Here is a 288358-nt window from a genome sequence, read left to right on the forward strand (position 1 = left end):
TGAAGGAAAATATGCATGTAGGCAAAAAAAGGAGCAGGAAAAGCTTACAGAATGCATGAGAACAAAGAGGACATTCACATCATACTACAATAATGTTAATTATGGAATCAAGAAATTAATGCAATACATTAGCAAACATTAAATACATGGAATGTGATGTTAAAGGCAAAAACCTACCTGAATATAGTCCTTCTGCAGTACTTGAATAATGGCTGAGCAGGTGTTTGAAATAATGAGTCCCAGAGCCTGGGGGGGGGGAAACTCAGTGATAAACTTGAGGTCCTGAAGACTTCTCCTAGTGGCAAAGTAACGCAAGGTGGCTATGAGCCTTTGCTCAGGAGTGATGGCAAGTGTCCTACTTCTTAATATAGGGGGTCCCCATACCAAGAATTGGTGAAAGCAGGGGTCCGTCATCTGGAGATAATTCCGAAAATCTTCTGGATTATTCTCCTGAAGCTCCTGCAGCAAAGGCATATGATATAATTGGTCACGATTAAGCAACCAATTTTTGGTCCAAGAAACCCTCCTCCTCTTGTTCCTGGACTGGACCTGGTCAAAGCAATAACTCCAAGGCCAATAATAGCACATTCTCTCCTCCGATTCCGCAACATGGCTGGTTGATGAATGGCCATTCAAAAACGAACTGACAAGCACGGACTGAAATGCATGAATCAACACTCACCAAACTTCTACTAGCATGAAATTAGCAGAAGGAACCCAAAGGGTGGGACCTGACAATTGAACTTCCTCTTTATCGTCTCATAGTATGTCTAGTACGTCACTAGGTTCGTGTTTGTTGGCTGACAATTGTGTACTTGTATGAAAGACACGTTCATGGCACACACCCTTCGGACAAAAGACTGGCGCTTTGTCTGTGGAAAATCCGATCGTGTGTATGAGGCTTTAGGCTGGACATACATTATACAATTATCTTGTACATTTTCCTTTAGATTTATCAAAACCATATAAAATACACTGTTTAACAATCCTGTGTTAGAAAAGTTCTTGCTTATTGGAAAATAATTGCTAACAGTTACACAGCCTGATTGTATTCAATGGCCTTTGGTCTTTTATTTTATTTGTTATATATATTGTTTCTAACATCCTTTATCCTCTTTGTTACTTGAGATACTCAATAACATTTATTTAAAAAAAAAACATATAATATGAGGGCAAACCTAAACAACTGTATGCAATTAGGCAGGTCTTTGCACTACATAGTTGAAGGTAAATCTAAAGGAAAAATAATAAGAAAATTGTGTATTGGCAGCTTTAGCCTTAGCACTTAAAAGATCGTTCATGCCCAACAGTCACATAAAAAGAGCTAATTTAGAAGAAAGTTTGTGGTCACATGACCGCATAGAAAAACAAAATATAAAGGTAATAAGGTGTTTTTTTTTTGTTGTTTTTTATGTATATGGGGAATGTCAGAACAATTGGAAGGTAAAATGTAACTGGTGAGTTAAGGTAGCCCTACTTTAAGGATCCCCTTTAGAAGCTGTGCAATTACAAGACTCATAAATGACCAGACTTATCAGTATTTTGTACTCAGCCTATCATAAATATAAAAAGAGTCTTTGAGGTTTGCACAAGCTACTAGGCATGCCATATCTATGATTAGCCTTAATTAAGTCTACTTAAGAGGCAACTGAACTTAACAAAGTAAACACTAAGCCCAAAGATGAAATGCAACACTTCCTGCAGCGAGTCATGTGTTACATTATTTGCAAAGTGGGAGAATTATCTTTGACTTGATAATAACATATTAATCAGACTTATGTCAATAGTGCCCAATGATAACAAGAGTAAAACAGCAATTCCATATTAGAAATAATTAACAGCTAGGTTGTTTGTTTATTTTTCTCTATCCATCACATATTATTTCCTCACTGATTCAGAGCAGACCCAATGTTCTCAAACTGATCCCTTCATGGAAGGGATAGCGAGCAAACATATTACTTAACATTAGTGGTAAATGAACCATGCTTCTTCCAGGATGACTCTGCAAAAGTGCTTTGAGAAATCAGGAAATTAATAGTAGATACAGTTAACCTTGGGTCCAGCATTACACCACTAGAACGACCCTTCTTCCAGAGACCGAAGTAGACCACAGGTGGTGTTATTGGATAGACTGTACAATGCATTTAATGCGGGTAATCAGACGTCCCTATTATCTTCTTTTCACTTTGTGCCTTGGATATTTGCAAACAACTAGAGGAATAATGCACAAATCACGATCTGCAAATAAACTCAATTTAGGACAAAGTTGCCAAGAACAAAAAAAAAGGAATCTCAGTAAAACCATTGTTCTCATTAGGCAACTTGTTGATTATAGTCTAGTCAAAAACCATACAGTGATTGACCAAATAAAAAAAAATACATATATATATTTTTTACATAAACTCATTTTCCAGGAATCGTTTAGGCTTTAGGTACGTTTAGGAAAAGGACATCAGGTGTGAACAATGGTAAGTGTACTAGCTTTGTAAGGTGCTACAAAGTTCATTGCTAGTGCGTATAGTGCAGGTAACAACCAAAATGGTGAATTTTGATTGAATGCCATGGCCATGCACACTTTTAACCAGTGGCAGCTGCTGGTGTATTTTGGGGAGGTGGAAATCCGTCCATCGCCAATCCCCCCGTTTGGTCACCAGCCCTGCACTTGCCCTATCTAGGTTGTGAGCTTTCTCCAGGAGGCAGGGGGTGGCATCACCTGGCATCTTCTCCCTCCTCCTCCTTGGCGGCCAATAGGATCGCTCCTTCTCTTGGCCAATTGGGTCTCAGGATCCACTTACTGAGCTGAGATTGGCCGGGAGGAGAATCAGGAAGACAATAGTGAATATTAATTCGCTATTGTCACACAACTGGGTGGACTTGGGGCACAGTATTCTGCGCCCCAAGCCCACCCTTTTTTGAAGTCAATTAGAGCCTCCAGCTTTAATTACATGCTTCTAAAAGAAAAAAAAACTGTTTTAATCCATACGTTCAGTGCCCTGCATGTAGATTAGGGGCTGGGCGCATGGATTAGCTGGGCGGCGCCCCTGCACCCTGTATGGACAGGCCACCGCTGCTTTTAACTCATTAATTTAATAGGTCTGCGGCATATATATAAAAAAATAATATTACTATATAGGTTTCTAAATCTTATGATACTGGCAAGAGAAAAAGATATGTACATTTCATACTATCCAAATCCGATGCATAAAATGCATTTTTTTAATTTTTATATATATATATATATATATATATATATATATATATATATATATATATATATATATATATATAGCACATTGCTGTATTTTTTACATATTTAATGCGTGTCAGTATAATACCCAATTTATACATATCTTATTCAAGTTCCCATGGGTATTAAAGGATAAGGTTGTCTGCAAGCACCTCGAGACTGCTTTGGACACCTAGTGACGACAGATTTGATTTCTCAATTTGAAGCAGTAGAGACACAGACACACGCACTTATGTAACATAAATATGTTGGAAAAAGATGGTTCATTGATCAGGGCTTAATGGCACTCAATTCATGTCACTGGTATCTTTCATTGCAGAGCTGTGAGGATTCAGTGCATCTACCCTGAGTACTCTCGGGGAGGGTTACATCATACAGTATCTAATCCACAAAAATAACATTTTAATATATTGCAGCTTACCAGTTCTTAGATGTGTCAACTGCATTTGTTTTCATTTTCAAGCTTTTTTACTATATTTATTTTCTGGAACACCTGCAAATCCTCACTCCTCCATTATTTCTATAAAGGAAGCCTTGGTTGTTTCCCAGGCTGCTCTCCTGATTTGGACTACACAGTGTTCTTCCTTTCTTCATCTCTATTAATTGACAGTAAATAGCTTACAAGCAATGAAAATACATGGTCTTCCTTCCGCCCAACCTCTAACTGCTTCATTTGCAGGGCAGCTTGTTCCGATGAACTATAACAAACTTACTGGCAGGATCACCAAGTGAAAATAAAAGAAAGAAAGCCTAAAAAAGAAAACGAATGCAGTCATCACATCTAAGACTTGGTAAGCTGTGATATAATAAATGTTTGCTTTTGGATTTAATACTGCTTTAAGCTGCATTATATATATATAAGGATTTTTTTTCCATTTGCAGTACATCATGTCTTAGTATACAGATCACCTAAAACGTTGGTTATTAAAAGGCCAAGATAGTAATCGGTATCCAATTTTAAAGAATGCAGTAATCTCTCCAATAACATTATAATAGAAATGATTCTCCATGTTGGTCGTCTACTTATATAGAAGCCCATCAGGGCCAACCGAAAATACCCGATCTGCAGAACTATCTGTATTCCTAGTTGTTCAGGGGGGTAGGATCCGCACACAAAAGAGAGCAGACAGAGAGGGGGTGGGATAACTACCAGCTACCCCCCCCCCCCCATCCACTTCTGGCTAGTATATACGTCTTACGCCCATCAGGAAGAACAATGCACTGTGATAATCTATCAATCTTTGTTTTGAATTAAATCTTGATACAGCTGAGAATTTCTATAAGTGGTCCAAGGCTCCCATATATTTACTATAATATTGTTCTTTGGTTTAAACATACTTTAACCACTTACAGGCTGGAAGATTTTCCTCCTTAATGACCAGGTCATTTTTTGCTATACAGCACTGCCTCACTTTAACTGACAATTGCGCGACGATGTGCCCAGACAAAATTGACGTCCCTTTTTTCCCACAAATAGAGCCTTCTTTTGGTGGCAATTGATCACCTCTGCGGTTTTTATTTTTTGCACTATTAAACCAAAAAAAATGACAATTTTGAATAAAAAAAAATATATATTTTTATATCTTTTTTAAATAATAAATATCCCAAAAACAAATTTCTTCATCAGTTTAGGCCAATATGTATTCTTCTACACATTTTTGATCCCCAAAAAATCACAATAAGCGCATACTGATTGGTTTGCGCAAAAGTTAAAGACGTCTACAAAATAAGGGATATATTATATATTTATGGCATTTTATTATTTTTTATTAACTAGTAATGGCGGTGATCTGTGATTTTTAGCAGGACTACGACATTGCTGCAGACAGATCGGACACTTTTGACTCTTTGCTAGGTCTGCAAAAGATCTGGGGCTAGAGCCCATAGCAGCCGTTACCAACCTTTTTGCATGTCCGCAGGGTGGGGGGACCAGTGGTAAGCAATTTTTCATGGGTGATGGCTGGTGTTGGCACTTCAATCATCATGGCATAAAGGTTGATATGGTGTGCCACGTCTCCTGGCACCATTTGCAGATCGCCACATCTCCTGCCACCAGATGCGGCGTGTCACTTTCCACTGTCGCCTGTCACCAGATGCAGCATTTTACTTGCCACCGTCACCTGCCACTAGATGTGGATTGTCACTTGCCATGTCGCCTGCCACCAGATGTGGATTGTCACTTGCCACTTTCACCTGGCAGCAGATGTGGATTGTCACTTGCCATGTCTCCTGCCACCATTTGCAAATTGTCACTTGCCACATCTCTAGCCGCCATTTGCAGATTGTCACTTGCCACGTCTCCTGGCACCATTTGCAGATCGCCACATCTCCTGCCACCATTTGCAGATTGTCACTTGCCACGTCACTGGCCCCCAGATGTGGATTGTCACTTGCCAACTGATGTAGATTGTCACTTGCCATGCCAGCCAGTTCCACCAAATCTGCATTGGTAACAGGCTGACAGCACTGGTCCATTTAGTGAGCGCAAGAGAGCGGTGATGCTGGGAGGGCAGTGAGAGATGATGTCATCTCGCTGCTCCCCGCCGGACCTCCGACATTGAACCAAGGGGGTCTGGCTGTAAAGTGGATTTTCACAATGACAGGAAGCATGTGGCCTCCACTCCACTGTGCTGTGAGGGTGGAAGAGCGCTGATTTGTGGCGGGCAATGTGCACTATCCCGGATGTGACACGTGCGCTCCACCTAGCCATTGCCCTCTACCCGGAAGTGCTTGCAGTGTCTGCAAAGGAATGCATGCTCTCCTCTGATGGCTGGACATGGTGACAGCGCCCTCTGGGTGATTTATATTTTGCTTGTTGATGATTTATCTGGTGCCGTAGCTAGTATTAAGGGGGCTTTTGCTGTATGGAGAATTGTATCATAAATAAACATAATTACACTATATAGTACTATTCTTGTATTTTATGGTATGTGTTTGAGCCCCTGCAATGGTCGTTTTCTGGGTTGGTGAGGACCAGTGATTAAAGCAGCTGATATATACCAAACCTAAGGCTTGCATATTAGAGGCATCTGGTGAGTTTGACCCCCTGGGGGAGTGTGGTGCACATGGTGGAATACGGATCTCTTTATTCTCTGGTGGAAGGCAAGCTTGGATAACAACAATTAATTACCTTTAACACCTCGGATATTTTGAACTGTCCCTAACACCCTGAATGCTTTTAATGCTTTGAACTGTTCTACCTTAACCACTTCAGCTCCTGACCAATAAACACCTTAAGGACCAGAGGTCTTTTTCCAATTTCGCACTGTGCTGCTTTAACTGGTAATTGCGCGGTCATGCAATATTGCACCCAAACTAAATTAGCGTCCTTTTCTTCCCACAAATAGAGCTTTCTTTTGATGGTATTTGATTGCCTCTGCGATTTTTTTTTGCGATATAAATGGAAAAAGACCGAAATTTTTTTAAAAAAAAGATATTTTCTTCTTTTTGTTATAAGAAAAATCGAATAAACTAAATTTTAGTCATACATTGAGGGCAAAATTTATTCAGCCACATGTCTTTAGTAAAAAAAATGTCAATAAGCGTATATTTTTTGGTTTGCGCAAAAGTTATAGCGTCTACAAACTAGAGTACATTTTCTGGAATTTACACAGCTTTTAATTTATGACTGCCTATCTCATTTCTTGAGGTGCTAAAATGGCAGGGCAGTACAAACCCCCCCCCAAATGACCCCATTTTGGAAAGTAGACACCCCAAGGAAATTGCTGATGGGTATGTTGAGCCCATTGAATATTTATTTTTTTTGTCCTAAGGGATTGAATAATGACAAAAAATAAATAAAACATTTTTACAAAAAGTTGTCACTAAATGATATATTGCTCACACATGCCATGGTTATATGTGGAATTGCACCCCAAAATATATTCCGCTACTTCTCCCGAGTATGGGGATACCACATGTGTGGGACTTTTTGGGAGTCTAGTCGCGCACGGCACCCCGAAAACCAATCACCACCTTCAGGATTTCTAATTGTGCAAATTTTTGATTTAACTCCTCACTACCTATCACAGTTTCGAAGGCCATAAAATGCCAAAATAGCACAAAACCCCCCAAAATGACCCCATTTTGGAAAGTAGACACCCCAAGCTATTTACTGAGAGGCATGTTGAGTCCATGGAATATTTTATATTTTGCCAAAAGTTGCGGGAATATTACAAACCTTTTTTTTTTGCACAAAGTTGTCACTAAATGATATATTGCTCACACATGCTATGGGCAGAAGTCAAATTACACCCCAAAATAAATTCTGCTGCTTCTTCCGAGTACGGGGATACCACATGTGGGGGACTTTTTGGGAGCCTAGCCACGTACGGGACCCCGAAAACCAAGCACTGCCTTCCGGATTTAAATATAAAATGCTACCAAAAAAACTGTTAGCGATCGCAGGGATCAGGCCTGACTCTGCGATCGCTGCAGTTATGTGTTTAGTGTTTTGTAAGTGACAGTGATCGATCGATACTGCACTTGGGTGGGCTGGGCAGAGGGGCAAAACGCAGGTGCTAGCAGGAATCTGGGCTGATCCCGCTAACAATGCGTTTTTTTGGAACCCTAAACTGCTGGGGATGCTAGTATAGATCTGATCAGATCAGATATTGATCTGTTCAGATTCTATACCACTATGGGAGGTGTATGCTTTGCGCGTGGGTGTTAGCGGTACTGGCACTAACCTAGCGCTGCCTGGGGCGACGCAGACCCTGACCCTAAAACCTAATTGATATCACCCGCCGGGTGATCAGGGGGTTAAACCTTTATTGGGTAATAAATGGTGGGTGCCCTGATGCTATGAAAAGCAAACTAGCCAGAGTCACCCGTAACACTTATACGGTGATCAGTGGTGAAAGGGTTAACTAGGGGCAATCAGGGGGTTCAAATTTTTATTAGGTAGTATATGGGGGTCCCTGGCGCTATATAAAAACCTGACGGGGAACCTAAATAACTAACTGGCTAACCAGCGTCACCAGTGACACTTATACTGTGATCGCTGGTGAAAGGGTTAACTAGGGGCAATCAGGGGGTTAAAACCATTATTGGGTAGTATATCGGGGTACCTAGCGCTATAAAAACCTGGCGGTGAACCTAAAAAAATAACTAGCTACCTAGCGACAGTAGCGACACTGATGCAGCGATCAGAAAAATGATCGCTTAGTGACACTGGCAAAAGGGGGTGAAAGGGTTAACTAGGGGCAATCAGGATGTTAAAACCATTATTGGGTAGTATATCGGGGTACCTAGCAATATAAAAACCTGGCGGTGAACCCAAAAAAATAACTAGCTACCTAGCGACAGTAGCGACACTGATGCAGCGATCAGAAAAATGATCGCTTAGTGACACTGGCAAAAGGGGGTGAAAGGGTTAACTAGGGACAATCAGGATGTTAAAACCATTATTGGGTAGTATATCGGGGTAACTAGCGATATAAAAACCTGGCGGTAAACCTAAAAAAATAACTAGCTACCTAGCGACAGTAGCGACACTGATGCAGCGATCAGAAAAATGATCGCTTAGTGACACTGGCAAATGGGGGTGAAAGGGTTAACTAGGGGCAATCAGGATGTTAAAACCATTATTGGGTAGTATATCGGGGTACCTAGCGCTATAAAAACCTGGCGGCGAACCTAAAAAAATAACTAGCTACCTAGCGACAGTAGCGACACTGATGCAGCGATCAGAAAAATGATCGCTTAGTGACACTGGCAAAAGGGGGTGAAAGGGTTAACTAGGGGCAATCAGGATGTTAAAACCATTATTGGGTAGTATATCGGGGTACCTAGCGCTATAAAAACCTGGCGGTGAACCTAAAAAAATAACTAGCTACCTAGCGTCAGTAGCGACACTAATGCAGCGATCAGAAAAATGATCGCTTAGTGACAGTGGCAAAAGGGGGTGAAAGGGTTAACTAGGGGCAATCAGGATGTTAAAACCATTATTGGGTAGTATATCGGGGTACCTAGCGCTATAAAAACCTGGCGGTGAACCTAAAAAAATAACTAGCTACCTAGCGACACTAGCGACTCTGATGCAGCGATCAGAAAAATTATCGCTTAGTGACACTGGCAAAAGGGGGTGAAAGGGTTAACTCTAGGGGCAATCAGGGGGTTAAATCTTTATTGGGGGGTGATAGGGGGCTACCCTGGACCTAACACTAACTGCCCTGACAGTTTTTACTTTTACAACTGACACTGAATGCATTGATCAGTAAAGAAATGATCAATGCAATCAGTGACACTGTGACTGGGGGGGAGGGGGGGCGGGGGGGATCGGGGGGCGATCGGGGGGGGGATCGGGGGGGGGGTTTGTGTACCTACGTGTACCTATGTGTCAGTGTAGTGTTTTGGTGCACTTACTTTGTGTCTTCTCCTCGTAGTCCGGTCAAAAAGACCGCCCCGAGGAGAATGACATCACTTCCTCCTTCCTGTGTAAACAATACACAGTGGGAGGAAGTTTGTCATTGGCCAGGAGCGATTGAGAGGGGGTGGCCAGAAACCAACGGCCATCCCCTCATCACGGATCGCTCCCGGAGGGAAATGGACCGCCGTAGCCAGCGGGAGAGGGTCCGATCGGACCCCCCACCCGCTGGAAGGCAGGCACGTACATCTACGTGCTTGTGCCTGCCGGTGCCATTCTGATGACGTAGAATGGCAATACGGCGGTCCTTAAGTGGTTAACCGTCTGCTACATATTAATTTATAACTAGGATGTTTGCCACTGGTTTATAATACCTTCTGTCCTGTCTGCCAGGATAGCACAACCCACACTATTACCAGTTAACAGAATCCATATCTGTATGCATAGGCTTGCACACGGGCTGTGCCTTATGTGCCTAGGCACACCCTAATCACCTTGTGTACCAGGGATTTTTTCTGACAAATCTCCTGCACCCCATTCTAATGGACATCCAGTATTTTTCAGCTAGCAGAGTAAGCATGGAGCTAGCCTCATTATCTGATGCTGCCTCTAAAGTTCCAGCAACTGATCCCTTACAGTAGGTTGCGGAGTGGTACAGCTGCACTCTGCCTGACTTCCTGTGTCTTATCTGCTTTTATAGGCTTGGGCAGTGGCAGGTTGGCAGCCTTATAGAGGAAACAAATAAAATAAAAATGATAACATTAAAAAATGAAAACCATTTGTGAACAAATCCTTAACTCTAATGCCCCATACACACGGTCAGATTTTCCGACAGAACATGTGCGATCGGATCATGTTGTCAGAAAATCCGATTGCGTGTGGGCTCCATTGGATTTTTTCTATTGGATTTTCCGTCACACAAAGTTTGAGAGCAGGATCTAAAATTTTCCAACAACAAGATTCGATTATTTAAATTACGATCGTGTGTAGACAATTCTGACGGACAAAGTGCCACGCATGCTCAGAATAGACTTATAAACAAAATCTATTGGCTACTGGCCTTTTTATAGTCCCGTCGTACCTGTTCTATGTCACCGCGTTCAGAACGATCAGTTTTTTCGACAACTTTGTTTCAGAAAAAATATGACGGATTTTGTTGTCGGAATGTCCAACCGTGTGTATGGTGCATTAGAAAGAAATGCTTGGCTTGACCTTGTCCTCCAACATTCTCAGAAGACGCTCTGTGCCTGCTGGCAGAGATCCTTGCAAAATCATATTTGAACTCAAACCAGCCTGTTGCAATACCATGTGAGTTTGAGCTCCCGGAAGTGTTGGAGGCTGGGACTTTTTGTACGAACAGTTTATTTGCAAATGGCAGGAGGACAAGTGGCATGTTTTTTGTCATTCATAGCCATAAGGGTTACTCGCCACCAGTTGCCCCATCAAATCGTCGCTACATTCCTTGTAATAGGAATAAAAGTGACACTTTTTTTTAAACAGTGTAAAAAAAAAAGGTAAAATAAATAATAATATTAAAAAATTATTTTTAAACGCACCCCGTCCCACGAGCTCACACACAGAAGCAAACACACACGTGAGTGAAAACGGTGTTCAAACCACACATGTGAGGCATCGCCATGATCGGTAGAGTGGGAGTAATAATTCTAGCCCTCCTCTGTAACACAAAACATGCAACCTATAGACTTTTTTAAATGTTGGAGATTTTTAAGGGTAAACGTCTGTCGCCATTCCACGAGCGGGCACAATTTTGAAGGATGACATGTTGGGTATCAATTTACTCAGTGTAGCATTACCTTTCACAATATATAAACAATTGGGCAAAATTTATTGCTGTCTTATTTTTTTATTCAAAAAAAGTGAATTTTTTCCACAAAAAAGTGCACTTGTAAGATTGCTGCGCAAATACGGTGTGAAAAACAGTATTGCAATGACTGCCATTTTATTCTCTAGAGTTTTAGAAAAAAAAACAATATATAATGTTTGGGGGTTATAAGTAATTTTCTAGGAAAAAACAAAACAAATGGTTTTAAACATGTAAACACCAAAATCTCAAAACAAAGCTGGTCCTTAAGTGGTTAACAACAACTTTGTCCACCAATGCAGCCAGCCTGTGTCCCGCCAGTGCAGACTGTGTCCTCTCCAGTGTAGCCGGTGTCCCCTCCAGTGCATGTGTCTCCCAGTGCAGCATGTGTCCCCCAGTGCAGCATGTGTATACCAGTGTAGCCTGTGTCCCCAGCATCCCCCAGTGCAGCCTGTGTCCCCAGCATCCCCCAGTGCAGCATGTGTCCCCCAGTGCAGCCTGTGTCCCCAGTGTCCCCCAGTGCAGCATGTGTCCCCCAGTGCAGCCTGTGTCCCCAGTGTCCCCCAGTGCAGCATGTGTCCCCAGTGCAGCCTGTGTCCCCAGAGTCTCCCAGTGAAGCATGTGTCCGCAGTGTAGCCTGTGTCCCCAGTGTCCCCCAGTGCAGCATGTGTCCCCCAGTGCAGCCTGTGTCCCCACTGCAGCCTACCTGTGCAGGGGAGGAGAGCCGCCGCCGCCTGTTTGATTAACATAACAGCTTTTGTTTCAATAGCTGTGTGTTCCCCGCCGCACATATACAGCCCCTCCCCCCTTGTCCGGGTCACTTTGATAGACAGATCACCCGTCCAATCCTGGGTCAGATGAGCTGTATATGATGGAGCGCGATGGGGAATACACAGCTATGGGAACAAAAGCTGTTATGTTCCCCTGGTGCTCTAATTAAACAGGCAGCGGCGGCTCTCCTCCCCTCCGATCCAAATCAAAAATCAAAATCAAAATCAAAATCCACTCGCAAAATGAGAGCAGGCAAGTGGATTTTTTGAGGGCTGTATATATTATCCCTCTCTGGTATGGGCAAAATATATATATATACACACACACATATATACATATTTGAGCTGTGGGTTGCAAACACTAATGCAATAGGCTGCGTTTACTGACACATTTTGATCAAGCTGGTTAACACCGACAAAGCAAATGATAAAACTGCATTTCTGGTCTCTTTGTTATATTAAATACATCTTTCACAAAGTACAGTATCTCACAAAAGTGAGTACACCCCTCACATTTTTGTAAACATTTTATTATATCTTTTCATGTGACACTTTTGCTTACAATGACACTTTGCTACAATGTAAAGTAGTGAGTGTACAGCTTGTATAACAGTGTAAATTTGCTGTTCCCTCAAAATAGCTCAACACACAGCCATTAATGTCTAAACCACTGGCAACAAAAGTGAGTACACCCCTAAGTGAAAATGTACAAATTGGGCCCAATTGGTAATTTTCCCTTCCTGGTGTCATGTGACTCATTAGTGTTACAAGGCCTCAGGTGTCAATGGGGATCAGCTGTGTTCAATTTGGTGTTATAGCTTTTACTCTCTCATACTGGTCACTGGAAGTTCAACATGGCACCTCATGGCAAAGAACTCTCTGAGGATCTGAAAAAAATAATTGTTGCTCTATGTAAAGATGACCTAGGCTGTAAGAAGATTGCCAAGTCCCTGAAACTGAGCTGCAGCACAGTGGCCAAGACCATACAGCAGATTAACCGGACAGGTTCCACTCAGAACAGGCCTTGTCATAGTCGAACAAAGAAGTTGAGTGCACATGATCAGCATCATATTCAGAGGTTGTCTTTAGGAAATAGACGTATGAGTGCTGCCAGCATTGCTGCAGAGGTTGAAGGGGTGGGGTGGGGTCAGCCTGTCAGTGCTCAGACCATAGGCCGCACACTGCATCAAATTGGTCTGCATGGCTGTCATCCCAGAAGAAAGCCTTTTCTAAGGCTGATGTACAAGAAAGCCTGCAAACAGTTTGCTGAAGACAAGCAGACTAAGGACACGGATTACTGCAACCATGTCCTGTGGTGAGACCAAGATAAACTTATTTGGTTCAGATGGTGTCAAACGTGTGTGGCAGCAACCAGGTGAGGAGTACAAAGCATGTGTTTTCTACAGTCAAGGATGGTGGTGGGAGTGCCATGGACTGGGGCTGCTTGAGTGCTGCCGGCACTGGGGAGCTACAGTTCATTGAGGGAACCATGAATGTCAACATCTACTGTGACATACTGAAGCAGAGCATGATCCCCTCTCTTTGGAGACTGGGCCATAGGGCAATATTGCAACATGGTAACGACCCCGAACACACCTCCAAGACGACCACTGTCTTTCTAAAGAAGCTTAGGGTAGAGGTGATGGACTGGCCAAGCATATCTCCAGACCTAAACCCTAATGAGCATCTGTGGGGCATCCTCAAACGGAAGGTGGAGGAGCACAAAGTCTCTAATGTCCATCAGCTCCGTAATGTCATCATGGAGGGTTAGAAAAGAACTCCAGTGGCAACCTGTGAAGCTCTGGTGAACTCCATGCCCAAGAGAGTTAAGGCAGTGCTGGAAAATAATGGTGACCACACAAAATATTGACACTTTGGGACCAATTTGGACATTTTCACTTAGAGGTGCACTCATTTTTGTTGCCAGCGGTTTAGACATTGATGGCTTTATGTTTATTTATTTTGAGGGAACAGCAAATTTACACTGTAATACAAGCTGTATATTCACTAATTTACATTGTAGCAAAGTGTAATTTCTTCAGTGTTGTTACATGAAAAGATATGATAAAATGTTTACAAAAATGTGAGGGGTGTACTCACTTTTGTGAGATACTGTATATATAAAGCCCATTTGTCTTAAAATTTTGAGGTATTGAAGTATTGATACCCATTAGGATACACTTCAGGGAGATCCACTCTCTCCATTTGTTTTGATGATCATCAGTGAGAGACAGAAAGTAATGGGAAATCATACTTTACAACTGTCACTGGAACAGAAGTAGAATGGAAATATTTAGATGGGGACACCCATTCAGATGACACAAGCAACCCCCCCCCCAAAAAAAAAAACAAGGATTTTATCAACTGTCTATCTACAGTATTCAAAACAACCACAAACCAAGGTATAGTTTTTTTTTTTTTTTTAATATATACTTTAAACTTTAAAATATAATTAAGGACTATGCACAGCAGGGAACCATGTAAATAGTGTTCAACTTTTTACACAAGAGTAAAACACCTATTTTCTACAACATACAATAAATACCATACTATATTACTATCATTGAGGGCCCATTCACACCAGAAACTGCACATAACTATGCATTTTTAACTGCATGTTTACATGCATTTGAAGCATCTTTGAAGTGCGTTTGATGTGCGATTGACATGACAGGGGTACGGTGTGTCACTGTTCACCATTTCAAGTCCAATTTCAGTTAGAATTTTTGGCTGAATTCGGACCTGAAACTGACCAAAAGATGCACAGGACTCCTGTGCAATTCACTCCGGAGCCACTCCAGGGATGTGTGAACCGGCTCCATAGAGAGCTGGTCACAATCTCCTGTCATGCGAATTGGATGTGGAGAAATCCACATCCAATTCACACTAATGTGAACACAGCCTTAATGTCAATTTCCTCTTCTCTGCCTCCAAAGCACCTCTGTACTTGTAAAGCTGGGTACACGGATCAATAATTAACTAAAAACGGTTTGTTCCGCAGGAACTGGACAACTTTCGGCCCGTGTGTACAACTCGACTGGCAGCTCATTAGTATGTACTGAGGAGGGCAGTCCCCCTATCACAACACAATAGTACAGTGGGGGAGATCGCTGCACTAATAGCGCTTGTGTTATTTCAGAAATCTCACAGGTTTGTTTTTTCGTTCAGCCCAAACACTAAAGCCCCATACACACTATCAGATTTTCTGCAGATTTTTTCCTTCAGATTTACCAAAACCATATAATATGAGGTCAAACCTTAGGAGTTTCAATGTGTATGCAATCCATCAGGCCCTTGCACTACATGGTTTAGATGAATCTGAAGACAAAAATCAGCAGAAAATCTGATAGCGTGTATGGGGCTTTACAGTGTTTACCAGGCTTAAGCCCGCATTCACACCTGAGCGTTTTCAGCTCATAAAACACTCATCTTAAAAGTTCCAAAATGCCCAACAAGCAAAATCCCATTAATTTAAATGGCCCCTGTTCACATCTGAGCGTTCTGTTCTGAAGCAAAACTCCTGAAGCTCAAAAAGGTACATTAGCTTCTTTGTAGGCAGATTACAGGCGTTTTACTGCTTTTTACATTGGTGACCTTTGGACCTCCGAAATGCCTGTATAAAAACTCTGCAAAAACACCCTAAAAAAAAACTGAAAACAATACGTTCAGGTGTGAATGCAGCCTAATGCCCCATACACACGGTCGGAAATTCTGACGGAAAAAGTCTGATCGGATTATATTGTCTGAAAATACGATTATGTGTTGGCTCTATTGGACTTTTTCTTTCAGAATTTCTGATGGAAAAAGTATGAGAGCTGGATCAAAAATTTTCCGACAACAAAATCCGATCTGACTTTTTTCTATTGTGTGTAGTGATTTCCGATGCACAAAGTTGCACACGTGCTCCGAAAAAAATTGTAGACTAAAGCTTTTGGCTTCTGGCCTCTATGTAGTCCCGTCTTACGTTATGAACGTCACCTCGTTTCCAGCGATCGGATTTTCCAACAATTTTGTGCGGCCGTGTGTATGCAAGACATATTTTGGCCAAAATCAGTTGGAAAAAATCAGACAGATTTTGTGGTCGGAATGTCCGACCATGTGTATGGGGCATTAGTGTCATTGTCAGCAGATATAATTTTATTCAATTACATTTCTAGTGATGGAATGACCAACATTTTAAATCAGCTTGTAATTACACATGTTGTATCACTTACTATTATCAGCAAGCTGCTGTATATCCTTTTTAAATACTCCCTTTTTTTTCTTTTTGTAGGAAGTACCTCCCTAAAATCCATACCAGACTCAAACAGTGAGATTTACTAAAACAGGTGCACTCAGAATCTGGTGCAGTTGTGCATAGTAACATAGCTTCCAGACTTTAATGTCAAAGCTTAACTGAACAAGCTGAACTCAAAAGCTGATTGGCTACCATGCACAGCAGCACCAGATTCTGCATAATCCAGTTTTAGTAAATCCCCCCAAATGGGTCTAGTATGCATTCTATGGGAAACTCTATGCATTTACAAAAAAATTTAATAAATAACAGTTAAAATTGCTGGCAAATAAAACTTCATTGCCAACTTCTTTAAAAACAAAAAAAAACAGTGCAAAGTTCCCCCACAATACATAACAGAATCTTAGTTTGGTCTGCTGTATTTTGGGGGACCTTGGGTATATGTGCGTTTGTTTTTTATTTCCAACAAAGAAACAGGAAGGGGATGACATTTATTAACAATTTAAAACTAATTTTTCTTTTGTAAATGTCAGTAATAAAAAAAAATCACTGCTCCATTGGTACATGTTGCCCAGGGCTGTGCCGCAACCCTTCATATTTTTTTTTTTACAGTCTCATGCCTATTAGACCAGAAAATGGGCATCTTTTTGTTGACATGTTTGGCACCCATTCATTTCAATGGGGTTCAGGTTTAGCATTCAAGCTTTTGTGAAGTTTGGCGAACCCCTTCCAAACTGAATTTGGGGGGCTCAAAACTAGAACCGATCATTCATTGTAAACGTCTTGATCAGACCATCTGTAGGGTAAAGTACAAAGTACTGCTTGTTGCTACTTCCTGTTTTTTCCAATTCAGATCTAGTCCCATAAAATTCATAAATTATATTGCAATACATAAATAAAAATACAGTGCTGCACAAACATAATACCTGAAAAGTGGTAAGGCGAGGTTTACACTGGTGCAGCTTGCTCCCTGGTTCTTCTCTCTGTGGCTTCCTTCTGCTGGACGGTTGGGATATCTGGCACCCTACTGCATACTTGATCCTTCCAGGACTACCACAACAGCAGGACTCCTTTTAAAATGATGAGCCTATTTACTTCAGACTTCTAGTAAGTGTTTTTAATCCTTTGCAATAAAGTTCTGCACTTAGAGGCATCTTCTTTTGGTCTTTTCTTTCTCAGAGTTGTTGATTCCCTCTTGGAATGCTGCCCTAGTGCTTGTTATTGCCATTCATCAGGCAGATCCATATCCATCTTATTGAGTACATCCTCTCTGTCCAGATGCTTCATCCTCTTACCCTGGTTCGCCTCTCAGGACCCTGTACACTGGGACAATATCAGGCTTGCAGTACTGCAGAAGCCACAGACAATTCAAAAGTTGCTCCATTTAGTGATGTTATGCTGGGTCTTAGTATAATCCTGACAGATTTTGGTACAAGTGCCTATCTTTGTTAAGCAATTCTAAGGGGAAAATTAGTATTTCTTTTCTTCCATTCCTCCTTCTAACTGTTAACTCCTACTGTGCCAGATTAAATTACATCTCTATGTTAAATAAAAACTAAGTTTATTAAAATTAAAGCAAAAATTAAAATAGCCTTTATTGTCATTTTCTTAACATTCTAAAAGTAATAAAAATAGAAATAAATGAAAGTAAAAATGAAAAATAAAAGAATATTTCCATAATTCTCACTTAAATACAAAGAATTAACTATCATGACTGAGCCCAGCAGGAGCAATAGTGTCAAGCTTAAATATCCAGTTTGATTCAATCTATGACATTTTCCAGATGAAATTACCTCCTTGCCAGTCATATTTTACCCTTTCTATCCCCCAAAAGAGGGATACCTTTCAGATTCTTGGTGTTCTATGTTATGATATTCCTTGTAATGTTTAGGTAATGAATGTTTATAGTTTTCCTGAAAGATTTTATTTAAAAAAAGTTCCTTTTCCTTGTCTTTAACAGTCTTTTCATTCTATCTACATCTATGTTTTTGCGGGGCCGGGGGGCGAGGGGGCCTTGGATTGCAGAAATACCGTAACTCCTTTAATGTAATAATGCATGTATGGGGGCATTGGATTGCAGAAATAACTCATTTAATGTAATAATGCATGTAATAAAAAACATTGTTTTTTAATGCCTTTTGGTTCATATTTGATATAAATTCCTTTACTTTTCTCATTTTAGAATTTTAGAAGTGTTCTTACAAACCATGCAAGGATTTTAGCTAATAAAATCCCTAAGGTGTTTTGTTACATTGGGCATTTGAACAAAAAAATCTTCTTATTCTTATTAACTCGAATAGCTGAATCAGTCTCTATTCTTAGGATGTTAACTTTTTTAAACATAAACCTGAGTCTTAATGGGAGTTTAGCAGTCAAAATCTTGTCCTTCCTCAATGTCTAGAAATTGTTCTTCTTACGGTATGCGCTTGTGCATTGTACTTCAGCACAATGGCTGAGTCGACCTCATTGGACACATCAACTGGGACATCCTTTTATTATAGCAGACTCTCCTTATGTATGCATTCTACCTGTTCTGCTTCCCCTGATAATGTCTCCCTTTCATAACCTTTTTTCATAAATTGGGAAGATTAATTAATTGACCTTTTTTTTCATTCTTACCGTTTTGCTATGGTTCCGCCTTAGTCACATTTACTTTTGGTATGTTCATCAACCATTTCGGGAGATGACTACTGATATTAAGAATTTAACTGTTGCATTCAGCTTGTTTCTTAAAGGTTGTGGTCAAAATTTGATTGTCCTCAATAAAAATGCCAAAAATCCCAGAAGTTAAAGTGAAAACTTTCAATCAACATTGACTATTTTTAATCTTTATTACTACCATTAGTAAATAGAATGGAAGGTGTATTATATTTACTTGATTTTTTTTTTCACCATTTCTTCAGTTACTTCCTGGTTTCCACATCTATGCAAATTATGTCATACATTCCAGGAGGGGAGGAGGGTTTTTTCAGCTAAGTACACCCTCCTGCCTACATGCCTGCGCTAAGGGCAGAATGATTCCACCAATTAAATAATACACAAATCATTCACCCTTACTAAAGATAGCCATGGCCAAAAATGCTAGGGGGTGGTTTTCAAAGTTATTTTTCAACAAAATAAAGCATGGAGACATGGATGGATGGGTGAGTTTGTTTGAATATTAAACAAAATGTATTAAATAGTGTTTTTGGTTTGTGGTGCTCAAATGCAGTGTAGTTCTGTGTTTACTCTCTTTTAGCCGACACGCTGTAAACTGCAGAGTGTAATCATTTTTTGTTGGCATAATCAATAAATACATCTAATTCTTCTGTAGAACCCCTCTGGATGAAAAAATATATTCTGTAAATCTTTTCCACAGAACGAGGTTTGCACCCAACCTCCCACCGCCTCAAATGTTCCTCAACTCGAAGGTGGATGCAAACCTGTAGAAACACTGAGATAGTTATGCTTAAAAGACAAGTATGGACTATGAAAATAACCAACATGTATACTCACCTAGGTGGATGCAGAATGTATCCGATGCTGCACCTGTCCCCGGATGGCTCTGCAGTGAGAACGAAGCAATCAAACACTGCTGATCGCTCAGTTCTCCCCCTCTGCTTTGAGCAGAGAGTCATGACTGTTAGTCAGTGGCTCTCTGTTCTGTCATACCAGCACTTGCTGAAGCGCAGTGCTGGTCTGTGGAGAGGGATGGAGGGGCTGGCTTACGCTCTCAACAGATCGCTGAGAGGCCAAGCAAGGTCCCGGTCCAGGCATCTGGGTGGATCTAGACCATATCGTCAGGATCTTTCCCATGCCTAGATTGGCTGAGTGAAGGCAAATTTTAGCCCACTGTTGGCTGAAAACAGGTCACAGGAATGCAGAGTAAACTGCACTCCTGTGGCCTACAGTATAACTACAGCCAAAAAGCTTTGGTCATACTTCCCCTTTAAGAATAGTCAAGATAAAATTAATAATTTCAGTCTGGTCACCTTGTGGTGAACTTGATCCCCCACATCCTTTATGAAGAGGGAATAATGTGTAAAATGAAGTGACACCCAGATAAACTGGTGTGTTCTGAGTTTTTAAAAAAGTCTCTACATTTTGGAAGTATTTAGAAATTAATGAACCTATACGTGATACAATGAGACATCCTGGAGGTGCAACAGTTGTTTTTAGGCTATCTTTTAAACTACTAGCTCATGACTGGGATTTTTTACCTTCTGCTGTCAATTGAAGTAGAATTAATTTTGCCCTAAGAAATAAATGACTCATGCTATACTGGTTTGTTTTATCTGGATAGGTGGAGAATTGGTCTGGTACAGTGTGGCTGCTGCAGTAAATCAGTTTTTATTTTTTATGTGCACTGCAGGACTTTTTAAGATCATCTTATAACACATTGACACATTCTCCTATGCTCAGAATGTTTCTACAGTTTGTCAAGGGATCCTGAGACTCTGAGTCCAGAGTCTTCTTTTTTCTTTATTGGTTGGGGGGTGGCAACACTCCCCTATGTATGCACCCGGGCACCTGGCACTTACTTTCAGCACCTCACGGATGTTGGGAGCTTACTGAGCGTAATTCCTTAGCTTAGCTTAGTGAATGTGGTGGAAATTCAAAGAATACTCAAAAGAATACCCAATCACGTGGAAGGAAAGTAAAAACAAAACAAAAAAAATTAAATAACATTTTTGCTTCACTAAGCTAAGAGAAAATCTTCTTGCAAAGTGAAAATTCCTTGCAAAGTGAACAGATTATATTTACTATTATTTTATTATTTTACTTGGTAAAGCAAGCCAGCCTTCTATCCAAATCTTCTACCATAAATACCTACCTACTAGCAATTTGTTACTTAATTTTTAGTTCTGATTTAGCCTCTGCAAAGGAAAGAAATCAAGTGAATAACAGCAGACACAACCCTGTCTATAATAGTATAGTAGGGTTGTACTACTGTAACAGCCTAAGAGTAGAGAATTATATTCTTCAAAGTTGTTGACTGATTCAGTTTAACAGTAGTGAGCTCAAATATTTAACCTTTGCTGCCCATGTAATGCATATGTGCGAGGGCAAAGAGGGTGGGCTTCAATGCCAGCACACTGCATATAGGCATCCATGGGTGGCCAAGGTTTCTATGGTGAGCACATACTCATGGCACAGTAACTGAGCTGCCATAGACAGCTCCTGGTCTCCAGTAATAAACGGTAGCTGCATGTGACCGCTGTAACAGCCAATCAAAGCGCTCACATAATCAGGCAGTCCTTTCCACCCTGGGTGTAAAGACCCTGTTAAAGGGACTCTGAGGCTGGATGGGAAGGGATTAAAGAGTGGAATAAGAGTGCAAGAACCCTGGGGATTTTTCGTTTTAGTTTTAGATTTTATTTAACAGCCAGAGGTTTGGTAGTAGCATAGATATAAAGAATTAAAAAAATTGGGCTGGAAACTTGTACACACACCAAATGATTTCCATGATTACTTTGGGCTGTGATAGAAACCAGTGAATCCAGAACTAAAGCTCCACAGCTTGATATTAAAATCCAGATAGAAAAATGTATTCTAAAGATCGATTATTTACAAAAAACAAAAAAGGGGAAGGCGCAAAGCCCTAGTGCATTATCCGAGTAAAAAAAGTAATTTATTGATCAATAAAATCCTTTTTTACTCAGATAATGCACTAGGGGTTGGCGCTTTCCCCCTCTTTGTTTTTTGTAATTCCACATGGGATATCCCCATCTGAGGAGAGCTGCATCCACCAGCATTGGACCGTGTATGTAATGTGATATCGGTTGGCTATCCCTCTGGCGGGGACCACTGAGCGCTGGGATCAGTTCTTCATCAGTTCTGGAACATAACACAAAAAAATAGATAAGAAAACATAAAACATGTTTTTACAAACATCTTTATATTACATAATATTTAAAAAAAGAAGGAACACGATTAAATATCAGTAAGAGACATTAAAGCAGTGAGTGGATTTTATTGGAAAAAATATTGGCAATAAAAATTTGAATTATCAAAGTAATAATAATCATTCTCAAAATACTAATAACAATAATGAAATTGATCGCAAAGAAATAATAACAACGTTGACTATGAAAGTAAATGATGACATTGGTATTAAAAACAATAATTTTGCCAAAGTTGTCAATTAAAATGATATATCATTATTAAAGACAATAATCATAATAAATGATATACAGGCATACCCCACTTTTAAGTACACAGTGGGTATTATTTAATAAAGCTGGAAAGTGCAAAATCAGGCTTACTTCTGAAAGAAACCAATGAGCTTCCAGATTTTATTACCAAAGCTGAATTGAACAAGCTGGGGTTAGAAGCTCATTGGTTTCTAAGCAGAAGTGAGCCTGATTTGACCAGAAGTGACCCATGTGATCCCAAGTTGCCCCTGTGTGAACGGACTCTAAAAGTGGGGTATGCCTGTATTTTTTTTGTTTTTGAAAATGTATTTAATCAGATTTCAGATTTTATGCATAGCATAACATAGAACAATCAGCCCGAAACCACAGCCACACAGGGTCCAAGAAGTTACAGTACATTTGCATATAAACCAAACTACCATAGTCCAACTGACTAAAACAGTATATTCTAACAATGTAGCCCCCCCCCCAAGTCACAGCTCAACCAAGGACTTCTGCCGTACCATTTTCGATCTGGAGAAGTGGTAGAGAATGATTAGAAACCTACATCATTTAAATAAATCAACCAGCATCTGTTACTATTCTGTATACTGGGATATTGACCATATAAAGGTAGGTGCTCTCCTGTGTCCCAAAGGATTACCCAACAGTAATAAGTTATACCCTGCCTGTATTGCAGTTATTAATTAGACCCACTGATTATCCTACTGTATCATTGGAATTGTACCATGCCTGCCATACCTTGTCAAATTTCCCCCCGCAGTCTCTGTTGGTGTACGTGGCTTTGTAATATGGCATCATGTAATTCATTAAGCCCTTCCAAAATACCACGTCAGGAGCCCGGCTTCTTCCAGTTAAGCAGAATTGCTTTCCTCCCATAAAATAACAATATATTAAAGAGAGTTCTAAGAGCCCTACAAGGTGCCACCTCATCTACTAGACCCAGCATACAGACCTGCACATTCATTGGTATTGGTATTGCCAGAAGATCCGAGATACAGGAAGTGACCTCAGACCAACACTGCTGAATCTGCGGACATTTCCAGAAAGTGTGATCTGCATTGGCAGGCGAAAAAGAAGCATCTCCAGCATTCAGCTGAGACAGAGCAGAAAATCTTGGCTAATCTGGCTGGTGTATAGTAGCTCCTGTGTATACATTTCAATTAAATCAATCTCTCTCTAGCCGATGCTAGGTGTTGAAAGGGTTGAGTCCACAAATCATCCCATTTCTCCCCCTGTATGTCAGGCACTTCAGCTTCCCATTTTTCCCTACATCTGGCTAGGGCCTGAGGAGTCTTTTTAAAGAACTCTTTATAGGTCACTGAAAGGGGCCTAATAAGCTCCTCTGGCGTCGGCAAGTTTTCGAGATCTGAGGGCAGGGATTCCACCCCTACATCCCGACACTGCACTTGAAAGGCACAACGGAGTTGAAAAAATCTAAAGAGATATGAGTTGGGAAGATCATGCTTTGCCTTCATTTGTGAAAAGGTCAACAACTCCCCAAAACAGGTTATATCCTTCAATTGCATTATGGGTTCTGGTATGGCCTTTATAACTAGGACATGCCAGCTTCACTGCATTTTTCCAGGCTCTTATAGTGGCCTCCATTGTGAAAGTCAGCGGGAGATTAGATTTGGTTCCCCTATATAGAGCCAGTCTCAGACATTCATATGACCCCGGGTGAGCTGCCTCCAAAACTGTGGCTGAATCACCATCCTCTGCCTGTAGCCACCGACGGGCAAACCTCATTTGGCCAGCCAAATAATATTTCTTCCAGTTGGGCAAGACCAAGCCCCCCGGCCTCCTGGTTCCTGGAGCACCTTGAGGCCTATTCTAGGGGGCTTGGGAGCCCATAGAAAGGAGCTAACAATGCCATTTATCTTTTTAAAGTAGGATTTCAAATCCCACTTTGTGCAGGTCTCAGGAAGCATAAAAACGTCAGGGAGAAGTTTCATTTTGAGAAATCTAATTCGGCATATCAAGGACAAGGATAACTTAGTCCAAGCTGAAGCTTTCTGTTTGAGAAGCGTCAGTAAGGGAAGGAAATTAAAGTGATACCTAATCCTGTACATTTGCAGTGATTTTCACCCCCAGGTATTTATGAGATGAGACCCATTACAACAGGAAAATTGGGTTAGTTCCTGCCCTCGCCCCCTCATCTAGTGACAGAATAGATGGCTTGCTCCAATTAACTTTCAACCCTGAGAAAGTAACTGATTAAGAATGTCCTGTGCTGCCTGCATGAAGCACCTGGGTCTTTAAGAAACAGCATAAAATCATCAGCATACAGCATAAAGTACTAATCAAGCCTACCCTAATAGCTTTAACCTCCCCTGATGACCGGAGAGCAACAGACAGAGGCTTCATAGCAAAAGCAAACAGGAAGGGGGATAACAGTCACCCTTGCCTAGTGCCCCTGCCAACTAGAAAAAATTCAGACACCGAAAATTTCAGTCTTATTGCCACCCTAGTGTGTCTATATGACATTGATATTCACTTTCTGTATTTTGGCCCAAAACTCATGAGTTCTAAGACCTTGAACAAATAACACGAATCGACCGAATCAAAAGCTTTCTCTATGTCGATTGATACCACTATTCTAGTTCTGGACTGCATAGGAGTAAGTTGTAAATGCGTAAAAAGTCTCCTCAGATTTAAAGGAGCAGGAACCCTGTCTGGTCTATATTAATTATGGAGAAAATGACCGCATCCAACCTGATCACCAATACTTTGGTCAGAATCTTAAGATACATGTTTAGAAGAGCTATAGGACAGTATGGGGCACACTCTAACAGGTCCTTCCCAGGATTTAACAAAAGGATCATATATGCTTATAGCATTGTATCTGGAAGATTTTCTTTTTCAATGCAATGTTCCAGGAGTAAAACAATTCTGGGGGCCAACTGTTCTACATGGGATTTATAGAAATCGGCCTTAAAGCCATCTGGGCCAGGGGCTTTATAAGGAGGAAACGCAAAGATTGCTGTTTCAATCTCCTTGATGGTAATTTTAGCATCCAATAAGTTACCATCTGCCTTTGACAACATGGGGAGCGTCAGGCCCTCCAGCAAGGAATCTAAAGTGGACATATCATATGGTGGTATGGGGGAATAAAGGGATGAAAAGAAGTAAATAATCTCCATCATTATGGACTGTGGATCTGTGACCAGGTCACTCCCCTTTTTTGTGATAGCTGGGATGTTGGTTATTGGGTGATAGTCCGCAACCAACATAGCCAACAGCTTCCCATTCTTGTCCCCTTCGCCAAATATTGTATGTGCCCCCGCTTAGTCTTAGAGTGTACTAGATAGGTAAAATGTAAGGACAAGAGACACCTTGCCTCCAGCAGCGGCCCATATGAAGCTCCTATGGGGGACCTCGCGTGAGCCACTGCACACTCCCTCTCACTATTCTGCAGAATTGAATTTTCTTAATTGTTGTTGACATAATGGCAGATATGTATTCCTCCCTAGCAACAGCTTTAAAAGCATCCCACACTATAGGAAGGTCCACTGAATCTGTATTGAAAGACCAGTAAGACTTTATAGACTCCTCCACTTGAGCAGATATCTGTTTATTTTGCAACCAGCTGGGCGACAGTCACCATCTACCCCCCTTGCCCCCATTGGAAAAGAGAGGGTTAGGGAAAGAGGGTTATGGTCAGACAATCCCCCAGCCATGTAATCTATTTCAGTCAGGAATGGTAATAGCAGCCCATTGCCGAAGGCAAGGTCTATTTTGGCTGAGGATCGGTGTGCGGTCAATATGTGAGAGAAGCATCTAACTGATGGATGCTTCTAACGCCATAACTCTGATAACCCCGCTACAGTGCCCCAGCTAACCGGATCCGGATATGAGAAGTCCAGTCCCGCATCAAGTACGCCATTGAAGTCCCCCATCAGAACCATGGGAAGGTGAGCAAATTAAGACAGAATAATAAATGATATATAATGAATTGATAAAAATATGATATGAGTGGGACTGACAGAACAGTTGTGGCACCACATCCCAAAACTAAGGCAGATGCTTTGAGTGTGTATTATATATACAAGGGCCTTTCAAGCTGCTGCATAATTAACTTCACATAGAGTATATTAAAAATATCTAGAGTGTCCCCCTATGTGAACTGACCACGGTATTCATGGCTGCTGATCCATGATACTGTGGTCAGTTTACATGCCTCCATCAGCCCACGGTCTCTCCCACCTCTTACCCTCTCCCCCTCCCTCCCTGCCTGTCAGCTCAGTCTGCGTGTGTGAGAGCTGATCTGTTTCCTGCCCCTCCCCTCTCCTCCTGTCCCAATTTCTGCTGCAATACATACCCCCATTGCTTGTAACCTCTCAGTTTCATGAAAATCTAAAGTACTGTGTGTCCTTTTTAAAAAAATATTAATTATAATCCTAAATACCATGGTCACAAGACACAAATAGAAAACATAAGGGGAATACAAAGACACTGAATTTCAAAAGAGCCAACTTCCCTAAACTACGTACCTTGTTAGAAGGCATGAATTGGGATAAAATCGTAGGAGCAAAGAACCTGGAGGAGAGATGGGTTTGCTTTAAGAGCATATTAAATAAGGGCATTAGCTGATGCATCCCATTGGGTAATACATTTAAAAGAGTGAGCAAAAGTCCTGAATGGCTTAACTCCAATGTAAAAATGCATATTAAAGCAAAGGCGAACACCTTCACAAAATACAAGGTTGAGGCATCATCATCAGCATTCAGAATGCAACAAGAAATGTAAGGGTGCAATTAGGGCAGCTAAGATAGAACACAAAAGACACATAGCCGAGGAGAGAAAAAAAAAACCCTAAGAAATTCTTTAAGTATGTAAACAGTAAAAAAGGGAGGTCAGACCATATTGGCCCCATAAAGAATGAGGAAGGACATCTGGTTACAAAGGATGGGGAGATGGCGAAGGTATTGAATTTATTCTTCTCCTCTGTCTGCACGAGGGAATCAGGGGGCTACAGTAACCAAAACTGCAGTGTTTATCCTTATGAAACATCACAGGAAGTACCTCCATGGTTAACAGGGGACAGAATTAAATTTGACTTGGGAAACTTAACATTAAAAAATTACTGGGACCAGGTGGCTTGCATCCGAGGGTACTTAGGGAACTCCGTCAAGTAATTGCCGGACCATTGTTCCTAATTTTTACTGACAGTCTACCTACTGGAATGGTACCAGGTGTTTGGAAAAGCCAATGTAGCACAATATTTAAAAAGGACCCAAAACACATCCCTGGGAATTACAGACCAGTTAGCCTAACATCAATAGTATGCAAGCTCTGGGAGGGGGTAATAAGGGACTATATACAAGATTTTAGTAACGAGAATGGTATCATTAGCAGTAATCAGCATGGATTCATGAATCATTCTTGCCATACCAATCTATTAACCTTCTATGAGGAGATGAGTAGCCATCTAGATAAAGGAAGACCCATAGACGTGGTGTATCTGGATTTTGCAAAAGCATTTAACACAGTTCCCCATAAACGTTTACTAATAAAATAAGGTCCGTTGACATGGATTGAAAACTGGCTACAAGAGCGAGTTCAGAGGGTGGTGATAAATGGGGAGTATTAAGAATGGACAGAGGTGGGTAGTGGGGTCCTCCATGGTTCTGTGCTGGGACCAATCCTATTTATTTTGTTCATAAATTACCTGGAGGATGGGGTAAACAGTTTAATCTCTGTATTTGCAGATAACACTAAGCTAAGCAGGGCAATAACTTCTCCGCAGGATGTGGAAACCTTGCAAAAAATATCTAAAAAAAAAAATGAATGGGGTGGTCAACTACATGGCAAATTAAGTTTAATGTAGAAACATGTAAGATAATGCATTTGGGTGGCAAAAATATGAATGTAATCTATACACTGGGGGAGAACCGCTGGGGGAATCTAGGATGGAAAAGGACCTGGGGGTCCCTGTAGATGATCGATTGAAACCACAGAGCTAGACTGACCCAGCCAAATTCTCACACTGCCCAAGCATAATATGTACTGGGAGAGGGAGGGGGGTGGGGGGGTCACATAGAGATGGTTTGTATGCACAATGCTCGTGTTATGACAGATATGGTATCAAAAGTTAGTATCTAATTATACATACGGATTTTATATATTAGGGTTATATTAGAATTTGTGATCATGTTCGGAAAGAAAGTTGCCAGTGTACCATATTAGAATATGTTATTATCATGTTACGTGAAACATTCATTAAAAGTAGCAACATTTTATACTTTCAAACTTTAGCTCCATGTACCTCACAGCACTCAATGAGGATCTTTTTTAACTAAACACAAGATTTACATTATTTACTCTTAATCTTGGTCCAAGTGGAAGGTATTTTCTTACATGGTACAGTTAAGGCCAAACTTCTTCAAATATTAACTTACCTGCACCCCCTCTTCCCCCACCATTGATTAGTCTGCTTAAAGACAACAAAACCACAAGGGTGATGTCAAGGCTGAGGAATGGAAGGGTGGTGGGACTTACAGTGTATTATTCTAATGGCGTGTTTTACACAACACGAGTTATACATTTTTAACATGTTAGTGCATTTTTTAATAAATCCTATGTGATCATTGAATAGTAATAAGTGATAATTACCCTGTGTGAGCAGCAGACAAGAGGGGGGCCCAGGACCATTAATAGGCCATTTCTATCATCCCTAGGACTGGGGGAAGGACTTGCTGACCTATTGTGATATATAGGTCATTATCTAAAGGTGAGGGTCCATCTTGATTCATGTTTGAAGTGGTATATATTGCTCTATATGGTCTTAGAGCACCAGGAATTTGGGTTCACTTACCAGTAGAAAGATCATATTGTGGAACTACGAATATCTAAAAGACTGAAATGAAAGTATATAGGGACTTTTCTCACTACATAAGACTGGACTGCTTTTTTATGTTTAATAATTTTTAGCATTTTTATTTAAATGATTTACCGTATTTATCGGCGTATAACACGTGCCGGCGTATAACACGCGCCGGCGTATAACACGTGCCGGCGTATAACACGCACCCCAAGTTTAGGAGGAAATTTTAAGGAAAAAAACTTTTAGGAGGGAAGTTTAAAGGAAAAAAAAACTTACATTTAAATGCCCATCAGTGTCATCTGCAGCCTTGTCCACAATTGCAGCCTTGTCATGCAGCCTTATGCAGCCTTGTCCACCATTGCAGCCTTGTCCACTATTGCAGCCTTATGCAGCCTTGTCCACCATTGCAGCCTTATGCAGCCTTGTCTACCATTGCAACCTTATGCAGCCTTGTCCACCATTGCAGCCTTATGCAGCCTTGTCCACCATTGCAGCCTTGTCTATTCAAATGGTCTCTTTTTCATTTTTAAAAAATGGTGCCGCTGAGATACAGAGCCATATGTGTATCTCGGCGGCGTGTAGTAGTTTTCGGCGGCCTCAGGCCGCCTTCGGCTCTTCTCGGCAGCTTTCGGCCGCCTTCGGCCATTCTCGGCGGCCTCCTTCAGCTCTTCTCGGCAGTTTTCGGCCGCCTTCGGCCGTTCTCGGCGGCCTCGGCCTGCCTTCGGCTCTTCTCGTCAGCTTTCGGCCATTCTCGTCAGCTTTCGGCCGCCGAGAGCGGCCGAAGGTGCCCGGAAGCCGCCGAGAAGAGACGAAGGCGGCCGAAAGCTGCCGAGAACGGCCGAAAGCTGCCGAGAACGGCCGAAAGCCGCCGATAATGGCCGAAGGCAGCCGAAAGCCACCTTGAAGAGCCGAAGGTGGCTGAAAGCCGCCCAGAGGTTCAGAACTGCGGGGGATCGGCGTATAACACGCACCCACGATTTCCCCTGCTTTTAAGGGGGAAAAGTGCGTGTTATACGCGATAAATACGGTATTTATTTGTAATTTGAGTTGATCAGCCCACATACACAGTTATATATATTATTTGCCTATATTCAGCAGCGCAACATGTTTATATATTTGTTTAATGGCTATAAAATTCCTCCAGAAGTCAATAAGTGCTTGTTTTAAAGCTCTTGTGTTGCTTAACCACTTGCTTACTGGCAGGGGTCAAGTCCTGGGGAAAAAAGTGTGGGAACTCCCACCCAAGATCCACTCCCCCACCAACAAAAAAAAAAAGGTACGCTCATATGCATATATATTTCACAGAAAATACAGTACAACATTTATTGTAAAGTGCCAGTTTACAAAAACAAAATAAGTTAACTTGTCAAACAGAATAATCAACACAATGTTCCTCACAGGAAATTTCTAACACAAATACACCCTGTACCAAATTCAAATACAGCAAATTAGAAAATATCCCACAAACTGGAATAACGTTGCCCTTGCCTGGCAAGATTATCGGCAACGAATCAAAAAAACTCACGGATCGGATCATTCCTTGGATCAGAGTCACAGATCGGATCATTTTTCGGATCAGCAAATAATAATTGAATTTGCAAAAACCTGTGAAAATGTCACCACCATATAGTCCCCACTGCAATATACATCTTCCCCACTGTAATATCCACGTCATCTCCCCCAATAATATTTTGGCTGAGCATGGATGGGTATTATCAGAATATGTATTGGCAGGGTAAGTATTGGCAGGGTATTGCAGAGTATTGGCAGGGTATGGCAGATTATTGCTGGGTATTGCAGATTATTGGCAGGGTAAGCATTGCAGAGTAAGTATCGGCAGGGTATGTATTGCAGAGTATTGGCAGGGTATTGCAGAGTATTGGCCAGGTATGTATTGCAGAGTAGTGGTGGGGTATTGCAGAGTATTGGCAGGGTATTGCAGAGTATTGGCAGGGTGTATATTACAGAGTATTGGCCGGGTGTGTATTACAGAGTATTGGCAGGGTATTGCATTGCAGAGTATTGGCAGGGTATTGCAGAGTATTGCAGAGTATTGGCAGGGTATTGCAGAGTATTGGCAGGGTATGTATTGGCAGGGTATTGCAGAGTATTGGCAGGGTATTGCAGAGTATTGATAGGGTATTGCAGAGTGTTGGCAGGGTATTGCAGAGTATTGGCAGGGTATGTATTGGCAGAGTATTGCAGAGTATTGGCAGGGTATTGCAGAGTATTGGCAGGGTATGTATTGCAGAGTATTGGCATGGTATTGCAGAATATTGGCCGGGTATGTATTGCAGAGTAGCGGTGGGGTATTGCAGAGTATTGGCAGGGTATTGCAGAGTATTGGCAGGGTGTATATTACAGAGTATTGGCAGGGTGTGTATTACAGAGTATTGGCAGGGTATTGCATTGCAGAGTATTGGCAGGGTATTGCATTGCAGAGTATTGGCAGGGTATTGCAGAGTATTGCAGAGTATTGGTAGGGTGTGTATTACAGAGTATTGGCAGGGTATTGCATTGCAGAGTATTGGCAGGATATTGCAGAGTATTGGCAGGGTATTGCAGAGTATTGGCAGGGTATGTATTGGCAGGGTATTGCAGAGTATTGGCAGGGTATTGCAGAGTATTGATAGGGTATTGCAGAGTGTTGGCAGGGTATTGCAGAGTATTGGCAGGGTATGTATTGGCAGAGTATTGCAGAGTATTGGCAGGGTATTGCAGAGTACTGGCAGGGTATTGCAGAGTATTGATAGGGTATTGCAGAGTATTGGCAGGGTATGTATTGCAGAGTATTGGCAGAGTATTGCAGAGTATTGGCAGGGTATTGCAGAGTATTGGCAGGGTATGTATTGGCAGAGTATTGGCAAGGTATTGCAGAGTATTGGCCGGGTATGTATTGCAAAGTAGCGGTGGGGTATTGCAGATTATTGGCCGGGTATGTATTGCAGAGTAGCGGTGGGGTATTGCAGAGTATTGCAGAGTATTGGCAGGGTATTGCAGAGTGTGTATTACAGAGTATTGGCAGGGTATTGCATTGCAGAGTATTGGCAGGGTATTGCATTGCAGAGTATTGGCAGGGTATTGCATTGCAGGGTATTGCATTGCTGAGTATTGGCAGGGAATTGCAGAGTATTGGCAGGGTATGTATTGCAGAGTATTGGCAGGGTATGTATTGCAGAGTATTGGCAGAGTATTGCAGAGTATTGATAGGGTATTGCAGAGTATTGGCAGGGTATGTATTGCAGAGTATTGGCAGGGTATTGAAGAGTATTGGCCGGGTATGTATTGCAGAGTAGCGGTGGGGTATTGCAGAGTATTGGCCGGGTATGTATTGCAGAGTAGCGGTGGGGTATTGCAGAGTATTGCAGAGTATTGACAGGGTATTGCAGAGTATGTATTACAGAGTATTGGCAGGGTATTGCATTGCAGAGTATTGGCAGGGTATTGCATTGCAGAGTATTGGCAGGGTATTGCATTGCAGGGTATTGCATTGCTGAGTATTGGCAGGGTATTGCAGAGTATTGGCAGGGTATGTATTGCAGAGTATTGGCAGGGTATGTATTGCAGAGTATTGGCAGAGTATTGCAGAGTATTGATAGGGTATTGCAGAGTATTGGCAGGGTATGTATTGCAGAGTATTGGCAGAGTATTGCAGAGTATTGGCAGGGTATTGCAGAGTATTGGCAGGGTATGTATTGGCAGAGTATTGCAGAGTATTGGCAGGGTATTGCAGAGTATTGGCAGAGTATTGCAGAGTATTGGCACAGTATTTGTCAGTATTGATAGGGTATTGCAGAGTATTGGCAGGGTATGTATTACAGAGTATTGGCAGGGTATGTATTGCAGAGTATTGGCAGGGTATTGTAGAGTATTGGCAGGGTATTGCAGAGTATTGGCAGGGTATTGCAGAGTATTGACAGAGTATTGCAGAGTATTGATAGGGTATTGCAGAGTATTGGCAGGGTATGTATTGCAGAGTATTGGCAGGGTATGTATTGCAGAGTATTGGCAGAGTATTGAAGAGTATTGGCAGGGTATTGCAGAGTATTGGCAGGGTATGTATTGGCAGAGTATTGCAGAGTATTGACAGGGTATTGCAGAGTATTGGCAGAGTATTGCAGAGTATTGATAGGGTATTGCAGAGTATTGGCAGGGTATGTATTGCAGAGTATTGGCAGGGTATTGCAGAGTATTGGCAGGGTATGTATTGGCAGAGTATTGGCAGGGTATTGCAGAGTATTGGCCGGGTATGTATTGCAGAGTAGCGGTGGGGTATTGCAGAGTATTGGCAGGGTATTGCAGAGTATGTATTACAGAGTATTGGCAGGGTATTGCATTGCAGAGTATTGGCAGGGTATTGCATTGCAGGGTATTGCATTGCAGAGTATTGGCAGGGTATTGCAGATTATTGGCAGGGTATGTATTGCAGAGTATTGGCAGAGTATTGCAGAGTATTGATAGGGTATTGCAGAGTATTGGCAGGGTATGTATTGCAGAGTATTGGCAGAGTATTGGCAGAGTATTGCAGAGTATTGGCAGGGTATTGCAGAGTATTGGCAGGGTATTGCAGAGTATTGGCAGAGTATTGGCACAGTATTGCAGAGTATTGATAGGGTATTGCAGAGTATTGGCAGGGTATGTATTGCAGAGTATTGACAGGGTATTGCAGAGTATTGGCCAGGTATGTATTGCAGAGTATTGGCAGGGTATTGCAGAGTACTGGCAGGGTATTGCAGAGTATTGATAGGGTATTGCAGAGTATTGGCAGGGTATGTATTGCAGAGTATTGGCAGAGTATTGCAGAGTATTGGCAGGGTATTGCAGAGTATTGGCAGGGTATGTATTGGCAGAGTATTGGCAGGGTATTGCAGAGTATTGGCCGGGTATGTATTGCAGAGTAGCGGTGGGGTATTGCAGAGTATTGGCAGGGTATTGCAGAGTATTGGCAGGGTATGTATTGGCAGAGTATTGGCAGGGTATTGCAGAGTATTGGCCGGGTATGTATTGCAGAGTAGCGGTGGGGTATTGCAGAGTATTGCAGAGTATGTATTACAGAGTATTGGCAGGGTATTGCATTGCAGAGTATTGGCAGGGTATTGCATTGCAGGGTATTGCATTGCTGAGTATTGGCAGGGTATTGCAGAGTATTGGCAGGGTATGTATTGCAGAGTATTGGCAGGGAATGTATTGCAGAGTATTGGCAGAGTATTGCAGAGTATTGATAGGGTATTGCAGAGTATTGGCAGGGTATGTATTGCAGAGTATTGGCAGAGTATTGCAGAGTATTGGCAGGGTATGTATTGGCAGAGTATTGCAGAGTATTGGCAGGGTATTGCAGAGTATTGGCAGAGTATTGCAGAGTATTGGCACAGTATTTGTCAGTATTGATAGGGTATTGCAGAGTATTGGCAGGGTATGTATTGCAGAGTATTGGCGGGGTATGTATTGCAGAGTATGGCAGAGTATTGTAGAGTATTGGCAGGGTATTGCAGAGTATTGGCAGGGTATTGCAGAGTATTGATAGGGTATTGCAGAGTATTGATAGGGTATTGCAGAGTATTGGCAGGGTATGTATTGCAGAGTATTGGCAGGGTATGTATTGCAGAGTATTGGCAGAGTATTGAAGAGTATTGGCATGGTATTGCAGAGTATTGGCAGGGTATGTATTGGCAGAGTATTGTAGAGTATTGACAGGGCATTGCAGAGTATTGACAGAGTATTGCAGAGTATTGATAGGGTATTGCAGAGTATTGGCAGGGTATGTATTGCAGAGTATTGGCAGGGTATGTATTGGCAGAGTATTGGCAGGGTATTGCAGGGTATTGGCCGGGTATGTATTGCAGAGTAGCGGTGGGGTATTGCAGAGTATTGGCAGGGTATTGCAGAGTATGTATTACAGACTATTGGCAGGGTATTGCATTGCAGAGTATTGGCAGGGTATTGCATTGCAGGGTATTGCATGCAGAGTATTGGCAGGGTATTGCAGATTATTGGCAGGGTATGTATTGCAGAGTATTGGCAGAGTATTGCAGAGTATTGATAGGGTATTGCAGAGTATTGGCAGGGTATGTATTGCAGAGTATTGGCAGAGTATTTCAGAGTATTGACAGGGTATTGCAGAGTATTGGCAGGGTATGTATTGGCAGAGTATTGCAGAGTATTGGCAGGGTATTGCAGAGTATTGGCAGAGTATTGGCACAGTATTGCAGAGTATTGATAGGGTATTGCAAAGTATTGGCAGGGTATGTATTGCAGAGTATTGACAGAGTATTGTAGAGTATTGGCAGGGTATTGCAGAGTATTGGCAGGGTATGTATTGCAGAGTATTGGCAGGGTATGTATTGCAAAGTATTGGCAGAGTATTGCAGAGTATTGGCAGGGTATTGCAGAGTATTGGCAGGGTATGTATTGGCAGAGTATTGCAGAGTATTGACAGAGTATTGCAGAGTATTGCAGAGTATTGATAGGGTATTGCAGAGCATTGGCAGGGTATTGCAGAGTATTGGCAGGGTATGTATTGCAGAGTATTGGCAGAGTATTGCAGAGTATTGGCAGGGTATTGCAGAGTATTGGCAGAGTATTGGCACAGTATTGCAGAGTATTGATAGGGTATTGCAGAGTATTGGCAGGGTATTGCAGAGTATTGCAGAGTATTGGCAGGGTATTGCAGAGTATTGGCAGAGTATTGGCACAGTATTGCAGAGTATTGATAGGGTATTGCAAAGTATTGGCAGGGTATGTATTGCAGAGTATTGGCAGGGTATTGGAGAATATTGGCAGGGTATTGCAGAGTATTGATAGGGTATTGCAGAGTATTGGCAGGGTATTGCAGAGTGAAACTTACACACTAGTGACTAACCTGGTATCCTCTTCCCTTCTGTTCTCGGGAGAGAAGTAAACTGGTGCCACGTACACACGGTCGGAGAATCCGTCAGAATGCGTCTTATCGGACCGCGTCGTCAGATAATCCGACTGTGTGTGGTATGCATCGGATTTATTCTGTCCGAATCTCCATCGGACCCAATTTTCCAACATGTTGGAAATATTTTGCGACCAACTGGGCCGGTCGGGCATATTCCGATCATGTGTAGAGAATTTTGATCGGACCAAGTGCCACGCATGCTCAGATCAAATTCCTACATCAAAGCTATTGGCTACTAGCCTGAACGTAGTCCCATCCTAACGAAATTACGTCATCATGTTCTGAAAGATCGGATTTTTCGCCAACTTGGCCCAACCGTGTGTATGCAACAGTTTCGGACAAGATCCGACGGACAAAATCCGACGGGCAAAATCCGACGAATTTGGTTGCGGAAATCTCCGACCGTGTGTACATGGGCTTGAAGCAGTGCAGCGGCTGTGGCCCCAGGAGGCCAGAACTGTCTGGCACTGGGTAGAGGGGAGGGAGGGGACAGTCCGGATCCAAGCAGGTGCGCAGCGTGTGTCACACTCGTGCCAGTGCGTGCCCATGTGTACGGCCGACGTCATGTGACCGGTTGCTAGACGCGGAGCGGCCCCTGCCTAGCAACCAGTCACTCGGGTGGCCGAGGAGTGGCGGCGGACTACGCGCTGCATAGCCTCAGCCCTCAGGCGGCTAATGGGAATGGTGTTCCCGTTGTGGAAATAGTACGGAACGCCGTTCCCATGCGTTCCCGCAGGACTAGAGCCCTGCTTACTGGGCACTTAAACCCCCCTCCTGCCCAGACCAATTTTCAGCTTTCAGCGCTGATGCACTTTGAATGACAGTTGCGCGGTCATACAACACTGTACCCAAATGACATTTTTATTATTTTTTTCCCACAAATAGAGCTTCCTTTTGGTGGTATTTAATTACAACTGGGAGTTCTATTTTTTGCTAAACAAACAAAAAAAAAGCAAAATAACAAAAATAAAAAATAAGTCTTGTTTCATAGTTTGTTATAAAATTTTGCAAACAGGTCATTTTTCTCCTTCATTGAAATGCGCTGATGAGGCGGCACTGGTGGGCACTGATAGGCTGCACTGGTGGGCACTGATAGGCACAGTTAAGGTGGCACCGATAGGCACAGATAAGTTGGCACCGATAGGCACAGATAACGCAGTACTGATGGGCACAGATAAGGCAGCACTGATGGGCAAAGATGGGCACAGATAAGATGGCACTGATGGGTGGCACAGATGGATGGCATGGATGAGTGGCATGGATGGGTGGCACTAAGGAGCACTGATAGGTACCACTGATAGATGGGACTGATGGGCACTGATAGGTGGCTCTGATAGGTGGCACTGCTGGGCACTGATGAGCGGCACTGATGGGCACTGATGGGCACTGATGGGCACTGGTAGATTACACTGATGGGCATGGATATGTGGCACTGGGGTGCAGCACTGTTGTTGAGGCAGATTGTGGGCACTGATAGGTGGCACTGTGGGCACTGATGGGTGGCCCTGTGAGCACTGATGGGTGCCACTATGGGCACTGATGGGTGGCACCGATGAGGGGCACTTTTTTATTATTTAGGTGGCACTGGCATTGGGCAGGTGGGCACTGATAAGCTGGCCGTGATCGGGACTGATGTCCCGATCATGGCCACCGGTGATCGGCTTTTTTTTTCTCCTCGCGCTGTCAGTGCGAGGAGGAAAAATAGCCGATTACCGGCTCTGTTGTGTCACATGATCAGCTGTCATTGGCTGACAGCTGATCACGTGGTAAGGGGTCGGGATCGACCCCTTGCTTCAATCCGTGATCAGGCGAGTCTCATAGACTCGCTGATCACAGAGCACGCCGCGTACGCCCCTCAGGGGGCACGCAGGCTGCTCCTGCACAGGACGACGTCGATAGACGTTGTCCCGGCAAAGCAGGTCCGTGCTGTAGCCGTCATTCGGCTATAGCGCGGATCCCTAGTGGTTAATAAAGTGTTACTAAACCAGAACCCTGCACTCACTATATCGGGTCTCCCACAGTACACAGAACATGCAAATATTTTAGTAACGATAAACTTCTAAATACATTTTCTCATCAGCAGTATATAGCAGTGATTTGACTTCTATCAGTGTCTGGTTAAAGATTGTAGGAGTATTCATTCTACTCTGACTGTCCTATAAGGCTGCAGGACCCCTGACCCTCTGTCTGGACAGTTCTATTGGCCCTGTGCCAATCACATGCACCCTCCCAAGAAAAAAAACAACAAGCAATACACACTCTGATCTGAGCATGTGCAGATTGATGGACCGGGGACAGTGGAAGAAGGGGAGGATCAGAGAAGACAGGATCAAACAGCCTTTTTATACAATGCGGGGGATTATCCCTTTAGGTTCCACAGTGAGTATAATAAGCATGCTTTACTGCATATACAGACTGATTTTACTGTTTTGGGGTTAGTTACACTTTAAGAATATTTAAATATTTTAAGCTGAGCTTATGAGTTAAATTGGGTTGAGGTCAGGACTCTGTGCAGGCCAGTCAAGCTCCTCCACCCCAAACACGCTCATCCATGTCTTTATGGGCCTTGTTTTGTACACTGGTACAGAACATTTGGTGGAGGGGGATTATGGTGTGGGATTGTTTTTCAGGGGTTGGGCTTGGCCCCTTAGTTCCAGTGAAGGGAACTCTTAAGGCATCAGCATACCAAGACATTTTGGACAATTTCATGTTCCTAACTTTGTGGGAACAGTTTAATGATGGTCCCTTTCTGTTCTAAAATGACTGAGCACCAGTGCACAAAGCATGGTCCATAAAGACATGGATGAGCGAGTTTAGGGTGGAAGAACTTGACTGCAGAGAGTCCTGACCGCAACCGGATATAATACCATGGCATGAATTAGAGCGGAGACTATAAGCCGTCCAACATCAGTGCCTGACCTCACAAATGCGCTTCTGGAAGAATGGTCAAACATTTCCATAGACACACTGCTAAACCTTGTGGACAGCCTTCCCAGAAGAGTTGAAGCTGTTATAGCTGTGAGCCAACTCAATATTGAACCCTATGGACTAAGACTGGGATGCCTTTAAAGTCCATGTGCATGTAAAGGCAGGCGTCCCAATACTTTTGGTAACTTAGAGTATATGTCCATGTTCTTTCCCCTAAAATTTCCATCATCACTCAAGTTTTTATGTATATTGTCCTATATAGCTTAAATCCTGGGTTTATTTTAACAGCTTGTCATTAACGTCAGTTCATCAAGATATACATTTTGTGTTTAATAGACATTTATCCATTAATATGTGCCCAGTAGTTTTAGACTGGGCGATAACAGACAATCATTGTTGTGCTGCACTCTGAATCCAGCTCTTGAAATGTCCCATGGTTGCCAAGGTCAGAGGTAAAAGGATTAGACATGTCTAATTTGGCCCTGGGGGTTTGTACTGTGGACTCAGCTTTTATATTTGTATATTTTTAATAGGGCTCCACTGATGGGAAACTCTCTAACTTTTTCGTATTTTTTTCAATAGGACACAACAGGCTTATTTTATAGTTAATAAATACCTGCCAAAGGGCCCTGTGTTGTTCAGCCACCCAAGAAGTGTTTTACTGATCTAATAAAACAAGCTATGGAGTTCCTTTATAATTAGTTTCATAGAGCAAGATAACTCTTGTATAAAAACACCACGTACAGGCCTCATGACATCATGTCTGCATTTGTACATGTGGTTTAATCACTGTTTCTCAAAACAAAAATTTAAACAGCCTGCTTATTAAGTTCGCTGTTTTTATTTATTGATTTATTTTATGTGGTTAACAGTTATCCTTTACATTCTACTCCCGTATTTGCTTTTAGTTGTTCAATAAAATCATTTAAAACATATTGCACATTAAACATCACACTTCAGATGGAAACCCCATGCAAACATTGCTGAAACACGTTTACATGATGCTGATTGACAACAGGGCAATACCTATCAATGATTCATTGACTGACAACTGGCAAACTATTAAGACACTTAAAGTGAACTTGCCTCTGATGTAAAATGTTTAAACTGGTAAGGTAATAAAATGTTTGAAATCACACATATCTGACCTGAGTTAGTGCCCTGGGAGCCTGAAACTCTGGGTTGCTCATTAAATACCAGCTTTAATTAGAAGGCTAATTGGTTTGCTTTCTTCCCTATGTTTAAGTTGGTTGGTTGCTTGGTTCTTTACTTATGTAGCATTCCCTAACCCCAAGTGGCTCAGTGGGCAGGCATTTTAAACCTCTTTGGGGTGAGGTAAATTGGGCACCAGTCATTTTGAGCATTTACGAGAGTTTATTAGGTGCGGTAAACTCCAAAAAAAGAGAGTTATTGCAAAAGGATACCTGAAAGCAACGAACATGCAACTCAAAATTTCTAATCATAGTCAGTAAAGAGGTATGGGCCTTTAAACTGTGACTGGCCATCTGTTCTCTTCAGAATGTAAAACACTATCAGGTAGCACAACTACTTTTAAGATGAGCAGATTTAACGTTCTGAAAGGTCCACTCACAGCAGCTATCTCCTAGCTTTCCAGGACATGCTCGGCAGTGTAGTTTCTTCTTGGGTTGCTCCAACTTGAGTCAATTTAGACTCGTCCAGGCCCTAGACTCAGGCCTGTTTTCCAGTAAAAAGCAGCAGGCCTGGAGACACAGATCTTCATCATATAGAGCCTCCTTTTCTGGTAACAGCTCAAAAGGCAAGAACCTTCCTGGAAGGTCTCCCTGAATAGTTATATCCTTTCCCAGCATGCACCACTGGCAATGAATTTTGCTTGCCAGGGAACACTCTCCAGTAACAGGCATGAACAAACAATGTTCCGAGTTTAGGGCAAACTCAATGAGAGCAGAATCAAAAAGCTTAAGAATCCAAGCATAGGCTGGCAACAGCTTAGCAGCCACTAAATTTAGGTATGCCCCAGCATATGGCAGGGTCCCTACACTTAATTTTAACTACTTCTCATGTCTCACTTACCAATAGGTGGGGGGAAATAGACCACACTCTGAATTCCCAGTTGAAATTAGTTTGTGTTGATTAAAATGATGATCATTTCCACTGACCAATAGTGAGATATGGGTGGTAGGAAGGGGCATTACCAAGTCTTTGGCTTATTTAATACCATCGGTTGCCTCGCTGGCTATAGCAAGGTGGGTAAAGTAGAGTTGGTTTGCCAAAGCATCAACTTCAAAGTCATTCAGGACAGTAATTATAAAAAATGAGGTCCCAGGTTTTGGTGGCCCCTAAGCAAACTGCAGGATGTGCAGTGGAAAATATCCATTGGCTAATAGCGAGGTGAGAGAAGTAGAGGTGGTAAGCGGAAGGACCAACTTCATAGTACAAGGCAGTTTTTTTTTTTAAAAAGGAGGGTCCAGGTTTTTATGGCCCCTAAGCAAAGATTATATACTTTGCTTAAAAATATACATTTACTCTAGGAGTATAACTTTTCTTTATAAACTGCAGACATGATTTTTCCCAATGCTTTATAATAAACTAAATGATCACAATTACCTTTCTATTTTGTTTCATGGATTGTCTCTTAACTGCCAGTTCATGTGTGCATATTTTACAATTCAAGCAATGGAGTTTAATGTCTAACTCCAACAAAACAGAAGCAGTGTAAGGAGGTTTTTGCAACCACTGTTCACTCTAAGTTCAGTGATAAAATGGGGTAATGGTCCAAAATGGGTGTTCTAATACATCTCCTTTGTGCCTAGGTGCAGGGTTTCATAAGTAATCTGCTAATCTTTTCTAGAACTAAAAAATAAAGCTGACCAAACATTGATCGAAATTCAACTGCTTCAGCAGGGACTAGTCTAATTTCAATTAGTGTATTACATTCCCTGGTTGATAGAATTAAATTGTTTGACCAACTTCTCTCGAAGGGACAATTTTGGAAAATGTTCCTCAATAAGTGCCTTCAGCCACTGACCAGTGTATTCTGACATCAGCAGGTCCCCCTGTCCTAATACCATGTCACGCTGGGGATTTTTCTCTGTGCATCTTGCTTGTGAAGATAAAATAAACGTCTATTTCCAGCTTAAGAATATTTTTAGAACACTAAGGCCGCGTACACACGGGCGGATTGTCTGCACAACTTAGTCCGCTGAACCGTGTTTCAGCGGACAATCCGCTTGTGTGTGGGCTTCAGCGGACTTTTTCAGCGGACAGTCTGACGGACTTAGTCTTTCGGAATTTCCGTAATTTTGTCCGTCCAAACTTGGTTTCAGCGGACAGTCCGCTCGTGTGTAGGCAAGTTGGACGGACTAAGTATGGCGCATGCTCAGAAAGGATTTACACGCCGAAGGTTGCATTGCAGTGTATTGGACGTCGAATTTCTAGTCCCGTCGTACGTGCCGTACACGTCATCGCGCAAGCTTTCGGCGGACTGTCTGCTCATCGTGTTTGGTCAAGTCCGTTCATTCAAAAGTTGAACGGACTGTCTGTCGGATTGTCTGAAGAACTTAGTTGGGCAGACAATCCACCCGTGTGTACGCGGCCTAAGATTTTTCATTTTGTCTCAATATTCTCTATTGAAACTTTTTACATATAAAGATAAAAACAGTGCAAATACCATTGAAGTGGTGAGGGCCTGCTCCATTTAACACACGAATACATAAAAGCATATGTATACATTAAATAAGAACAGGAACAAGGCTAGTTGTAAGTTTCAGCACTAATGAATATAGAGTCAAGAGAACTATGAGCTGTCAGCTCTGGGATGCCCTAGGGGCAGAAAGAAGATGGGAAGGAGAATAGAGGATGACGGGAGAGGAAGGATAGAGGGATAGAGGGATAGGAGAGGTAGGCTATTTATTTAATACCAGGGATATAGTTGATCAATATGACCTGTTAAAGGACAACAATAAAACCTGGATGGCTCTGTATAGTCCAACTTAGGGTATATTATAATATATGGTGGGAGGAGTGGCAGTGAACAATTGACGGTTGTTTAGGCACAGGGCTATGTGTATAGCTGCACTCTGGGGTCAGATAGCCAGAACTACCATTGTTGATGGAATTTATCAGTTTTCATATGGGTTTTGGCAAAGAGGAATTCCATATGAGCATGGTCATTGAGTATTTCAATGGTCATACCAAGGGTGGGAGAAGAGGTCTGTTTCCAGAGTCGAGCTATGGATAAGTATGCTGCAATGAGGATATGTGTAATAATAGGGTAGAGTTTTGAGGGCCATGTCAAGAGTTCCAAACCAAAGAGAGCCATCTGCGAGACTAGCACATTAGGAATTTGGGTGACATCATGAATGAGGGTGGAAATGTCTCACTAGAGTGGATGTGGATAATATTACCATCAATATAACACTACACAATATTTCTTTACTATCTATTATTCAATATTGCTGGTATCATATATATTCTTAATATGGAGGCGTGTGCCCCTGTTTCCTCATATGATTGAGGCTACTATAATGATTAGTACATATCATATTTTAGTGCATTATATATACAAAAACTCTTTTAGTATTTGCTTATTCATTATCTTTGTTTATTTTATTTTATTTACCTTTTTAGCGCTGACTTACCCCCATCTGTGTCCTCCATTGGGCCTGGGGGCCTCTGATTTGGCCTGCTGTTGTTCAAACAATTTTTCTCCATCTTTTGCCGATTCCGGGTTTGCAGTGTTTTTGGTGATTGGGGTAAGCGCCGCTTTGTTAATTCACACACATTGGGATTATTTGTATCTTTGCAGGAAACTATTATGTATTCTTAAACATATTGTGAGATGTATCTTATAGCACTTTTGTTTTTTGAATACTAATTTTTTATTACATTTATTGTTAGTTGCACATTTCCCCTGAAGAAGCTCATTGCGAAACATGTTGGGAAGAAGTGCGATCACTTCATCAACATTTACTGCTGGGATCCTCATAGTTCAATAGTTATGTATTTATTGTTTCTTGCATACTTTGTACTTTACACCAATGTCTCTTTATTTATTTTTAATATATTTGAATAAAACAATATGATTTTTTTTTATATATCTTGGTATTACTCTCTTATAAGCTGCACCGTTGAAAAATCCCCTGTTCTATTTTTCCCTTTCCCTCCCCTTCCTGGTATGCAATTCTAATTACCATCAATATGTTCCTGGTGAAGATAGTGGGAGCACAAATTGCCTGGTGCCAGAGGGAGGTGGGTATCGAGATCTGTAGGGTGGATATCCTAGTACATCATGGCTGAGGAATTCTCCTTCTATGTAGGGCCAGAAAGCAGATCATTAAAATGGGATATACCCCAGAGCTTGGAGACAGTTGAGTGGTAGAAAGTCATGACCTTCTTAGTTAGCGTTTGAGATATATAAAAAATGTGTGCGAAGATATGACATATTCTTAGGTACATATAGAAATCTTTGTTGGGGATGTCGTAGTGGTGAGAAAGATGTTGGAAGGCTTGGAGCTGTTGACCATGAAAAAGTTCTCCAATGTTATGAATGAGTTGTTGACCGTGAAAAAAATCTCCAATGTTGCCAGTCCAGTGTTGTAGAGGAAGGTCATGAGAGAGGAGTTAAAAGGCTGAAAGTGGGAGATGGGTCAGTGCTTGAGGGTGGAGACTGCTAGAGAGTTGGCGTAAGGCTTTCCATGTTGAGACAGTTGCATTGATGGCAGAGAGGAAACAGAGAGCAGGGTGGAATCCTATCCACATAACATTAATATTAGATCCTGGGTAAGTGCTGAAGTTTCTACTTGAAGTCTTATGCTGCGTACACAGGACTGGACTTTTTGACAGCAAAGGTCCGACGGAACGAGTCTGTCGGACAATTCGATCGTGTGTGGGCTCCATCGGACCTTTGCTTGCCAAAATTCTGATGGACTTTAGAAAAAGAACATGTTTTAAATTTTCCTGCCAGAACTCCGCCAGACCGAGAAATCCGTTCATGTGTATGCTAGTCGGATGGACAAAAACCAATGCTAGGGCAGCTATTGACTACTGGCTATGAACTTCCTTATTCTAGCTTGGTCGTACGTCATCACGTTTGAATCCGTCGGACTTTGGTGTGATTGTGTGTGTCCAAGTCCGTTCATTCAGAAAGTCCACCGGAACTCTGCCAAAAGTCCATCGGGAAGACTGTGGGACTTAGTCTGTCAAAGTCCAGTTGTGTGTACAAGGCATAAGAGGTTTTAGACCACAAATTTTTTGCTTGGTCCAGGATGGTTGCTTTGTAGAAGAGCTTAAGGTTAGAGGATTCGAGCCCTGCAAAGTTCGTTGGGATGCCGAGTAGGGAAGATTTGATGCAGTGCTTCCATGTGTCCCAAACTAAATGGTTGAGGAGGTTTTGGAGCTTGGCTAGGTCAGATTCGGGTGGTGGATGAGTCCTAAAAAAATACAGTATATGTGGTAACAAAAACAATTTGGACAGGGCTATGTGGCCCACCCAAGAGGTTTTAACCATGGCAAGTGATTTGGATATCTTCTAACACAGTATCGAAAAGTTGCAAAAGAGCATTGTGGGGGGGGGGGGGGTAGAAAAAAGCCCAGGTAAGTCATGGATGAGTTGGGAGCCCAAGAAAAAGTGGAGATTTTAGAAATGTCTTACTTAAGACATGAGGAGATGAAGACTCCTAGCATTGGAGATTTCGAGTGATTCAACTTATACATAGAGAGGTGACTGAAGTTCACATAGTGGGGGAAGTGACTTAAGGGGATCTGTGAGTCAAATGATGATGTCATCTGCGTAGAGGCCAATTGTCTGTGATACTTGCCCTACTGTTAGTCCTTTAATGTGGGGGTGCGAGCGTATGGTTTGGCTAAGCATTCAAGGACAAGTGCAAAAATTAAAGGTTATAAGAGGCACCCCTGGCGGGTTTAGTTAGTTACGAGGAAAGGGATGGATAGCATGCCCAGCTTCCACACCTTTGCACTAGGAGGTGAGTATAAGCCCATTAGTGCATGGAGAAAAGGGCCGTCAAGACCAAATTTCTGAAGGACAGCTTCCAGATACTTCCAACAAACTTTATACATTTCTATTCTCTTCTCCCTATATGTTCACCATATCATATACTTACTTCTAATGCAAACAACTGGAGCCCCCCAGCTTTTAGTTGAAATCTTTGGAATGAACTCTGATGTGTCAATTCATTTCAATGGAAAGTCTATCTGTGCTTTTAGTGGCTGAAGAACGGGCTTGACATTGAAATAAATAGAGACCATGATGTGCATATGTATTGTGTATAGTACCTCTGCGCTGAACCCTATAGGTATAACATAAAGGTAAGATGGGCTACTGCTGCACACACTGGTAAAGTGGAAAACTCTGACCCCAATAAAAACAAATAAAAAAGGTAATAGTGTTGCGCTGTATAAGGAAAGGGGAGGGGAAGGGGCAAAAGGAAAAGAGAGAGGGGGAGGGGTGGATGATCGGGGGTGGATAAAAAAAAAAAAGTATATATATATATATATATATATATATATATATTACACCATAAAAATAATTAATCGTGAACACATTATATATTCCCTATAGTAAATATAAAATCAAGCAGCAATTGGTGGGTAAAAAATTGTGAATCAAAGTGTCATAAAGATCTATATAAAATAACTAGCAAGTGCTAAAAGTGCAAAAAACTTCAAATAAACCTCAAAGTGACTGGTGCACACACAAATAAGATGATCAAAAATGAAAAAGTCCCATTCAAAAAATAAATACGTAAAGCAATTCGTATAAATAAAGTGATAAGTGCCAATAAGTCCAAGTAATTAGTCGCATGGATGAAAAAACGCTGGAAGAGAAATCAGTGCAACTATTGCTGTTGTGCTGTGCAAATCATGCAGACAATTCAGTGGCACACTCCTCCTTTCCCCTTCGTGGGATAAATGGGTGGATGTCCCCTTACCTTACCACTGTAAGGTTACAGCGTATAGCAACATATGATGGTCACTATGGAGCTATGGAGCAAGAAGGGGAAAGGAGGCTGTGCCACTGAATTGTCTGCATGATTTGCACAGCACAAAATATGGCTTTATCTGTTGCTTGAACAGCACAACAGCAATAGTTGCAATATATTCTGTTTACTGTTTTTTTGTAGACTTTGGTTAAAAAATCCTATTTTCTTTATCGTACATCACGGGACACAGAGCCACAGTATTTACTGTATGGGATGTCCCAGAACAATGCTATCTGAGGGGAGGGAGACACAAACAAAAGCAGGGTGCAATCAGACCCGAGGACCTATACTGCTGCCTGCAGTCCACTGCGCCCAAAGGTGATATGCTCATGTCTTCTTACATCCACCTGAATCTGTTAAATGTATGGACTGAAGACCAAGTTGCACCCTTGCGGATTTGAGCCATAGAAGCCTGGTGATGCACTGCCCATGAAGCACTAACAGCCCTGGTGGAGTGGAACTTTCCTCTTCAAACCATACGCTTGAATAATTAATTGTCAATCCACTTAACAATAGAAAATGTCAACACTGCCTGTCCTTTTTTAGGACCTTCAGGCAACACAAACAAAACATCCGTTTTCCGAATCTGAGCAGTCACCTCCAAATAGATTCAGGGGCGGATCCAGAGTCTAATCTCGGGAGGGGCACTGCTATAAAATATGTTTTTTGGGGGGCAATTTATATGGGAAATGGCTGGTATTGGCGCTTCAATCATTACGGCACCATGGTTGTTATGGTGTCAGGATGATTGAAGCGCATTATTTCTATTAATACATTGTAATATAAAATTAAATGGTTCAACTCACCATATTGCAGAATCAGTGGGAGCCCTGAGGATGTCACTTGCCATGTCGCCTGCCACCAAATGTGGATTGTCACTTGTCACCAAATGCGGATTGTTACTTGCCACGTCACCTGCCACACATTGCGGATTGTCACTTGCCACGTAGCCTGCCACACATTGCAGATTGCCACTTGCCACGTCACCTGCCACACATTGCGGATTGTGACTTGCCACGTCACCTGCCACACATTGCGGATTGTCACTTGCCACGTCGCCTGCCACCAGATGCGGATTGCCACGTAGCCTGCCACACATTGCGGATTGCCACTTGCCACGTCACTTGCCACACATTGCGGATTGTCACTTGCCACGTTGCCTGACCCACATTGCGGATTGCCACTTGCCACGTCACCTGCCACACATTGGGGATTGTCACTTGCCACGTCACCTGCCACACATTGGGGATTGTCACTTGCCACGTCACCTGCGACACATTGCGGATTGTCACTTGCCACGTTGCCTGCCACACATTGCGGATTGCCACTTGCCACGTCACCTGCCACACATTGCGGATTGTCACTTGCCACGTTGCCTGCCACACATTGCGGATTGCCACTTGCCACGTAGCCTGCCACACATTGCGGATTGTCACTTGCCACGTCACCTGCCACACATTGCGGATTGCCACTTGCCACTTAGTCTGCCACACATTGCGGATTGTCACTTGCCACACATTGCGGATTGTCACTTGCCACGTTGCCTGCCACACATTGCGGACTGCCACTTGCCACGTAGCCTGCCACACATTGCGGATTGTCACTTGCCACGTCACCTGCCACACATTGCGGATTGCCACTTGCCACGTAGTCTGCCACACATTGCGGATTGTCACTTGCCACGTCACCTGCCACACATTGCGGATTGTCACTTGCCACGTCACCTGCCACATATTGCGGATTGTCACTTGCCACGTCACCTGCCACACATTGCGGATTGTCACTTGCCACGTCACCTGCCACACATTGCGGATTGCCACTTGCCACGTAGTCTGCCACACATTGTGGATTGCCACTTGCCACGTAGTCTGCCACACATTGCGGATTGCCACTTGCCACGTAGCCTGCCACACACTGCGGATTGTCACCTACTGGTGGTCTTTTGTTGGGTCCCAGAGTGAAGATAGGCAGCAGAGAGATGATGCAATCTCTCTGTTGCACACAGCTTCCTACACAGTGAGGGTGGAACTGGAGGGATGCAGGGCAGTGAGAGATGATGTCATCTCCCTGCTCCCCTGCCTGCTGGCTTCCTGATTGGCCAGCAGCCCTCCTAAGCCGCCCAGCTGCCCCCCCCCTCACCCGTCCACTCAGCGCGGGTACCCGCGGAACCGACCGCGATTGGACCCGCGGAACCGGCCGCGGGTACCCTCGGAACCGGCCGCGATTGGACCCGCGGAACCGGCCCGCGGGTACCCGCGGAACCGGCGGCGATTGGACCCGCGGAACCGGCCCGCGGGTACCCGCGGAACCGGCCGCGATTGGACCCGCGGAACCGGCCGCGGGTACCCGCGGAACCGGCCGCGATTGGACCCACGGAACCGGCCCGCGGGTACCCGCGGAACCGGCCGCGATTGGACCCGCTGAACCGGCCGTGCTGTCATTAGCTGGCGGTATTCTCGGAGGGGGCAATTGACCCGTTGCCCCCCCCCTGGATCCGCCCCTGAATAGATTTTGACCGCTCTCATTACATGCAGAGAATGTAGTGACTTTTCTTCCGTAGAACAGGTTTGTGGAAAAAATGAAAGCAGAACAATATCCTGGTTAGATGAAAACCTTAAACCACCTCTGGCAGAAAGCTAGGATGAGCACGCAATACTATGCTATCCTTTTGAATGATTAAATATGTCTCTTTACAAGAAAGAGCCGCTGATTCTGATACCCTTCTTGCAGAAAAAATGGCTACCAGAAAAACTAGCTTCCTTGTCAAAAGGACCAAGGGATAATGTCATATCGGCTCAAAAGGCTGTTACACCCTGTATAAATCTTCGGACCAAAGAATGAGAAGCAAGCAAACGTTGAAACAATACCGATAAGGCTGAGACCTGGCCCTTGATAGTACTCAATGCCAGCTTCATCTCTAACCTCATTTGCAGAAAAGCAAGGATTATAACTATGACATACTTTGTAGGATGCCAACCCCTGGATTCACACCAAGAAACATATGCCTTCCAGACTCTAAAATAAATGACTCTGGAAGCTGGCTTCCTTGCATTAATCAAGGTAGATATCACCGAGCCTGAAAGCCCGCAATTCTTCAGAATGTGGGTTTCAATAGCCAAATCATTAAATTTAGCATTTGTAAGGTAGGATGGAAAATTGATCCCTGCAATAGCAGGTCTGGACGTGGTGGTAGGGTCCTTTACTATTTCTGCTAAGGATGAGGCGAACACCCCCCAGTTCGGTTCGCACCAGAACCTGCGAACAGACCTAAAATTCGTGTGAACTTTAGAACCCTATTAAAGTCTATGGGACTCGAACGTTCAAAATCAATAGTGCTAATTTTAAAGGCTAATATGCAAGTTATTGTCCTAAAAAGTGTTTGGGGACCTGGGTCCTGCCCCAGGGGACATGTATCAATGCAAAAAAAGTTTTAGAAACTGACGTTTTTTCAGGAGCAGTGATTTTAATAATGCTTAAAGTGAAACAATAAAAGTTTAATATTCCTTTAAATTTCATACCTAGGGGGTTGTGTATAGTATGCCTGTAAAGGGGCGCCTGTTTCCCGTGCTTAGAACTGTCCCTGCACAAAGTGTCATTTCTGCAGGGAAAAAAAAGTCATTTAAAAGCACTCGTGGCTATAATGAATTGTCGCCTCCCCGTAATACAGAGAACAGTCACTGAAAGTCCTTGATAAAAAAAAAAGCGTGGGGTTCCCCCCAAATTCAATTACCAGGCCCTTCAAGTCTGGTATGGATTTTAAGGGGAACTCCACGGCAATTAAAAAAAAAAAATGGCGTGGAGTTCCCCCCAAAAATCCATACCAGACCCATTATCCGAGCACGCAACCTGGCAGGCCGCAGGAAAAGAGGGGGGACAAGAGAGCACCCCCCCGAACCATACCAGACTACATGCCCTCAACATTGGGAGGATGCTTTGGGGGTTTGTGACCCCTCAAAGCACCATGACCCCATGTTGATGGGGACAAGGGCCTCATCCCCAAACCCTGGCCGGTGGTTGTGGGGGTCTGCGGGAGGGGGTCTTATCAGAATCTGGAAGCCTCCTTTAAGAGGGGACCCCCAGATCCCACCCCCCCTGTTTGAAATGGTAAGGGGGTACAAAAGTACCCCTACCATTTCAGAAAGAAAGTGTAAAAAATTGTTAAAAAACTCAGACAGTGTTGGGAAAAGTCCTTTATTAAAAATAAAAAAAATAAAAAAAAGTTTCCAGCGGTGGTAATCCACTCTTGCTATCCAGCGATAGGTGATCTCTTCTCTGGGCTCCAGCGATGGGTGATCTCTTCTCCGGGGTCCAGCGATGGGTGATCTCTCCCGATGGTCCAGCGCAGTGCATCCTGTCTCCTCCTGAGACACTGTGGGAATCCCAGCAGCTTGACAGGTCTTAGCTGAGGAGGACCGGGCCACCTGACCCCACCCCCTCTGACGCAAGGGGAACAACTGCTGGCGACTTAAGTAGTCCGCCTGGCAGTTCTCTACCCCTGGAATGAAGATTGCCAATATGCACGGCACATGCCTTTCTGCACAGGTTAAGATCTGGTTTACCTCTCCCTGGCCTGCATGACTTCTGGTGTCCCCTTGGTGAACGATATAAACCACTGCTGTGGCATTGTCGGCTTAGATCCTGACAGGACAACCCTGCAACCTGAATGTACAGGCCTTCAGGGCTAGGTACGCTGCCTGAATCTCTAGAATGTTGATGAGTAAGGTCCTCTCTGTTCTGGACCATTTCCCTTGAACAGTCTTCTCTTCCAGAACTGCTCCCCAACCCGAAAGGCTGACATTTGTTGTTACCACCTTCCAGGTAACTGGCAAGAAGGATTTCGCTTTCCGAAGATTCTCAGGTAGCAACCACCAACTGAGGCTCTGGCGCACTATTGGCAACAAACGCATCGGAAAATCTAGCACCTGGACTTTCTTGTCCTAGGCAGACAGGATACTGTTTTCTCAAATGAAACTGATCATAGGGTACCGCTTCGAATGAAGCTACCATTTTTCCCAACAACCTCATACACAGGCGAATAGAAGAACCTTTCTTTGCCCTGACTACCTCCTTTATGGCGCTGATTTTTGCCTGGGGTAAAAGCACACTCTTCTGGGTTGTATCTATAACCAGACTCAAGTACTCTAGTCTTCTTACTGGCTTTAAAGTTTCATTCTCAAGGTTAAGGACCCAACCTAGGTATTCCAGGTAGTTGACTGTGGTGACCAAGCTTTGGTCTGATCGGGCTACCAATCAGTCTATTAAGAGCAGGTCATCTAGGTAAGCTATAAACGTTATACCTTGGGCCCTTAATATGGCCAGAGGAGGGGCCAGAACCTTTGTAAACACCCAAGGTTCAGTAGCTAGACTGAAAGGCAGAGATATAAACTGAAAATGATGTTTTTCCATTTCGAAACGCAGATATTTCTGATGAGCGGGGGTAAATAGGTACATGCAGGTATGCATCCTTGATGTCGATTGATGCCAGAAGTTCTCCTCCTTGTGCTTTATCTCTTGAACCTGACGGTGAAGGCCGTTGCGACTGCCTGGAGGCTGATGCCCCTGGCACTGGAGAGAGAGCCGTTTAAATGAGGGACATTTACTCCTTTTCTTAACTGGCATAAGGGTACTTTTCCTTCTTGAAATCTTTTGGATATAATTGTCCAAATTATTCCCAAGCAGCCTTACACTGCAGAAAGGAAAACCAGTAAAGAGCTTTTTGTATGGCGCCCTGGCGGACCAATTTTTCAACCATAAGATTCTACGCATATGCACCTACCCAACGTAAGTCAAGAGGTCTGAAGGATAGAATCTCTGATTGCATCAATTGCAAAGACAAAGCTGATAGCAGTTCAGCTATCTCCTGGGCCTGCTGTTCAGGGAAAACCTTGAGCACCTATTTCAAAGTGGTCTCTCAATGATTGACACACCCCAATTGCTACCACGACAGGTTGAGCTACTGAACCTGCCAAGGAAAACATGTTTTTTAACAGGAATTCCAACTTTTTATGGGTTGGATCCCTAAGCATTTGAACATTGTCAACGGGACAAGTCAAACTTTTATTTACAGAAGATATAGCAGCGTCAATTGCTGGTATACCCCACATCTTTGTAAATTTTTTCTCCATAGGATAAAGTGTTGAAAACTTTTTAGGAGGGAAAAAATGCTTATCTGGGTGATCCCACTCAGAATATATACGCTTTTCCAACAATGAATGAACAGGAAAAGCATGCACAGCTTGAGGAGGTTTCAGTGAACCCAAACAAGAAGTGGGCTTTTCAAACAACTCAGTTACGGTTAACTTAAATGTGGAGCGGACCATTTTAGTAAGAGAATGCACCAGCAATTTGTCAGCCTGTGAAGCTGAAGAGGGTCATTCCAAATTTGATTCCTCGGAAGAGGAGTCATCAGTCTCTTCCCGACCCCTGAGGGAGATTCATCTTCCCCTTCCGAAAGTTCCTCTGTTAGAGGGTCCTGGGTGATAGAAGGCTTCTACTGGGGCAGGGTAGTCTTCTGCCCCAGTAGAAGACTTTGCGGTCGAAACGCATAGGACAAGCATATTTCTGCTCCCTATATTGCTTTTCTTTTATCTATATATTTTTATGCTTCATTGCCAGTTGTTTGGTGTTTTTTAATGATTTTTTTTTTCAATAAACCTTTAACGGTTAATCTACATGATGTGGAGCACCTCCATGTGCTTTTCTTTTTTATGTTTGGCTTCTGCTAAGTCATCCCAGACCAAGCTTTGAAAGACTGAGTCCCAGGTTGCTTATCCACCTTTGAGTTACCAATTTGGAACCGCAGACCTTTGACGGCAGCGGACAAGGTTTGAATCCATCTTGAGGAGGACATCATCCAGCAGAATGCCCAGTGACCTTGGCTATTGTAGCCGTTTTGAGCTCACATGATGCATTGCCATAGGGTAGATGTGTCCAACATACATGGTAAGAGTACCCACCCTCTGTTCTATATGCTGTAGCAGTCTGATGCAATATTTACTGTTTGTGCATGCTGGAAGATTAGATCCTCAAGATTTTAACAGATACCAGTGGACATTTATTTTTCGACTTTTAGTCACTGTTACTTTTTTTACACCTTTCATGTACACCAATTTCTTTTATGTTGTTGTAGACATATGTAGCTTTTTATTAGTACCTTAGCACTGCACTTTATATTTATACTTCCGTTAAAAAACTTTCAGCAACTGGGGCCCCTTGTTATTAGGGGATCCACACTGCTGGACCTGTAAAGCACCCCACCAGGAAATATGACTGAAAAAGCCAAACACTGGGTCCAGCTCTCTAAAAAAAGAGAAGTGTTACAAGCAGAACCTCGTTTCTTCTGACACGAGGCCCAGGTACCATTCAATTCGGCCTTGAAAAGACACTTTGAATGGATCCAGTTGCATGGCTTGCCCCAGCAGAGCTTAGCACAGCACGTCTTTACTCGTGACCAATACCTAAGACACTGGCGAAAAAACGATGGTACTCCCAGTAAGGGGAGGGGTTATATAAGGAGCTATATTTCCTGTCTAGGGTGTGCTAGTGTCCATCACCTAAAGGTGCCTATATAACCCATACAGGAAATACTGTGGCTCTCTGTCCCATGATGTATTATAAAGAAATACCGTTAAGCGTATACATGTCATTCCCCCCTGATTTTGATCAGGAATGAGCATCTGAGTAGAGATTTGGTGGGTTAGTGAATCCCAGAGGGGCCCGGTGATCTCTTTCTAATTGGTCATTTGGGGGCAATATTTTATTTGGTTTGATGAGGAGAACCTCATTAAACCTGTGCTTCCTCCTCTCACTCATCAAATTGTGTTCTGTACTGGCAGAATTTTCTGCTATTGTCCTCTAGTAAGTTACTTCAACAAAATGGCGATGGCTGACAGCCGCCAGTGATGTCAGCGGTGAACGACACCGGACACATAGGAAATTACGTCCTTTTCCGCACTTCTGGTTGTTTGTGCATTCCAGGGATGGGACAGGTCATGAGGAGAGTCACCAAATGGTGAAATAGAGGAGAATTCCTTCACATTCGGGCAGCGTACGAAGCGAACGACTGGCTTTTTGATGGGATGATGTCCCTGCCCCCCCCCTTTGGTGGTAGCGTGTGGAGGTGATCAGTGGTCTAGTGACTGGGTGAGTTTGGGACACCTAGTACTGTGTATTGAGGTTTCAGATGTCTTATAAAAATTACCATTGCTATCATCTGGCTCTTAAGCCTGATCACTACGACCATTGATATCAATCAATATATATTCTGTTTACTGTTTTTTGTAGACTTTGGTTATTGCCCTCAAGTGCATATACAGGTATTTGTAATGCTAGACCCAATTTTCCCTGTGTATGGATTTATCAAGTGTATGAGTTATCTGTTTATTTATTTATTTATTTATGTAGATGCCATTAAGGTGGCATCTCCAATTGCCTGGTGGGCGTTACCATTTTTGAGCCATCCATGGATCCCTCTGGGAGGTGCTTCTCCTAATGCTCATTGACTTATGTGTGTATATATATGGGAAGCTGAAGGTGACAACACTGCTAGGCTCTGAGGAAGAAGGTATCCCTTCAAAATGTGTCAGCCGGCAGTGGCCCTTGAAATCTCCCTTGTTACCATCTGGAGTCTATTGTTAGTTAACTAATTGCTATCATCTGGAGATCATTTGTATTGCGAACCTTTTCCCACATGTTTGTAAGTAGTTTTTTATCTTATTTTTAATAAAAAGACGTCTAAGGATAATGCACAAGGTTGGTGCGCCCTCTTTTTCTTCTTTCTCTTTTGACTATTAGGATACCCCTATCCTTGAGGGCAGCAAGGCCTGAGGCACTATTCACTATGAACTTTAGTCCACCTGGTAACTCACTTGCGCAGGAGGGTTTGTCTTTCAGCTAGCTGTCTGTTCCTGGTTTTTCTGTTTGCTGATGATGCCCAGTGGTGCACTGTGGTGCTGATTTCCCCAAAGCCTGCTAGGATGTATGACATGGTATCCAGGGCAGGACTTAGGGTGGTGGGGGCTCCTGGGCTTGAGTCGCTTTCGGGCCCTACCTTCTATACATTACCTTGTTTATCGGTGTATAGCAAGCACCCCATGTTTAGGAGGGAAGTTTAAGGAAAAAAACCTCCATTTAAATGCCCATCAATGCAGCCTTATCAGTGTCCATCTGCAGCCTCGCCCATCCATCTGCAGCCTTGTCCCGTATCATTTGCAGCCTTGTCTGTGTAGTCTTGTCATTTGCAGCCTTGCCCCAGTGTCATTTGCAGCCTTGTCATTGCAGTCTTGAAGTTTAAAAATGGCGCTGCCGAGATACAGAGTCCTGTGTATCTCGGCGGCTCTCGGGTCCTCTTGGCGTCCTCTCGGTAGCTCTCGGGTCCTCTCGCAATCCCGAGCAGAGCCGAGAGTAGCTGAGTGTACTCCGCTTGGCTCAGTCACGCCCAGTCCCTGTGTTATGTCCATCATAGGGCGGGACTGAGTGTGACTGTGAGCAGGGCTGAGCCCAGTACACTTGGCTATGTATCTCAGCGGGGCCCCCTATTGGGTGGGGCCCATGGGCTTGAGCCCAGTCAAGCCCAATGGTAAATCCAGCCCTGATGGTATCCCAGGACACTGTGGACAGTTGGTTGATGTCTCACCTAGACAAAATAGCAGGAAGTGTCAGGCCAGGTCTAGGAGATATCTGGCGTAGCTACAGATAAACCTTATTATAGGCACACCTGTAGTAAAAAGTAGTCTGTAAGGGTTTACAACCACTTTAAGTGGTTAATGAAGTTGCAGTGACATTGGAAAAAACAGTCGCAGTGACATCGGAGATACAAATCACACCGATCTGCTGCTTTGAAATTGTGCGGGAGTAGAGCGATATCAAAGCCACATTGGTTTGAATCATGGCTAACAGTGTGTGTGATTTTCATTTGGTAAAGTCCATTCAATCCAAAATTCATGTTAAAAGCAAACAAAATCTTGAACTACTTTTGAATAAATTCAAATGTTCTGAGAATTTTCGTATGTATTTTCCTAATTTTTGTGAGAATTTTTGTTTGAAATTCTACTAGTATATCTACTAGTATATACCCAGCTTTAGACTATAGTTTTCGTATTGAACATCTTATACATTACAGTAAATTATTATGAAAAGCATAAGAAAAAGGTTATCAAAATGGTGAAAAATTAAATCTTTAATTTAGGGTGGTGTATATATAAATATTCTCTCTCTATAAGCTAACTGATATGATTACTGATCTGGAAGCTTTACATAGTAAGAAAAGCTAAATGCCTAAATCAGACAGATGTTGCTTAATTAGGTATTGTGAAGTTGTTAGAAAGCTGATGATTTATGCTGATGAATGCAGTGTAATGAAAGTTTAGGTAATGAAGGTATGACAATAGCAAGCCTGCTTATTTTACAAAGTTTTACCCTTGTGCTTTATGCTGAAGCAGTCTTTAATATATGCAATGCCAGCTGTCCTAGGTTTCCAAGGACAGTCCCAGATTTAAAGCTGAACTCCGGGCTAAACAAATATATTATTAACAAAAAAACAATATGTATTCTTACTTGAAACTCTGAAACTCTGTGCCCAATGCATATTTTTACAGATTTGTGCTGTAATCTAGTATATAACAACTCTAATGCCGTGTACACACGATCAGAATTTTGGTCGGAAAAAGCTCTGATGGTTTTCCTGATGGAATTCTGATGGGATTTTGTTCAAGCTGTCTTGTGTACCCACGGTCACACCAAATTCCGACCGTCAAGAACGTGGTGATGTACAACACGTATGAAAGGACTAGAAAAAGGAAGTTCAAGACCCAGTGCACCACCCTTTGGGCTCCTTCTGCTAATCTCGTGTTAGTTGAAGGTTGGTGAGAGACGACTCGTGCTTATTCCGATCACTTTACTGCTGTTCAGTTTGTGCTTGTGGGTTTCTATCTGGTTTTCAGTGCATGTAGTCAGTTTGTATCTGTACACATGTTATTGTTGTTCTTAAATTCATGCAGAGTGTCAAGCCCCATACACGCTATCAGATTTTCTGCTGATTTTTTTCTATCAGATTTACCAAAACCATGTAGTGCAAGGGCCTGCCTGATTGCATACAAATTGAAACTCCTAAGGTTTGACCTCATCATATATGGTTTTGGTAAATCTGAAGGGAAAAAAATCAGCAGAAAAAGTGTGTATGGGGCTTTAGAGGATTTTTTTGGGCTCACAAACTCATTTAGAACTGCCCCCCCCCCCTAAAATTCAGACAATGGCCCATAAGAGGGGGTGAGGAATCTGATAAGTGGACCTTATTTTTTTGTCTTTAACCACTTAAGGACCGCCGCATGGCAATGTACGTCGGTGCAATGGCACAGACAGGCACAAGCATGTACATGTACGTGCTCACCTTCCAGCGGGTGGGGGGTCCGATCGGACCCTATCCCGATGGATGCGGCGGTCCGTTTCGCTGCAGGAGCTATCCGGGATGAGGGGATGGCCGTTGGTTTCTGGCCATCCCCTCTCGATCGCTCCTGGCGAATGAGAATCTTCCCCCGCTGTGTATAGTAAACACAGGCAGGGAGGAAGTGATGTCATTCTCCTCCGGGCGGTCTTTTTAACCGGACTACAAGGAGAAGAGAGAAAGTAAGTGTGCACCAACACTACACTGACATGTAGGTACACATAGGCACACAAATCCCCCCCGATCACCCCACCCGATCGCCCCCGATCCCCCCCCCTCCCAGTCACAGTGTCACTGATTTATTTACTGATCACTGCATTTAGTGTCGGTTGTCACAGTAAAAACTGTCAGGGCAGTTAGTGTTAGGTCCAGGGTAGCCCCCTACCCCCCAATAAAGGTTTTATAGCGCTAGGTACCCCGATATACTACCCAATAATGGTTTTAACCCCCTGATTGCCCCTGGTTAACCCTTTCACCCCCTTTTGCCAGTGTCACTAAGCAATCGTTTTTCTGATCGCTGCATTAGTGTCACTGGTGCCGCTAAGTAGCTAGTTATTTTTTTAGGTTCACCGCTAGGTTTTTATAGTGCTAGGTACCCCGATATACTACCCAATAATGGTTTTAACCCCCTGATTGCCCCTAGTTAACCCTTTCACCCCCTTTTGCCAGTGTCACTAAGCGATCGTTTTTCTGATCGCTGCATTAGTGTCACTGGTGCCGCAAAGTAGCTAGTTATTTTTTTAGGTTCACCACCAGGTTTTTATAGCGCTAGGTACCCCGATATACTATCCAATAATGGTTTTAACCTCCTGATTGCCTCTAGTTAACCCTTTCACCCCCTTTTGCCAGTGTCACTAAGCGATCGTTTTTCTGATCGCTGCATTAGTGTCACTGGTGCCGCTAAGTAGCTAGTTATTTTTTTAGGTTCACTGCCAGATTTTTATAGCGCTAGGTACCCCGATATACTACCCAATAATGGTTTTAACCCCCTGATTGCCCCTAGTTAACCCTTTTACCCCCTTTTGCCAGTGTCACTAAGCGATAATTTTTCTGATCGCTGCATTAGTGTCACTAGTGCCGCTAGGTAGCTAGTTATTTTTTTAGGTTCACCGCCAGGTTTTTATAGCGCTAGGTACCCCCATATACTACCCAATAATGGTTTTAACCCCCTGATTGCCCCTAGTTAACCCTTTCACCCCCTTTTGCCAGTGTCACTAAGCGATAATTTTTCTGATCGCTGCATTAGTGTCACTAGTGCCGCTAGGTAGCTAGTTATTTTTTTAGGTTCACCGCCAGGTTTTTATAGCGCTAGGTACCCCCATATACTACCCAATAATGGTTTTAACCCCCTGATTGCCCCTAGTTAACCCTTTCACCAGCGATCACCGTATAAGTGCCACTGGTGACGCTGGTTAGCCAGTTAGTTATTTAGGTTCCCCGTCAGGTTTTTATATAGCGCCAGGGACCCCCATATACTACCTAATAAAAATTTGAACCCCCTGATTGCCCCTAGTTAACCCTTTCACCAGTGATCACCGTATACAAGTGTTACGGGTGACTCTGGTTAGTTAGTTTGCTTTTTATAGCATCAGGGCACCCACCATGTATTACCCAATAAAGGTTTAACCCCCTGATCACCCAGCGGGTGATATCAATTAGGTTTTAGGGTCAGGGTCTGCGTCGCCCCGGGCAGCGCTAGGTTAGTGCCAGTACCGCTAACACCCACGCGCAAAGCATAAACCTCTCGTAGTGGTATAGAATCTGAACAGATCAATATCTGACTGATCAGATCTATACTAGCGTCCCAAGCAGTTTAGGGTTCCAAAAAAACGCATTGTTAGTGGGATCAGCCCAGATACCTGCTAGCACCGGCGTTTTGCCCCTCCGCCCAGTCCACCCAAGTGCAGTATCGATCGATCACTGTCACTTACAAAACACTAAACACATAACTGCAGCGTTCGCAGAGTCAGGCCTGATCCCTGCGATCACTAAAAAATTTTTTGGTAGCGTTTTATATTTAAATCCGGAAGGCAGTGCTTGGTTTTCGGGGTCCCGTACGTGGCTAGGCTCCCAAAAAGTCCCCCACATGTGGTATCCCCGTACTCGGGAGAAGCAGCAGAATTTATTTTGGGGTTTAATTTCACTTATGCCCATAGCATGTGTGAGCAATATATCATTTAGTGACAACTTTGTGCAAAAAAAAATAAAAAATTTAATATTCCTGAAACTTGTGGCAAAATATAAAATATTTCATGGACTCAACATGCCTCTCAGTAAATAGTTTGGGGTGTCTACTTTCCAAAATGGGGTCATTTGGGGGAGTTTTGTGCTATTTTGGCATTTTATGGCCTTCGAAACTGTGATAGGTAGTGAGGAGTGAAATCAAAAATTGACACCCTTAGAAATCCTAAAGACAGGGATTGGTTTTCGGGGTGCCGTACGCGGCTAGACTCCCAAAAAGTCCCACATATGTGGTATCCTCGTACTCAGGAGAAGCAGCAGAATATGTTTTGGGGTGCAATTCCACATATAACTATGGCATGTGTGAGCAATATATCATTTAGTGACAACTTTTTGTAAACTTTTTTTTTTTGTGTGTCATTATTCAATCACTTGGGACAAAAAAAAATATTTAATGGGCTCAACATGCCCTTCAGCAATTTCCCTGTGGTGTCTACTTTCCAAAATGGGGTCATTTGGGGGAGGGGGGGGGGGTTGTGTTATTTTGGCATTTTATGGCCTTCAAAACTGTGATAGGTAGTGAGGAGTGAAATCAAAAATTTGCACCCTTAGAAATCCTGAAGGCAGTGATTGGTTTTCGGGGTGCCGTATGCGGCTAGACTCCCAAAAAGTCCCACATAGGTGGTATCCCCGTACATAGGAGAAGCAGCAGAATATATTTTGGGGTGCAATTCCACATATAACTATGGCATGTGTGAGCAATATATCATTTATTGACAACTTTTTGTAAACTTTTTTTTTTTTGTGTGTCATTATTCAATCACTTGGGACAAAAAAAAAATATTTAATGGGCTCAACATTCCCTTCATCAATTTCCTTGTGGTGTCTACTTTCCAAAATGGGGTCATTTGGGGGGGGGGGGGGGCGGGGGGTTTGTGTTATATTGGCATTTTATGGCTTTGGAAACTGTGATAAGTAGTGAGGAGTGAAATCAAAAATTTGCACCCTTAGAAATCCTGACGGCAGTGATTGGTTTTCGGGGTGCCGTACGCGGCTAGACTCCCAAAAAGTCCCACATATGTGGTATCCCCGTACTCAGGAGAAGTAGCAGAATATATTTTGGGGTGCAATTCCACATATAACTATGGCATGTGTGAGCAATATATCATATAGTGACAACTTTTTGTAAACTTTTTTTTTTTTTGTGTCATTATTCAATCACTTGGGACAAAAAAAAATATTCAATGGGCTCAACATGCCCCTCAGCAATTTCCTTGGGGTGTCTACTTTCCAAAATGGGGTCATTTGGGGGGGTTTGTACTGCCCTGCCATTTTAGCACCTCAAGAAATGAGATAGGCAGTCATAAATTAAAAGCTGTGTAAATTCCAGAAAATGTACTCTAGTTTGTAGATGCTATAACTTTTGCGCAAACCAATAAATATACGCTTATTGACATTTTTTTTTACTAAAGACATGTGGCTGAATACATTTTGCCCTAAATGTATGACTAAAATTGAGTTTATTAGATTTTCTTATAACAAAAAGTAGAAAATATCTTTTTTTCTTGAAATGTTCAGTCTTTTTCGATTTATATCGCAAAAAATAAAAATCGCAGAGGCAATCAAATACCATCAAAAGAAAGCTCTATTTATGGGAAGAAAAGGACGCAAATTTTGTTTGGGTACCACATTGCATGACCGTGCAATTACCAGTTAAAGCAGTGCAGTGCGAAATTGGTCCTTAGGCTGACAATTGGTCCGGGGCTGAAGTGGTTAAATACACATTACTGTGGCAATAGATGGAAGCACGTCCACATCATCCCACCACCACATTCGGGGTCATACTATTTTAACTATAAGGGGTTTCATAGTATCGTGTTGATGGCCGGTTCCGCCTATTTCTAATGGCAATCAACCTGGCGGAGTACAAACTGAATCACATTGTTTTATGCTGCTGCATCCTGCACAACTTTTTAAAAAGAAATGCTCAAAATTATAAAGCCTCAGTTGGGCCTGAGGCCGGACTTCGGGAACCAACACTGACGGCCCTGGAAGCTGTCAATCCTGGCTTGCCCCCCCATAGCGCCCGTGAAGTGCATCATAAATATGTGGAATATTTTATGGGTAGGGCAGCTAATTTGTAAATATTTTTAAAATAAAAAAAAATGATCTGATAAAATCTTGATTTGGATTTACTGCTTGGGTTTATTTTATCTGTCTCCTAGGTTATCCTAGTGCACTTGTAGTGCCAAGTGGTTTTCACATTATTTAAATAAAACTCATTGTTACTGTAAACACCAACCTAATACAAAAAGTGTTATTGAGCATTGAACGAAGAAGCCACACATTGTTGAGCAGAAAGCCTTTTACTCCATGCACATTCACGTGTGTGTTTTTTTTAAAACATTTGGCGGTAAAAAAAATCTTTTTTTTTCAAAGTTTTACCTTGAAAATTTTTAGCAATACAGAAACAGGCATGTTTCCAAACATAACATACACAACTCTAGAACTTACAAAGTTCAACATTGCAAAAAAGAAGGCAATATCAGACATTTTATAGTGTGAAAAAGGTTTTGATCTTGCCTTCATCAGATGGGGTGAAGTCACCACTGTAAAAGCCAAATTTAGAAAATGCAGGGAATCTTCAAGAAAGAACATCAGGAACGGGCGATGCGGGCGGAGTTTCATGCATGCGCAGTGTATATAAAGTTAAGACGCATGTCATACGTACGTTCGGTGTGCTGAGGAAGGAGGACGAACATTCTAACGAAGGTAACATCTTAACTTTGTTACATCAGGGGCCTATACTGATTCTAGATTGAGGCCTATATTGGGATAAGATTAGGAGAGTTTAGCCTGATATTTAGCGTTTTTGTCCTCCTCCTCCTCTTCATCTTGCCACAAGTCCACCTCCAGAGCCACAGCCTCCAAGGGAAGCTGCAAGGAAGGCTACAGGGAAGGCTGCAAGGATGACAAGAAAGTGATGGCCTGGGTTCAGTCTGGTCTGACAGAAGACGCAGGCTGTGGTATTACCACAGCCTGGGGACATGTCATCTGCTGCTGTTCACAATCTCTGGGACTCCTAGACCAGATTGTGCTCCCCATTATATGGACTTCTCAGGCTACCAATTTTATTTTCTAAGTATTTGATGTGTGCCCTATGGTAGAAAGGCTTTGCAAATTCCAGCTGTTTCTCCAGCGATGCCTTCTTTATTTTATTATCAGCCAGAATAAATGAAGATTTTTTGGGGAAAATACTTACCTATGTATTTTTCTTCAAATAGGACAGTTTGTTTTTGTGAGTAGACAGGTACATTTCAACAATACAATGTCAAATTATAACAAGGGGCACCAACCAACCTCCTTGAGCTTTAAAAAGACAAGATAATAATGTTGTTGTGTAAACTTGACGACTTGACACAAAAAAAAAAAAAAATGATGGAGATGACTAGAAAATAATTTCAAAAAATTCCAAAAAAAAGGAGTTCTTGATTAAGAAAAAAAAAAACAGGTGAAATAACGCAGAAAGAAGTTTGTGAGAACTCTGTGTGAATATGAGCGGCAAAACAACTTCGTTCTTCTAGCATTATAAAGAGGAAGAGAATGCGCTGCATTAAGCTATTAAAACTAATGCAGTGTGACGAATGTGCTATGTCCATTACGAACGGTAGTTTTAGCAGACCGATCGCTTCCATCTTGTAGTTGAATCTGAGCATGCGTGAGTTTTTGCACGGCGGAATTGCATACACACAAACGCATTTTCGGATAGGAATTTTTTCCGACCGAAAAATTGAGAACATGCTCTCAATATTTTGCTGGCCAAAATTCAGCCAGCAAAAGTCCGATGGAGCATACACACGATCAAATTTTCCGACCAAAAGCTCTCATCTGTCTTTTGCCGGCCGAATTTCCAATTGTGTGTACGCAGCATTACACTTTGCCTCTCAGCTGGAGTTTCCTGTAATAAAGACCAACAACTGCTGCTGTCCCTCTGTGTGCAGGGTGACTTTTCTTGTATGCACCCACCCCCCCCCCCCCCATAGTTTTTTTGTAGGCAGCCTGTAGTGGGTGGAATCATGATGTCACAGCTACTTGTACAAGGTAATATATGGGTTTGCAAAAGCATTTAATTTTCCATTTGATAAAGAATTAAGGTCTAAGTGTTGTTTCTCTCTGGTGCTTCCTTACATTTATGTTGGGGGGACCTCAGAACAGAGCTTGTCTATGTAGTCCTTCTGCTGTGTGAAGGGGGTGGGGGTGTTCCTTTCCTCCAATCTGGTCTGGTCTTATACACTGTAACTGCAATGTCTCTGCCCCCTCCTCTGTGCTCCTGACAGATGACAAAATATTTTAACACAATTTGCCTTTTTAATGAGGTGTAGAGAGGAGAAGACTGCAGATAAACAAGTACAACTTATGTAGGGAGATTTGTTTAATCTCTGTGTATCATCTGAGGCTGTTCGCTTCACTGGGTATATGTTTAGGTTTACAACCACTTTAAAATAAAGTAAAATTCTGAATTCTAAATTAAAATTCAGGGTTAAAAATTACAACTTTAACATTATGGTGGTATATGTTTTAAATTATAATTAAAGGACCTAAACATTGCAGTCCCCTTTCTGCCTTATAAGGAAATCTAAAACCCTAAGCAAAATCTACAAAAGTGAGTACACCCCTCACATTTTTTGTAAATATTTTATTATATCTTTTCATGTGAAAACACTGAAGAAATGACACTTTGCTACAATGTAAAGTAGTGAGTGTACAGCTTGTAAAACTGTGTAAATTTGCTGTCCCCTCAAAATAACTCAACACACAGCCATTAATGTCTAAACCACTGGCAACAAAAGTGAGTACACCCCTAAGTGAAAATGTCCAAATTGGGCCCAAAGTGTCGATAATTTGTGTGGTCACTATTATTTTCCAGCACTAATTTAACCCTCTTGGGCATGGAGTTCACCAGAGCTTCACAGGTTGCCACTGGAGTCTTCTTCCACTCCTACATGACGACATCACAGAGCTTCTGGTGGATGTTAGAGACCTTCCATTTGAGCATGCCCCACAGGTGACCAATAGGGTTTAGATCTGGAGACATGCTTGGCCAGTCCATCACCTTTAACCTCAGCTTTTTTTAGCAAGGCAGTGGTTGTCTTGGAGGTGTGTTTGGGGTTGTTATTATGTTGGAATACTGCCCTGCCACCAAGTGTCTCTGAAGGGAGGGAATCATGCTCTGCTTCAGTATGTCACAGTACATGTTGGCATTCATGGTTCCCTCAGTGAGCTGTAACTCCCCAGTGTCAGCAGCACTCATGCAGCCTCAGACCATGACACTACCACCACCGTGCTTGACTGTAGACAAGACACATTTGTCTTTGTATTCCTCACCTGGTTGCCGCCACACACGCTTGACACCATCTGAACCAAATAAGTTTATCATGGTCTTATCAGGCCACAAGACATGGTTACAGTAATCCATTCCTTAGTCTGCTTGTCTTCAGCAAACTGTTTGTGGGCTTTCTTGTGCATCATCTTTAGAAGAGGCTTCCTTCTGGGATGACAGCCATGCAGACCAATTTGATGTAGTGTATGGCGTATGGTCTGAGCACTGACAGGCTGACTCCCACCCCTTCAACCTCTGCAGCAATGCTGGCAGCACTCATATGACTATTTCCCAAAGACAACCTCTGGATATGACGCTGAGCACGTGCACTCAACTTCTTGGTGAACCATGGTGAGGCCTGTTCTGAGTGGAACCTGTCCTGTTAAACCATTGTATGGTCTTGGCCACCATGCTGCAGCTCAGTTTCAGGGTCTTGGCAATCTTCTTATAGCTTAGGTTGTCATTACTTAGAGCAACAATTCTTTTTTTCAGATTCTCAGAGAGAATCTGAGAGAGCTCTTTGCCATGAGGTGCCATGTTGAATTTCCAGTGATCAATATGAGAGAGTGAGAGCGATAACACCAAATTTAACACACCTGCTCCTCATTCACACCTGAGACCTTGTAACACTAATGAGTCACATGATACCTGGGAGGGAAAGTGGTTAATTGAGCCCAATTTGGCCATTTTCACTTAGAGGTGTACTCACTTTTGTTTCCAGCGATTTAGACATTAATGGCTGTGTTGAGTTATTTTGAGGGTACAGCAAATTTACACTGTTATACAAGCTGTGCACTCACTACATTACATTGTAGCAAAGTGTCATTTCTTCAGTGTTGTCACATGAAAAGATATAATAAAATATTTACAAAAATGTGAGGGGTGTACTCACTTTTGTGAGATACTGTATATAACCTGTTATTTTCTATTAATGTTCTCTATTTTAAGTGAATGTTATTTGAATAAAGTTGTGTTTAAGAAACAGTGCTAAATCTCAAAATGTATAATCCAAGTGATCATAATCGCAGTAAATGTGTATATTTGTTAAATAAAAACTGCACATCTACCATAAGGCAAGTGATACCAACTTCATTTGAACAGTTTCCAGCATGCATATACAGCATATTTAGAATAAAAAAGCCTAAAAAATACAAATAAAACAAATGTGCAACACAAATAAGTGAACCAAATGAACGAAATAGTAGTGATACACTCCAAAATAGTGCAGTCAGAATAATAAAAAGTCCCGGTGGTAAATAAATACTCCAATATGACTTATATTCTAGTGTAAAGAAATCCTGGTGCTCAGATGAAAAAACAAAGTAGTCATGAAAAGTTCCCAGTGCAACTTTCTTCCCACACTGCCTATAGTTAATATCCAGCTCTCCACATTAGAAAAACTCATATGTACAGGAGTATTTACTTATTAAAACTTGGTATAATACTCAAATTTAGTTTGTAAAACAGAAGTGCTTAATAAATAAGCAGTCCCTATCAGTACATCCAACATATGTGATAATATCACCCCCCCATGGTCACAGACTTACGCATTTCACCTTAAACTGACATCCTCGGGGGTTACTGATTTGAAATATAATGTTTATTGCATAGCATGGTATAATTGCAAAAATAACTCTTATTAGGGAAGATCACATGAAAGCCCGCTTGAAAACACAAAGACAGATTATGATTTAGAGAAAATTTGTGCTAACGACCTCCATGTACATTTTACCTCCACTTTTTACTCCTTTTTAGCAATTATATAGTCTGCATAAATATGGCTGTGCAGTCTAATAGACACCAGAAATTGGACATGCCCTCTTTCTCCTCCTCACTTCTCTACAGTAGTAATCTGGCTAGTACTTAGCTCTAGCAAAGACCATTGCAGTATGAGGGAAGGAAGCAAAAATGATTTTTCAAATAAAGTTCAGTACATAGTCCTGCACCTGAGGGTGGTTCTAGAGGTGGGAACATGTGAGGAATCTTGTTGACAAATTACATGTTTTGCCTATGAAAATATCATTTGTGTGCAGTTTGTTCTTTGGATTATACTAGGATTTTAGTATTGGTGTACTCATACTCATGCAAATGCTTCAATATCTGAAACCGATACCTTTATGGTATGATTTAAGCCCATACAAAATGAATGGGCTAAAATTGCACTGCAAAGAATCGCATTTGACTTGAACAGGAATGCAGTGTGATTCCTGTCTGAATCACATGCGGTTTTGCCCACTGCTCCTGTGTGAATCCAGGCTTGTCCTAGTGACTTCAGCCTGGGTTCATACAGGAGTGCTGAGGGAAACTGTATGCAATTCGGACAGGAATCATTTTGTATGAGTTCAAATTGCTTTGCAATGGTATCGGTACTTGGCATTAGCAAATACTTGACCGAAAGTATCTGTACTCATACTCACCAGTAAAAAAATGGCATTGGTGCAATTCTTGATCACGACCCCTTACCACGTAAACAGCTGTCAGACAATGATAGCTGATCATGTGATGTTTTTTTCTCCTCATGCTAATAGCATGGGGAGAGAAAAAAAAGCTGATCACCGGCAAGTGTGAGAGAGACATCAGTCCTGATCGTAGAGAGCCTCTTCAGAGGCTTCTGTACCACCTACCAGTGCCCACCAGTGCCACTTACCAGTGCCCCCAGTACCATTCATCAGTGCCCACAGTGTCACCTATCAGTGTCCACAGTCTCACCTATCAGTGCCCACAGTGCCACCTATAAATGTCACCAATCAGTGCCTCATCACCAGTGCTATCAATACCACCTATCAGTACCTATCAGTGCCACCTATCAGTGCCCATCAGTGACATATATCAGTGCCCCCATCAGTGCCGTCTTATCAGTGCCATCTTATCAGTGCCTATTAGTGTCGCCTTATCTGTGCCTATCAGTGTCGCATTATCTGTTCCTATCAATGCAGCCCATAATTGCCCATCAGTGCAGCCCATTAGTGCGCATCAGTGCAGCCTCATAAGCAATATCAATGAAGGAGAAAATTTACCCATTTGCAAAATGGGTAATTTGCAGTATTTTTTTGTTTGTTTAGCAAAAAATAAAAACCCAAGTGGTGATTAAATACCACCAAAAGAAAACCCTATTTGTGTGAAAGAAATGATAAAAAATGTAATTTGAGTACAGTGTAGAATGACCTTGCAATTGTCATTCAAAGTGTGACAGCTAAAAATTGTTCTGGGCAGGAGGGGGGTTTAAGTGCCCAGTGAGCAAGAGGTTAAATCTAAGCTGGTGAGTAGGTCTAAACATACCCTTTCAATCCATGTTTAAGTACTTATTCCCAATTATGACTCAATTTTTAGTCCCAACTATGGATGAGCCACCCCCCCCCCCCCCTCATTTAGTTCGCAGCAGAACATGTTTGTTCGAACACGCAAACACCGTTAAAGTCTATGGGACAGGAACGTGAAAAATCCAAAGTGCTAATTTTAAGGGTTAATATGCAAGTTACTGTCATAAAAAGTATTTGGGGACCTGGGTCCTGCCCCAGGGGACATGTAAAATTGCAAAAAAAAAAGTTTTAAAAAAGCAATTTTTTTCAGGAGCAGTGATTTTAATAATGCTTAAAGTGATACAATAAAAGTGAAATGTTCCTTTCAATTTCATACCTGGGGGGTATCTATAGTATGCCTGTAAAGTGGCACATTTTTCCCGTGTTTAAAAAAGTCCCTGCACAAAATGACATTTCTAAAGGAAACAAAAGTAATTTAAATCTGCTAGCGGCCGGGTCCCGGCAATACAGATAAAAGTGATTGAGAAAAAAAGCATGGGATCCCCCCCCAGTCCATTACCAGGCCCTTTGGGTCTGGTATGAATATCAAGGGGAACCCCGAACCAAAATTTAAAAAATAAATTGTGTGGGGTCCCCCCAAATTCCATACCAGGCCATTCAGGTCTGGTATGGATATTAAGGGGAACCCTGCACCAATTTTTTCTTAAAAAATGGTGTAGGGGTCCCCCTCAAAATGCATACCAGACCCTTCAGGTCTGGTGTGGATTTTAAGGGGAACCTTGTGCCATAATTTAAAAAAAATGGCATGGAGTGCCCCCAAAAATCCATACCAGACCCTTATCTGAGCATGCAACCTGGCAAGCTGCAGGAAAAGAGGGGGGAGGAGAAAGCGCCCTCCCCTCCTGAACTGTACAAGGCCACATGCCATCAACATGGGGAGGGTGCTTTGGAGTAGCCCCCCCAAAGCACCTTGTCCCCATGTTGATGGGGACAAGAGCCTCATTCCCACAACCCTTGCCCAGTGGTTGTGGGGGTCTGTGGGTGGGGGGCTTATTGGAATCTGAAAGCCCCCTTTAACAAGGGGACCCCCAGATCCTGCCCCCCTGTTTGAAATGGTAGCGGGTAAATTGAAAAAATAAAAAAATAAAAAAAACAGCCACCGATCCGCCTCCAGAAGACAATGCAAGCAATTGTAAGCAAATCCAACAGGCTGGACTTACCCAAGTTATTATATCGATCAACTTGATACATTCAGCCTGCCCATTAATGGATCGAATCTCGGCCGATTCCTGCTGAACTGTCCGAGATTCGAGCCATCTCTGGCTGGCCTTAGTTAAATGCTCCCACTTGCACAGAGTACCAAGCAATTTTTTGCCAAGGTGGATGAAATGGAATGGCAGGTGAGCAAAGTAAAGGTAAGTTAAGCTGCTGGAAAGGAGATTATTAAAGTGAACCTGTTGCTTTGTCCCAAATGGGAAAATCACATGTTCTATTTATAGACCAAATGCAAATTTGGGAAGCTCTTATTCTGGTTAATCTGGGTGATTAACTAAATTTTCTAAAAACACTAAGAGCTGGATGGCTTAAATGCGTATGTCATTTCCCATCTGTTTTACTAAAGAATAAATGTAAGGTTTGCCTTCCATTACCAATTTATCCAGCACATGTAAGAAAAGTAACCATGCACCTGTTGTGAGGTTTGCAGCTAATGATGCAGGTGGAACAGCCATTATAGTAGAAACATACAAAGGTAATTTATCACTGAATATTCTATCAATCAGTCGCCAACACGATCCTTGTGTTCTGCTCATATAACTGCAGATTATTTAATTTGTGTTTTTGTGCTCAAATAAGTGTTTCTGTGCTCAAAATGGTTTTGCTGCGTAAAGTGAGTTAAAAAAAAAGTATATTAATTGACAGTTCTACTTATAAGTGGAAGCATGTTTTATAGTGCTTATATCTAAGCAACTTTGGTGTATAAAGTTTGAATTACTCTTTATCAATTTCTTGGCTGTCTTATGATTTAGTGCGCACTGTCATTAGGAAGAAATACCTGAGGATGTGTAAAGAGGCAATGTAAGGGTATACACAACCTGACCAAGAGTGATTGGCAGTGGCTGTAACTACTTATTATGTCAAAGCTTTACTTTGTTGATTGATGGAAAATGAAGTATAATAAATTAAAATGATCACACATCATTTCCCATCGATTGAAATGCCAAATCCTTGACAGAATAATGTGTTACGGCCAATACCACTCACTGTCTCACTAAGAGATTGATTGTTCATCCTTCCATCAATGTGATCAAACATCCATAGAATCCTGGGTAGAACAGGCAGCTGCATTGTGCTGCTAATAGTAACACGTTCTTATAAGTTTTACTATCTGCAACTGTAAAAGTTAACCATGCAAAAACTGTTATATTAAAGTGAACCTGTAATATAGTAATAGTCATAGTGCAATTAAGGGTGGGAGAAGTAGACAGGGGGTGCCTGTAAGGTTGTCACCTCAGCCCTTTAACCACTTCAGCCCCAGAAGATTGCTGAATGACCGTGCCATTTTTTGCGATTCGGCACTGCGTCGATTTAACTGACAATTACGTGGTTGTGCGATGCTGCAGCCAAACAAAATTGATGTCCTTTTTTTCCCCACAAAGAGAGCTTGCTTTTGGTGGTATTTGATCGCCTTTGCGTTTTTTATTTTTTGTGCTATAAACAAAAAAATAACAATTTTTTTTTTTTTAAAACACAATATTTTGTACTTTTTGCTATAATAAAAATCCCTATTTTTTTTATAAAAAAAGCAATTTTTTTCTCAGTTTAGGCTGATATGTATTCTTCTACATATTTTTGGTAAAACATTGAAATAAGCATATATTGATTGGTTTGCGCAAAAGTTATAGGGTCAACAAAATAGGGGATAGATTTATAGCATTTTTATTATTATTTTTTTTACTAGTAATGGCGGTGATCTGCGATTTTTATCGGGACTGCAACATTATGGTGGACACATTGGACACTTTTGACACATTTTTGGGACCACTGACATTTATACAGCGACCAGTGCTATAAAAATGCACTGATTACTGTAAAAATGGCACTTGCAAGGTAGGGGTTAACACTAGGGGGCGATCAAGGGGTTAACTGTGTTCCCTATGTGTGTGTTTCTAACTGTAGGGGGAGGGGACTGACCTATAGGAAATGACAGATCGTGGTTCCTAGCTAATAGGAACTCACAATCTGTCAAGCCTCACAGAACAGAACAGGGATTTGTGTGTTTACACACAGACGTCCCTGTTCTGACTCGTTCGTGACCATTAGCGACGAGGATCCGCACGCCTGCTGTGCAGCACGTGCCTGCTATCCCGATCCCACGAGCTAATGTATAGCTACAACGGCTCGCGGGATCGCGCCGACCTGCCACTGTAAAATGACGGCGGCTTGGCAAGCAGTTAAAACCAAACACATAATAATCACACAGGTTCTTTGGCTAATTAAGGTGGTAATTAAACTCACTTGGTGCCTTATCTGCATTAAATTAGCCTCAGGACCTGTGTAATTCATATGTGTTCAGGTTTAAAGGGATGAGGTGGCAACCCTGTGTGCCTGGTTCTTCCAATTCTAAAGGTATTGAAGGATACTAAAAGTGCTGTATTTAAGGTCTACTCTATTATGGTATTTCTTCATGGGTTGTTTTTTAGCATGGCAATGCTAATAATTTGGTTGCTCATCTCTCTTACAAACTCTACTTTTTACTATCCAATAGGTGAATAAAACATCTTGATGTAGGAATCAGAGTTTTCTTTTGGCATGAAAACAAGCAATTTTACTGGGGATGGGGAGGTGCAAGACTCAAACTTTACTTAAAAATTAAATAAATAAGCCCCTATTCATACTTGAGTGTTTTTCAGCTTGTTTCCCTAAGCTGGAGTGAGCTTTACTATACTCAATAATCAACTCACAGAATGCCATTCTTTGTAATTGTTCTTGTTCATGCTTGTATACTTAATTACCCTGAGCTTTTTTTTTGTGTATTCAGGCATTTTTTTTGCGCCCCTATTCTTCAATAGGTACGTCTGTAAATGCATGTTCATGCTCTTTTGTGCGTGTTTCTGTGCCTGGAAAACTCCTCTCCTTCACTAGAATGCCAATCCCCACGCCCAGCTCAGAAAACAAACATCTGAAGTTTGATACACATGCAAAAACACTTGCACAAGGCTTGTAACATGCCTGTAAAAAGCACACCAAAAAATCTAAATCCTTAGGAATACACACTGCTCAGGTGTAAATGCAGGCGCAATGTAGCTGTATACCTTATGTCATCATCGCTTTCTGTTCCCAGTTTTGTACAGTCTTTGCAGCAGTTTCCTCTCTGGAGGTGTCTCCTTTTGTGTCTCTCTATTGCCATCCCAATGTACACACTGCGGCCACATAGTGCCTTGCTCATGCATTGACAGTAGTGGGTTGCTGGTGCTGTGTCCAGCAACCACATGTGCAGTAGGTGCTGCTGCCACTGTGCCAGTCAGAGGCCTATGAAGCACCATGTTTAGATTCCAAAACATTTATTTGAGACTATTTGGGTGAAGCTTAACCACTTGCTTACTGGGCACTTAAACCCCCCCTCCTGCCCAGACCAATTTTCAGCTGTCAGCGCTGATGCACTTTGAATGACAATTGCGCGTCATACAACACCGTACCCAAATGAAATTTTTATCATTTTTTTCCCACAAACAGAGCTTTCTTTTGGTGGTATTTAATTACAGCTGGGAGTTTTATTTTTTGCTAAACAAACAAAAAAGATGCAAAAATAAAATAAAATTAAAAATCATGTTTAATAGTTTGTTATACAATTTTGCAAACAGGTAATTTTTCTCCTTCATTGAAATGCGCTGATGAGGCGGCACTGGTGGGCACTGACAGGCTGCACTGGTGGGCACTGATAGGCACGATTAAGGTGGCACAGATAAGGCAGCACTGATGGGCACAGATAAGATGGCACGGATGGGTGGCACGGATGGGTGGCATGGATGGGTATGGATAGGTACCACTGATAGATGGGACTGATGGACACTGATAGGTGGCACTGATAGGTGGCTCTGATAGGTGGCACTGCTGGGCACTGATGGGCGGCACTGATGGGCACTGGTAGATGACACTGATGGGCACGGATATGTGGCATATGAGGTACAGCACTGTTGTTGAGGCAGATTGTGGGCACTGATAGGTGGCACTGTGGGCACTGATGGGTGGCACTATGGGCACTGATGAGTGGCACTATGGGCACTAAGGGGTGGTACTGATGGGTGGCACTTTTACTTTATTTATGTGGCACTGGCAGGGGGCAGGTGGGCACTGATGACTTGGCCGTGATCGGGACTGAAGTCCCTCTCACGGCCGCCGGTGATCGGCTTTTTTTTTCTCCTCGCGCTGACAGCGCGAGAAGGAAAAATAGCCGATTACCGACTGTTGTGATCACATGATCAGCTGTCATTGGCTGACAGCTGATCACGTGGTAAGGGGTCGGGATCGACCCCTTGCTCGAATCCGTGATCAGGCGAGTCTCATAGACTCGCCGATCACAGAGCGCGCCGCTCAGGGGGCACGCAGGCCGCTCATGCACGGGACGAAGTCAATAGACGTAGTCCCGGCAAAGGAGGTCCGCGCCGTAGCCGTCATTCGGCTATAGTGCGGATCTCAAGCGGTTAAAGTGATTGTAAAGACTCATTTTTTTTTCTATGAGAATACCAAACATGTTTTACTTACTTGCTCTGTGCAGTGGCGTAGACGCTAGCGTATATGGTGACTATCTCCTAAACCGTACACTTATTGGTGTCACTGGTCCCAAAAAGTGTCACAAAGTGTCAGATTTGTCCGCCGCAAAGTCGCAGTCCCGCTAAAAATGGCTGATTGCTGCCATTACATATAAAAACATTTAAAAAAATAAATCTATACCATAGTTTGTAGATGCTATAACTTTTGCGCAAAGCAATCAATATACGCTTTTTGCAATTTTGGGGATTTTTTTTACTAAAAATATGTAGCAGAATACAAATTGGCCTAAATTGATGAAGAAATTTGATTTTTATTTTACATTTTGTTATTGTTAATGTTTTATAGCAGAAAGTAAAAAATATTGGGGTTTTGTTTTTCTAATTTTTTGGGGGTTTTTTGTTTATAGAGCAAAGAATAAAAACTGCAGAGGTGATCAAATACCACCAAAATAAAGCTCTATTTGTGGGAAAAATAAGGACATCAATTTTATTTGGGTACAGTGTCGCTTGACTGCGCAATTGTTAGTATCGTAAGAAAGGGCCTGGTCAGGAAGGGGGTAAAACCGTCCGAAGCTGAAGTGGTTAATGCATTAAGATAAAAAAAAAACTACTGACTTTACAGCCCCTTATTGTAAAGGGAAGTTTTACATTTAGGGTTTGATCCCACATTAAATAATTCTTCCAAAACTCTTCAAAACCTTAACAAGTAGAAAAAAGGGCAGAGCTTGACTTCTCAGCCGTTGTTCTTCGCATCATGTCTTGCTCCTAAACTACAAGAGGACTTAAATGGTACATTAACCACTTCAGCCCCGGAAGGATTTACCCCCTTCCTGACCAGAGCATTTTTTGCGATTTGGCCTTGTGTCGCTTTTTGCTGACAAATGCCCGGTCTTGCAATGTTGCACCCAAACAAAATTGATGTCCTTTTTTTCCCACAAATAGATCTTTGCTTTGGTGGTATTTGATCACCTCTGCGGTTTTTATTTTTTGCGCTCTAAACAGAAAAATACAGACAATTTTGAAACAAAGCTATATTATTTTACTTTTTGCTATAGTAAATATCCCCAAAAGTGGTTAAGGTACATTCATAAACACATGTTGTGCTTGGACCACATTACCACAATGCCTAGATGCTACTGCATCCAAAGATGAATTACATTCATTTTTGCTAACTAAAATTAATAAGGCCCGCCAAAGAACCGGCTGAGATTCGAACCATGTATGGGCAGGCTGAATGTACAGAAGTTGATTGATCGATAAACTTGGGTACAACAAATAGATTTTACATGCGATTATTTCTAGAAGCTTATATAGCCGCTAGCAGTAATCACTGTGTTCTCCTGGCAGGGACGGCTCCCCCTGTCCCCCCATCAAGGGAACACAAAGGCTCCATGGGAGGGATCCCCCCAACAACACAGTAAGTAAGGAATCAGGTGATTTTCTTTCCTGCAACCCTAAGTATCCCAAGTAGGAATCAACATCTTATTTCACTTTTGTACCTTGCTGTTTTTATTGTAATATGTTTCCAAATGTTACAATGTTTATTGTAATATGTTTCAAATTAATTTTCAAACTATTAAAACTAGAATTCTAAATTAGAAAATAACAAATATACAAAACGAATATAACTATATGAAACTAATTCTGAAAACAATCATTCTAACACAGCGAATATGATGAAGCAGAATTATTAAAGCAGAGCTCCACCCAAAAAATGAAGCTCAGCTTGTTTGCTTCCCTCCGCTGCCACATTTGCCACTTTTCGGGGGGGGGGGGGGGGTACCTGTCTAAACCAGGTATCCGCTCCCACTTCCATGTCAGATCGCCACACCCCTACAAAACTTGTAAATTATGACACAACACATGTCATCACTACCTACTCTACACAACACAAGCAAATTAGACGTATCCTAAACAAGTGTTTAGGATGTTATGTATCAGAGGTACCAGCTATCACCTACAGGAGGGCCCTCTCTGTGGCCAACAAGCTGGTATCAAGTGAATATAGGGCTTCAAGAGGTGACGTGTAAAACTTTAGGCATTTTCCCTTGTGACTGTGAATGTTACTATGTAGAGAAAACTATAAATTAATTTTGTAAATGCATGTATCAACATATACTGAGTATATGCAAAGGTGATCCTGATGTACCCATTGGTCGACACATGGCCTCAGTCCATGCTGCGTCTATCCCTAAGGTACATTTTCTGGCCTTGGATCGCCTACATCCTACCCACAGAGGTGGCGACCTCAATAAGCAACTACTACAATGTGAACCTAGATGGATTTTCAACCGCAAGGCCACCCTGCCACCAGGCTTGAACGAGGCATTTAACTTCAAGCCCTTTCTCCCTGATTTTGTGTCAGGGGGATGCGAGTTGAACCTCTAATTTCTGGTATTGAGAGTCTTGTACTCCAGAGTAATTAATGCGTTGTGACATTGCTCTGTGCCCCTATGCTATGACATCCTTGTACCCCCATGCTAAATAAAATACCATATACAGAATTCTTTAATAATTCATGTTTAATTTTAGATCTGCTTGTCTCTGGTATTCCATATCCTTGGCTATTTTTTTCCCATTATATTTTATACTTTTTCTTTCTTTCCCTGTTTGTTTTTTCCTAGGTATATCATTTCCGTTTAATCGATCACTGTTTTTTTTTTCTTGAGTGTTTCTCCATTGTGGTTTTTTAATCATTTATTGCCCACTGTGACTGTCATGGCATGCGGATCTGCTAGATGGTGATGTGTGTGTCCCCTGTGGAATCTTCTGCTTACACCACCTGGCGGGTAGGCTTCATCTGCTTCTGCCCGGCACTGGGGGTTTACACTTCCTGTTAACCACGTGACCTTTTTTGCCGGGGAGGGGGAGCTCCTACCAACTCCGCTGCATTATATGACGCTGCTGGGGAATTATTTGCACTGGTGACGCCCTGACGTGGGATTTTATCCTGCTTGATGGGCAGGGCTGAGCCGCGTGCCCTTGCGTCAGAGAACTGCCTTGTCCCTGTCCTGAGCCACCCTGATTGGCAGCGTCTTTGATGTCAGGGTTCCAGCACCTCCTCCGCATGGCTTATTGGGTCTCCCTGAGGAATACTCCCTATATAAGCAGACACCACACCTGACAGACATGTCTCTGATTGAGCATTGCTGCCATGGTGTGGTTGTCTGCATTGGTGTGTTGAAAGGTAATGTACTCTATGGTGGGTTGATGAGATACCTGATTCCCCTATCTAATTTCTACGCAACATTCATCCTGTCTGCTGATATTTAAGTTTAGGAAGTATGTGTTAATATGCTCTTCCAATCACTTTTTTTGCTTTATATATTGATGCCTTTTTGGCTGGTGTAGTCTACAAGATGTTTCTTGTGGATGTCTGCAGCTTGCTCATCCTGGGATGCACACCCACCCATCTGCTGCTCTGCGGACCTCTTCAGTCACTTTGGGAGTCCCCATTGATTTTATTTCTTGTGTTTCCTTTTTTGTTTATTGTATCATCATGTGAGTATTAGTAGGGTCACATATATTATATAGCAAATGTATACTCTTATATTGCTTGCTATGCTCACATCATGCTTTACAGTGTGATAATCATGTGACAATGTTTACATCAGACAATTAGAATTAAAATCACCCAGACATAATCTTCCCTGATGAAGGAATACACATTGTTAATTCCGAAACATGTTGGGCTATAAGCAGGAAATCCCTATTGACTGACCGCAGCTTGTCTCTGGCAGCACAGGGCATACTTGCCTTTTGGTGAGTTTGAGAAATATGTTTTGATGTACCACCATTTTTTCTAATTTTGTACTGTGTGTTTTACATTATTTTCCTTGCTGGCTATGTCTATATATATATATATATATATATATATATATATATATATATATATATATATAAAATAAACAAGTTTTTGGCATTAATAAAAGTGGTGTTATATTGCCTTTTACTATAAAATTATTTTTATGATAATTTTTGCCTAAAAAGTCCAGGGGGGCTGCAATATGGTGCAATAAGGTGTAGGTGTACAAACCTTTTAGATCGCCACATCATTGTGTGCCGATCTACCAAACTTCTGACCCCTCCTCCTTCCCCTCGCTGACTTCTGGGAGACATACATTAGCATTTATGGGCGTTTTAAATAAAAATACACAGAAGACACTCCAAAAATCCCACAATGCATTCCCAAACTCCCACAATGCATTGAAAAAATAGAAAGCCAAATGCTAATTAACTCGTGTTAATGCACGTTTATCGGCGTTTGCCATTTTTTTGTGGTCAGAAAAACGTCGCTTTGAGCACGATTTTATGGTGTTCATAGAACAGCCCATAAACTCCACTGCTGATAAAAGCTAAAAAACTTCCATGTGTGCATAGAAACATAGGATAACATAGAGTGGAGTTTATGGAGCTATTTAAAAAAACGCCCAAACTCCAAAAAACGTAAGTTTGTGTGCTCTAGTGTGCATGGAGCCTAAAGATAAAGATGCCTGCACCTGGAGCCGGTGGACAGATTGGCTTTGGGTGCCTCCCGGGACAGGTAAGTGTCCTTAAATTAAAAGTCAGCAGCTACAATATTTGTAGCTGCTGACTTTTAATTTTTACCCCCCAGGCTGGAACTCCTCTTTAACTTAAGGAACAAATCCGAAATGAAATCAATTTTTCCATTGTGCACTTTATAGAATTAAAGGTAAATATATATAGATGGGGATGGGTGATAGGTTAGGAAAAGCTGCTTTACCCTGAGTGAGTAATGCACCAGCTTGCTTTGTGTCATCTTTAACATACTTGACATTTTTATAGTACTTAAAACACACACACACACATGCCCACCCACACGTACACATTGTTTACCCGAGTAGAGTTCCATAATGCTTATGTTGATATTTTAATAGCCTATGTCAGTTTACAAGAGTACTTTATGCTTTTTTCTATGGCTACTTACAGATACATATGCCAATGGTTCATTATTAGGCTTACCATAGTGCTACAATGAACTTTAAGTCTTTGAATTGCACCATTATAGCCATTATTAAGTAAAAAGCATTCTTCAAGAAACATGTTGTACAGTGCTTGAACTTTGCTGTGTGAATAAATAAGTACTTTTTTACATTTACAGGGAATTTGGCTTGACCATTAACATAAGGCAGTCATCACTCAAACTATTTACTTGCTGCAACGGTTTAAGAAAAGGTATATTTGAAAAAAAAAAACTGGGATTATATGAATGCGAAAAAACATTCAACATAAAACGAAGAGACATACACAACAGTTCACATTTCTTCAACATTTTACTAGATATAAAATATAGAAAATCGTTGCTAGATATAAACTGACATTAGAATTACCTGTAAGTGAAATGGCATTTCCTAGGCTGAAAAAATAAAAAAAATATTCGACATCCCTCATCATTATTATCACTGCACATTCAGCCTGGAAGTTTAAAAAAGTGTTAGCACACATCTGTCGTACATGGTGTTTTTCAGCCTAATAAAGTAGCACTCAGAAAGTTATGCAGCTGCCCGCCACATGGAAATTAAGACAAGTACTCAGCTTTGATGGGGGAGTATATAATAACTACTAACTACTTGTGTGACAACTAAAAGGTTTTCAGGAACGCATAATAGAGTTCTGAAAGAGTCATTACTGTAATTGATATCCTTGTAAAGACTTCCAATTTCAACATATTTGGTGGTATATAGCAAATTGCAAATGCATTATATTCTTCAAGATATTGATAATAAACATTGACTTAAATCTGCCTTTGCTGTGTACATATTACATATGAACGATTAAGGTAACATAATGGAACTCGATGTTTCATTAAAGACTGCGAATTGCTAGGACATCAGTCTTGCCCCGGACAGCTTTGGCTTTTTAATTTACACTCAGATGTCAACTGTGGGGTCAGCTGACACACATATCAAGTATGTTCTTAGACCGTTTTACATTGTAATGGAATTACCTTGTATGTAATAACATACATATCTGTTTCCCTGTTTAACTACTTCCCACCTGTAGGATGTCCAGGAAAGTCCTCGGATTTCAATAGTTATACCGGGATGAGGCCTGCACCTACACGCCTGCACCTACAGGCATCATCCCTGTATCAGTCTTTTCAGCCGGCGACTCCCAGTAATGCCAAAGCGATCTGAGTTGCTAATTAGCCATTTGATCACTTCTATGGGTGGCAGAAGGGATTCCAACCCTCTCCTGCTGCCTCTCCTGGGCTCTACCGCCACATTGCCCAGGAGTCCAGGAGTGATGAGGCTCGCGACAATGGTTGCCCTGAACAGAGAGAGAAACTGACGTCATTCCTCTTTTACTGTACACACGAAAACTGGGAGCGGCAAGTGTTTTGTCACTTTTGGTTCCACCTCTTTGTTTACCTGGCCAGTAAAGCAGCAGATCACACTGATCAGACTGATCTGTGTCTGATTGGCTGCATGGGAGGCTAGAGGAGAGATTTGGAAGTCCTCAGGTTTCATTAGTTATACCGGAATGATGCCTGCGCCTACAGGCATCATCCCGGTATCAGTCTTTTCAGCCGGCGACTCCCAGTAATGCAGAAGTGATCCAAGTGGCTAATTAGCAAATTTGATCACTTCTGCGGGTGGCAGAAGGGATTCCACCCTCTCCCGTTTGCCTCTCCTGGGCTCTACCGCCACATCGCTGAGCCCAGGAGTCCAGGAGCGATGAGGCTAGCGACAATGGTTGCCCTGAACGGAGAGAGAAACTGACATCATTCCTCTCTTTCTGTAAACTCAGAAACTGGGAGCGACAAGTATTTTGTCACTTCCAGTTCCACCTATTTGTTTACCTGGCACGTAAAGAAGCAGATCAGATGGATCTGTGTCTGATTGGCTGCATGGGAGGCTAGAGGAGAGATTTGGGGTCTAATAGACCCCAGAACTCTCCATAAAGAGTACCTGTCATGGCCCATGCTATCACAAGGGATGTTGTTCATTCCTTGTGATAGCAAAAAAGTGTAAAAAAAATAAAAAAATAAAAAATTGTAGAAAATAAATAATTAATTTAAAAAAAAAAAATTTAGCCACTTCAGCCCCAGAAGATTTGACCCCCTTCCTGACCAGAGCACTTTTTGTGATTCGGCACTGCGTCGTTTTAACTGACAATTGCGAAGCTTTGCGACAATGCACCCATCTTATTAATTAATATCCTTTTTTCCCACAAATAGAGCTTTATTTTGGTGGTATTTGATCACCTCTGTAGTTTTTATTTTTTGCGTTATAAACAAAAAAGAGCAACAATTTTTTAAAAAAAAGCTATAATTTTTACTTTTTGCTATAATAACTATCCCCCAGAAATATATAAAAAAAATGCAATAAGTGTATATTGATTGGTTTTCACAAAAGTTATAGCGTCTACAAAATAGGAGATTTTTTTGATGCCATTTTAATTATTATTTTTTTATTAACAATGGCAGCGATCTGTGATTTTTATTGTGACTGCGACATTATGGCGGACACATCGGACGCTATTTTGGGACCATTGTCATTTATACAGCGATCAGTGCTATAAAAATGCAATGATTACTGTGTAAATGACACTGGTAGAAAAGGGGTTAAACACTAGGGGCGATCAAGGGGTTAAGTGCGTCCTAGGGAGTGATTCTAACTGTGAGGGGGTGGGCTACCACTGACATGACAGTGATCACTGCTCCCGATGACAGGGAGCAGTGGATCTCTGCCATGTCATAAGGCAGAACGGGGAAACTTGTTTACATAGGCATCTCCCCGTTCTGCAGCTCTGTGACATGATCGCAGGACATCTGCAGACATCGAATCTATGGGACCGGCGGACATGGTAACGATGTACGCGGCAGGCATGGGTATCCGCCAGCCTCGCCAATTAAAGGGGACGTACAAGTATGCCCATTTGCCCACCGCTGACATTGTGGCAATATATATCAGCGCGCAGCGGTCGGGCAATTCGTTAAAGTGGATGGTCCCACTGTGCAAACACATACGTTACTCACGCATATGTTACTCACGCAAACGTTACTCATGCACGCACGCATATGTAAACAATGATTAGACCACACATGTGAGGTATTGTTGCGAACATCAGAGTGAGAGCAATAATTATAGCACCAGACCTTCTGTGCAACTCTTAACTAGTAACCAGTAAAAGCGTTTAAAATATCATCCCAGGAGAATTTTAAGCACTATAGTTTGCCGCCATTCCATCGGCAGACGCAATTTTAAGGCGTGACATGTTAGATATCTATTTCCGCGTAACATCATCTCATTCACATTATACAAAAAATTGGGCTAACTTTAGTGTTTTGTTTTTTTAATTCATAAAAGTGTTTTTTTTTTGCTTGTATTTCTTTAACCACTTCAGCCCCGGACCAATTGACAGCCTAAGGACCAGAGGTCTTTTTACAATTTCGCACTGCACTGCTTTAACTGGTAATTGCGCAGTCATGCAATGTTGTATCCAAACTAAATTTGCGTCCTTTTCTTCCCACAAATAGAGCTTTCTTTTGATGGTATTTGATTGCCTCTGCGATTTTTACTTTTTGTGATATAAATGGAAAAAGACTGAAAATTTAGAAAAAAATAAATAAATATTTTCTACTTTTTGTTATAAGAAAAATCGAATAAACTCTTTTAGTCATACATTTAGAAAAATCGAATAAACTCTTTTAGTCATACATTTAGGGCAAAATGTATTCAGCCACATGTCTTTAGTAAAAAAAATGTCAATAAGCGTATATTTATTGGTTTGCGCAAAAGTTATAGCGTCTACAAATTAGAGTACATTTTCTGGAATTTACACAGCTTTTAATTTATGACTGCCTATCTCATTTCTTGAGGTGCTAAAATGGCAGGGCAGTACAACCCCCCCCCCTATTTTGGAAAGTAGACAACCCAAGGAAATTGCTGAGGGGCATGTTGAGTCCATTGAATATTTTTTTTTTTGTCCCAAGTGATTGAATAATGACACAAAAAAAAAAAAAAAGTTTACAAAAAGTTGTCACTAAATGATATATTGCTCACACATGCCATAGTTATATGTGGAATTGCACCCCAAAATATATTCTGCTGCTTCTCCTGAGTACAGGGATACCACATTAGTGAGACTTTTTGGGAGTCTAGCCGCGTACGGCACCCCGAAAACCAATCACTGCCTTCAGGATTTCTAAGGGTGCAAATTTTTGATTTCACTCCTCACTACCTATCACAGTTTTGAAGGCCATAAAATGCCAAAATAACACAAACCCCCCCCCCCCCCCCAATGACCCCATTTTGGAAAGTAGACACCCCAAGCTATTTATTGAGAGGCATGTTGAGTCCATGAAATATTTTATATTTTGCCACAAGTTGCAGGAATATTAAAAAATTTTTATTTTTTTTTGCACAAAGTTGTCACTAAATGATATATTGCTCACACATGCTAAGGGCATAAGTGAAATTACACCCCAAAATAAATTCTGCTGCTTCTCCCGAGTACGGGGATACCACATGTGGGGGACTTTTTGGGAGTCTAGCCACGTACAGGACCCCGAAATCCAAGCACTGCCTTCCGGATTTAATTATAAAACGCTACAAAAAAAATGTTAGCGATCGCAGGGATCAGGCCTGACTCTGCGAATGCTGCAGTTATGTGTTTAGTGTTTTGTAAGTGACAGTGATCGATCGATACTGCACTTGGGTGGGCTGGGCGGAGGGGCAAAACGCAGGTGCTAGCAGGTATCTGGGCTGATCCCACTAACAATGTGTTTTTTTTGGAACCCTAAACTGCTGGGGACGCTAGTATAGATCTGATCAGATCAGATATTGATTTGTTCAGATACTATACCACTACGGGAGGTGTATGCTTTGCGCGTGGGTGTTAGCGGTACTGGCACTAACCTAGCGCTGCCTGGGGCGACGCAGACCCTGACCCTAAAACCTAATTGATATCACCCGCCGGGTGATCAGGGGGTTAAACCTTTATTGGGTAATAAATGGTGGGTGCCCTGATGCTATAAAAAGCAAACTAACCAAAGTCACCCGTAACACTTATACGATGATCACTGGTGAAAGGGTTAACTGGGGCAATCAAGGGGTTCAAATCTTTATTAGGTAGTGAATGGGGGTCCCTGGCGCTATATAAAAACCTGACGGGGAACCTAAATAACTAACTGGCTAACCAGCGGCACTAGTGACACTAATGCAGCGATCAGAAAAATGATCGCTTAGTGACACTGGCAAAAGGGGGTGAAAGGGTTAACTAGGGGCAATCAGGGGGTTAAAATCATTATTGGGTAGTATATCGGGGTACCTAGCGCTATAAAAACCTGGCGGTGAACCTAAAAAAAGAACTAGTTACCTAACGGCACCAGTGACACTAATGCAGCAATCAGAAAAAATGATCGCTTAGTGACACTGGCAAAAGGGGGTGAAAGGGTTAACTCTAGGGCAATCAGGGGGTTAAACCTTTATTGGGGGGTGGTAGGGGGCTACCCTGGACCTAACACTAACTGCCCTGACAGTTTTTACTTTTACAACTGACACTGAATGCAGTGATCAAAAATAAATGATCACTGCAATCATTGACACTGTGACTGGGAGGGGGAGGAGGGATCGGGGGGCGATCGGGGGGGGGGGGGGTGATCGGGGGGGGGGGGAGTTTGTGTGCCTACATGTCAATTTAGTGTTGGTGCACACTTACTTTCACTCTTCTCCTCGTAGTCCGGTCAATAAGACCGCCCCGAGGAGAATGCCATCACTTCCTCCCTGCCTGTGTTTACTATACACAGCGGGGGAAGCTTCTCATTCGCCAGGAGCGATCAAGAGGGGATAGCCAGGAACCAACGGCCATTCCCTCATCCCAGATCGCTCCTGAAGCGAAACAGACCGCCGCATCCAGCGGGAGGGGGTCCGATCGGACCCCCCACCCGCTGGAAGGCAAGCATGTACATGTACATGCTTGTGCCTGTACATGCCATTCTGATGACGTACATTGGCATGCGGCGGTCCTTAAGTGGTTAAATTGCTTTTGAAAAACTGTTGCACACATACCATGTGACATAAAAAATTGGAACAACTGCCATTTTATTCTCTAAAGCCTCTGCTAAAAAAATATATATATAATGTGTCTAAGTCATTTTCTACCAAACAAAAGTAGATTGTTACATGTAGGAGCGAAATGACAGAATTGGCCCAGATGGAAAGTGGTTACGGTAATTTTCAGAAGAATACCACTTGTTACCTGTTCTTTAAATGACCATTTGGAATATTGATAGTAGACATAGACTAAATGTGAAGGTAGACTGTTGTGATCATGATATTTCTTACAGAGTGTTTTAAAGGAAACCATATCGTAAAAGAAAGCATAGGGGCTGTCATTGTTGACTTCGCTTTCTGAAAATCACAGTTCTCTCATGTTTCAATATATTGAATAACTGATCCAGAAAAAATAAGCACATAAGGACTTGTGACACATCTAACTTTACTGATTTTCATACTTGTTCCAGATCAATGATTTAAGGCATCATTCACTCTTTGCTTTTAGTGTGCTGCCTTAACCACTTGACCTCCGGAAGATTTACCTCCTACATGACCAGGCCATTTTTTGCGATACGATACTGCGTTACTTTAACTGACAATTACATGATCATGTGACGCTGTACCCAAATAAAATGTATGTCATTTTTCCCACAAATAGAGCTTTCTTCTGGTGGTACCTCTATGTTTTTAAATTTTTTTGCGCTATAAACAAAAAAAAAGACAATTTTGAAAAAAACAAAAAAAACCCATAATATATATAATTTTATTTTTTACTTTCTGCTATAAAACACATAAAAAAAATTGAAAAAAAAAATTGAAAAAAAAAATGTCTTTATCGAATTAGGCCAATATGTATTCTGCCATAAAATTCCAAAAAGTGTATATTGATTGGTTTTCCCAAAAGTTATAGCGTCTACAAACTATGGGATATATTACTAGTAATGGTGGCAATCACTGACTTATAGCGGGACTGTGATGTTGTGGCAGACAAATTGGACACTAACTGACTCTTTTGACACTTTTTGGGGACCAGTGACACTAATACAGTGATCAGCGTTAAAAATATTCACTGTCACTGTACTGATGACACTGGTTGGGAAAAGGTTAAGATCAGGGGTGATCAAAGGGTTAACTGTGTGCTTAGCTGGTGTTTTCTTACTGTGGGGGAGGTGCATGTACTAGGAGAAGGCAAAGATCCATGTCCCAGCTTTGCAGGAGCATAGGATTTATGTCTTCTCTACTGACAGAATGGCAATCTGTCTTATTTACATAGGCAGACCATCGTTCTCCCTTTGTACCAAAGGGCCGACTGGTGTCAGTGGACATCGAGTGCACAGTACCCACGGATCAGATTCCACTGTGTATAATCACAGTGGGTGTGGGCCAGTGGCAGCAAGCATACGCACTCCAGACTCGGCAATATCAGATCACATGCTAGGTATATGAGCACAGCCGTACCACTTTGCCAGCATATATCTAAGTTATACGGTCAGCAAGTGGTTAATGTGCATTGCGTTAAGGCAGCTCATTAAAACTAATAAGATGTCAGTGCATCATAAAGTTAAAAAAATGGACATAGAGAAACATTCTAACATTCTCTTGTTTCGTGTTGCACTGCAAAAAATGCGATTTGCCCTTTAAAATTAGTGAGCCAGCATGACAGCCAGGCAACTAGTATTTTTAGAAGGAGATCAGCGGCAGCAGCTCCCATAATTTTCTAATTACAAGTTACATTAGGGAAGGTATGCAGAGATGTAGTTTAAAGGGTATCCGGTAGCTGCTATCATTATACTGCGTAAGGTTGGCGCGGCTGCGCAAACCACCGTAGGTGTATGTCAGCCACTTTAAGAGCTGTGGGAGGTGCACATGCGCCCACGGCCTGACCATGGAGCCAATGCGATGTCCACTGGCCACCCGCAATCGCTCCACAGAGAGCCAGAATGGGGATCTGTCAATGTAAACAGACATATCCCTATTCTGATAGGGGAGGAGAGAGATTTGCTGTTTCTAGTGATCAGGAACAGCAATCTCTCTCCTCCTCCAGTCAGTCCCATCCTCCCACAGTTAGAAACACCTCCCAGGGAACACATTTAAGTCCTTGATCACCCCTAGTGTTAACCCCTTCCCTGACAGTTACATGATCACTGTATAAATGTCAATGGTGCCAAAAAAGTGTCAAAAGTGTCCGATTTGTCTTAATAAAATGTTGCCTTAATAAAACTCTCGGATTTTACCAATGTGGGCCTTTCTTTGAATTTTTTTTCTTTGGCCACGGAGTGCTGATTGTTCCATACATCCTGCCTATTCCTGCCGCTGAGCACCATCAAGGGCTGCGTAGAGGGAGATCTGGTCAGTGCAAACCTTACCTTAAGAGTGGATGGACCTCTCAGGATTACAGACCGGGGGAAATACATCCTACCCCACTTCTCATGTGGTGAGGTTATAAGCCGTTTCTGATTGGGAATCCGGTAAGCCTAATTCATATTGGTGGTGGATAAAAAGCGTGGTGAAGCATTGAGGATTCGGCACTGGGTGTCTTTTTTGCGGTTTCACTCTTCACGGATTGGATTTTTTATTTATTTTTCATTTTTTTTCTTCATATGTTTATTCATGAACTTTAGTTGGACTTTGATTTGTACACATTGTATTTTCTTTACACATAATTTTTGTGTGCCATCAATGTGGGTATTGGGAACTTATATATATTATATATTTCTATATATTGTAAGTGGTTGCAACATCACTGTTTTCATTTAGTTTTATCACTGTTTTAGCGCAGCTTCATTTTTCTTTCTATGTGTCGATAGTGTTGTATACCACTTTAAGTTGCTGCTTTTCTAACAATAACTTTTTCTTTTTAGATATCCGATTTTTCTGCCGCAATGTGACAGTCCCATTAAAAGTTGCTGATCACCGCAATTACTAGTAAAAAAAAATAATAATAAAAATGCCATAAATAAATCCCTTATTTTGTAGACACGAACTTTTGCGCAAACCAATCAAAATACACTTATTGCAATTTTTTTATCAAAAATATGTAGAAGAATACATATTGTCCTAAACTGATGAAGAAATTTGTTTTTGTTTTTTTACATTTTGGATATTTATTATAGTAAAAATAAATATATATTTTTTTAAATTGTTTTTTTTTTTTTATACTGTATATACAATGGTATGTCCATACCTCCCAACTATACCTGATTTGGAGGGACTGTCCCTGATTTGGAGCAATGTCCCTCTGTACCTCTTTCCTCCTCATTTGTCCCTCATTTTGGTCTGATCTATATAGTTGTATATAAAATACACTTTTTATTTATCAAAAAGTGTTTCTCGGTGTTAAACCTTTCATCTGATTTCTAAATTGCTGTATTTGTAAATTCCGAAAGCCAATATGAAGGAATAGTAGTGGTAAAAAAAAGCATGTGGTTTTAACCAATTTTTTTTTTTTTACAATTCTCCTTTAAGGGGGCGTGGAAAGGGGTGTGTCTTATGCCTGAATACTTTTGCTGATAGGTGTCCCTTATTCCCATCTCAAAAAGTTGGGAGGCATGTATGTCTATGAAGGTTTTTTTTATACAGTAGTCATGCTATATATTTATTAGTGGCTAGTCCAATTCAAATGTACTTTTTCTTTACTAATGAAGACTTTTCACCGGAACATAACCCAAAATGTATCGCTACATGGGTATCTCACCTTAAAGTTGAAGCATGGGCAAAAAAACAATATTTGGCCATTTGCATGGTAAAAATAAGTTAGTTTTAATGATATGTGTCCCATCTGGCTGCTGCATTTGTTAGAGATCTTACTTTTACTTGGGCAGCGGTCTCCTGTTGGTGCTAAACATTTGAGCAGATAGTAGTTCCAGCTGCAGTACACTCAGTACATTGGTCACTGTGGTTTGCTCACATGACACCTTCTCCATTCATAAAAAGCCTTGCATTCTTTTTAGTGAATGCAAAGTGCTTAGTGATTAGAGAAGGTGAGGCGAACATTACAATTTCCTCTCCTTCAATCGAAGAACAAATTTCATCAATTGAAACGACTGCAAGGCATTTTATGAATGGAAGAAGTGACTTACAAGCAACCCACAGTGACCAGTATACTGAATATACTGCAGGTCTCAGCTCTGGGCATTCATTGCCAACAGGATACTGTTACCTGAGTAGAAGTAAAATATGTAACAAATGCTGCAGCAGCCAAAAATTATTTTTACTCTGAAAATGGGCAAAACATTTTTTTTGCCCATACTTAGCTGTGATTTATTTGCTAAAGAACAGGGGGTCAGCAACCTGTAGATCGCAATCTAGTGACTGCTAGATCACAGTCTGGACTTGCTGACCCACCATTTAAGAGCATCAAACAGAGTGCAATGCAGAGGGACTATTTATAAAGTTGGAGCTGCAGTAGGGAGCAAGAGCCGCATAAGCCAATGCCTCCTCTCTAGTGCTGACTCTCAAACTGCATTCCACCTCTTATTCTGACTAGCGTTCTCCAGGGTGGCGCCAGCAGCAGGAAAGAAGAGATCTTTTGGTCAGTGTGAAGCAACACACTGGACATAATAGTATAGGGCTGATTTCACACTGACACGCCTTCTCATTTAAGATTGTTAAATGCAATGCAAACAATTACGACATGGTAGTGTGGCAATTAGATGTTTGAATCGGGTGTAAGGAGGCGACACTGTGCCTGATGATCTTTGATTTCTCCCATGTTGTTCAGGTAGATCTCCACCTCTTAAAGGTTGCCTACCCCTGCTATAGAATATGTCAAGGAAGATATTGTCCAAGAACATCATGGGAGGTGTAACAGTTACAAATTCATATGTACATATTTTGGGGACCTCTTCATCTGATTACCAGAATGAGCATAGCTTTTTTTGTTTTTTACTTTTATGTAGCACCCTGATGTTTAGTCAGGGTTACTAAGTAAATTTAGTTTGCCAGGCAGTAGTTGTCCTGGTTAATTGTTAGTAGATCCACGGATTCCTCTTTAAGACTTGCTGCACCTTCTCTCTTCTGTTGCTAGGTGGCGCTATGCTGTTGACATTAGACAAAAACTTAGCAAGGTCGGTTATGAATGGATGAGGTGTCTCAGTCAATTGGAGGGGGTTTGTTTAGTCCCTTGGCCTGCTGGGAGAGCCTATTTATTTGGGTGGAGTCAGGTGATCTGGGTTTTTGCTATGCCACCTGGATGGCTGTCTGGGTGGACTTGTGTTATGCTGCCCGGGCTGCTAGGCCGGAAGCCTGAGGCCTATCCCGGAGACATCTGGCTGCTAGGTTGTCTGAGGATCTATCAAGAAGCAGCGCAGGGTTGGAACTACAGGATTAGAGTCCAACTGAGAGTAATGGCTCAGCCGGATGTGGAACCAGTTGAGGTCAGAGGTAGGGGGAAAGTTGTTGCCACTAAGGGACCATCCACCTTGTTACCAGAGACCATTGTGAGTAAGCTGGAGCCAGTACCAGAGCAGTCTTCCCACCAGCTGGGGACAGTGAAGAAGTGGGAAAACTTCAGCAAGTGCCAAGCCAGGGACCCAGCGATACAGCAGAGGTAACACTTGAGGAGCATCATAGAGTGCCAAGCCAGGGACCTGGCGGGTCTGCAGGGGTGACGCTTGGGGAGTATCTGTGTGTGCCAAGCCAAGGGACCCAGCAGGGAAGTGGGGGTGACGTTTGAGGAAGATACTGAGTAATGGAAATGGAAGAGCTCAGGGGATCCAGTAGCGATTGGGTCTGAGAGTCTAATGAGAGACTGGGAGCTCAGTTAGTGAAGACCTACAGTGAGAGACTGTAGAGTGCGAGGAGAACTATTCTGTTTTACCAATAGTTAAGTACAATTACCATTAGTGACTGTTACAAGATTTGTTGCCATAGGAGACAGTGGTCCTACCTATACAGATGTGGGATCCGGCTGGAGGCCTTCCACTGTATAGCTGTCTACCTATATCGGAGTATTGGATTCTGCCAATTATCATTACATCTACTTAAGGGTGTCCTGACCCTAACCCTCTCTTCCACAGTTCTTGCTCAAGAGACAATAAATCTCTTTGCATTCAAAAAGTGTCTGGCGCCCATCACTCAGCTTGTATTACACCCACTATGCCTTCTAACCCACTCTACCACTCTTAGGGGCACTCCCCGGGTGGCCCCGGCACACAAGGCTTTCTCCACACAGATTCTGACACAATTTGGTTGTTCCTGACCCTTCTGGTTCCCTCTAACTGGGTTCCTCATCCTCACAAGGTAAATTTGCCACACTTCATCACCACTATTTTGGTTTCATCAATTTTACTATTCATGTCCTTTTCACCACCTTCACTCACAACCTTGTCTGTCTGATTCTCATCCATTTCACACCACCTTTCCCACTCGTTCACTACTCACCACTACCTCCCCCTTCTTTCCTTCCTGCCTTCCCTCCTTTTTTTCCCCCTCACCTTTTTCCCTTCCCCTTCCTTTCACTTCCTCCCCCCCCACCCTCCCCTTCTCACCTCCTTCCCTTTTTCCTTCCTTCTTTCCTTTTCTTCCCCTTCTACTCCTCCCGCCCCTTCTCCCCCCCTCCAATACCAAAACCTTCTCCATCCCCCCTTTTTTCCCCCACCTTTCCCTTCCTTCTCCACCCCCCTTTCCTCTCCCCCCTCTCATTCCCTTTTGCTTACACTTCGTTTTCCCCTCATAGTATTTCCTAGCTTGCCATGCCTGCCCTGGGTATTGCCCTTCCCAGTCCACTGGGCTTCCCCCCTCTGCTCCCGGTTGGAGCCATTTGCGGACTGTTCGCAGGGCCCTACCATCACACTAGCAACACATTAAACCTCAGTGAGTAAGCCAGGTCCAGTGAGGCCATAGGTCCTGCAGGCAATACCATTTGAATTAATTTTTATACTTATTTTCTTTGAGGTGAATTAAGGAATTTAATGTGTTTATACCATGAAACATTACCACTAACTTTACTGTTAGTATCTTGTTTATTGTATCCTATTGTTATTACTATATACTTATATGGACTGTATTCAGTGGTCTAATTATTATATGTATGTAACCGTTTATTAGTGTTAACATACATATGTATATTTTTAATTGAACTTTTCAATAAAATTCCTTATATTCTTCCTAGTACTCTCTTGCTGCCCGGTGCTTCATATAAAGTCCCACCCTCCTTGTTAAATACACCCTTTTTCTTTCAAATGCATATGGGATGGTTATTCACGATCTTACCACACCATGATATCATTTAAAGTCCATAGGGATTTAAATACATGACCTCCCCCCAAAATCCTCTACCAAGAAGGATGTCAGCTCTCCCTGATTCTAGAGGTCAACATTAGGCCTCTAGAGGTTCGGGACCTTGCTACATTTAAAAAGTTTACTCCGCTTAAAAGCTTTTGCTCAAATGTACACATACACCCCTGAAAAGATAAAGGAGCTAAATCTCCCCCTCCTCTTCCCCCCCTTGTTGCCTGCTTTGTTTGTATGGGGTCATAATGACATACAATTAGAAGAGAGACAGTCTGAAAGTTAACAGCCTCTGCTCTGTGACAAATGTGTTGTAGAAGAACTGTGCATTAAATCTTTATTAATTATCATGATATGGTATTAATAATATAATCATTATTCATATTATATGGTTATAATAATTAATAATTTTATTAATAATGTTATTAATATTGTTAGTAAAATGTGCATTATTGAATACATATTATATCATAACAAATATTTAAATAAACAATAAGTCTTTCCTTTACAATGAATAAGAGGAAAAAAATTGGCCCCAAACTATTCTTTTATAGCTCCACTTTCAAATCTACCCTGGATTTTTTAGTTTATTTTTCTTTATTTGTATAGCATTGATATCCCTGCATTGCTATGAATGATGGAACTCCATAGGTAATCCATTATAAGATCCCCTTGTTCTCCAACCTATATTAAAGGTTATATATTTACTATTAAAACCTGTGCCGTTTTGATGCAGTAACACTACTATATAATTGCTTCCTTATCAATTTGATGGATGTGGCTTAAAGGGACTCTGCTGTGAAAAAAAAAAGAAAACCTGTAAAAGAAGACATCTAATACCCCGCCACCATGGCTCCAATCTTCCTTCCCCTATAGGGCTAAGCTTGCTGAAAAATATTCAGCATCTGACACGCTTCCAGGAGTGTCAGATGCCTGATCCCCTGCTGATCAAGTCTGTAAGGCCAACCAAATAACAACACAAATATAACCTTAAGATAGACTGTATTAGGAAAGACTATATTATTATAAATATCTTTATCAAGTTCCAAGCCTTGATATTTTCAAACACTGCTTGTTTTTGTTTTTCAGGGACACTCCTACTTTTTTGATTTTAGATAACAGACATATACTGTATTGTACGTACTACATTCTGCCCCAATAGAATAAATATTACATATATTTTTTATTAATAATTTTATTTTAAAATCTATTTTCCCTTTTCATACTTTTTTTTTTTTTTTTTTTATTTAGCTTCCTATTCTGGGGATCAGATTTTCTTTAAATTATTCCAGATAAAACATGTTTAGGGATGGGCTGAACACCCCCAGTTCGGTTTGCACCAGAACACCTTGAACAGGCAAAAAGTTTGAGCGAACATGCGAACGCCTAAGTCTATGGACATGAAATACGAACATGAGACATGAACATGAAAAATCAAAAGTCCTCATTTTAAAGGCTTATTTGCAAGTTATTGGCATAAAAAGGGCATGGGGACCTGGATACTGCCCTAGGGGATATGTATCAATGCATAAAAAAGTTTTTAAAACAAAAGTTTTTTTCAGAAGTAGTGATTTTAATGATGCTTAAAGTGAAAAAATAAAAATGAAATATTCCTTTAAATATCGTGTCTGGGGTCCCCTTAGTTTGCCTCTAAAATGGCGCATCTGTGCGATGTATAAAACATGCCACAGCAATAATGACTTTTCTAAAGGGAAAAATGTTGCGGCAGTAATGTATTGCACGCTCCAGAGTTTTTCTGCTCTTTCTATTTTTCGGGTCAGTCAGGTGGCATGATTAACAATGGATTTACATTGTGGGAGGGGGGCGGGATCTGGGGGCCCCCTTGTTAAAGGAGGCTTTGAGATTGCGATAAGCCCCACCCTCAGACCCCGACAACCACTTTCCAGGGTTGTCGGGGAGAGGCCCTTGTCCCCATCAACATGGGGACAAGGTGCTTTGGGGGGCACCCCAAAGCGCCCTCCCCATGTTGAGGGCAAGGAGCCTGGTATGGTGCAGGATGGGGGGGTGCTCGTCCATCCCCTCCCTTTCCTGGCCTGCCAGGCTGCATGCTCAGATAAGGGTCTGGTATGGATTTTGGAGGGCCCAACACCATATTTTTTTTTTTGCCCTGAGTTCCTCTTAAAAACTATGCCAGACCCGAAGGTTTGGTAAGGATTTTGGGGGTGACACAACACCGTTTATTTTCTTACATTTTGGCATTGAGTTCCCCTTAAAATCTATACCAGACCCAAAGCGCCTTACGTTCGACTCGAACATCAGGACCATTCTATCCTCTCCATATCCTGCTATACAGTGAGTGAAAAAAGTATTTGATCCCCTGCTGATTTTGTACGTTTGCCCGCTGACAAAGAAATGATCAGCCTATAATTTTAATGGTAGGTTTATTTTAGCAGTGAGAGAACAAAAATAACCAGAAACATGCATTTCAAAAAAAGTTATAAATCGACTTGCATTTTAATGAGTGAAATAAATATATGACCCCTTCGCAAAACATGACTTAGTACTTAGTGGAAAAACCCTTGTTGGCAATCACAGAGGTCAGACGTTTCTTGTAGTTGCCCACCAGATTTGCAGACATCTCAGAAGGGATTTTGTCCCACTCCTCTTTGCAGAGCCAAGTCATTAAGATTTAGAGGCTGACATTTGGTAACTCGAACCTTCAGCTCCCTCCACATATTTTCTACAGTTTTAAGGTCTGGAGACTGGCTATACCACTCCAGGAACTTAATGTGCTTTTTCTTGAGCCACTTTTTTGCTGCCTTGGCCATGTGTTTTGGGTCATTATCATGCTGGAATACCTATCCACGACCCATTTTCAATGCCCTGGCTGAGGGAAAGAGGTTCTCACCCAAGATTTGACAGTACATGGCCCTGTCCATCGTCCCTTTGATGTGTGGTGAAGTTGTCTTGTCCCTTTAGCAGAAAAACACCCCCAAAGCACAATGTTTGATGGTGGAGATGGTGTTCTTGGGGTCAAAGGCAGAATTCCTTCTCCTCCAAACACGGTGAGTTGAGTTGATGCCAAAGAGCTCGATTTTAGTCTCATCTGACCAAAAACAACTTTAACCCAGTTTTCCTCTGAATCATTTAGATGTTCATTAGCAAACTTCCAACGGGCCTGTACATGCGTTTTCTTGAGCAGGGGGACCTTGCGGGTGCTTTCAGTCCTTCATGGCATAGTGTGTTACCCACTGAGATCATTGAAAAGATTCTGTGTAGTTCTGGGCTGATTCCTCACTGTTCTCATGATCATTGAAACTTCACGAAGTGAGATCTTCCATGACCGAGGGAGATTGACAGTTATTTTGAATTTCTTCCATTTGCGAAAATATCACCAACTGTTGTCACCCTCTCACCAAGCTGCTTGGCGATGGTCTTGTAGCCCTTTCCAGCCTTGTGTAGGTCTACATTCTTGTCCCTGACATCCTTGGACAGCTCTTTGGTCTTGGCCATGGTGAAGAGATTGGGATCTGATTGATTGATTGCTTCTGCTATAGGTGTCTTTTATACAGGTACAGTAACAAGCTGAAATTAGGAGCACTCCCTTTTAAGAGATTGCTTCTAATCTCAGCACATTACCTGTATAGAAGACACCTGGGAGCCAGAAATCTTTCTGATTGATAGGGGATCAAATACTTATTTCACTCACTAAAATGCAAATCAATTTATAATTTTTTGAAATGCATTTTTCTGGATAATTCAGTTGTTATTCTGTCTCTCACTGTTAAAATAAACCTACCATTAAAATGATGGATTGATCATTTACTTGTCAGTGGACAAACATAAAAAATCAGCAGGGGATCAAATACTTTTTTCCCTCACTTGTATGTACAACCATCTTCTTATTGAGAATACATTAGATTTATTTTAGATTATCCTTCCCCCAACTATATACACTCTAAAAAAAAAGTATTCCCAACATGTTTCACCACAATGTGTGGCTTTGTCAGGGTAACACTGTGCTCATAGTGTTTAATAATAATTCATTAGTCTTCAGCTAAAACATTTTGCGCATGTCGATTTGCTCTGAAGTATATAAAAAGTATAATATATGTCACATTATTTTTATTTATTTCAGTTACTTATATAATATCGACAATTTATGCAGCACTTTATGTACATTATATATTGTAAATTCACATCAGTACTTACCCTCAAGGAGCTTACTATCTAAGGCCCCTGACCTACGTTCATACATACACATACTAGGGCCAATTAAAACAGTAGCCAATTAACCTTAATCAGCATGTCTTTGGAGTGTGGGAGGAAGCCCATGCAGGCACAGGGAGATCATGCAAACTCCAGGCAGGTAGTGTCGCGGTTGGGTTTCAAACCAACAACCCAAGTGCTGCCAGGCACAGTGTTAACCACTTAGCCACTGTGCTGCCCTTATTATTTTTACAAGATTCATGTGAATACACTGTTATAATAATTTAAGTATGGAGATTCAAAGTCTTATGAATACTAGTTGCCGACTGGTTTGGTTGAACAAATAAAATAAAAAAATGAAAACTTGTAAGACAATTGAAACAAGCTAAAAAAGTTTAATTTTTTCTTATGTGAACTACAATACATAGAAATAGAGAACGACTTTGATATCCCAGACCCACTGCTGTGCTATGTGCATGTATGTATTATGAGTAAGCAAGTGTGCTTGTCATGATGTATACTCAAACAAGTCACTATCAGTCAAGGAGGTGTTCTAATTAACAAGATATCGGGGAGTTGCTTGTATTAAGAAAATATATGGTGCACGGTGCTAAGCGCTATTTATAAAACTAGAAAGGGATCCACAGAGACACTAACCCCAGGATATCCAATTAATGTCTAATTGGAGTTGTAGCACATTAGTTTTCTGATGGATTGTTGAGCTCTTTTAAGTGAAAACATGTACAGTGTAATTTCCATGATCCTTTAATAACTCCAAGTGTTACACATGTCCAGTCTTCTCAACTTGCAACATGGCTTCCTTTTTTTAAAATTTTCACACATTTAACTATTTATTACTGGTAATTAAATGATAGAAAGTATACCTGTTAAACTGTATTAGCATTTTAATTAACATGACTCACCTAATTGTTACCATTTAATGTAATCTGATTGGCGTTGACCAAAGTCACAGTAGTGCGAGAGATTTATGAAACACAGAAGTCCTCTTTGGCTCAGTTCTGTTTCACATACACTGACCTCACTAGACTTTATCTAATGAGAAGCTGCAAACAGCAATAATGAGTAATGGCTCATCTTATGCACTAACCAATCGGTGTCCATTTTTGTCAAATGGTACAACGTGCTTTCTGATTGTTCCTTAGGTGTTGTTGTGTGTTTTATTTTTATAAGAACTGTCTATTTTCTTTAGTATCCAGTCAGTTGCCACATTTCATTTTCTAGTGCTTGTTTGACATTTTGAAATATAGCCCTTTAAATAGGAATTATTATTATCAAATATGCCTCATTATTTATATTTGTATATTGATTTGTATTGATATTGATTTGTATATTGATAAAGTTATAATTTTATGGATTTTTTTATTTGTTACCTTTGCTATGAATAAATTTTGTCAGAATAGAAATGTTGGGGCTGCCAATGCTGAGTTATTTCTAAAGGGGCATAGCTATAGGCGTCACAGTGGTCGCAAGTGCGAACTCCCCTGCAGGGTTGCCAACCATCAAACTTTTTTTTTAAACTCTTTAACTAATCCCACCCACTGGCACCACAGCAGTGGCGGGCAGCATTGGCCATTGGCAGTGCCAGTGGGTAGGATTAGTTAAAGAGATTAGGCCGCTGCTGCCCATCTATACTCACCGCTGTCAACATTATTGGATTATTGGATGACCACCTGGTGTCCTAGCAACCAACCAAATGCATGTACTGGCCCTTAGCAGAGGAGGAGCATGTATGTGACTTCCTCCTCCGCTTCCCACTGCCTCACCTCCCGGCTTCTCTGCAGACAACGGAACTCACAAAGGTAAGGGGGACATGCTGGGAGTGAGGACTGATAAGGGGAGAGTGAGGGAGGGGCAAAACACTGACAGTAGAAGGAGGATCTCTGTAGACTCTAATGTAAGGGGATCTCTGTGGACTCTGATGTAAGGGGAATCTCTGAGGACTCTGATGTAATGAGGATCTCTGTGTACTCTGTTGTAAGGGGGATTTCTGTGGACTCTGATGTAAGGAGGATCTCTGCAGAATCTGATGTAAGGGGATCTCTGTGGACTTTGATGTAAGGGGGCTCTTTAGACTCTGATGTAAGGGGGATCTCTGCAGACTCTGATGTAAGGGGGATCTCTGTGGACTCTGTTGTAAGAGGATCTCTGCAGCTTCTGATGTAAGGGGGGCTCTGCAGCTTCTGATGTAAGGGGGGCTCTGCAGACTCCAATGTAAGGGGGCTCTGCAGACTCTGATGTAAGGTGAAATCTCTGTAGACTCTGATGTAAGGGGGGCTCTGCAGACTCTAATGTAAGTGGGATATCTGGGGACTCTGATGTAAGGAGGATTTCTGTGGATTCTGATGTAAGGGGGATCTCTGCAGACACTGATGTAAGGGGATCTCTGCAGACATGCAGAGATGTAAGGGGATCTCTGTGGACTCTGATGTAAAGGGGATCTCTGTGGACTCTGATGTAAAGGGGATCTCTGTGGACTCTGATGTAAAGGGGATCTCTGCGAACTCTGATGTGAGGGGGATCTCTATGAACTCTGATGTAGGGGGGCTCTGAATACTCTGATCTAAGGAATATCTATGTGGAATCTGAGGGGGATTTCTGCAGACTCTAATGTAAGGGGGCTTTGCGGACCTTGATGTAAGGGGGGTGACTGCTGACTCTGATGTAAGGTGGATCTCTGTGTAGTCTGATGTAAGGGGGATCTCTATGGACTCTGATGTAAGGGGGATCTCTGCAGATTCTGATATAAGGGGGTCTGTTTGGACTCTGATGTAAGGGGGGCTCTGCAGACTCTGATTTAAGAGGGATCTCTGCAGACTCTGATGTAAGGGGGGGGGGGGTTCTGCCGACCCCGATGTAGGAGGGATATCTTCAGACTCTAATGTAAGGGGGATCTCTATGAACTCTCATGTAAGGTGGATCTCTGCGGACTCTGATGTAAGTGAGGTCTTCGGTGACCAGAGACCCCTTTACATCAGCATTCCCCTTTACACCAGGGTCCACGATGTTCTCATTTACATCAGAGTTCCCAGTGTAAAGGGTAACTCTGGGGACTCTGGTGTAAGGGGGATGCTCTGGAAAGCTTGATTTAAGGGAGCGACTCTGATATAAGGTTTAACACTGTGGACTCTAATGTAAAAGGGAATGCTGTGGACTCTGAAGTAAAGGAGGACTCTAAGGTAGGGGGAGCTCCACGGACTCTGAATTTTGATGTAAGGAGAATGCTGTGGACTCTGCTATAAAGCATCCATCTGCCCTTAGCTCAAGCATGCATGCAGGGGAGTGTGCTTAGCTCTTCTCTTCCCCGCTTGAAGACTCCTGGGATGTATGACATCATTTGCCTAGGCAAGAAACCAGAAAGTAACGGAAGAAATGTAAAAAAAAAGAAGTTTAAAACAATTACATATGATATATTGCCCTATCTATTTACTAATGCTAGCAGCATGAGTATTAAAAACAATCAATGTCGCTTGGGAGAGCAAAGTTCCCCTTTAAACCCCCCCCCCCCATCCATCTATCTATCGATCTATCGATCTATCTATCTAATAATATAATAATCCTGTATTCTGTTGAAAATATAAAGAAACTAATTATACTTAAAAGTGAAATAAAAATAAGACTATCAGTAAATATTATATACAGCAATTTTCTTTTTTTTTACTTGCCATTAAAAAAATCTAAAGCCTTTATTAAGCTCTTAGTGTTCCCTATGTCAAAATGCTTAGCAATAATTTAAAAAAATTGTATGTATTCATGTATATTCTTTAAAGTTTACATTTCAACTGCAACATGGTAAAAATAAATGTTCTCTAGAAGGTTGCTTGTAAATAGGTCCCGGAGAATGTTGACCTTCATTCCAACCTACTTACCTCTTATGCTTATAATATACATGCAATGGAAAAAGGTATTCAATCTGTCTTTGTGCAGACACAGAAATTGTTCACATCTATCAAATGGGATTCTAGGGGACAGAATCATAAAGGCGCGATAACTGGTTAATGACCATCCAAGTGGCGAGTGTAACAAATATTGTGCTATTGTGAAAGTGTCCTCTTGAAAGTAATGCTGGGTTTATTGTATTCCTGCTCTACTGTGTGTTGTTCATTTTTCTACAACATATGCATTAAAGCCAACTGCATTTTAAACTAAAGAAAAAAAATGCACAATGAAAATATATCTCTTTATGTCAAATGATGACAGAATGCTCTCTCTTTTTATGGTTGTTGTAGAGAGTGATTTGTGGCTTGCTTGAAGATAGTTCTATGCATGGTAATACAAGGTTTAAGGCCTACAATTTCTTGAAATAAGACATTTATCATATTTGATTATGAAGACATTTTGGAAAAGAGAAAATACACAAAAGTTAAAACTACAGTCTTAAATATTATTTTACCTTTTTTTTATTATTATTTAAGCACATATAAATAAATGTATAATATACTGTATTAACCTAAAATATAAGAATTCACTGTAGAAATCCAATAGTCTACCTCTTTAAAGGGATATGGAGAACAAAATAGGTTTTTATACCCTGCTTTCAGTATATCTGGTCTCCCACAGTACAAAGAACATGGGCATGCAATTACTTTAGTAAATACAAACAGCTAAATACCTTTTCTCATCAGCAATATATAGCAGGTTAGTGAATTCTATCAGTGTCTGGTTAAAGCTTGTAGGAGGAGTTTTCATTCTACTTTAACTGTCCTATGAGGCTGCAGGACCCGCGGCCATCTGTCTGGATAGTGCTGATTGCCCTGTGCTGGTCTCATGCAGCCTCCCAAGAACAAAAAAAAATACTCTATAGCAATACACACCAAACTGGGCATGTGCAGAGTGACCCCAAGGCTCTGTACTGTCAGGAGATGGTTTGGGGACAATTGAGGAAAGGGAGGATCAGAGAAGACATGATCAAACAGCCTTTTTACATAATGTGCAGGGTTAACCCTTTAGGTTCCACACTGAGTATAACAAGCATGCTTTACTGCATATATAAACTGATTTTATTGTTGTGAGTTTAGTAACATTTTAAGATTGACCTTTGCAATGTAGGTGCTCTGGAAGCCATATTTAGGTAGATATATGTAGTAGTAATAGGATGTGATTTCAGCTGTTACAACTGTTTCCTGTTACTTATATGCACATTGTTGATCCTGTTATTAAATTGCAGGGACCTCCAGTTTGGATTTGTTTAGGAAATGAACAGGACACCTTTAAGATTAGTCAGATTAAAGCGGAGTTCCACCCACTTTTGAGAGGTGGTCTTAAACGAAAGACCACCCCTCCACCCCTCATTTTTGGATATTCAATTATTTGTTTTTGTTTCCATCCTACCTTTTTATAAATTACATAGTGTACTTCCGATCCATCTGGGCCATGGCCAAGGACATCATATCCTTTTGTGCAGAGAGCACCCCCAGTGTCTTCTGGGAAATGTGTGTGTCCCAGAAGACAAGCTGGCCATTTACAAAGCGCCACGTGACTCGCGCATATACAATAGGAAGCGGGCAGTGCAGCTCCAAGGCTGCACTGCCTGTTTCCCTTAGTTAGAATGGTGGTGCCTGTACCCAATCAGATGGACAGATCGGCCTCTGGGGATTGACATTGTGGGCTCCCCGTACAGCTAAGTGTCCTTATTAAAAGTCATCAGCTACAATGTTTGTAGCTGCTGACTTTAAAAATATTTTTTTTTTTGCGGCTGGAAGTCCACTTTAAGTGAAAAAAAATATAACAATAGCTCTACCTGCTGGAAGAAAAACTGTAATTATGAAATATGTATATGCAAAATGTCGTAATACCCATCTAGAATAATTAAAATAAGTGATTTTTAAATCTGAACATAATTTAAATGCAGAAGCTGTAGTGCTGGAACTGAGTGAAGATAAGAGAGAGGGACCGCTAAAAGGTGAACATAAAGCTTCTGCTTTTGCAGGGATCGCCATTTACATTTGTTTGGTGAACTGACAGGGTCATATTAACAGATTTCCGACCGGCGCACACCGATGTACGTTGCCAGAATGGCACAGACAGGCAAATGGGCGTACAGGTACGTCCCTTTGAATTTGCCACCATGCCATCTCGTGCGTGCCGCCGGTAGAGCACGTACATGCCAGTCGGGACCCCTGTGAGTCCAACCGCGGGTCCCGCGGACTCAATTGTCGTGGTGATACCCACAATCTTCTCACGGGGAGAAAGAACGGGGAGATGCCGATGTAAACAGCATCTCCCTGTTCTGCCTAGCAACAAGTGATCTCTGCTCCCTGTGATTGGAGCAGAGATTAGTGATCTGTAAAACACAGCCATGCCCCCCACAAATAGAAACACGCCCTTAGGACACACTTAACCCCTAAACTGCCACCTCCTGGTTAACCCCTTCACTGCCAGTGTCATTTACACAGGAATCAGTGCATTTGTATAGTACTGATTGCTGTATAAATGACAATGGTCCCAAAAATGTGTCAAAAATGTCTGATGTGTCTGCCATAATGTCGAAGTCACAATAAAAATCACTGATCGCCTCCATTACTAGTAAAAAAAAAATTATTAATAAAAATGCCATAAAACTATCCCCTATTTTGTAAATGCTATAACTTTTTCGCCAACCAATCAATAATTGATTATTGCGATTTTTTTTTTTTTTTTTTTTTACCAAAAATATGTAAAAGAATATCAAAAAAGGTCAACCAAAAAAATAAAATACCCACCAAACTATTATATTTTTCCTTTATTTTACAACTACAAACCTTGTAAGGCAATTTGATGCTGACATTTCCTTACAGGTGGAATTTTGGGTTTCTTTCTGGCTAGCAAAGAATAACTACTGAACACAGTAATGCTTTACTCTGTTATACATCCTCACATACACATCAGCAAATGTTCTGGTCTTGTGATCCATTATTGTCAGCATTCCTTACTACAGAAACTCTTTATATGAAAATATTTCCTCAAGCCTTCCTTGAAGAGTGCAAATCGGTTTGTTGTATTACAGATTCAATCAAGATCTAGATGATTTGTAGTTGTTGGTCCTCCAGTAATATGAAATAAGATCACTTTTTTATTCTTTTGTTTGTTATTTTTTAAATGCAATTCAAAGCTCAACATACCAAACTGACATACCAGGCATGCAAAATGGTATTCCCATGACTTGTAAACACGTGGGGCCCCACCATACTGAGACCAACCTATTTGGGTAGGTGTCTCAAGTGAGGCCCCAAAAATTGTTGTGAAAAGGGGAATGTGTTTTATGTGTTCCCACTCATGAAGCACCTGTAGGGTCTCTACAGCCATGGGAATACAAGTTTTCATTTCTCATATGCCATAGTAATTGTTCAGTTGTACCCCCATAGTTTTCTTCAAATTATAATGCTGTTAAAAAAAGTGATTTGCCAGTGATGTCGGCTATTGATTACTTAAATATCTCAAACCCATGAGTTTTAAAAGGATGAGTTCACCTTTGGAACATACTACATGTACATACCAGGCATGCAAAATGGTATTCTCATGACTTGTAAACATGTGGGGCCCCACCATACTGAGACCAACCTATTTGCCTCAAGTGAGGCCCCAAAAATTGTTATGAAAAGGGGAATATTTATTAGGGGTTTCCACTCATGAAGCACCCATAGGGTCTCTCCAGCAATGGGAATACAAGTTTTAATTTCTCATATGCCATAGTAATTGTTCAGTTGGACCCCCATAGTTTTCTTCAGATTATAATGTGGTTAAAAAAAGGTGATTTGCCAGTAATGTCAGCTATTGATTGCTTAAATATCTCAAAGAAACCCATATCTTTTTAAAGGATGAGTTCATCTTTGGAACATGCTACATGTTCCACCAATTTTAACATCTGCACCTTCTCCCCCCAATCCCCCATCCCTGTGACAGTAGGTGGGAGATCCTCTTCCCATACCCGCTGTAACAAATTGAAAAAAGCACAGCCATGGCCACGTTATTCATTCATTTCCAGTTTCCATTGACTGGTGTCTTGTAGTTCTCAATGAACTATGAGGCCACTGGTGAGTTCTCTCATAGTTCATTGATCTTCCTCCTCTCAAGTAACTGCTTGTCTGTATCACTAGTCCAATGCTCTGCAGGCTATAAAGAAGAAAAAATAAAAGCAAATTTTTTACCTGCATTGTTTTTTTCAAAAGATATTATTGTAGCCTTAACCCTTTTGCTGCCAGGCCCTGCACTCCACTTGTAAATTCAGCTGGCTGGACTATTTTTGAAGTTTTTCCATTGCTTTATTATTTGTTCCTTACAGCTTTCAGAGTTTGTAAAAGACCCCCCAAACCATATCTTTATTGAAAGCACATGACCAGTAGAATAAAAAAGAAGGAGCTACTGATTTTTGAGGCCCCCATGATATCTGTGCAAATGTTTATCAAAATAATATTTTGGCTAAAAATACACTAAAATCATTATTAGTAGATAATTAGTAGATAGTAGTAGATAATTAATAAAATCCTTATTAGTAGATAAAAACACAGCAAATTTTACAAAATTCCTGCTAAATTCCTACTAGATACAGTGCCTTGCGAAAGTATTCGGCCCCCTTGAACTTTTCAACCTTTTGCCACATTTCAGGCTTCAAACATAAAGATATAAAATTTTTATTTTTTGTGAAGAATCACCAACAAGTGGGACACAATTGTGAAGTGGAACGAAATCTATTGGATAATTTAAACTTTTTTAGCAAATAAAAAACTGAAAAGTGGTGCGTGCAAAATTATTGGCAATCCTATTCATGTCAATTGGGACGCAGCAGCTGCAAGGATAGATCTGACATCCATCTGTGTCTTGCCCCAAATGCAGACAGTGTAAGTTCAGAAACGGTCCCTTTCTCCGCAGCCTGAGCTGCACTGTAAATGATTAAATAGAAGTCTGTATAGAGACTCCTATTCATTCACAAACTGAAGACTGGTAAACACTCTTTGTACTACTCTTCAGTGATGAATGAATACAGAAGCAATGAGTACTGCTTGCTGTCTGTATTCATTCAAGGAAAGGAAGGAGGCTGGTAAACATAGCCCTCCCCCCCCCCGCTTTCCATCCTGACAGCGACCTAGCGAGCAGCAGCTGCAGCTCGCAAGAGGGGTGGAGGGAATGCAGGCCAGCATGGGGGTGGGGGATGGTACTGCAGATCAGTGAGGAGGGGGAACTGAAGGAGGGTCACAGCAGCAGGGGGGCAATTTTGTGGCTATTTTTAGCCTGTGGCTCCCATGCAATTGCCGGCAGGAGAGGCAGAGGAGGGGAGGCACAGGGGATCCCTGCTAGTGGGGAACATGGTGGGGGGGCTTTAAATCAGAGTTGAGGGACACAGGTGTGGTGGAATAAGTGGGCAATTAGGTGGTGGGAGAGTTTGGCAGCTAATGCAGGGAAGTAGAGGGGAGGAAGCAGCAAGTGAGAAGTGTCAGACACAGCAGCAGCAGCGAAGGTGGCTTGGGGGGGCATATTTTAGGTTAATAAATCTGAACAGTGGAATGTTAGCCACTAATCAGAGCTATTGGTCTGTTCAGCAGAGTTTGCTGAACAGTTCACAGAGACCATGAGCTTATAGCAGATAGAGAAATGTGAGGAATGTCAGGTCCATATGGCATGTGCACCTGGCCAGCTGGAAGCAGTGCTGTAGGTTCCCGATGCCATACAGGCCTGGCAATGAAAGGGTTAAAGATGAATTCCAGATAAGGTAAAAATGGTCACTTGCATTGGGGCTGCCTCCACGCTGCAAAGGTTAAAAGCTTACTTAAAGTGGTTGTAAACCGTTACAGACCACTTTTACCTACAGGTAAGCCTAGATTAAGGCTTACCTGTAGGTGTAAGAAATATCTCCTAAACCTACACGGTTTAGGAGATATTTGCAAAAGACAGGCACCACTGTCTATGGCGCATGCACCACAGACAGCTGAACGCAAGTGCACTGAGCGTGCCATTGCTAACGGCGATCATGCCATTAGCAGCGGCTCTCACGCACATGCGCGGGAGTGACGTCATCGTGGCTCCAGCCAATCACAGCGCCGGAGCCGTGATACCCGGAAGGAAGATGGATGCTTTGTGGAAGAGAGGACAGCGGTGACATCGCAAGTTCCTGTGTCAGGTAAGTGACACATAGTGGGCTACTATGCAATGCATAGTAGCCCATTATGCTTTACCTTTGCAAGGAAACAAAGAGGAAGTAAAACCCATCAGGATTTACTTCCTCTTTAAAACGAAGTGAATAAGAAAAGCAGTTCTCTTATTCTATTATCTGCTCCTGTAGGCTCCCTCTCTGGTCCATGGCCCTGCATTGAATTTGAGGATGCCTAGAAACAGTAGATCACTGAGGTGCAGGGAGGTGCTGGCTGCTGCAGGAGCAGGAAATGTGGTAAGTAAAACTGCGTTTCCCATCCCTAGACTCAAATGAGCTTATAACCCTTGCTGTTTGGGAGCAGCATCACTGCAAGTGAGGATTTTTGCTTTCCCTGAAATTGGGCATTCATGAAATGAAAATTTGCTGCATTATAAGTCATGAAAAAAATGAAAGAAGTTATGGTAAAGAAATTATGCGTACAATGTCAAATTATTTTTAACTATTTAGGAGCTGCATCAAGTGGAAACTGATAACTACAATGTTGAAATGCATAAACTGCATTTCGGTCATTTTGATTGTCAAAAGAATTGTGTCTCTGTTCAACCAAGCTTGTGATTCACACTGTTTTGCCATACAGCACAGTCTGGCAGGTGACACACTGTCATTGAGTTTAGTGTACCAACTGTGTCAATTGGATTGATAGCTGACTAACAGGCAGATCAGATAATGGAGTTATACAGTAAGAAGTAGTTTCAAAGAAAGGTGGTCTGAACAGACACAAAACAGAATTCCAGTACAGACCAAATCATAGAAGTGATCCTGCATGATCTGGAGTACTACAGACACACCTAAGTTGAACAAAACATGTTTATCAGGCACAACCAGAATGTCCAGCAGTCTATTTAAGCACCCCTGATTAGGGCAGGTGTTCAGTGCAGCTTAAGACTTATGGCTGCACACAGTTATTTCCTTGTTCGTATTTGCAGCTTCCTATGTTACTTTTTTACTTTCAGCTTGCTCATTGGACAATTAACTAGTATCATCATCTTTGTCCAATGAGCAAAGAGGTGACCCAGGAGACAGTAAAGCTTGAAGTGGTTCTAAAGGCATTAAGATAAAAAAACCTTCTGTATGCAGCAGCCCCCCTCAGTCCCCTTAATACTTACTTGAGCCCCATCTTGATCCAGCAATGTTACATGAGAGACTTGACTGTTAGGGACTCTGAGACACACAGTGGGGGCCATTGGCTGCCGATGCTGTCAATAAAAGTCAGTGAGCCAATGATGAGTGAAAGGGGCGGGTCTGAATGGATACACAGAGCAGCAGCTCGGCTCAGGTCCCCTCATAGCAAGCTGCTTGCTGTGGGGGCACTCGGCAGGGGGGAGGGGCCAGGAGCGCCAGTGAGGGACCTGAGAAGAGGAGGATCCGGGCTGCTGTATGCAAAACCAACTGCACAGAGCAGGTAAGCATAAAATGTTAGTTATTTTTAGATTTGGAAATATCTGAGTGGTCTTCCAGGTAAAGTAGTGTGGTAAATGGCAAAATTGTGAATCACACATCTAAGGAGAATTACACATCCGCTGGCTAGTATAGCAGTAAACATTGTATGCTTATTTGAACTTTGTAGGAGTTTAAAACAATGATACAGATGAAGAAGTGTTCTTGTACCTGGACATCCAGGACAAATGTGTGATGATTTGTGCAAGAATTATTATTGTGAGAGGGGGATGCATGTCTGTAAATATGCTGCTTGACCACTTCAGTCTCTGATTTTCTTTAAGACACTTTTACAGAAAATAACAAGGTGTCTCTTTTATCTTAATGAAAGTAGAGTTGGCATACATGGGCAGACTTTCACATTTAGCACTTCCCCACCATTCCAGCTACAAATGTCCAAGCTACCTTAATACAATATATAGAAGCTCAATAAGGCTCAAGTGACAAATGCCCACGTTGGGTAGGAACAAATAGGAGTGGTTAAATAAAGACAAGATATGTGCACTGATACAATAACATATTCTGTCCCAGCTTTTTGATATTTGTCAGTATCATCTAGAATTGGGGGCAAGTATTAGATTTATGCACAGGCACCTTTAGACTCATGCAAGCCATTGACATCTGTTTTAATTAGAGAATAATGCTTAGTGTACACTGCAATACGCTAACATCAATTAAAGTAATGAATCTGTCTTGGGTAATCCAGTAAATCACAATGAAATGAATGGATCTTAAAGCAAACATATTAAATAATGATTAAGTTTATATATGCTTTGCTCATTGGGGACTGTGCTGAATTGGCTAAATTCCTAAGGCCTAAAAAGGAAAATGTAATAGTTTGTGGTTAAGATTCATTTTTAATTTGTACATGTTTTAACTTATTTTTGATACTATTACTACACATTAAAAAAAAACTCCACTCACAATAAACACAGATGTTCAATGATGTTGCTGGCTTGTTTACAATACCACCACTAAATTAATGACTTTTCACAGCAGCAGCGGGAATTTTTGGTCTTTTAGGCCTGATTCACACCTATGCATTTTTATTGCTTTTTGCATTTTGCAGATTTGCACTACAGAACGTGTTCCACAGGAAACCATGTTAAATGGACTGTAGTGCAAATCTGCAAAATGCAAAAAGCACTAAAACTGCATATTTGTGAAACCAGCCTTAGTTTGTCTGTTGGTGAACTGTGAATAGCTTGGGTTTGGGTCAAACTCATGGTCCAACCAAACCTGAAGTCCCTAATCTTGGGTAGATGAAACATATGGTTCTAATCATAGGATACGGGGTTAAAATTGTCCCCCAGGTGGAATTGTGCCCAAATTTCTTGTATGTGAGCATTGTGCTTACTGACTTTTATTTTTATTCAGACTATGTGGCAGCAGACAGTTCCCACCCCACCCCCCTAACAATACAACCACTCAGGGGTGGCTAACACACTGCTGCCCCATATCATCTTAATTTACTTTGTTTATTTTTTTAAAATAGTTTGTCATTTATACTTGAATAAACTAATAATCGAGGTGTATCTTCATATGTCAATCAAAAACTACCTCTCTGCTTATATAGCATAGTTAAAGTGGTATTAAACCCAAAAGCAAATATTTATTATATTGCAGCTTACCAATTAATAGATGCAAAGGCCCCATTCATTTTATTTTTTTTAGGCTTCCTCTCCTTTATTTTCACCAGGTGGCCCTGTCAGTAAGTCTGTAGTTTATAAACAGAAGAAGCTGTCCTGCAAAATGTATTAGTTGGATTTATGAGACAAACCATTTACCACTGACAGGGGTAATCCAAAAGCAGAAAAAACAACCTTTTGCTGTAATTGCCTATGTAGCTGCAGTGTATGTTGCTGTTTGGCTTCTATTTGTTAGTGCATTTAAATCTGTGAGTACATCCAACACACCCCTCCCCCCAACCACAAGCTGAGAATGCTGCTGCTGTCCAAATGTGCCCCTGTGTTCCTTTATCCATAATGGGGGCACTTTAATATGGGAGATGTGTTACTGACCAAATCAACAGGTAAAAATGGGTGAGAAGACAAAACAAATAAAAAATGCAGCCATCTTATCCAACAATCGGTAAGCTGCAAAAATTTACATTTAGTGTTTTGGGTTTTGTGACTGATGGCCTGGCATCCCACCAGGGTGCCTCCACCAGGATACAGCTTCCGCCACTCTGGAATCAGGAACCAGGTATTATAGCTGAGACTTGCACCCAAAAACTAGACAACACTAGCCTAGGTGCAAACTGGAACTCTTTATTATAAGTACACACCGGATTTATACCACGCAAAATCAGATAAGAACTTGATCACATTATCTTAAACAATGCAAGCTTTAAACAGTAATATCATTACATCTAACAGGACATCTAATGTGCAGCTAACATAAGCATAAACACATAAATATCCCAAAATGCTTCGAGGTAAAGAGGACGCAATACTAATCACATCTCTAAGAGGATTAGCAGACAGACAAAAACAAAAAGAGTCAATTGAGGTGACTCAATTAACAATGGGAATTCACACCTAGGAGGCCCACAATGGGGAAATTATAATATGATCAAAAGAAGCCTTAACCACTTACTGCCCGCCCACTGTCAAACGACGAAGGAGCAGTGCGGCTCTTGTTATAGGAAGACATCATAACATCATATGACGGTGGTCCAAAATGGCCATTCTTGCGATCTCTGTAAAGACCTGATGACACAGTTCTTTAACCATGTGATTGGCTGTGTCTAATCACAGCCTGTCACATGTAAATGCAGAAGTGCCGTTAATCGGCTCTCCTCACCTCAAACTGACAGAGTGCGTTGCGAGGAGTGCTGATCAGCGGTATCTCCTCGCAGGGGAGACCCGGGGAGGTAATCGGGCACTGATCATCAATGCGCTGATTACAGGAAAGCCCCAGCAGTGTCCATCAGTGACACCAGTGTCCATTAGTGATGCCAGTCAGTGCATCCTTTCAGTGCCTGTTCATCAATGCTGCCCATTAATGCCCATCAGTGCCTTCCATTCGTGCCCATCAGCGCTGCCCATTAGTGCCCATCAGTGTTATCCATGCTGCCTATCAGTGCCCACCAGTGCCCGCTATCAGTGCCCATCAGTGCAGCCTATCAGTGCCCATCAGTGCCTCCTCATAAGCGCACATCAGTGAAGGAGAAAAATTACTTATTTACTAAATTTACTGACAGAAACTAGTCTTTTTTTTTAGTAAAAAATTTAAATCTCAGCAATGATTATATACCACCAAAAGAAAGCTCTATTTGTGTCAAGAAAATAATTTGGGTACAGTGTTGCATGACCTCGCAATTGGCATTCAAAGTGCAACAGCTCTGAAAGCTGAAAAATGGCCTGGGCAGGAAGGGAGTGAAAGTGCCCTGTATTGAAGTGGTTAATAAACAGATTTACACAAAACAGCAAGTGACCACAGCATCAGGTTGTTTGAACTGATTATAATATTCTGCTGTGAGTCTCTTAGACTAGGAGGGGATTGAAGCAGTCAAGACTGGCTTGGGCTGCTGATTCCATACCCCAACAAAACACAGGGGCTCCAACAGGTTCTAGGTTCCCGGAGTCTGTGTGTTTCAGGGAGACATGGACCCAAATCCAAAGCAAACCCACTCCAAAGGTGCCCATGCACACATCTTCCAAAGAATAGAGTACCCTCAAATGCCAGGGCCAATAGTCAGTAGGCAAGAGACTAGTTTGCAGTCCCGTCCAAAAGCCCCTGTACTGGTTGGGTCTGTCATATGTTTAATACCTCTTTAAAGTCATAATAAACCATATTTTACATATTATAATAGTAACTATACTGTTTTAAAAAAATACAAATGATAAATCACCTTTAGTCATTACGTAACAATATAAACTTTTAAATATCCCACTATGCACAGGGAATTAAAAGGTAAAAGGTCAATATCTTGTATCACCACAAAACTATGTAATGACTAAGTCACTAGTTCCATAGAGACAAATTAGGGAAACACATCCCAAACAAGACAAATAAATAAAGGCAGTAACTTCATATATTTGGAAACTTAGTAGAAAAGGCAAAATATTAGTAATATTTTAAAATAAGTTAAAATAATTTAAAATAAATCATTTCCTTATTTCCCGGTTCCTTAACCACTTAAGGACCAGAAGGATTTGCCCCCTTAAAGAGTTCCAGGCTTTGTTTTAGTTTATTTAAAAGTCAGCAGCTACAAAAAGTGTAGCTGCTGACTTTTTTTTTTAATTTAATTGTTTTTTATTGAGAAAAAAAAAAATTTCACTTATACATGCATAAATAAAACATGGTTTTGCATACATAGAGGGGGTATACATATCAGCAAAAAATACCGAGTTTTTCTTCCAAAGAAACTGCTTAACACCAATGACGTAGTCATATCTATCCCTCTAATTATCGCTAACTCCCCTATAGGGCTAACCCCTCCTCAATAGTAGCTGCTGACTTTAATAAACAGACACTCACCTGTCCCATGGTCCAGCGATGAGGCTGCACAGAGCTTCTCTCCTCTCCGCTCCGCGGTGCCACCATTGAAACTGTGGGCACCCGGTCATGACAGCTTGTGGCTTCATGGCCGGGTGCACACTGCACAAGTTGCGCTGCCCTCTTCGAGTAGACAGGCAATCTTCTGGGACCTGTGACATGTCTCAGAAGATTGCCGAGAGGGAGGGGCCGCCTAGGGGGAGAGGAGAAGTCGCCAAGGCATCTCGAAGTCGGAAGTAGGAAGTGGGACATGGTGTCCCACTAAAAATTAGGCACCCACCCCCTCCAAAAAAATGACGTGGCAAATGTGGCATGTAAGGGGGCGAGGAGTGCTTAAAGCGGCAGTTCCACTTTTGGGTGGAACTGCGTTTTAATAACCAGGCCATTTTTGGCGATATGGCACTGCGTTGCTTAAACTGGCAATTGGACGGTCGTTCGCCGCTGTACCCAAACAAACTTTACATTATTTTTTTCCCAAAAATAGAGCTTTTTTTGGTGGTATTTGATCACCTCTGTGTTTTTTTTATTTTGCGCTGCATAGAAAAAAAAGAGACAATTTTGAAATATTCTTTGCTTTTTACTATAATAAATATCCCAAAAAAAAATTGCAATAAGCGTATATTGATTGGTTTGAGCAAAAGTTATAGCGTCTACAAAATAGGGAATAGATTTATGGCATTTTTATTATTAATTATTTTTTACTAGTAATGACAGTGTTCTGCAATTTTTAGGGGGACTGCAATATTACGACGGGCAGATCAGACACTTTTGACACTTTTTTGGGACCATTGACATTTACACAGTGATTAGAACTAAAAATAGCCACTGATTACTGTATAAATGTCACTGGCAGAGAATGGGTTAACACTAGGGGGCGATCAAGGGGTTAACTGTGTTCCCTCATATGTATTCTAACTGTGGGGGATAAGACTGCCTGGAGGAGGAGACCGATTGCTGTTCCTAACTTTTAGGAGCATCAGATCTCTCTCCTCCACAGACAGAACAGAGGAGTGATTGCGGTTGGCCGGTGGGCATCATGACCATCGGCTCTGGCATCGACCTTTGGTCTACTTCTTTGGTCAACTTCTTTCGTCGACCATGACGAGGCCTGTTCTGAGTGTAACCTGTTCTGATAAACCACTGTGGGGTCTTGGCCACCTTGCTGCAACTCAGTTTCAGGGTCTTGACAATATGCTTATAGCCTAGGACATCTTTATGTAGAGCAACAATTCTTTTATTCAGATCCTCAGAGAGTTCTTTGCCATGAGGTGCCATGTTGAGCTTCCAGTGACCAGTATGAGAAAGTGAGAACGATAACACCAAATTTAACACACCTGCTCCCCATTCACACCTGAGACCTTGTAACACTAACGAATCACATGACAGAGGGATGGGAAAATGGCTAATTGGGCCCAATTTGGACATTTTCACTTAGGGGTGTACTCACTTTTGTTTCCAGCAGTTTAGACATTAATGGCTGTGTGTTGAGTTATTTTGAGGGGACAGTAAATTTACACTGTTATACAAGCTGTACACTCACTACTTGACATTGTAGCAAAGTGTAATTTCTTCAGTGTTGTCACATGAAAAGATAGAATCAAATATTTACAAAAATGTGAGGGGTGTACTCACATTTGTGAGATGCTGTATATTATTGAAACCAAACAATTTTTATTATTATTATTATTATTATTATTTCAATTTATTGATATATTATGTTCCTAAAATTATGGGTTATATATATATATATATATATATAAATATACATTTTATGCATCATCATTCAATGATGTGCCTGATGTAAAGTCCCATCACCTTTCCTCTTTTCTGTATCAAATTATTTTAAAATAATCCTTCTCCCCTTCAGTTGTAGAAAAATATTAATATGGCTTTGTTCTCATTTTTTTGTTTTTGCAAAATAAAAAAAAAAGATAATGAACTGATAAGCTTTAAAGTACCTGAAGGAATTACTATTTCCATAAAATGCAAATTACTTAGACAATAAAATGGATTGTAATTTATGCAGCAACTGTATATTTTGTAGTTAATGGGCCTTATTTCAAAGATATGTGCCTAGCATACTGTCAAGTGGAATAAATACATTTGGAAAATAAGGTCAAAATGAGATAAGTGCAAAATTATTGCTTTCAATATTTTGGATTGTAACCAGGGGATACACATTTTAAAATTCAAGAAAATTTTCACATAAGCAAAAAGTGTCACACAACGAATTGGGCAAACTTAAGTTATTTTGAGCAAAAATAAAAATAGCGCCAAATTCAAAAGCGTTTTTAGTAACCTATTATAAAGTATAATGCAGAACTGCTTATAAGTCTTTTTTTTTTTTTAAGTTGTATCCAAGTGATTGCTATTTTCTTGGATCCTCTATGTACTGTATGTTGGTTTGGAGTTGTTTTGAGGCCCAAAAAATGACGAGGTTCCCAAGATAGATGGAGTGGAATAAAAATCATGCCTGCAATGATTGTAGTTCTTAAATTGTGCACTTCCTAAATATTTGTCAGTATATTAGCATACATAAAGTGTGCCATTGCTATAATTACATGACTTACATGAAAAAAAATAAAAATATGTTGAAGCTGAGGATGGGGTTTGGGTTTGTGACACTGCAGGGTTTGTGGTTCTTGGACAAGTTGATTTATTTGCCCCATTTGCCTGTTAAAACTTGCCAAAAGCAACATAAATTAGCATGTACTAATGGAAAGCGTGCAAGACCAAAAGATAAAAGAGCCCAAATTAATTTATTCGTTTATACTAAAAAAACAGCCAACCTTTTCAGAGGTCAGAAATAATTCCCCCCTCGTTAGTGCTTCAGTTAAAATAAGAACTTTAAATGGTCCCAAAATAGAGCTTTTATGTGTGAATCTGTGTAGAGAAGCTAATTGCTGGATCAGGAGAGTTACTGGCTAGCAGTATCTGAGTGAGCAATCAAGATTGGAACAGTGTTAATTTAATCAACTAAAATGACTAAAACATTTTAGTAGGCTAAATAAATACTATTTTAGTTGACTAAAACTAAAAAAGTCAAAAGACTAAAATGGGACTAATGCCACGTACACACGAGCGGACTGTATGGCGTACTTAGTCAGTCGAAACACATTTCAGCGGACAATCCGCTCGTGTGTGGGCTTCAGCTGACTTTTTCAGCATGCAGTCTGGCGTACTAAGTATTTTGGTTTTTTCGAAATTCTGTCCGTCGTACTTTGGTTTCAGCGGACAGTACGGTCGTCAGTATGCTAGTTCGACGGACTAAGAATGGCGCATGCCCAGAAAGGATTTACACGGCGGAAGGGTGCTTTGCTGTGTCTTGGACTTCCTATTTCTAGTCCCGTCGTACGTGCTGTACACGTCATCGCGCAAGCTTTCGACGGACTGTTTGTGCATCCGTGTGTGGTCAAGTCCGTTCAGTGGAAAGTACGACGGACTGTCCGTCGGATTGCATGACGAACTAAGTATGCCATACAGTCCGCTTGTGTGCACGCGGCATAACACTAAAATGCCATTTTAGTCAAGAGACTAAGACTAAAACTAAATTGAAATTTGACTTCAAAATGAACACTGGTCTATAGTGCATGTTCATACCTCAATACCATAAATAATAACTTATTCGATTTTTCAGTCCAGCAGTATATATGGAGTTTGGAAATTGTAGAGAAACGTTAACTAATGCATTACAATTTAAATACACCCATTCGATTTTAGATGACTAAAATGAGTTTTAGTCGACTAAAATGTACTGGAGATTTAGTCAACTAAATACAACTAAAACTAAAACAATTGCAGAAGACTAAAATAGGACTAAAACTAAAATGCCATTTTAGCCCTAAGACTAATTACCCTGTACACACGGTCGGACATTTCGGAAACAAACTCTGTCCGATTTTTTTCAGACAGATTTTGTCCTAAACTGGTGTTGCATACACACGGTCAGCCAAAGTAGTCGGAAAATCCGATCATTCAGAACATGATGACGTTCGTTCGTTACGATGGGACTAAGTTGAGGCTACTAGCCAATAACTTTCGTCTCATAATTTGATCTGAGCATGCATGCCACTTTGGCCGATTGGAATTCTCTACAAACGATCGGAAAAAGTCAGATTGGATTTTTTTTGACGGAAAATTTGAGATCACGCTCTCAAATTTTTTCCATGGGAATTTCCAACAGAAAAAGTCCGATAGAGCCCATACACGATCGGATTTTCCGATTAATATAATCCGAACTGAACTTTTCCTTCGGAATTTCCGACCGTGTGTACAAGGCATAAGACTAAAACTAAATTGAAATTTGCTGCCAATATTAAAACTAGATTGGAAGCAGCAGAAAGTCATACTTTTTTTGGTGGTATTACTGCCACCAAAAAATGACAGCTTCCTGCTGTAAAAAGCTGGTGGGCATTCCAAGTGATGTAACATAAAGTCATGATAATATATGATCAATGATGTCATCCATTTTTGTTCCGTTTCAAATCAGCAGTGGGACCAGGAGCTGTCATTCATTATATTCAATCTATTAAGAGAGAAATCTTTAGGAAGGTCCTCAGGATTGTTGTCAGTCATAAATGATGTGATTCTACATCATTGGATGGCTTGATTGACAAGGTAGATACACACTGTGGGTTTTTAACGTGTTGTGTCTTTATTTACTTCTTAATTTTTTTTGTGAATGACTAAGCAGTAGTAATCTGTAGTCCTTACTCATTTATATATGGGGCCCCTGGGGCTTGTAGATTCCCATAAACCCCTTCCACAACCCCTCCATATCTACCAGGCCAGGGTTGTGAAGAAGAGTCCTTTGTCCTCATCAATATGGGAACAAGATGCTTTTTTCTGGTGATTCCCCTATGGCAAGGTACCCTCTTTGAAGGCATGCAGCCAGGTGTGGCTCAGTAGAGAGGGCACAATCTCACTACCGCCCCTTTCCTGGCCTACCAGGCTGCATGCTCACATAATGGTCTGGTATAGATTTTGTGGAGACTCCATGCTTTTTTTTTTTTTTATTCATGGGGTTTCCCCTTAAATCTATATCTTAATTTTTGTTCACGAGAGTCTGGTATGGATTTTAATGGGGTCCCTGTGCAAATAATAAAAAAAAAAAACGAGCTCCCCACTCCATATCAGACCCTTATCTGAGCGTGCAGAGTGGCGGGCCAGGAAAGGGGGAAGGGGAGGCAGCAAGCATCCACCCCACCTCACTCCTGAATCATCCAGGCCACATAGCCTCAACATTTCCCACCTGACAGCACTCAGCTTCCATGCCCTTATTCTCCAGAAAAAAAGATTATCTACCATTCTTCATACAAGAGGAAACAAATCTCAATGGATGTCAAGGTCCTTATATGCAAGGTTTAAAACTCACTGATCCCTCCCACAGATATTACTGCACATAATGCAATAAATGAGTAGAAAAGCAAGGGATGAATTTGTGAGCGTCTTCCACCATAATTGGTCAACCTGTAGTGCTTCTGCAAAAAACACATAAGTGATTTTATTATGTTTTTTGTTGTGACTTTAACATTTACACAGTGTGTGGCCTTAATCATTTGTACATCCAGGAAATGAAAGCCACTATCTTTGATTATTGTAAATGTTCATTCATGTCTTTACTTCTTATATAGCAGCTTCATTAATTTACATATTCCCTGAGCTGCATTAAACTATCAGATGACAAACAATACTTTGCAACATAACATCTTAATTCTTCATCTTTTTTGGGGTTGGTGATGTGTGCTGTTTACAGTGTGTTAAGTGTCTGAGATGTGTACCTAGCTTTTCATTAATGTAATACCTGAGTCTCTCCAAAAAAACAAACAAAACATAACAGTTTGATATTATTGTATATAATGAAACAGTCTGGGCTTTTGTCGACTAAGTTCATGTTGTGTCTCCGAGGACAGGTAGTGCAGGGAAATCTAACTAATGCAATACATACAACAATACAATCCTCTAGACAGAAGTTGAATCAGTTTCCTACTCTATCCCAGACATAAAAAATATGTTTTTCTTGCAGTAAAAGTGAACATTTTCCATCTGAAGTGGAGCTTCAATTAAAAAAATGAACTCCTGCTGGGTCACTCCCTCGTCTCAGCTTGTAATTGAGTAATGCCCTGTACACGCGGTCAGACTTTCTGATGGAAAATGTGTGATCGGACTGTGTTGTCAGAAATTCCGATCGTGTGTGGGCTCCATCTGACTTTTTATGCCGGAATTTCCGACACACAAGTTTGAGATCTTGTTCTAAAATTTTCTGACAACAAAATCCATTTGTTTAAATTCCGATCGTCTGTAGACATTTCCGGTGTACAAAGTGCCATGCATGCTCAGAATAAATTACGAGACGAAATCTATTGGCTACTGGCTTCTTTATAGTCCCGTCGTACGTTTTGTACGTCACCTCGTTCTGAACGATCTAATTTTCCAACAACTTTGTGCGACCGTGTGTATGCAAGACAAGTTTGGGCCAAAAACGGATTCCAATGGTGGTGGTGGGGTACCAATTTTTATCATTATCCACTCTCCTTTGCACACTCCTTCTCTAGGTGATGTTGACATCCCTTGCCCCACTCCTTTCTTTCTGCAGACCCCTGGGACATGGCACACTTCCCAGGAGGCTGCAGGACCATTCAAAAAGTGCCACATAAGCTCTCAAATGGGCAGTGGAGAGTCAACTGTGGTTCCTCGTGAAGCCACAGCCAGTTCCCATATCCAAAATGGTGGCACTAGGGACCTGTAGTGGTAAGAAGAATTGGCTGTTGGAAAACAGCGCTGGACCTCAGACACTGGTACAGTAGATAAGCACTTGGTTTTTAAATATCAGAAACTACGTTATATGTTAAAAATTTGTGAACCTTGCGCCAAAATAAATGACAATAACTAAGAAGCTGCTCCCCAAAAAGAGTAGACAAACTACTGTGCTATATGAATTTGTGATGATAGGGGGCTCTTAGTGCAAAAAATGCTCAATGATAAAAAATGTACTTTACGATCATAAACATGGAACAGTGTGTACCAAGATTTGACAATATTAATAATATAAATCTTAAAAGTCCTTCACCACTCAGAGATAAATCCAAATTACATCCAAAAGTGCTCAAACGAAATGCCTGCTCACCAAATAGCCATGCTTTGATGAAGGTGTCTTAGCCGAAACGCATCAACTTATAGCCTGTACCCATGTAAGAAATAAAGGACTTTTATTCAAGAACATCCAAGTTGCCAGCCCTTTTTGATTCAACCAAATAGCCATGACCTCTTTAACTAAAAAGAAGGCCTGGAAGAATTTTTATGAAGAAATCCTGCAGTATGTAGACTGGGGAAAACATTTAAATCCTCTGTGCCATGGTCTCCTCTCCACCTTGATGCCTGGGATGAAAGACAAAGGGAGAACCAATAGCGCAATACTGTTTTTTATTAAAACAATAGGTAATACAAATAATCCTGCTTACATTGATTTGTGCCTAGCTCGGCACTGGGATAACCTGTGAGAGATGCTGGTATGGAGCCACACACCATCACACATTCATCAGAAGGTAGGTGTGCGTTCCACACCCCTGTGAGACAAAACCGGAAGCTCGGACCCAGAAGTGATACGTAGCTTCTGACATAAACAAAACAGGCTGGCATTCCTCTTTATCTGATTCCCGTCCGGCCTATAGACAAATGATGTCTGAGTGGGAGCACTACAGTTCTGGGTGGACGTCATATGACGTCCTCTACAAAATTCAACAAATTTGTTAATTAGAAAATATTCGAATGAGCGAAAACCCAGTTAACAAATTTTTCAGAAAATTCGAAAATTCTGAAATTCGAAAATCCGAAAGTCTAAAATGAGAGAATTCAGAAATTTGAAGATTCAGAAATTTTAATATTTTAAAATCAAAAAATAAGAATGAAAATCCAAAAATTCAAAAGAACGAAAATACGAAAATAAGAATGAAAATCTGAAAATTTTAAAATATGAAATAATAACGAACTAAATAATAAAACATATTACTAACTATTAAATTATAGGTATTGGAATTTCCTTTCAAATTTGGTTGCTAATACACATAATGAATAAAAAATGTATCCAAAGTTATGAATTATTTGAAATAACGAATGCCACATCTAAATGAATGGAACGTAACAAATTAAATTTGTTATATTCCATTTATTTAGATGCGGCATTCATTATTTTGGATAATTCATAACTTCGGATAAATTTGTATCCACTACGTTCACTAACAGCCAAATTTGAAAGAACATTCCAATACCTATAATTTAATAGTTAGTTATTGTTAGTTAGTTACTATTTCGGATTTTAAAATTTTTTAATTTTCCGATTTTCATTCTTATTTTGATTCTTTTTGCATTTTCGGATTTTCTTTCTTATTTTAAGATTTTTTAATTTTCAGATTTGCGGATTTTAACATTTCAGAATTTTTAATTTTTTTTAAATCAAATAGGTTTTTATTGAATATTAACGTGTTACAAGCCATGCATAGACAAAGAGTGTAATAGTACAATAAGGCTGAATCCTCGGCCAAACATTGTCCAAAAGTCCACTTGGGACATTTATACAAAGGATCAAATCAGTGTTAATGGCAATGCATCTCATATAATATCCAATGTTTGGAATAACAAAAACAAAAAGAGTGAAGACTAGACAAGAAAAAAGGAAAAAAAACAAAACAAAAAGAGATAGCAATCCTTCAGAACACACATCATACGTGAATCATAGACTTCAGAAATATCCCCCGACTATCAAATACCCAACTATGCCAATCTCTGTTCTACCCATGTTCAGTCATTGGGTAAAAGAAAAGAATAAAAAATACTTTTAACTTTTTATTTTCCCCAGAGTATGGGACTGGTTACCTGTGTTCTATCCCTGTAGCAATCTGTATTTTATTAGTTGATAAGGTGCTAACCCTGGAACATCGAGCCACTTCTGCCACATAGTATAGAATTTGTGTGGTGCATTCCTATGCTGGTAAATCAGTTTTTCCCTGATTAGCATATGGTTCACTTGATCAATCCACTGCTGCCGAGTGGGGACCCTGTGCGTAATCCACAATCGTGCTATTAGTTTTCTGGCTACATATAGTAAACAAATTATCGCCGTGTGAGCGTTTGATTCCAGCAACTCTTCGTCTAGGGCGCCCAACAGGCAAACCAAGGGATTTCTTGGAATGGTGACTGAAAACACATGAGAGATAGTCTCAAGGATCCCATCCCAAAACCGTACCAGTTTTGGGCACCTCCAGAACAGGAGGTCGCCATGGTCCCTCATGCATTTAGGACATAGGGGTGTATCACGGATACCCCAGATATGCAACTTGGCTTGTGTCCTATAGACCCTATGTAGTAAGTAGAGGTGTGACAGTTTGTGGGAGGCTGAGACTGAAACCAGAGGGGCGGAGGTCAGGCAAAGCTTCCATGTCTCCACATCCACTGCCCACAGGTCCGCCTCCCATTTCCGCTGACACGGAAGACTTGCCGAGTCTTGTATTGCATTAAGGAGAGTGTCATACCCTCTAGAGATCATACCCTTTTTTTTCTTTTTCCATTAGGATCCCTTGCACCACGGTATGGTTCATCAGGTGAAGAGGCATACTTCGGGATTGCAATTGAGTCGCAACTGTAAATATTTGAAAAAGTCTCTGCGTGGTATGCCAAATTCTGCCTGCAGTTCCATGAAGGACTTCAACACCTGTCCACTGTATAATTGTGGAAGGTAACAAAGACCTTTCACCCTCCATGTGCCAAAGCCCCTAAGTTTGAAAAGTTCGCCATAATTAGCATTCCTCCAGATAGGGGTGAGCTTTAGAAAACCACGTATCTGTAGCAACTGTTTAACATGTTACAGGGTATTTAACAAGGTGATGGTTGGGGAGCTCCTGTCCATGTGTGTGTAACCTGCTTCTAGCTTAGATAATGCCAAGTCTGGATCGTCAAAGTTGTCAAGCATCCTGCGTACCGGGTCCAGGGGATCGTCCAATCCCCAGCCACCCAGTTGCTGTAAATGCGAGGCCAGAAAATACGTTCTGGTATGTGATATTGCCAAACCCCCCCCCCCGTCCTTCTTATATTGCAAAGTATGTAGGCTAAGTCTGGCTATCTTTCTGCACCATATTAATTCCCTGAACTGAGAGTCAATTTTGTCAAACCAACGTTTAGGAATCCATATCGGGGAATTATGACAAATATAAAGTAGTTGCGGTGCCCACACCATTTTTATAAGGTTCGCCCTTCTCACTACAGATAGCGGTAGTTTGCACCAGGTTTTACATTTCTCCCTGAATTTAAGTAAGAGAGGTAGAAGATTCAGGGTGGCATAGTTTGGGACCTGGGGAGATACCATCACCCCTAGATATCGAAAGGACGTGTCTGTTTGAATCATGGTCGCGCATGCAGGGAGAGGTACTGTCAACGGGGTCAAGGGCAATAGTACCGACTTGTCCCAGTTTATTGAGAAGCCGGACAACGTGCCAAACAGTCTAATCAGGTGCATGGTCGCCATCAGGGAGCCCTGAGTGTCTCCTAAATATATTAGTGTGTCATCTGCATATAATGACACCACATCTGTGCCGGTGAGCCTTCTAAATCCAACAATCTCCCGATCCGTTCTCATTCTAGCTGCAAGTGGCTCTAGTGCCAAGGCAAAAAGCAGGGGTGACAAGGGGCATCCCTGCCTTGTGCCCTTAAACAGCGAGAATGCTTCAGACAGTTCAGCATTAGCCCGGATTCGGGCCGTCGGTTTAGCGTATAGTAGTTTAACCCATTGAATAAATGCATTACCTAGCCCCATTCTCTCCATGACCCTCCACAGGTAAGGCCACTCGACACTATTGAAGGCCTTAGCTGCCTCCAGCGAGAGGATGGCCTGATTACTGGGGTTTTCCACAGGGACTTGGATATTTAGAAATAAACGTCGAATGTTTTGGGCGGTAGATCGTGTGGGTATAAACCCAGATTTATCTTTGTGGATCAATTTTTGTATAACCTGGGACAATCTCGTTGCCAATACTCTCGCAAGCAGCTTAACATCCGTCGTGAGTAAGGAGATGGGCCTATAGGAGTCAGGGGATGTCTCTACTTTGCCTGGTTTTAGAATTACTATTATAACCACTTCATTCATGGAGTCAGGTAGGGCACCTTTCTCTAAGGCATTATTAAATACCTTTAAAAGAGTGGGAAGCAAGACGGCAGTGTATCGCTTATAGACCTCGGATGGAAGCCCATCCGCCCCTGGGGCTTTGTTATTACGGGTTTGTTCCAATGCCGAGACTAGTTCGTCCTCTGTTATTGGGGCATTCAACATTGCCCCATCCGAGACAGAAAAGCAAGGAAGTTCACAGCCGTCAAGGAAGTTTGCAATATCCTCGTCAGTAGGTTGTACTTTAGAGGAGTATAAGTCTGCGTAAAAGGACCTAAAAATTTGTAAAATCTCGGACGTGTCCGTATGGGCCATCCCCTGCGAGTCACACAAGGAAGAGACCATATGGGGCAGATCCCTGAGCCCTTGCCAGCAGGGCTAGCATGTGTCCAGTAGACTCTCCCTCCTCAAAGTGCGATTGTTGCAAAAAGAACCTCTTATTCTCTGCTAATTGAAGTGCTAATTGACTGGACATAGATTGTGCCACTAGCCAGGCCTTTTTGGTATCTTCCGAGGGGTTGGCGATCTAGGCCGTCTCCGACTCTCTAAGTACTCTGCACACCACAACTTCCCATGCCTTAGTGTTTGTTTTAACACCGTTAATGGCTGCAATAATCTGCCCCCTTAGAAATGCCTTAGCCACATCCCAGACCGTACCTATTGGGGCCGAGTCTATGTTATCTTGTAGAAAAAATTTAAGGCTGTCACCTATGGGGTCAGGCTGCGGAAAGAGTGTAAGCCAGAAAGGGTTAAGTTTACAACTCCTAGGTTTAATTTTAGCGGGTAGGGTCATCTCAACCCACAAAGAAGAATGGTCAGATATGTGTCTATCCCCATACCCAGAGTCTACTACCAGTGGGAGTAGGGTGGAGTTCCCCAGCCCCAGGTCAATTCTAGACAAGCTCCCAAAAGCAGTGGAGCAACAGGAATATAGTCTGGTTTGGGGGTGGGCTCTCCTCCACACATCCGTCAGGCCAAGCTCAGCGAGTAATGCTGCAAAAGGAGTGTCGCCATCTGGCCGGGAGGGTACTAGGGGGGCACGGGTACCTTATCCCATTTATAGTTTAAATAATTATTAAAGTCCCCCATTGCCAACAGAGGTACATTGGGGATCTGTGCCATAAACCCAGCTAGGTGCCTGAGAACTTCAGCGGAATACGAGGGTGGTATATATATGTTGGCGATAATGCAAGTCACATTGGCTACTTTACATAGTAAGAAAATGTACCTTCCCCCAGGGTCAATAACTTGTTGGGAGCAAAAAATTTGTGTATTCTGACGGATCAGGATGCTCACTCCCCTGGCGTATGCGGAGTATGTAGAGTGGAATTGAATACTCTAGGGCCAAAACTAGGCATGCAATTAGGAGCGAAATGAGTCTCCTGTAGGCCAGCCTTCATATCCCTAAGGTGCCCTAACACTGCCAGTCTTTTTACTGGGCTGCCCAGCCCCCTAATGTTCCATGAAATTAATCTAACCTTCGCCGACATTGGTAGGGAGTACAAATGAGAACAGGAGTTGCATGGACACCAACACAAGTAGACTAGGGCAGGAAAACACACTTAATTTGCACTTAACAGCTATCAGCGACTTGCGTACAGCAATACCTGAGGCTCCCCAATAGAGAATATAAACAGTAAAGCCACTGAGAAGTCGCAGAGGCAGTTTCAGATGTTCAGGTAGAAAGTCAATGTCCTGTGTGGATCTGAAGGAGAAAAAATAGAAAAAAAGAAAAAAGATCAATCAAAAAACCTAAAACTGTAGCAGCATCATCTACGGAGCCAACAGGGCTCTCAACCATTAAGAGCAGAATAGAAGTAGCCCCCAACAGGAACCCTAGGGGGGGGGAGGCCATGGAAACACCCATATAAAGTATTTCTAGTTGACAGATAGAGTTTCACATGTGCAGATAACATGGAGCACTGATGGACCGGTAACTGATATAAAGTCTTTCGCCCTCTGCCAGGTCTGTGTAAATGTGATTCCAGTTGACTTGTCTTGACCAAGTATCATTACGATGGAGGAGGTCTTTGCTGTTTTGCAGCCTTGAGTGCGTTGTCTTCTTGGTCTAGCCACTGCGCCACCGCCGCGGGACGGTCAAAAAAGTGTGTCGAGCCCAGGGCAGTGACACGGAGTCGGGCTGGGTATAGCATGCCATATTGAACATTAAGATCTCGAAGTCTCTGTTTGACATCAGTAAATGTTGCTCTCTTCTTCTGGAGCTCCTCTGAAAAATCTGGAAACAGCGAGATTCTAGAGTTTTCAATTTCCATTTTGTCAGCCTATCCCCTTGCTTTAGACAGAATGGTGTTCCTGTCTCTGTAGTTAAGTAGCTTAAACAAAAAGGGTCTGGGGCGGTTGCCCGGAGGCAAAAGGCGAGAGGGCACCCGGTGAGCACGTTCCACTGCAAAAAGTGGCGAGAGGGAGTCTCTACCAAACGTGGAGATCAACCAGTTTTCAATAAAGTCAACCGGGTTTTTACCCTCTGCGCGTTCCGGGATTCCTAAGGCGCGTATATTATTTCGCCTCATGCGATTTTCCATTTAATCAAGTCGCACAGCGTGCTGTTCAGTAAGATGGCAATTATACTTTAGGTCCCTCTGCATGGGCACCAGATCATCCTCCACTGTGCTCAGCCTGCCTTCAAGAGCAGATGTCCTCTCTCTAAGTTTTTGCATATCATGGCGGACAAAAGTGATTTCAGCTTTAACTCCTTTGATATCCTCTGTGAGAGCAGCGATGGATTGATTAGAAGATGTTACAGCAGTAAATATGTCCCTTTAATGTGGGCTCTGCTTCAGAAACATTAGGGATGATGATCTGTGTCTCAGGCACGTTATTATCTTTAGGGGTACTCACTGTGCGCCATGCCGCTGACAATCCATCATCATCCTCCAAGGGGACTGTGTCATCCGCCTCTGGAGAGCTTCCAGGGGTGCCCCTGAGTGAGGGCTGGCCAGCCAAAGCATTTTTATATGTTTTTCCCCCACACAGGAGCTTCTGTGCGGCCTCCTTATAGTGATCTCTGGCTGCACACCTCGTGCCGGCGCCATCTTGGCCTCGGGGGTCCGTCTGCCCTCTGCCTCCGGTATGGCATCTGGACATGTCAGCGGGACACTTCGTGCACGCCGCGGTGGTCCGGGGGTCTCCCCGTATGCAGCGGAGCTGAATGGCTCCAAAATCAGCTGTGTGGACAAGCCTGGAAGGATGTTAGCACGGATGGGCGGCGGAGCTCTAGGCTCACACGTCCTCCTACATCAGCCGCTAAGCCACGCCCCCCCAGAATTTTTAAATTGACAAATTTATGAATTTTCAAATTTTTTAATTTCAAATTTCCAAGCTTTCAATTTTCCGAATTTCATTAATAACTAATGATCCCCCCCACATTTTTTTTTAATGAAAACAAATGAATTTTTTGGCAGTGTCTAGTGACCCTCATATTGTAAAGCGCTGCGCAAACTGTTGGCGCTATATAAATCCTGAATAATAATAATCCTGAATAATAATTACTAGTAATTGTTGATTGGCTACACCTAATCACATGGTACAGGCTCTTGTGATTGGCCCAGGTACTGTGTGATAGCTGTGGACCAAGCACAATTTTACAATACTAAGCACAGCTGTTATAAATGAAACCCATTCTATGGGAATGCAGTAGCTGTAAGAACACATCCTAATTTGGGGGTGCAGGTGTAAGGCCTTATACACAGACACTGTGCATTCAGGACCACTCACCCACGCCTGCACACCTGTTGAATTAGGACCTGTGACTGTGGTTGTGCAACCGCTACATCCTGATAGAGTAACAGTCAGCTCCAATCCACTCATTTACATGACCAGAGTACCTGTGTTAATAAGTCCTTAGGGTGGGGGGTGTGGGAGATGTGGAGGGACACAGATACCGATCCCCCTGTGGCTCTTCTGCAACACGGCTGGAGGGAGAGGGAGGGAGAGGAGTAGAAGCCAGCTGCACTGCAGAGGAGCCAAAGGGAGATCAGTTCCAGTAATAGGGAAATACAGGTGGACCTCTTATTTGGCAGATAATTGTGCCCCTTGTTAAACAGATAGGGCCCAGGCCCCATACAGGAGGGCTGGTTGTACTGCCTTATCAGAGGCTAGGGAGCAGCATCTTACAGATCCAGGTAGCAAGAGAGCAATTTTAATAAAAAACTATTTAAGAGGTTTGTTAGCAAGGATGGGTTCTTTATTTTTATTTTTTTTGCAGCTACCACTTCTTGTAATAGGCACTAAAGGAAGGGTGCAGGTATACAGAGATGGCATCCGGTTTTCATTATTGCAGTGCTATATGACAAGAATGGATGGTGTGTGTAAGACCTTTTACAGGTGTGTTGAACAAAGAGCATGGGTTTAAAGGGTTGGCCTTTTCTTTGTGTGTCAGGTATTAAAGTAATAGCAATGCTTTTGTCAAGAACTAGCAATAACTGCCCCAAACTGGCCTCAGCACTTACAATTGCAGCAGTGGCTGCCCTTAATATATCTGGTGCTAGGTGCAAGTTTACAATGCTTCAGCATTCATTAAAAAATGTAAAACATTACTGCACTATGAGGATTTGTTTTTTTTTAGAATATACATTTGGTGAAATTATTTTACTGTTTACCTGCTACCTATGTATGTATGAGTATTTTAGTTATAGATTTGTAAGTTATTCCTCTAGTTCTTAGACACGTCTTCCTTGCCAGGCACCTGATTGCACATGCAGTGCCTTGAAAAAGTATTCATACCCCTTGAAAGTTTCCACATTTTGTCATGTTACAACCAAAAATGTAAATGTATTTTATTGGGATTTTATGTCATAGACCAACACAAAGTGGCACATAATTGTGAAGTGGAAGGAAAATGATAAATGGTTTTCAACATTTTTTTACAAATAAATATGTGAAAATTGTGGCATGTATTTGTATTCAGCCCCCCTGAGTCAATACTTTGTAGAACCTCATTTTGCTGCAATTACAGCTGCAAGTCTTTTTGGCCATGTCTCTACCAGCTTTTCACATCTAGACAGTGACATTTCTGCCCAATCTTCTTTGCAAAATAGCTCAAGCTCTGTCAGATTGGATGGAGAGCATATGCGAACAACAATTTTCAAGTCTTGCCCCAGATTCTCAGTTTGATTTACGTCTGGACTTTGAATGGGCCGTTCTAACACATGAATATGCTTTGATCTAAACCATTCCATTGTAGCTCTGGCTGTATGTTTAGGGTTGGTGTTCTGCTGGAAGTTGAATCTCTGCCCCAGTCTCAAGTCTTTTGCAGACTCTAACAGGTTTTCTTCTAAGATTGCTTGGTATTTAGCTCCATCCATCTTCCCATCAACTCCGACCAGTTTTCCTACCCTGCTGAAGAAAAGCATCCCTACAACATGATGCTGCCATCATCATGTTTCACGGTGGGGATGGTGTGTTCAGGGTGATATGCAGTGTTCCTTTTCTGCCACACATAGAATTTTTAATTTCTGACAAAAAGTTCAATTTTGGTCTCATCTGACCAGTCCACCTTCTTCTACGTGTTTGCTGTGTCCCCCACATGGTTTCTTGCAAACTGCAAACAGGACTTCTTATGACTTTCTTTCAACAACGGCTTTCTTCTTGCCCCTCTCCTATAAAGGCCAGATTTGTGGAGTGCACGACTAATAGTTGTCCTGTGGACAGATTCTCCCACCTGAGCTGTTGATCTCTGCTGCTTCTTCAGAGTTACCATGGGCCTCTTAGCTGCCTCTCTGATTAATTCTCTCCTTCCCCGGCCTGTCAGTTTAGATGGTTGGTCATGTCTTGGTAGGTTTGCAGTTGTGCCATACTCTTTACATTTTGGGATGACGGATTGAACATTGCTCTGTGAGATGTTCAAAGCTTGGGATATTTATTTAAACCTCATCCTGCTTTAAATTTCTCCACAACTTCATCCCTGACCTGTTTGTTGTGTTCCTTTGCATTCATGATGCTGTTTGTTCACTAAGATTCTCTGATAAACCTCTGAGGGCTTCACAGGACATAAGTGTTTATACTGATATTAAATTCCACATAGGTGGACTCAATTTTCTAATTAGGTGACTTCCGAAGGCAATTGGTTCCACTGGATGTTAGTTAGTGGTATCTGAGTAAAGGGGGCTAAATACACATGCATGCCACACTTTTCACATATTTATTTGTAAAAAATGTTGAAAGCCATTTATCATTTTCCTTCCACTTCCAAATTAAGTGCCACTTTGTGTTGGTCTAACACATAAAATTCCAATAAAATACATTTCCGTTTTTGGGTATAAAATGAAAAATGTGTAAAATTTCCAGGGGTGTGAATACTTTTTCAAGGCACTGTATGCACACTCGCACACACAGGACCTACTGTATGGTATACAAGGTTTCAGTCTTCATAGTAAAATGTCTACATTTCTATGGTAATTCTTTTTTCCCACTAATTAATCCTTATAGATATAACATTAAAACTGAAAGGGCTGCCTTGTCCAGATGAAATAAGATTTCCATGATTTATTAACATTTAAGAAATTATATGTATTTCTTATTAGCCTTTATTACAGAGTTCCCACTACTTCATTTGTTGGATTCTGGACATGTTTTAAAGAGCAATTCCAGGCAACAAGTGAACGCAATCAAAGAGCTACTAATTTTTTTCTAATGAACACTGCAACTGTGATAAAATCTAAACAGAGAGAGCATGTCACAAGGCCATTGGGATTGTACCTACTTAAATTAGTGTACGCCTAGCTCAATAAAGGTCACCAAAGCATTATGTGTCATAATGTTTCATTATATTTCAGTGTTTCTGATCCCTTGTAAAGTCTTTTAGCTACTTCCTATCTAGATGCACTTGCTACAGGGGCAGCTGCCCATCATTAAAGCTTGTTCTGTTAAGCTTTGACAATTTTTCTGGATGCTGATTGGTTTCTAAGCAGAGCTGCACCTGATTTTGCACTCTCTAGTTTTAGTAAATCAAACCCATTGTCTCTATTAGAAGCAAATGTGATTTACTAAAACTGGAGAGTGCAAAATGTGGTGCCGCTGTGCATGCTAGCCAATCAGCTTTTAACTTCAGCTTGTTCAATTAAGCTTCCACAAAAAACCTGCAAGCTGATTGGTTTCTGTGCAAAGCTGCACCAGATTTTGCACTTTTTTTAGTAAATCAACCCAAGTGTGACAATGTGGGAGCACAATCAGGAGACAGGGACAAATGGTTGCCATACAGTAACATGCATAAACAGGGAACTTTAGTGGATTACCAGGTATTATTTTAAAACAGCTGCAGATTTACAAATATTTAGAATGATTTTGAAATTTCATTAAACGCCAACTCTGGGGGTAAATGGCCCTGCTTCCTATCCAGGGGCAGACTGACCATCTGGGCTCTCGGGCACTGTCTGAGGGCCCCATGCCACTAAGGGGCCCCATCAGGGTTGTCAGACTCAATAAAACCAGGGACAGTATGTAAAAATCTGTGTTTTTTTTTTAATCTCAAGGTTATAGCTGCCCCGCCTCTCCAGTACCTTTTCATAGTTTCATAGTTTCATAGTTTCATAGTTAGTAAGGTTGAATAAAGACACCAGTCCATCCAGTTCAACCTGAGTGAGTGTCTACAATTGTCACTATCCCTGTACATTGCACACTCACATCGGTCCCTACCCTCAAGGAGCCCACAATCCAAGGTCCTCATTCATATACTAGGGCCAATTTTGGACAGAAGCCAATTAACCTACCTTTTTCAGTGTGTGTGTGTATTCTGTGTGTGTGTATATTGTGTGTCTGTGTGTGTATACTGTATGTGTGTGTGTGCCTATACTGTGTGGCCCCATAATCTATTGCCTGGGGGCCCCATAATCTCCTATTGCCCGGGGGCCCCATAATCTTCTTCTATTGCCTGGGGGCCCCATGAGTTGTCAGTCCGCCCCTGTTCCTTCCTATCCTCACAACACCTTAATCTGTATTTTTTTTTTTTACTTTTCCTAAATTCATAAAAATCAGCTGTGATCTTGAGGGCACTTTGCCTGTACGCTGTAAAGGGTGTCCTGCAACAATACCTGGATGAAGTAAAACTGAAAAAGATGTGCTCCCTTTAAAGCTGAGTTCCGACAAAAAAAAAATGTAAAAGTCAGCAGCTACAAATACTGCAGCTGCTGACTTTTAATAATGGGCCACTTACCTGTCCCAGGGTCCAGCGATGCAGAGGAATGACGCCCCACTAATCTCCCCCTCCTCTCTCTAATGCTGGCATTGTCATTGTGGGCGCCCAGGTCTGGCTTCACAGCCAGGCACGCACTGCGCATGCGCGAGCCATGTTGTGACTAGCCGGGCAATCATCTGGGACCTGTGACGTATCCCAGATGATTGCCGAGAGGTAGGAGGGAGAGGCGAACTTATTTCTGGCTCCTCTGTGCCCCAGGAGGAAGTGGGAGCTGGAACCCACTAAAAAGAGGGTTTCCGCCCCCCCCCCCCCCCCCCCCAAAAAGTGACATGCTAAATGTGGCATGTCAGGAGGTCACCTTCCCTTAAAGCGGAAGTTCCATTTTTGGGTTTAACTCCACTTTAAAGAGGAAGTAAACCCTGATGGGTTTACTTCCTCTTTTTTTCCCTGCAAAGGTAAAGCATAATGGACTACTATGCATCGCATAGTAGCTCATTATGTGTCACTTACCTGACACAGGAGCCAGCGAAGTCGCCGCTGTCCCCTGTAGTCCGCCGCATCCATGTTGCTGGTGGCGTCTCGCAGCTCCGACGAATCACAGCGGCGCAGCCGCGATGACGTCACTCCCGCGCATGCGCGCGGGAGTCGCGTCTCGCAGCTCCGCCGCTGCCATACGGCGAAGCCACGATGACGTCACTCCCGCGCATGCGCACGGGAGTCGACAAATTAGGCAAATCCATTCTTGGATTTGCCGCATTTAGTGCGCCTGCGCGCCGCTGTCTACGGCGCATGCGCCGTAGACAGCGGTGCCCATTTTCGGGCAAATATCTCCTAAACCATATAGGTTTAGGAGATATTGCTTGGACCTACAGGTAAGCCTTAATCTAGGCTTACCTATAGGTCCAAGTTGTTTGGAAGGGTTTACTTCCTCTTTAAGCATTTCAAGCTTTATTGTTCAATTTTAACTCAAAGGGGTTTATTTGCTAAAACTGGAGAGTGCAAAATCTGGTGACACTCTGCATAGAAACCAATCAGCTTCCAGGTTTTTTTTGTCAAAGCATATTTGAACTAGCTGAAGTTAGAAGCTGATTGGCTACCATGCACAGCTGCTCCAGATTTTACACTCTCCAGTTTTAGTAAATCAACCCCAAGGTGTATCTATGTAAAAGCATACATTTGTTTCCATTTCAAATATTTCTAGCCTATTACTCTGAGTGATCTTGAAGTTTGTAAATGTAATTTGTGAAGTTCCCCACACATTCACTTCCTTGAATCATGTGACATATTTAGTATGCTCTGTTGATAGACACTGTTGTATCACAGAATTCACAGAGCCTGCCTTCTGAATTACAAAGAAGCAGACTGGAGGAGTTTCAGGAACGTGGAGGCAATACAGGAATCACTGCTTGCAGGCAGTAATGCAACATGGGATATGTAGTCCTCGTAAATCTAAAGATAAATAGGTTGGATGCTTGGTCCCCAACCAAGCCTCATGGAGGGACAGGGGCAATTGGACTATCTTGGTACTGAGATAGTTCAATTACCCCTGTCCCTCCGGGAGGCTTGGTTGGGGACCAAGCATCCAACCTTTTTATCTCTATGTTTCTGGATGATGGTACAATTTTCTACTTACCTTCTATAAATAATACTATTATAGAGGCTATGCATATCTCCTTGTAAATTTAAAGTAATCAGCAGAGGAGAAGCTGCAAAGCATGCAGGAAAGCCAGGGAGTTGTAGAAAGAGACTTCATCTCTTGGGCTTTATTCACTACAGCTAGTGATGGCCGAACGGTTCGCCCGGCGGTCGTTTCGCGGCGAATTTCCGACTTTCGCCGTCCGCGGGTTCGAACGCCTTTTTCCGTCGTTCGCCCCGGCGGACTTACGTGTTTAATGTATACAAGAACTTTAACCTTTCGTGACACGTTTATCATGTGTTACAGGACAACCAATTGAGACATGACAGCTCATGGACACTTGGACATTCCCCCTAACCTATAAATACACCCGATCCGGTGGCCATTTTACATTCTTTCTTCTGTCACTGTAGGGAAAGGATCCTGTGTGGAGTAGGGACAGAGAAAACGCTAGCTATTTGGTACACAAAAGTTCTTTTCAGGACTGGTATAGGTGTTAGGTCAGCAGCCTGAGTTTCTTTTGTCAGTTTAGATAAAGGGACAGAGCGCTGTATGCTGCTATTTTAGGGACAGCTCAGCCAGATTAGTCTTTCTTCATCATCATCATCATCATCATCATTAGCTGTTACTATCAGGTCCACAAAAGAGCTGTTCCAGCTAATCGTTCCAGCCTACTCTTTTTTGCCAATTTGTATAGGGACAGGCAGGAAGCAGTGTGTCAGGCAGTGAGGATAATTTTAAAGACTTGCTGTTACTATTAGTTCCACAAAGGTTCTTTTCAGGACTGGTATCAGTGGTACGGTAATAGGCTTGTACACGTATAATATTCTTTCTTCCAAATATAGAAAGAATATTATACTTGACTGCTGCCCTTCTGCTGCAGTCTGCTAATCATTCACAACTCACTTGTTCCACAAAAGTTCTTATAAGGACTGGTAACTTGGTCTGTCTAGGGTGCTACGGTACATAGGCTTGGGTGCGGTACAGTCTGCTGTTCTGTAAGGACCGCTATCGGTCCACAATAGATAGGGTTGCCGTGCACTACTGCTGACCGCTGCCCTATACTGCAGCAGTCCTTCAGCGGTATAGGGACTGACGCACAGTCTGCTAAACACTAATACACAACCTGCTTGGTCCACAAAAGTTCTTATAAGGACTGGTAACTTGGTATAGGGTGCTACGGTACATAGGCCTGAGTGCGTTACAGTCTGCTGTTCTGTAAGGACCGCTATCGGTCCACAATACATAGGGTTGCCGTGCACTACTGCTGACCGCTGCCCTATACTGCAGCAGTCCTTCAGCGGTATAGGGACTGACGCACAGTCTGCTAAACACTAACACACAACCTGCTTGGTCCACAAAAGTTCTTATAAGGACTGGTAACTTGGTATAGGGTGCTACGGTACATAGGCCTGAGTGCAGTACAGTCTGCTGTTCTGTAAGGACCGCTATCGGTCCACAATACATAGGGTTGACGTGCACTACTGCTGACCGCTGCCCTATACTGCAGCAGTCCTTCATTGGTATAGGGACTGACGTACAGTCTGCTAATCACTAACACACAACCTGCTTGGTCCACAAAAGTTCTTATAAGGACTGGTAACTTGGTATAGGGTGCTACGGTACATAGGCCTGAGTGCAGTACAGTCTGCTGTTCTGTAAGGACCGCTATCGGTCCACAATACATAGGGTTGACGTGCACTACTGCTGACCGCTGCCCTATACTGCAGCAGTCCTTCATTGGTATAGGGACTGACGTACAGTCTGCTAATCACTAACACACAACCTGCTTGGTCCACAAAAGTTCTTATAAGGACTGGTAACTTGGTATAGGGTGCTACGGTACATAGGCCTGAGTGCAGTACAGTCTGCTGTTCTGTAAGGACCGCTATCGGTCCACAATACATAGGGTTGCCGTGCACTACTGCTGACCGCTGCCCTATACTGCAGCAGTCCTTCATTGGTATAGGGACTGACGTACAGTCTGCTAATCACTAACACACAACCTGCTTGGTCCACAAAAGTTTTTATAAGGACTGGTAACTTGGTATAGGGTGCTACGGTACATAGGCCTGAGTGCAGTACAGTCTGCTGTTCTGTAAGGACCGCTATCGGTCCACAATACATAGGGTTGACGTGCACTACTGCTGACCGCTGCCCTATACTGCAGCAGTCCTTCAGCGGTATAGGGACTGACGCACAGTCTGCTAATCACTAACACACAACCTGCTTGGTCCACAAAAGTTCTTATAAGGACTGGTAACTTGGTATAGGGTGCTACGGTACATAGGCCTGAGTGCGTTACAGTCTGCTGTTCTGTAAGGACCGCTATCGGTCCACAATACATAGGGTTGCCGTGCACTACTGCTGACCGCTGCCCTATACTGCAGCAGTCCTTCAGCGGTATAGGGACTGACGCACAGTCTGCTAAACACTAACACACAACCTGCTTGGTCCACAAAAGTTTTTATAAGGACTGGTAACTTGGTATAGGGTGCTACGGTACATAGGCCTGAGTGCAGTACAGTCTGCTGTTCTGTAAGGACCGCTATCGGTCCACAATACATAGGGTTGCCGTGCACTACTGCTGACCGCTGCCCTATACTGCAGCAGTCCTTCATTGGTATAGGGACTGACGTACAGTCTGCTAATCACTAACACACAACCTGCTTGGTCCACAAAAGTTCTTATAAGGACTGGTAACTTGGTATAGGGTGCTACGGTACATAGGCCTGAGTGCGTTACAGTCTGCTGTTCTGTAAGGACCGCTATCGGTCCACAATACATAGGGTTGCCGTGCACTACTGCTGACCGCTGCCCTATACTGCAGCAGTCCTTCATTGGTATAGGGACTGACGTACAGTCTGCTAATCACTAACACACAACCTGCTTGGTCCACAAAAGTTCTTATAAGGACTGGTAACTTGGTATAGGGTGCTACGGTACATAGGCCTGAGTGCGTTACAGTCTGCTGTTCTGTAAGGACCGCTATCGGTCCACAATACATAGGGTTGCCGTGCACTACTGCTGACCGCTGCCCTATACTGCAGCAGTCCTTCATTGGTATAGGGACTGACGTACAGTCTGCTAATCACTAACACACAACCTGCTTGGTCCACAAAAGTTCTTATAAGGACTGGTAACTTGGTATAGGGTGCTACGGTACATAGGCCTGAGTGCGTTACAGTCTGCTGTTCTGTAAGGACCGCTATCGGTCCACAATACATAGGGTTGCCGTGCACTACTGCTGACCGCTGCCCTATACTGCAGCAGTCCTTCATTGGTATAGGGACTGACGTACAGTCTGCTAATCACTAACACACAACCTGCTTGTTCCACAAAAGTTCTTATAAGGACTGGTAACTTGGTATAGGGTGCTACGGTACATAGGCTTGAGTGCGGTACAGTCTGCTGTTCTGTAAGGACCGCTATCGGTCCACAATAGATAGGGTTGACGTGCACCACTGCTGACCGCTGCCCTATACTGCAGCAGTCCTTCAGCGGTATAGGGACTGACGTACAGTCTGCTAAACACTAATACACAACCTGCTTGGTCCACAAAAGTTCTTATAAGGACTGGTAACTTGGTATAGGGTGCTACGGTACATAGGCTTGAGTGCGGTACAGTCTGCTGTTCTGTAAGGACCGCTATAGGTCCACAATAGATAGGGTTGACGTGCACCACTGCTGACCGCTCACCTATACTGCAGCAGTCCTTCAGCGGTATAGGGACTAAGAGTTTTGTCACAGGGTCATTTAAAAAATGACATGCAGAGGAAGAGGCAGGCCCTTCCGCAGGGGTGGTAGGGGTAGGGCAGGAGCAACAGGCTTGAGCCAAAGTGGGAAGTTGCAGAAGGTGCGTTCAATTACTTTAAAGGATGCACCAGACTTGGTTGAGTGGCTCGCTCAGCCTTACTCTTCTGCACCCTCCTCATCCTCTCGATCTGCACCCTCTTCTTCACTCTCTGCTATGTGCACCCCCAAAGACACTACCACCAACAACACGACCACCACCACCACCACCACATACCTTCCGCTTGAGTCACTGGAATTATTTTCCGATCCATATCAAGAGGACATTTCTGATGCGCAGCCACTCTTGGTATTGGATCAGGAAGAGGAGGTAGCAACAAGCGCTACTCAGCAGTCTGACGCCAGTACCCAGATCAGCCCAAGGAGGAGGTTGGTCCCCGGTGTTGCTGCCTACTCCGAGATCTCTACTTATAGCGGTGGGGAAGGTGACGTTGATGATGACGTGTCTAGTGATGTCACGTGGGTGCCCACAAGAGAGGAAGAGGAGGGGAGTTCAGAGGGAGATATGGACCAGCAGATAGGGAGGAGAAGCAGCAATGACTTACATTGCACAGCAGGGACAAAGCAGACTGCAAATGTATCAGGAGCGAGTCATCGACCATGTACGGTCACATCTGGCGCTCCCAGGACACCGGCACATGGCTCCGCAGTGTGGGCTTTTTTTAACGTGTCCGCTGCTGACAATAGCGTTGCCATCTGCAATCTTTGCAGTCAACGCGTTAGTCGCGGTAAGCCCAATACTCACCTAGGGACGACCGCCTTAAGAAGGCACATGAGCAGCCATCACCGAGCCCAGTGGGAGCAACGGAACACACAAAGCCACACTGCAGGCTCTCACCGTCCAGCCTCGTCTTCTACTTCTCCTTCTCCTCTCTCCTCACAATTGTCCTCCACTCCACCTTCCATCACGCCAAGCTCACATTTTTCTGCAAAAAGGCAGGCTTCCGTGGGCCTAATGTTTGAGCGTAAAAAAATGATGACGCCGGATAACCCTCTTGCCCAACGGTTGGCGGCTGGCTTGTCAGAACTCATAGCCCGCCAACTACTGCCATATAAACTGGTGGACTCGGAGGCCTTTCGCAAATTTGTGGCCATTGGAACACCACAATGGAAGGTCCCAGGAAGGAAGTATTTCTCAGAGAAGGGCATCCCAGAGCTATATGGCCATGTTCAGCGGCAAGTGAATGTATCTCTGGCACACAGTGTCGGTGCCAAGATACATCTGACCACAGACACGTGGTCTAGCAAACACGGGCAGGGAAGGTATATCAGTTTTACTGCCCACTGGGTGAACCTTCTGACGGCCGTCAAGCATGTAACCCGTGGCACCCGTGTAGATTTGGTTTTACCGCCACGGATTGCATGCAGGCCTGACTCTTCTTCTCCTCCTCCTACTCCATCCTCCTCCCTCTCCTCCTCAGCTGCCTCCTCCTTTTCCGCTGCTAGCGTCTCTTCCACTGCACCGCCCAAGCTCCCCAGAACCTATTCCACATGCCAGGTGAGACGTTGCCATGCCGTGCTGCGTCTGTTGTGCCTGGAAGCAAAGAGCCACACTGGCCCGGCACTCCTTTCAGCTTTGCGTTCACAGGCAGATGAGTGGCTAACACCGCTCAATTTGACAGTTGGTAAAGTGGTGTGTGACAACGGTGCCAATCTGCTTAGCGCATTGAAACAGGGCAAAATCACGCACGTGCCGTGCATGGCACACGTCTTAAACTTGGTCGTGCAGCGATTCCTTGTCAAATACCCTGGGGTCCAGGACATCTTGCGGCAGGCAAGGAAAATCTCGGCCCATTTCAGAAGATCTTACACGGCCATGGCTCGCCTTGCTGACATTCAGCGGCGACACCATCTGCCGGTCAGACGTCTTATTTGCGATTGCCCGACGCGATGGAACTCAACCTTCTATATGCTTGATAGGCTGCTCCAGCAGAAACGTGCAGTTAACGTCTACCTGTATGAACTCTGCGAAAGAAACGGTTCTGGGGAGCTGGGTTTTTTTTCACCGCGCCAGTGGCTGCTCATGCGCGACACATGCAGACTTCTGCGGCCATTTGAGGAGATCACCAAACTGGTCAGTCGCAGCCATGGCGCCATCAGTGACATGGTACCTTATGCCTTCTTTCTGGAGCGTGCATTGCGTCGTGTCATTGATCAGGCTGTGGAGGAGCAGGAGCGGGAAGATGAGGAAGTCGCAATGCTGGATGAATTCCCAGGGGGGGCTACTCTATCTGAGACAAGTCAACAACAGGAGTCTGATGAGGAGTCAGAGGAGGATGGTGCCGGGGCGGATGAGCAGGAGCAAGAAGAGCATGCTTTAAACCTTTCTGGGATCCCTGTTGTGCGAGGATGGGGAGAGGAGAATGAAGAGGACGACATTATCCTGGATGATGAGCAGGAGCCAGGCCACCACACCGCTTCCACTTTAGTGCAAATGGGGGCCTTCATGCTCCAGTGTTTTAATAGGGACCCCCGTATAAAAAGCATGAGGGTCAAGGACCAGTACTGGGTGGCAACGTACTTAGACCCCCGGTACAAACACAAAATGGCGGAAATGTTACCGCCGTCGCAGAGGGCTGTCAGAATGCAGCACTTCCAGGCCTTGCTTCGAGAAATGCTGCATTCTGCTTTTGCGTGCGCTGGCAGAGGAGCAATTCCCACTCCCAGAGAAGGATTTGCGGGTACCAATCCAACAGCGCCTGCAAGAAGAGGCCGGTTTGAAGATGTGTTGGTGACTTCGGATATGAGGTCATTCTTTCAGCCGACCCATCGACAGGTGTCATCCGGATCCAGCATCAGGGAACGCCTAGACCGTCAGGTGTCCGACTACATTGGGTTAACGGCCGATGTGGACGCTCTGAGGAGTGATGAACCCCTAGACTACTGGGTGGGCAGGCTTGACCTCTGGCCAGAGCTTGCCCAATTTGCAATCGAACTGTTGGCTTGCCCCTCATCCAGTGTCCTGTCCGAAAGGACGTTCAGCGCAGCAGGGGGGATTGTGACCGATAAGCGTACTCGCCTAGCTCACCACAGTGTTAACTACCTCACATTTCTAAAAATGAATGAGGCATGGATCTCGGAGGAATTCAACACATGTGATCAGTAGACCATGTATATGTCTATAAACAATTTTTGGAATCAAGCACACAGACCTTCTTAATTCATTTGGCTCACTTCCCTGACCCAAAAAAGCACACCGTACTATATGCCCCTACCCTCCTCTTTGAAGAGGTTGAGCGGTGTCATATTTCTACTGGGGCTGCTTATTATGAGGGGTTCCCACCATCCCTGTGCTGTGCTGACTTCCTCCTGGGTGTTCTTATTATGAGGGGCTCCCACCATCCCTGTGCTGTGCTGACTTCCTCCTGGGGGTTCTTATTATGAGGGGATCACACCATCCCTGTGCTGTGCTGACTTCCTCCTGGGGCTGCTTACGGTGCTGCTGTCAGCGCTGTATGTCACGGAGCTGCTGTCAGCGCTGTATGTCACGGAGCTGCTGTCAGCGCTGTATGTCACGGAGCTGCTGTCAGCGCTGTATGTCACGGAGCTGCTGTCAGCGCTGTATGTCACGGAGCTGCTGTCAGCGCTGTATGTCACGGAGCTGCTGTCAGCGCTGTATGTCACGGAGCTGCTGTCAGCGCTGTATGTCACGGTGCTGCTGTCAGCGCTGTATGTCACGGAGCTGCTGTCAGCGCTGTATGTCACGGAGCTGCTGTCAGTGCTGTATGTCACGGAGCTGCTGTCAGCGCTGTATGTCACGGAGCTGCTGTCAGCGCTGTATGTCACGGAGCTGCTGTCAGCGCTGTATGTCACGGTGCTGCTGTCAGCGCTGTATGTCACGGAGCTGCTGTCAGCGCTGTATGTCACGGAGCTGCTGTCAGTGCTGTATGTCACGGAGCTGCTGTCAGCGCTGTATGTCACGGAGCTGCTGTCAGCGCTGTATGTCACGGAGCTGCTGTCAGCGCTGTATGTCACGGTGCTGCTGTCAGCGCTGTATGTCACGGAGCTGCTGTCAGCGCTGTATGTCACGGAGCTGCTGTCAGCGCTGTATGTCACGGAGCTGCTGTCAGCGCTGTATGTCACGGAGCTGCTGTCAGCGCTGTATGTCACGGAGCTGCTGTCAGCGCTGTATGTCACGGTGCTGATGTCAGTGCTCTGTATTACGGTGCTGCTGTCAGTGCTCTGTATCTCCTGCACCCTCTTGTTTGCCTACCCTGGTCCCTGACCTTCCCTCTCCTCCATTGCCTTCATTAGCTCCATAGTCCTGAATTGTCAGAACAATTTCCCAAATAAAAAAAAAATGCTTGTAGTTATCGATCCCAAATTCACCTCATACATGTATTATGCTATTGTCCAGGTGGTGGGACTACGTGCTACCCCCTAATAATTACCCCGTGGCCGCAAATTCGACCTAAAGGTTTGCGAAATTCGCCTCCCATTGAAGTCAATGGAGCCCGCGGCGAACGGTCGTTTTCGCGAACGTTTGTGCCCGTTCGCGTTTCGCGTTCGCGAAACGTCCCGTCGGAAGTTCGTCCATCACTAACTACAGCTACATCCGGATGGTGTGAGATGTGTGAATAGGGATGGGCAAATGTTTCGTCCTGAGCATAAGTTCGGGCGGAACTTTGGTTGTTTGGATGTTCTAGCGAACACCGAACAATATGCGGTGTTCGGGGCAAAATTCAAAAGCCGCCATTAAAGTCTATGGGACATTAACATGATAAATGAAAAGTGTTAATTTTAAAGGCTTATATGTAAGTTATTGTCATAAAAAGTGTTTGGGGACCTGGGTCCTGCCCCAGGGAACATGTATAATTTTATTTTTTTTAAACGGACATTTTTTCGGGAGCAGTGATTTTAACGTTTATGTAAACGGGTGTCCCCGTCCCTTCTGACACCCCGGGAGAGCCATGGGGAAGTCCCCGTGTGTCAGAGGGGGGCAGGGTCACCCAGGTACATCACCGTGTGGCCCTGCCCTCAGTTATAAAAGAACTGTCACCTGCGAGGACTCATCATTACAGTGAGTGCCTCCCATGGAGGCGGATTGGTGGTAGCGTGCGTTTTTTTTTTTTTCGGTCCATCGGCAGAGCGAGAGAAGAAGATGAATGGACTTCGTGGGACATTTTTATTTATTTTTTTTTTTAATAAAGGACTTGTCCCAAAATGTGTCTTTTTTTGTGAAATGGTATGGGTACAATGAATGAATGAATGAAATACATGTATAGCGCACAATGCGAACTGAATCGCCTCTAGGATAAGAAACAATGTACCTGTTACCATTTTCAAAAGGGGGGCTGGGATCTGGAGGTCCTCTTGTTAAAGAAAGGTCTGGTATGGATTTTGAGGGGGGCCCATATGCCATTTAAAAAAAGAAAATTGGCGTAGGGTTCCCTTTAATACCCATACCAGACCTGAAGGGCCTGTTATAGAATTTGGGGGGACCCCCAAGCAATTAAAAAAAAATTGGTTTGGGTTCCCCTTAATATCCATACCAGACCCAAAGGGCCTGGTAATGGACTGGGGGATCCCATGCCATTTTTCTCAATGACTTTTATATGTATTGCCAAAACCCAACAATTCACTATAGCCGCTATTGCTTTTAAATTACTTTTTTTCCTTTAGAAATGTTATTTTCTGCAGGGACTGTTCCAAACACAGGAAAAATGTGCCACTTTACAGGCATACTATAGACACCCCCAGGTACAAAAATTTAAAGTAATATTTCACTTATTGTTTAACTTTAAGCATTATTAAAATCACTGCTCCCGAAAAAAACAGACGTCTTTAAAACGTTTTCTTTCATTGATACATGTCCCCTGGGGCAGGACCTGGGTCCCCAAACACTTTTTATCACAATTACTTGCATATTAACTCATAGCAGGAGCAAAATGAGAAGAGCTGAGGAAGAAGAAGATGAAGAAGAAGAAGATGGAGAAGAAGAAGTTGGAGAAACAAGAAGAACACGGAAGGAAGACCAGAAGAAAGAAAATGAAAGAAGAAGAATTTAATAAAGGACTTGTCAAAAACTGTCTCTTGTCTTCCCCCCCCCCCCCCCCTCTTTTCCTGTGGCCTGCCAGGTTGCGTGCTCAGATAAGGGTCTGGTATGGATTTTTGGGGGGGCCCCACATCAATTTTTTTTAATTTTGGTGCAGGGTTCCCCTTAAAATCCATACCAGACCTGAAAGGTGGCAAACAGTATGTTACTTTTTTTTATGTTAAACTTATGCATTGTTTTTGTTAAATGCATACATATTAAGTAATGTGTAAGTGTATTATAAGAAATTATTTCACAATCATTCAAATGGTGAGCCAATATTGATTAATCAAGGGAGTTATCTGCTTATCATACATGCAGTAAGGTCTAGCACCACTAGGTCAGGAATAATGTATCCCAAGCTTTAATTATGTTTCTGAGCTACGGGCACTGCGTGATATCGCTATTTTTGTTGTAGACCCATTGGATCCACCATAACATCTCTCATGATTTCATTGTACATTTGTAGCACCCATACAATGAATAACACTAAATAAAACGTTCCCTTTTGTATAAAAAAAAAAGAAAAAGGAAAAAGCTACTAAGTGGTTGCAGAGATTTTGAAACAATTGTTAGAAAATGTTGAAATGCAAAAACATTCTGATTTTTGTGCACACCTTAATGCAAGTAGAGCTTGATATTATTGCATTATTTGCAGTTATAGGTAAAGCATAGGCAACATAAGTCCCTTTGATTTTACGTGATATACACAAATCCACACAGACAAAAAAAGGGATATTTCATGTTGCTCCCCATATACAAACAGCTTTTATTTGTTTTATAAAGACAAACATTTTGTCCTGTGAATAACATTAGCCTTGATGTAAAATATTATGAATCCAGGAACTATTAATATTCATGACAAGTTAGAATAATTCATGGTTCTCTAAAGTAATGTCTGATGATATATTATAGTGAATGGTATCATTTACATTACCACTTAAGAAATATTGACAAAGATAAGTTCTCAAACAATGACTAAACCTTGTATTCAATGTTATGATTTCTTGGTTTTCAACTTCAAGCGGCTTTTCAATTAACTGTGTGGTATACAACATAATTATTCATTTATTATAGTCACTTTAGATATGCTAAAGATTAAAGAGTGAAACAAATCATTTAAGTGACATTGGTAAGTGATACATTACTATTATTCTGATTCCATGTCCTATCACTGCAATGAGATTTATAGCCGCCATTTCAATCTATAAGCTAAATTTTGCTTGGGTAGTGTTGCATACATTACAATTTAATTTTTCCACAAAACTGTTACAAGACTTGTGTCGATTTGGTTAGGAAGGCATGATACATTTTTTTTTTTTTTTTTTTGCCTTGGAAGCTAAATTTATAACATAAAATTTAAATAGAGATTTCTTTCTTAAAGCGGAGCTCCACCTTAAAAAAAAAAATATTAAAAGCCAGCAGTTACAAATACTGCAGCTGCTGACTTTTAATAAATGAACACTCACCTGTCCAGAGTGCCTGCGATGTTGGCAGTAGATGACCAGCAATCACATGTCTCTCGGCTGCCCCCACCGCCATCCTCTGTCAGGGAATCAGGAAGTGAAGCGTTGCGGCTTCACTGTCCGGTTTCCTACTGTGCATGCACGAGTCGCACTGCGTGTCTTCACTGGTTCCCGTTGTGTTCTGGAAACTGTGTTTTCCCCCCAAAAAAGGGGGGGGGGGGTTGGGGTTGGGCATCTGCAGATATTCTGCGGCTATCTATGCCCGGAAGTGGGTGCAGATACCTGTATTATACAGGTATCTGCACCCCCTCCCCCCAGAAAGGTGCCAATTGTGGCAACAGAGGGGGGGGAGGAATCCAATGAGCAGAAGTTCCACTTTAGGGTGGAGCTCCAATTTAAAGTGAGCCTGTGTCCAGATCATACACACTAAAACATTTACATTCTTGAAGCATCTGCAGATATTCTGCGGCTATCTATGCCCGGAAGTGGGTGCAGATACCTGTATTATACAGGTATCTGCACCCCCTTCCCCCTGAAAGGTGCCCCCTAAAGGGGGCCAATTGGGGCACCGGAGGGGGGGATCCAATGAGCAGAAGTTCCACTTTAGGGTGGAGCTCCACTTTAAAGTGAGCCTGTGTCCAGATCATACACACTAAAACATTTACATTCTTGAAACAAGCAGTAAAAGCACATTCAAACAAGTCCTTATTCATCTCTATATCCATAAGCACTGAGAAGAAGTTCATTTTCAAAGTTTACAATAGAGGCCTTAAAATCTTAAAGTAATATTAAAGTCTTGTTTTTTTATTTAAAAAATAACAAACTTGTTATACTCACCTGCTCTGTGTTATGGTTTTGCATAGAGCAGCCCAGATACTTCACGTTGGCACTCCTGGCCCCTCCCTCCTGCTGAGTGCCCCCACAGCAAGCAGCTTGCTATGTGGGCACCCGAGCTGAGCTGCTGCTCTGTGTGTCCATTGAGACATGGAGCTGTGGCTTGGCCCTACCCCCTCTGTCTCCTGATTGGCTCACTGGTGTGATTGACAGCAGCAGGAGGCAATGGCTCCCGCTGCTGCCAAAAGCCAATCTGGAGTGTGAGTCCCCAGTGAGGCAAGGCTCTCCTTGACATTGCTGGATCGAGAGGGGGCTCAGGAAAGAATTAGGGAGGCGGGGGGGGGGGGGCTGCTGCACACAGAAGGCTTTTTATTTTCATGTATAGAATGTATAAAGGTAAAAAACTTTGTGCCTTTACAATGACTTTAACCCTTAACTCTCTCCCTATTACTTTCTGCTGCACTAAACAATCTTGGCACCCTGCCAACCTAGCAATGTAAACAACCAGCACGTGTTTCTAAGGCTCTTTTCACTTGGGGAAGACTCTGTTTAGATCAGCAGGGAATCTGTCCACTGATCCCCTGCTGATCAGGGCAGAGTGAGCAGATAACAGGTCCATGCCCACTCAGTTTATGAAGAGTGGATACAGACAGACCCTGCTCTGCTCTATGGGTGGCTTGGAGTAAACATTTCTGCTGTCTGTTTACACCCAACTGCTCTCTGATATGATTCGCCTAGACGGAGGGGGTGCATCCTTTTTTTTTTATTGCAGACCAGATCAGATTATAGGTAGGAGGGTGTACAAAAACACAAGTCCGTTTACACCCACTGGTCCATATGGGTGAATGGAGGGTCCGAACAGGTCCATCTGAAAAACTGATAACTCTTCAGACCCTTTGTGTGATAGGGTCCTAAACTGTAAGGACATTGTCACATGGGCCACTAGGGGGCAACTAAAACAAATTGTTGAGTTTTACTGCCTCCTGAATGCCCACTTACCTAGACATGCAGCCGCTCAGGGCCATACCCATGCCACAGCCCCAGAAAAAAATTAAACCCCCTGTCACAATCATTGGCCAGTACAGAAGACTTTTGCCGTGTAGGGGTTTGACATTCAGAGTTAAAACCGGTGGTGGGGAGGTGACATCTTGCTTCCCAGCTGCGTATCAACAGACCTCTAAAATCCACTGCAAGCAGGGGCTGCTGCTTGTCTGAACAAGGCCTAAGAAACTGACTAAAACTTCTCTATAGCATCTTTGCTATGATCTTTGAGGATCTTTAAGAGATCCTAATTTTACATATAGGTAGCTAGAGCTCTTTGTTATGTGTTATAGGCAATATGGGCTTCTGGTGTGTCTCTGTACCTTTAAGGAGAAATGGGCTAAGCCCAGGCATAACTGTTTGTTCATTGCTATAAATGTTTAAAGTTGGGAGCTCTGTAGACTAGAGTTGGGGACCAGACTTTATACAGGTGCCTTGGGGAGGCAGCACAGATTCCCATATATTTACTATTGTGTGCAACTAAAACCTCTGCTTTTAATGTTGTTAAAACAGTGTATATTACTGGGTAGCTGGTAAATGTTGTGCGAAAGTTTTTGTGTATCATTGTTCTGTTAACTGCTCTTTCCATGTGCACGTTACTTTAAAAGGCTAGTAATACATTTGTCAGATCACATTTTAATTTTTTTGCCAGAAAAGAATACAGACAGTAAATATTACAGTGCTCCCTTATATTGATGGTCAGTTGAGAAGTGCTCACTTACCTTTGTATGCAATGAAGAAATGCACCTTTATACTTATATTTAATATAGTGCCTCCTTACTTTGGGAAAATGCCTCTCTTATAGACAGCTAAAAAAAAAAAGATTATTCTTGCCAGTGGTTAGTTATCTAAGAGATGAGAGGAGACACTCCACGGGTCCCAGGCTGCTTGTTCTGCCTAGTCATATTGTGCAGGAATCATCAGACATGAGATCAATCCACCACTTTCGACAGTATAAAGAACCCCTTAGAAACAGCTAAAGAACTCTTGGGATTTAAAAAAAAACCCAGTTTGAGATAGACTGCTGAAGAGCAAAACTGAGCACTGACTAGCTTTGTAAATTGATTTGCTTATGCCATAGGCATTTACCAGAATGCTAACCCTCTTGTATTGAATTGTATTGCAGTAGTGATGTCTACCTTTATTTTATAAAGCACTGTGCACACTGCTGGAACTAAATCTTGTAATAATTATTTCTTTAAGATGCATCTTCCACAACTATCCCACGTATGCTTATCATCTTTATCTTTAGAAGCAAAGGAGTGTTAGAACTCAATCTGCATACTTTTCTGGCTTATACGTCTTTATTTTATTTAATTTTTAAGACATTTGTACCTAATAAGTAAATAAAATGTTTAGTCCATTAAATGGATAATAGGATATATTGCACAACTTGGTCAAATTCGAAATTATTATTGATGTATCAGAAAGCTTGAAGTGATTACAACCTTTTGCTTAGTTGCATGTACTCGTGTTTCCTTTGCACCCCAGCCACAGTTCATCTCCTGGGAATGGAATAAGACAACACTGTTTGAGCTCTGAGCCCCTGAGGAATATCCTTATATTGAATTGTATTGTAGCTGTACTGTCTCACTTTATTTTATAAAGTGCTGTGCACACTGCTGGCACCAAATCCTGTATAATGTAACAATATTTTCTTTAAGTTGTAACCTCCACAACTCTCCCACTAAGCCCTTGTACACACAGTCGGGCATTCTGACAACCAAATCCGTTGGATTTTGTCTGACGGATTTTGTCCGAAACTGTTGCATACACACGGTCGGACAAAGTTGTCGGAAAATCCGATTGTACATAACGTGATGACGTTATTTCGTTACGACAGGACTACGTTCTTTGGTCTAGGATATTTGTTCTGAGCATGCGTGGCACTTTGTCCGTCGGAGTAGGCTACACATGATCAGAGTATGTCCGATCGGAGCATTTTGACGGAAAATTTTACCGGCAAGTTGGAAAAGTTGGTCCGTCGGATACTCCGAGGGAAACAGTCCGATGCAGACCACACACAGTCGGAATATCCGACAAAACGGTCCGATAGGACACATTCCGTCGGAATCTCCGACCGTGTGTACAAGGGCTTACAGTGCCTTGCAAAAGTATTCGCCTCCCTTGGCATTTTTCATGTTTTGTTGCCTCACAACCTGGAATTCACATGGATTGTTTGAGAATTTGCATAATTTAATTTACAGAACATGCCCACAACTTTTAAGATTTTATTTTTTTTGTGAAGCAAACAATAAATGCTTTGGATGAGTCTCTATGAGCTTGCCACATCTTACCACTGGGATTTTTGCCCATTCCTCCTTGCAAAACTGCTCCAGCTCCTTCAAATTGGATGGTTTGCGCTTGTGAACAGCAATCTTTACGTCTGACCACAGATTTTCTATTGGATTGAGGTCTGGGCTTTGACTAGGTCATTCCAACACATTTAAATGTTCCCCCTTAAAGCACTTAAGTGTTGCTTTAGCAGTGTGTTTGGGGTCATTGTCCTGCTGGAAGATGAACCTCTTTCCTAGCCTCAAATCACACACAGAGTGGTACAGGTTTTGCTCAAGAATATCCCTGTATTTAGCGCCATCCATTTTCCCTCAACTCTGACCAGTTTCCCAGTCCCGACTGCTGAAAAACGTCCCACAGCATGATGCCGCCACCACCGTGTTTCACTGTGGGGGTGGTGTTCTTAGGGTGATGTGATGTGTTGAGTTTGTGGCAGACATAACGTTTTCTTTGAGGGACAAAAAGTTCAATTTTAGTCTCATCAGACCAGAACACCTTTGGGAGTCTCCCACGTGCAAACACAAAACGTGCCATTTTGTTTTTTTGCTGGCCACTCTGCCATAAAGCCCAACTCTATTGTGTTTACGGGTTATTGTTGTCCTATGTACAGATACTCCAGTCTCTGCCGTGGAACTCTGCAGCTCCTCCAGAGTTACCTTAGGTCTCTGTGCTGCCTCTCTGATTAATGCCCTCCTTGCCCGGTCCATGTGTTTTGGTGTGCAGCCATCTCTTGGCAGGTTTGCTGTTGTGTCATGTTCTTTCCATTTGGTTATGATAGATTTGATGATGCTCCTAGGGATCATCAAAGATTTGAATATGTTTTTTATAACCTAACCCTGACTTGTACTTCTCAACAACATTGTCCCTTGGATAAAGAGTTCCTTGGTCTTCATGCCAGTTTGGTGTGTATTGCCTCTTGCTTAGATCGCACACAGGTGGACATCATTTCACTAATTATGTGACTATTGAAGGTAATTGGTTGCACCAGAGCTTTATAACAATGGGAGTGAATACATATGCACATGTCAATTATCATTTTTTTGTTTCTGAAACAAAGTTTTATGTATATATTTTCTAATTTTACTTCACCAACTTAGACTATTGTGTTCTGATCCATCACATATAGTTCAGATAAAAAAAAAAAAAAACATCGAACTAAAGGCTGTAATGTAAAAAAAATAGGTAAAAAGCCAAGGGGTGAATACTTTTACAAGGCACTATATGCATATCTTTGGAAGCAGAGAAGTGTCAAGACTCAATCTGCATACTTGTCCAAAGTCAGAGACTCCCTATTAATTATAAGTATGATAAAAACTGAAGCACAAATCTTTAATACATGTCAGTAGGGATGGGCTTTATGTTAGGGTCGAATATGAGTTCAACTCGAACATTGTCTGTTCACCCGTTCGCCGAATAGTAAATAATTTGGGGTATTTGCCCGAAAGCCGCGGAACACCCTTTAAAAGTCTATGGGAGAAATCAAAAGTGCTAGTTTTAAAGGTTAATATGGAAGTTATTGTCATAAAAAGTGTTTGGGGACCTGGGTCCTGCCTCGGGGGTGTCTGGGGGGGCGCATGTTTCCCGTGTTTAGAGCAGCCTGACAGCAAAATTACATTTCTAAAGAAAAAAAGTCATTTAAAACTACTCGCGGCTATAATGAATACATAAAAGTTCATTGATAAAAACGACATGGGATTCCCCCACAGGGGCATTTAAAAAAAATGCGTGGGTGTCCCCCCAAATTCCATACCAGGCCCTTCAGGTCTGGTATGAGTATTAAGGGGAACGCCCCTCAAAATCCATAGTAGACCCTTCAGGCCTGGTATAGATTTTAAGGGGAACCCTGCGCCAACATTTTTTAAAAAAGGGCGTGCATACCTGACCCTTATCCGAGCACACAACCTGGCAGGCCACAGGAAAAGAGGGGGGGCAAGAGAGCACCCTCCCTCCTGAACCGTACCAGGCCACATGCCCTCAACATTGGGAGGGTGCTTTGGCGTAGCCAAAGGGTAACCCCTCTGACAACGCGGGGAAAGCCACAGGGAAGTCCCCGTGTATCAGAGGATAAAAAACAACACAAGATACTAGCGCTTTAAAAGATACTGGTGTGTCCTTTTCAGTTCAGTCTGTATTGTTCATTAAAATAAATTCAAAACTGTTTTTATCAAAGCAGGATTTTTTTTTTTTTTAAAGTTATCTGAGAAAACAGTACTTGGAATTTGCTGAAAATCCAGAAAGGTTGCTAGCTGTCCTTAGAGGATAGGGGATGTATGTGCACAATCACCTGCGGAAGCTGCTTCCTTAGAGTGAAGTCATCTCATGAATAGGATACCAATAAAAGAATATATAGAATATATATTTGGCGCTCTTCTATATATTATTTTACCCGTGTATCAGAGGGGGCGGGGTCACCGGGTGGCCTCTTTCTCCATTATATAAGAGCTGTCATCTGAACAGAAGCGTCACACAGTGGGAGACACCCATTGAGGCGGATCTTCCGGAAGACAAAGCAGAGAAGAAGAATCTGGAGGAAGATGCTGGAGAAGACTGGAGGAAGAAGCAGAGGAAGATAGAGGAAGAAGCAGGGGAAGAACAAGATGGAGGAAGAAGAAGAACACAGAGGGCGGATGTTCGGCCTATCCCTACATGTCAGCAATGGCCATTCTTGTATTCCCATTCTGATAGGTTCCTTGCTTGCCCACGGAGGGTATAGAGGCGTAGCTTGAAGTTTATGGGCCCTGATGCAAAATTTGACCTGGGCCTCCCTACTACTTCCAACGTGCGTGCAGATACAACCCCCGCACACCAAGATACTCAAAGTGGCTTAAGAGTTTTGAGTTCTCAGAGTTCCTCTTTACATCAGAGGACAGGGACTACCACTGGAGAATCAGAGGACAGGGATCACCGCTATAGAATCAGAGGACAGGGATCGCTTATGGAGAATCCGAGGACAGGGACACCTGGTAGGTCACTTGGCAAAGCTCCTTTCCCATCCCAGCACTGTATACAGCCCCCCCCCACACACACACACACACTACACAGGGCTGAAATCACATTCCTTTACACACTGTCTGTCAGTCTTCACAGGGTGTATCTGGCTTTTATGTTGCCCTTCTGACCTGTGAAATTCTCTGGTCGAAACAGCAGTGTAGTTGCAGTAGGCAGATACACCCTGTGCAGATCATGGCTACCTGGCTATGTTGTAAAGGAATGTGATTTCAGCCCTGTGGAGGAGGAACTGTATAGAGTGCTGTAATGGAAAAGGAGCTCAGCAGCTGGGCATAGCATGCAGGGTAGAGGGGGTGGTCAGGGGGCTTTGGGGGAGGGGCAACTTAGATCTGAGAGGGCAAAGCCATATGACACAAAATCTGGAGCCTGCAGCCCTTCAGGGTCCCCCTGAGGAGGTCTTAAGGGATTTGTTTTAGCAATTTCTGAAGGTTTCTCTGTCCGTGAGTTCTTGTTTTAAATGCCATTTGCTCGTATTAAATGCTATTTGTTCATTGTAGACTCGATAGAGTCCTTATACAGCATATGAGTACTATGCTATAATATTTTTTTTTTTGCAATAATATACTACACGAATCGGAGCACTTTTTTATTTTGCATGAACTTTTCCACTGACAATGTTTGGGAAGTTTGCCATGACTGAACACCTGAGCTGCAGAGTCTGCTGATAGGAGACACCTGGGAGATCGGGGAAATCTTTGATATCTGGACGTCTGTAGTAGGGATCTGTGATCCAATCTGCGCTGTTTGACCCCCCCTAAATAGGGGGGTCACTGGCGATCCAGTAAGCCTCCGTCTTATTAGTGTTTATTAGAGGTGACGGGTTGCATGTGGTCAAGCACAATGAATTCAATCAAGTCACATTATTTATTTGATGGTCTCTGTTACATCTATAGGCATTTATTTATAATTCACGGACCTTCACTTTTTTTTTTTTCACCAATTTTCAATTGTATACTTATATGTCACTATATTTTGTTTATTTATTGACACTAGTTTTGCACTTTTTTTGCACTTCAATTTGTGTGACTATTTAATCATTATTCATAGGATAAGCCCTAGACTTTTATTTTTCCTTTGCATTTTTTGTGCCCAGTATCTGGGTTATGGTGTTCAGCTACTGTTTGATGTTAATGTTTTACTGAGTAAAAAAAAAAGCAGTAGAAGCCAAAAGTAAAAACAAACTTCCAACACCTGATTTGCAAATAGCAGCTGCTGTTTTAAAGTATTACCAACACATTTGACTGCTTTAAATTGTTAACTCGATAACAGCAGAAGTGACAATATGTGAAGAACTCCTTATTAAAACATTTCCCTCTTGCAATCTATATTCACCAAGTAGGTCAGTGGTGTGAGGAGAAATGGGAGATTAATGGAAAAATCAATACCCTCTTCGGTATTCTCACTAAATAATCCTCATTTTCTGCTTGTAATACCAGTGTACAGGTATGAGCGGGATCTATATTGTTCTACAAAGCATGGAGCTCAAGTGCCACACTTTGTGTACCAATGAATATGAAAATTCCTCCGTAACGAGGCAGCATCCCATAATATCCCCAGCGTCCGCAAATCTGTATTTATTTCTCGCTCCTATTAAACACGAGGCAAAAATATATCTCCCATTTAGTTTCTAGTATTCAAATGCTGCTTTGCTGAATGCATCTGGCTGTTTAGCTAATGAGCCGTGGAAATAAGCAACTGTTTAAGTAAAATGCACTATGAAAAAGCTTTTACCAAACACTATTTTAATATTTTAAATAGATTTTCCATTGCAGGCTCTTTGTAGCTGAATTAGTTCTTTGATGTGTTCTGACAGAGCTGTTGTTAGAAATAGTCCATTAACTTTGTCTGTCATCTTATTTTGCTGGGTATCCACTATAACACCCTTATATTTCATAATTTGTATTGCTATCAGTGCTGATTTGTAAATGTGCAAATTATAATTAACAGCGGCCACCGTTTCTATTAAATATTAAATCATTCTTGCAGCTAATACTTTCCACAGCAGATGGAGCCCTGCCGTATGCAAATACGGGCCTCTTAAGTAGTCTGCAAAATTTTTAGCTTATAAAATATCTTTTTTTTTTCTCAGTGCTTTCTGTTTTCTGTAACACTTAAGCTATTATTTATGCACTACAGACCCTTATTTCCTCTGTAAGCATTTCATAGACTGTTGCGTTTTAACACTCTAGTTTTTGTTTTAGCTCATTATAGAGCCTTAATCACATACCATGATTTCAAATCTAAATGCCTAATATTTATACGGCTCCAGTGTTTCAGTGATATGGGGCATTTTGTCATATTTCTATACGTTGTATGGAAATTGCCTGCCTTAACAGCACAAAGGATTGTTTAATTTGAAATACAGTATATTTTTTACGGTTTTAAATGCGAAAGGGGGAGAAAAAAGTCACTTTCCCTGTTGTGTGATGAATATTCCATTACGTGTTATCAAGTAGCGCAGAAAAAAAAAGAAATGGTAAAAATATTAGAAAAATAAAATATATGAACGCATAGAGAGCCGAGCAAATGCTTAGAAGTCATTAATCAGACAGCTACAAAATAGAAAGAAATAGCTATAGAAAAATGTAATTCCCAGACTTTATTTTTTTTTAATAACTTAAAACCTATTTGCTATATATACTCTGTTCTTTGACTTTCCGGTAGATTTTAGTTTTCAAAGCATTTTCTATCAATCTGATTAGTTTAGATTGAAACCCACATTGTTTTATTAGATGCACAGCAATAATGTGCAACTGAAATAATACAAAGGGTTGAATGGTGTAGGAAAGAAGGTCATGCTACTGACAGCTGGGGCCAGGCCTGTATTCCTGTGGTTTCATTGCTTAGGCTGTTCTAAAATTGCCTTATTCTAATACATGCATCATTATCGTAATTCCTGAATACATCAGTGTTTCTCTTAGTAGGCTGCCTTTTTTCTTTTTGAACAGTCAGTTGCCTGAATACCTATGTAGTGCAAACACATATGGACAAAATCAAATGGGTTTAAAGTGTAGCTAAACCCTCTGGGCAACAATGAAATACCTGTATTCCTCCCTCCCCAGACAGAAAAAAAAAGTTAAATGCATTTAGTCCTGGAAGGTTTAAAGTAGAGTAAAACATACCTTATTCTTAGCTCCTGTTACAGCCAGCTTTCTTTTCTGCTCCCAGAAATATGGACAGGTCCACCAACTCACATAAAAGGCAGGGCCATCTTTTGACAGAGAAGAGGCAGCCACATGGGATAATGTGTCAGGAACAGTGCCACCAAAGCACCTGCTGGTGGCAATATAGTTCATAAGCTGGAATGGTGCAACACTTGATGTCCAACAGCAGGTGTCTTCCAGTGGTCAGATATGGTTAGTTATTTAACCACCACCTAGAGTAGGCTGCTGGGAGACGAATTAGTCTCAACCTGCTGTATGCTCCTTGCCTCAGTATTGTGCCCCTGAGTCCCTTCTTGTCTGACTTGCATCTCTCCCCTGAGTTTTTGTTTATGGTTAGTTGGCTTGAAGTTATTTGAATAGAAATGAATGTGGTACTCACTCAATGAATCATCATAATATACAGTGGTGTGAAAAAGTGTTTGCCCCCTTCCTCATTTCCTGTTCCTTTGCATGTTTGTCACACTTAAGTGTTTCGGAACATCAAACCAATTTAAACAATAGTCAAGGACAACACAGGTAAACACAAAATGCAATTTGTAAATGAAGGTGTTTATTATTAAAGGTGAAAAAAAATCCAAACCATCATGGCCCTGTGTGAAAAAGTGATTGCCCCCTAAACCTAATAACTGGTTGGGCCACCCTTAGCAGCAACAACTGCAACCAAGCGTTTGCGATAACGTGCAATGAGGCTTTTACAGCGTCCTGGAGGAATTTTGGCCCACTCATCTTTGCAGAATTGTCCTAATTCAGTTACATTAGAGGGTTTTCGAGCATGAACGGCCTTTTTAAGGTCATACCACAACATCTCAATAGGATTCAGGTCAGGACTTTGGCTAGGCCACTCCAAAGTCTTCATTTTGTTTTTCTTCAGCCATTCGGTGGTGGACTTGCTGGTGTGTTTAGGATCATTGTCCTGCTGCAGAACCCAAGTTCGTTTCAGCTTGAGTACACGAACAGATGGTCGGACATTCTCCTTCAGGATCTCTTGGTAGACAGCAGAATTCATAGTTCCTTTTATCACGGCAAGTCTTCCAGGTCCTGAAGCAGCAAAACAGCCCCAGACCATCACACTACCACCACCATATTTTATGGTTGGTATAATGTTCTTTTTATGAAATGCAGTGTTCCTTCTACGCCCGATATACTTGGACACACACCTTCCAAAGAGTTCCACTTTTGTCTCATCGGTCCACAGAATGTTGTCCCAAAAGTCTTGGGGATCATCAAGATGTGTTGTGGAGAAATTGAGACGAGTTTTGATGTTCTTTTTGCTCAGCAGTGGTTTTCTCCTTGGAACTCTTCCATGCAGGCCATTTTTGCCCAGTCTTTTCCTGATGGTGGAGGCATGAACGCTGACCTTAACTGAGGCAAGTGAGGCCTGCAGTTCCTTGGACGTTGTTGTGGGGTCTTTTGTGACCTCTTGGATGAGTCGTCGCTGCGCTCTTGGGGTAATTTTGGGCGGCCGGCCACTCCTGGGAAGGTTCACTACTGTTCCATGTCTTCGCCATTTGTGGATAATGGCTCTCACTGTGGTTCGCTGGATTCCCAAAGCTTTGGAAATGGCTTTATAACCCTTTCCAGACTGATAGATCTCAATTACTTTCTTTCTCAATTGTTCCTGAATTTCTTTGGGTCTCGGCATGATGTGTAGCTTTTAAGGATCTTCTGGTGGACCTTACTGTGTCAAGCAGCTCCTATTTAAGTGATGCCTTGATTGTGAACAGGTGTGGCAATAATCAGGCCTGGGTGTGGCTAGAGAAATTGAACTCAGGTGTGGACAACCACAGTTATAGTATGTTTTAACAAGGGGGGCAATCACTTTTTCACACAGGGCCATGATGGTTTGGATTTTTCTTCACCTTTAATAATAAACACCTTCATTTACAAATTGCATTTTGTGTTTACTTGTGTTGTCCTTGACTATTGTTTAAATTGGTTTGATGTTCCGAAACACTTAAGTGTGACAAACATGCAAAGGAACAGGAAATAAGGAAGGGGGCAAACACTTTTTCACACCACTGTAATAATCTTAAACTAATTATGTGCATAACACAAAAATGACAGTGCATCAGATACGTACTTAAAAAGGCACCATAAGGTGCCACAGTATTGAAAGTGACAATGCGTCCATGTCCATAAAGTGCTAAAATCTTCAAAGCGATAGTGCAATATGAAAATAGGGAAAGTTCATAAATAAAGTGCTTGTGTGAAGAAAAATAGAATCCAATGAATCCAGATCAACAACAAGGTTTTCACCATCCGTAGTGCGCTTGTGGTTTAACCCAGCCGCTCACCTCAGGTAAAGACTCCTACAAGTCTAGTCGACCTTGTTACACTGTAAGTGTCTCCAAGATCCAGACAACAGACTCCTATTCCTGGGGCCTCCAGTCAGATAGGACACACTTTCCATGAATAACGCCAATGTCTCTAAGCAGGTCCCTCCATATAATGTTCACATGCAACATAAAGGAAACTCCATAGTGTAGTGGTCCAAAAAAATGTTTAATAAAAGAGCAGTAAACTTAAGCCCCATACACACTATCAGATTTTCTGCTGATTTTTTCCTTAAGATTTACCAAAACCATGTAGTGCAAGGGCCTGCCTGATTGAATACAAATTGAAACACCTAAGGTTTGACCTCATATTATATGGTTTTGGTAAATCTGAAGGAAAAATGCAGCAGAAAAACTGATAGGGTGTATGGGGCTTTACAGTTTAAATTCAGGACAAACAGCTTCACATATGGTACTTCCGGTCTCAGTCCCAACCGGAAGTGATGTCACCTGGCTCCTCCCAATGCGTTGCATCACTGATCACGTGACTTCATTACTTTGAAGATTTCAGCACTTTATGGACTTTCTTTGTTTAAGCACTTTATTTATCGCATTGCCACTTTCAATACTGTGGCACCTTATGGTGCGTGTTTAAGTATGTATCTGATACACTGTCATTTTTGTGTTTTGCACATAATTAGTTGAAGATTATTATATTATGATGATTCATTGAGTGAGCACCACATTCATTTCTATTCGAATTGTCACTATGTGGGAGCACTTATCCATGTTGGCAGCTACTCAGCTTTATTTACATTTATAGTCACTTGGTTTGCGCATTAGTATATTTAATTAATACTTGGCTTTAAGTTATGTATTTATTTCAATTTCACTTGTGTTTCCTTTTTTAGTTACTGGTTTTGTCATATTATATTTTGGCTGTTGCATGTTCTCTAATAAATTGTGTTGCCTTCACCTAAATTGCAGTGTCCACCTGTATGTTGCCCACTTATCTGGATCTACCAGATTATAGTTAACCACTTTTTAATTTCCAGAAAATATGTCAAAATACGACCAACAAAAACAAAGCATCTATGTGGGACTGATTGTATGGGGAAAAAGTTTGTACGAATAAAGAAAAATTTAAACATTCCTCTCATTTTAACCTCCCCTAGACTAAACACGTTTAACACTTGCTATTCAGGTTGGGAGAAGACATCGACTATTGATGTTTTATGACTGAGTTTAGACCACACTATCCTGTATTCCATTCAAGCTAGATGACAAGCCATCATTCTCCTCCGTCATAATCATTGCAGTAAAACTATGACATTCATATACACCATCATACCTTTGTACTGTTCACCTGGGTATGTCATTATTGTAAAGAAGCCAACAGTCATCTGGGTCCCTAAAAAGGTTTTCTTGTTGATCAGTGAGGCCATCCATTTCATTTCTTGGCCGACAAGAACTCACAGCTTGCAGGAAGGAGGGAGATGCACAGTAACAGTGATTTAATTTTTTGCTGTAGAAGACAAAATATTGAGCTTTTGGGATTCTCCAGAAGATAACTATGCTTGTAGGCATTAGGAAGTGTCTGCGGTCCAGCCTTGTGGGCAGTTTAACATCTTCTGAATGGTATGCTTATCATACTGTTTGGCAGAGCCATAAGCAAAGTCCTAGTTAATATACCTATAAATTGTTTTACCTACCAAAAACAAAATTAAATTGTCTACAATCAGTATTGTGATCATTGCTCGATAGCATAGCTAGATCTCTGGCTTTTCTTTCTTCCTCTACAGTTAAAGCAATAAAGCTTGGTCATTGAGCTTCCTTTGTTAGGTTGCATCTACACAAGAACAGACATCTGCTGGAGCACTTTACTCCTTCAGCAGCTGTCCATTCCTGGCGCGCTGTGGTATGTGATTCAGCACATCACACACAGCTACCCCTTTTTTTAAATTTGCAATACTTTATTTGAAGTGTACAAAAGTGCACTTCATTCACGTCACTGTACATCTGTGCTGTTGTACTGTGCCATGAGATTCTGTACAGTGCGCTGCATTGAAATGCAGAATGACTGCATTCTTTGATAGCATGCTGCAGTGCAGCTTCGGTCTGCTTTGCAGTGTGAACTAGACATACCAGAATCTATTGTTTTCTGTGTGTCCTTGCGGTGACAGGCAGTTTACAGTGCACTAAAACGCCTGTCACTGCGCTATTTGTAAATTAGCTCTTAGACTGATAGGGTTGTGTTATGTAGAAGAACCTGTTTGACTTAGTGTTTTCTAGTTGTAAGGAGGAGTATATGAAGTTATTGCAAAGACAACTTAAAGTACTGTTAAAAACACATTCAAGGATTTAATGAATCTGCCAGCAGCCAAGATGTGGCATAGCTGTCTGCAGGAAATATGTGGTTAACCATGTATAATTTAAAGTGTTATTAAATGTAGATTTTTTTTTATTACAAATAACAAACTTGTTATACTTACCTGCTCTATGCAGTGGTTTTGCACAGAGCAGTCCCAATCCTCCTCTTCTCTGGTTCCCGGTCGGCCAAGTGCCCCCAGAGCAAACAGCTTGCTGTGGGGGCACCCAAGCAGGTTCACCCCTGAATCACTGCTCTGCGTGTCCATTCAGACACAGAACCGTGGCTCTGCCCCACCCCCTCTCTCTTCTCATTGGTACACTGGCTGTGATTTATAGCAGCAGGAGCCAATGGCTCTCCCTGCTGTCTCTCACTGCTGTCTCAGCCAATGAGGAGGGAGAGTTCCTGAAGAACTGAGCCTCTCGTGCACATCGATGGATCAAAATGGGGCTCAGGTAAGTATTCGGGGGGTGCTGCACACAGAATGTTTGTTTTTCTACCTCAAGCCTTTACAACCACTTTAACCGCTTGCCTCCAGTGCATGATGATATACGTTGGCACAATGGCACGGCTGCGTAAATGGGCATACCTGTACGCTGCATGAGGGTTCCCACGGGTCCCGTGGACTCAATTTCCTGCCAGTGGCCCGTGACCGTGACATGGAGAGGCAGAACAGGGAGATGCCTATGTAAACAAGGCATTTCCCTCTTCTGCCTAGCAACATGACAGGGATTTCCTGCTCCCTGTCATAGGGAGCAGGGATCTCTGTCATGTTCTAGTGATCCCATCCCCCCTACAGTTAGAACACATTGAGGAAACACATTTAACCCCTTGACCTCCCCCTAGTCTTTAACCCTTTTCCTGCCAGTGTCATTAACACAGTAATCAGTGCATTTTTATAGCACTAATCACGGTATAAATGTCACTGGTCCCAAAATAGTGTCAAAAGTGTCCGATCTGTCCACCAAAATGTTGCAGTAAAGATACAAATCGCAGATCATCACCATAAATCTATCCCCTATTTTGTAGATGCTATAACTTTTGCGCAAACCAATCAATAAACACTTATTGTGATTTTTTTTTTTTTTTTTTTTACCAAAAATATGTAGAAGAATACATATCAGCTTAAACTGAGGAAGAAATAGTTTTTTATATATATATATTTTTTTGGGATATGTATTATAGCAAAAAGTAAAAAATATTGCTTTTTTTTAAAAAAATGACGCTCTTTTTCTGTTTATAGCGCAAAAAATAAAAACCTTAGAGGTGATCAAATACCATCAAATGAAAGCTCTATTTGTGGGGAAAAAAATGACATTAATTTTGTTTGAGTGCAGCATCAGACAACCGCGTGATTCTCAGCAAAAGCGTCAAAGTGCCGTATCGCAAAAAATGCTCTGGACAGAAAGGGGGTAAATCCTTGCAGGGCTGAAGTGGTTAAGTACCGTTCACCTGTATTTACCCAAGAAATTTTTTATTTTTTTGCTACAACAACACACTCTTTACTGTATCTCAACGCAGTTATAAATTACTAAAGAAAATATAATTGGCAAAGAGACATTGAATGTGCTTTAAAATTATATCAATATGATTGTTTCTAATGTATATGCCTTTAAATAAAGTTGTTTATTTTTTTTTTTTAATGGAAGCCTCAACACATTCTGAATAGAGTTGGCAAAAATGTCTTCCAGTACAAATTAAGATAATATAGGGACAAAAATTTTATAAATTGCAGCTTATTAGTCCTTAGATGTGGTGGCTGCATTATTTTTATTTTTCCAGGCTTTATTTCCATATGGTGATCCTGGCAGTAACACACGTGTCCTAAGGTGACAATGTTTACTCACTGTACTGTGTCTATGAAGGTGCAGAGCTGTCCTCTCTGGACAGAAATTATGAAAGGACTACCTTTGTCCTCATCTCCATGATATAAGGGGAAGGAACTCTGTAGTCCGCAGAACAGCTGGATACTTCAGGTCAGTGTTTCAATGTGTCAGCTTTTAACCAGAGCCTTTTGAGATTGAACATGCGCAGCACCGTGATGAGGCAGAGGGCAGGACAGTGAGGGGTGAAGAGGGGTTATGGGTGGTGTTAGGGTATGTGGCTGTGGGCAACCAGATTGTCAATACATCTAACGTTCCGTACTTAATATCCATAGAATTTTTTTTGACAGTAGCTTGGTTATTAGCCATACAAATGGCCAGAATTAAACAATAAGATTTCCCCTACAGTCAGATTTGCTACAAAGTTGGTGAAATGTGATCTTCAAGAAAGAGGCACTGAACTGTTCAGAAACTAAACGAAACTTATTCCTGAAATATAAAAAATGCAATATTTGATGTTTATATCAAACCAGAGAAAAATCCAGTGCTCAGTGGGAAACAGAAAAAGCTACACACTAGTCATCCGAATATACTGTAGTGCCAAATAAACTCAACTTATAAATAGGTGTGCTGTTCCTTTAAATTATAAGTGACCTCTACACTACTTCAATAGTCAAACAAATCAAACAAATTGTGAATATTCAGCAATATAATGAATCAAAAAAGCAAGAAATTAGTAAAGTATATATAAATGAAAAAAATGCCCATTTACATATTGTGCAACACAATATTGGTGCAAGTCTCCTTTAAATCTGTGATAATTGGACAATGTGGAGGTGATGTACTTGAAAACTAGACAATACACAGGTGTCCACTCTAGTAATAAAACCGCCTTTCACAATGAAGAGGATCTCTAGATTATAAGAGTTCACTAGCGCCTGGCTGTCATACAGCCTTGATATGCATAGGTTCTCCAGTATTCCAACAATTTCTCTCAAAGGCACATGAAACATAGGAGGAGCAAAAGAGAAAACTCTCTTGGTGTAATATGTAAAAAACGACTGAGTTTATTGAAAGAATAACACTCACATGGAAAAGCAAAGAGACAAGCTTGTAAGCGAACACTGCTCTATCGCTATTCTGCTAGAGGGCATGATGACATCAAAAACCAGATCTCACCCTACCCGTTCCATCACTGCATGGACATCGTCAGGGAAAGAAAGTTGGCTGGTGATGCCTCCAAGCCATACTCATAATGAAAAATGTTACCTATAGCAAACAATGTTGGCTTGAATCTATTCACCAAATGTAAGATCCCAATGTATCATACAAACCTTTGAGTGGAGATGGTGGCTTACTAGAGAATCTATACCTATCAAGGCTGTGTGACAGCTAGGTACTAGTGACCTCTTATAAGCTAAGGATTCTCTTCATCAGGAAAGGAGGCTTGATAACTAGAGTGGAAATCTGCGTATTGTCTGATTTTCCAGCACATCACCTTCACTGAATTAAAGTGGTCCTAGAGGCTGAAGGTTTTTACCTTCTCATGCATGAAGTTAAAAAGCCTTCAGTGTGCGCCCCCCCCCCCCCAATCCTTACCTGAGCCCCCTCCAATACAGCAATGTTCATAATAGCCTCAGCTGGTTAGGGAGTCTCCTTTCTTATTGGCTGAGATAGCAGTGGGTGCCGTTGGCTCCCACTGCTGTCAATCACAGCCAGTGAGTCAGTAAGCAGAGAGCAGGGGTGGGGCTGAGCCGTGGATCTGTGTCTTATGGAAGCATAGAGCAGTGGCTCGGAAACTAGCACACAGCGGTGGCCCCAGGGCAAGCTGATTTCTCTGGAGGTACTACTCAAGGGGGAGGTGCCAGCAGTGATGGGGAGGGACTCAAAAAAAAGAGGATCAGGGCTGCTGTGTGCAAAACCACTGCACATAACAGGTAAGCATGACATGTTTGTTATTTTAGAAAAACAAAAACAAAGCTTTAGTATTACTTTAATTAAGAGTTCATGTATTATGATTTAAAGGGGACTTGCACCAATATTTTGTTGTACAATATGTACATGGTCATTTTTTCCTATATATATTCTTTGCTATATTCTTGTTTTTTTATTTATTGCATTTCTGGACATTCACATTTGTTTGATATTGTGATTATGCATTCACTATTGAAGAAGTAATGTGGTGGCCTCTTATATAAAGGAACAGCGCACAAAAATACAAAAATTGTAACAAACATAATAAAGAAAACAAAAAATTATACATTTCTTTTATGTATGAATACTATGCAAACACAATGCATAAGAGCATAAGCTGCTAGCATAAGACAACATGAAAATTATTCTAAATTAAATAAAAACATAAAACTACATTTGTTGTAAATACTTGACTGCATAATTTTAAATGGAAAATGTGCTCACTTAATGCTACACAGTATTTTGCATAGCTAATATCACTATAATTAGTCATACTTCCTGTAATTTATTGGAAAAGATGCTCATACCCTCTAGTGTACAGCAATGATGGATGTTGGGAACACAACTTCAAAATTAGGAATCAAGAAAATTAGTAACAGTTGGAAAATTAGCATGTAAATCAATAATACCTGTCCCCTTAGCATTTTCCTTTCTCCCCTTCTGTATTTGCACAAAAGCATCATTTTCATATTTTTCATGGATCACTCAGCAACAAATATTTAAATGTTTTAATTTATTTCATAGTTTTGTTTTTTATTTTTATTTTTTTCTTCCTTTTTTTTTACAACCTCTGCCTGAAAGACCACACAGTATTACATTAATTTCTCTATCAGTTCCGTCAAGTCATTCTACATCGTGGTATATAAATTAACACTGTCACCTCTACTTCTCCACTCTCTGTTAAACATTATAAATCACCCTATCATATGGAATAAAATGATAATCTAAAAAGAACAAAAAAGGCAAAAATGAACACAAACAAATATTATTTTTTGCAAATAAATACACAAATAAATACGGCATATAAAGTCTGGATTAAGAATGAGAAATTAACATTTTATGAGTGTCTAATTAAAAGACATCACGTCTGATGACATATGATTCATTAACCTAAAAAAAAAAACAGTTGGTAAGTTATTATCACTTTTCTGCATAAACCAACATAATTTGTCATAAACTCCCTCATTTGCTGTTTCCTCACAAAGCAGATTATGCTTATTTTTCATTTGGACAGTGTAAAATCAAGCCAGGTGTTTGGCATCACCAGAGTGTTCAGGTGTAACTGTGCCAGTGATGGTACATTACTAGCAGCATGGATGAAGAATGAGGCATGGAGAATCTAGGGACTTGGGCGCCTGGAGGCCCTATGCTTTACAGTGGTCCTGCTGACAAGACAGGTGTTATACGAGACTGAAATGAGCAAACTTTTTGCTTCTTGTCAGCACTTTACTGAAAGTAAGTTAAACATTTTCTTTTCAAATCTTAAATACAGCCTTAATTAAGTTCAAATGGAATTGGAATGTAATTTTTAAAGGTTCTGAAAGCTGAACTGCAGGCAAATATTACAGATATCAATTAATTCAACGCTGTAATAATTAATAAGGATGAGCTTCAGGTTCTGGTCAACCAGTTTGAACTGAAAGTCATTTGTGTTTTGAGAAAGTTTTGAATGAATGCGTACTTTTGCGCCCAAAGCAACTAATTACAAACTTGTACTTCCTAGATTCTGAATTTGGTCAGGTGGCTTTAACCACTTGCCGGCCAGCGCACGACGATGTACGTCGACAGAATGGCACGGGCAGGCAAATGGGCGTACATGTACGTCCCTTTAAATTTGCCGCCCTGCCATCGGGAGCGCGCCGCCGTGAGTCCGGTCGCGGGACCCGCGGACTCGATCGCTGCGGGCATCCCTGCGATCGTCTCACGGAGCGGCCGAATGGAGAAGTGCCGTTGTAAACAACATTTCTCCATTCTGCCTAGCAACTAGTGAGGCTGATCTCTGCTCCATGTGATTGGAGCAGAGATCAGTGTTCACTAAATGAAAGCCCAACCCCCCCACAGTTAGTAACACACCCCTAGGAACACTTAACCCCTACACTGCCACCCACTGGTTAACCCCTTCACTGCCAGTGTCATTTACACAGGAATCACTGCATTTATATAGCAGTGATTACTGTATAAATGACAATGGTCCCAAAAATGTGTCAAAAATGTCCGATGGGTCCCCCACAATGTCACAGTCACAATAAAAATCACTGATCGCCGTCCATTACTAGTAAAAAAAAAAATAATAAAAAATTATTAATTAAAATGCTATAAAACTATCCCTATTTTGTAAACGCTATAACTTTTGCGCAAACCAATCAATAATCGCTTATTGCGATTTTTTTTTACCAAAAATATGTAGAAGAATACGTATCGGCCTAAACCGAGGGAAAAAAATGTTTTTTATATATTTTTGGGGGATATTTATTATAACAAAAAGTAAAAAATAATGCGTTTTTTTCAAAATTGTCGCTCTATTTTTGTTTATAGCGCAAAAAATAAAAACCGCAGGGGTGATCAAATACCACCAAAAGAAAGCTCTATTTGTGGGAAAAAAAGGACGTCAATTTTGTTTGGGAGCCACGTCGCACGGTGTTAAAGCGACGCAGTGCCGAATCGCAAAAAGTGGTCTGGTCTTTGACCAGCAAATTGGTCCGGTCTGTAAGTGGTTAAAGAGACACAAAAGCAAAATTCCCCTGTACATAAGTGTGATAACTTGGTACAAGTAATATTGCAGACTCCATGTCACTGAAATGCAACTTCAAGTATTGCTGCCCTCTAGGATTGGGGGTGTCCTGGAGCCATTACAAAAAATGAACAAAAGAGGGTGCACCAGCTTAGTGCATTATTCCACAGCATTTATTTAATAAAAACAGCATAAAATATACTCAAAACCCTGTGAATTAAAACTGCTCATTAAACTACTTGTCCATAGCTCAGTAGTCTCAGATTCAGCAGGCTCCACAGAGCAGGGGGACCTCACTGGAACCCTACTGGCTGACATAGTTTAAAGTGTATGCCTTCTTCATCAGAGTCAAGCTATCTGAATTCTTTCAGCTCAATATCTACACATATTATCCCCATGACATGAGTACCATGAGCACCATCCCAAAAAAAGGGGGGGGGGGAGCCAATCAAAGGACCAAAAAAAATCAAAAGTCTCCATTTTGGAGGCTTATATGCAAGTTATTCGCCATGAAAAGGGTATGGGGACCCGAGTACTGCCCTGGGGGACACAGCACAAGCCGATCAACAGGTGTCAGCCAATAGATGTCTGCTGGCACCCGTTGATCGGCGAAGAGAGAGACAAAATGAAGCTCTGCCTATGTAAACACGGCAGAGCTCTGTTCTGACAGGGTAAAGTCATGGATTTTGTGTCCCTGTAAATCCGGGGAAAAAATCCTTCCCTTCAAAAAAACAGCACACATAGTAAACACAAAAACTGGTTAGGCACATATTTAACCCTTTGATTACCCTAGATATTTAACCCCTTCCCAGCCAGTGTCATTAGTACAGTGGCAGTGAATATGTTTTCTGCACTCCAAAATTTTACTAAATCAACCCCAGTGTTTCCAGAGAGTGTTAGATGCTTTTGATTATTCCTGAAATCAGCCACCGGTATGTTTACATTAAGTCAATGGCACATTGTGCTTTGCATACACTTAGAGCAGAATTGGAAGAGATCACAGAGAGTTTGTAGGGAGATAGACTGTTTGTGTCAGCAACAGTGTCAGTTGCAGTTTAACTGCTGGACCGGCCCTTGTGTTTTTTTTTTTTGGGGTAGGAGCGCTTTTTAATTCTAATTTTGTTTATTAAAAAAGGTGAAGTTTGGGTTTAGTATTCAGCAAAAGTGTTTGAAAATTGTTCACATACTCACTAGGATATTTGTTTAAATAAAATAAATAAATACATATTTTGGGGGCTTTATTTAGCAAATAGTTATACTCCTATGTTGATTTCTTGATTTAAAAATGACTAGTGTAGGTCTTGTAAAAGGTAGCCTAGTCATAATGTTTAATGGCTGTACACATACTACTATATTGTGGTACTTCTTTCAGTGAAATAAATACTCATATGTTGTTTTTTTTTATTTAATATTGGCTAGTAGGGGTCCTATCGAAAATGGGGCTTAGCACAAGTGATTAAATACAGTGAAAAACCCTTGATTTTATAATGGATGTTGTAGGTCTTAGTCAAAGTGTTTAATGACTGGCATATTCAGTACCGTCATTTTTTTTTCAGTTAAAATCTGTCTGGTGTGGGTCCTGTTCAAAATACTAGCATTACTGTGCAAGTAGTAATGAACTAAAGTGAACTAAATACACTCTAATGTGAATTTATTTATTTAAAAGCTGACTCATGTATGTCCTATTAAAAATCCAGGCAACTAAACGTGTGTAAATACTGTGCCTGTTGTCTCCCTGTAAAACTACTAAATCATCTCACAGTATGCCAGGACTGAACAATATTTTAGTTTTTTCAGTGAAATAGTTCACTCTAATATAGATTTTTTTCCATTAAAACCTGTCTTGTAAACACTGCTTACACATTGACTATATTCAATATTTCTGCAAAATACCACACATTCATTTTAATTTCTTATTACTATACCTGCTTGGTTTCTGCTTCCTAAATTGCTATTTTGTAAAAGGGGGTTTGTTCCATATTTCTGACTGTTGGCAGTGAAGTAATACAGAGTAGTTTTTATATAAATCTGTAATTCATGTTATGTTATCTTGATAATTTTATTGATATTTTTTGTTATTTATATATATATATTAAAATTAAAAACACTCTGCACCAAAAGAGTGCACCCCATGCCCCACAACAGATTGTTAAAATGCAGCTTCTCAGTCACAAATGAACCCACCTAGCAAGGTAGGCTAGAACCTACAGCGCATGTAGGGCCATCTCCAGCCAGTGGTTCAGCATGGACACCCAACATTAATTAATTGCTAAAAAAGTGTGCATCCTTAGCCCAGGATATTAAAACGTAGCTTCTCAATCAGTGTCACAAATTCATCTGACTGTGGTGAAGGTCCACTCTGACATGACACAAGCAGCAAGGGCAAGCTAATACCTGAAGTGCGTGTTGGCCTACTTCCAGCCGATGATCCAGCCTATACATCTAATGTTTCAGGAATGTGATCAGTTGTAAGAGTTTAAAGTTTTAACATCCCTGCTTGCTGTATTTGCCTGCCAGGACAGGAATGACCTAATGATGTAAAAATGACCCCAAACATTTTTCATGATAAAAATGAACAAGATAGTACACATGTCAATCTCTGAAATATTGTTCCAAATAAACTTTAAAGTTGATGTACCGTATATACTCGAGTATAGGCCGACCCGAATATAAGCCGAGGCCCCCAATTTACCACAAAAAAACTGGGAAACTTATTGACTCGTGTATAAGCCGAGGGTGAGACATGCCTGTCCATCCCTGTGTGTCCGTCCATCCCTGTGTGTCCGTCCATCCCTGTGTGTCCGTCCATCCCTGTGTGTGCAGCCTACCTGTGTCCCGAGCCTGCGTCCCGAGCCTGCGTCCTGAGCCTGTGTGCTTCTGCCATGCCAGGATCGCCGCTCTTCTCGTCTGACAGACGGCGTCGGCGCCTCGGCGGCCATTCCACTGTTCAAAAGCCGCGCCTCCGTCTGTGATAGGCGGAACACTCAATTTCCCAGCAGTCTGTGTTCCGCCTATCACGGACATCCTCTCATCCTCGTCCGTAGTATGAGGATGAGCGGATGTCCGTGATAGGCGGACCACTGACTGCTGGGAAATTGAGTGTTCCGCCTATCACAGACAGGGAGGCGCGGCTTTTGAATAGTAGAATGGCCGCCGTCTGTCTGCTCGACACGCTGATCGGGCAGGCAGACGGCGATGACTCGAGTATAAGCCGAGGGGGGCACTTTCAGCCTCAAAAAAGAGGCTGAAAATCTCGGCTTATACTCGAGTATATACGGTAAACCCGATTCATGAAATTTGAGCTGGGCACATAGAGTATCTCACAAAAGTGAGTACACCCCTCACATTTTTGTAAATATTTTATTATATCTTTTCATGTGACAACCCTGAAGAAATTGCCCTTTGCTACAATGTAAAGTAGTGAGTGTAAAGCTTGTATAACAGTGTAAATTTTCTGTCCCCTCAAAATAACTCAACACACAGTCATTAATGTCTAAACTGCTGGCAACCAAAGTGAGAACACCCCAAATTGAAAATGTCCAAATTGGGCCCAAAATATCAATATTTTATGATGGCCACCATTATTTTCTAGCACTGCCTTAACCAGGCCCGGACTGGGACAAAAAATAGGCCCGGGCATTTTAGACTGAGCAGCCCGGGTGGGGCGCTTCGTGGGGGCGGTTGATGATGGGATGTGGGGTTCCAGCACCTTGTACCTCTGGACCCTTTACAATACACAGCACCCTGAACCTCCAGTTCTGGACCCCCTGCATGTTACACAGACCCCCCCTACAGTGCAGACCCCTCCCTACAATACAGAACACCTTCTACATTACAGACCCTCCTACAATACAGACCCCCCTGCAATACAGAACCCCCTACACTACAGACCCCCCCTACACTACAGACCCCCCTACAATACAGAACCCCCTACAATACAGAACCCCCCTACACTACAGAACGCCCCCTACAATACAGAACGCCCCCTACAATACAGAAAACCCCCTACAATACAGACCCCCCTACACTACAGAACCCCCCTACACTACAGAACCCCCCTACACTACAGAACCCCCTACACTACAGAACCCCCCACACTACAGAACCCCTACAATACAGACCACCCTACATTACAGAACGCCCCCTACATTACAGACCCCACACTACAGAATGCCCCTTACAATACAGACCCCCACACTACAGAACACCCCCTACAATACAGACCCCCCTACAATACAGACCCCCCTACAATACAGACCCCCCTACATTACAGAACCCCCCTACATTACAGAACCCCCCTACAATACAGAACTCCCCTACATTACAGACCCCCCACACTACAGAACCACCCCTACAATACAGAACCCCCTAAAATACAGACCCCCTACAATACAGACCCCCCTAAACTACAGACCCCCCTACACTACAGAACTCCCCCTACACTACAGAACTCCCCCTACATTACAGAACCCCCCTACACTACAGAACCCCCCTACATTACAGACCCCCCACACTACAGAACGACCCCTACAATACCGACCCCCCTACAATACAGAACCCCCCTAAAATACAGAACCCCCTACAATACAGAACCCCCCTACAATACAGAACCCCCTACAATACAGAACCCCCCTACAATACAGAACCCCCTACACTACAGAACCCCCCACACTACAGAACCCCTACAATACAGACCACCCTACATTACAGAACGCCCCCTACATTACAGACCCCACACTACAGAATGCCCCCTACAATACAGACCCCCACACTACAGAACACCCCCTACAATACAGACCCCCCCTACAATACAGACCCCCCTACAATACAGACCCCCCTACATTACAGAACCCCCCTACAATACAGAACTCCCCTGCATTACAGACCCCCCACACTACAGAACGACCCCTACAATCCAGACCCCCCTACAATACAGAACCCCCCTAAAATACAGACCCCCCTACAATACAGAACCCCCTAAACTACAGACCCCCTACACTACAGAACTCCCCCTACACTACAGAACTCCCCCTACATTACAGAACCCCCCTACACTACAGAACCCCCCTACATTACAGACCCCCCACACTACAGAACGACCCCTACAATACCGACCCCCCTACAATACAGAACCCCCCTAAAATACAGAACCCCCCTACAATACAGAACCCCCCTACAATACAGAACCCCCTACAATACAGAACCCCCCTACAATACAGAACCCCCCACACTACAGAATGCCCCCTACAATACAGACCCCCACACTACAGAATGCCCCCTACAATACGGACCCCGGCTTCACTCTGCTCGGCTGTGTAAGACAGCCGAACCGAGATTGATCAGAGGTGCAGCCACCGTGCCAGAGAGAAGGGGATCGTTGCGGGTTCCGGTCCCCTGATGTGCCTACGTGTGTCACTCCGAGGCTATCAAGCACCCACCCCCCACTGCAAAGAGCAACTACAGCTCTCAAAGAGCCTGTCACTGGCGGCCTGCCCCCTACTTAGTAAACCACTGGTGGAACATCAGCGGCCGGTGTTAGAACACCGGTCCTGCATGTCAGAATCCACATCCCAGACATGCAGCCCAGCGGCCCGGCGGCCCCCGGCCCACCGGGCAAATGCCCGGTCTGGCCTTAACCCTCTTGGGCATGGAGTTCACCAGAGCTTCACAGGTTGTCACTGGAGTCCTCTTCGACTCCTCCATTATGACATCACGGAGCTAGTGGATGTTAGAGACCTTGCGCTCCTCCACCTTCCATTTGAGGATGCTTCACAGATGCTCAATAGGGTTTAGGTCTGGAGACTTGCTTGGCCAGTCCATTACCTTTACCCTCAGCTTCTTTAGCAAGGCAGTGGTCATCTTGGAGGTGTGTTTGGGGTCATTATCATGTTGGAATACTGCCCTGTGGCCCAGTCTCCGAAGGGGGGGATCATGCTTTGCTTCAGTATGTCACAGTACATGTTGGCATTCATGGTTCCCTCAATGAACTGTAGCTCCCCAGTGCCGGCAGCACTCATGCAGCCCTAGACCATAACACTCCTGCCATCTTGCTTGACTGTAGGTAAGACACACTTGTCTTTGTACTCCTCAACAGGTTGCCGCCACACATGCTTGACACCATCTGAACCAAATAAGTTTACCTTGGTCTCATCAGACCGCAGGACATGGCTCTAGTAATCCAGGTCCTTAGTCTGCTTGTCTTCAGTAAACTGTTTGCAGGGCTTTCTTGTGAATTATCTTTGGAAGAGGCTTCCTTCTGGGACGACAGCCATGCAGACCAATTTGATGCAGTGTGCAGCGTATGGTCTGAGCACTGACAGGCTGACCCCCCACCCCTTCAACCTCTGCAGCAATGCTGGCAGCACTCATACGTCTATTTCCCAAAGACAACCTCTGGATATGACGTTGAGCACATGCACTCAACTTCTTTGGTCGAACATGGTGAGGCCTGTTCTGAGTGGAACCTGTCCTGTTAAACCGCTGTATGGTCTTGGCCATGTGCTGCAGTTCAGTTTCAGGGTCTTGACTATCTTCTTATAGCCTAGGCCATCTTTATGCAGAGCTACAATTCTTTTTCTCAGATCCTCAGAGAGTTCTTTGTCATGAGGTACCACAGTGAACTTCCAGTGACCAGTATGAGAAAGTGAGGGCGATAACACCACATTTAACACACTTGCTCCCCATTCACACCTGAGACCTTGTCACACTAATGAGTCACATGACACGGGGGATGTTTTCACATAGATGTGTACTCACTTTTGTTGCCATTGGTTTAGACAATAATGGCTGTGTGCTGAGTTATTTTGAGGGGACAGCAAATGTACACTGTTATACAAGTTGTACACTCACTATTTTACATTGTAGCAAAGTGCCACTTCCTCAGTGTTGTCACATGAAAAGATATAATAAAATATTTACAAAAATGTGAGATATTGTATATCTGCAGTGTTTTTTTGTGTATCTCTCTTCAAAGCACTAAGTCCCATACCTTTATCCTGCTCTGTTCCTCTGTTATCAGCCTGATAACTTTTGACAAGCGCTCCGATATGGGAGCCTGAAGTGTGTGTCAGGGGAGGTTGCTATACATAGATTAGCACACAACTAAACTATTCACAGACAACCTCTGCATGTGTTGGGAGGGGGTGTGTGCCTTTCCTCCAATCAGCTGTCTCACAGTGTCTAGCAATAATCCACTCCTACAGGGCAATCAGGAAGAGACAATTCTAACAGGACGTGCACTTTCTAAACAGTATATAACGATGAAGACAGAAGATATACATGTAAAACTTATGTAAGGAGATTTTTTTCATCTCTGTGTATCATCTGAGGCTGTTCACTTCACTGGGTATATGTGAGGGTTTACATCCACTTTAATGAATACTGTTTGTGGGTGGAAAAAAGGATGGGTTTGGACCAGTGTTTGACTCTCAGCAGTATCAGAGGCCATGTTTCTGCTCTTTCTGTCTTTTGTCAGATATTTTGGCTTATTTCTTGTTGAATATGACCCCTTAATCTGTTTCTCTTTTTGCTTAAAAAAAAACATTTTAACATTGAAGCCTTTCCATCTCTACTCTCACCTACAAAGGGGGGGGGGGGGGGGGGTTACCTGAAACACATGCCTCTGCAAGGTAACAGTCTGAGCTGGCAGTCTTGTCTTGCAAGGAACCCCATTTTCTATGTGTTGGGACATTTGGGTGTTTAGGACTAGGACTTCTTTTTTTCAAACGCAACTCCCAGGCTGCATTACCATGGCTGCTCATGTTTGCTTCAGTTTAAGTGGGTTGGACTTACAATAAAAATAATAACTAAAGGCAATTTTTTTCTTTTTAAGTCTTGAATAGAATGGAGAAAGGTTAAAACATCTGTTCAACTGTCATTGCCCTCTCTATTAGTCCTCTTTACCAATATTACTGAACAGGAAAGTAAAAGAAATCAAACATTTTGGGTTGTCCTCAGAACAGGAATTGGGGTATCTTCCAATGGGGAAACTAGTTCTAATAATTTTTTCTCACTTCCTGTTTTGGTTATGAGACAGGAAGTGAAACAAAATCTCCCCAACGGAGCATATATGGCAAAAATAAACCTTACAAGGGCTATAATTAAATTTATCCAAAATGTAAAAAAAAAAGGTTTACCTTTAGTTTTACATTAAAAAAAGAATATATATATATCAAAAAAATGCAACACACACTTTGCCTATGTCAAGAAGAAGTGGTAAAACAAGGCAAACTTGTGTGAGGGCAGCTAGCCCATGGCCTTTTATTTTCCCTTTGCAGCTATGCCTCCAGGCACAGTGTGGTGGAGCCAGTCACCAGATTTGCCCTGCATGTAATAGCAGCTATGGCAAATGTAGGGAACAAAAGAAAGGGTGTGTTATAGCACACATCTGCCAGCCATATCCCAATAAGTGTTTTCTCTTCACCCATGCCTACAGGCTGGTGGATAAAGCCCCATCTGGAGATGCAACAAATGGATTCTTTGCTGTACTACTTCAGAGCGGGGCACTGTGTGCTCCCTCTTGATTGGGGCATTGATCCCCATATGATTTCCCCTCAGATCACTTGGATTAAGGAGAGGTAAATCTTACCCTCGAAGTCGTCCCAAATCTTCTCCTCTGTCTGCTTATTGACAGCACCCCAACCCTCCCCTTACTGCCAGCACCCCAACTGTCCTCTTTATTTCTAGTACCTTCCCCATCATACTCCTCCTGTTGCCTATGCCTCACAGGGATGTAAGTATTAGGTATAGAATCATATTGGCCATGAGACAGCAAGCAGTCCTTCTGCTGCTGTGCCTACCAGTGCCTGGTAAACTACACAAGTGATATTGGTAACTGCAAAAGAAGAGATTCTATACTTCTATATAGAAATAATAATAATAAAAGAAATTAAAAAATGAAAATAGGAGACGTCTGATAGTGAAAGATACAAGGCCCTCTGCTGGTCATAAGGCAATAGATATAAATGAATGCTCGATCACACTTAAAAGGGCCATCTAGTGGAATATCATAATATGATATTAGGCGTAAAATGGTTATTTTTACAGGACAAATTACTAAATTAGTTTAGATGCTACAATAATAAATAATTGAACATGACATAATAAACTTAATGAATAAGGTGATACATTTAAGTTATGTAAAATTAAGTGACCTATATGAATACTAATATAATTAAATGTCTAAATAGGGTTATTTAGGAGTGGAAATAGGAATAAAATGACTAGACTGGTCATCTGTTAGAAACTTTACATTTGACTACTAGTGACTCATAGTAAAGGAAATATGAGCAAAAAACAATAAGCAATAACAAATCAGTAAAGCACTGAATAATAGCACTAAAAAATAAATAAACTCAATGGAAATTACCTTTAACATTAATAATCTGTGAGAAAACTGTTTAAATTGAATTCTACATTGGGTTATTTAGGAGTGGAATGAACATCAGATAGATTGCGTTGCTAATACTGCCTCATCACAACTTACCACTCTGGTCATCTCTTTGAATGGTGAAAAGATATTTCTTGCTTCCTGAATCAGGAGCCACCAGCATGGACAATGTAAATTTCAAAGTGGTAGGTGTAAGGAAAGGGACGAGTAAGAAGGAAAAGGAGTACAGGAAGGCTTGGATGAAGGGGTAGGCAGAAGAAGCAGCCACCTTGGACTCTTTGCAGGAGGAAAGTGCAAAAAGGCAGAATCTAATTGAACATATGCTGCTAAACAAGTTCTCAGCTCATGCAGGAAGGGATGCACTTTGTCTTTTTTGCCTTATAATGGCTAATTGGCTGCAGGCATAGATCACAATGATCTTCACACTGCAGAACTATTTCAATTTGGTGCCTATTCAAGTGTTCAGGTATTATTCTGATGCTAGCCAATATCTACCAAACACACACCTGAAGTCTATATTTTAAATGATCTGGAAATAATTGGGAATCATGGGATGTGATGGAGTTTGGGGATTGTGGCTTTGTGGTTTTGAAGTGTTTTGGTATATGTTGTTTTGATATTTTATTAAACTTTTAAGACATTGTACTGTGGTACTGCAAAAAAAAAAAAAAAAAAAAAAAAAAAACAAGCACCAAGCTATACTACTAAACTGGTGTGTCGCTGGGCAATTTGTATCTGATTATCTGCTGAAACAATTTTTAACTCAATGGTGCACAGAACATCTGCTTACACACACAGATCCTGGTTCTCGCTCTGTCACAACTGATCGCAGGTGCCCGGCGGTCATCACGCGGTCATCACGCGCCCCTAGTGGCCAAATGGTGAAGCAGTGTAAGGTAACATCGATTTGCCCAGCTGAGCCAACCTGCCACAGTAAAACTGCAGTAGCTGGTCCAGAAGTGGTTAATGAGGTCATGCATTTTTTGGCTTAGGTTCAAGAATTTGCAAAATGTGAACACCTTTATCAAACAAACTCATCAAAAAGTCATGTAGTAATTCAAAGACAGAAACTAATCAATTCATTTGATTTATGTTGTTTTTGTTTCAGCCTTACTTGCTTACTTTTTGAGATTACTTCCCAGGTTTTAAATATGAAAGCTGTCATCCTTATTTAAGACTGTATTTCTCAACTCCCTTGCTACAGTTTATGAACCCTTATTAAATTAGGAAAAATAATTTAGACAGAGGTGTTAAATATCATGAACATTTAAATTACATAAATGCAATTTCAAAATCAAATATTATTACTGAGCTCCCAAATGAGTGAAAATGATTGTTCGTAAAAAACTTTTGCTTGCTATGTTGCTTATTAATCCATTCATCATATAAAGGCAAATTTCAGAAGACAAAGACCTTGGCATAGGCCAGCTTAGCACAGAAGCTTTTAGCACCATATCTGACAAATACTTAAAGTGATTGTAAAGACAGAAGGTTTTTTTTATCCTATTCCTATGCATTCTATGCATTAAGATTTAAAAAAAACTCCCCCCTCAGACTCCCTAATATTTACCTGAGCCCATCTCTATCCAGCAATGTTGCTGGAGATACTCAGCTGCCTGGGTCTCTCCCTCCTAATTGGCTGAGACAGCAGCGGAGTGCCATTGGCTCCCGCTGCTGTCAATCAAAGTCAATGAGCCAATGAGGAGAGAGAGGGCTGGACCTAGTCGGATCAGGTGCCCTCATAGCAAGCTGCTTGCTATGGGGCACTTATCAAGAGGGAGGGGCCATGAGCCCAGAATCTGGCTGCTCTGTGCAAAACCACTACACAGAGCAGGTAAGTATAGCATGTTTGTTATATTTAAGCAAAATAAATTGAGATTTTAGTATCACTTTAAATTTTACTTAATATTTTAGAGTTAAAAAAACATTGCCCCTGGTCCTGCCCTCAAGGTTTATGTGGAGACTATGACATGTTAAAGTGACTTCTGTTCTGCCCCTCTAATCTATGTGATATATAACTGATCCAGTTGTGGCAAGACAGCTGTATCTTACAGTCTCAGTAGAATTAGCAGACAGTGACTCACTCCCAATGACATCTTGCAGTTTGTAGAGCTTTAATCCCAAACTTGTGCAGATCTTTACAGATGAACATCAGATAGGTAAGAAAAAAATCATAGTATGACTAGCTCCAGTAATTACATGTGCCCATAACAGAGACTAAAGACACACTGAAAAAGAGGAGACTAGCTATACACAGCATCTCCCAGCTACGGGGTGAGGAAGGCCCAAAATTACATAAAGGCAAACAAAAAACAATGCATGAGTAACATAACTTCTGCTCAGATACATTGTATGCTAATAAGAGTGGTGTCTTTTGCCAGTGTTTTCATATACAGTTAGAGCCACCAAAATAGTGTACAGTTTGGAGCATGTTTTATATAATATAGGTAAAATGTGTTTTTTACATTTCTCTATCTGTCCATATGCACTGAAAGCTTGACGATTCAGGCAGTTCTGAGCTTTAAGGCCAGAAAATCTGTGAAGCAGGGTAGAGTGAGGCACAGACTGATATGCCTCACTGAATGAAACCAATGTATAAAGCAACACAGCCTACAGAAAACTGTCCAGTCACCAAGGTAAGACAGGAAATCTTCTAGGCATAGCACCCTAACATTTTTTCTTGACATTCAAATTTAAAACATTTTCATATCCTAGAGGTAATATCAGACATGTAATAAAAACAGAAAAGGGGGGATGGACCACTTATGGACTACCTGATAAAGGCTAAATAAATATAAAAAGTTGGAAAATCCAGAATTGCTGCCAACCCTTCAATTTATCCCCACCAGTGTTATATGTTAATAATAAAAAGTGTGGCGCTAACATCAAATGTATTAAGACTTTCAAAGTCCTCCTAAATGATAAAACTCAATACTGGTAATAAAACTGAATGTTCATAAAAACTGTAATAAAAAATCTATACACAAAAGAAAATGTATATTCCTACTGGGTAGTGTACCAATCTCAAGTGCTGTAAATAACAAATACACAATCCTGCAAATAATACAATAATAATGCAACCTTAAATATAAATCAAAAAATACATATTAAACCCTACTGGATAGTGAGACCATTTTACAGTGCTGCAAATCATAAACTTAGCTGTACCATCATTTTTGGGAAAAATAAAGAAAGGCATTTTAATGGTGCCAAAACATACATTTTTATAAAATAATTTTTATAAAAATCCAAGATTTAAAAGAACATGGGGCATACAGTTGCTCCCATAAGAATGTTTCATAGAGAGATTGTTTATATACGTAACATACACATATACTGATACTATGTCAATCAAAGTGCTTGTTGCTCGACATATTTCGCTTTTCTGCTTCTTCAGGAGCTGTAAAGCATGAGTAACTATAAAGGAACAGATCCAGTCAATACAGTAATTAAGGAGCATAATCATTTAAGACAGTCAATCGTTATAAACATATGTTTACCTGTAATGTACTTTATTGTCTCCAGATTTACCAAGATCACCATAAAAAGGCCAGCGCAGAAAAGAGCTTCATATTGTGTAAAAACATAATTATTGTTAATTCACCATTACAAACGAACAATATATGCACTTATATTTATGAGTACATTCTGCCATGCACCTGGGTTCAATCACTGTACAATTTAGCCATCCGGCCCCACCATTCCTGGTGCTGGTGCAGCCTGTTCTCCTGGTTAGGCCAAGTGTATCTCACCACTTCAGAATGTAGCAAGCGGAATGATGTCACTTTCTGTAGCTCCACCCTTTTTTACACTTCTGCCCCACACACTCACCCCCTAAACACGATAAAACATCCTTACAACATTTTTTTATTGGACTTTGTAATGGTAGAACATGGTCTAACCCCAATATATCCGTTTTAGGGGCCTACCTTACAATTGGCACCTTTGCAATATTCAACACCATTTATATGACCTCTCATGGCCTTTTTTCCATAGTTTCCTGAACAGTGGATTCATAGAAGGGGGACTTTAGATGAACAAGCATGGGATATTTCCTATTTTCCGGCTGTAAGTGAAGTGATATAAAATTTTAAAATTAGTGCACAATAAAAAAAAGTCCATTGTTCCCTTACTGGGCACTTTATTCCAGGACCCCCTCCCCCTTTCCCTTGCAGTTCACAGGAAATAATTAATGCGCAAAGCATAGGATACCAATCTTTTCCCCTACAGTAATAAATCAAATATTACAAACTAGAACTTGGCAAAGCCTCCTAATGTAATCCCAGTCCATAGTGCATCTGTATTTTCCCCCAGACTCACAGAAAAATAACATAAATAACATTGTTTATAGCAAGAAATAAATTAATACACATTCCCATCCAGGATAAATGACAGGATACCTGCAGGGCTTTTGGAAAAGCCCCTGCTGATAATCTACTCTTAATTGTAGCTGAGAGTGGATGCAGGACTCATAGAAGAATACAAATATACAGCTGTTCATGGTCACATAGAAAGAATAAAAAGCAATCTGTCATTTTATATGATGGGCAATTTATAAGTCGAAGTAATAATTTACTAAATAATTCCAAAGAGAAACTTGCATGAACTACACCACTACAAACAGCACCATAGCAATTACTAGCCATTAGTAGGGCCTTTTTTACATTATTTTTCAGATGCACAAGCCTCTACTTAAATGTTTCCAGTCTCCAAATGACCTTTAAGTTTGTATAAATACAGTTTAATTTAAGGACAAGGGGGGAAAAAAACACAGAAAAGTTGGAAAGGTGTACAGCATGTACACTGTGACATTGTGTTGAAATTACTTTTGTAACTTTTTAGATGAGCACTTTTCCTATTGCTAGTGAATTGCAGAATAGCCTGCTACTTTGCAAATAAGTAGGAGTATGTAGATATAATAGATTGTTGGCCATAGTATTGAAAAATAGAAAGGATAATGATAAATTAAGTTGCTCCTGCAGCTTTAAAGGTATGTATAAATTTAAGTGACTATGTATTTAAAAGGAAAACATTTAACATGCATTGAACGCAAATTAAAATGGACCTCACAGTTCACGGGCTGTGCAGTAATCTTCCAACTTCCCAAACAACATTGCTATGGACAAAAATAAATAAAAATTACCAAAAAAATACTTAATGTGATTGCTTTACCTAGGCAAGGGTTTTCACTGGAACCTGAAAAAGCTGTGGAACTCAAATTTCACAAAACCAAGCTCCTATACAGTAAAGATTGGCTTAAAATTAACAAAAATAGCAACCGTATGCCAAGTCCCAGTTCTGATTAGCTTTAATAGTCAAAGTGCTTGTTCAGTTTGCGCTTTGACTATTAAAGCCAAATGCAGTTACTATGTAGACTTGATTAACATATGGCGGGGGTGGATTGGACTCAGGCATGTGTGCTTTGATCAAGATCTTTACTATATAAATTACTAGGTTTTGGCCTACTTTAACAATAATCCTAAAGTTTTATTGTGTCATTCAAAGTGACAATAAATAATATCCTTATTTTCTAAAAGCAATCCATACACATCCACTACTTATCTGCTTCCCCCTCCTCCAGTGCCATATTTGGTACCTTTTGGGGGGAGGGGGGAATGGGTACCTGGTTTTTACCCCCCTTTTACTTCCGGGAGACCTGGCTGTAGTGAGATGCAGCAAAGAAATTCAGCCCCCTCCTCCTTCCCCCCACCGCTGGGCCATTCATAAAGCGCAGCTCACTTAATGCATGCATACTAGGGAACTGGCTCTGACGCCGTGAAGGATTCACTGCCAGTTTACCTTACAGGCAATGACAGAGGCAGCATTCGAGAGCCGATGGAAACATCAGCTGGGGTGACGATATTGTTGGATTCCAGGACAGGTAAGTGTCCTAATAATAAAAGACAGCAGCTACAGTATTTGTAGCTGCTGACTTTTCATTTGTTCTTGGGGGGCTGGACTTCCTCTTTAACTAGTTGCCTTCTTTCCACCATCAAATGAAGGCGGGCGGTGCGGCTCTCGCTCTGGGATGACTTCATGTGACAGCATCCCAGAATGGCCACTCTCGCCCACCCACGATCCTAAATAAATATAAAAAAATGTAATAGTGTACACAAGTGTTCCACCCAAAACTGACTAGATAATTAGCCAAACAAATCAACACTACTCAACAAGCATTATATGAATAGCATATCAAATATATAAAAAAACGAAATCATTTTTCTTTGCTCGACCCTATTTTGAAATGCTCCACCTTAAATGTATTATGAATACTCCACAAACATTTATAATACCAGTGAACTGTATATATAGCATAACAATTTTGAAACGAAACACAAAATTGAATAATCTCCAAAAACACAATGCTAAAATAAAACAGATAAATCAAAAAAGTCCTTTGAGCAGTCCTTATAACTGTGAAATATTTCCATGCTTCACCGTGATGTGAATTTCCGTGCTCCACCACAGAATGAACGTGCTCCCCCACCAACAGAAATGCCCGCTCACCTGGGTAATGGACCTATATAAGTATATAGGCCAAAAAGGCTCTTGGAATTTAATCAAGCTAAGGATCCATCCATCCACAGTTCTCTCAGGCATAGATAAAACAGGTGCTCTTTACTCCACCATAGGGACCCCTATATGTTTTAGATATCACCTTCACTTAGCCCTGTATCTCATGAGCAAGGAAAAGATAGAAGGCCTCAAATAGTGTAGTTTTTTTATTTAAATAAGCAAGTATTAAATCAATGTTTATACACTTTTACAAATAAGTAGGTTTTCTCCTTCACTGATGTGTGCTGATGAGGCTGCACTGATGGACACTGATGGGCACTGGTGAGGTAGCACAAATAAGGCAACACTGATGGGCACTGATGAGAAGGCACTGATGAGGCTGTACTGATAGCATTGAAGGCGGCACTGATGGTCACTGATAGGCAGCACTAATAGACACTGATAGGTGGCATTGATGGTCACTGATATGTGCCACTGATTAGGAGGCACTGATAGGCAGCACTCTTGGGCACTGATAGGTGGCATTGATAGGCAGCACTGATGTGCACTGATTGGCACTGATGATCAGTGCCCTGATTATCAGTGTTGATGTCCCCTGTCACACTTGCCACACTGTAACAGCACATGAGGAAAATAATGCAGATAAATGGCAAGTGTGTTTATATAGTGATCAGCTGTGATTAACCGCGATCTGTGATCAACTGTGCCTGAAAGACACAGCAATCACAAAGTGCGCTGGATGTGTGCCATAGCGTGCACAAGGGAGGCATGGTTACTGGAGGACATCCATGGACGCCCTCTCAGAACTGGACGACTGCACTGTAGCCATTTTTGGGCTTTATTGCAGTCGGGAAGAGGTTAAACAGTAGAAATCTAGGAGATATGTCTATGTTCAAATTCAAATAGCTTACATATACTGTAACGAAAAGGAGGTGTAACCGTGAGGTGCTAAAGGGGGCTAAAGGGGGCCTAAAATGACACTATATGTTCTTTAAAGTATTTAAACAAAAAAAAATTACCATTTTGCACAATAGGGTAGGGATTGGCCAAGAGGGATCACTTTGTTGCAGCTGGCCATGTTAACCACTTGCTTACTGGGCACTTAAACCCCCCTCCTGCCCAGACCATTTTTCAGCTTTCAGCGCTGATGCACTTTGAATGACAATTGCGCGGTCATACAACACTGTACCCAAATAAAAATTTTATAATTTTTTCCCCACAAATAGAGCTTTCTTTTGGTGGTATTTAATTACAGCTGGGAGTTTTATTTTTTGCTAAACAAGCAAAAAAAGAGGCAAAAAAAAAAAAATCACGTTTAATAGTTTGTTATAAAATTTTGCAAACAGGTAATTTTTCTCCTTCATTGAAATGCGCTGATGAGGCGGCACTGGTGGGCACTGATAGGCTGCACTGGTGGGCACTGATAGGCACGGCGGTTAAGGTGGTACCGATAGGCACAGATAAGGCGGTACTGATAGGCACAGATAAATCGGTACTGATGGGCACAGATAAGGCAGCACTGATGGGCACAGATAAGGCGACACTGATGGGCAAAGATGGGCACAGATAAGATGGCACGGATGGGTGGCACGGACGGGTGGCACGGATGGGCATGGGTAGGTACCACTGATAGATGGGACTGATGGGCACTGCTAGGTGGCACTGCTGGGCACTGATGGGAGGCACTGATGGGCACTGATGGGCACTGATAGATGACACTGATGGGCACAGATAGGTGGCATATGAGGTGCAGCACTGTTGTTGAGGCAGATTGTGGGCACTGATAGGTGGCACTGTGGGCATTGATCGGTGGTACTATGGGCACTGATAGGTGGCACTATGGGCACTGATGGGTGGCACTATGGGCACTAATGGGTGGCACTATGGGCACTAAGGGGTGGTACTGATGGGTGGTACTTTTACTTTAATTAAGTTGCACTTGCAGGGGGCAGGTGGGCACTGATGACTTGGCCTTGATCGGCACTGAAGTCCCTCTCACGGCCGCCGGTGATCGGCTTTTTTTATTTTTCCTCCTCGCGCTGACAGCGCGAGGAGGAAAAATAGCCGATTACCGGCTCTGTTGTGATCACATGATCAGCTGTCATTGGCTGACAGCTGATCACGTGGCATGGGGTCCGGATCGACCCCTTGCTCCGATCTATGATCAGGCGAGTCTCAGACTCGCTGATCACAGAGCGCACCGCGTGCCCCTCAGGGGGCGCGCAGGCTGCTCCTGCACGGGACAACGTCAATAGACATAGTCCCGGCAAAGCAGGTCCGCGCTGTAGCCATCATTCGGCTATAGCGCGGATCTCAAGCGGTTAAACATACAATGTATATTGCAAAATATGTGAACCAAGAATCCTCGTTTTTATGCAAACATTTTCCAGTAATATGTAACAGCAGTGTGAAAAGTGTTCTACATTTTATTCATAACTAAGATTAAAAGTTTGGGGTATAGACACACTTTAAATTTAGTCCTGCTTTAAGTTGTTAAGTAATTAGAGCCACTTCCCCTCATAATCACGCTAGATGGGCCTAGTGTTCTGGTATTCCTTATGTATACTCCTACATGGCATGTATATACGCACATGCTTTAAGGGTAACACCCCATTCATTAAACATTGGTAAATTCTATATAATTGCTATATGAGCAATTTTGTAAATTAACATTATTAAAATTGACATTTCCATTAAAGCCTGCAGCTAGTTATAGTGTTCCAAGGGTTAGTGAAAATAAATGTTTAAATTACATTCACCATGTGTTTACATACATTTATTATATATTTTCTAGGTGTCTACCATATGTTAACATAAATTTGCTACTTACTCAGCTTGGCTGACAAACTGACCTCTGCTAACCAACAGCCTACAGAATTTGCATACAGAATGTGCCCAATAAATATTATTTCCTAAAAAATAAATGTATGCAGCGCTAGTAACATAACATTAAAAGTAAAAGTCCATAATGTTTAAAATAAAGTCCTTGTTCAGGGAACAAGACAAAGAAACAATTAGGTGAGCACAAACTTGACCTCCACCAAACATCAACAAACCAGGCCTCTTACCAAAGAAAATGGACCACTGAATTACAGGTGGTCAAACAAGTATGATACATCCACAGCACCACAAAACCACTAGGGGGAATGGGCATTTCTATTCCATCCTCCCTGCTATATAAACAAGATACCACGCCCCTGACAATGCTCTATTGGACGAAAACACCACGTAGGGTGGAGCTCTGATGTCACGGCCCTGTCACGTGTCGATCATGCCCATCTATGTGGTTGGAAACAAATGCTATCCATAACACACTGCTGCTTCTGATATGCATGTTTTTATTTGCTAAAATGTGAGTACCCTAGCTGTTTTGAAATAAATGTGATCCTGGTTTTAATATAATACACCATGAGGAGTTGCTTTCTTGTATTAAAAGTGCATGCACCTTTGACCTTCCATCTGATGAGACAACAAGACCCAGCCATCTATGATTCAAGTGAAGTGGTTTTGTGGTGCTATGGATGTATCATGCTTGTTTGACCACCTATAATTCAGTGGTCCATTTTCTTTGGTAAGAGGCCTGGTGTGTTGATGCTCAGTGGAGGATAAGTTCGTGCTCACCTAATTGTGTCTTTGTCTACATGGTGGGTGGTTCCGGATTTTTCAATGAACAAGGACTTTATTTCAAAACACTATGGACTATTGATTTTAATGTTATGTTACTAGCGCTGCATACATTTATTTTTTTATGCTTTTTATTGTCACTATACAATTTATGTCAGCTGCTTTATTAGTACTAGTGCAGTGATTAACTTTGACTTTATTAAATATTATTTCCTGCTTGTGTGATTGGCTATCTGATCTTTTCAGCAGTTTATCTTTCATAACCACACTGGGACTGACTTCAGAAGGCAGACTCTCTCTCTCTTGGGAAATAAGAAGAACCTACAAGAAGGAGGAAGTTAGTGGAATCCATATGCCATATCTAAGTATCTAAGTTAAAATGTATCTGAAGCCAAATCTTTTTTTTTTTTTTGGATAAAGAGTAGAAAATGATTACAAAGCCTGTTAAAATAGAACTAAACCCACCAATTTATAGTGGAACTAAAGGCACAAATACTCAAGTAAGCTCCAACAGTACCACACCTGTGAAGTCCCCTGGTGGCACCAGCATCTTCTCCCCTGGTTCTTCTGGGTTCCAGTCTTTGGCTACTTTGATTGGCTCTTGCACATCAGAGGGAGCGCAGTCATTCTAGCACATTGACAATCTGATGGAATGCAAACCGAGCTGTGCATGTTCAGTTAGGTATACATTTTTCAGGGTAAGTGTGTTTTATTCTGTGTCTCTGCTGCAAAAAAGAGCCTGCCTGTTTACAATTTTAACATGTTGCCCTTAGTTCCACTTTATCTGTTCCCCAAAACAGTTAATTGTAAGGCATGCCTCTGGTGATAACAGTCAGTTGCTAGGGTTCAAAATGCTGGTGTCATAGACGATCACATTTGAAGCACCATGGCAATACCGGATCAAACACAAGATGACAGTTTCCTTGGCTGTAAAGGGGAAACTGTTTTTATAACACAGGGTCCAGACACTACGGAAAGTGAGAAGGAATCAACTTAAAGTAAAGGAAACTCTCTTTAAGACAATTTTCATCAAAGGAAGTGCTCTTATTGAAAGAATTTCCATTCTAGGAATAACTGAAAAAATTAGATTTTTTTTTGCTTACTTTTATTTTCAGTAGCAATAATTGGGTGAATGACTCCATGGACCCTTGCCTACTCCATTTAAACAAGAGGTAAAACTCTGTTGCAAGCTTTTTTTTAAATCCTTACAATGTATATAACTACCCAGGAGAAAATTTCTACACATAATATTTTAGATGTAGTTTTTCTTTTATGGTTGCCTTTAATTTTTTACACTTATTCTAGATTAAATCCTTTTTTTTTTCTTTTAAGACATGCCCATTTTTTGCTGACTTACATTTATGCTTACTGTGTTCCCATAAAGGCTGAGACCATTTGTCCTAAGATAGTGCGATAAAAATCGCGGTGACAACCTATAAGAATATAAAGTTTAAAAAAATTAAACAATAATACATTTTATACAATTTTATCTATTCCGAGGCAAAAATGTTCTGTGTACCATTTTAGATTGCACATCCACATCAATAAAACATATTCAAAACTTGGATTATACTTTCTCCTTAAATGGTAAAGATGATTTATTGGTAACAGATAATGGCTACTGCCACCCGCATAAGAAAATAAACTTCCTATCACTGGCAATACTGCTGTTCTGCTTAACTGCAATGAAAAGAAGAAAATTTAGTGAACAAATCTAATACAAATTCATGATGTGTTCTGTTCAGTCTCTCACCCTTCCCCTATCAAACATGTTTTAATCTGTTGTATCTGCACTGTACATATTTTTCCATATTTAACTCATTGTATGGAAGATCACCAACGTTTTCCACAGCCAGAATAAAGCTGACAATTAACTCTGACTATATCCCAGTGTATCTGTTCTTCATTAAGTTTTTGTTCATAATTTAAATACATCTCAAAGGCAAAAGAGAAGCCTACAGAGTGCATGTTTTGGAGCCCTGTACCTTTATTAAAGTGCAGGAAGGGAAGGTCATATGAAACTTATATAGACTACAGAGAGCTAGGATGTATTGGCAAAATGTGTATTGGCAAAAATGAGGTTCCACAGCCAGGACTGTAACTGAGGCCATTTTGTAAACAAAAACCAGACCGTCATGTACACATTTTCCCCCTTGGCTTTGCTTTTATTTGTAGCCTTTATTGTGAATCTTTTTCCAACTTCCATTTTGCTTTAGAGAAGAGAGATTCAAAGATGCTGCTACTTTCAATAGAGATGCTGCCTTTTCTTGTCTAGTTATTTTATTTTGTAATTGTCCTGGCATTGGAGCTTCGTTTTCAGCAATATACACAATGGTTTTATGGTTTTAAAAGTTATTTATCTGCACAAACCAGTGAACTATTTACGCATCTCTTATATTTTTTTGTACTACATTACTGCTTATTTATGTATACAGAGCTACCAAAGAAGTGTAAGAATAAGGCTGGGTTCACATATAAGCGAATTAGATGCGGGTTTCCCCACATCCAATTCACATGACAGGCGAGTGTGACCGACTCTCAATGGAGCCGGTCCACACAGGTCAGAGTGGCTGCACAGAGGATTGCAAAAGGGTTATGAGTGTGTTTGGGCCAGGTTCAGGTGGGAATTCAGGTTATAATTCAGACCTGAATCACACCTGAACCGGGGAACAGACACGCACCAGACCCCAGGCACAAACCCGTGGCAGCACATATGTTAACTGTGCCTAAACTTTTTGTTTGCTATCCAGAGCAGCACTGCACATTTGAAGGATTAATAGTCCACTGGTGCACTCAGACAGTACATTATAAAGATGAGCTAAAATACTTACTTCACTGCTAGAATGGCCAAGCCACTGTTGCAATCTAATCTCTTGGGCTCACATCTGCCAATATGGCAGTAATTATTATTGCTAGATTTTCCTTTGCCCTTTATTTACATTTTGTTTACATCTGCTGTAAGAATAAAATATCCCCAACAAAAAATACGATAGTTTGATATTTCAATGGCTGCAGGCAGGGGCGGACTGACAACTCATGGGGCCCCCGGGCAGTAGGGGATCATGGGGCCCCCTTTGTCCCCACCCAAACACAAGCCACACCCTCACAAAGCACCACGTATATATTGCACTGGTGCATCATATGCATTGGTGACAGAATTTCTCTACTGTATGTTCAAAATAAAGGTTTAAAGAGTTAGGAAAATAAAGAAAAATAAACTCACATTAACCACGTACATTTACTGCGGGGCTGCGTCTTCTGTGAGCAGAATCACATACAGGTACTTGATTCTGCACTTGCGGGTCTGCGCGCTGTTTGATTGGACACACCGAGAGCTAATCAGTGGGTCCGGCGGGCCCCGACAATTGTTTCCAACAAAGGCAGAACGGAGGTCTTCCGATGTAAACAAGTTCCCAGAGAGCCTCCCTCACTTACATCAGGATCCCCAGAGAGCCCCCCATACATCAGGGTCCCCGGAGATCGCCCCCTCCATACATCAGGGTCTCCGGAGATCGCCCCCTCCATACATCAGGGTCGCCGGAGATCGCCCCCTCCATACATCAGGGTCCCCGGAGATCGCCCCCCTTACATCAGGGTCCCCAGAGAGATCCCCCCTTACATCAGGGTCTACAGAGAGATCCCCCCTTACATCAGGGTCCACAGAGAGCCCCCCATAGATGTGGGTCCCTAGAGAGCCCCCCATACATCAGGGTCCCAGAGAGCCCCCCCTATAGATATGGGTTCCCAGAGAGTCCCCTCATAGATCAGGGTCCCCAGAGGCCCCCCATACATCAGGGTTCCCAGAGAGCCCCCCCCATACATCAGGGTTCCCAGAGAGCCCCCTCCATACATCAGGGTTCCCAGAGAGCCCCCTCCATACATCAATGTCCCCAGAGAACCCCCCCATACATCAGGGTCCCCAGAGAGCCCCTCCCCCCATACAGCAGGGTCCCCAGAGAGCCCCCTCCATACTGCAGGGTCCCCAGAGAGCCCCCCTCCATCAGGGTCCCCAGAGAGCCCCCCATACATCAGGGTCCTCAGAGAGCCCCTTCCATATTTTAGGGTCCCCAGAGAGCACCCTCCATATGTCAGGGTCCTCAGAGAGCCTCCCTCCATCAGGGTCCTCAGAGAGCCCCCCTCCATCAGGGTCATCAGAGAGCCCCCCTCCATACATCAGGGTCCCCAGAGAGCCCCCCTCCATCAGGGTCCCCAGAGAGCCCCCCTCCATCAGGGTCCCCAGAGAGCCCCCCATACATCAGGGTCCTCAGAGAGCCCCCTCCATACTTCAGGGTCCCCAGAGAGCCCCCCATACATCAGGGTCCTCAGAGAGCCCCCTCCATACTTCAGGGTCCCCAGAGAGCCCCCCTCCATCAGGGTCCCCAGAGAGCCCCCCTCCATCAGGGTCCCCAGAGAGCCCCCCATACATCAGGGTCCTCAGAGAGCCCCCTCCATATGTCAGGGTCCCCAGAGAGCACCCTCCATATGTCAGGGTGCCCAGAGAGCACCCTCCATATGTCAGGGTCCCCAGAGAGCACCCTCCATCAGGGTCCCCAGAGAGCCCCCCTCCATCAGGGTCCCCAGAGAGCCCCCTCCATATGTCAGGGTCCCCAGAGAGCCCCCCTCCATCAGGGTCCCCAGAGAGCCCCCTCCATATGTCAGGGTCCCCAGAGAGCCCCCCTCCATCAGGGTCCCCAGAGAGCCCCCTCCATCAGGGTCCCCAGAGAGCCCCCCTCCATGTGTCAGGGTCCCCAGACTTAAACCCCCCCCCAGGTTCCCCTGTACCTGGCTGTGCACATCCAACCCCCAGCACGGGGAGGTGGGAGGGGCGATTGGCAGCTCTATGGTGCCTGTGGACCGCGGGATCTCCCTGGGGTTTGTATTTCTCCTTCACAGTGTATAGAGTGGAGAGGGGAGGAGCCTCTGACCCGGGCAGCAGTCGTCAACAGTGTACAAGCCGAGCAACTCACTGAAGAGTGAAACTTGTAGCTGCCCAGGTCAGAGGCCCCTCCCCTCTCCACTCTATACACTGTAATGGAGAAACACAAGCCCGAGGGAGATGCCGCTGTAACGACATATTCAATCGCCGCCTCCCATCTCCCGGGCCCCTACTGAACTGAAAGCCAGAGGTGCAGGGGAGATGCTGTGTCTTCTCCCCCCCCCCCCCGCAGCGGCAGAACGGCTCCACCGCAGCACTGCCAGCAGCATAGGAGCTTCTCACGGCCCCCTACTGGCTGCGGGCCCTCGGATGGCGTCCGAATGCCCGAATGGTCAGTCCGCCCCTGTAGGAGCATTCTTCTCACTGATCACCAATGTAAGGAGCATTCTTCTTACTGATCACCAATGTAAGGAACATTCTTCCCACTGATCACCAATGTAAGGAACATTCTTTCCACTGATCACCAATGTAAGGAACATTCTTCCCACTGATCACCAATGTAAGGAACATTCTTCCCACTGATCACCAATGTAAGGAACATTCTTCTCACTGATCACCAATGTAAGGAACATTCTTCCCACAGATCACCAATGTAAGGAACATTCTTCCCACTGATCACCAATGTAAGGAACATTCTTCTCACTGATCACCAATGTAAGGAACATTCTTCTCACTGATCACCAATGTAAGGGACATTCTTCTCACTGATCACCAATGTAAGGAACATTCTTCCCACTGATCACCAATGTAAGGAACATTCTTCCCACTGATCACCAATGTAAGGAACATTCTTCTCACTGATCACCAATGTAAGGAACATTCTTCCCACTGATCACCAATGTAAGGAACATTCTTCTCACTGATCACCAATGTAAGGAACATTCTTCTCACTGACCACCAATGTAAGAACATTCTTCCCACTGATCACCAATGTAAGGAACATTCTTCCCACTGATCACCAATGTAAGGAACATTCTTCCCACTGATCACCAATGTAAGAAACATTCTTCTCACTGATCACCAATGTAAGGGACATTCTTCTCACTGATCACCAATGTAAGGAACATTCTTCTCACTGATCACCAATGTAAGGGACATTCTTCTCACTGATCACCAATGTAAGGAGCATTCTTCCCACTGATCACCAATGTAAGGAGCATTCTTCTCACTGACCACCAATGCAAGGAACATTCTTCCCACTGATCACCAATGTAAGGAACATTGTTCCCACTGATCACCAATGTAAGGAGCATTCTTCCCACTGATCACCAATGTAAGGAACATTCTTCCCCACTGATCACCAATGTAAGGAACATTCTTCTCACTGACCACCAATGTAAGGAACATTCTTCTCACTGATCACCAATGTAAGGAACATTCTTCCCACTGATCACCAATGTAAGGAACATTCTTCTCACTGATCACCAATGTAAGGAACATTCTTCTCACTGACCACCAATGTAAGAACATTCTTCCCACTGATCACCAATGTAAGGAACATTCTTCCCACTGATCACCAATGTAAGGGACATTCTTCTCACTGATCACCAATGTAAGGAACATTCTTCCCACTGATCACCAATGTAAGGAACATTCTTCTCACTGATCACCAATGTAAGGGACATTCTTCTCACTGATCACCAATGTAAGGAACATTCTTCCCACTGATCACCAATGTAAGGAACATTATTCCCACTGATCACCAATGTAAGGAGCATTCTTCCCACTGATCACCAATGTAAGGAACATTCTTCCCCACTGATCACCAATGTAAGGAACATTCTTCTCACTGACCACCAATGTAAGGAACATTCTTCTCACTGACCTGACCACCAATGTAAGGGACATTCTTCTCACTGACCACCAATGTAAGGGACATTCTTCTCACTGACCTGACCACCAATGTAAGGGACATTCTTCTCACTGACCACCAATGTAAGGAACGTTCTTCTCACTGACCACCAATGTAAGGAACAATCTTCCCACTGATCACCAATGTAAGGAACATTCTTCTCACTGATCACCAATGTAATGAACATTCTTCCCACTGATCACCAATGTAAGGAACATTCTTCTCACTGATCACCAATGTAATGAACATTCTTCTCACTGATCACCAATGTAAGGGGCATTCTGCTCACTGACCACCAATGTAAGGAACATTCTTCTACTGACCACCAATGTAAGGAACATTCTTCTACTGACCACCAATGTAAGAGACATTCTTAGTGTACAGATGACAGTGTTAGAGCCCTTTCACACTGGGGTGGCGTGGGCGCGCCGGCGGTAAAGTGGTGCTATTTTTAGCGCCACTGCACCGTCGTTTTAGCAGCGATATTTGCCCGCCACTGGGGGGGTTTTACCCCCTGCTAGCGGCCGAAAAGGTTAAAACCACCACAAAGCGATGCTGCTGCAGCAGCGCTATGCTGGCAGTATAGCTGTGCTGTGCCATTCATTTCAATGGGCAGGAGCGGTGGAGGAGCAGTACATACACTGCTCCTTCACCGCTCCAAAGATGCTGCTAGCTGGACTTTTTTTAGCATCCTGCCAGTGCACTGCTCCAGTGTGAAAGCCATCGGGGCTTCACACTGGAGTGTGAGGCGTGGCTCTTTCAGGGCACTTTGCAGGTACTATTTTTAGCGTTATAGCGCCTGCAGAGCACACCAGTGTGAAAGGGGTCTTAGGGATAAGCACCCAGTGTATACATTTCAGTGAATATATATATATATATATATATATATATATATATATATATGGAATAACACTCACTTAGCCCAAGTTCACACTGACAGCGGGAATGAAAGTGTGCGAGTTCAGCTTAACTCGCACAATTTCAGAACCGCGTGTCAGTATGAGTTTGGCAGCGATTTCAAAGACATCTGTGCGGGTTGCTGCACAGATGTCTATGGAAATCACACCCAGAAGTCGCCCAAAGTAGTACAGAAAATACTTTTGGGAATCAGTGTGACGCTGCAAATGCAGCGTCACACTGATTCAGGTAGTGCCATTGCCGGCAATTTGGCATGCAATTTCACATGTTAAATCGCATGCCAAATTGCTACAATGTGAACCAAGGCTAAGTGCTATTCCCTATATATAACACTGATATCTATACACTGAGTGGCATTCAGTGTAACAGATATCATTGTGCACTAGTGAATAGCACCTGGTAAATAGGCACATGGCAAGAGGAAAGGAAAAAGAACACATTCATACTACACTAACTGTAACTGCTGTCTGTGCTGTCATTATCACACTGACCTGCTGCTGTGCACAAGGCAGGTCAGTGTGGGTGGCCAATTCCACGAGGAGTTAACTCTCTGTGCCTGTGGGCTCTGTCCTCTGTGTGCACTCTGCAGGCTCCAGCTCCATATCTCCCGTACGGCAGTGATGTGTGTGGCCCCGCCCCCTCTGCTGAATTCCTCGGGGGAGAGAGGTGGCCAGAGCGCCTGTCTCTGCAATTATCCCCGCACGGCTGACGTGATAGGGATCCATCATCCATCATGGCACTAAGTCTTAAGATCATCTATTCCATTCCCGGCCAGCTCGCTCCTCTCCTCTCGCTCTGCATGAGCAAATGCCAGTGCTAGCAAGGATGTGTTCACACTGGTTCCTCGGGGGTATAGTCTTAGTCTCACTCTCTCTCCAATTCTGCATTTTAAGATGCGATAATGCGGGCACCTCAAGGGGCAGACTGAGCCGGGCCCCCCCACCTCGGGGCCCTCGGTCGGTGACCGAGTGACCGAATGGTCAGTCCGCCCCTGGCTGCAAGGCTTTAAGAAGCCCCCATTATACTTATGAAAATCTGGATGCCCTTAAGTAGTGAATTCAGAGGCATAACTAGAATCTTCAGGGCCCCGGTGCAAGAAACTATGGGCCAAGGGCCCCCATCAGAGGCATCGCTAGGTCTACAAAAGATCTCTGGCTATAGCTCATAGCAGCGAAGTAAAGAAAGCCATATGCTTAGGCGGGCATACACAACATACAAGGCCATCCACAACATCGCTCCCAGCTACATAACCAACCTCATCTGCAGATGTCACTCAAATCGTCCCCTCCGCTCCTCTCAGGACCTCCTGCTCTCTAGCTCCCTTGTTACCTCCTCCCATGCTCGCCTTCAGGACTTCACCAGAGCCTCTCCCATCCTCTGGAACTCCCTGCCCCAGTATGTCTGATCAGCCCCTAACCTATCCACCTTTAGGTGATCCCTTAAAACTCCCTTATTCAGGGAAGCCTATCCCACACCTACCTAACAACTGTCCCAAGCCACCCCCATCAAATCATTCACAGCATTTATAACCTTTTGTACCACCACCCCCTCTCTTTAGAATGTAAGCTCTATGAGCAGGGCCCTCCTGTCCCTTCTGTATTGAACTGTACTGTAATTGTGCTGTCCCCCTCTAAATTGTAAAGCGATGCATAAACTGTTGGTGGGACCAAGATGCAATGAGGGGGCCCTGGGGACCCTGATGTAAGTGGGGGTTCTACACTCAGATAGGTAAGGATATTTTATATTTATAATAAATAAAGAAATTTCTAACATATATATATATATATACACACACACACACACACACACACACACATGTATATTATATACATGTGTATTATTATTATTATTATTATTATACACAATTTATATATACATATATAAACCGTGTATAATATATATATAATATATATGAATTGTGTATAATAATAATAATAATAATAATACATATGTATATAATATATATGTGTGTGTATATATATATATATATATATATATATATATATATATATATACTAGAAATTTCTTTCTTTATTATAAATATAAAATATCGTTACCTATCTGAGTGTAGAACCCCCACTTACATCAGGGTCCCCAGGGCCCCCTCATTGCATCTTGGTCCCCGGAGAGCCTCCCCTTACATCAGGTTCCCCAGAAAGCCTTCCCTTACATCAAGTTCCCCAGAATGCTTCTCCTAACATCAGGGTCCCCAGAGAGCCCCCCTGACATAAGGATCCCCAGAAAGCCCTCCGTTACATCAAGGTTCCCAGATAGCTCCCCTTAGCCCTTGTACACACGGTCAGACATTCCGACAACAAAATCCACTGGATTTTGTCCGAAACTTGTGTTGCATACACACGGTTGGACAAAGTTGTCGGCAAATCCGATCGTACGTAACTGGATGACATTATTTCGTTATGACGGGACTACGTTCAGGCTAGTAGCCAATAGCTTTGGTCTCGGAATTTGATCTGAGCATGCGTGGCACTTTGTCCGATCGGAATTCTCTACACACAATCGGACAAAGTCCGATCGGATCATGTTGTCAGAAAGTTTATAGCCCAGCTCTAAAACTTTGTCCGTCGGATATTTCGGCGGAAACAGTCCGATGGAGCACACACACAGTCGGATTATCCGACAACACGGTCCGATCGGACATTTTCCATCGGAATGTCTGACCGTGTGTACAAGGGCTTACATCAGGGTCCCCAGAGAGCCCTCTTTACATCAGGGTCCGCAAAGAGACCCTCCTTATATCAGGGCCCCAGAGAGCCCTCCTTACATCAGGGTCCCCAGAGAGCACACCTTTTACATCAGTGTCCCCAGAGAGCTCCTCCTTACATCAGGGTCCCCAAAAAACCCCCCCTTACATCAGGGTTCCCAGACAGCTGCCCCCTTCCAGATGTTCCCCTGTACCTGGCTGGTCTCCGCTGTGCACCTTCAGCACATCTCTGGACCCCCCACCTGGGGGAGGTGGGAGGTGGCGATTGGCAGCTCTATGCTACTCTTCCCGACTTTATGCAGTGGAGAGGGGAGTGCCCTTCGACCCGACCAGGTATCAGCAAGAGTGTAGAAGCAGAGCCGACTCACTTGTAAACTGAGTGACGGGGATATATGCCCGGGTCAGTGGCCCCTCCCCTCTTCACTGTATATAGTCAGAAAGAGAACTACTAGCCCCAGGGAGATCCTGCGGCTCGTGGGAAACGTAGAACTGCTGATTTACCCCTCCCACTCCCCCCACTGCATACTAAATTGACAGCCAGAGGTGCAGGGGAGATGCAGGGTCATGGGGCCCCCCACAGTGGCAGAATGCAATGGTCCAGTCTCAAGTGCGACTGCTGTGACCCTGAAAGTTCCACCACTGAGTGGATTCATGCTCTGTGAGTGGGTTTAAAAATGGCCAAACACACTAGCATTTGGATATTCTGTACCAAACTCTATCCAAAATGTGAGAAGGCATTGAGCTGATTATCTGCAACTTACCTGCCTCATGAAGAAGTACAAGAACATTTCTATTCTTGGTACTGGTAAACAGTTTAGGAATACAATTTAGCCCCTTAACCATTCACCTGAAGCCAGTAAAAGTGAAAGAAATGTACAGGTTATTTTTTGCTGGACCATGAAATCATGGTAGGAGTCCACTGATAACAATCATGCCATAATGATACTAGTTGTTTAAATTCTCCAATGAAATATACTAACTTGTAAATTTGAATATGGTGATTTCCCATGCTCCTAGTGTCCCACAGCACAATTACTAAAATTACACCTATAAGAATCAATCATTCTGGTGCTAAATACTTCACTGAACAGTTGTAAAGAAACCTAGCCCCCCCAAGTTTAACACCAGACAGTATTTTTGTATTTCTGCTGTCCTATCTACCTTGTGTACTGCTGATTTTCAGTTCCCAAAAAATGTAGGAATGTCAATGGGTATTTAACCAGCCCATCCCCTTTTCTAGTAATCTCACCCATACATGTCATATGGGCATTGCTGTTGCACCACATGTCCAAACTATTGCTTCCTAAGCACACATTCCATCTATGTACTGGGCACCCATCCTTTCTGCTAGTTCCTCTACCCACTAGGGCCAGCAGCAGCTTATAAGGCAAGCACATATTAGATTAAAGGTAAGTATATGTTGTTGTGGTTCTGCTGATGGGGAGTAATGTTCAGTCTTGGGAACAATACATTTTCTTTTTTTTGTTTAATTTATTTTTATTGAACAAAATGGCATTACAAGACATGTAACATATAACAGGAACACAACAAATAAAAGGTATAACCTTACACGATTAACATGACTCCAAAGGGTGTACACCAAGCTGGAATTGGGCAAACTGTTGCACAGAGCTGGCCCAACGTTTCGATTTGGGCAAGTATGGTGTTGTTTCCAAACCAGACCATTTTCGGGCTGTGCACCTCTACCTGCTGGAGGGCTATAGATATTTGGACTTATGCTCTGCGGCTGTGTCCTTTGTATCCAGTTGACTATGCCTGTGGTGACCACTGTAGACTTAGTTCTTTAAAATAAATGCCAACCAAAAGAGAATAGATAAAGGAGAAGATTAGAAAGAAGGGAGGAGGAGGGAGTGGAGGGTAGGGTAGAGAAGGGAAGGGGGACATTTGTCTGCATCGGGTCACTTTCTCAATTGCAAAGTACAGTGTGTAGTCTCACATTATCAGATTGTTTATTTAGTTTGGGAAACCAACTCTGTATAGGCAGATGTGTATTTAAATGCTGTCCAACAGATTCATATTTTTTGGGCAATTTCACCCTTATTCCTGAGGGAATAAGAGAGATCTTCCATGTGATATGTACGATCTACTGCCAATAGCCATTGGCGCAGTTAGGGAATTGACGATTGCTTCCAGTAGTGTGATATAAGTGCTTTTGCAGCATTAAGCAAGTGAGGGGTGATAGATCTTTTGTATGTTCCCATTGGATAGCGTGTACAATGGAGTAACACAACCCATGGATCATTGGAAATCTCAGATCCTTGCATCTCTTTAGCCCAGTTTAATACGGCCAACCAGAAGAGGCAAATGAGTGGGCAAAACCACCATATGTGAGCGTGTGTTGCCCTTTCACCGCACCCTTGCCAGCAAAGTGGAGAAGTCTCTGGAAAGATTTTATGTAGAACCACCGGCGTGTAGTGCCACCTTGTCATCAATTTATAATTTACCTCCGCTGTTTTAGAGGCCATTGACGAAGTATGGGCCAGTTGGAGGATGGTGACAGCTTGGGTATCCGTTAGTACTTTTTGGAAGTCTCTTTCCCAGTTGAGTAAGAATGTAGGTTTGCTGGTGAGTCCTGATGCTTGTATGGCGTGGTAAAAATAGGAGACCCGTCTCTCAACCGGTTTGTCTTCATTGAACACCAGCTCGATGGGCATCAGTTCAGAAGTAGTGCGGATATTTTTTGGAAGTGATGAGACGAAGGCTGAGAGTTGGCGGTATCTCCAGATGTCCATGGGGGTTGCGGATTCTCAACTGAAGATTGCGGAAAGGGGCACAATGCCCGATGGAGTGGAAACGTGATGGAGCAAGGGCGCCTCGCCCAGTGACCAATAATGGGGTTCGGGATTTATATTCCCTGGTGGGAAGTAGTTGTGTCCCGTTAATGGCATAAGTGGGGAGTTGTAGGCCCACTTTTGCTCCTTGCAAAAAGAGTCCCATGTTGATTTTAAAATTTGAGATGGTACCAAATGAACTCAGACATAAGATTGGGAAGAGTTATCTGGGGTTGTTGCACATAAAATAGTATATCGTCTACATAGGCAGCGTAATTTGTGTTCTACTTTGCCCACCGTGACCCCTGTGTATGTTGGGGTTTTGTCTCATTGTTGCCAAGAACGGTTCCAGGGATAGGGCAAACAATATGGGCGAGAGGGGGCAGCCCTGGCGAGTACCGTTATGCAAAGTAAATGGGTCACTGAGGGTGTCATTAACTCGGAGTTGGGCTGAAGGGCTATTGTATAAGGCAGAGATTTGTGACAACAGGGGAGCGTTTATTCCTAGATGGGACAACGTTGCCATGAGGTACTCCCAGTCCACCCTATCAAATGCCTTTTAAGCATCCCTTGACAGCAGAACGGTGGGCTGGGAGGACTCCAGCACAAAGTTTATCAGAGACAGGGTTCTGAGGGAGTTATCACATGCCTCGCACCCTGGTATGAATCCTGTTTGATTCCTAGATACCCATTGGGGGAGCAATGAGAGGAGCCTGTTAGCAGTTGCTTTGGTGTATAATTTGGCATTGATGTTCAACAGAGAAATGGGTCGGTAACTCCCACAGTCACTGGGGTCTTTCCCCGCTTTAGGGAGCACCGTGATATGGGTGTGGAGAGTTTCGGGACGGAGGTTTCCACCTGAGCGTGTGGCATTAGCATAGGAAGTCAGGTGAGGAAGCAAAATATCTGCAAAAGTACGGTAATAAGCTACCGTGAAGCCATCTGGGTGCCTTCCCGTTAGCCATATCCTTTAATGCCAAGCGCATCTCCGTAGTGGTAACCTCTCCTAACTTGGCCAGGGCCTCTTGTGAAAGCTCAGGTAATTTTGCCTGATCCAGATAATTCTGAATAAGCGTAAGTCTAGCACTACAGTCCTCTATGGCCAAGTGGACTTTATAGAGCTGCTGATAGAATGCCCTAAACTCTGCAGCAATAGCCGCTGTTTCATGTACTAAGCCCACCGAGGGAGTTTTGATTTTAGCGATAAAGGTAGCACTTTTTTTCTGTTGTAGTGAGCGAGCTAACATTCTCCCGGGTTTGTCGCCCATTCATAAAACCTTTGGGATACTAGGCGATATTGTTGTTTGTTCTCCAGATGGAAGAGGGCCTTTAATTCCTATCTTCTCAATGTTAGCCTATGTAATACTGCCTGGGAGAGACTAGCTTTGTGTTGTTGTTCTAGGGATTTTATATCTTTAATTAACTCAGATTGTAGGTGCATCTTCTCCCTTTTCTTTCTGGACCCTAGTTCAATGAGTTTACCCCGGATGTGCGCTTTGTGCGCCTCCCAGGGTACTCCAGGTGAAACTTCAGGGCACGAGTTGGTAAAAAAGTATTGGGAGAGCTCTTCACCCAACAGTTTCCAATATTCCTCAGTGCTAATGAGCGTTTCATTAAGTTTCCAATTAGTCTTTCTAAAAGGGCAGCCTAGGAATTTTGATCCTGAAGGTAATTGGGGCATGGTCCGAAATGGGGGAGGATTCAATATTTGCCTCAGGCGAGAGATAGAGGTGGTGGGGGTCTATAAAAAAGAAATCAATTCTGGAATAGGAGTGGTGAACTTGTGAAGAATGGGTATAGTCTCTCACCGGTGGGTGCCCAATCCTCCATATGTCCACAAGTTATGCATCATGCAATCAATCGCCTACGGATGTGCAGCAATCGCCTATGCGAGAGATTCGATCTCCCCTGGGATGTGTCAAGAGTAGGTTCTAAGGATACATTAAAGTCTCTGGCAAGGAGTATGCACCCGTGAGTGACATCTTGTAATTTTTGAATGGTAGAGGCTATAAAACTTGTTTGGTCTCTATTGGGTGCATATAGCGTAGCTAGGGTGCATGATATACCGCCCAGGCTGCCCCTCAGGAACAAAAATCTACCCTTTGGATCAGCCAACATAGCATTGAGTAAGAATGAGGTACCCCTACAGAACCCAATGGCGACACCTTTAGCCTTATGCACATCTGACAGGCTGTAGTACCATGTGGGAAAGTAGTGCAGAGTAGAGTTTCACTGAGGTAGTTTGTGTAAGATGTGTTTCTTGCAAGAAAGCGACATCACACCTCAGGCGTGTTAGTTCCCTATAGAGGTTATGTCACTGGCCCCTCACATTAAAGGTTGTAAATTGATCGTCACCATTGGATCCGGCAGAGGAGACTCATGTATATGATTAGACACCATAGACATACCCGAGGCAGAAAGGGGTGAGCAGGAAAGGAAGGACTAGGAGAGGGATGAAACAAGGAAAAGAAAGAGAGCAAGCATAAAGATTTAGAGAGAAAGAGAAGCAAAAGACCATGAACATAATGAAATATCCTCAGTAAATAACTGTCCTGGAGGTCTCCCACATGTGCATGCATTCGTCTGCAGTGCATCTGAGGGGTGCCCACGAGTCCCAGCGCCACCCCGCCCGCCCCCCGGTGAGGGGACCAGGTAAGGACGCGCGGAGCCCCGAGACACCCCCGTGCCGAGGAGAGAAAGAACCTGGACATCGAACCACCACCACCAGTAAGCGCCAGTTTCGTCCCCAGGCTCCGACTTCTTCTAGATTTTCAAAATACAGTAACTATTAACCATAAGCACCTATATGTAAAACCATTAGCTTCCCATCCCAACTGCTAACCAACATCGCAAAAAACAAAACAAAAAATAAACCTGGAGCTACCAATGTGTGTCCGTCTGACTACTTTGTCTGGTTTAGGAATCGTGCTGATGGTTGCTTCAAGGGCTTCTGATGGTATTGAACCTGTGAAGAGTGTGTGATTGAATGATTTGCATAAATATGGGACTAGCAATGCAGAGAATTGTTTGTAATACTCATTGCTAAAGCTATCAGGTCCAGGTGCTTTGTGCAGTGGAAGGGAAGCTATAGCGGTTTCCACTTCAGGGTTCATGAAGGGTTGAGAAATGGTGTGTATTTGGTCGGGAGATAAAGATGGCAGGCGTAAGTGGTCTACGAATTGTGCTATATCAGTTGCTGTGGGAGGGAGGGTATCACCGGAGCTAGCCAAGTTGTATAATTTAGCATAGAATTGGCTAAATCGATTGGCAATGTCTTTGGGATTAGTGAGGCGGTGTGGTTGGTGGATGTGAGGTAAGAGATTTTTGAGTGTATCAGGCGGCATTTGACCTCCTTTGCGAGGCAGGCTCCTGGTTTGTTACGGTGTGCATAAAAGTAAATTTTTAACCTTTTCAGGGATAGGTCAAAGTTAGAGTGAAGATGTTCGCTTAGGCTTCTTCTGATATTGTGTAGTTCGATTTGTAAGAGTGGGGAGGGATGGGCTTTGTGCGCACTTTCAAGAGAGCATAGCTGTTCAAGAATTTTTGTGGTGGTAGCATTGCGTTCCTTTTTCTCATGCGCCCCTAATTTAATAAGAAGATCTCTGAGACATGCTTTATGTGCATTCCAACAGACAATGGGGGTTGACACAGAATCGCTATTTAGTAAGAAATAGTTCTTGATTGTGGATGCGACATGTTCCTGGAGATGATGGCGAGAGATAAGGGAGGTGTTGAGCCTCCACGTTTTTTTAAATTGAATGGGCTTAGGAGGAAAATGCTTGAGCACAATAGGGGCATGGTCAGACCACGTAATGGTGTCAATTTTTGCAGTTTGTACTGTTTGAAGGGTATATTTATCTACCAGAAACATATCTATCCTGGAATAGGATTTTTGTGTGTGTGAATAAAAGGTATGATCTTTTTCAGAGTCATGTAGGCATCTCCATGGATCATGTAGATCTTCAGAATGAAGTAGGGATGAGAGAGCAGTGGATTGTCTCCTTGTCGGGTTGGAGGAGTCAAGGAGTGGGCCTATAATTTGATTAAAATCCCCACAAATGATTAGGGGATGCTCTCGGAAAGGTGTTAGTTTTCCCATAACGGTTTTATAGAACTGGCCTTGGCAGCTATTGGGGGCATGTAGATTGACAATTGTCATTGTGTGGTTATTAATGAAGGCATGTAACATGATATACCTGCCAAAAATGTCTATTTCTGAGTGGATCAGCTGAAATGCTACGGTCAAACATATCGCTATGAGAACTCCAGATTTTTTCTTTGGGGAATTGGCAAAGAAGCAATACGGTAATTTTTTATGAGAACAAGATGGGGGTTTAAGAGAGGAGAGGTGGGTTTCTTGCACACACATGAGATCTGCATCAAGTCTCAGTGCTTCTTTCCACAGTAAGTGGCGCTTAAAGGGGGAGTTGAGGCCTTTGACATTCAGGGAGGCAATGGTAAGAGCCATAGTAAGGGTGTGGAAAACAGGCTTTGGGGTACGTAAGGGGGGGGGGGCACCTGTTATTTCTGACACCAAACTGCTTAGCAATATTCAACAATAGTACTTATTAATTGCTAATATAACAGTAGAAACAAGAAAATGTAAAAAACAATAAAGAATAGCTTGTTGAAATTGTATTGCCGTACAAATCATGTGATAGAGTGCTTAGCACTCTGTGGTATTCAGGTGGAAGCGTAAGAGAAAAAAAAAGCGTAAAGCGTACCAAAAGGCAAAAAGTAAACAAAGAACATAGAATACTCATCTGGGACAGTCAGTTGTTACGGACTGAGAAGAAATGTTCAGATCGCTCGGGTAGGAACATAGTTGGTCTTGGATGAGAGTAAGATCTAAGCGTAGGCGTGGATCGCGGAGTGAGGTGCAGTTGACATTGCGGTCGTATGCAGAGGAACGTGGTCGGCGGGAGTCCATCACTGGTGGAGGTGAGGAGATGAGGCCCCAATTCAGCAATCTTTTGATGCCCTCTTTAGGAGTGAAAATGGTAGTGGGTTGATTTTGGAATGTTACCATCAATTTGGTGGGGAAACCCCACTTGTAGGTGATGTTTCGGTCACGGAGGACAGTAGTGACTGGAGCAAATTCTCTTTGCTTCTGCGCAGTGGCAGCTGAGATATCTGTATTGCGCGAAATTAAAGAGTAAGGATTGGGCAGGGGAACAGTAATGAGGGCAGCAGTCATGACTTTTTCTTTCATTTGGAAGAAATGAATACATGCCAGCACATCTCGCGGGACCGTTTCTGGTAGGTGGTTGGGTTTTGTCACCCTGTGAGCATGGTCAATAGCAATATCAGATTGTGATAGTTGGGGAATGAGCTTGAGAAATAGTTGCTGGATGTAGGGGATGAGGTCTAGAGGTCTGACAGTTTCAGGAATACCTCTGAACTTTATGTTGTTCCATCTGGAACGATCTTCAAGGTCGATCACTTTGGCTTGTAGTAGTTGGATTTCTTGGGAGTGCTGATGGTATGCATCAGATGCTTCATGGTGGGCATTGGCATGTTCTGTGATTTGCCTCTCTAGTATGTCTGTGCGCTCCTCAATCGGATCTACTCTGGCATGGAGAGAAGATAAGGATGAGCGGAGCTCACTATGCAAATCTTTTTGTAAGGACAATAGCATCAGTTTCAGGGTGTATTCTGAGGCAGGCTGGTCACTAGCAGGTAAAGCAGCCAGGGATTCCTGTGTATTTTCACTTTTTTCAGGCTCATTCCAGGGCTGTTTTTTGTACAGTGGGACCTTAGAGGGGCTGCTGGGGACTGTGCTGCCCGCTGAGGAGTTTAGCATAGGAGAGAAAGCATGCTCCATGCTGTCCATGAAATCTAGGGAGACTTCTGGGTCCTGTGGTGCCTCGTTGGCTGGCCCAGGATGAGGGGGGCACGCTGCTCCGGCGCCATTTTGGCTGTGCTGCATGTCAGTGCCTGAGGGATTCCGTGGGTAGTAATCCATGAGGCGGCGCAATGGGTATGTGCAGCATTTTTTCTGTTTGAGCATACCGCTATAATCCTCAGCGTTCCAGCTCCCCTCCAGTGCGGTAGAGAGGGGAGAAAGTAAGCTGTGTCAAGCGGAGGGTTGCTTGTTGTCCCAGGGCTGAGTGGAGTGTGTGGATTAAGCGTCCATCTTACTCCACGGCCAGTCATGCCCCCCAGGAGACCTCCTTTTTTATTGCCCACTCCAAACTAGAGAGTATAGACGCCAGCTCCGCTTTCGTTGGGAGGCCACTGACTATGGCTGCCACCTCCGACTGATTGAATGTGCTTTCCTCTGAGCCTGAGGAAGATGCAGGCGAGCGGTGACAGGAACCGCTCCGATATCGGGAGGCGGGGCCTGCGATGGAGCCCACTCCACGAGGCAAGGGGCCTAGGCCATCCATGTTGGCCAGATCGTCCACTTCGCAGCCAGAAAACATTTTATAGAGCCTGCAGTGGTGTTTTTCTTCAGCTGTGACTTGCTAGATCTTTTCCGCATCCTTTCCAATGGAGCAGGGAAGGAAAGTGGTTGTTTTAGGGCTAAAAACAAACTATCAAAGCCGGATCTCTGGAGGCTTGCGTCCTCACCGCTGCATGTCCAGACCATGTCCCCGGGAACGATACATTTTTCAACATGAATACAATTCCCATACAGAAAGATTTGGACCAATCAAGTGTTCTGCAAAGAGATGATCTCATTGATCTGGCACTATCCAGTCACAGGAGAGGGGCAGATAGGTAACCTAGCTGTGTAGCCTGCAGCAGAGAAAGGTCAGGTCACCAGCTGTTTAAATCTGAAGACTGGATAGACAGGATGACAAAACCTTTGACAGGCAAGCTGTATATGTATTTAAACTATAGTTAAGATTTAAAACCACACACACATTTTGGCTACACCCAAGATTCATTGTAAAGCTTAAAGTGTGCTAAGCCCCAATGGTGCAGGCTCTAGAACATTAGAATCATACCCATGTCTCTGTTTTTCATGATCTGCAATTCCCCTTTCTCCCTTATTTAACAAATAATAATACATATAATTTTCCTAATTTCATATTTTATATTTATGACCAATTTTCTTTTAATTAAGTCTTGAATTACCTTACACTACTTTTTTTTATTGTTGTACACTTAGCTTACTACACTCCCCACCCTTTGGCAGACATACTTTTCATTCTTTGGTTGCTTGCCAGACTAAATAAGGTAATTAATTCCATTTCTGTTATTGGGACATGGGTAAATAACTTTGTTGCTAAAACAACCTTATTTTTAACTTGTACTATTAAAGGTTACATTTTTCCTTTAAAGTTCATTCAAAAGATTTAAAAAAACTGGTTTGCATTACCTACGTGGGATTTGTTGCCATTTAAAACAAGTTTTAATGAATTATTATTGCTGTTAATTAACTTTTAGATGGTCTTCTAGCAGTGCCTTTTGTGATTTTGGTTCATCTTTTTAAGAGTCCACCAGTTGTTTTATTTGAGATTGTAAGAAGGGAACTATAACTCAGATTCTTTAAAATTAAATTCCTTTGAGGGGCAATAACATTGGTTTCCTTCTGAGCTAAATATGTTGTAATGTTTCGTAATGGTCTCATTACACACTCCAGCAACTGTTTGGAGAGGCTAAATCAGATAATCCAGGCTACAGTTTCCAGCATTTTGGTTTCCCATAGTACAGAAATATAATTGTGTCTCAGAAAAATCTTTCACCAAAAAAACATGGATAGGCAGGAATGAGCTACTTCTGCTTATGGAATGTAAATCGGTGATATGAATGGCATTGTAAACATCAGTTGCTAATATGTGCTGACATGCAAGAAAGCAAAGACAAGCATTTGTTAAAAAAAAAAAAAAAAAGTTTAAAATGAAGCTCCACTTTTACTGGAACAACCCGGACTCTCCATACTTCAGAGTTGCATATTCTTGCTTTCTTCTGTTACTGAGACGGAGAAGGGTCAATTACTCCAGTAACTTCCTCACTGCTGACTTGGAGGATATGCCAGCTGTAATCACTTGATCAGTTCCAGGGTTGTAATAAGATAAATAAACTCCCAACACCCTTTGTAGAAACATGGCCAAATTATCCACAAGGATGGCAAGCTATATGTATTATACCTAAGGGCAAAGATGGAAATGTCTAAAAATGTATGCCTAGTGCTTTGAAAACACATGGAAAAAACAATGATCCAACCAAACATGCAGAAATTTAGTTTGCTTGAGTTTTACTTCACCCTGTTTTGTACAGAAGACCCCCAAAATATGTTGTCATCCTTGCAAGGAAAATAAACTTTTTTGGTAGTTTTGGAAAATCATAGCTAATTTGAAAAAGAATTACAATTATTATTAATATTAAAATAGCTTGTGTAGTAAATATTTAGGTTATATCAGTTTTTATAATGAATGTGGAGTTTACCTTTAAGCTGGGTTCACACTATTGCAAATTGGATGCGAGTTTCTTTGCATCCCATTTGCATGACAGCACAGTGAGATCGGCTCTCAATGGAGCCAGTTCACACAGCTCCGTGGCAGCCGTGGAGCACGGAGCAGAAGGGTCCTGTGCGTTTTAAAGCTCCAATTCAGCCAAAAAATTTAGGCCTAAAACAATGAATTAGGGGCCCACCGGACCCCTTGCTGTGTCCCTGGCTGCACATAGTGTGAACTCAGCCTTAGGTAGCTACAATTGTTAATTGGCATAATAAATATTTAATTGAATAAGAAGAATTTTTTAAAATGTATCTTCTAGCTATTCATTGCACATTTGTTTGTTAGGACACTGCCTACATGATGTATTCATTAGACCTATTGGCACTCACTGCTGTGTGACGCACATCTTGATTTCTATTTTTGATCCAGGTTTCAGCAGCATTCACTATATCTTTTAATACGTCTAGTGTTATATTTACCAGCCTTCATCCTTTTCTAAATCTTTCTGTTTAGAGAGGAAGAATCATTGGATGAATTTGTCCATTGCTTCCTATGGAGGATCCACCATATTTATCCTGCTCCTTTCACTAGGCCATGCAGTACCTGAACCACTTCAGCTCCGGAAGGTTTACCCCCTTCCCGACCGGACAATTATTTGCAATACGGCACTGCATTGCATTAACTGACAATTGCACGGTCCTGGGACACTGTACCTAATAAAAGTATGTCCTTTTTTTCCCATAAATAGAGCTTTCTTTTGGTGGTATTTGATCACCTCTGTAAAAAAATTCTTCATCAATTTAGGCCGATATGCATTCTGCTACATATTATTGGTAAAAAAAAAATCCCAATAAATGTACATTGTTTGGTTTTCGCAAAAGTTACGGCATTTACAAACTATAGGATATTTTTATTTTTTTAATTTTAGTTTAATTTTTAACTAGTAATGGTGGCATCTCATAGGGAGACTACGATATTGTGGCAGAAAAATCGGACATCAAACTGACACTTCTGACACTTTTTTGGGGACCATGTGACAGGAATACAGTGATCAATGCTAAAAATATGGACTGTCACTGTACTAATGACACTGGCAGGGAAGGGGTTAAAGTCAGGGGCGATCAAAGGGTTACATGTGTGTCTAGATGTGGGGGAGGTGCTTTTACTACTGAAAGGTTGGTGTTCCTGCTTCAAAGAAACACAGGATCCATGTCTTCTGTGCTGACAGAATGACAGTCTGTCTTGTTTACTAGACATGTCCATTTGTTTTCGTCTGAATTTCAGGTATTTTCATTATAACAAATGATCACAAAAGTGCAGAATCTGAAAAACGAAAGATCCAACATAAACAAATGCTTTATTTTCATTTTCGTTGTGACAACAGTTCGATATAGATAGGAGATTCGACATGACCCTGACAATAACAATCTGTGTCTATTAAATCTGTGGTCGAATGTGCCTAACATTAACTCTATTAGTCCAGGATTATTCTACATAGAGAGGAAAGATTCGACAGAGGCTGCCCATGTTGTGGGGGGGGGGGGTGGATTTATTATTATAGATTCTATATTATAGATTGAGATTCTATATAGATTCCATATATCTTGTTACTTGTCTGATAAGTGATCACTTCACTATCACCAGTCCATTTTCTGTTTGAACTATATACATTCAACATGAACGACAAAGATTCGACAAAACAGCGGAAAACATACAAGCGTCGAATCTTTGGCTTATTGTGTGTGTTGAAAGTTCTAAGAAGATTCGACGGAGCAGCTAAACTATACGGAGTCATACAGTTTAGCTGCTCCATCGAATCTTCTTTGAACATTTGACAGACACCATAAGCCTTCAATGACAAATTAAACCTTAATCTGGATTTTCAGACAAATGCAGTTTTTAACGAAAAACTAAATAAATAAAAACAAATTTCAGGAGTAACTAAATAAATGTATTTTTCGGACGAAAACGAAAATCCGAAACTAAATATTTCAGTGTGCACATGACTATTGTTTACATAGGCAGACTGTCATTCTGTCAGAGTACCGAATGATTGGCGGGACCTGCTGTGTAAAATCACAGCAGGAGTGAGCTGCCAGCGGTGAGCTTACGTGATTCTGCACAGAGCAGCCGCTCTGTAGCAGTACATCTGCTATGGGGCAGTCATGAACCAGTTAAACTTATTATCCACATTTGCATTTGCTGATATTTTCCCTGTGCCCCCCCCCCCGTGCCCCCCCCCCCCCCGAAAAATCTGTTGGGCAAATGTTTGAGAATTGTGGGTGAATCTAAGCAAGAGAATGTCTAAGTGACTATACTTTCATGGAGACTTGGTACAATCTGTGTGTGCTGTTAGAAGCACAACTCCAAAACCTCTCTTTCCCTCCTCTTGTGTGAAGGGCTTTCATGTGGCTATGGTGTGGAGGGATCAAACAGCAACATTTTCCATAAAACGTTCTTTTACTATGCCAAGCAGGGCTCGAGTCCTGCGGTAACGCATGGGAACGGCGTTCCTGTACTATTTCCACAACAGGAACGCCGTTCCCATTAGCCGCCTAAGCCTATCCTGCATACGCCGCGGCCGCCCGAGTGACTGGTTGCTAGGCTAGGGCCGCTCCGTGTCTAGCAACCGGTCACATGACGTCGGCCGTACAGGTGGGCATGCACTGGCAGGAGTCAGTGGGCAGCGCACCTACGGCCCGGGCTACGGCTGAGCAGCACCTCCAGAGCAGCCAGCCACAGACACGCCGCTGGGATCAGGACTGTCCCCTTCCTCTCCTCTGCCCAGTGCCAGACAGTTCTGGCCTCCTGGGGCCACCGCCGATCCACAGCCGCTGCACTGCTGCCAGTTTACTTCTCTCCTGAGAAGAGAATACCAGGTTAGTGTGTTAACTAAGTTGCAGTCTGCAATACATACCCTGCCAATACTCTGCAATACATACCCTGCCAATACTCTGCAATACATACCATGCCAATACTCTGCAATACCCTGCCAATACTCTGCAATACTTACCCTGCCAATACTCTGCTATACTTACCCTGCCAATACTCTGCAGTAAATACCCTGCTAATACTCTGCAATACCCTGCCAATACTCTGCAATACATATCCTGCCAATACTCTGCAATACTTACCCTGCCAATACTCTGCAATACATACCCTGCCAATACTCTGCAGTACTTACCCTGCCAATACTCTGCAATACTTACTCTGCCAATACTCTGCAATACTTACCCTGCCAATACTCTGCAATACATACCCTGACAATACTCTGCAATACATACCCTGCCAATACTCTGCAATACTTACTCTGCCAATACTCTGCAATACTTACCCTGCCAATACTCTGCAATACTTACTCTGCCAATACTCTGCAATACTTACCCTGCCAATACTCTGCAATACATACCCTGCCAATACTCTGCAATACCCTGCCAATACTCTGCAATACATACCCTGCCAATACTCTGCTATACTTACCCTGCCAATACCCTGCCAATACTCTGCAATACATACCCTGCCAATACTCTGCAATACTTACTCTGCCAATACTCTGCAATACTTACCCTGCCAATACTCTGCAATACATACCCTGCCAATACTCTGCAATACCCTGCCAATACTCTGCAATACATACCCTGCCAATACTCTGCTATACTTACCCTGCCAATACCCTGCCAATACTCTGCAATACATACCCTGCCAATACTCTGCAATACTTACCCTGCCAATACTCTGCAATATCCTGCCAATACTCTGCAGTACTTACCCTGCCAATAATCTGCAGTACTTACCCTGCCAATACCCTGCCAATACTCTGCAATACTTACCCTGCCAATACTCTGCAATACTTACTCTGCAATACCCTGCCAATACTTACTCTGCAATACTTACCCTGCCAATACTTACTCTGCAATATTTACCCTGCCAATACTCTGCAATACCCTGCCAATATTGTGCAATACATACCCTGCCAATACTCTGCAGTACTTACCCTGCCAATACTCTGCAATACTTACCCTGCCAATACTCTGCAATACTTACTCTGCAATACCCTGCCAATACTTACTCTGCAATACTTACTCTGCCAATACTTACTCTGCAATACTTACCCTGCCAATACTTACCCTGCCAATACTTACTCTGCCAATACTTACGCAGGGGATGACAAGTCTTTAAAATGGAATGATGGACTGCAGGCAAGTAACAGAATACAAAATACAAACACATTCATGTGAACTGTACTTCCTGACAAAAAATTTAAAATTTTCTTAAAGCGTTTGTATACCCACAGAAAAAATAAAAATTTAAAAAATACAAAAAATAAAAATAATAACTTGTAAGCAAAGGAAATTCCTGTAAGGAAATGTATACCTTAGAACAAAGGGTCGGCATCGCTTCCCGGTGACAGCCAAAGGAGCTGACATTTTCCCCTTGGCGTTTCTTATGGGTTCGCAGTTCCGGTGCTGTGAGTGGCCAGGGCCACGATGACGTCACTCCCTCGCATGGGCACGGAGGTCCTTCATTCCGGAAAGGTCTGGCAGCATCCGTTGGACCTTCAGAGCGCATGTGCTGTTGAAGTCAGCGGCTACATGCAAGATGGATATATCCTAAACAGTACAGGTTTAGGAGATATTCATTTTACCTACAGATAGGCCTTATTATAGGCTTACCTGTAGGTAAAAATTTGCTAAAGGGGTATACAACTACTGTAAGTCAATATCATGATGCAGACACCATATTAGGTCTTGATTTGGTTTGATCCAGTACATGCCCCAAAGCACTCATTGGATAGTGAAGGAGTAGCAGAATACTGAAGAAGTCAGGCCTCTATTCAGAAAAATTACACTGACAACTTTATGCACTGCGGTTTAACATTAACATTTAGTGCTGGACTTCCTGCTTCCAGTCTAACCACGGTGTGGTGGATTGCACAAAACTTTCATGAAGGTAATTTCAAGTAATTCAATTCAAGTAATATATTCAACTATATTTTAATAATTACATAACTGCAACAATTGGTGATTTTATTTTTTGCCTAGTGCTCAGCTTTAACATTCATTTTGCAACCTAGAAAAACATGGTTATTACGTGCATGTATTTAATTTATAAATATGCTTAATTTGCAACATATTTAAATGATATAGTTTTAGGTAAATGCTATTTTTTTCAGGCAGCATTGATGTTAAATATATATACTGTATCCACTGAGTTTTATGTGACTTGCACAGTGGGAGACCATTATAGTAGGTTAAAAAAGATATAAACTTTAACTGAATAGTATTTTGTATGTTTAAGCACTGAGGTTGATTTACTAAAACTGGAGAGTGCAAAATCTGGTGCAGCTCTTTATAGAAACCAATCATCTGCACCAGTTTTGCACTCTCCAGTTTTAGTAAATCAGCCTCTCTGTATCACTATCAAACATATTTAAAAAAAATAAAAAAAATAGTTTTGCCTTTTTTTTTTAAATATTTTTGTTACATCTCAGTGCTGCTGATCTTTTGCAGCCTCTTTGAAGTCATTTTATGCCTACACATATACACAGCAGGGCTGGCTGCATGATGTTTTTCAGAGACAGAACATGTCTCCCTTTAACAGGAAAAGATGGAACATCAAGGCAGAAATACCATGTATGACTTTAATGAAAGCTTAACATTTAAAAAAAAATATTGAAAGTGACTTTAGAAATTGCATTAACATGTTAATATATGAGATTTTAATGACTTGGTTTACATATACATTAAAATGGCTCAAGCAGTTAGTTTTCTTGTTATATAGGAAAACCAATAACCAATAACATGGGCCAGTACATGGATCATGAAAATAGAAACATAATTATAATATAATTGCATTTAATGAAGAAACCAAAAAAAAAAGAAAACAGCAAGTACATTATGATTTGTGTTATAAATATAGTTTCACGTAGCAGTCTAAAAAGGTTTTTAGTGATCGTTCACTATTCTTTTTAAATTTGCCTGGAGTTCTTTCTTAAGCAAGTTATGTCCTATTTTTTTTTTTCTTCTCTAAAGTCTGTGTCATTCATCTTAATGTCAGCAACATCTGCACAGGAATTGTTCTGTGGTTCACAGAACATAATCACCAATTAATGGAGTCTTCAAATCATGCTTTGGAAGAAGCTCTTCAAGGAGGTTCCTAATGCTTTCAGCAAACACTTGCATATTTGATAACAGTTATTTAAAGTCAGGCAAGTCTATTCTTCCTGCACTACATTACTAATCTAAACCATTTTTGTAAGATGAGATCTCAATGATCCCCAGGAGGAGGTATCGGAATTTGAGTTCTTGTGCACTGATTTTAGAATCTTTATCTGTGGGAACAGGAAAGCCATTTCTCCTCTTTACATTCCCTCATAACACATACATGCACCTCAAGGGAAAGAAATTCAATTGCGAAAGCCAGATGTTCCTTCTTACTGTATCTTATAAAGGCTGGAGCACTGTGGAGAGAGTCTAGCAACTGTAAAACTTTAAGTAATGCATTTCGCTCATGCATTTGAACACAAAAGCATTTCAAATATGTTAAAATGAAGCAGCAAAGGTAGTTTACTTAACTCAAGGTGACATTCTGCTCTTCATGTAGAGCCCTGCTTTCTGCTGGTAGCAGCTACAAGATAGTTTTGATCATTATAATAAATATGGTTATGTTATTGTATGCTGTATAATGTTTTGAGCAGATGAGAATGCATACCTTGATTCTGAATCAGTTGTTAAGGTGAAGGATCTTGGTATGGTAGACCTCAACACAGGACAGGAAGCTTTACTTGCCTAATAAGATGAGTAGGGAGCTAAACAAGTTAGTGGCAAAGATTAGGTTTAGGGTTGTGTTAAAGTTAGGTTTAGGCTTTGACCAGAATATTGGTATTGTGTTGAAAAAATCAGTAGTCTTTAAAATAAAAAACATTTTTTTTGAGCAGATGACAATGCATACCCTGATTCTGAATCTGTTGTTAAGGTGGATGGTAGACCTCAACACAGGACAGGAAGCTTTACTTGGCTAATAAGATGAGTAGGGAGCTAAACAAGTAAGTGGGAAATATTAGGTTAAGGGTTGTGTTAAAGTTAGGTTGAGGCTTAAACCAGAATATTGGTATTGTGTTGAAAAAATCAATAGTCTTTAAAATTAAAAAAAAATTCATTTTTTTCCTATAATACTCATCTTCAACCAGGCACTGCTCCCCGCAGAAAGTCCTTACTAACAAGATGTCACCAGTCTTCTGGTTGAATGTCAAAAGTCACTTCAACCTAAAAAAAAGGCAGTTTTCTAATAAAATACCCTATCCCACCGCTCCTTACTCTCCTGAGCCTAGTTATACAGCCTAATGCAGACCTCAGATGCAGACATATATTGCAGCTGCAACCTTCCCTGATATGCAGGAGGTTATATAACTATTCTCATTAGTGAGACAGAGAAATAGGGTACTTTATTGGGAATGCACTTAAGGCTTAGAGGGTTAAGGTGAAGATTTAGAGGGTTAAAGTGGTAATAAACCCAAAACCAAAAATGTAATATATTGCAACTCACCAATTATTACATACAGTATATTGACTGCATTTGTTTTTGTTTTTTTGGCCTTTTCCCTCTCCCACTGTTTATACCTGGTCATCTGGTCAGTAACACACCTCCTGTATTACAGTGCCTCCACTCTAGATGAAAGACGCTTTTGGACAGATGCATTGTCAGTATGGGGGATGAGAGTGTTAGACTCACTAGCAGATTTATATACATTAACAAATCAAACCTCCGCATATCACCTAGGCGGTTACAGCAGCACTTTTTTCCTTTTAGAATAAAAGTTTTACATACATCAATAAAAGCTGGTTATTGTAAGCACCCCAGAGTTTATCGCAGCCTTTTAACTCATACATCTGCAGGACAGCCTTTTCTGTTAAAAAGCAACAGACTTACTGCCAGGATCACCAGATGAAAATTAAGTAATTAAGAAAACAAATGCAACCCACATCTAAGAATTGGTAAGCTACAATATAATAAATGTTTGCTTTTGGCTTTAATACTGCTTTAAGTGTCAGATTTTTTTTAGGGTTAAATGTTAGATTAATATATTAGATTAAAGGTTAAAGGGTTATCTCTCCTTTTTACAAAAAAAATGAAAAGGTGAAGCAGCGCACTATACATTCCCCTCACCTCTGGCCCCTGTCACACCCTCTCTAGCTGGCATAATGTTAGGAAAAAGTGTGTAGCGCCAAAAGTAAATGAACAGTGATGAGATAAGAATACTCTGTTATAAATGGACAACACATTGTAATAAAGGCCAAAAAAAGTGTTAAAAAGTGAAAAGATGCTAAAGTGAAAACATATATATATATATATATATATATATATATATATATATATATATATATATATATATATATATATATATATATATATATATATTTATCATGTGGATGGAAGTCAACAATAAAAAAAAAATGTAGTGAACAATATAGATTTAAATGTGCAGTCCCGTGATAGGATCAGCAATGTACACTTATATGTGAAAACACAATAGTTCAGTGCAAAGATGTGCACAAAAATATAGCGGTGACTTTAAAAATGAAGAGATGATCCAGTACAGTGTTCCAGAATCATCCACCGCACACCTCTGTGAAATGGACACTCACCAGAAAAGCTGGCTGTCGCTAGAGCAGCAAGGCTGTTCAACAACTCGCACACAACCAGATGTAGCTGTAGTAAATAAAGTTCACCAAGAGCCAGATGAAGTCTCCATAGTGTAGTATTTATTGGAATTGTAAGTTACAAGCCAAAATAAAATAAGTCAAATGGCAATGCGTAAATTGGATTTGTATCATCAGAGAGTGGTACTGTGGATAAGCAAAATGAGTAGACATATGCCACGTCCCGATATATTATATTTGGAAAATAGGTTTTTGGATGATGGAATTGATAGACACAACACAAACGACATAGTTTGATAAAAAAAAAGTATTTATTTAACTACAGAAACATATTAAACAATTTTAAAAACATTGACTATCCAGAATTGTGCCTTGAAGCATACAACACACCACCTATGTATCGTAGAAAACTAGAATACTTAGTAGTGAGAAACCTGAAGGTCACTCTCAAAGAATTGGATGTAGTATCGTAATTTAGGAGAGCCGGTGTGTCATGGTTCAGCTCAGCTCTACATGTTACGTGTACTCAAAAATGCTTTTTCTGGAGCTTAGGGCATATTATTATTGTAGTCAAAAAAGTAAATAAGGGACCAAAGTCCACAGCTCAGCCAGAGATGCAGGGATATCTCATCAGACGACTTCCCAACTAGTCTGTGAAATAACAATCATATAGGAAACTTATGTTGATTGAGGGTTAATTGCATAGCCAGCAGGGAAAATAAACTGTTTATTTTAAATATTTTAGGAAGCTTTTATGATAATTGTGGAAATGTAGGGGATCCCATATAAAATCATTAGCGATGAACATCTCCTACAGGGCTCCGCTGTGTCACAGCCACAAAGCGTGGCGAAAATTTAACAGCCAATTTTCACCACACTTTGTGGCTGTGACACAGCGGAGCCCTGCAGGAGATGTTCATCACTAATGATTTTATATGGAAACAAAAATGGATGAATAAGGAGGTGTGTGAATAGTGGGGGATCCCCTTTCCAGAATCCTCATAAAAGCATCCTTCTATGTTGCGGGGAAGCTCTAAGGACTAGGCCTACCGGCTAAAGGAAACAGCTGCTTTGAAAGCTATGGTGGTTATGGGTTCCCCTGCTAAAATCTGATGAAGGATTTTTTTTTTTTTTTGCATCTTCCCAGGTCTAATTCCTTTTTACTTTTTAATCCCTAAATTGTCTACTTACTACCCGAATACAGGAAATCTGTTGATAGATTACCATTGCAACTAGAAAACTTGAAAGTGGGCTGGACCAGATGGATACAACAATATAAAAAAAACATAAAAAGAAAGTTAGAAAGGTATACAGGCATACCCCACTTTTAAGTACACAATGGGGTTTATTTACTAAGGCTGGAAAGTGCAATATCAGGCTCACTTCTGCATAGAAACCAACGAGCTTCCAGGTTTTATTACCAACGCTTAATTGAACAAGCTGGGGTTAGAAGCTCATTGGTTTCTATGCAGAAATTAGCCTGATTTTGCACTTTTCAGCTTTAGTAAATAAACCCCATTGTGTACTTAAAAGTGGGGTATGCCTGTATCTAAATAAATTTAAAAAAATTATAATACAGAGAAAAAAACAACAACTTTGTATATGCCAATGGGTCTGTATATAAAGTACACTGTTATTCTACATTAAAAAAAAAATCTGACAAGTAGCCATTTATACTTGTAAATTTGGAAAAAAAATAATGATTACAAAATCTACATCACTTATTCCACATAGTCCATTTTTCCAAGTGGTTGACTAAATGATTGTTTTAAATAATAACATTGTTCTTTCTCCTCTCAAACAAACCGCACTATAATGATTGTCATTGACCCTGTTTTTATGCTGAATATTTATGTCACCATCAAATAAAACTGTACTCCTCTCCACATCGATTTTCTATGTAGCAGATCTTTTACTATTTCAAATAATCTGATTAATGATGAAGTCGCACAAACCTTTATGCGGATACTATTATAAGAGTCTAAAACCACAGAAAAAACAATATTGACATGTATACTGAGAGCGTGATGTGTCTTTGTTCTTTATTGGGTAGTGTACTTAATTCCCTGTCATTATTGCATCATGTCTATTTTTATTAGAACCTAATAATTTTGCAAGTGCTTTAAACCAGTAGTAGCCCTTCCTTTTTTTTTTTTTTCTTTTTTTTTTTACAGAGGGCTTTTATTGTTGTGTATGCAACGAAATTGAAATATCTTTCACTTGAAATATTGACTTTAATATCTCATTTGAAAAATTCATGAAGCCTTTGATGTTAAATCCATACTCAATTTAGCCAAATGCCATTAGAATATGCAATATGCCTGAATACGGGGGGAGCATTATTGTCTGTGTTTCTGCAGAAGAATTACATTTTACGACTATAACGTCAAGATCTTTTAGGATTTTGTGCAGGAGGTAAAGAAAAGAGAAAGCAGCACATTAGGAGCAGAATGAAAAGTGGTATTGATTAGACTCACATTTACCCACTCAGTTTCATGCCTTAAATACATGGAAATAGGGCTTTGCCATTGCAAGCAACAATACCCTGTAATGAATGGAACAATCTTTAGAAAATTAGTATAGGCTCTTACGATCGTGCACAGATGTTGCTCATGGTAACTGCCATTAGTGTTCCTTTTCTCTCCCTTTACATTTACATAGATCTCTTTATTTCCTAATAGTGTCATAACAGAAAAATGACAAAAGGTGGTGATTTCATAAAACATGCAACTTTAAGATTGTTGGAGAGGTACATTGTAAAGTGAGACTTATATTATGAATACTTCAGAATTGCATTTCCTAAATGACTTGCGATAAAAGTGTTTCTGAAAAAGGCAGAGAGGGGGAAAAAACAGGCTTTCAGCAAATTAATTTTTTCTCCTTTCAAGAAAATGCAGACTGACAAATGTCTCGAAAAGCTTTGAGTGCTGAAAGAATGGTGTTTTGCCTTTAGTAATTTATGAGTACTTTCCACTCAGCTATCGATCAAGTTTAAAAAAAGTAAATGCCATTAACATTTTAGGCAATAATGGCTCAACAGAATGTAGATTTTATCATTTTGTTCATAGATGTCACAGATTTTTTTTTTTTTTTTAAAGGATGCACAGGGGACTTAATTAAATGTGTTTGTTTGCGATAATATAGCTTAACGGTATGAAGAAGAAACATGTTGTCCCTATACAATTACAATAACTTGCATAATTTTGTAGCTAAAAATTTGTATCCCTCACTGAACTGTGCTTGGAGGATCTAAACAAACTACATTTGTTAAAGATAAAACAGCAAGATGACAAAAGGTGATCATTTTTAAGAATCACGCAGATTTAAAGGAAAACATAAAGAATTTCGTTTTTCATGAATGCTTCCTGGCAGATTGACCTTGGTTTCAAAAATGCCTTTGCCTGGCAGCACTTAATTACTTGCAACTTACTATCTCAACCAGAGACATCCCCTTGTAAATAATCATGAGCCGTGCAACCTTCCTCATTAAGAACTATACCCTATGGAATGTAACTCTTCTTGGAGATTGCGCACAGGGGTCAGGAAGAATCAGAGGGCATAAATCATTTCTCCACCAAAATAGTTTTGGATAGAGTGGGAAAAAGTTAGAAATTCTGTGCATTGTATTCGCCATCTGTGGGAAATGGTTAACTCACGTTCTTTCCCACCAGAGAAACTGAAGGGAATTCAGAAATTTTGTTGCCAGACCAGTGAGTGAGGAGTGGTTTATGTCAGTGGTCATCAACCCTGTCCTCAGGGCCCACTAACAGGCCAGGTTTTATGTATTACCTTGGGGAGATGCAAACTAGAATACTGCAATCACTGAGCAGCAAATTATATCACCTGCGATGTATTTCAGATTTCTTGAAAGCCTGGCCTGTTATTGGGCCTGAGAACAGGGTTGATGACCACTGCTTTATGTGACATTGACTCTTAACTTAGGGAAAATGTTCTCTCACTTCCTGTTTAGTTTCCAGGACAGCAATAGAGAAAAAAGCTCCACAGTGAGGTCCAAGACAGTAATTAAGCCTGACAGAGGCTTTAACTAGCGATACACCATTACCATTTTTTTTACGAGTACGAGTACTGATTTTGTTTTTTAATACTCGCAGGTACCAATTACGGATACCTACCACAGCTGATTTGTTTACACTTCAGCTGTCAGCAATAGTACAAAGCTTTACAAAGTTATTTACAAATTAAACACATTTTTTTTCCAATGTTAAAGATGTAAATATATGTTAAAGGTGTAAAAATATTAATGAATAAAGCAAAAATAAAAAAGTTTTAATTATTAATATTTTATAAAATAATGGTAGAATGGTAGAGTGAACAAAAAAAAAACAGCAGGAAAATCATAATTACAAGGAGAAGGAGAATAAGGAGTTCATTAAAGCTAATTAAAGTAAATTAAGGGTTAATAAGGGATTAAACAGAGGAACATTTAATAAAAAACAAGCAAAAACTTTTTTCTTTACTTGACAGGTTTCTTTAAACTGAATAAACAGAAAGATACAAAATTAAAGAATGTTTTTTCTTTTTTACAGCTCCAATTGCCGGGACTTCATTTACACTTAAGCTGTCAACAGGAAAACACCACTAACAGCTGAATGAGTCATCAGTTTATAAGGACATGGCAGCCCTGCTCCTTAATCGCTTCCCGACTGCCTCACGCCGATATACGTCAGCAGAAGGGCACGTGCAGGCAAAATCTTGTACCTTTATGTTGCCCTTTAAGAGGCGCGGTGGCGTGCTCGTGCACCCGCAGGAAGCTCCGTGAGTCCAGTCGTAGGTCCCGCGTATTCGATCGCCACAGGGATACCCGCGATCGCCTCACGATCGAGAGGAAGAATGGGGAGATGCTAAAGTAAACAAGCATCTCCCTGTTCTGCCTAGCAACAGTGACACTGATCTCCAGGGCTGGACTTACCATTGGGCTTGACTGGGCTCAAGCCCATGGGCCCCGCCCAATAGGGGGCCCCATGGGCCCCTTGAGATACATAGCCAAGTGTACTCGGCTCGGCTCCGCTCACAGTCACGCCCAGTCCTGCCCTATGATGGACATAACACAGGGACTGGGCGTGACTGTGAGTCAAACCGAGTACACTCGGCTACTCTCGGCTCCGCTCGGGACTGTGAGAGGACCTGAGAGCCGCCGAGAGGGCCCAAAAGCCGCTGAGATACACAAGACTGTATCTTGGTGGTGCCATTTTTAAACTTCAAGACTGCAATGACAAGGCTTTAAATGATACTGTGGCAAGGCTGCAAATGACAAGGCTACACTGACAAGGCTGCAAATTAAACTGGACAAGGGTGCAGATGGATGGGCAAGGCTGCAGATGGACACTGATAAGGCCGCATTGATGGGCATTTAAATGTAAGTTTTTTCCTTAAACTTCCCTCCTAAAAGTTTTTTTCCTTAAAATTCCCTCCTAAACTTGGGGTGCGTGTTATATGCCGGTGCATGTTATACGCCAATAAATATGGTAATGTATAGAAAATAGGGCCCGAAAGTAATTCAAGCCCGGGGGCCCCCACCACCCTAAGTCCTGCCCTGCTGATCTCTGCTCCCTGTGATTGGAGCAGAGATCAGTGATCTGTAAAACACAGCCACGCCCCCCACAGTTAGCAACACACCCCTAGAACACACTTAACCCCTACACTGCCACCTAGTGGTTAACCCCTTCACTGCCAGTGTCATTTACACAGGAATCCGTGCATTTGTATAGCACTGATTGCTGTATAAATGACAATGGTCCCAAAAATGTGTCAAAAATGTCCGATGTGTCTGCCATAATGTCGCAGTCATGATAAAAATCGCTGATCGCCACAATTTAAAAAAAAATACATTAATAAAAATGCCATAAAACTATTCCCTATTTTGTAAACGCTATAACTTTTGCGCAAACCAATCAATAATCACTTATTGCGATTTTTTTTTTACCAAAAATATGTAGAAGAATATGTATCGGCCTAAACTGAGAAAAAAAACTGTTTTTTATATATGTTTGGGGGATATTTATTATAGCAAAAAGTAAAAAATGTGTTTTTTTCAAAACTGTCGCTCTTTTTTTGTTTATAGCACAAAAAATTGTCAGTTAAATCGATGCAGTGCCGAATCGCAAAAAGTGCTCTGGTCAGGTAGGGAGTAAATCCTTCCGGAGTTGAAGTGGTTAAAGAGTAGCTCCAGGCTCATTCAGAAAAAATTAAAAGTCAGCAGCTCCAAATGCTGCAGCTGCTGACTTTTCGTATTGAGACACTTACCTGTCTAGGAATCCAGCGGTGTCCTCTTCCGAGCCAATTTTATGCATCAGCTATCGGGTGCTGACTGAAGGGAAACCGGCTGGTTTCCGCTAAGGGAAACCAGCAGTGAGTTCCCTACATCGCATGCACAAAGCACGCTGCGCTCTGAGAATGGGCCAGCTGCGGGGGAAGGAGGAGGGCCCGAAAGTTCAGCTGAGTTTCAAAACCAGGTACTTGCTCCCCCCTTCCCCCCAAAAGGTGCCAGATGTATCAGCAAAAGTGGGGACGAGGCAGACAAGCGTAGCTTCCCCTTTTTGGTGGAGCTCTGCATTAACAATCGATAATTGCCAGTGTTTTCTTTTTTTACATTCCCTCTGACAGCTGAAAGAACTGAGCCTGAAAGTATCGGTTTCAGGTTTACTCCTATCACAGGAAATGTAAACATCCTTTGTGATAGAAATAATGCACGACAGGTCCTCTTTATGATGACATCTGGGGTCTATAAGACTCCATATATCTCCTCAACCCTGGAAAGCATGAGATAAAAAAAAAAACATTGATTTCTGTTTTTCAGAAAAAAGGCAGTGTTTACATCTGTCATAACCGTAAGTGATGTCATGAAGTCGCTTTCAGCCTCCCAGGACCATAGAGATGGCTGGGGACCATCCGGACTCTTTCCATCACATGGTAGAGCTCGGAATGGTGCCAGTGGGCAGTAGGGGGACATCTCCTCCTGCTGCCTGTAATGTAGCAGCTAATCAGCTGCTAGGGTGGCTTTTACAAGACAGGGACTCGCTGGCTGAAAAAAAGATACCAGAATGATGAATGTAGTAGCAAGCATTATCCTGGTATAACAGGGATTTGATGATTACACTTTCAATCTCACGGTGTGCAGAAATTTTCCAGCTCAAATGATGAGCACAAGCTGTTTGAGAGTGACTGTCGTAGAGGTAGGTTAATTGTGAGGTTTTACACACACAGTAGTTGTCACTGTTTTTTATTGAAACTATTCTCTGTTCACAACATCCACTGGTGCAAATGTTTGTGTCACTTGCTGCCATGCCCAGACAGGAAAATAACAGAGTTTATTCTACAGCAGCTTCTTCAAAGAAGAAGAAGTTCCAAATTTCTAGTAATTCTAGTGAGAGCATTTAGAAAGTCAGCTTAAAGTATAACTAAAATCAAAACTTTTTTTCCTAGTTTTGAATAGATGGAGAGGGATTAGAACACCTATCAGTTTTTATTGCTGTCTATGCCCCCGAGATTCATCCTCTCTAATTGTCATATTTACTATAATCATTGAACGTGAAAGAAAATCCCAAATGTGGGGCTTTCCCCAGAAAATAGAGGGGAAATCTTCCAATCAGGATACTAGTTCTGGTGACCTGGGGGGGGGGGTGAAAATGCCTAGTATAGCACCAATACCGGTATCGGTGCAACCATAGTTATAACCCTCCCTTGCTCTATCCAAAAAATAAATAAAAGGTTTTTGCCTATAGTTCCACTTTAATGAGGTTTAAATATTTAAATAAAAAGAACCAAAAACAGTGCAAGAAATATTTCCAGAAATAAAATGATAAAACAGACATAGGCAGCAGTAAAATAAAGGAGTTTAAAGTGGTTGCAAACCCTTACAAACCACTTTGACCTACAGGTAAGCCTAGATTAAGGCTTACCTGTAGGTCCAAGCAATATCTCCTAAACCTATATGGTTTAGGAGATATTTGCCCGAAAACAGGCACCGAGGCGCAGCATTCTCAGCGACGGAGCTGCCGCGCGTGTCGGCTCCCGTGCGCATGCGCGGGAGTGACGTCATCGCGGTTTCGCCGAATGACAGCGGTGAAGCTGCGAGACCCCACCAACAAGATGGATGTGGCGGACTACAGGGGACAGCGGCGACTTCGCTGGCTCCTGTGTCAGGTAAGTGACACATAATGGGCTACTATACGATGCATAGTAGTCCATTATGCTTTGCCTTTGCAGGGAATGAAAGAGGAAGTAAACTCATCAGGGTTTACTTCCTCTTTAAGGTTAAAGAAAAATAAAGGGTTTAGGATTACATGAGGTTTGAACACAAGGTAGCCATCACAGTATTTTAATGTAAACATGCACCATTCACAGCATCCACTGTTACTGTTCTGTCCTTTAAAATATGTCTAAATCACCAACTGTCATACCCAGAGAACAATGTAATAGAGTTTACACTACATTAGCTTTTTCAAAGAGGCAAAGCTCTTAATTTCTAGTTGGAGCATTCAGAAATTCAAGTTATTTTTTTTTTAATGGAAGAAAAGAAAAATGGTTCCAGGAATAATTATACAAAATATATTACAAAACAGACAAAAGTGAAAAAAGGGGTTTAAAAGTAAAAAAAAAAACAAATGAAGTAACGTCTACTTGGTATTTGGTTCATTGCAGAGTTTTGATCACTTGCAAAGTTAGTGCAATCTGATATTTCAATGAGTCGCTGGCCCTTTAGAAAAGTGCTCTTAGTATCCTTAGTAGTTTTGATCATAAAATGAGTGCCCACAGCTACTAGTGTAGCCATATTTTCTTGTCCCTGAAGAGGACATCACAGAGCTAACTTCACCCAAATAATGGGTCCACGGGGTATATTGAATATATGCTGTTGTGTATTTAATTATGCTCAGTGGACTCACCCTTAATGTCAACTATTCCAGGTATGTACATCTTTATTTACATAAGACAAAGTTTCACAATCCAACAACCATCAAACTATTTGTAAGAATTAAGTTATGATTTGTTAGATACCAAATATGATCTTATGTTTAGTTGACTGAACCTTGTAATTAAGTGTGTTTGGTGTTTACCTGAGAGGTGTCTTCTTACACATTTGTGTAGCCACTTTTTTGGAAGGTAATTCTATCACCGTAGGAGTTGCAGAATACATTTGCAAGTTTCAGATGTATAAGAGTTCATCACTAACTTATTATCTCAGACAATAAGGCTGATCACCAGACTATTTTCAACTTGGCTATTTATTATAGGGCCTCATTAGAATTACTTTAACCATTTCAGCTCCAGAATGTTTACCCCCTTCATAACCAGGCCCTTTTTTTTGCGATACTGCACTGCGTTACTTTAGCTGACAATTTTGCGGTCGTGAAGCGTTGTACCCAAATAAATGTCCTTTTTTTCCCACAAATAGAGCTTTCTTTTGGTGGTATTTGATCACTTCTGTGGTTTTTATTTTTTGCATTATAAACCAAAAAAAGCTGACAATTTTGAAAAAAAAAACAATATTTTTTACTTTCTGCTATAAAACAGACCCAATAAAAAATGTAAAAAATTGAATTTCCTCATCAATTTAGCCCAATGTATATTCTTCTACATATTTTTGATAAAAAAAATACCATTAAGCATATTGATTGGTTTGTGCAAAAGTTATAGAGCCTACAAATTATGGGATATTTGATTTTTATTTTTTTATTTTATTGTTTTACTAGTAATGGTGGCAATTAGTGACTTATACCAGAACTGTGATATTGCAGCAGACAAATCGGAAACCTAACTGACACTTTTGACACTTTTTGGGGACCAGTGACACTAATGCAGTCCACTACTGTCAAGATATATCATTTTCTTGAACTAATAGGAATTGCTAGTGGCCTAATAAAGATATCCACCACCACTTTCTTAAAGGTTTCTCAATTATAGGCAAAGTGTCATGGTTAGGAATCAGTCTTGAAGACCAGTAGCTATAGCAGTAGACAGACTCCCACCAACCAGCAGAGCAGTATACAAGCACACAAGCCACACTGGGGGATGACGCAGACTCCCCCGAGGTACAGAGTCTAAGTACTAACCGGTATTCATCAAAGCTCCTGATTGTGGAGATGGGTTTTGCTGAATGTTAGTACCAGGTCGCAGTCCTCAGGATCGCTCCATCAGGTGATGAGCAATCTGGGATCCAGAAGCAGATATAGCAGGTAGGGATCAAGCAGAAGTATATTCTATAAACAAGACAAGGCATGGTAAAGAGTGGTAGCAAAGATACAGACACCAACTGGAGTGACAATTGCAAGATATTGGCTGGAGAGAGCACAATAATCTGGTCAACAGGAAGTGCAAAAGCATGGCTTGAATAGGAAATATATGGGAGCAGCAAGGGGTTCAAGGTTCAAGGGAAACAAGAAATAGGCAAGGTTGTCTGAGTAATTAGGCAGGGAGTTGTCCAGCATCTCAGCAAGAAAAATTACTGCCAGACGCAACAGAGGTCCACAGTTCAGATCCAGGCCCTGACACTAGGAATGGGCTTTATGTTCGAGTCGAACATGAGTTCAACTCGAACATTGGCTGTTCGCCAGTTCACTGAACAGTGAACAATTTTGGGTGTTTGCGGCAAATTCGAAAGCCGCGGAACACCTTTTAAAAGTCTATGGGAGAAATCAAAAGTGCTAATTTTAAAGGCTTATATGCATGGTATTGTCATAAAAAGTGTTTGGGGACCTGGGTCCTGCCCCAGGGGACATGTATCAATGCAAAAAAAGTTTTAAAAATGGCAGTTTTTTTATTTTGCCATGGGGTTCCACTTAAAATCCCTACCAGACCTGAAGGGCCTGGTATGGAATTTAGGGGGACCCCCATACTTTTTTTCTTTAATTTTGCTTCAGGAAATTCCATGCCATTTTTATCAATGAACTTTTATGTGTACAGTATTGTCGGACTGACAATTCATTATAGCCGTGAGTAGTTTTAAATTACTTTTTTTCCTTTATAAATGTCATTTTTATGTCAGCCTGTTCTAAACATGGGAAACATATGCCCCTTTACAGGCCTACTATAGACACCCCCCAGGTACGAAATGTTAAGGAATATTACACTCAGGGCTGGTGCAAGGATTTTTGACACCCTAGGCGAAACTTCATTTTGCTGCACCCCCTTGGCTCGACCACTGACTCCACCCCCTTTGTCCTGCCCATGTATACCCCACCTTTTTAATTAAATTCCCATCAAATGCAGCCTCACCAGCGCATCAATGTAGCCTACTAGTGCCCATCAATAAATGTTTGCTTGCTTCCATTCATTCGGGAGTCGGGACAGACACAGGCCTGTGCCTCTGACACTATGTGCTGCCTGCTGATGCTGAGACTTAGTTGCTTGTTGTAGAGAGAAGAGAGTAGGAACACTAGTGGCCGGGCGCCCCTAGGCAGCAGGGCACCCTAGGCGGCTGCCTAGTTTGCCTAGTGGTAGCACCGGCCCTGATTACACTTTTATTGTTCCACTTTTCAGGCAGCACAGTGCTGTTGGGCGGCACAGTGGTGTAGTGGTTAGCACTCTTGCCTAGCAGTAAAAAGGGTCGCTGGTTCAAATCCCAACCACGACACTACCTGCCTGGAGTTTGCATGTTCTCCCTGTGCCTGTGTGGGTTTCCTCCAGGTACTCTGGTTTCATCCCACACTCCAAAGACATGCAGGAAGGTTATTTGGCTTCTGTCCAAAAATTGGCCCCATTATTTGAATGGGACCTTGGATTGCGGGCTCCTTGAGGGTAGGGACTAATGTGAGTGTGCAATGTACAGGGATAGGGACAATTGTAGACACTTACTCAGTTTGGACTGGTGTCTTTATTCAACCTTACTAACTATATAACTTTAAGCATTATTAAAATCCCTGCTCCCGAAAAAACTGCCCTTTTTTAAAACTTTTTTTGGATTGATACATGTCTCCTTGGGCAGGACCCAGGTCCCCAAACACTTTTTATAACAATAACATGCATATAAGCCTTTAAAATTAGCACTTTTGATTATTCATGTTTGTGTTTCATAGACTTTAACGGTGTCTGCGTGTTCGAAAAAACGTTTTGCCTGTTCGCATGTTCTGGATGCGAACCAAACAGGGGGGTGTTCGGCTCATTCCTACCTGACACAAAGATTGTAGTGGAGTCCTGTGAACATTGTTCTGGCAAGTTACAGGATTGACAATACTTGGCTATACTCATGTTAGGCCTCAAAAAAATTATTCTGTATTACTCGGGCATTGGTCTTATTGATTTCAAAATGACCTGCTAGGAATTTTAAATGCACCCCCTTCAACAAATTTCACCTGAATTTTTGGGGTACGATGAGCTGCTATTTTGACCATTTTTGCCTCACTACTTTTGGTGGGAAGATCTTCCCAGTAAAGATTCCTGTTTTCTCAGTATACCTTTTGTTTCGGACTAGGCTTTCGAGCGGACAATCCGCTCATCTGTGTGCTACTCCGCTGGACTTTCCAAATGAATGGACTTGCCCACACACAGACTAAAGTCCGTTAATTTTGAACGTGACTTCAGGTACAATGGGACTAGAGAAGGAAGTCAATCTCGCTGCCTCCATCGGCGAGATTGACACCTTGCTAACCCCGTCGCCTGGTATGGATTTTAAGGGGAAGCCCCTATGCCAAAAAACGTGTGGGGGTCCCCCCGAAGTCCATACCAGACCCTTATCCGAGCATGCAGCCTGGCCAGTCAATAAAGGGGGTGGGGACAAGCGAGCAGCCCCCCTCCCGAGCCATACCAGGCTGCATGCCCTCAACATGGGGGGATGGGTGCTTTTGGGAAGGGGGGCGCCCTGCGGGCCCCCCCACTTCAAAGCACCTTGTCCCCATGTTGATGAGGACAAAGGCCTCTTCCCGACAACCCTGGCCGCTGGTTGTCGAGGTCTGCGGGCAGGGGACTTATTGGAATCCAGGAGCCACCTTAAATAAGGTCCCTCCACCCTATGTGAATAAGTATGGGGTACATCGTACCCCTAGCTATTCACCTGGAGGAAAAAGTGTCAATAAAAAAACACACTACATAGGTTTTTAAAATAGTTTATTAGGCAGGGGTCTTCTCGGCAGGCTCCTCCGCTATCTTCTGCTCTTTTGCCGCTCTTTTGCTAGCGGAGGAGCTCAGCTTGCTCGTCCCCACTCCCTTTCCTGACTGGCCAGGCTGCGTGCTCGGATAGTCTATTCGTGTGCGGTCGTGTGTGCACAAGTCTGCTCGAAATCCGGCGGACCTCCACTGCAAAGCCTGCCAGATAGCCCGATCGTGTGTACGGGGCATTAGTGTAATTAAAAAGTGTATAGTATGAATTCAAAGTTCCCACATAAGCACCTGGCAGCATCAGTGTGGAAATGTAATCCATGACTTCGACCTTTCTCCACTCCCCACCCTCAAATCAATAAAAAAAATTTAGTGAGCATTAAAGAATTTCTCTCTGATAATGTCCTTTTAATCCACAAGCTCACGGTGACATCTTCATGGCCCAACTGTTCAAATGGCCAGAGAGTGTGGACCCAGAAGAAAGACTGAGAGCGGTGACAGTTCAGAAATAGAGGACTCCATTTAAAAGGTAGGTCTGCTATAAAATGTTAGTTTGCAATGCATGCTTACACATTATGGAATAAACCTGCAGGGGGGGGGGGACAATGAAAAAAAAAAAAATCTTATTTACTACCACTTTAACTGATGTACAAATGCTCAACAATCAACAACCTCCAGATATGAAAATTACACTCTCAGTCTCACCTGTGCAGAAATTTTCCAGTTCATGGGACAACAAACTAAGCACCAGCAGACTGACAGTGATTGTCTCTAAGGCAGGTTAACTGAGTAGTTAACCTTTTACACATACAATCACACACACAGTAGCCACCACCACATGTTTTAATGGTAACGCACACTCTTCACAGCATTCACTGTTACAGTTCTGACCATTCAAAACATGTCTTTAACTTTTGTGCAAACCAATCAATATCTGCCTATTGCGATTTTTTACCAAAAATATGTAGAAGAATACATATCGGCCTAAACTGATGAAGAATGTTTTTTTTGCTTGGGCTATTTATTATAGCAAAAGTAAAAAATATATATTAGTCTTTTTTTTTTTTTGTTCATATCTAAAAAAATAAAAACCGCAGAGTTGATCAAACAAATACCACCAAAAGAAAGCTCTATTTGTGGGAAAAAATGAACATTCATTTTGTTTGGGTGCAGCATTGCGTGACCAATTGCGTGAGCAATTGTTAGTTAAAGCAACGCAGTGCAGTATCGCAACAAATGGCCTGGTCATAAAGGGAGTAAATCCTTCCAGGGCCGAAGTGGTTAATTTTGTATCAGTAGATAGAGGAGCTGAAATTTTGAAAAAAAAAAAAACGTGAACAAAGGTAAACTTAGCCTTTTAAATCAAACTTGTTAGATACAGAATAGGATATAAATCGTATGTATTTTTCTCTTAGGAGGACTAATGTGTCATTTTGTGTCAGGACCTTGTAATATTGGTGTGTTTGGTGTCTGAGTGATACGTTTCTCCAGTTCAGATTCCGGTTCTGTGGAATAAATTGGCCTGGGTGATATTGTAAGTTACATATAGCCAATATTATCTTTACCACAGAGACTATTTTGCCTAAAATAATGTAATTTGCATTCACTGCAGTTACTGTAAAGTGGTTCCAAAGCCTCAAGATTTTTTACCTTAATGCATAATATGCATTAATTTAAAAAAAAAAACTTCTGTGCTGCAGGATTGCCTAAGCCCCCCCCCCCCCCGCCTTACCTGAGCCTGATCTGATCCAGCAATGTGCAGGAGAGCAGCTTGGCTTGACACAGTCTCCCTGCTTATTGGGCAGATTGATAGCAGTGGTTGCTATGGGCTCCTGCTGCTGTCAATCAAATGCTCTTATGAGGAAGTGGGGGGGGGGGGTGGGGCCGAGTCAACAGGTTTGCGTCAATAGATGCAGACTGGGCAGCTTGAAAGCGAGCGCGCATACATGCCCCCAGAAAAGGTGGCTTTCCCTGGGGGCCCTAGCTTAAGAGGATGGGCCTGAAGCACCAGCGGGGGATCCCAGAAAATATGGCTGCTCTTTGCAAAATCATTTCACAGAGCATTTAAGTACCGTATATACTCGAGTATAAGCCGAGATTTTCAGCCTCTTTTTTGAGGCTGAAAGTGCCCCCCTCGGCTTATACTCGAGTCATCGCCGTCTGCCTGCCCGATCAGTGTGTCGAGCAGACAGACGGCGGCCATTCTACTATTCAAAAGCCGTGCATCCCTGTCTGTGATAGGCGGAACACTCAATTTCCCAGCAGTCAGTGGTCCGCCTATCACGGACATCCGCTCATCCTCATACTACGGACGAGGATGAGAGGATGTCCGTGATAGGCGGAACACAGACTGCTGGGAAATTGAGTGTTCCGCCTATCACAGACGGAGGCGCGGCTTTTGAACAGTGGAATGGCCGCCGAGGCGCCGACGCCGTCTGTCAGACGAGAAGAGCGGCGATCCTGGCATGGCAGAAGCACACAGGCTCGGGACGCAGGCGGGATGCAGGCTCGGGACGCAGGCTCGGTACGCAGGTAGGCTGGACACACAAGGCTGCACACACAGGGATGGACGGACACACAGGGATGGACGGACACACAGGGATGGACGGACACACAGGGATGGAAAGGCATGTCTCACCCTCGGCTTATACACGAGTCAATAAGTTTCCCAGTTTTTTTGTGGTAAATTGGGGGCCTCGGCTTATATTCGGGTCGGCCTATACTCGAGTATATACGGTATACCATGTTTGTTATTTTAGTTAAAATAAAAAAAACAAAGGTTTAATATCATATTAGGCTACTATACATACACTGCTTGTGTATGAAAACATCTGAAAAATAAGCAGCTTTTGACTAACACCACCTAACCCACAGAGATATCCCTTGGATACTGGTGTGATCAGGGGCGGACTGACCATCGGCACGGACCGAGGGCCCGTAGCCAGTAGGGGGCCCCATGACAGCTTCCAATTCGATCTACCCATTAATCACAGCTAGCTGATGGGTAGATTGGGTCCTGAATCACTGTTCACTGCTAAGAGACTGCAGTGTAAACAGACCTCTTGTGATGCGTGCCTCCCGCCAGCCCCTCCTTTCCTCCCATCCACCCCAGGTGCTTGTATTTGTCAACACCTCGGACGGACAAGAAGAGAGAAGGGGCTGGCTGGGAGGAGCGCAACACGAGAGGTATATTTACAGCGCTTCCTGCGCTACTCTGCATCTAGAAAGGAAAGTGCAGCAGCTTGTATGTTGTCTTGTGTCCTGCTATGTGCCCAGCATCTTGCTCTGTTTCCCTCTATGTGCCAAGCATCCTGCTCTGTGCCCTTCTATGTGCCCAGCATCTTGCTCTGTGCCCCTCTATGTGCCCAACATCCTGCTCTTTGTGCCTCTATGTGCCCAGCATTATGTTCTTTGCCCCTCTATGTGCCCAGCATCCTACTCTGTGCTCCTCTATGTGCCCAGCATCCTGCTCTGTGCCCCTCTATGTGCCCGGCATCCTGCTCTGTGCCCCAAAGCCCTGAACACTGCCCCATGCCCTATAGTCTGCTCAAACCCTGCTCTCTGCCCCATGCCCTGATATCTGCCCCATGCCTTGATGTCTGCCCATGCCCTGCTCTGTGCCCCCATGCCTTGCTATTTGCCCCATGCCCTGCTCTTTGCCCCATGCTCTGATATGTGCCACCATGCCCTGCTGTCTGCCCCATGTCTTGATGTCTGCCGCATGCTCTGATGTCTAGCCCATGCCATGCCCTGTGCCCCCATGCCCTGCTGCCTATGCATTGCTCCGTGCCTCCATGCCCTGCTGTCTGTCCCCATGCCCTGCGGTCTGCCCCATGCCCTAATGCCTGCCCCCATGCCCTGCTCTCTGCCCCCATGCCCTGCTCTTTGCCCCATGCTCTGATGTGTGCCTCCATGCCCTGTGCTGTGCCCCATGCCCTGCTCTGTGCCCCCATGCCCTGATGTCTGCCCCTATGCCTTTCTCTTTGCCCCATGCCCTTCTCTTTGCCCCCATGCTCTGATGTGTGCCCCATGCCCTGCTGTCTGCCCCATGCCCTGCTCAGTGCCTCATGCCCTGATGTCTGCCCCATGCTCTGATGTCTACCCGATGCCATGCTCTGTGCCCCCTTGCCCTGCTCTGTGCCCCCATGCCCTGCTGTCTACTCTATGCCCTTCTTCTACCCTCATGCCCTGCTGTCTGCCCCCATGCCCTGATGTCTGCCCCATGCCCTGATGTCTGCCCCATGCCCTGCTCTGTACCCCATGCCCTTCTTTGCCCCCATGCTCTGATGTGTGCCCTATGCCCTGCTCTGTGCCCCATGCCCTGATGTCTGCCCCATGCCCTGCTCTGTGTCCCCATGCCCTGATATGTGCCCTCATGCTCTGCTCTGTTCCTCCATGCCCTGCTGTCTGCCCTATGCTCTGCTCCATGCCCCCATGACCTGCAGTGTGCCCCCATGCCCTGCTGTCTGCTCCATGCCCTTCAGTCTGCCCCATGCCCTGCTCTGTGCCCCCATGCCCCGATGTCTGCCCCTGCCCTTCTTTGTGCCCCCATGCCTTGATGACTGCCCCACACCCTGCTCTGTGCCCCATGGCCTGCTGTCTGCCCCATGCCTTGATGTGTGCCTACATGCCCTGCTGTTTGCCCCATGCCCTGATGTGTGTCCCCACGCACTGCTGCCTACCCCCATGCCCTGCTGTGTGCCCCCATGATGTGCCCTGTGATGTGTCCCATGAACTACTGTGTGCCTCATGATGTGCTCTACCGTGTGCCCTTGTGGTGTGCCCGATGATGTGTTCTACTGTGTGCCACATGCCCTACTATGTGCCCCGCTGTGTGTCCAATTCCCTCCTGAGTGCCTTGTTATGTGTTCTGAGCCCTACTGTAGGCCTCATGATGTGCACTGCACCCTGTTGTGTGCCATATGATGTGCCCTGCTGTGTGCCCCTTGATGCACCATTCAGTGCCCCATAGTGTGCTCTTCTGTGTGCACCATACTGTGCCCTATATGTGCCCTCTTGCTCCATGTAATACCCCCTGCTGTGCCCCATAATGTATCCTCTTGCTCACAAGTAATATGCCCTGCTATGCCTCGTAATGTGCCCTATAATATGAGATTTTTATCCCTCCTAATGTGCTCTGCTGTGCCTTTTAATGTGCCCTCATGCCCCCATGTAATATGCTCTGCTGTATCCCATTATGTGCCCTCTTGTCCCCATGTAATATGCCCCATAATGTGCTATGTTGTGCCCCATAATGTGCCCTCATGCCCCTATATAATATACTCTGCTGTACCCCATAATGTGCCCTTCTCCCCCAAGTAATGTTCCATGCTGTACCCCTCTGACTCCCCCCACGTAATGTTCCCTATAATATTCTCTGCTCCCCCCATGTAATGTGTCCTACTGTGTCCCCCAACCTGCAATGTTCCCTGGTGTGCCCCATAATGTGCCCTGCTGCTCTCCATGTAGTGTGTCCTCCTGCCCTCCACACACACATATTGTGCCCTCCTGACCCTCTGTGCTATGACCTGCTGACTTCTATACTTTGCCATGGTTCCCCCATGCTCTGCCCTGCTGCCCCCTGTGTATTGTGCTTGCTTGACATCCAATGCTCTGCCCAAGATCTCCTGTTGCCCGGGGCCCCATTAGTTGTCAGTCCGCCCCTGGGTGTTATCTAAAAACTGAAGGTTGGTTTTTATTTATAGAGGTTTCTCTGATTAATACTATGATTTGAAATAGGCCCTATAGTACAAATGGGGATATTCTTTCTATAATGTTACTAACAGAGTATTTACTGCTTATGCATGCTTATGCTTAGAGATTGAAGCACATGACGCTATCATATTCAAGAATGTGCTTACGGGTTTCCTCTTTGTTTTGGGGCTGGTTAACTGGACTCTATGAATAATTGTTCCTAAATTTAGGCCAAAATGTATTTTGCTACATATTTTTGGTAAAGAAAATCCCAATAAGAGTAAATTGACTGGTTTGCACAAAAGTTATAGTGTCTACAAACTATAGGAATATATACTGGATTATATTTATTTAGTTTTTAATGCTAGCAATGACTAGTCAGTGACTTATAGTGGGACTGTGATATTGCGGTGGCCCTTTGGACACTAACTGCCATTTTTTGGGGAACTAGTGACACTAATGGCCCCTACACACAGTCTGACTTTCCGACGATAAAATCCGTTTGATTTTTTCCGACGGATTTTGGCCCAAACTTGTCTAGCATACACACAAAGTTGTCGGAAAATCCGATCCTTCTGAACGCGGTGACATACAACACGTACGACGGGACTATAAACGGGCCAGTAGCCAATAGCTTTCGTCTGGTATTTTATTCTGAGCATGCGTGGCACTTTGTCTGTCGGAATTGTCTACACATGATCAGAATTTAAACGATCGGATTTTGTTGTCGGAAAATTTTAGATCCTGCTTTCAAACTTTGTGTGTCAAAAAAAGTCAAATGGAGCCCACACATCAGATTTTCCGACAACACGATCTGATCGCACATTTTCCGTCGGAAAGTCCGACCATGTGTACAGGGCATAAGACAGTGATCAGTGCTAAAAATATGCACTGTCACTGTACTAATGTCGCTGGCCAAGAAGGGGCAATCAAAGGGTTAACTGTGTGCTTAGCCAGTGTATGTTATGTTATGTGCATGTTGTGTGGTGCTTTCACTAGGGGAAGTAATATATTTTATTCCCTGCTTTGCGGAGAAAGAAAATCTATTACTTCCCTGCCGACAGGACAGGGCTCTGCCTTGTTTAAATAGGCAGAGCCCTGTCTTGTATAAATTAATGATTATTGCCAGGTGCTGTGTTTAATCACAGCAGGGCCCAGTGCGATCCCTACCCAGGAGTGTCACGTACCAGGTATGTGATCTGGCGCAGTCAAGCCGCTTTGTCACCATATATCTTGGTTATCCCCTTAGCGCCAACCGTACACATATATGCGGCCTCTGCTTGAAAGCGTTAAACCAGGGTAATGACTGCAGCTGTAGGCATCCCTCGGGTACCTTTTTTAGAGCGGCGCCAGGCTTTTTAGGTATAACAATCAATGCTGCTAAAAGTTGCTTGGCTGTTATTCTAAAGGAGCAGAGGGGACGCCCCCCCCCCTCCTTCCGCCTTCCACCGTTCCTCCCGGGCCTCCCATCCCACCAGGAGACCCGATCAATGATCTGAAACTTCTACTGGCTAGGCTGAGACTGAAAAAAAGCCAGAAAGGGCTTTGCCCCAGTCTCCTATGTAAAAACACGGCAGCAACGTCACAAGTTCATTTTGGGTTTACTCGGCTGCCAATGGTGCTGATTTAAAAAAATTACAGTATTCAGAATAGCCGTTTTTGATCATCAGAATACTTTGAGGTGCAAAGGAAGGATTTGGGGTCGCCATAAAGAGTACCTGTCACCACCTATTACTGTCACAAGAAGATTTTTACATTCCTTGTGACAGCAATAAAAACGATCAAAATTTTTTTTTAAAGCAACGTAAATGTTAAGTGCCTCCATCGCCGCGAGTTCATGCATCAAAGAAACTGCATGCGTAAGTAGCGCCTGCATATGTAAACAGTGTTCAAATCACACATGTGAGGTATCACTGTGAACTCTACAGCGAGAGCAATAATTCTGGTGAAAGATCTCCTCTATAACTCTAACCTGGTAACTGTAAAAAAAAAATTAAAGCGTCGCCTACGGAGATTTTGTCTTCCATTCCATTTCAAAGCTTGACATGTTAGATATCTATTTACTTGGCATAACATCACCTTTCACATTATATAAACAAAATTGTCTAACTTTACTGTTAAGGTTTTTTTAATTCATGAAAGTGTATTTTTTCCCTAAAAAAGTGCGTTTAAAAGACTGCTGCACAAATACCGTATGACATAAAATATTGCAATGATTGCCATTTTATTCTCTAGGGTCTCTGCTTAAAAAAAAAAAAAAAAAAAAAATATATATATATATATATATATATATATATACACATATATATATATATATATATATATATATATATATATATATATATGTACATATATATATATATATATATATATATATATACATATATATACATATATATATATATATATATATATATATATATATATATATATACATATATATATATATATATATATATATATATATATATATACATATATACATATATACATATATATACATATATATACATATATATATATATATATATATATATATATATATATATATATATATATATATATATATATATATATATATAAAATGTTTGGGGGTTCGTACCTTTCTAGCAAAAAATACGGATTTTAACTTGTAAGCAACAAATGTGAGAAATAGGCTTATGCCGTGTACACACGACGGGACTTTTCGACGGACTGATTTCTGTCGGACTTTTCGACAGACTTTTGACAGACTTTTCACTGACTTCTGTCGAATAGGACTTGTCTACACACAATCACACCATAGTCCAACGGATTCAACCGTGATGACGTATGACGGACTAGAATAAGGAAGTTCATAGCCAGTAGCCAATAGCTGCCCTAGCGTTGGTTTTTGTCCGTCGGACTAGCATACAGACAAATGGATCTTTTGACCGAACTCCAGTCCGTTGGAAGGATTTGAAACATGTTCTAAATCTAAAGCCCGTCTGATTTTTCGACAGCAAAGGTCCGATGAAGCCCACACATGGTCGAATTGTCTGATGGATTTGTTCCATCAGACCTTTGCTGACGAAAAGTCAGGCTGTGTGTACATGGCATTAGACATGAAAGGGTTATACAGTCAACAAGTGGTTAACCTAGTGAAATTAGTATAGGGTCTTTTCTTTTTATCCTTTTCACATCTATTTATTGTATATTTCATATTATTAATAATAATAATAATAATAATATAAATTTGATGATGAACAAAAGAAGGGCTCGTACAAAAATGAACTTTTTTGGTATAGGGTATCAAAAATTCAAGATATAGTTCTGCTAAGGCACCATATATCATAATCTACCTAACACATCCCTTTATATTTTACTGCTGGATCAGGATTGTGACTCCAGCTGAGGCTTTGTTGATATTCTAATAAAGTGCACAGCTTTACATAACCCGCTGATATATATGCTACACAAATACATGCAATAATGAATGCAAAACAGACTTCAGGGGTTTTCATTTGATGAAATCATAATCTTAAATGTGATATAATAATTCTGGGCATGTACATACAGATATGCATACACATTGTGGAGTAACAAATGAGGCATGCCCATACGATGTTAAACAAATACAACATATTGTACTATAGAAAATCATTTATAGCATATTACATTCTATTACTAAGATTCCCTGCTTCTCTATCACACAAATGGATTCGGTGACAAGTTCACTGGCGTGGAACAACCAGTTAAAACAGGATGATCTGTTCAGCCCAAGTTATTAAAAAAATGGCTTCACTTCTTTTTTTTTTTTTTTTTATGTCACTGTAGTTTCAGCTATTCATTTGTTCAATAAACAGTTTGGTAGAGCCTAGGAAATAATGAATATTGATTAGTGGATCAATCACTTATTAAGAAACAGACTAAGGGAAATTATTTATCCAATCAATTCTAATTTTTGATTTATTTATTTTTTTCCAATTTAATTTCCCTCTCCCTCAGGCTCATGACTTTTGAAGAAAGAGGAGAGGGACTGGGTGACATAAGAAAATGTTGTCACTGCAGGCATGGCGGCTCTTAAAGCTGTGCTAATTTATTAGTGTACAGTGAATCATTTAATGAAAGCACCTTTGTCCGGTCTCTATGGAGTTACAAATCAATATGTTATGCTAGGCAAGATACATCTACTCTTGCTGAAACATGGGCAAATGTGTGTTGTTTGCTGTAAGTTTTACGTAGAATTCATAAAGTCAAGACAAAATACATTTATGATCCAGTGAGAATACTTGTAGATCAGATGCAAGCAGTATGCATGGAGCCCTCAATACTGTTCAATGTATCTAAAGCCCCATACACACTATCATATGATTTTCTGCTGAGTTTTTCCTTCAGATTTACCAAAACCATATAATATGAGGTCAAACCTTAGGAGTTTCAATGTGTATGCAATCAGGCAGGCCCTTCTTCTACATGGTTTTGGTAAATCTGAAGTAAAAACTCAGCAGAAAATCTTATAGTATGTATGGGGCTTTAGGGAAAAGACAAGTGACAAGAAAGTGTTTAAAATCTGTAATTGAGAACTTTCTCATTGGTATATTCAATTGAGGGGAGAACATACTGTACATATCCACGAAGACAGGCTACTTAGAGGGAACTGTAGGTGATTGTAAAGTAGTTTTTTTCTCTAAAAATAACAAACATGCTATACTTACCCGCTCTGTGTAGTGGATTTGCACTCACACAGCCTGTATCTTCCTCTCCTCTGGTCCCTCTTTGGCTCTCCTGGCCCCTCCCTCCTGTTGAGTGCCCCCACAGCAAGCAGCTTGCTATGGGAGCACCCGAGTCGAGTCACATTCAGACACGGAGCCCCGGCTTCAGCTCCTCCTCTCTCTCTCCTGATTGGCTGCCCAACTTTGATTGACAGCAGCAGGAGTCAATGACGCTGCTGCTGTGTCTCAGCAAATCAGGAGGATAGTTCCGGATGCCCAAGGGACTTGTGGACATCGCTGGATAGAGATGAGCCTTAGGTAAGTATTGGGGGGCTGAGGGGGACTGCTGTACACAGTAGGCTAAATGCACTAAGATAAAAAAAAACTTCTGACTTTACAACCCCTTTAATGACTAAGCTACCATGTTTCTCAATGCTTTATTAAACTCAAAAGCAAGAGTTTATTAAATTGCAGCTTACCAATTCTTAGATGTGATAGCTGCATTAATTTTTTTTTTGCCATTTTTTTTCATCTGGTGATCGAGCCAGTAAGTCTGTAATTTTTTCTAATTTCAATTAAAGCGGTAGTAAACTCTTACAAAATGTTTTTTTTCCACTTGCAAGGCAATATCATAATGTGCTAATATGCGGTGCATACTAAGACATTATGAAAGACTTACCCTAAAACAAAGCCCTCCAGAGGCACGCGTTCAACTCTGCAGGGGCTTTCATCTTCACCTGGTCTTCCTTCTGGATACTGGACATGCTGCTATAACGTCACTAACGTCATTATGTCGCATGCCCACAGGAGTCTTGGCCTTGGCACCCAGCTCTGAAGGACAGGCAAGGGTATGATGTTCCTTCAGAGTACATGCGCTGGTGACATCACCGGCTGCAGCTTGCTAGAATATCTCATAAAAAGTGCACGCTAGTGGCTGCTAAGGCCACTAGCAATGATCACTGTCTTCTCCCGGTGGGAACAACTTCCCACACTTGCCCCCGCTGGGAGCAGACAATTTCTTGGCAAGAGGGATTGCCCTGTAAGCAATCCGGTTGCAGGAAATTAATTTGCACCATCTATTGCCAGCATAATCCAGGCTTACAATGCTGCTGTCCAAAGGTGTCTTCTTTACTATACAAGAAAAACGAACAGCAATAGAGGACCTTAGGTTTTCGACAACTTGAAGCTGGGGAAGACTTTACAGGCCCCTGAGGACTGGGGAAGTCCAAAAGAACACTAGAAAAACTAAAACAGAGGGAGCCCCAGCCCTGCGCATTACCTTAAACTCTTTTTATTGAAGAAATGAAACAGATGTGTTAAGTTTGAAACTAGTTTTGTTTGCTTTTAACATTTGATTTTGGAATGACTGGGCTTTACCAAAAGAAAAGCACATATTCTGTTAGATATTTAACAGTACATTGTACACAGTACAAGAAAATTTTCCATTCTGCTTCTTTGAATTCTCGTCACTGTAGTCAAAAATGAATATCGGTTTGATTCAACTAATGATTACAAAAATCAACAAACAAATGTTCTTACAACATTCTTGTAATATAAAATATCAAACAAAATTCTACTAGTTTATAACCAGCTTAAGACACAAAGGGGGTTATTTACGAAAGGCAAATCCACTTTACACTACAAGTGCACTTGGAAGTGCAATTGCTGTAAATCTAAGGGGTGGATCTGAAATTAAGGGAAGCTCTGCTGATTTTATCATCCAATCATATGCATATATTTATTTTCCTTGCATGTCCCCCTCAGATTTACAGTGACTGCACTTCCAAGTACAAACCTAATCTTACATAAGTTTTACCATGTTGATGTAACATAGAAATTTGTTTTCAATCTTTTACTGTAAATCAGCAGTTCCTTATTCAGACACTTCATGTTAATGGGTGACAGCTGTTCCCCATTTGTGCTCCTGCATTGCCACCCTGTCACATGTGCATCTGGTGAAAACTACAAGAAACCATGTCAACACACACTGAGCTATTAAAAAAAAAAAAAAAAAATGAAGGCTTTCTTTAATGGGTACATAATTGGGTTTGCCTACACCTTTGCGCTTATAATTCATGCACATAACTGCAATATAATGCAATATTCAAAATAATGAAAAAAAAGCTGCTATTAAAATTGGAACACCAACAAAAGTAAATAAACAAATATAAATAAGTAAAACAAGAAGGTGCTATCTGTAGTATCCAGAGTTCATGTTTAACATGTCCCAAATGATCTTGCCCCACAGATGCAGCAAAAAGTTGGAAGAAATCCTCCAAAGTGAGAGGAATTGCCCTATTTGTCCCTTAAACAGATCTCAACTGGAAGATTTCCACTATACCTCATGTTCTGGTGACAGTTTTGGAATCCCCCAAACGTTCTGCTTCTATGAGAAAGATCACCAATACAGTAGGGGTGAATCTTCATGGCAGAGTTATGGACAACAATAAATACTTGACAGAGTGCTTAATCCTTCTTCAGTCTGTTCAAAGCTAAACATAATCAGCTGGTCTGGGCAACCGTCTCTCCCCTCTGAAGGCCAAATACATATAGCATTTTTTGTCTTTAAAAAGCAAACTTTCATAAAGTTTTCTGCTTGCCCTTGGCATTATTGGCATCCTTTTTTCTTCCACATGTCCACAAGCTAGAATCTTCTTCCTACTAATTCATGCTGGCTCTACCTGAATATACTTAGTGAACAAAACATCACGTTGGTAGACACCTTCATAGCTTATACAGTATATGGTATGGGTGAAACAAGAGAAACAAGACATCAAACTAATGGAAAAGTTGGGGAATACAGTAGGTATATTTTCATGATATGAAGTCATCTTTCAATTAGTAGAAGATTAAATGGTAGAGGTTTTTTTTAGCTGTATGGGAATTATGTTGAATTTGGGGGAATCCCAGCTCAGAAGACCTTACTAGATGGTTGTTTTGCTCTTGTCCATTCACTTTTAGCACTGATGATGTCAGATATAATGGCAGATTAATGTTGAAATGATAATTAAATAAACCATCTTTTTTTATTACACATACAATGGCTAGAACAGTAGCCAACCATGAACTGAGAGCTTTCTGTAGAATTCAGAGTTCTGTCCATTTTGTTTACTAGTTCTGGACATCCAAACATATGTTGTAATATTTCTTCAAAGCAACAAGGGGCAAACTGATCCTTATTAAGAGAACCCCTGAAGTGTAAAGAGACACCTAGGCTCTGCACAGATAAAGAGTGTCATGTCCTATTGCTTTTAACCAGGTGCTGATATAAGGTAACTACTGTATATGGGGCTTCACTCCCCATAGGCTGTCTATTTGTGGCTTCTATAGCACAATAAAAAAGCATTGAAAACCTTAACCATAAGTAATTAATGTGTGTAATAACTTGGGCCAGCAAAACAAAACAAAATAAAAAAGGTGTATTCATTTTTTAACCACTATTCCCCATAGAGTATACATACTGTATATGATCCAGCCAGGCTAAACAAATAGTTCCACATTTCTACTACTAGTAAAATTGTAAGGTTCTTGGATTGGATTTTTAGGCACTATACAAATACCAATATAAACAGCTATAAAGCAATATAATTACATATTTTATTCATACATAATTAAATAACCACAGTCATGATTGACTAAATAAAAACAAGACATATAATGACAATGTATCCAACAAGATTAAACCACCATAAAGAATCATATACAGGCAATGACAGATGCCATCACATGGTAAATAAACTTTGACATACTTTGATTCTCAATTTATTAAGATCTTCACCAGGGGGTCAATATGGTGGCGAACTCTGAAATATAGATACATCATATATTTACATCAATAATCACAAAAACAACAATAATATTAATACCAAAGACTACATTTTATGGGGACACTCACAATCATTAGAAAAGTTGCTAGAGTCGGTGAGCTCCCCAGTGTGGGTCTCATGGTGTATGCTCAAGGAAGTACAAAGGACACCGTGTAAGTATCCCAGCTGGAGACCAAACAATATCAACATAAGAATTCTAAAAAATATCTATACAAAGTCTAATTTTAGCATATGGGCTATATACTATTTAGGTACTTACAGATGGTTAAAAGGTGGAGAGGAATGCATTCCAGAAAAGGCTTCCATCAGGGTTCTAATAATACATGAAAAAAAGAAAAGAGCTGTTGGCTCTTTTAAAAGGTTATACAGTACCTAAGTGTATTGCCCAATGACACTTTAATGCTACAAAAAATAAGAAAAGAAAAACTGAAAGAACAAAAAAGCAAACTTTTGTGAAGAGAGTTGCTTACCAGGACCTAATGTTTGAGAAATACGAGGAGAGCATCAATCCATACACCCAGACCCAATCAAGTTGTGGCACTTTGACATTAAAAAAGGGGGGGGGCTCCAAAGAGGAGGCCCATTCCCCCCCCTGAAAAGTATAGAGTATACTGTATTTAAATAATATACTTGAATGACAAGTCACCGAAACCTTCAGACACCAAATCTAAATTACTAAAAGTGTTAAAGAGTAACTTTTGTTGAGAAAAAAAAAAACATTCCCCTCTGATCTACGTACATTGCAAGGATTTTGACAAATATTGTTGCAGATTTTGTTACAGATTCCTACCTTTTGTTTTTCTGAAGAAATCCCTGTGTGTTTGTCTGTGTCCATGTTCATAAGTGAGTCTAATGCTGCACTTGAAACACTCTAATGAGGAAAGCTGCTGAGCCTGCATCCATTTAGATATGATTTCCTTTTGGGAGTATTTCACCAAAAATTTAATTTTTATTGCAGGGGATGCCTGAAATCTGACTTGTATCTTAAATCCGTAAGCCAATCACACAAGCAGGAAATATCTGGAGGGCGTTCTGTACATATTCTGTGTGGAGAACACCTCCGGGTAGCCATATTGCATTGCCTTTCATAGAAAAGTACAGAGCTGCAGATTCAAAAGGAAAGGTAATTTTTAATAACATTCAATTACAATATGACTTGTGTTGCAATTGTTTACGCTATAGTATGTATTTTTTATTTGCTATTTTTTTTCCACACAAGTGGAGTTACCATGAAGGAAGTGAAGTGCAGGAATGTGAACCTGTGTTGACTTCAGACATCATATTGCTGTCAAGGAAATTTATTTTATTTTTTTAATTCTACTGGACATGATTGGCTTTTTATTCACTTTACTTCAACTCACTTTACTCCAAAGACATGCTGGTAGGTTAATTTGCTTCTGTTCAAAAAAAATAAAAATTGGCCCTACTATATGAATGTGAGTTGGGGACCTTGGATTGTGGGCTCCTTGAGTGCCCGTTCACACTACCGCGACTTGGGACGCGACTTGTCAGACCGCAAGTCGCCCCAAGTCGCTTGACATTAGTAATTCCATTAAAGTGAATGAGAGCCGTCTTAATGACCGCTACTCAAGTCGGAGCGACTTCCAAAAAGGTTCCTGTACTACTTCAAGGCGACTTGTAGGCGACTTGTACCCATAGATTTCAATACAAGTCGCCTACAAGTCGGATCACTGTCTGTAACCAAGCGACTTAACAGGAAGAAGAACACAATGGCATCCCTCCCCCTTCCCATACACTGATCACTTCCTGTGTGAAGTGTGGGTAGGTGAAGTGAAGAAGAAAAGAAGTGATTTAAAGAAGATTGAAAGAAGATAACATGTCATCCCGAGGCCGCAGAGAAGTGCAGCACAGGGAGCCAGTAGATAATGAATCCCTCATCAGACATGTGAGGCAGCGACCCTGCATATATAACAAGCAAGATCCCGACTACAAGGATCAATCCAAGAGGGATAGTGCTTGGTTGGAAATATGTAGACTGACTTTCGAAGATTGGGAAACAATGCTGCCGACCGATCGTAGTGACAAATGTAAGTTTAACCTTTTTATTAAATTCATGGTGTTATTACTTGCCACGTCACCTGCCACGTCACTTGCCACGTCACCTGCCACGTCACTTGCCACGTCACCTGCCACGTCACCTGCCACGTCACCTGCCACGTCACCTGCCACGTCACTTGCCACGTCACCTGCCACGTCACCTGCCACGTCACTTGCCACGTCACCTGCCACGTCACCTGCCACGTCACCTGCCACGTCACCTGCCACGTCACTTGCCACGTCACCTGCCATGTCACCTGCCACGTCACTTGCCACGTCACTTGCCACGTCACCTGCCACGTCACTTGCCACGTCACCTGCCACGTCACCTGCCACGTCACCTGCCACGTCACCTGCCACGTCACCTGCCACGTCACCTGCCACGTCACCTGCCACGTCACCTGCCACGTCACTTGCCACGTCACCTGCCACGTCACTTGCCACGTCACCTGCCACGTCACTTGCCACGTCACTTGCCACGTCACCTGCCACGTCACTTGCCACGTCACCTGCCACGTCACCTGCCACGTCACTTGCCACGTCACCTGCCACGTCACCTGCCACGTCACCTGCCACGTCACTTGCCACGTCACCTGCCACGTCACCTGCCACGTCACCTGCCACGTCACTTGCCACGTCACCTGCCACGTCACCTGCCACGTCACCTGCCACGTCACCTGCCACGTCACCTGCCACGTCACCTGCCACGTCACTTGCCACGTCACCTGCCACGTCACCTGCCACGTCACTTGCCACGTCACTTGCCACGTCACCTGCCACGTCACTTGCCACGTCACCTGCCACGTCACCTGCCACGTCACTTGCCACGTCACCTGCCACGTCACTTGCCACGTCACCTGCCACGTCACTTGCCACATCACCTGCCACGTCACCTGCCACGTCACTTGCCACGTCACTTGCCACGTCACCTGCCACGTCACTTGCCACGTCACCTGCCACGTCACCTGCCACGTCACTTGCCACGTCACCTGCCACGTCACCTGCCACGTCACTTGCCACGTCACCTGCCACGTCACCTGCCACGTCACCTGCCACGTCACTTGCCACGTCACCTGCCACGTCACCTGCCACGTCACCTGCCATGTCACTTGCCACGTCACCTGCCACGTCACCTGCCACGTCACCTGCCACGTCACCTGCCACGTCACTTGCCACGTCACCTGCCACGTCACCTGCCACGTCACTTGCCACGTCACTTGCCACATCACCTGCCACGTCACTTGCCACGTCACCTGCCACGTCACCTGCCACGTCACCTGCCACGTCACTTTTGTGTATTCTTTCACTGATGCTAACTGCTAGTGTTAATAAATGTTAATAATGAATGATCGTGAATGAATGATTCTTTTATTATTACATTATAGAAAAAAAAAATAACCAACATATCATTTTTATTACATGAAATAAAGATTACATAGCAGGAAAACATTATAACCGTAATAACACATTAGCAAATTCTAGATGCAAAGCAGTGAGCAATGCAGTTAGGAAATGGCATCCAATTGCCATTCTAAGTCACCGGCCGGTGAAATAAAGTATGATGCAAACTTTTCACGAACAGTGGCACCATCGCAGGATCCCCTTGCAGCAGTGATATGTGCACTTTCCAAGTCATGCATAAGGGAATCCTCAAAACGGTACCCGTCACGTACCCGTACAAAATTGTGCAGCACGCAAGCTGCTTTGACAGCAGTAATTGCATTTTCAATGTTTAATGCGATAGGCGTATGTAACAAACGCCATTTATTGGCAAGAATTCCAAACGTGCACTCAACCATCCTTCTTGCCCTTGTCAGCCGGTAATTAAAGACTTTCTTGGGGGTTGTCAGATTTCTATTGGAGTAAGGCCTCATTAGGTGTTGCGACAATGCAAAAGCCTCATCTGCGACAAACACATAGGGTATTGGGGGTTCAGTTGTGCCCGGAAGAGGACAGTTCTCAGGAATATCTAGCTGATTAGATCGTAGCCTTTCACCAAATGAGGAATTTGCAAAAATACGCGAATCGCAGCTACTTCCGTAGGATCCTATATCGATATAGGTGAAGCAGTAGTTTGCATCGACAACAGCAAGAAGTACAAAAGAACAATATTTTTTGTAATTGTAGAACATACTTCCACTACCAACAGGCTTAACGACACGCACATGCTTCCCATCTATAGCTCCAAGGCAATTTGGGAAATTGCACCGACGCCAAAATATTTCTGCTATATCACGCCAATTATCTTGTGTAGGCCGTTTCATAACCATGCTGTTAAGCACATCCCATATGACTTGGCAGGTGTCTTGGATAATGTAGCTGATCGTTGATCTGCCCAACATGAACTCATAATGTAGACTAACTAGGGAATGACCGGTTGCCAGGTATCTGAAAGACAAAAGACATAAACCATTTTATGTTCCTATTTATGTTTTGCAGTATCAATATTACAAATCCGTTGGAAGGGTTTGCGCGACTGTTTTTCTCGCTACGTTCGCAAATTGAATGAGGCCAGGAGTGGGTCTGGAGGAAAGCGTATCGTCCCCTATGTCCACGCAGACGAACTAGAGTTTCTGCGGCCTTTCCTGGAGCTGAGAGAGTAAGATAAAATCTTACATAGTTGTAAAGTGATACTATACAATTCTACTAAGAAGGGGGTAACTGTTCTTTTATATGTTTATTGCAGAACACAATCAAGTTGGGCAGTTGCTGGTGAACGGCAGGATGCAGCACAGGAGGAGGCAGCATCTCAAGAAGTGGAAGGCTCGTTGTCGCTTTCCCTGGATCATCCTTTGCTGCTGGAACAACAGCAAGGTGAAGAAGCGGACCGCAACCAGGGAGAGGCTTCCACTAGTCAGCAGCCGGCTGAGCCTATCCGACTCCGTCAACAACGAAGTAGACCAGCAAGGGGCAGTAACTCACAAAACATAGAGCGATTTTCCGAACTGGTTGATCGTATGAACCAGAAATTGGACGAGCTGCATTCGGAAGACCATGGTTTTGGACTCATGGTCGCCGAAATGCTAAAAAGAGTACCGCCGGAGAGGAAAAATGACGTAAAGAAGTCAGTGATGGATCTCATAGAAGCGAGCATTACAAATGATCCTATTCCATCCGCTTCCATGTTTGGACCACCACCACCATCCGGACCCTACTACACATACTCAACCCCACCACCACCCAGAACCCATCCCTACTATCCCCCTCACTTCCGTCCCTACTCCAATGAGTATGGACATGCCCTTAATCCTGCCCATCCACCTATACCCTATCCCTCTCCATCCCCACTGACATCAGCAACTTCAGCTAATGTTACACCAACACCATCCCCAAGGCCTTCCACCAGCTCCTCACCATATGAGCCAGTGTACCATAACCTGTAAGATTTTAAAAATAAACATATGTTCTGTTTTGTTGATATATGATTATATATTGTTCTAATAATTAAAGTTTTTTTCAAAAAAAAAGGATGTTGGTGTGATAAATTTTGCAATATTTCTTCAACAATATTTTTATTTGGAAGAATTACGTACCTAGGTGGATGCAACATCGCAGCAATGATGCAACTGTCCACTGCTGTTTCTTCACACAGAACTGAGTCAACATACATCGTCTATGTCTCTGTTCTGTCATCTCCCCAAGATGGGAGGTGCTGTCTCTCAGCTGCTCTGCTCCCCCACGCTCAATGTGGAGGGGTGGATAGCAGCTTGCTGAGAGGCTGCCACTGTCATCAGTCCAGCCAGCTGCTGGCAAATGAAGGATGATGCGCTGTCTCAACTAATCTTCGTGATATCTGCACAAAGTGGACTTCTGTTCACTCTGCACTGAAAAGGGGCACAGGATTGCAAAATAATTGCACTCATATGACCCGTAGGAGAAGCCAAGACAAATGAGCTCAGGCTAGATTGTTGCTAATGTGATAATGGTAATGTGCATCAAAAAAATAGATAGTTTACCTGAGCGTAATAATCAATCTTTCAGTAGGTGAGATGCTCCTCCTATATGAGGTGTTCTGTCGCTCCAGATGGTTGTAAACTAGACGAAGCAATTCATCAAAACTGTAAAATGGATAAAAAATGTAATTTGATATATTCTACATGAGAAATATCTGACATTTGTAGCTACACTATTACCGATGTAATAACATATGCAAATCTGATGCCTCTAGGACCCCTTTCACACTGGGCTGGTGCGGCCGTCGGCGGTAAAAGGCTGCTATTTTTAGCTGCATTTACCGTCGTTTTAGCGGTGGTCTGGGGGCACTTGCGGGGTGGTTTTAACACCCACTAGCGCCCGAAAAAGGGTAGTGCCGATGCAGAGGCGCTTTGCCAGCGGTTGTGCGGCCCTGTCCCATTGATTTTGATGGGTAGGAGTGGTTAGGAGTGGTGAATACACCGCTCCTTCACTGCTCCAAAGATGCGGCTAGCAGGACTTTTTTCACCTTCCAGCCAGCCAGCGCACCGCTTTAATGTGATACATGCAAGCTTGCCGATCACCCCAGTTGATGTTTAGCATAGGTAGATGACAAACAATTCTGCTGAATATCAATCTTCGCCATTTTATTCTCTACGTTAAATGCTACAAAATATATCTTTCAAAAAATAAAAAATAAATGGGACAAAATAGTCTATTAGCATATGTACTTGCCTTGCAATTGACATCCGGGTATAGTTGTGAAACTTGTCCTCAAAAACACGCAAATTTTCATAGATGGCCCAAAATTGGCCTCTACTGTCTCTACTTGCAATAATTGGATGGATCCAGTAGCGGCGTCGTCTTCTCATCCTCATCCTTCGCTTCCTCTCTTCCTCCTCTTCCATTAACACTGCCACACCAGCAGTTACTACAGCTCTCATCAAATAAGGCAATGACAACATTGTGGTGACAGGACAAGACACACGACAGGAAGCAGGAAGCGACAGGAACAACAATGATGTCACAAGAGCTGAGTAGCGCTGATTGGCCATAGGCAAAGTCGCCTGTGCTTGAGGCGACTTGTAAGTCGCGCTAAGTCGCGTCGAAGTCGCGCTAAGTCGCGTCGAAGTCGCGTTGAAAGTCGCGTCGAAGTCGCGTCAAAGTCGCGTCGATAAGTCGCGCGCAAGTCGTGTCGCGGTAGTGTGAACGGGCCCTGAGGGTAGGGACCAATATATTCAGGTTGAACTAGATGGACTGGTGTCTTTATTCAACCTTACTAACTATAACTAACTATATAACTAACTGTATTTACATATTAGTAAATCAGGCCTATTGTCTGCTGCTGCCAAACTGCTATTTTTGATAAAAGTTTTATTATGCATACAATATAAATATATGAAAAGCGCACTCCATGTATCAATCCAAGTAGCCTATGACATTATTTGTGACCCTCCAGCAGGCCCAACTAAGCATCAAGAAATAACTACTGCAAAGTATAAATACAAAATCAGTTAACAGATTTAAAACACAATGCTCTGTTAAGTAAGTAATTTTTCACAGAACTAATTTTGTTCTGCACACAAACTGACTGTTATATTGCAGTTGTGTTTACTAATGGCTTACTAGTTTTCATTTCTATGGGATCTAATTAAAGCATTATTCACCACATATTAAATAAACTATATCACAAAGCTGTGCTATAACATAAGGTAAATGTATTGTGTTTTGGGATTTTGCCTCAAGATTTGGAGCTGGATGATAACATGGGGTTGAATTTATCTTATTTTGTTTTAAGGAACAACTTAAAAGTTCAAATAATCTTTACCTCTAACAATAAGTAAAATCAGACTACCATGAATTGTCTATCATGTGCAATATAAATCATATCTGAACCTAACTTGAATTTTTTTAGTTTTTTTAAGTACCATATATACTCGAGTATGAGCCGAGTTTTCTTAGCCCATTTTTTAGGCTGAAAACCCCCCCTCGGCTTATACTCGAGTGAGCCTTACCTTTGATTACTAAAACAGCGTGCGTCTCCCGCTGTGTTATGCAGTCTGTTCAGCCGTCCATTGTAACAAAGCCCCGCCCCCTCCTCGTCTGTGATAAAGGAACACTGATACAATGCTGGGAAACTGTATCAGTGTTCCGTCTATCACGGACGAGAGGGGGGTGCCTTGTTACAATGGGCGGCCGAACGGACTGCATAACACAGCGGGAGACGTACGCTGTTTTAGTATTCAAAGTTACGGCTGCAGATGGTCACAGTGAGACTACAAATGGGCACAATTAGGCTGACAATGGTCACAGTGAGACTACAAATGGGCACAATTAGACTGAAAATGGTCACAGTGAGACTGCAAATGGGCACAATTAGACTGCAAATGGTCACAGTGAGACTGCAAATGGGCACAATTAGACTGCAAATGGTCACAGTGAGACTGCAAATGGGCACAATTAAACTGCAAATGGTCACAGTGAGACTGCAAATGGGCACAATGAGGCTGCAAATGGTCACAGTGAGACTGCAAATGGGCACAATTAGGCTGCAAATGGTCACAGTGAGACCGCAAATGGGCACAATTAGGCTGCAAATGGTCACAGTGAGGCTGCAAATGGGCACAATTGGACTGCAAATGGGCACAATTAGGCTGCAAATGGGGAGAGTGAGACTGCAAATGGGCACAATTAGGCTGCAAATGATCACAGTGAGGCCGCGTACACACGCGGGGACTGTTCGCCCAACTTTGTCCGCTGAACAGTGTTTCGGCGGACAGTCCGCTCGTGTGTGGGCTTTCAGCGGACAGTTTCAGCGAACAGTCCGCTGAACAAGGTTTTTCGGAATTTCCGAAAAACTGTCCGCTGAAACTTTGTTTCAGCGAACAGTCCCCTCGTGTGTAGGCTTGTTCGTCAAACTAAGTTCCGCGCATGCTCAGAAAGGATTTACACGCCGAAAGTTATAATGCAGTGTATAGGACGTCGTATTTTTCGTCCCGTCGTACGTGCCGTTCACGTCATCGCGCACAGTTTCAGCAAACTGTTCGTTCGTCGTGTGTGGCCATGTCCGTCCATGCTAATTTTGAGCGGACTGTTTGCTGAAACTGTTTGACGGACAAAGTTGGGCGAACAGTCCCAGCGTGTGTACACGGCCTGAGACTGCAAATGGGCACAATTAGACCTCGGCTTATATTCGGGTCGGCTTACACTCGAGTATATACGATATATGCTAGAAGAGTTGCTATTCCAAGCAACACTAAAATTGAAATTTATATATGAGAGTAAACAATATATTTACATCAAGAATCGCATAAGGAGCAGTGCAATCCTTTGCCTTCAGAACTGCTTCACCATTCCGAGTAATGCTGCCATGCACATCTTGAACTGTACAGTGCCTTGAAAAAGTATTCACACCCCTTGAAATCTTCCACATTTTGTCATGTTACAATCAAAAAAAAGTGGCACATAATTGTGAAGTTGAAGGAAAATGATAAATGGTTTGTCAAAATTGTTTCCAAATAAATATCTGAAAAGTGTCATGTGCATCTCTCTAGTGGAACCAATTGCCTTCAGAAGTCCTCTAATTAGTAAATAGAGTCCACCTGTGTGTAATTTAATCTCAGTGTAAATACAACTGTTCTGTGAAGCCCTCAGAGTTTTTTTTAGAGAACCTTAGTGAACAAACAACATCATGAAGACCAAGGAATACACCAGACAGGTCAGGGATAAAGTTGTGAAGAAGTTTAAAGCAGGGTTAGGTTATAAAAAAAATATACCAAGCTTTGAACATCTCATCGAGCACTGTTCAATCCATCATCTAAAAATTTTACACACAGCAATTTTTTTTCCTTTTTTTAGTATACATAAGTACATATGATGGCAGCAAAAGAAAAGATCATATATATCGTAATAATATTGAGTTAAAGTGCCAACATAAAAGTAGTTTAACTAAAACAATTTTAGCACGGATCTAACTACACAAAAGATTACGTCATACATTGTATAAGAAAGGATAAAACCAACTTAGACCAGGTTAATATAAGATGACATCAGATAAAAAAAGTCTTTATATTTAATATATATATATATATATATATATATATATATATATATATATATATATATTCTTAATTATTATAAAGAGTATAGTTAAAAAAAAAGAAGAAGAAGAAGAAGAAATATCTTATGAACTACAGTAGGTGCCAGCGATATTGTGTCAATCTCTCCGCTTTTATCGGCAAGATTGACACCCTGCGAGCCCCGTCGCGGGAGCCAGGGGAAAGGAAAATTTTTTATTTTCCTTTCCCGATAAGCGACAAGCATCGCTGACATGGCACTGTATTTGGTATGATTCTTAAAGGGAGAACTCCACGCCAAATTTTAAATATAAAACTGGCATGGGTTCCTCCTCCAGAAGCATACCAGGCCCTTAGGTCTGGTAGGGATTTTACGGAAAACCCCCTACGCCAAAAAAAACGGCACGGGGTCCCCCCAAACTCCATACCAGACCCCTATCCGAGTAAGCAGGCCTGCAGGTCAGGAAAGGGGGTGGGGACGAGCGAGCGCCCCCCTGAGCCGTACCAGGCCGCGTGTGCCCTCAACATGGGGGGGTGGGTGCTTTGGGGGAAGGGGGCGCCCTGCGCCCCCCCACCCGAAAGCACCTTGTCCCCATGTTGATGAGGACAAGGGCCTCTTCTCAATAACCCTGGCCGTTTGTTGTTGGGGTCTGCGGGCGAGGGGCTTATTGGAATTCGGGAGCCCCCTTTAATAAGGGGGCCCCCAGATACCAGCCCCCCACCCTATGTGAATGAGTTTGGGGTACCATGTACCCCTACCCATTCACCTGGTGAAAAAAGTGTATATAAAAAACACAACACAAGTTTTTAAAATACTTTATTAGACAGCTCCAGGGGTCTTCTTCTGTCTTGGGGGGTCTTCTCGCCGGACTCCTCCGCTATCTTCTGCTAGCTCTTGTACTAGCAGAGGAGCCCGGCTTTCTTCTTCGTTGTCGCTGCTGTCCGGGGGTCTTGTCCCCCTCTTCGGTTCTTCTTGCCAGGGCCTCCGCTATCTTCTTATAGCTCTTTTACTAGCGGTGGCCCGGTCTTCTGTCGCCGCCTTCTTCTCTTCTTCCGACTTCGGGGGTCTTGTCCCCCTCTTCGGTTCTTCTTGCTGGGCCTCCGCTTTCTTCTTCCAGCTCTTTTACTAGCGGTGGCCCGGTCTTCTGTCGCCGCCTTCTTCTCTTCTTCCGACTTCGGGGGTCTTGTCCCCCTCTTCGGTTCTTCTTGCTGGGCCTCCGCTTTCTTCTTCCAGCTCTTTTACTAGCGGTGGCCCCTTCTTTTTCTCACATGGTGACCCCGTCCCTTATGATGTCACAGTCCCGGGGGATGCTGGAACTGTGACATCATAAGTCGCTGCACAATGCGTCCCTGGCATTGCGGCCAGAGAGAGCGTTGTGTCAACATCGAAAGAAAGAAGAGAAGACGAGAAGGCGGCGGTGACAGAAGACCCGGCCACCGCTAGTAAAAGAGCTGGAAGAAGATAGCGGAGGCTCAGCAAGAAGAACCGAAGAGGGGGAAAAGACCCCTGAAGTCGGAAGAAGACCCCCAGACGGCGGCGACGGCGAAGAAGAAAGCCAGGCTCCTACAATAATAATAATCTGTCCCATACATTCCTCATATACTAATTATGCTTTGTTTAGAAAGGCATTAATATCCCATTACACATTTAAACCCCAAGGTTGATAACATCAGATTTAAAAAATCCAATAGGTTTCGAGTTGCGAAACACCCCTAGTCATGGCTCCACCCCTCCATGGTGGAATATAACTATCGATTACAAGAAAACTAGTGCCTTCAGGGTTGCGATCATGGCATTCTCTAAAGTGTCTTGGGACAGTGTGTTTGATGTCACCACTCCTATTTTTCCAGGGGATGCCAGGATTATCCATTTAATGTTGGTCTCCTACTTTCTACTGTTAAAAGAGAAGTATGGACTTTTTTAAATTTTAAAATCATACTTACCTAGGTGGATGTAGCATCGGTCCAATGCCGCATTTGTCCCTCGCCAGATCTAACACTGAGAACTGAGCAATCAAACACCAGCGATTGCTCGTTTCTCAGGGCTCCCTGAGCAGAGAGCTAGTGACTGTCAGTCACCGCTCTTTGCTCTGCCCCTCCTTGCTCACAGGAGTGCCGGGCTGTGGAGGGGGCGGCTCTGTGACATCAGCTGATAGCTGAAAATGGGTCACAGCAGTGCAGAACGAACTGCACTCCTGTGATCCACAAGAGAAGTACAGCCAAACAAGCTTTGGCTGTACTTCTCCTTTAAAACTAAGATTGGCATATGGCTCATGCTCCCGATCAGTGTCAGGGGATGGATAAATCTTGTTTTCGTTTTTGTTTGCACATGATTGAGTGATGGAAACAAGCAGAGCTTTATCACATTTACTAAGCGCTAAGGAAAATTAGTGCAACTGCACTTGCAAAGTGCACAGTCTATTTGCACAATAGATGAGTCACTGTGGAGAGAAAGGAGCTGGCAATTAGCTGACAGCTGAGTGGCCAGCTTTGAGAAGGAAGGGCTGAGCACAGCCCTGACAGTCCCAATCCTAAATGACCCCTCCCCCTCTGAGGACCACAAGGCTTGAGGGGAAAACGTCTATGGAAATCACAGAGGAGGACAGGGGCATGCACGTACGAGGATGAGACCCAAGAGTGTTCCTCTGGATTGTACCGTTTCCGATGCACCAGGTACTGTATGCACCCATGGAACCTACGGGAGTCAACAATGGTCTGTACATCATACTCCTCATGGTTCTCAACCGGTACAGGGGAGGACAAGACACTGAGGTGGTAAAGCAATTTCAGACCAAAAGTTTTAATAAGGAGACATGAAATACATTCGAGATACTCATATTAAAAGGGAGGTCTAATGTGTATACCACTGGGTTAATCCTGCAAAGAATATGGAAATAGTGATGGCCGAACGGTTCGCCCGGCGGTCGTTTCGCGGCGAATTTCCGACTTTCGCCGTCCGCGGGTTCGAACGCCTTTTTCCGTCGTTCGCCCCGGCGGACTTACGTGTTTAATGTATACAAGAACTTTAACCTTTCGTGACACGTTTATCATGTGTTACAGGACAACCAATTGAGACATGACAGCTCATGGACACTTGGACATTCCCCCTAACCTATAAATACACCCGATCCGGTGGCCATTTTACATTCTTTCTTCTGTCACTGTAGGGAAAGGATCCTGTGTGGAGTAGGGACAGAGAAAACGCTAGCTATTTGGTACACAAAAGTTCTTTTCAGGACTGGTATAGGTGTTAGGTCAGCAGCCTGAGTTTCTTTTGTCAGTTTAGATAAAGGGACAGAGCGCTGTATGCTGCTATTTTAGGGACAGCTCAGCCAGATTAGTCTTTCTTCATCATCATCATCATCATCATCATTAGCTGTTACTATCAGGTCCACAAAAGAGCTGTTCCAGCTAATCGTTCCAGCCTACTCTTTTTTGCCAATTTGTATAGGGACAGGCAGGAAGCAGTGTGTCAGGCAGTGAGGATAATTTTAAAGACTTGCTGTTACTATTAGTTCCACAAAGGTTCTTTTCAGGACTGGTATCAGTGGTACGGTAATAGGCTTGTACACGTATAATATTCTTTCTTCCAAATATAGAAAGAATATTATACTTGACTGCTGCCCTTCTGCTGCAGTCTGCTAATCATTCACAACTCACTTGTTCCACAAAGCTCTTTATCAGGACTGGTAACTTGGTCTGTCTAGGGTGCTACGGTACATAGGCTTGGGTGCGGTACAGTCTGCTGTTCTGTAAGGACCGCTATCGGTCCACAATACATAGGGTTGCCGTGCACTACTGCTGACCGCTGCCCTATACTGCAGCAGTCCTTCATTGGTATAGGGACTGACGTACAGTCTGCTAATCACTAACACACAACCTGCTTGGTCCACAAAAGTTCTTATAAGGACTGGTAACTTGGTATAGGGTGCTACGGTACATAGGCTTGAGTGCGGTACAGTCTGCTGTTCTGTAAGGACCGCTATCGGTCCACAATACATAGGGTTGCCGTGCACTACTGCTGACCGCTGCCCTATACTGCAGCAGTCCTTCATTGGTATAGGGACTGACGTACAGTCTGCTAATCACTAACACACAACCTGCTTGTTCCACAAAAGTTCTTATAAGGACTGGTAACTTGGTATAGGGTGCTACGGTACATAGGCTTGAGTGCGGTACAGTCTGCTGTTCTGTAAGGACCGCTATCGGTCCACAATAGATAGGGTTGACGTGCACCACTGCTGACCGCTGCCCTATACTGCAGCAGTCCTTCAGCGGTATAGGGACTGACGTACAGTCTGCTAAACACTAATACACAACCTGCTTGGTCCACAAAAGTTCTTATAAGGACTGGTAACTTGGTATAGGGTGCTACGGTACATAGGCTTGAGTGCGGTACAGTCTGCTGTTCTGTAAGGACCGCTATCGGTCCACAATAGATAGGGTTGACGTGCACCACTGCTGACCGCTGCCCTATACTGCAGCAGTCCTTCAGCGGTATAGGGACTGACGTACAGTCTGCTAAACACTAATACACAACCTGCTTGGTCCACAAAAGTTCTTATAAGGACTGGTAACTTGGTATAGGGTGCTACGGTACATAGGCTTGAGTGCGGTACAGTCTGCTGTTCTGTAAGGACCGCTATCGGTCCACAATAGATAGGGTTGACGTGCACCACTGCTGACCGCTGCCCTATACTGCAGCAGTCCTTCAGCGGTATAGGGACTGACGCACAGTCTGCTAAACACTAACACACAACCTGCTTGGTCCACAAAAGTTTTTATAAGGACTGGTAACTTGGTATAGGGTGCTACGGTACATAGGCCTGAGTGCGTTACAGTCTGCTGTTCTGTAAGGACCGCTATCGGTCCACAATACATAGGGTTGCCGTGCACTACTGCTGACCGCTGCCCTATACTGCAGCAGTCCTTCATTGGTATAGGGACTGACGTACAGTCTGCTAATCACTAACACACAACCTGCTTGGTCCACAAAAGTTCTTATAAGGACTGGTAACTTGGTATAGGGTGCTACGGTACATAGGCCTGAGTGCGTTACAGTCTGCTGTTCTGTAAGGACCGCTATCGGTCCACAATACATAGGGTTGACGTGCACCACTGCTGACCGCTGCCCTATACTGCAGCAGTCCTTCAGCGGTATAGGGACTGACGTACAGTCTGCTAAACACTAATACACAACCTGCTTGGTCCACAAAAGTTCTTATAAGGACTGGTAACTTGGTATAGGGTGCTACGGTACATAGGCTTGAGTGCGGTACAGTCTGCTGTTCTGTAAGGACCGCTATCGGTCCACAATAGATAGGGTTGACGTGCACCACTGCTGACCGCTGCCCTATACTGCAGCAGTCCTTCAGCGGTATAGGGACTGACGCACAGTCTGCTAAACACTAACACACAACCTGCTTGGTCCACAAAAGTTTTTATAAGGACTGGTAACTTGGTATAGGGTGCTACGGTACATAGGCCTGAGTGCGTTACAGTCTGCTGTTCTGTAAGGACCGCTATCGGTCCACAATACATAGGGTTGCCGTGCACTACTGCTGACCGCTGCCCTATACTGCAGCAGTCCTTCATTGGTATAGGGACTGACGTACAGTCTGCTAATCACTAACACACAACCTGCTTGGTCCACAAAAGTTCTTATAAGGACTGGTAACTTGGTATAGGGTGCTACGGTACATAGGCCTGAGTGCGTTACAGTCTGCTGTTCTGTAAGGACCGCTATCGGTCCACAATACATAGGGTTGACGTGCACCACTGCTGACCGCTGCCCTATACTGCAGCAGTCCTTCAGCGGTATAGGGACTGACGTACAGTCTGCTAAACACTAATACACAACCTGCTTGGTCCACAAAAGTTCTTATAAGGACTGGTAACTTGGTATAGGGTGCTACGGTACATAGGCTTGAGTGCGGTACAGTCTGCTGTTCTGTAAGGACCGCTATCGGTCCACAATACATAGGGTTGCCGTGCACTACTGCTGACCGCTGCCCTATACTGCAGCAGTCCTTCATTGGTATAGGGACTGACGTACAGTCTGCTAATCACTAACACACAACCTGCTTGTTCCACAAAAGTTCTTATAAGGACTGGTAACTTGGTATAGGGTGCTACGGTACATAGGCTTGAGTGCGGTACAGTCTGCTGTTCTGTAAGGACCGCTATCGGTCCACAATAGATAGGGTTGACGTGCACCACTGCTGACCGCTGCCCTATACTGCAGCAGTCCTTCAGCGGTATAGGGACTGACGTACAGTCTGCTAAACACTAATACACAACCTGCTTGGTCCACAAAAGTTCTTATAAGGACTGGTAACTTGGTATAGGGTGCTACGGTACATAGGCTTGAGTGCGGTACAGTCTGCTGTTCTGTAAGGACCGCTATCGGTCCACAATAGATAGGGTTGACGTGCACCACTGCTGACCGCTGCCCTATACTGCAGCAGTCCTTCAGCGGTATAGGGACTGACGTACAGTCTGCTAAACACTAATACACAACCTGCTTGGTCCACAAAAGTTCTTATAAGGACTGGTAACTTGGTATAGGGTGCTACGGTACATAGGCTTGAGTGCGGTACAGTCTGCTGTTCTGTAAGGACCGCTATAGGTCCACAATAGATAGGGTTGACGTGCACCACTGCTGACCGCTCACCTATACTGCAGCAGTCCTTCAGCGGTATAGGGACTAAGAGTTTTGTCACAGGGTCATTTAAAAAATGACATGCAGAGGAAGAGGCAGGCCCTTCCGCAGGGGTGGTAGGGGTAGGGCAGGAGCAACAGGCTTGAGCCAAAGTGGGAAGTTGCAGAAGGTGCGTTCAATTACTTTAAAGGATGCACCAGACTTGGTTGAGTGGCTCGCTCAGCCTTACTCTTCTGCACCCTCCTCATCCTCTCGATCTGCACCCTCTTCTTCACTCTCTGCTATGTGCACCCCCAAAGACACTACCACCAACAACACGACCACCACCACCACCACCACATACCTTCCGCTTGAGTCACTGGAATTATTTTCCGATCCATATCAAGAGGACATTTCTGATGCGCAGCCACTCTTGGTATTGGATCAGGAAGAGGAGGTAGCAACAAGCGCTACTCAGCAGTCTGACGCCAGTACCCAGATCAGCCCAAGGAGGAGGTTGGTCCCCGGTGTTGCTGCCTACTCTACTTATAGCGGTGGGGAAGGTGACGTTGATGATGACGTGTCTAGTGATGTCACGTGGGTGCCCACAAGAGAGGAAGAGGAGGGGAGTTCAGAGGGAGATATGGACCAGCAGATAGGGAGGAGAAGCAGCAATGACTTACATTGCACAGCAGGGACAAAGCAGACTGCAAATGTATCAGGAGCGAGTCATCGACCATGTACGGTCACATCTGGCGCTCCCAGGACACCGGCACATGGCTCCGCAGTGTGGGCTTTTTTTAACGTGTCCGCTGCTGACAATAGCGTTGCCATCTGCAATCTTTGCAGTCAACGCGTTAGTCGCGGTAAGCCCAATACTCACCTAGGGACGACCGCCTTAAGAAGGCACATGAGCAGCCATCACCGAGCCCAGTGGGAGCAACGGAACACACAAAGCCACACTGCAGGCTCTCACCGTCCAGCCTCGTCTTCTACTTCTCCTTCTCCTCTCTCCTCACAATTGTCCTCCACTCCACCTTCCATCACGCCAAGCTCACATTTTTCTGCAAAAAGGCAGGCTTCCGTGGGCCTAATGTTTGAGCGTAAAAAAATGATGACGCCGGATAACCCTCTTGCCCAACGGTTGGCGGCTGGCTTGTCAGAACTCATAGCCCGCCAACTACTGCCATATAAACTGGTGGACTCGGAGGCCTTTCGCAAATTTGTGGCCATTGGAACACCACAATGGAAGGTCCCAGGAAGGAAGTATTTCTCAGAGAAGGGCATCCCAGAGCTATATGGCCATGTTCAGCGGCAAGTGAATGTATCTCTGGCACACAGTGTCGGTGCCAAGATACATCTGACCACAGACACGTGGTCTAGCAAACACGGGCAGGGAAGGTATATCAGTTTTACTGCCCACTGGGTGAACCTTCTGACGGCCGTCAAGCATGTAACCCGTGGCACCCGTGTAGATTTGGTTTTACCGCCACGGATTGCATGCAGGCCTGACTCTTCTTCTCCTCCTCCTACTCCATCCTCCTCCCTCTCCTCCTCAGCTGCCTCCTCCTTTTCCGCTGCTAGCGTCTCTTCCACTGCACCGCCCAAGCTCCCCAGAACCTATTCCACATGCCAGGTGAGACGTTGCCATGCCGTGCTGCGTCTGTTGTGCCTGGAAGCAAAGAGCCACACTGGCCCGGCACTCCTTTCAGCTTTGCGTTCACAGGCAGATGAGTGGCTAACACCGCTCAATTTGACAGTTGGTAAAGTGGTGTGTGACAACGGTGCCAATCTGCTTAGCGCATTGAAACAGGGCAAAATCACGCACGTGCCGTGCATGGCACACGTCTTAAACTTGGTCGTGCAGCGATTCCTTGTCAAATACCCTGGGGTCCAGGACATCTTGCGGCAGGCAAGGAAAATCTCGGCCCATTTCAGAAGATCTTACACGGCCATGGCTCGCCTTGCTGACATTCAGCGGCGACACCATCTGCCGGTCAGACGTCTTATTTGCGATTGCCCGACGCGATGGAACTCAACCTTCTATATGCTTGATAGGCTGCTCCAGCAGAAACGTGCAGTTAACGTCTACCTGTATGAACTCTGCGAAAGAAACGGTTCTGGGGAGCTGGGTTTTTTTTCACCGCGCCAGTGGCTGCTCATGCGCGACACATGCAGACTTCTGCGGCCATTTGAGGAGATCACCAAACTGGTCAGTCGCAGCCATGGCGCCATCAGTGACATGGTACCTTATGCCTTCTTTCTGGAGCGTGCATTGCGTCGTGTCATTGATCAGGCTGTGGAGGAGCAGGAGCGGGAAGATGAGGAAGTCGCAATGCTGGATGAATTCCCAGGGGGGGCTACTCTATCTGAGACAAGTCAACAACAGGAGTCTGATGAGGAGTCAGAGGAGGATGGTGCCGGGGCGGATGAGCAGGAGCAAGAAGAGCATGCTTTAAACCTTTCTGGGATCCCTGTTGTGCGAGGATGGGGAGAGGAGAATGAAGAGGACGACATTATCCTGGATGATGAGCAGGAGCCAGGCCACCACACCGCTTCCACTTTAGTGCAAATGGGGGCCTTCATGCTCCAGTGTTTTAATAGGGACCCCCGTATAAAAAGCATGAGGGTCAAGGACCAGTACTGGGTGGCAACGTACTTAGACCCCCGGTACAAACACAAAATGGCGGAAATGTTACCGCCGTCGCAGAGGGCTGTCAGAATGCAGCACTTCCAGGCCTTGCTTCGAGAAATGCTGCATTCTGCTTTTGCGTGCGCTGGCAGAGGAGCAATTCCCACTCCCAGAGAAGGATTTGCGGGTACCAATCCAACAGCGCCTGCAAGAAGAGGCCGGTTTGAAGATGTGTTGGTGACTTCGGATATGAGGTCATTCTTTCAGCCGACCCATCGACAGGTGTCATCCGGATCCAGCATCAGGGAACGCCTAGACCGTCAGGTGTCCGACTACATTGGGTTAACGGCCGATGTGGACGCTCTGAGGAGTGATGAACCCCTAGACTACTGGGTGGGCAGGCTTGACCTCTGGCCAGAGCTTGCCCAATTTGCAATCGAACTGTTGGCTTGCCCCTCATCCAGTGTCCTGTCCGAAAGGACGTTCAGCGCAGCAGGGGGGATTGTGACCGATAAGCGTACTCGCCTAGCTCACCACAGTGTTAACTACCTCACATTTCTAAAAATGAATGAGGCATGGATCTCGGAGGAATTCAACACATGTGATCAGTAGACCATGTATATGTCTATAAACAATTTTTGGAATCAAGCACACAGACCTTCTTAATTCATTTGGCTCACTTCCCTGACCCAAAAAAGCACACCGTACTATATGCCCCTACCCTCCTCTTTGAAGAGGTTGAGCGGTGTCATATTTCTACTGGGGCTGCTTATTATGAGGGGTTCCCACCATCCCTGTGCTGTGCTGACTTCCTCCTGGGTGTTCTTATTATGAGGGGCTCCCACCATCCCTGTGCTGTGCTGACTTCCTCCTGGGGGTTCTTATTATGAGGGGATCACACCATCCCTGTGCTGTGCTGACTTCCTCCTGGGGCTGCTTACGGTGCTGCTGTCAGCGCTGTATGTCACGGAGCTGCTGTCAGCGCTGTATGTCACGGAGCTGCTGTCAGCGCTGTATGTCACGGAGCTGCTGTCAGCGCTGTATGTCACGGAGCTGCTGTCAGCGCTGTATGTCACGGAGCTGCTGTCAGCGCTGTATGTCACGGAGCTGCTGTCAGCGCTGTATGTCACGGAGCTGCTGTCAGCGCTGTATGTCACGGAGCTGCTGTCAGCGCTGTATGTCACGGAGCTGCTGTCAGCGCTGTATGTCACGGAGCTGCTGTCAGCGCTGTATGTCACGGAGCTGCTGTCAGCGCTGTATGTCACGGAGCTGCTGTCAGCGCTGTATGTCACGGAGCTGCTGTCAGCGCTGTATGTCACGGTGCTGCTGTCAGCGCTGTATGTCACGGAGCTGCTGTCAGCGCTGTATGTCACGGAGCTGCTGTCAGCGCTGTATGTCACGGTGCTGCTGTCAGCGCTGTATGTCACGGAGCTGCTGTCAGCGCTGTATGTCACGGAGCTGCTGTCAGCGCTGTATGTCACGGAGCTGCTGTCAGCGCTGTATGTCACGGAGCTGCTGTCAGCGCTGTATGTCACGGAGCTGCTGTCAGCGCTGTATGTCACGGAGCTGCTGTCAGCGCTGTATGTCACGGAGCTGCTGTCAGCGCTGTATGTCACGGTGCTGCTGTCAGCGCTGTATGTCACGGAGCTGCTGTCAGCGCTGTATGTCACGGAGCTGCTGTCAGTGCTGTATGTCACGGAGCTGCTGTCAGCGCTGTATGTCACGGAGCTGCTGTCAGCGCTGTATGTCACGGAGCTGCTGTCAGCGCTGTATGTCACGGTGCTGCTGTCAGCGCTGTATGTCACGGAGCTGCTGTCAGCGCTGTATGTCACGGAGCTGCTGTCAGCGCTGTATGTCACGGAGCTGCTGTCAGCGCTGTATGTCACGGAGCTGCTGTCAGCGCTGTATGTCACGGAGCTGCTGTCAGCGCTGTATGTCACGGTGCTGCTGTCAGCGCTGTATGTCACGGAGCTGCTGTCAGCGCTGTATGTCACGGAGCTGCTGTCAGTGCTGTATGTCACGGAGCTGCTGTCAGCGCTGTATGTCACGGAGCTGCTGTCAGCGCTGTATGTCACGGAGCTGCTGTCAGCGCTGTATGTCACGGTGCTGCTGTCAGCGCTGTATGTCACGGAGCTGCTGTCAGCGCTGTATGTCACGGAGCTGCTGTCAGCGCTGTATGTCACGGAGCTGCTGTCAGCGCTGTATGTCACGGAGCTGCTGTCAGCGCTGTATGTCACGGAGCTGCTGTCAGCGCTGTATGTCACGGTGCTGATGTCAGTGCTCTGTATTACGGTGCTGCTGTCAGTGCTCTGTATCTCCTGCACCCTCTTGTTTGCCTACCCTGGTCCCTGACCTTCCCTCTCCTCCATTGCCTTCATTAGCTCCATAGTCCTGAATTGTCAGAACAATTTCCCAAATAAAAAAAAAATGCTTGTAGTTATCGATCCCAAATTCACCTCATACATGTATTATGCTATTGTCCAGGTGGTGGGACTACGTGCTACCCCCTAATAATTACCCCGTGGCCGCAAATTCGACCTAAAGGTTTGCGAAATTCGCCTCCCATTGAAGTCAATGGAGCCCGCGGCGAACGGTCGTTTTCGCGAACGTTTGTGTCCGTTCGCGTTTCGCGTTCGCGAAACGTCCCGTCGGAAGTTCGTCCATCACTATATGGAAAGGCCCAATAAACCGAGGGGCGAACTTCAGAGAGGGAACATGAAGTCGCCAAGCAGAATTTGAGGCACTACTGAGAGCAAACTGCGCCCACCGTAATAGGTCTGACCAGTTGTTATGATGGTCAGAAATATAGCAATGTAGGAATTGCACCAAGGACTGATTGGCTCGTTCTGCAGCCCCATTAGACTGCGGGTGATACGCAGAGGAAAAAGCAAGCTGAATTCCCAACTGTGCACAAAAGGCTCGCCAGAAGCAGGATACAAACTGACTACCCCATCCGAGACAATCACCTTGGGTAGCCTATGTAAGAGAAAGATCTCCCGAGCAAAAATGGAAGCCAGTTCCTAAGAAGTGAGAAACTTCTTAAGTGGGATACAATGGGACATTTTTGAGAACCGGTCAACCACCATAAGGATAACTGTGTTGCCCTGGGAGTTGGGTAACTCTACAATGAAATCCATAGACAATATGGGTCCAGGGCCTCTCTCCATTGGGCATGGGTTATAGGAGGCCCACTGGAAGGTGCCGTGGAGTCTTACTCTGAGCACATACGGAACAGGTAGCTACGAAGTTGGTTTCAACAGCACGTAGACTAGGCCACCAGAATTGATGGAAATGGGCCAAAAGAGTTGATTCTTCCCAGAGTGGCCAGCAGCCATGAGAGAATGGTAAGTCTGGAGCAGTACGGAGACTCTCTGGGAGAAAGTATCGGTCACATGGTTTCTCTGGTGGAGCATGGTGTGGTTCAGTGGCTTATCACCTTGCATTGGTGCTCACAATCAGCCCCCATTTACAACAAGATGGATTCATTAATGCTTATGGAAAGAATTTATCACTCTATCTTTGACAAATTTCATGATAAATGGGACACATGGGGGTTTAAAGGCAAATCAACTTTGCACTACATGTGCACTGCAAGTGCACTTGAAAGTGAACTTGTAAGAGCAGTCATTGTAGATATGAGGGGGACATGCAAGGAAAATAAAATGCATCATTTTTGCTTGTACATGATTGGATTTCAGATCTTCCCCTCAGATTTTCAGCGACTGCACTTCCAAGTGCATTTTCAAGTGCACTTGCAGTGGATTTGCCTTTAGTAAATCAACCCCATGGTCTACTCTCTAACTAATGCACTGATCTATGTAGCTTTATCATTGTTATCCCTATACTACCCACCCCTAGTACTCTAATTCATATGAATAATCAAATTTTTGATTACGCTTAGCTTGGACCCATGTTGTATTGTTTTTAATTGTAGACTTACTAAAGTGCAATTTTAATCTTCCTTTCTCCATCCTACTTGCATATGTTCCCCGTTTTGTATTTAATTTCCTGTACGCATATTTCAATAAAAATGTTTGTAGACCGAATTGGGAAAATACAAAAATATATCATATTTAGGTGAAAAAATACCAGATCCAGTTGTACACTTAAGTTGGCCAAATACTAGTAAAGTCATTTGTTTTATGAACATTTGTTCATTTTCATTATTAGTGGAACCAAATCTAAATGTATTTTCCACCGCAATGGCTAAAAAATTTGAAGGAGCAAAATCCAATTTTTTTTTTTAATGAATGAGTGAATGAAATTGTAACAGTGATTTTGTGGTTTTCCTTTGGGAAAGTCTATTCACTCCAAAAACAAATGTTAAAAACAAATGTTATTGAATGTATTGATAGGAAATGTCATATAAATTTTCATACAAATTGTGTACAAACATTTGTTAAAAAATCTGTTAGTGTCTGGTCAGCTGTAGATCAAATAAAATAAAATGGAAAAACCATTGATACATCTATGGCATGCATTTCTATTCCATGGACTATCCAAATTACATAAAACAGAAATTTTAATCTGTATACAGGAATTTTAACTTTAAAGCCAAAACAGAGAGTAAAACCACATGAAAACAAGTCTGTGACTGAATATACCTGTGCACAACAAAATACAGTATATTTCTGCTGTAGTTACATCAACAAAAATAAACAAAAAAAAAAAAAATCACTGATTGCACAAATGTAAAGTTACATATAAAAGTTATCAAATACAATTGTTCATAAAATTTATGTAAAACATAAAGTCCACACCCAGTGTCCACAATTATTCCAAAGGGCTGCTAATGCCCCCCCAGGCACACTTTAGGTACACCATTGTACACCATCAGGCAAACTATAAAGGCACTAGCTGCAAGTCCTGCTCCTATGTGCATTTCGCCTGCAGTGGGACATCCTCAAGATGTATCTAATTCTTTTTTTATTGATGTTAACACAGCAGAAATATATTTTGTTGTGCACAGGTATATTCAGTCACAGACTGGTTTTCACATGGTTTTGTGCACACTTTTGGCTTTAAATTCACATTACATAGTCATATTTAGTGATGGACGAACTTCCGACGGGACGTTTCGCGAACGCGAAACGCGAACGGACACAAACGTTCGCGAAAACGACCGTTCGCCGCGGGCTCCATTGACTTCAATGGGAGGCGAATTTCGCAAACCTTTAGGTCGAATTTGCGGCCACGGGGTAATTATTAGGGGGTAGCACGTAGTCCCACCACCTGGACAATAGCATAATACATGTATGAGGTGAATTTGGGATCGATAACTACAAGCATTTTTTTTTTATTTGGGAAATTGTTCTGACAATTCAGGACTATGGAGCTAATGAAGGCAATGGAGGAGAGGGAAGGTCAGGGACCAGGGTAGGCAAACAAGAGGGTGCAGGAGATACAGAGCACTGACAGCAGCACCGTAATACAGAGCACTGACATCAGCACCGTGACATACAGCGCTGACAGCAGCTCCGTGACATACAGCGCTGACAGCAGCTCCGTGACATACAGCGCTGACAGCAGCTCCGTGACATACAGCGCTGACAGCAGCTCCGTGACATACAGCGCTGACAGCAGCTCCGTGACATACAGCGCTGACAGCAGCACCGTGACATACAGCGCTGACAGCAGCTCCGTGACATACAGCGCTGACAGCAGCTCCGTGACATACAGCGCTGACAGCAGCTCCGTGACATACAGCACTGACAGCAGCTCCGTGACATACAGCGCTGACAGCAGCTCCGTGACATACAGCGCTGACAGCAGCACCGTGACATACAGCGCTGACAGCAGCTCCGTGACATACAGCGCTGACAGCAGCTCCGTGACATACAGCGCTGACAGCAGCTCCGTGACATACAGCGCTGACAGCAGCTCCGTGACATACAGCGCTGACAGCAGCTCCGTGACATACAGCGCTGACAGCAGCACCGTGACATACAGCGCTGACAGCAGCTCCGTGACATACAGCGCTGACAGCAGCTCCGTGACATACAGCGCTGACAGCAGCTCCGTGACATACAGCACTGACAGCAGCTCCGTGACATACAGCGCTGACAGCAGCTCCGTGACATACAGCGCTGACAGCAGCACCGTGACATACAGCGCTGACAGCAGCTCCGTGACATACAGCGCTGACAGCAGCTCCGTGACATACAGCGCTGACAGCAGCTCCGTGACATACAGCGCTGACAGCAGCTCCGTGACATACAGCGCTGACAGCAGCTCCGTGACATACAGCGCTGACAGCAGCTCCGTGACATACAGCGCTGACAGCAGCTCCGTGACATACAGCGCTGACAGCAGCTCCGTGACATACAGCGCTGACAGCAGCTCCGTGACATACAGCGCTGACAGCAGCTCCGTGACATACAGCGCTGACAGCAGCTCCGTGACATACAGCGCTGACAGCAGCTCCGTGACATACAGCGCTGACAGCAGCACCGTAAGCAGCCCCAGGAGGAAGTCAGCACAGCACAGGGATGGTGTGATCCCCTCATAATAAGAACCCCCAGGAGGAAGTCAGCACAGCACAGGGATGGTGGGAGCCCCTCATAATAAGAACACCCAGGAGGAAGTCAGCACAGCACAGGGATGGTGGGAACCCCTCATAATAAGCAGCCCCAGTAGAAATATGACACCGCTCAACCTCTTCAAAGAGGAGGGTAGGGGCATATAGTACGGTGTGCTTTTTTGGGTCAGGGAAGTGAGCCAAATGAATTAAGAAGGTCTGTGTGCTTGATTCCAAAAATTGTTTATAGACATATACATGGTCTACTGATCACATGTGTTGAATTCCTCCGAGATCCATGCCTCATTCATTTTTAGAAATGTGAGGTAGTTAACACTGTGGTGAGCTAGGCGAGTACGCTTATCGGTCACAATCCCCCCTGCTGCGCTGAACGTCCTTTCGGACAGGACACTGGATGAGGGGCAAGCCAACAGTTCGATTGCAAATTGGGCAAGCTCTGGCCAGAGGTCAAGCCTGCCCACCCAGTAGTCTAGGGGTTCATCACTCCTCAGAGCGTCCACATCGGCCGTTAACCCAATGTAGTCGGACACCTGACGGTCTAGGCGTTCCCTGATGCTGGATCCGGATGACACCTGTCGATGGGTCGGCTGAAAGAATGACCTCATATCCGAAGTCACCAACACATCTTCAAACCGGCCTCTTCTTGCAGGCGCTGTTGGATTGGTACCCGCAAATCCTTCTCTGGGAGTGGGAATTGCTCCTCTGCCAGCGCACGCAAAAGCAGAATGCAGCATTTCTCGAAGCAAGGCCTGGAAGTGCTGCATTCTGACAGCCCTCTGCGACGGCGGTAACATTTCCGCCATTTTGTGTTTGTACCGGGGGTCTAAGTACGTTGCCACCCAGTACTGGTCCTTGACCCTCATGCTTTTTATACGGGGGTCCCTATTAAAACACTGGAGCATGAAGGCCCCCATTTGCACTAAAGTGGAAGCGGTGTGGTGGCCTGGCTCCTGCTCATCATCCAGGATAATGTCGTCCTCTTCATTCTCCTCTCCCCATCCTCGCACAACAGGGATCCCAGAAAGGTTTAAAGCATGCTCTTCTTGCTCCTGCTCATCCGCCCCGGCACCATCCTCCTCTGACTCCTCATCAGACTCCTGTTGTTGACTTGTCTCAGATAGAGTAGCCCCCCCTGGGAATTCATCCAGCATTGCGACTTCCTCATCTTCCCGCTCCTGCTCCTCCACAGCCTGATCAATGACACGACGCAATGCACGCTCCAGAAAGAAGGCATAAGGTACCATGTCACTGATGGCGCCATGGCTGCGACTGACCAGTTTGGTGATCTCCTCAAATGGCCGCAGAAGTCTGCATGTGTCGCGCATGAGCAGCCACTGGCGCGGTGAAAAAAAACCCAGCTCCCCAGAACCGTTTCTTTCGCAGAGTTCATACAGGTAGACGTTAACTGCACGTTTCTGCTGGAGCAGCCTATCAAGCATATAGAAGGTTGAGTTCCATCGCGTCGGGCAATCGCAAATAAGACGTCTGACCGGCAGATGGTGTCGCCGCTGAATGTCAGCAAGGCGAGCCATGGCCGTGTAAGATCTTCTGAAATGGGCCGAGATTTTCCTTGCCTGCCGCAAGATGTCCTGGACCCCAGGGTATTTGACAAGGAATCGCTGCACGACCAAGTTTAAGACGTGTGCCATGCACGGCACGTGCGTGATTTTGCCCTGTTTCAATGCGCTAAGCAGATTGGCACCGTTGTCACACACCACTTTACCAACTGTCAAATTGAGCGGTGTTAGCCACTCATCTGCCTGTGAACGCAAAGCTGAAAGGAGTGCCGGGCCAGTGTGGCTCTTTGCTTCCAGGCACAACAGACGCAGCACGGCATGGCAACGTCTCACCTGGCATGTGGAATAGGTTCTGGGGAGCTTGGGCGGTGCAGTGGAAGAGACGCTAGCAGCGGAAAAGGAGGAGGCAGCTGAGGAGGAGAGGGAGGAGGATGGAGTAGGAGGAGGAGAAGAAGAGTCAGGCCTGCATGCAATCCGTGGCGGTAAAACCAAATCTACACGGGTGCCACGGGTTACATGCTTGACGGCCGTCAGAAGGTTCACCCAGTGGGCAGTAAAACTGATATACCTTCCCTGCCCGTGTTTGCTAGACCACGTGTCTGTGGTCAGATGTATCTTGGCACCGACACTGTGTGCCAGAGATACATTCACTTGCCGCTGAACATGGCCATATAGCTCTGGGATGCCCTTCTCTGAGAAATACTTCCTTCCTGGGACCTTCCATTGTGGTGTTCCAATGGCCACAAATTTGCGAAAGGCCTCCGAGTCCACCAGTTTATATGGCAGTAGTTGGCGGGCTATGAGTTCTGACAAGCCAGCCGCCAACCGTTGGGCAAGAGGGTTATCCGGCGTCATCATTTTTTTACGCTCAAACATTAGGCCCACGGAAGCCTGCCTTTTTGCAGAAAAATGTGAGCTTGGCGTGATGGAAGGTGGAGTGGAGGACAATTGTGAGGAGAGAGGAGAAGGAGAAGTAGAAGACGAGGCTGGACGGTGAGAGCCTGCAGTGTGGCTTTGTGTGTTCCGTTGCTCCCACTGGGCTCGGTGATGGCTGCTCATGTGCCTTCTTAAGGCGGTCGTCCCTAGGTGAGTATTGGGCTTACCGCGACTAACGCGTTGACTGCAAAGATTGCAGATGGCAACGCTATTGTCAGCAGCGGACACGTTAAAAAAAGCCCACACTGCGGAGCCATGTGCCGGTGTCCTGGGAGCGCCAGATGTGACCGTACATGGTCGATGACTCGCTCCTGATACATTTGCAGTCTGCTTTGTCCCTGCTGTGCAATGTAAGTCATTGCTGCTTCTCCTCCCTATCTGCTGGTCCATATCTCCCTCTGAACTCCCCTCCTCTTCCTCTCTTGTGGGCACCCACGTGACATCACTAGACACGTCATCATCAACGTCACCTTCCCCACCGCTATAAGTAGAGTAGGCAGCAACACCGGGGACCAACCTCCTCCTTGGGCTGATCTGGGTACTGGCGTCAGACTGCTGAGTAGCGCTTGTTGCTACCTCCTCTTCCTGATCCAATACCAAGAGTGGCTGCGCATCAGAAATGTCCTCTTGATATGGATCGGAAAATAATTCCAGTGACTCAAGCGGAAGGTATGTGGTGGTGGTGGTGGTGGTCGTGTTGTTGGTGGTAGTGTCTTTGGGGGTGCACATAGCAGAGAGTGAAGAAGAGGGTGCAGATCGAGAGGATGAGGAGGGTGCAGAAGAGTAAGGCTGAGCGAGCCACTCAACCAAGTCTGGTGCATCCTTTAAAGTAATTGAACGCACCTTCTGCAACTTCCCACTTTGGCTCAAGCCTGTTGCTCCTGCCCTACCCCTACCACCCCTGCGGAAGGGCCTGCCTCTTCCTCTGCATGTCATTTTTTAAATGACCCTGTGACAAAACTCTTAGTCCCTATACCGCTGAAGGACTGCTGCAGTATAGGTGAGCGGTCAGCAGTGGTGCACGTCAACCCTATCTATTGTGGACCTATAGCGGTCCTTACAGAACAGCAGACTGTACCGCACTCAAGCCTATGTACCGTAGCACCCTATACCAAGTTACCAGTCCTTATAAGAACTTTTGTGGACCAAGCAGGTTGTGTATTAGTGTTTAGCAGACTGTACGTCAGTCCCTATACCGCTGAAGGACTGCTGCAGTATAGGGCAGCGGTCAGCAGTGGTGCACGTCAACCCTATCTATTGTGGACCGATAGCGGTCCTTACAGAACAGCAGACTGTACCGCACTCAAGCCTATGTACCGTAGCACCCTATACCAAGTTACCAGTCCTTATAAGAACTTTTGTGGACCAAGCAGGTTGTGTATTAGTGTTTAGCAGACTGTACGTCAGTCCCTATACCGCTGAAGGACTGCTGCAGTATAGGGCAGCGGTCAGCAGTGGTGCACGTCAACCCTATCTATTGTGGACCGATAGCGGTCCTTACAGAACAGCAGACTGTACCGCACTCAAGCCTATGTACCGTAGCACCCTATACCAAGTTACCAGTCCTTATAAGAACTTTTGTGGAACAAGCAGGTTGTGTGTTAGTGATTAGCAGACTGTACGTCAGTCCCTATACCAATGAAGGACTGCTGCAGTATAGGGCAGCGGTCAGCAGTAGTGCACGGCAACCCTATGTATTGTGGACCGATAGCGGTCCTTACAGAACAGCAGACTGTACCGCACTCAAGCCTATGTACCGTAGCACCCTATACCAAGTTACCAGTCCTTATAAGAACTTTTGTGGACCAAGCAGGTTGTGTATTAGTGTTTAGCAGACTGTACGTCAGTCCCTATACCGCTGAAGGACTGCTGCAGTATAGGGCAGCGGTCAGCAGTGGTGCACGTCAACCCTATCTATTGTGGACCGATAGCGGTCCTTACAGAACAGCAGACTGTACCGCACTCAAGCCTATGTACCGTAGCACCCTATACCAAGTTACCAGTCCTTATAAGAACTTTTGTGGACCAAGCAGGTTGTGTATTAGTGTTTAGCAGACTGTACGTCAGTCCCTATACCGCTGAAGGACTGCTGCAGTATAGGGCAGCGGTCAGCAGTGGTGCACGTCAACCCTATCTATTGTGGACCGATAGCGGTCCTTACAGAACAGCAGACTGTACCGCACTCAAGCCTATGTACCGTAGCACCCTATACCAAGTTACCAGTCCTTATAAGAACTTTTGTGGAACAAGCAGGTTGTGTGTTAGTGATTAGCAGACTGTACGTCAGTCCCTATACCAATGAAGGACTGCTGCAGTATAGGGCAGCGGTCAGCAGTAGTGCACGGCAACCCTATGTATTGTGGACCGATAGCGGTCCTTACAGAACAGCAGACTGTACCGCACTCAAGCCTATGTACCGTAGCACCCTATACCAAGTTACCAGTCCTTATAAGAACTTTTGTGGACCAAGCAGGTTGTGTATTAGTGTTTAGCAGACTGTACGTCAGTCCCTATACCGCTGAAGGACTGCTGCAGTATAGGGCAGCGGTCAGCAGTGGTGCACGTCAACCCTATGTATTGTGGACCGATAGCGGTCCTTACAGAACAGCAGACTGTAACGCACTCAGGCCTATGTACCGTAGCACCCTATACCAAGTTACCAGTCCTTATAAGAACTTTTGTGGACCAAGCAGGTTGTGTGTTAGTGATTAGCAGACTGTACGTCAGTCCCTATACCAATGAAGGACTGCTGCAGTATAGGGCAGCGGTCAGCAGTAGTGCACGGCAACCCTATGTATTGTGGACCGATAGCGGTCCTTACAGAACAGCAGACTGTAACGCACTCAGGCCTATGTACCGTAGCACCCTATACCAAGTTACCAGTCCTTATAAAAACTTTTGTGGACCAAGCAGGTTGTGTGTTAGTGTTTAGCAGACTGTGCGTCAGTCCCTATACCGCTGAAGGACTGCTGCAGTATAGGGCAGCGGTCAGCAGTGGTGCACGTCAACCCTATCTATTGTGGACCGATAGCGGTCCTTACAGAACAGCAGACTGTACCGCACTCAAGCCTATGTACCGTAGCACCCTATACCAAGTTACCAGTCCTTATAAGAACTTTTGTGGACCAAGCAGGTTGTGTATTAGTGTTTAGCAGACTGTACGTCAGTCCCTATACCGCTGAAGGACTGCTGCAGTATAGGGCAGCGGTCAGCAGTGGTGCACGTCAACCCTATGTATTGTGGACCGATAGCGGTCCTTACAGAACAGCAGACTGTAACGCACTCAGGCCTATGTACCGTAGCACCCTATACCAAGTTACCAGTCCTTATAAGAACTTTTGTGGACCAAGCAGGTTGTGTGTTAGTGATTAGCAGACTGTACGTCAGTCCCTATACCAATGAAGGACTGCTGCAGTATAGGGCAGCGGTCAGCAGTAGTGCACGGCAACCCTATGTATTGTGGACCGATAGCGGTCCTTACAGAACAGCAGACTGTACTGCACTCAGGCCTATGTACCGTAGCACCCTATACCAAGTTACCAGTCCTTATAAAAACTTTTGTGGACCAAGCAGGTTGTGTGTTAGTGTTTAGCAGACTGTGCGTCAGTCCCTATACCGCTGAAGGACTGCTGCAGTATAGGGCAGCGGTCAGCAGTAGTGCACGGCAACCCTATGTATTGTGGACCGATAGCGGTCCTTACAGAACAGCAGACTGTAACGCACTCAGGCCTATGTACCGTAGCACCCTATACCAAGTTACCAGTCCTTATAAGAACTTTTGTGGACCAAGCAGGTTGTGTGTTAGTGATTAGCAGACTGTACGTCAGTCCCTATACCAATGAAGGACTGCTGCAGTATAGGGCAGCGGTCAGCAGTAGTGCACGGCAACCCTATGTATTGTGGACCGATAGCGGTCCTTACAGAACAGCAGACTGTACCGCACCCAAGCCTATGTACCGTAGCACCCTAGACAGACCAAGTTACCAGTCCTGATAAAGAGCTTTGTGGAACAAGTGAGTTGTGAATGATTAGCAGACTGCAGCAGAAGGGCAGCAGTCAAGTATAATATTCTTTCTATATTTGGAAGAAAGAATATTATACGTGTACAAGCCTATTACCGTACCACTGATACCAGTCCTGAAAAGAACCTTTGTGGAACTAATAGTAACAGCAAGTCTTTAAAATTATCCTCACTGCCTGACACACTGCTTCCTGCCTGTCCCTATACAAATTGGCAAAAAAGAGTAGGCTGGAACGATTAGCTGGAACAGCTCTTTTGTGGACCTGATAGTAACAGCTAATGATGATGATGATGATGATGATGAAGAAAGACTAATCTGGCTGAGCTGTCCCTAAAATAGCAGCATACAGCGCTCTGTCCCTTTATCTAAACTGACAAAAGAAACTCAGGCTGCTGACCTAACACCTATACCAGTCCTGAAAAGAACTTTTGTGTACCAAATAGCTAGCGTTTTCTCTGTCCCTACTCCACACAGGATCCTTTCCCTACAGTGACAGAAGAAAGAATGTAAAATGGCCACCGGATCGGGTGTATTTATAGGTTAGGGGGAATGTCCAAGTGTCCATGAGCTGTCATGTCTCAATTGGTTGTCCTGTAACACATGATAAACGTGTCACGAAAGGTTAAAGTTCTTGTATACATTAAACACGTAAGTCCGCCGGGGCGAACGACGGAAAAAGGCGTTCGAACCCGCGGACGGCGAAAGTCGGAAATTCGCCGCGAAACGACCGCCGGGCGAACCGTTCGGCCATCACTAGTCATATTGTCCAACAAAGGGAGGAATAGAATACCCCCCAGAAAGGAACAAGGGACTATTGTTGGTACTACAGACAAAGTGAACTCCACAATGTGATTGTATAAAATTATATCTTTATTACAATAACAGCAATACAATAAATACGTGAATGTGTTAAAAACATGAGGGCAGCTAATACAGTATAAAATTAACGCAGTAATTGTGATGGAGCATGACCTTAAACATAAACTACAGAAACATCCAATGCATTTTGAGACTAGAGATTTTATGTTCTCTTTCGGGAATGCTCATGTATAGACACAAGGACTGTGTTGGGTATGGGCATGTACTTAGCAGCAAATTATAAAAACAAAGCGGAGGTACATGACTGCTGCCCAGAAGGACCACAAGGGGTGAGGTGGGCCCAACTGGCCAGGCCAGCACGCTGCTGGGGCTACTGTAAACTGCAGATCATTGGCCCTAAGTAACACCAATGGACTGGCAACCAAGTTGAGTGTGGAAGTGGTCAGGGGATTACTGGCGTATAGGTATGCAAACCCAGCATATACTGGAATGGCTGATGGCCAAATGTTCACAGTGGCAACGTACTGGCAATGAACCAGTAGAAAGTTGCAAACCGCTGACCAAACACATTAGGTGTACCCAACAAACAGCATGTACATACAGGAGTAGAATAGGTTTAAATATTGTACTTTGACAATTTACTAATACTTTCATTACTGGTGAAACCAAGTATGCTATTTTCCTCACGTTGTTTTAAAATTATCTACTCCAGCACATCTTCTACATCCCAAAGGAATTAAAGTTTTAAGATTCACAGTTCCTATGACAACATAATGGTTTATCAATACATAGGACACTGTGCAGGGTGCCCTCCTCAAGGTATAATGAAAAATCTTCTACTTTGAGAAAGGGATCCTCTGTGGTACCACATTGGTATTCAGTTTGATGATCATAATGTATAACAAGTCTAATTCCTTTGTCTTAAGAAAATAGTGCTAGCGAAGATTATTTTCCATATGGATAATGATTCCAATCAATATGTTCAGTTCTGGATTTCTTTCACTGGTGCCTGTAGGCACAAAGCTCTTCCTCCAAGGGACAGTACTAAAAAAGATGTGTTATGGCAGTGTCCTTAAGTTGAGATACTTAAAAATTCTGCCATTAAGCAGAGCAAGACCTGCAGTCAGCGTCACATATGCTGAGCATTATATAACTACCTGCACTTACTGTAGTTCAGAGCTGTGATCACACCATATGGCAGAGGGAAGGCTTCCAGCACCAACTTCTTTGTGGCTCTGAGATGTCCTTAAATTCTGAGCGCCACAAAGGAAATGGATTTTAAAAGCACTGAAAAGGTGTGTTACATTAGACGAAGTTTGCTATTCAATGAGCCACCATGTTTTTTAACTGGCTTGCGATATTGAAAGAATATGTAAATAACCTTATACAATGACAATTTTTTGTGATAATGCAAAAACAGTTATGGGCAGTATCTATACAGAAAATCTTCTCTTTTTTTTTTTTTACCTTTGAACCTTTAGGCATGATTCTACTGTGCCTATTGCCTAATGGTAAATCTGCCACTGTATATGTCACTAGAAAACCCATCAGAATGAATGTGGTTCTTGGTCCAATAGGTGTGTGCAACTGATAAAACTTTAAACATCCCATTCCTACCTTCCTCTTTTATAGGATTATGTTTATTACTAAAATAAAGGTGTTCTTCAAAAATGTTGTGCGTGCTTTGTATTACCTTTTTAATTAGTGGTATTATTTTTTGGTTTCATTTTAAGCTAGGTCCTTTTGTGTTACTTTGCAAAATGTTCTTATAGAAGATGCTGTTTTCACTTAAACCTTCTACTTTCAAAGTCTTTTTATATGTTAAATCTGCTTTAAATCCAGCATAGTATAGATGTAATTTAGCTTCCTTTCATCTTCACATACACCCTGATCTTGGCAATTATCTACCGGTATATCCTTTTCTGCTCACGACACAAAACTCTGCCTACAGACCATTACCAAACTTTGCAGTTAATAGGTTTTTTACTCATGCTATATAATAGTTAGGGGGAAAATCACATTTTGCTTTCCTAGGTTAATCACTTTGTTTCCCCCTGTGTTTTTGCATTAATCATAACTAGTAAAAACATGAGAATTATTATTTTTCCAAATAATTTTGATTATATGTACAGTACATTAGTTAGCAACTGTAAAAAAAATGTCTGCCATAATTTTTAATAAGTATATTCCAAATTTCCTGCTAACAAGCCTCAGACGCTAAATCATCTGCCTGTTATAAAAAGGAAATCTGGGAGGGCTATAGTAATAAGTCAAAAGTAGAAAAGAGCTTTCTAGAATCAGGCAATAAACTCTTGGTAGAGTGCATGAAAAACATGCATAAAATCAGCCCACTTGAATTATACCTAAAGTAGATATAATGAATGCACCAATTATATTTTTTTCAGAAACCAAATTAATACGGATTTATCACTCCTTCAATTTTGAGCTTTTTCTCCATAGAGAAAATTCACCCAGCTGAAACGAATCTCTTATAGTACACTATGATGTGCATAAAATAGGCCATAATAAAAATAATAATAATAAAAATAATAATAATATAAAAACCCTCCCAGACAGAGAGGGAATAGTCAGTGTAAGGGCATGTGAAGAACAGCCAATATCCAGCAACAGCAGCAAAACTGTTTCAATTTTCTGGATTGTTAATTTAAATTCACATGCACTTGCCATTTAAAATTAAAGTTTTTTTTCCCTTCATTTTATTGCTCTAGCCTAAATTAAAAAGAAGACTAGGCAAATGTAAAATCTTGAGTGTAATATATATATATGTATATATGTATATATGTATATATATATATATATATATATATATATATATATATATATATATATATATATATATATATATATAACAAAACTGTAATTAGGCTATCCTTATATGAAATGCCCAATAACTCTTCTACAACCGTTGATAGCAGTGCGTGTACATTTCTTCTGTTTGAATGGGTCACAAAACAAATTTTATTGAAGCGGAGTTCCACCCATTTAAAAGTCAGCAGCTACAAAAACTGTAGCTGCTGACTTTTAATAAACAGACACTCACCCATCCCACGGTCCACTGACACGCTGGGCATGCACTGCACATAAGCGAGCCGCACTGCATGTTGTAAATGGCCGGGCAATCTTCTGGGACCTGTGACTTGTCCCAGAAGCTTGCAGGGAGGGAGGAGGGGTGAAATTCCAGTCGGCACCAGGAGAGGAAGTGGGAGCAGGGTATCTGTGAAAACTAGGTACCCGTTCCCTCCCCCCAAAAAAATGACATGCCAAGTGGTATGTCAGGGGTCACAAGTACTTAACCAGTTGCCGACCGCCGCACGCCGATGTACGTCGGTACAATGGCACGGGCAGGCATAAGGACATACATGTACGTCCCTTGCCTCCCGCGGGTCGGGGGCCCGATCGGGCCCCCGCCCGGTGCCTGCGGCGGTCGGTATTCGTGCGGGAGCGATCCCGGACGAGGGGACGGCCATTCATTCATGGCCACCCCCTCGCGATCGCTCCCGACGAATAGAAATCCCCGGTGACATCACTTCCTCTCCTGTAATGTAAACACAGGAGAGGAAGTGATGTATTCTCTCCTCCGTGTCGGTATTTTTCGTTCCGACACGGAGGAGAGCGGATCAGTAAGTTGCACCAACACTCACACACACAGTAGAACATGCCAGGCACACTCACACCCCCCCGATCACCCCCCCAATTACCCCTGCCCCCCAGTCACAATGACACCAATGTCATTTTTTTTTTTTTTTTTTTTTTTTTTGCATTGGTGTCATTTGTGACTGTAATAACTGTTAGGGCAGTTAGAGTTAGCCCCCTTTAGTTCTAATGTACCCCCCTAACCCCCCCAATAAAGGTTTAACCCCGTGATCACCCCCCGTCGCCAGTGTCACTAAGGCTGGGTTCACATTGCAGCGGTTTATGAGAACGAATGTGATTCGCACCGCACTGCAGTGCAAATCACATCCGATCTCTGTGCGATTCGAGTTCAGCCATTCGCCGCACCCGCCGCACCCGCCACACCCGCCGCACCCGCCGCAAATTCGCACGGGACCCTTTTTTTGGCCCGCAGCAGAATCGGATCGCATGGGTGTTCACACCATGCGATCCGAGTTTGCAGATCGCACTGCGATATGCGAACTGATCTGGGGGTGTCAGTAACATTTCACTGACACTCCCAGCAGTTCGCATAGGGCAGTGTGAACTGCCGCCGGGAGGCATGCGATGCGGGAACCCGCCGCGGATTCGCGGCGTTTCCGCATCGCTCCAGTGTGAACCCAGCCTAATAAGCGATCATTTTTCTGATCGCCGTATTAGTGTCACAGGTGACGCTAGTTAGGCAGGTAGGTATTTAGGTTCGCCGCAGCTTTTTATAGCGCCAGGGACCCCCATATACTACCGCATAAAGCCCCCTGATTGCCCCCTAGTTAACCCTTTCACCAGTGATCACCATATAACTGTTACAGGTGACGCTGGTTGGTTAGTTATTTTTTTATAGTTTCAGGGCACCCGCCATTTATTACCTAATAAAGGTTTAACCCCCTGATCACCCGGCGGGTGTCATTTGTGACTAATAACTGTTAGGGCAGTTAGGGTTAGCCCCCTTTAGTTCTAAGGTACCCCCCTAACCCCCCCAATAAAGGTTTAACCCCGTGATCACCCCCCGTCGCCAGTGTCACTAAGGCTGGGTTCACATTGCAGCGGTTTATGAGAACGGATGTGATTCGCACCGCACTGCAGTGCAAATCACATCCAATCTCTGTGCGATTCGAGTTCAGCCATTCGCCGCACCCGCCGCAAATTCGCACGGGACCCTTTTTTTGGCCCGCAGCAGAATCGGATCGCATGGGTGTTCACACCATGCGATCCGAGTTTGCAGATCGCACTGCGATATGCGAACTGATCTGGGGGTGTCAGTAACATTTCACTGACACTCCCAGCAGTTCGCATAGGGCAGTGTGAACTGCCGCCGGGAGGCATGCGATGCGGGAACCCGCCGCGCATTCGTGGCGTTCCCGCATCGCTCCAGTGTGAACCCAGCCTAATAAGCGATCGTTTTTCTGATCGCTGTATTAGTGTCACAGGTGACGCTAGTTAGGCAGGTAGGTATTTAGGTTCGCTGCAGCTTTTTATAGCGCCAGGGACCCCCATATACTACCGCATAAAGCCCCCTAATTGCCCCCTAGTTAACCCTTTCACCAGTGATCACCATATAACTGTTACAGGTGACGCTGGTTGGTTAGTTATTTTTTTATAGTTTCAGGGCACCCGCCATTTATTACCTAGTCTCACTAGTGTACCCCTAAATTTAGGGGTGTCTACTTTCCAAAATGGGGTCATTTGGGGGGGTTTGTGCCATCTTGGCATTTTATGGCCTTCAAAACTGTAACGCCCTTAGAAAGCCTGAAGGCGGTGCTTGGTTTTCGGGGCCCCGTACGCGGCTAGGCTCCCAAAAAGTCCCACATATGTGGTATCCCCATACTCAGGAGAAGCAGCAGAATTTATTTTGGGGTGTCATTTCACATATGCCCATGGCATGCGTGAGCAATATATCATTTAGTGACAACTTTGTGAAAAAAAAAAAAAAAAAAAAAAAGTTTGTAATTTTCCCGCAACTTGTGGCAAAATATAAAATATTCCATGGACTCAACATGCCTCTCAGCAAATAGCTTGGGGTGTCTACTTTCTAAAATGGGGTCATTTGTGGGGGTTTTGTGCCATCTTGGCATTTTATGGCCTTCAAAACTGTAATAGGTAGTGAGGAGTGAAATCAAAAAATTACGCCCTTAGAAAGCCTGAAGGCGGTGCTTGGTTTTCGGGGCCCCGTACGCGGCTAGGCTCCCAAAAAGTCCCACATATGTGGTATCCCCGTACTCAGGAGAAGCAGCAGAATTTATTTTGGGGTGTCATTTCACATATGCCCATGGCATGCATGAGCAATATATCATTTAGTGACAACTTTGTTAAAAAAAAAAAAAAAAAAAAAAGTTTGTAATTTTCCCGCAACTTGTGGCAAAATATAAAATATTCCATGAACTCAACATGCCTCTCAGCAAATAGCTTGGGGTGTCTACTTTCTAAAATGGGGTCATTTGTGGGGGTTTTGTGCCATCTTGGCATTTTATGGCCTTCAAAACTGTAATAGGTAGTGAGAAGTGAACTCAAAAATTTACGCCCTTAGAAAGCCTGAAGGCGGTGCTTGGTTTTCGGGGCCCCGTACGCGGCTAGGCTCCCAAAAAGTCCCACATATGTGGTATCCCCATACTCAGGAGAAGCAGCAGAATTTATTTTGGGGTGTCATTTCACATACGCCCATAGCATGTGTGAGCAATATATCATTTAGTGACAACTTTGTGTAAAAAAAAAAAAAAAAATTTTTTTTTGTCATTATTCAATCGCTTGAGGCAAAAAAATAAAATATTCAATGGGCTCAACATGCCTCTTATCAATTTCCTTAGGGGGTCTACTTTCCAAAATGGGGTCATTTGGGGGGGTTTTGTACTGCCCTGCCATTTTAGCACCTCAAGAAATGAGATAGGCAGTCGTAAACTAAAAGCTGCGTAAATTCCAGAAAACGTACCTTAGTTTGTAGATGTGACAACTTTTGCGCAAACCAATAAATATACAATTATTGACTTTTTTTTTACCAAAGACATGTGGCTGAATACATTTTGGCCTAAATGTATGACTAAAATTGAGTTTATTGGATTTTTCTAATAACAAAAAGTAGAAAATATCATTTTTTTTCAAAATTTGCGGTCTTTTTACGTTTATATCGCAAAAAATAAAAATCGCAGAGGCAATCAAATACCATCAAAAGAAAGCTCTATTTGTGGGAAGAAAAGGACGCAAATTTTGTTTGGGTACAACATTGCATGACCGCGCAATTACCAGTTAAAGCAGCGCAGTGCCAAAGTGTAAAAAGACCTCTGGTCATTTACCAGCAAAATGGTCCGGTCTGAAAGTGGTTAAAGCAGAAGTTGCATTTTTGGGTAGAACTCCGCTTTAGGTTATTAATCTATTTCTTGTAATGGTTCAATGTGTTTCATTGATTTAAAATGGAAAATGCCACATATTGCCACTAGATGGCACTAAATATCATAGGAAATTCCTATGAAACTTACGGCCATCTAGTGGCCAAATGTAGCATTTTCTGTTTTAAATCAATGAAAAAAATTCCACCAGGACCGGAAATAGCCAAGTAACTTTTTTTGGTGTTTTTTTTTTTGCCCTATTCGCACTGAATAAATGTACATGCACTTTCACCAGGTGCTGTGCACTTTTTTTTTTTTTTTTTATAAATTTAGCCCTAGGAGTGTAGAGTTCATGCAGTACTCAATAAAAGTGAAGTGAGAACTTTGGAGTTAATTTACTAAAGCAAATAGACTGTGCACTTTCCAAAGTGCAGTTGTACTCTGCAAGAGCAGTTGCTCCAGAGCTTAGTAAATGAGAGGAAACTCTGCTAACTTCCATCATCCAATCATGTTTTTTTTTCCTTGCATGTGAATGGGCATTCTTTGCAAAGTGAAGCTTTACCTAATTTACAGGCATACTCCACTTTTAAGTACACAATGGGGTTTATTTACTAAAGCTGTAAAGTGCAAAATCAGGCTCACTTCTGCATAGAAACCAATGAGCTTGTAACCCCAGCTTATTCAATTAAGCTTTAATAATAAAACCTGGAAGTTGATTGATTTTTATGCAGAAGTGAGCCTGATTTTTCACTTTAGTAAATAAACCCCATTGTGTACTTAGCCACTAGAGATCCGCACTATAGCCGAATGACGGCTACAGCGCGGACCTGCTTTCCCGGGACTATGTCTATTGACGTCGTCCTGTGTACGAGCGGCCTGCGCGCCCTGTGATCAGCGAGTCTATGAGACTTGCCTGATCACGGATCGGAGCAAGGGGTCGATCCCAACCCCTTACCACGTGATCAGCTGTCAGCCAATGACAGCTGATCATGTGACACAACAGAGCCGGTAATCGGCTATTTTTCCTCCTCGCACAGTCAGAAAAAAAAAAGCCGATCACCGGCAGCCGTGAGAGGGACTTCAGTCCCGATCACGGCCAGCTCATCAGTGCCCACCTGCCCCCTGCCAGTGCCACCTAGATATTAAAAAAGTGCCACCCATCAGTGCCACCCATCAGTGCCCACAGTGCCACATATCAGCACCCACAGTGGCACCTATCAGTGCCCACAATCTGCCTCAACAACAGTGTTGCACCTCAGTGCCACATATCCGTGCACATCAGTGTCATCTACCAGTGCCCATCAGTGCCACCCATCAGTGCCCAGCAGTGCCACCTATCAGAGCCACCTATCAGTGCCACCTATCAGTGCCCATCAGTCCCATCTATCAGTGGTACCTATCAGTGCCCCTTAGTGCCACCCATCCGTGCCACCCATCTGTGCCACCCATCAGTGCCACCTATCAGTGCCATCCTATCTGTGCCCATCTTTGCCCATCAGTGCCACCTTATCTGTGCCCATCAGTACTGCCTTATCTGTGCCTATCGGTGCCACCTTATCTGTGCCTATAAGTGCCGCCTTAACTGTGCCTATCAGTGCCCACCAGTGCAGCCTATCAGTGCCCACCAGTGCAGCCTATCAGTGCCCACCAGTGCCGCCTCATCAGCGCATTTCAATGAAGGAGAAAAATGGCCTGTTTGCAAACTATAAAACATGATTTTTTTTTTTTTTTTTGCATCTATTTTTGTTTGATTAGCAAAAAATAAAACTCCCAGCTGTAATTAAATACCACCAAAAGAAAGCTCTATTTGTGGGAAAAAAATTATAAAAATTTAATTTGGGTACAGTGTTATATGGCTGCGCAATTGTCATTCAAAGTGCATCAGCGCCGAAAGATGAAAATTGGTCTGGGCAGGAGGGGGGGGGTTAAGTGCCCAGTAAGCAAGTGGTTATAAAAGTGGGGTATGCCTGTACTAAGCTCTGGAACAACTGCACTTTGCAAAGTGCACAGTTTATTTGCCTTTAGTAAACAACCCCTATGTATGTTTTTGAGTGAAAATTCATGCCCTGACACCATAATAAACTATAAAGGTGCACACCACCATATAAGATCTTTAACCCTTTTGCTGCCACTAATGTAAGGCTTAAGTCAGCCACAGCATGGGCCTTTAAATCCACTCTCAGGCAGCTATTGCAGCTTGGATTGTGTTTTCACTTCTTCAGCTGACTATAGGCTTTTTTCTGGAAGTATTTCAGGTGACTGTAAAGCCACGCAATCAGTACCGTATACACTGGGATGTATCAAAATCCCCCATCCACCACCACCATGTATCCCCAGCATCGATGCACCTCCTGCAGGCCCAGGATCTTCATGGAAAGAGTTGGCAGGTGACATGGAAGGAGATCAGTGAATAATAATTACTTGATTGTCTCTCTGGTGCATGCAATGAGCATCCTCCAGTGCAAAATGTAAATTCCCTTGCAAAATGGCCTATTTGCCTTTAGCAAATTAACCATACAGCTCTGATAAATTACCTATGAGTTTACCATCAAAATATTAAATTGGTGTTCCACACAAAAAAAATGATTACAATTCCTAAAAAAAAACGAAAAAAAACATTTGGACATTTTTTTTATCTCGCCTCTGCTTGTTGCTAGGGGGTCCCTCATAGTCTGCCTCCTTCAGTGCCTGTGCTGGTAACATCACTTTCTCTCGGCGCAGGAAGGGCTCAGCTCTCCCTCTTGTCAGTCGTCTGGGACAAGTGACAGGTCCCAGATGACTGCGAGGCCAATCACACCGCCAAGTGGAGGGGGGACGAACGGGGCTTCGTTCCCTTGCATTGCTAAACCCTGGGACAGGTAAGTGTCCGAATTATTAAAAGTCAGTAGCTGCAGTATTTGTAGCTGCTGACTTTTAATTTTTTTTTTTAAGGGGAACTCCTCTTTAAGAACCAGCATTAACCACTTGCTTACTGGGCACTTAAACCCCCCTCAGTCCCAGACCAATTTTCAGCTTTCAGCGCTGATGCATTTTGAATGACAATTGTGCGGGCATACAACACTGTACCCAAATGAAATTGTTTATCATTTTTTTCCCACAAATAGAGCTTTCTTTTGGTGGTATTTAATTACAGCTCGAAATTTTATTTTTGGCTAAACAAACAAAAAAAGATGCAAAAAAAATAAAAAATCATGTTTAATAGTTTGTTATAAAATTTTGCAAACGGGTCATTTTTCTCCTTCATTGAAGTGCGCTGATGAGGCGGCACTGATAGGCTGCATTGGTGGGCACTGATGGGCTGCATTGGTGGGCACTGATAGGCTGCATTGGTGGGCACTGATAGGCTGCACTGGTGGGCACTGATAGGCATAGTTAAGGCGGCACTAATAGGCACAGATAAGGTGGCACCAATGAGCACAGATAAGGCGGCACTGATGGGCAAAGATGGGCACAGATAAGATGGCACGGATGGGGGGCACAGATGGGTGGCACGGATGGGTGGCACGGATGGGCACTGATAGGTACCACTGATAGATGGGACTGATGGGCACTGATAGGTGGCACTGATAGGTGGCTCTGATAGATGGCACTGCTGGGCACTGATGGGTGGCACTGCTGGGCACTG

The sequence above is a fragment of the Lithobates pipiens genome, unplaced genomic scaffold (assembly GCF_037356315.1).
Source record: "Lithobates pipiens isolate NorthernLeopardFrog02 unplaced genomic scaffold, aLitPip1_a1.2 Scaffold_23, whole genome shotgun sequence".
Lineage (NCBI taxonomy): Eukaryota > Metazoa > Chordata > Amphibia > Anura > Ranidae > Lithobates > Lithobates pipiens.